The following is a 279,415-nucleotide window of genomic DNA, read 5'->3' as shown; positions in this document are numbered from 1 at the left end:
CAAGATCAAAGGACAGAAATCAATTGTATTTCTACAAACTGCAATGAATAGTCACAAGTTAAGTTTTTTAAACAGTTATTGGGGTTTAATTCACATAAGTCCTGGTCATCATTTGACAATGCCTCTGTCCTCCCTCACCTGTGCCACTGTCCTGTTGAACAAAGTTCACTACCATGGGCCCTGGCCATGTCAGGACTCCACTGGCGCCTGCTGTCCACTCTCCTTGTGGCCTTCCTGTGCTCTGATGACCCTGGAGGGGAAAGAGTTCACTCCTCTGGCTTTTGCTGGGTTAGGGGCTCCACTGCAGGGCTGTTTGGGCACATGAAAGGTTAGAGTTTAGTAAAGAGGGGCTTTCTTCCACAGTCCCCCTTAGGGAGCAGTCACATTGTGTATTGGCAGGAGAGCTGTGTCCACACCTGTGGACTGCCACACTGCCCTCTGGAGCCAGCCGCATCCTGACCAGACTCACCTCTGCTCCTCGAGCCCTGGCCTGAGTCGGGCTCTTTCTTTCTCAGGTGTCACCTTCAGGTGTCACTGCTTCTCCCTGACCCCATGCTCCCATTGCCCAGCTCCCTTGTTCCCTCAGGTTGTCACAGGTTTGAACCGGCCGTGGGTGCCCCTCGCATCCACCCCAGGACGCTGCCTGGTCCTCAGTGGGCACAAGGAGCCACAGAACTGAGGTGTGTTGCTGAACTTCTCTGTGGCTCCCTCTCAGCCACAGTGAGGTGGTCCACTCTGTGACACGGAGGCAAAGCTGGAGGTTCAGAGAGGACCTAACCTGTCCAGGGTCTCATGGCAATTTATGATGGAGCCAGACCCGGTGCCATTTCCCTCTGACACTGAATTCTGTGCTGGTTCTGCTGTGTCTTCCAGAACCAACCATTTCCCGCCAGTTTCTGAAACCCAGGGTCTAAGAGGCTCTGAACCGGGAGGCTGGTGGGGGGTGGGCAGTGAAGGGGTGTTTGGTGGGTCAGTGGCAAGGCACTGTGTAAGAAAGACAGCAGCTTCCCCCATCCACATGCCGGGGCTCCAGTCCCTGCACACTCTGTCCCCAGGGCCATCCGGGGGAAGCATCTCTCCCTTAAAGCCTACTATCAGACCCAGCTTTCTACCCTGGGGCTCCTGAGTTTGGACGCCCTTCACCTGCCTCCGCCCTGGGTGGTGTTGGGATGGGGTTAGGTGGGAGGGAGGCTGGCGTTTGATAGGCAGCTGGGCTCACCGGGCTGCAGGCCCCGCCCCCCCGCCCCCCCCAATCCCAGCTGGCTCCAGAAGGGAAGCGGGGGTGGGGGCAACTTCACAGGGAAACTTTTGTTCTTGCCCAGAACAGACACAGGCTGGGGACCTAGCTTCCCCTTGGCTGCCACGGAGACTGGGGCCACTTGAGTTCATGTTTATTTTCACAGCGTGGATTCCATGGAGATAATCGGGCCTGACAGGGAAGAGGGCTCCGGCCTCTGTGGAGTGCCTACTATGTGCTGGGGCCAGTAGGCAGGGGCCAGTGAAATCCACAAAGCCGTCCCAGTCAAGTGAACCACACTTGACAGAGGAGGGGGCGGCCACAGTGCAGAGAGGGAAGCCACTTGGGCTAAGGTCACACAGCAGGTCGGCAGAGAACTGGACGGGGAGGCCACTGCTCCCCTGGGCTCTTTCTACCTTATGCCTGAGTTACAGGTGGAGAGCTCAGTTTCCCTGGGGGCTTCCTGGAGGAAGTACTGCTTGGCGCTCCACACAGGCCAGGGTCTGGGAGACAGGGAGAAGAAGAGTGGGGTGTCTCTTCGAGGGGTGCTCTGAGCCTCAGTCTTCTCCTCTGTGTGGTGGGGTTGAGAACAGTGTGTGTCTCATCAGAGGGCTGTGCATATCGATTAGGAATAAGAACCCACTCATAAGCATTGTTAATATTAGGATTACTGCTACCCTTCTATCCCTCCCAGTCCTAAAGCCTTGGGCTTGCCATGGGCTCCAGGAGTCCCCTAAAAGACCTGCCAATGCTGTTCCCGGATGGAAGCTTTTTCTGCAGGGGATGTGAGAGGAGGGCTGAGCCATGTCTGAAATCCTGCTGCTGGTCTTCCCTGAGGAGCAGCCTGGTTTTCACAGGGACTCACCCCCACCCCCTCCCTGGCTGGGCACCACCCCTCACCACACTGCATTTTCTTCATGGGGCCGCAGGGCCAACAGCAGACCAGCCATCCCCCCACTAGCTCCGGCCCAGGCCTTCCCCCAGTTCCTCCCTCCACGTTATTTATTTATTTTTCTGTATTTACTTTCCCTCTTAGTTTATTTCATTTCTGAAATACATCTTGAAGCCACAAATAGACCCAATTCACCAGGCCAGTTACGAGCACACCAGTAAGACCAGCATCTGACGCGTGAGGACCCGAGGAAACAGCCAAATCAAAAACCAAACATGGAACCAATAAAATCTTTAACCTGACACTACAAACTTCCCACAGACTTCAGAGAAATACCTCCAGAAGTGCACGACCTTTCAGTTTCTCCCCAAGGCTACCTCCTCCTCTAGCGGGGTCTTTCTAAAATACAGATTTGACCTTGTCACTTCCCGGCTTCAAAACCCTTCGATAGCTCCTCATTATTTATTATTCTTATGCGCTAACATTTATCGCAGTCCTCTGCTGCGGGGTCCCGTGCTGAATGCCTTTCGTGCATTTGTTCCCGCGGGGCAGGGACTGCTGCTCTCCTGGTCTCAGGGATGAGGGAACAGCCACGTGGGGGGATGGCAGGGTCACACAGCTGGTGAGTCGTGGGGCCAGGATGCAAACCCAGGTCAGTTGGAATCCAGCGCCTGGGCCTCCCCACCTCCGTGCCACACTGCGGGATTCCTCAGCCTGCCCTGGCGCTGACATCCCCCCCATCTCTGTGTGCGCCTGTGCTGCTTCTCCCTCTGCTCTCGCTGGCTTGACCCTCCCCACTCATCACTTCTGTCCCTGTCTCAGTGCAGAAGCCCCACCACCCCCATAGGCCCAGCCCTCCACCTGGCGCCACTCTGCGGGACCTCCTTGTCTCCAGGGACCTGCTCCTGTGTTGTGAACTTCTGAGTTCAGAGCAGTTCTGGAAGTGGCCTGTTTTGAAATAAAAACCCTCCTTGACCTTGAGCCTCCTGCTACTGTCTTCTATCTCTCTTCCCATTTCCTGCCAAGCTTTTAAAAAGGCCAGCGTGTGGCCCCCGTCTGTGCCCACCTCCTCATCTGCACCCACCCCGCAGCTCTTGGCACTCTGCCCCCTGTCCTTGCCCCTCCCCTGCACTCTGGGTCACCACCTTCTGGCGGTTCCTTCTCTAGCTACTTCTTGGCGCCTCTTCCTTTGCTCCATGTCTTAAATTCTGGCATGCCCTAGTGTTCCAAAGCAGGACCACAGGGTTCCCTGCACTGCCCCATCCTCCTTGGGAAATGTCAGCCACTGTGACCTTGGTGGGGGGGTGTCCAAACCTGCACCCCAGCCCTGGCTTCCCTCCAGAATCCCACAGCCAGCTGCCTGCTGGTGTCCTGGTGTCCTCACCGGGACACCCCATTTGTCCCTCAGACTGAGTGCATCCCCAATGGAGCTCCTCCTGGGCCCTCTTCTCAGGCTGCCGCTTACCAGAAGGAGAAATTGCTGCATCTCATAGACTTTCCCTCTTCCTCTCCATTCTCTACTCCTCTGGCTCTACACTGGGCACCCAGTCCTGTTGGTTCTACCTTACGCACGTCCTGGGTGGCCTCTTTCCTGGGCATCCCCCAACCCCTGCCTTGTTCAGGTGCCATGTTCTCTTGCCTCCTCCCATCTCCAGCCTTCCCCTCCAAACCCTTCTCCCCACTGTACACAGAGTGACCTTACCCAAATGCAAATGTGATTCGGTTATGTCTCTTCAAGGGCTCCCTGTTGCTCTCACAGTCAGACTCATCTCAGTAAAACCCATTATGACGTGACCCGTGCCAGCTTCTCCCTCCTACTTTCTCCCTGGGGAATCTTAGATCAGGTCACTACCCTCTCTCACCAGTGTCCCACATTTGATATCCACGTGAACTACCTGTGGACCCCCATCACTGGAGGCTTTCCTGCCTTCATGCCCTCGTAAGAGCTTTTCCTTCTGACTTGAACACCCTTCCTTTCTGGTCCTGCAGGCAAACTACTGTTCATATCCAAGTCTTCGCTCAAGCGCTGCCTCCCTTTGATTCCCCTGGAGGATGCAGGTGCCCCCTCTCAGTCCTCTTGGAGCCTCTATAGGCACCAATGTAAGTAAATATTACATCATAATAGTCTTGTTCTATCTGTTTATCTCCCCCCACCCCACACTTCCACCAGGATCGGAATTACTTGAGGGCTGGATTCAGGGAGGATTGAACTCTGGGTCTCTAGCGCTTAGCCCATGGTATGGCACAGAGAGAGTGACAATATTTGTTGGGTTCCCTTCAATTCAGAAAAGAGAAAAAGAAAACTGGGCTGGAGGTTTGGAGGACCTCTTCTGGAGTGGGGGTGGGAGGGCCAGTACTGGGGGCTTCAAGCGGGAACCAAACTCAAACCAGGTCTCTTGGGTGGTATAGTCTAACTTGCGCCCCCATCTTGGGGTACAGAGCACCCCACAGAGTCTTGGACTGGAAATGGAGTTCCAGCTTTGTGGATGAGCTCAGGAGTCATCCCTCTTGGAGCCAGGTAGGTCTGGTTTTAAATTTCTGCCCCTCTTCCCAGCCTTGTGACCTTGTGCGAGTCCCTTCACCTCTCTAAAGCTGTTTCTCCTCTTGCAGCTGGAGGATGGTTATCGCCCCAGGACTGCATGGATTCCAGTAAGGCTGACACTAGTGGCTGCTCAGGAGATGTTCTTTCACACATTCCTGCAGTCTTGGGCCCCCCCTTGCTCCCCCAGGGAGACCTGGCCTGGCTGAGGGTAATGATCAGTAATGGTAGCTACTTTTATTTTCCACTTGTGCTAGCACTGTGCTCAGGGCCCTACCTGAATTCTCCCATACCGTCCTCCCCATTTGCCAGTGAAGAAGCTCAGGTTCAGAGAGGTCGGTCTGTTTGCCCAAGGTCACAAAGGCAGTGATGGATGCTGGGATTTGAAAGCAGGCCACGCTCTTAACAGCTGGTCTGGTCTGTGTGTCCTTCCGGGCCAGGCTCGCCCAGATGGCTCCTGGTCCCGGTAAGGCTCAGCTTCCCTCCTCGTTCTCCCAGCCAGGCAGCCTTTGCCTGCTCCCCCCACCTCCCCTCTGCCCACTGCTAGATCTGTTTAAACTAGCTGAGCAGGGAGAGGTGGGGAGGCCGCGGAGAAGGTACGGAGATGTTTGTTTTCCTTGGGGGTTTATATCAACATTGGTCTTGACATTTCGCCTGTTATTATGTGTGGTTCTTTAGAGGGTGAAATAATATTTTCTTTTGCTTGAGAAAAGGACAAAGTTCAGACAGAGCTCTTGGCCCCAAATGGATTTTCCTCCTTCTCTGCTTTCCATGTGCCATAGCGGCTCTGAGTCCTCGGAGCCACCCCTGCGGGGAGGCATGGTCCCCAGGCTGCGGATATCCCCTGCTTGCTGGGGGTGCACCAGGGTGTTGTAGATTTGCTTCAGACCGCAGACTCCATCCAGGGGATGCCGTTGGTGGGTCGCACCTGCTGGTCTCTCCACACACGTCTGTGGTGGAGGCTTCTGTGTGCTGTGGCTCGGTCCTTCCACATCTGTTTGCCTCTCTCACGCACGTGGGCGGCTGGGTCAGGACACTCACCATGCCCCCACCCCGGGACACACCCGGGGGCGGTGCACAGGGGTCATGCTCACAGTGCGGGTGGCATACTGGATATAAAGCCCCAAAGCTCCAGAGATCCTCCCCAGGTTTCACAGACCGTGCACTTTAACTGGGCGCCTGGAGACCTAGACATTCTCCCTGATGCATGGAGAGAATCCCTGACCTCCAGACACATCCTGGTTCTTCGAGTTCTGTGCAGCCTGCTGGAGGGCAGACGCGCAGGGCTGTCGGCGTCCTGAAGACCTTGTTCTTTGGGTACATCCCCTCGGTGTGCCACAGGTGATAGCCACAGGACGGCCACCGCCCCGGGTTAGCCTGCCAGGGCTGCCGGGAGATACTGCCACCAACGAAGTGGCTTAAAATAACAGAAATTTATTCTCTCACAGTATCTGGAGACCAGAGGTCTGAAACCAAGGTGTTGCCAAGACTGGTTTCTTCTCTCTCCCTCCCTCCCTCCCTTCCTTTCTTCCCTCCTTCCTTCCCCTTCTCTCCTTCCTTCCTTTCTCCTTCCTTCCTCTTCTCTCCTTCCTTTCTTTCTCCTTCCTTCCTTCCTTTTAAAAAACGATTTATTTATGTATTTTTAACATGGGGCTTGAACTCACTGCCCTGAGATTGAGAGTCGCATGCTCCTCTGACTGAGCCAGCCAGGCGCCCCAGGATGGGTTCCTTCTAAGGCCCCCAGGGATCGGTTTGCTGCCCTTCTCGTTAGGTCTGCCAGAAGTTCTGAGTGCTCCTGGGCTTGTAGCTGCACCACTCTGATCTCTGCCCCTGTCTGCACGTGGCCTTCTCCCTCTGTGTGTCTCGAGTGGCTCTGTGTCCCTCTTCCTTCTTACAGAGTCACCAGTCATTGGACTCCGGGCCCACCATCATCCAGTGTGTCCTTATCTTAACATAACTAATTATATCTGCAAAGCCCCTATTTCCAAATAAAGTCACAGGCTGAGATTCCTGCTGGACGTGAATTCAGGGGTACTGTCCAACCCAGGACAGCCCCCATTCCTTGAGCTCTCTCTGTGAAGAATGTACTAACTACATTACCTCACTTAGTCCCCCTGAAAGCTGAAGTGGTTGGTGTTGTCCTCTCCATTTTAGAGATGGGACAGCTGAGGCTCAGAGGGGAAGCTTCGTTTGCCCAGGGGTGCACAGCCACTCGAAGGGGGTCTGGGCTTCAACCCCAGGACTGCTGGGGTCCTGTCGCCGTGCCGCCCTGTGCAGCAGGAGGCTGAGGACACATTCCATACACATTCCACATCCTCTAGCTCAGGGCTATTCGACCATGGCTTCACTGACATTTAGGATGGATTAATTCTTTTTTTTTTTTTAATTTTAAAAATTAATTTAACTAATTTATTTTTAAAGATTTTATATTTATTTATTTGAGAGAGAGAAACAGCACCCGAGCAGGGGCAGAGGGAGAGGAAGAGAGAGAAGTGGACTGCCCTGCTGAGCAGGAGGCCAGAGGCGGGGCTCGATCTCAGGACCCTGGGATCATGATCTGAGCCGAAGGCAGACGCTTAACTGACTGAGCCACCCAGGTGCCCTTAAAATTAATTTATTTTTTAAATTTAAATTCAGTTAACCTATACCATATTATTAGTTTCAGTGATTCAACCGTTTTCTGTAACACCCAGTGCTTATCACATCACGTGCCCTCCTTGATGCCCATCACCCAGTTACCCCACTCCCACCCCCTCCCCTCCAGCAACCCTCAGTTTGTTTCCTATGATTAAGAGTCACCTATGGTTTGTCTCCATCTCTGATTTCATCTTGTTTTATTTTGCCTTTCCTTCCCCTAGGTTCCTCTGTTTTGTTTCTTAAATTCCACATATGAGTGAAATTATATGATAATTATCTTTCTCTGATTGACTTATTCTGCTTAGCATAATACTGTTTAGAATCATCCATGTTGTTGCAAATGGCCAGATTTCATTTTTGTTGGCTGCGTAATATTCCACTGTGTGTGTGTGTGTGTGTGTGTGTGTGTGTGTGTGTGTATCACCTCCTCTTTATCCACTCATCTGGGACTAGACTGATTAAGTCTTTATTGTGAGGAGTTATCCTGTGCGTGGAAGGATGCCCATAGAACCTCCCTCCAGTTGTGGCTACCACAAATGCCTCTGGATGGTGCCACCTGGGCCCTGACATTGCCCTCAGGAGAGACCCACCACCTGGGGCAGAGGTGGTCTGTTCGAGGGGACCGGGGCTTGCCTCTCAGGTGTGACAGTGAAGGTTCGGGGTCATAACAGGGTGACAGTGACGACGATGGTGATGACAAAGCATGTGACAGTTGCCCCAGCCTATGGCACTCCAAGCCCTGAGGAACCCAGGCTGCGAGGCTGGTGAATGTGATCATAGCAGCACTGCACGTGTGGACCCAGCAGCCTACCTTTGCCACTTTGCAAAAGAGAAAGTCCGTGTTGTCAGCTTCCCCAGGGTGCTCCCTGGGGCCTGGTGACACTTCCTAATATCCCAGGGGTTTAGAAGCTCCAGGCCATCCAGGCTCCCGGGGATGGCGGTGGGGCAGTGAACTGTACTCAGAATGGCTCAAAATGCTGACGCCCATCAGTTTCATAGTTGCCTCTTTGGTGACCTTTATCACCTTCAAGGGCCAGCACCTATCTGGGTGGATCCAAAAGGTAAAATATTATTTTTAAGAAGAGCAGCATCGTTTCTCCCCAGCATAAAGGCCTATGAGCTTACTAGATGGTCTGCGCTAAAAGTGTCTGGTCCCAGCCGTCAGACGGAGCTTCAGGGTTTCCCAGGCTCTCGCTCTGACAGCAGCAGTCAGGCTCCGGCAGGGGCCTTTCAATCGACAAACATTTACGGAGGGCGCCTGGGTGGCTCAGTGGGTTAATCCTCTGCCTTCTGCTCAGGTCATGATCCCAGGGTCCTGGGATCAAGTCCTGCATCAGGCTCTCTGCTCAGCTGGGGGACTGCTTCCTCCCCCGCCGCCCTGCCTGCCTCTCGGCCTGCATGTGATCTCTGTCTGTCAAATAAATAAATACAATCTTAAAAACAAAAAACATTTACTGAGCCCCAAGTACGTACCAGGCCCAGTTTCAGGTGCTGGGGATGGGATGCACATGGACTTGAGCATGATCATAGAAGCATAGAAGATGCTGTGAAAAGAGGATGCCAGTGCTGACCTGGGGGGACTTGAAGGCTGGGAGGACCCCTCTGGAACGGGCAGGCAGAGGGGGGCCTCTGTCCTCGCCTGGGTTCCCCAGAAAGTAGGGCCTGAGACAGAGCTTCAGTGAAAGTTCTTTATGGGAACGAGGGACGCAGCGTGACTCAGAGAGGAGGGAAAGCTGTCACGAGGATGTGTCGTCAAGGTGACCCCTGCCATCAAGGGACACTATGTCTCAGTCCCATAGGACAGGGGTGGGTGTTGTGTTTCTTCACCCCATCAGCCCTCATGGGTCAGAGGTGTGTCCCCTTCATGGCTCAGTGGTTTCCCCCCACCGAGCGTCATCTCCAAGAAGAGATGACCACATTTGGGTCGCTGATGCGTGAGTTCTGAGTGGGTTTCACCGTGCAGCATGCGGGGAGAAGCCTTAATGCTGAAGTGAGGCGGATAGTGTGGTCCCGCCTGAGGGAGGCTTTGTCCCATCGTCCCTGTGTGGCTGCAGTAGAGGCCGCAGAGCATGCTGGCTCCTGAGTGCTACAGAGTATCCAAATGGCATTTCTGAGGAGGTGGCATCTGGGCTGGAACCAAGGAAAGAATGAATTAGCCGGGTGCCTGACCCTCGAGGCCACCTGTGAGGATGCCTAGAGAGAGCATATGGTTGTAGGTTTTTTCCTTTTAGTACAGAAAGAAATAAAAGTGTTAATTTTTTTTTTTCACCATGAGTTTCAGAAATGTAGAGTATTTTTTAATCTTTTCATTATCAGGGGACAGCTGACATACAATATTATTTTCAGGCATACGACAGTGATTCTGTACATGACACAGTGGTGGCCACGAGAAGTGTTACCACAGAAAGAACAGGTAGTGTGGCTTGACCTTTGCAGGGACTTTGGGCCAAGCCTTGTGAGCCTCACTGGTTTCTGAGACCACACAGAACCAACGCTGCGTCCTGCCGAGATACAGCTGATGGGAAATGCCTATTGGGAAGTGAGAAAAGACACACAGTGAGTAAACCGGGGTGTGAGTTCCCGCTGGAAACCTCATGATATGATGTAACCTGTAGATACGTAGATATGCTGGTTGCTCTCCAGCAGTGCTGTCCCACCGAAATGCATAAAATATATGCACTTTTAAAAGAAATATTTAATTTATTTATTTGACAGAGAGAGAGAGGCAGGGGGAGCGGGAGAGGGAGAAGCAGGGACCTCCATGCTGGGCTGAAGCCCGATGTGGGGCTTGATCCCAGGACTCTGGGATCATGACCCGAGCCAAAGCCAGACATCTAACCAACTGAGCCACCTGGGCACCCACTGCGCCCCAGTATACGCACTTTAAAGTTTTTTAGGAGGCATTTAAAAAAGAAAGATGAAAGTCATTTTAATAAAATGTATTACTTAATGTATAAAAATGTTGTCATTTCAATACAAAAAATGAACGAGACAGTTTATATTCTTTCAGTTATATCATGTGTGTGAATCCTGGTGTGTAATCTGGAATGTCTAGCAGGACACGTTGGGAGACACCGGCTGTGTTTCAGGGGCTCAGTAGCTCCATGTGGCTCGTGGCTCCTGTTGGACAGCCTAGCTCTAGACATAAGAAATAGTAAAGCCATCTCCCTATGCCCTTTCCCCAGTTTTGCTCCAGCAGGAACATAGCCGCACCAGGAAACTGACACTGATGTGATCCACAGGGTTCATTCAGGTCCCCCTATTTTACATGTGGTCATGCATGTGTGTGTGTATCTAGTTTTGTGCCATTTTATCACAAGTGAAGACACGTGTAACCACCACTGCAGTCAATGTACAGACCAGTTCCCCTGCCACAGGACCCTCCTGTGTCCTCTTTTAACCATGCCCCTTCCTTCCTGCACCTCCCATTTTCACGTCTGGCAACCGCTGATCTGGTTTTCATTTCTGAAGTGTTGTCAATTTCAAAACCATAAATGGAATCATATGATACATGACTTTGTGGGACTGGCTTTTTTCGCTCAGCGCCGTTTCCCAGAGACATGTCCAAGTTATTGTCCGTATCCACAGCTCCTCACTTTTTTTTGCCGAGTAGTACTCTAGTACTACTCTACTCTAGTAGTAGTACTCTACACCCTGACTTAGCGACTGACCTCCTGCAGCCGGTGGCTGTTTGCGTGTTCGCATGGGCCCTTCACAGCCGTTCTCCCTTGGACGGTTGAGTAGAAGTCCCATGGCTCATAGCCAGACAGGCTCTGAGCACTTTATAGTGATTAGTATTTAAATGATAGAGGGTAAAGGTTAAGATTAGGATAAAGATTAAACAAGATAATTCATATAGTGTTTAGCAGTATGACTGGCGAGTAATATGTACCTGGTGAGCATTAACCAAGATAAAGTTATTTACAAAAGTGAATGGGGGGGGGCACCTGGCTGGCTCAGTGGGTTAAGCCTCTGCCTTCGGCTCAAGTCATGATCTCAGGGTCCTGGGGTTGAGTCCCGCATTGGGCTTTCTGCTTGGTGGGGAGCCTGCTTCCTCCTCTCTCTCTCTGCCTGCCTCTCTGCCTACTAGTGATCTCTCTCTGTCAAATAAATAAATAACATCTTTTTAAAATAAAGTGAATTGGGGTTTGCTCTAATGCACAGAAAGCAGAGGCTTGGGAACTCCCAGTGCATGATCACTGAGCACAATCTTTTCTCCTGTAGATGTCCCAGACCAGGTTGCCTAGTGTTGCCGGCTGGGAAGCAGAGAATGTGGATTCAAATTTGGCCTGACTCTAGGTTCTGCACGTTGCTCCATTTGCCCTGAATTCAGAGGCTGGGGAAGACCATCTTTGCTGGCCTGATGGGTCCCAGGACCCTCAAAGGAGCCCGCTGAGGCCACCTCCTCCATCCTCACACCTACCCTGCTGCCTCTACCCACCCCACCCAGCCCCTGCTCTGTGCTGCTCTCTCCTGCCCCTCGGGCTGGTCATGTCCTAACACCTGCTATGCCAGGCACTGCTCTCCATCTGCTTGTGCTCAGAGGTCCAGCCTCTCTGCTGTGAGGTTCCACCCAAGCCACCCAAGCCACCTGCACACAGAGAGTGGCATTTGTGCCACTGCTGTAAATTGTCACCCACCATACACCTATCCTCTGCACGAAGTTCAAGATCAGCACGGGTTCCCCCATCCCTCCCTGGCAGCCTCCCCATCTCTATCAAGGTTCCTGCTGCTTGCTCAAGCCAGAGGCCTTGCTTTTTGCTCTCACTTCACACTCCACCCCATTGGGAAACCTCAGCAGTCCCCAACCCCCACCCCAGGTCTATCCCAATTCAGCACATCTCCCACGCCCTGACTGCTTCACTTGTGTCTGGTCCAAGGCACGGTCACCTTCTGCTCGAAGGACAGCAGTGGCCTCCTAACCGGCCTCCATGCTTGTAACCGCTTAGTAAGGCACCCCTGTCCCCACCCCAGCACTCCTCATCTCCTTCCCTGCTCTGTTTTCCCTGGAGCACCCAGCGCCTGCTAACCTACGATATTCATTGCTTATTAATCTTGTCTAGTGCCTGTCCCCACCTTATTAGAACACGAGTGCCACGAGGACAGGGATATGGGTCTCTGCTGTGTCCCTAGAACAGCGCCTGCTGAGTTGCAGGCCTGGGTATCTGCTTCCTGAAGGCCTTCCCTTGGCACGCACAGCTTATGTCGTGTTTGCCTGGGCACAGCGGTCCTTGTTCCACAAGTGAAACTCCCGACGCACACTGGAATCACTGGCTGAGATTCAGGTTGTCCCCTGCTCCAGGCACTGGGCTCACGCACTGTGACATTGTCATGGTTACCAGAAGTTCTGAGTGGCCCTGGATGTAGGGCCTCACCGGGGGCCCATTCACCAGGGATTTGGCACTGGTTGGCTGCAAAATTGGCACCCACAGGACAGTGACACTTATCAGTCAACCCAGGCCATATGTTAGCAACCATGCTGGTTTCCAACTGCCAGATGCCATTGGATGCCCTGGGGGCTTCCCCTTGAGTTGGGTTCCTTGCACCCCATTACTTCCAGAAGGGCCACAAGAGCCTGCAGAGTTGCAGGGCAGTGATCAGACAACAATTCAACAAAGCGCTGCTGTGTGCTGTGCCTTAGGTGGCTCCTTCTATCCACCGTGGGAGGCAGGTATGGCCATCAGTGTCCCCTCACTTGAGCTCCTGTGAACCAGACCAACTGTCCAAGGGCTCCCACCAAGTGCAAGGTGAGCCAGCTGCATGGTGCCAACACCTGCGGGGCAGGGGATGGAGGGGGAAGCAGGGACTTTGGGCTAATGTCTGCAGGTCACGGGCTCCTGCAGGATCTGCATGCCCCTGTGTCCCCAGAGCCACCCACAGGCCACCTAGGATGAAATGGGAACAAGAGGCTGGAGTGGGGGTAAAGGTACATTCGGGTCCTTCCAGATGCTCCCAGGGACTCAGCTTTGCATGGGTATTTCCACTGCCCGTCCCTTATGGTTCCATCTGCTTCTGAAATGTTGGGGCTGCAGGAGGAAGGGCAAGCCCCCCACTGCGTGGCCTGCCCAGTGTGGTTTGGGTTCCCAAAGAGGGCTTGGCTTCCCCTCTCGCCGCGTCGGGATGCCGACTGTTAGGGGGTGAGCGCCATCCCTGGGCAAGGACAGACCAAGGCTGTGCTGCAGATGGCATGACCAGGGCCATGGGGACAGAGACAGGGGGAGGCTGAGATCACACCGGGGGGCTGGGGAATGCAGGGGACGGTACCAGGTCTGATTCTCCATGGGACAGAGTCACACGGGTACAGTAGAGTATGGCTGGGGACCGTGAGACAGGACTCTCTAGTGGGGACACAGTGCCTAGCTTAGAGCTGTTCCCAGGGCTCCCATCCCCTCCCCACCTCAGGTCTCTCCCCCTATCCTCTCCCCCACCCCTGCCTTACCCAGTCCAGGCACTGCTCCCCATGCTCTGTCTGTCGTTGCCACTGTCTGACACGCCTTTGAAATCTTATCTCTCATCTTGTTCTCTGTTTCCTCCCTGTCCAGGCCTCATCTGTCTCCTGCCTCCCACCCACCCCCCACCTGCTTCCCATCTGTGGCCCCTCCCCCTCTCCCTGCCCGCTGGCCACTGTCTCTGTCCTGGCCTGTCCTGTCAGCCTGGCTCCACCTCCAGCCCTTTCCCTACGTCTCCAGGGGAGATCTCAGGTTTGTGGGTGAGACCCTGCCTGTGCCTGCTGCCTTCTGCATGTCCCCCGTCCCTGCCCCCAGCTCCCTTCCTTAGGCTTCCTTCCCTCCACTGGCCCTGACCCAGCCCTCAACCCCTCAGGCTCTGTGGTCAGTTGCCGGAGCTTCCTGAGGGCTGGATCCCAGGGCCCCTCTGCAGGCCTTCTGACCTTTTCAGAAAAAGGCCACTCCTCCCCTCCTTGAACTTGCCCAGCCCAGCCTTTGCCTGTATCACATGAGTCACAGATGCCTGGGGTTCTGTCTCCAATCTGTGGCCTCCTCTGGGGCAGGGACAACTCCCCCTGTATTCTTTACAGATGGGGAAACTGAGGGTTGGTGAGCAGGGGCACTATCCCTGGTTCTTCCTAGGTCTGACTCCATTGCAGCCTTTAGGCCTCAGTGTGTGGGCCGCCCCTCAGTGAGGTCATCCTGACTGTTTGCCGGAACACGGCTTCCCACCCCCAGTGCCCACATACTGTCCACCCCAGCACACTGGTTTCTTTTGGGGCACCACCTTCCACTTTACTGGGAAAACAGGGGATGTCCTCACCCTCCCAGGGACCAAGGGCACCTGACATTGGGCCAACCTCGGTGTCCACAATGCCCTGGGGGCCCCGACAGAGGCCTCCAGCTTCCTGCCCCTGTTTTGGGGGACCAGCTGCCTCCAGAAACCTCTGTTCTATGGAATCAAACCCGGAGTGTAGAGCCACACAGCTGCTTGCATTCAGGTCCCAGCCCTACTACTTAGCAGCTGAGTGCATGCAGGCAAGTAAGCCCTTCTCTTCGGGCTGCGCAGTGCCTGCACCTGTAAAATGCCCAAGAGGGTGATAAGGGTGCCTGTCTTGGGTGTGTTGTGAGAATTACATGAGTTAATGTATACAAGACATCATGCAGCAGGACCAGCACATAGTAAGTACTCAGTAAATAGCCCTCCTTGCTTCCAAGTGCCACAACAGCAGCAAAAATGTAGCAGCCAATCATGTCCTTGAAATTGAAGGTAACGGTGCCCGGATGTACTGACATCCTTCGCCATGATCCCATCCCTCCTGAGTGCTTTACAACCTCAGTCTCTTTGAGGGTCCTCTCAACAGCCACTTGGATGTGGGCTCTTGCTCCCATCTTCCAGATGAGCAACCCAGACACAGAGGGCAGAGACCCACCAGGTCACACCTCAAGCAGTCAAGAGGTAGGATATGGAGGCCAACAGTGGGGCTTTCAGGCTGTAGGATGCCGGCTCAGGTGGACCTGGGACCAGTCACATGGTCTCTCAGCCTTAGCTTATCTGTCTTAAAATGGGGATAATTGGTCTTACCTCACCAAGGCACCGTGAGAATCTGGTGATGTCTGTGGGCTTACTCAGTGATCACTCAGTGAACAGTGGCTGACGGCAGAATCTCAGGGCTGGAGTTTGCCCCTGGTCTGTTGACCCTGAGTCTGAGCCTTCCCTTCCCACTCCGTGGCCCGGACTTCTAGGAGCACACGCGGCCCCATCGTGCTCTGCTAGGGATGCTCAGGCCTCTGAAACCATGCGTACGTCAAACGCGGCTTCTGGGGAGGTGAGGGCTACTGTCCCATTTGGAAGCAATTGGGGCCTGAGTCTCTTGGGTCTCGAGTCCATGTTGAACTTATTTGAGGCATTTGTGTCTTCAAAGTCGAAACCTAAACAAGGAAGGGAGTGTAACAGAGTGTTTTGCTGTTCGTTCAGCTTGTCTTCCTCTGAAGGGTATCCCTGGCGGGCTCCTCAATGGCTGCACAGAACAGGCCTGCCTGGGTGGGCACTGAGCTCCTGGGCATGAGCCCACTGCCCGCAGGGACCAGCCACGTGCCTTAGCCGGAGGACAGCTCCGAAGCGCATAGACCGGGACCCCTGCTTGGCTGTGGGATGTCGAGCAAGCACGTATCTACTCGGAGCCTCTGTTTTCTCACCTGGAACACACAGCAAATATTCTCTGCCTTATGGGTTTGTCTGGAACTGAGGGGTTTCCTGAGATGCAGGACTTTCAGCGCTAAAACCTGGAAAGTTCCAGACACAGCAGGATGAGTTGGTCACTCACAGGGTTGTGGTGAGGACGAAAAGGGCCTCCAGAGCAGTGATGGGTGTGTCTTGTGTGCACCGCACCTCACAGTTTTCGTCCCCTTTCAACCCTTGTCATTTCACAAGCTGGCCAGGGACCCTACTGATTCCCCCTCCTTTACAGAGGAGAAAACCGAGGCCCGAGAGAACAAGCAGCAGCATATCCAGGGTGGGATGGGGTGACTTAGAGTGAATGACTAAATAGCACAGGTACGGAAGTCACCCCTGCATCTGGAGGGTGGCACTGTGTGGGAGCGTCGTGCCATGAGGTAGTGGAGATGAGAGATGGGAGCCTCAGGGCTGCCGGCCAGAAGGGAGGTCCTACCTTCTGCTCTCGCCTTCTCCCCCTCAGGGTGGTGAAGACCAAAGGGCCATGCAGGCGACACTCTGGAGAGAGCCAGACACTTGGCCTCCTGCTCACAGGCCTTGTCCTCAAACTCTCACTTGCCCAAGCCCTCTACTGCCACTGTGCTGGGCTTCGATTTCCTCGGCTGTAAGGGGTGAGTGATCACAGTATCTACCTAGCAGCGGCTTTTAAAAAAGAAGATTGTAATGGATAAGAACGGTATAATTCACAAATCGTTTTCCCCTCCAGCATCCCACTGAATCCTCACAATAACACTAGCTTGAGAAGTGGCTGTGATTCTGCCCATTTTCCCGATGAGGAAACTAAGTCTTGGGTCAGGGAGGAAGTCACCCAGAGCCATGCAGGAAGCGGGGGCAAGACTGAGGAGCCAGGCTGATGGGACCAGACAAGACCTAGAGTCTACCCCATGTCCCCATGCCTGACTGCCTTTCAGCCTGTCACCCTCCTGACGCTGCCCCAGGACAGACTTTGTCCTTCGGGGCTTCACTGAGAGCCCACTGGCTCTATGCCCCACCTTTTTTGCCTGCCTCCCCTCCCCCCTTTCCATTGTGCTCATCACCAGCAGAAATCAAAATAATTGATTTTCTGACTTTTTCATTTCTCCCACAAAAATGTCAGTTCCAAGAGGTCAGGGACTTTGTCTTTTGTTCACAGCAAAATTCCCATGCCTGGCACAGAGCAGGCCTTCTGTAAACTGTCAAATGATTTGATTATCTTCTAATCATTAGAACAAATGAAACTTGGTGTCCCACAGTCCTGGTTGTGATGTGATGCAGTGCCTGATTCATGCCAGCAGATGGCAGCAGAGAACAAGGTACCTGATGGGTGGAGCCCAGGTGAAGTTCACAGGTTTGACTTCAGAGCGTGGGTACTTGTGTGTGTGTGCGTGTGCATGTGAGTGTGCACGCATACGTGTGTGTTGCATGTACTGTCTTCTACCTCCTCCCCCTAACCACTCTTCAGGCCTGCAGATCCCAACCTGATAGGAGGTCTTTTCCAAACCGTATAATAACGGCTATCACTGATTAAGTACAGAATTGCTATGTGCCGGGCATCATATATGCGTCACCTCACCGGACCCCCCCCCCATTAGCCCTGTTATTAACCTCATTCTGCAGACAAGGAAACTGAGGCGCTCCAGGTCACACAGCCAGCGAGGAGCCAGGAGTGTTAGAACGGGATCGTTCCCGCAACCCCTGCGAGGTAAGATCTCTGAGCTTCAGTTGCCTGTTAGCAGACTTGGGGGCCACCCCAGGAGGACAAGGGCCACCTTGTCTCTGGAGGTGTGCAAGCTGAGCCAGATAAACGTCCACCAGCAAGTGCCCAAAGCCATCCTGGCCAGGTATAGCTGGATACATAATTTTCAGAACCCAGCACAAAATGAAGATGTGGGACCCACGGCTCAAAAGTTATTATAGATTTCAGGGCAGCAACAACAACAGCGTGAAGCCAAGCCTGGGGCCCTTCGAAGTAGCAGGCCCTGTGTGACTGTACAGGCTGCATGTCTTTTGGGTCTGAGGCAGGTGTGTGAGGGCCAGGTTTCAGGAGCCCCTGGGACATCACCAGCCCGGCTCTGTAGGAGCTCAGGGAAGAAGTCCCCCTCAGTACATTGCTTCTCATAAGACGGACCCGGCATCCCGGCACCTTTTATCTTCCTTCCCTGGTGGTGATTTATGTCCATGTGAAGGGCTGGGGCAGCCTCAGAGGCACAAGTCCCATTTGATGGTCGATGAATCTTTCATTTGCGGATCCTCTGGCCACTCTCTGCGTGGCCCGGCGGACCCACCACTTCCTTTCTGCCAAGTAAGGATTAGAAAGCCATAAAACAAGGAACCCAAACCTCTGGTCAGAGGAGCACACACATGGGCGTCAGATGCGCTGGCTGACTGGCAGGGGATGGATGGAAGCTGCAGGACTCCAGCTCCAGAAGGGGACCTCGCTCCTTGGGGCCACCAGTTCCAGTCTCCTGTCCCACGTAGAGGGGACTTCCTAGCCACACTGGGGGCAGATCCATTCAGGGTCACCCCCAGAGGGAAAGGTCTTGACTGAGGCCAGGGCTGAAGGTGGTCCTGGTGTGGTCAGGGAGTAAGGATGCTGAGGCTGAGCTGAGTGTGAGGGCTCTGGTCAAGTTCAGGTGGGAAGAGCTGAACACCTATTACATGCTGGGCAGTTAATGCATAGTGTTCTCATTTCTCACAGAGTTGTTCCCATCTGAATAGGGTAGATGAAGAACCTGGGGCTCAGAGAGGGTGAGGCCACTTGCTAAGGTCACACAGCCAGAAGTGATGGCTTTTAGGATTTCAGTCCAGATGAGCAGCAAAGATTTGTCCCAAGGAGAAACTTTTAAATCATAATATTTGAAAAACATGTTCCTTATTTCTTGGTTATGATCTATTTTTTTTTTTAATTCAAAGTTGTAAAAGGCATGTGGAACACAATTCAAAAGTGGTACAAAATGGATGGTACTGGATGGCTCAGTGGGTTAAGCCTCTGCCTTCGGCTCAGGTCATGATCTCAGGGTCCTGGGATCGAGCTCCGCGTCAGGCTCTCTGCTCAGCGGGGAGCCTGCTTCCCCCTCTCTCTGTGCCTGCCTCTTTGCCTACCTGTGACCTCTCTCTCTGTCAAATAAAAAAACAAACAAAACAAAACCATTGATTAAAAAAAAGTGGTACAAAATAATATTAAAGTTTATGTCTTCTTCTTCTTTTCCTATTGTACTCCCTGCTTTTTTAAAAAAGCCTCCCTGCTTTTTTTTTTTTTAAAGCCTCCCTGCTTTTAATTCTTTTGAGTATATTCTCAGAGGTGGAATCACTGGATCGTATGGTCCAACTTCATTCTTTTGCACGCAGATACCCAGTTTTCTCCACATCATCTGTTGAAAAGACTGTCTTTTCCCCATTGACTAGTCTTAGCATTTTTGCTGAAAATCATTTGACCATACACATGAAGACTTATTTCTGGATCTTCTGTTCTATCCCATTGCCTTATATGTCTGTCTTCATGCCAGTACCACACTGTTTTAATTAATGTAGCTTTATAGTAAATTTTGAAATCAGGAAGTGTGAATCTAACTTTGTTCTTCTTTTTCAGGGTTGTTCTGGCTATTTGAGGTTCCTGGAGATTCTATATGAACTTTAGTTTTAGGGATAAGTTTTTCTATGTCTGAAAAAAAGTTGTTGAGATTACATTAAGTATGTAGATTGTCTTGGGTAGTATTGATAACTTATTTTTTTAAGATTTTATTTATTTGACAGAGAGAGAGAGACAGGGAGAGAGGGAACACAAGCAGGGGAAGTGGGAGAGGGAGAAGCAGGCTTCCTGCTAAGCAGGGAGCACGATATGGGACTCAACCCCAGGACCCTGGGATCATGACCTGAGGTGAAGGCAGATGCTTAACGACTGAGCCACCCAAGCTCGCTATTGATATCTTAAAAATATTAATTATCCTATCCATGAACATGGGATATCTTTCCATTTATTGTCATCTTTAATTTCTTTTTAGGAATGTTTTGTAATTTTTATCATACAAATCTTTTAGCTTCTCAGTTAATTCTTAAGTATTTTATTCTTTTATTAATGCTTTTATAAATGGAATTGTTTTCTTAATTTCCTTTTTGGACTGTCCATTGTTGGTGTACAGAAATGCAACTGATTTTTGTGTGTTGACTTTGTTTCCTCTTTTGCTGAATTTATTAATTCTAACTATGTTTTGCCTGTGCACATGTATAATTTCAGGGTTTTCAACATATAAGATCATATCACCTGTAAGCACAGATAATTTTACTTATTCCCTTCTAGTTTGGATGTCTGTTAGTCCTTTTTCTTGTCTAATTGCTCTGGCTAGCATGCCCAGTACTATCTTGAATGGAAATGGCAAAAGCAAGACTCCTTGCCTTGTTTTTGCTCTTAGGGAAAAGCTTTTAGTTTTTCACCATTGGGTATGATGTTTGCTGTGGGTTTTTCACATATGGCTTCTATTATATTGAGGTAGTTTCCTTCTATTCCTAGTTTTTTTGAGTGTTTCTTTTTTTTTAATCATGAAGGTGTGTTGAATTTTGTTGCATGCTGTTTCTGCATCAACTGAGATGATCATGTGTGTTTTTCCCCCTTCGTTATGTTAATGGGGCACATTACATTGATCAGTTTTAAATCAAACCACCCTTGCCTTCCAGGATTAAATTCCATTTGGCTGTGGTGTATGGTCCTTTAAATATGTGGTGCAGCACATTTTACACTTGAGATTCAGTATTATAGATGTGCTTGTCTGTTTAATATCCATCTCTTCCCATTGTGTTGGGCTCATTGAAGGTAGGGACCAGGTAAGTCTTATTCACCACTTTTCCCCCAGCACCATGCACAAGGCTTGGCACAGAGTAGGCTTCACTAAAGAATGAATGAATGAGCAAATAGTAAAATGACAGACAGAAGTTAACCCAAGTAGATAACAATATGGGATTTCATGTGATTTAAGTTTTCTTTTTATACTTTTCTTTTATACATATTTATCCTGATTTTATTTTATAATCAAGTAAAGCTAAGCTATACATTATTTTGATGGTAGAATGAGAGACAGCTCTGGGTGCCCAGAGGAGACAGGTTTGAAAGTCATGAGATCAGGACAGGAAACCCAACAAGGAGGCTGCTGGGATAGCCAGGTGTGGGCTGATGTCATGGGAGTGAGTACAAGGGACTATGGGGACCGGAGCCTCAATTTCCTGCTTGAGAAATGGGGCCAATAGCCAACTCATATACTTAAATTATAAAGGTCAAGTGAAAACGGCCATCATTTATTGAAACGTATTCCATGTCCTTGACTGTCCTACTTAATGCCCCCATTCCCAGTTGAGGATTATTATCTTTATCTTCCATGTGAGGAAACTGAGGCATGGTCCATTCAAATCCTAGCTCAGCCATAATATAATATAATATAATATAATATAATATAATATAATACAATACAATACAATACTGTGGCCCACAGTAGTTAGATTCTGAGTTTCAGTTTCCCTGTTATGTATAATGAGATAACAACAGTCCCTACTTCTTGGGGTGTTGTGAGAGGTCACTAGCACCGTGCACGAAAAGCTTGCAGATTACCTACCAGGATGGTCCAGGAAACACAAGCTGTCCATCATCACCATTTACCCAAAGCTGTGAAACTATCATCCCAGAGTCACATGGCAAACAAGTGGCCACGCCAGTATTCAGCCCAGGTTTCTTTGACCCCAGAGCCCAGCTCCTTCTAGTTCCTGGTGTGAGGGGCTCCCCGGTCCGGTAAGAGCTCTGGGTGGCAGGTGCCTACATGGAGCTTACTAGGGCTGCGTGTGAGAGGGCTCTGTCCAGAGCTTCTCCCTGGTGATCCAGTGTGGACAGGGGAGCGGTCAGCAGTTGTGGCCCCGTGGGGGATTTTGCTGGGACTATGTTCAATGCAGCAAGCGGTTTCCCAGCAACCCACGCGCCACTAATGGGCCTCCCTTCATCCAACAATACACTGAGATAACAGACAGATTTAATTAAAAAGAACACGCGTCCTCCTCTGCAGGGCGGCTATGGCCAGGGTGTGGGGCCCGCAATTACAACTTAGCTCTATAAAGTTAACGCACAGGCGTGGGTGCCAGGAGCTGGTGCGTTTTCTAAAAAGAACATCCCCACCCCCACACGCCCACATTATTTATCGAGTTAATTTTGTTCTCTGGCCACAGGGTGAACCGACTCGGAGCCCCGACCCCGACTCGCCTCCCGTTCCCTGGCTGTGCCAGGCCGGCACTTGCCTCCCCTGGGGAAGAGCCAGGCTGGGATGGCCAGCTTTCACAAGGAAGCCCCGGGTGGGACTCTCCCTGGCTTTGTGGTCCCAGGCGAGGGACCCACTCTTCCATCAAGAAATGGGGCAGAACCTGAATCTGCCCCCTGAGGCTGGGTGAGTCCCGAATGAGGCACATGGTGGGCACTCAGGAAGTGTCAGCTCTTAGTATTGTTGGTGGCCTGACCGATGGTGGGCACAGCTTCTGGAAGGATCCCAGGAGGCCTTGGAGAAAGGGAGGCTGGGATGACTGGGGGGCCCAGGCTGGCCATTCAAAGCTGTAGAGGCAGCCACTGAGTGGAGATGCCGGAGTCCGAAGGATCCAGGTTCGAATCCTGATTCTGCCACTTGCTCGCTGTCGGGACCCGGGTGAGACACTTCCCCTTCTGGGCCCTGTTTTCTCTTCTGTAAAAATGGAAGGAAATGATAACAGAACCTTCCTTTTGGGTTGCAGCCCGAGGAATCCACAAGCTGGGTACCACACCTAGCACGGAGTGAAAGCCCAGGAGGTGTGGGCTGGGGTACTGCGGCCCCGGGGAGATGGCTTTGAAGGCCGGGTGGGTGGAGGGGTCAGAGAGGCCTGGTTTCTTGCCTGGCTCTGGGCAGTTTCTCTGGAGGCTAGGAGCTGGCAGGCAGAGGGGGCCTTCCATGCGTTTCCTCTCCAGGTGCCCGCCGCTGTCAGGCTGGGGAGGGGCGCCTGCCTTGCCACCAGATAGCTGGCTTGATAGCGGGGTCTGCGACACAAAGCTATCAGAGACGTCAACAGGATACTGAATGGGCTTCTCTGAGCGGCGGGTACAGGATTGCATTTGGCTCAGATTTAATTAAAAAGCCTCAAATCTTTCTGATAATCCTCCCAGCAACGGTTGGAGCAGGGCCTGAGGCAGGCTCCCTGGCAACGGCGCATCCTGCTGATAAAGAACGTTGGGGGGAGGACGAAGCGAGCCCCCTCAGCTGGCCCAGCGTCGCCGCTATCGGCCCTGCCCATCGCCCAGCCAGAGAGGGACAGCAGCTGCCACCACCCTCCACCCCCACCCGCGCCCTCCCCGCTCTGTTCCCCTCCCTCCTGCAGGGCACATGGGTGGGTTGCTCTGTTCAGGGGTCTGAGCCCTCGGCCCCGCCTTCACACCTACCCCCCAATCCAGCCCCCCAGGTCTGCCTTTCTCTGGCTGCTCGCCTAGTGCACCAGCACTGAGCCTGGGGTGTCCAGTTTTGGGTGCTCATGGAACAGGCAGGTCCCCGGCTCTGCTTGGAGACTGAATCAAGATGGGAAGGGGTGGGGCGCCTGGGTGGCTCAGTGGGTTAAAGCCTCTGCTTTCGGCTCGGGTCATGATCCCAGGGTCATGGGATCGAGCCCCGCATCGGGCTCTCTGCTGAGCAGGGAGACTGCTTCCTCCTCTCTCTCTGCCTCCCTCTGCCTACTTGTTATCTCTGTCTGTCAAATAGATAAATAAAATCTTTAAAAAAAAAAAAAAAAGATGGGAAGGGGTGAGGCCAGGCACTAAGACCTGCATCCTAGAGGTACTGCTCCCCTCCTACCTCCCAGGCTTCCCTTGTACTCCTCGCTCGCTCCTGTCTCCCATCCACGGATCCCAAGTACTCCTTCAAATCCCAGCCCTAGCCGTCTCTCCTGGCCCTCCTCCCATTTACATACAAGTCCCCAGAGTCCAGCGCAGAGCCTGGCAAAGAGCAGGGGCTGAGGGGTTATTTGATGACTGTCTGACTCACTGAATGAGTGAAGCAGATGAACGAACCTGAGCTTGGTGCAGGAGTTCTTTTTATTTTTTTATTTTTAGGATTTTATTTGGTAGAGGGAGAGAGAGAGCACAAGCAGGCAGAGCGGCAGGCAGAGGGAGAAGCAGGCGCCCCACCGAGCAGAGCGCCTGATGCGGGGCTCGATCTGGAGATCGTGACCTGAGCCGAAGGCAGATGCTTAACGGACTGAGCCACCCAGGCACCCTGAGGGCAGGAGCTCCTATACCCGTTTTATTACTAGGCCAGTGACCTGGCAGGCAAATGACTTGCCTCCTCTGTGCCTCAGTTTCCTCCTCTGCACATCAGGGAAACCTGTCAGGAATGTAGGCTGCCCAGTGGGGGGAAGATGTGTGACCCCTGCCAGTTCTTCATCTCCTGCCCCCACCTCAATCACCCCTCAGTAGGGACCTGAGGGGTGACCTCTCGGCCCCAGTTTTGGCTCCCCAAGGCCAGATGGCAGGAGTGAGTCGAGTCTTTCTCTTTACCTTCTTCTCCCTGGACACTGCCTCACCCTGGAACCCATTATGACATATTTTAAATTTAATTATTTTGATATGCAACAATGCATGCAGCTCAAAGTTATTTTTAGACAGAAGGGTGAAGCCCAGGGGCGCCTGGGTGGCTCAGTGGGTTAAGCCTCTGCCTGCAGCTTAGGTCGTGATCCCAGGGTCCTGGGATCGAGCCCCGAATTGGTCTCTCTTCTCGGCAGGGAGTCTGCTTCCCCCTCTCTCTCTCTGCCTGCCTCTCTGCTTACTTGTGATCTCTGTCTGTCAAATAAATAAATAAAATATTTTTTTTTTAAAGGGTGAAGCCCCCTTTTTCTACCTCCCCCGCCACAGAGAGCCACTGCTGTCAGCTTCTGGGTGCTTTTCTCCAGCTTCTTTATGCACACGGACGTTTGCTAAGATCACAAGATGTGAACATAACCAAACTGCGTTGTGGTCTCTACCCTGCGCTTTCCACTTACTGGGTGTGGGAGATCTTTCCATGTTGCTGTGGAAGGGTGTGCTTTTTACAGCTGCATACTAGTCCACTGAGCAGATGGCCTGCTGTGATGGACATTTTGATTGTGCTCTATCTTTTGTTTTTATTAACCAGGCTGCTTAGAAGAACCTTGTACACACATCATTGGGTCGTTTTTCTCTAGAGCAGTTTCCAGAATAGAACTGTCATGTTGCAGGTGTAGTCCATTTTAATGCGGTAACTCAGGCATTCTGTCATTCATTCATCCATCAATAGTGCGCCTACTGTGTGCCAGGCACTAAGCCAGGTGCAGAGGCCTGAGTGGTTGAATGAGCCAGGCCTGATCCTTGTCCTCTTAGAGTACCAACTTCGGCTCCATGGTCTTCCACCCACCCTGTCTACTGCTGCTGGAGGGCTCCCCTCACTCAAGAACCTGCTCTGGCTCCCTATGGCCATTGGCTTACATTCAAATTCCCAGACTAAAGGCTGAGGTTCTCTGTCCTTTCTCCTCTGGCCTCTTATGTCCTTACTTTCCAGCTAAAGCCTTCACCAAAGCTTCCTTACTGACTTCACCTCTGGGCAACCCCAGAGAATAAGCCCCACCTGGGTGGGTACCTTTGCTACTGGAGCACCTGTGATGTGCTGGGCTGCTGGGCTGTTTGAGAGCACTAGCTCTGGGGACAGAATCCTGGAAGACCCCCACTGCACGGGCCTTGGCACCTGCTCTCGCAGTCCTCGCTCTCTCCTAACTTGTGTTCAGCGGGGATGGGCACTGGGGGCACAGAGGGAATCGGGTCCAGGCTCACCCCAGGGGCTCACTGCTCTCTTCTTCTTCTTCTTCTTTTTTTTTTTTTTAAAGATTTTGTTTTATTTGACAGACAGAGATCACAGGTAGGTAGAGGCAGGCAGAGAGAGAGGGGGAAGCAGGCTCCCCGCTGAGCAGAGAGCCCGATATGGGACTCAATCCCAGGGTCCTGTGATCATGACCTGAGCCGAAGGCAGGTGGCTTAACCCACAGAGCCACCCAGGCGCCCCTCACTGTGCTCTTCTGATGGGGGGGTGCATCACAGGGGCTCTCAGCCATGCTCCCGTGCCCACTCTGGCCCCGCCCATTGCTGAGGTCTGGCCTCTGTCATGCCGAGAGCTCCAGGACACCCTTTACCTCCTGGGGCCACCAGCCTCCCTGAGATCCAGACCAGAGGGCTGGGGAGAGGAGCCGAGGCTCCAGGAACAGGACCTGTGTCACCCGGTTTACCTCTCCCCATCCCCAGAGTCCAGAGGCCTGTTGTGGTGTGGGAGTGGGGAGCTCAGGAAAGACATGGAATGAAGGGCACTGTGAGAGATGGGGTGTGCAAACCGGTGTGCAAAGAACGAGCCCACGCAGACTCCAGAGACCTTCGGTGTCCCCTCCCAACCAATGTCAGACTTTCCTCCAGGCCTCCTGCACTAGGACATCCAGGGCTCTGCCCTTCTCCTGGGAGTGCCGTGCAAGGAAGAGGACGCAAGGACTCTTGGGAGGTTATGAGACCCTGTGTGCAGGGGTGTCAGGTGCCGAGCCCAGCTGGAGAAGCTTGCGGAAATGTTGGGTTGGGTGAGGGGCAAGGGAGGAGGGCCAGAAGCCCCTCCCCCAATTCCAAGATGAGATTCCTGAGCCACTGGTGATTCTGTGCCAATTGGGAAGGCCCCCCACTCTACCCACAGTGCGCCGATGAGAAGATAAGCATTTTTAATGGGGTGTTTGTTGCTTATTGATGTGTAAGAATTGTTAATGGGTCAGTAGTTGTGAGGGCAGAGGAGGTGGTTAGGATCGCGCCAGCCTGCCTGGCCATTGGCAAGAGAGGAAGGTTCTAGAGGGCTCTTCTTGAGCATCCTGTCTCAGGATGGACGTGGCATGCCAGCTTCAGGGCTGTAGGCCATCTGCCCAGAATGGGGTTGGGAGGGGTGATTGGAGTCCAGGGAAGGTGAGGGGCTCTGGAGGTCCCAGGACTCTGGGTACAGGGTGGCTGTGGGCTATTTCCAGTGGGCGTGTGTCTGAGTGCCCATTCTGGATTCGCTTGCATGGGGAATGGCATGCCAGGAGGTAGAGTGGGGGCCACATCCCAGATCGGGAAGTTGTACACATGAAGGTGTGAGGGGCCTATTTCAGGAAGAGTGACAAGTTTAGTGGGTGTGTAGGGGAATGGGGTTCAAGAGAGACCGGGTGCTGTATGACTCTGGAGTAGTAAACTGAGGCCACCGCACCAGAGGCCTTGAAAGTTGGGATGTCAGCAAAGGGGTAGCGTCCAGCCCTCGTCTATGGGTTACCCATCCTCCGACACATCCAGGCCACAGTGCCCATGGCCACTTCCAGAGAGCCCGCTGGGCTGGGCCAGGGCATGGTAGCTTGACTGTTTTTTGTTTTTTTTTTTTAAGATTTTATTTATTTGGGGCACCTGGTGGCTCAGTGGGTTAAAGCCTCTGCTTTCGGCTCAGGTCATGGTCCCAGGGCCCTGGGATCGAGCCCCACATAGGGCTCTCTGCTCCGCAGGGAGCCTGCTTCCCTCTCTCTCTGCCTGCCTCTCTGCCTACTTGTGATCTCTGTCTGTCAAATAAATAAAATATTAAAAAAATATTTTATTTATTTATTTGGCAGAGAGAGAGAGAGTGCACAAGCAGGGGGAGCAGCAGAAAAAGAGGGAGAAGCAGACTCCCCGCTGAGCAGGGGTCCTGACGTGGGGCTCCATCCCAGGACCTGGGGTCATGACCTGAGCCAAAATCAAGAGTCAGTTGCTTAACCAACTGAGCCACCCAGGTACCCCTCAGCAAATGTTCATTAAGCCCCAATTTTGTGTCCCAACAGTGAGATGAAGTAATGAATAAGCCAGATACACACAACACACACACACACACACACCCCGACACACACACACACACAGGTTCCTTTTTTTTCTTTTTTTTTAAAGATGGGATCATGCTGTTTGCGCTGATAATTTTTGACAGCTTTCCCATGTGGAAATACACACACATATTTGACTTAACGTTCTTGTTTTGTTTATTTATTTATTTTTAAAGATTTTATTTATTTATTTGACAGAGAGAGAGATCACAAGTAGGCAGAGAGTCAGGCAGAGAGAGAAGGGGAAGCAGGCTCCCCGCTGAGCAGAGAGTCCGATGCAGGGCTCGATCCCAGGACACTGAGATCATGACCTGAGCCTAAGGCAGCGGCTTAATCCACTGAGCCACCCAGGCGCTCCCCCTTCATTCTTTTTAATGCTTCTTAGGATGGGTGTGTAATTATTTATTTAGCCTTTTCTCTAAACTTTCCATTTGTATCCAATTTTTCACATCTTCACTGAAGACTCTTGTGCATGGAACTATCAGGAAAGAAAGTACTAGAAGACTGTTGCCCTCTCCAGAAGGCTGCATCCGTTGGCTTTCCCACCAGCCGTTCATGACTGCCTCTTTCCCTGCACCCTCATCAGCACTGGGTATTATCACTCTTTTGAATCTTGAATGGTCCGATAAGCGAAATGTGCTATCTTGATGTTATAGTGACTTGCCTTTTTTGAGCATGGTTGAGGTTGGCCCTTTTTCTTGTATCTACAGGCCATTTTAATTTCTTTTTTTTGTGAATTGTTTCTATGGTATTTCGAGATTTGTCAGAGATCCTTATATGTGAGTTATTCACTTCTTTCTGTCATCTATCTAGCAAATGTCCCTCCTCCCTCCAATAAGAGTGTATCTTTTATATTTTGCTCATTTGGAATACTTTTATGTAGTTAAATATAACAATTAAAAATTTTTTGGTTGTCTTTGGAGTCATATTAAAAAGATCTTCTGCACACTCAAGATTATAAAAATACCAACATTTTCTTCTAAATTCCCTTCTAAAGGCTTAAATCCTTCATAAATCTGGAATTTATTTTCATGTAAGGTACGAATTGAACTTAATTTTTCCCTAGTGGTTCCCCTAATGTTTCTACTTATTTATTAAAAATTCCACTATTTCCTTATGGATTTGAATCCTATATTTTGCCGTATTTAATTCCCATTGCCTTTGGATCTGTCTTATTGGCATGCTTGTCACTTCTTCTGCCAGTGTCTCTTTGATTTACTGACTATAGTTTTACAATATGTTTTGTTATCATATAAGCAAACTCTCCCCATTAATCTTTCTTTTCAAAAAATTTTTGGTAATTCTAAAACACCTGCATTTCTAGATGAACTTTAGCATTATTTAATTAAAAAATAAAAATCCCACTCCTTTTTGTTTGTATTTGGGTTAAATTTGTAGATTACTTTGGAGAGAATAAGCACTTTGTATATTTTTATAGTAATCAGTCTTCCCATCCAGTTATTGAAGAGTGTGATGTCCCTCAATAAAGTTTTTTAGTTTTATTTGTGTAGGTCCTATACATTTCTGGTTAAGTTCATTTATAAGCATTTGGTACTTTTTATGGCTTTTATAAATGGGATTTTTTTCATTATATTTTCTAACTGCTTGTCACTGAAATATAGAAAGCTATTCCTACTTATCTAACCTGTGACTATCTCACCAAATTCTCTTCTTAGTTCTAATAATTTTTTTATCTAAGTGTAGATTTTTATTTAAATTCAATTTAATTCCATTTAATTAATGCATTAAATTGTATTTATTGCTTTTTACTTAAGTGTCGAGTTTATAAGCAAACAGCATCTTCATTTGAAAAATGGTGATACTTTCTCTCTCAGCGTTTCTACTTCCTCTTGGCTCCCTGGGACGTTACGATTATTTGGAGGGTGTGGTTTATGTCCTCGGACTGGGAATCGCAAATAACCTCTGGGGTGTGGCTTAGTGAGCTGAGCCCCGCTTTCAACCCCGGGGGGTGGCCAAGAAGAGAAGGGTGTGTGAATGGATGTCTGTGTTATGAGGATAAGAGGAGGAGGACTCCTGAGCCTGCTGAGCCAGGACGACGGGGCAGCATAGTGGCTGTCACAGCTGTCCCCGTCAGCAGCCTGGGCTGCTTCATTTGTGTACCGCTGGCGTTTCATTCTTAGGCACAAAGCATGCGCAGTCTTTAAACGGAGAATGGGCACTGAATGCGGTGGGCAATGTAAGTAGCTTTCCCTCATGTTGACTCTGCATTCTTGGACCCGCATTCCTGGAATAAATGCTATCTAATGGTGTATTATGCTTTCAATGTCCCCCCAGATTCTCTTCGATAGGGTTTGACTTCCTATAGTCCATCGGTATTTCAGAAGAGAGGGATCCACACAGTTTACGGTTCTGTCTTTGTGGGATTATGGCAGTAAACTTGTACTAGCTCCATGAGATTGTAAGGGAAACTGTCCATCCTTTCCTACTCTCTGGAATGTATTAACTGCATGCGACTGATCTCCTCTTTGAGAGCGCTCATAAGGCCATCTGGACCTGGTGCCATTTTAGGGTCCTCTTTCCCAAACTGGAATTAGGCTAGGCCACACACTTCCAACAGCTTTTTCCTGATCACAGGATAGAGTGCAAATTCTTCAGCCTGACATTCCAGATGCAGTGTGATTTAACTCTGCGTCGGCTCTCCCCATTTCCCCTCCCTCTCTTATACTCTGGCCACACCTGACTTCTGGAAGTTCTCCAGACCCTAGAGGAGGAGATTCAAAGGTAGGAAGATGTTTGTTTTGTTCAGGGCAAGATGTCCGGCACCCTGTAGAAGCTTCCCTTTCAAAGGTGTTCTTTGAGTTCTTACTGAATGGCATTCGCTGTTAATATTGCTGTATCTTTTAGTTTATGTCAACACATGTTCACTAAGGATCTACTTTGTGCCTGGTCATATGCTGGCCCTGGGGAGAAGGACCCAGGACCTATACTCAAGTTGCTGTTTGGCTGTTGGGGAAGCAGGTGAGCAGAAAGACCTTACACACGGGTAACTATAGTGAGGGGGATATGAATGGACATCAGGGGACACTGGGAAGGGCTAACTGACCCAACCTGGGGAGAGAAATCAGAGAAAAGAGGCTTCCTGGAGGAGGTAGCCGTGAATTTAGACTTACCTGATGAGGAGAACTGGGGACAGGCCATTTCAGGCCAACAGGATACTGTGAGCCAAGGTCCAGAAGGAGGAGCCAGCACACCCCCCATCATCTCCTCAGGACAACTGCTCTTGCCCAGTAGTGCATCCTGACCTTCCCCCTGTTGAAAATCTGCTAATGGCTTCTGAGCTTACTCCAGATGGATTCCAAGTCCTTGGCACAAACAAGCCCCCGTGTTTCTCTGAATCGGCCAGATTACTCTATTCCAATCACTGCTGTTCCTTGAACAGCCCCAGCTGTCCTAACCCAGGGCCTTTGCATAGCTGTTCCCTCTACCTAGGACTCACACCTTCACTTTCTCCACGTCTCTGCCCAAACGTCACCAGTTGGTGAGGCTGTCCTCTACCCCTATAGGAAACAACCTCCTCAATTACTCTGTGTCCTTATCCTGCTTTGTTTTCCTCCCTGGTAATAAAGCCACCTGATACTATATATGCACATACGTATGTTTATCTATACCTATATATACACACACATATATATGTATGTGTATATCATAACCCATGACATGTATATTATTTTTAACCTTTTTTTGCCTGCTAGAATGAGAGCTTCAGTAGAACTGGGATTTTCTTTGTTCAGTCTTGTAGCTGCAGTCCCCAGAGCACCATCTAGAGGAATGTGCTCAATAAATACAAGCAGTTTGGCATTGCTGGGAGCAGGACTTGGCCAAAGGAGGTGGTGGGAGATGAGGACCAGTAGTTAGCAGCAGGAGGCTGGGGTGAGCCTCCGATGACAGCGAGGACCTTAATCTTCTCCTGGAGGTGATCGGGAGCCAGGGAAGGGTAATAGGATGAGGCTTATGCCCACTGGAAGGGTGTGGACTGGAGGGAGCGAGAGAGTGAGATTGGCAAACATTGAGGGCTAGTTACCCCCATGCTGGCAAGAGGTAGTAGTGGTGAAGGGCTGGCGGTGGGGATGGCAGACGGGGAGGAGGCCAGATGGATGGTCTGGCTGCTGGAAGGGAAAGATGCCCCTCGCTGAGCTGGGGAGTCCCAGGAGTGGGAAGGCAGTGATTCCATTTGGATGTGTCCCATCCAAGGGGCTCCTGGGCATGCTAGTGGGGAGGTCCAGGAAACTGGGCTTAGGTGGGTCTGGAGCTCAGGAGAGAGGTCTGGGCTGGAGAGAGGTTTGGGAGTTGGAGCACAGGGAGGATGACCTCACTGGCCTTGCCGCCATCACCACCACTCACAGTCTTCAGAGCAACTTTTAATTGGATGCCAAGTGCATACCAGGCCCTGTGCTCAGAGCTCTAGGTAGATTCTTTTTTTTTTTTTTTAAGATTTTATTATTTATTTGACAGAGAGAGATCACAAGTAGGCAGAGGGGCAGGCAGAGAGAGAGTGGAGGGGAGGCAGGCTCCCTGCTGAGCAGAGAGCCCGATGCGGGGCTCAATCCCAGGACCCTGGGATCATGACTCGAGCCGAAGGCAGAGGCTTTAACCCACTGAGCCACCCAGGCGCCCCTCTAGGTAGACTCTTTATTGACTCTCCTTTAGAGTCTGGGGGTATGCTGGTACAGGTCTCACGACCAGAGCTCTGGAGAACCAACCAGCCAACCCCGATGTGTAGAGTTCGACAATTTCCATGGTATAAATACTCCGACTGCGACTGATTTCAACTTATCAACATGATGTCACCAGACGTGGGGCTGGAAAGGGATGTGCAGTGGCTCACCATCATACGACATTTTTATAACACAGAGGCAGTGGGCAGAGACAACCTCAAGAGCATCGGTAAGAGTAAAATGAAGTAAATTTATAGGAATCGATGACTTGGGAGTACTTATTACCTTTGATGTTCATATCACTTATTTAATAGTAAGTTTATAGAATTTAATTTCTAACAGTGGCTGATTTTAACAACCAGCTCCCAAAATGAATTTCTGAAAATTAGCAAGTGTTTTCAGGCTAGTATCAATCAATTCCAGCCCACTGCTGCTGCAGTCCCACGATGTATCAGGGAGGTGAAGTGAGGTCTGGTAAATGGGAGAGCTGGGTATCCTTGGGCAAGTAACTTCTTGTCTTTGAGCTCCAGTTTTTTCATCTGTAAAATGGGGGCAATTAATGTGTCTTCCAGGAAACTGTGGAGAGTGAATGAACACATGCTTGTGAAAGGCAGATGAGGCTGCAGGCCATGAAAGGGACATCGATGCCAAGACAGAGTCTGAACTTTCCTCTGAGGGCTGTGGGTAGCCCCAGTGGCTGTTCGGCAGGGCCTCAGGGGGATCTGATTGGCCTTTTGGAACATCAGTGCGACTGCGGTGGGGAGGAGGGCCAGGAGGGGGTAGGAGGGGAGGTGGCATTGGCCATGGGTGGGGTGTGGTGGTGGGAATGGAGGCTCACCCATCTGGGGTCCTTCTCTGTGCCTGGGTGGAGCTGGGGGGTGTCTGAAGACATAGGCTCCCTTGACCCCTCCTCTGCCATAGCTCCTGGAGGGGAGCGGCCGGGCTCCCTCCCTCAACCTGTCCAGGCCCAGGTCCAGCTCTAGCAGCTAATCCTGGTCATACTGGGTCCCAAGGCCGGGGCGGGGCGGCCGGGCAGCTGGCCTCAATTAGCCGGGGAGCCGGGTCTGGACAGTGTCATTAGGAGAAAACCAGAGCCTGGCCATAAACTCTAATGAATGCATTAATGGAAGACTTGTGCGCCTCAAAGGGAAAAAAAAAAGCGGGTCTAAATAAAGTTATTAACACAGCCCACCTGTGTTCGGCTCTTGGCCTATATTGTTCAAATAGCCCATTAACTCCTGAAGCATCCAGTCTTGAAAGTGAGCCCTGCCTCTCTGAAGCAGACGTTTAACTGCGTTCATATAATTCAATTAGATTCCACAGTCATGGTCCAAAGGCATTCTCTGGGCTTTCATCTCGGTAATGGCCTGCAGGCCGGCGTGGGGAACAGGGGGTTAAAAAGAGGGGCTTGGAACCTGCCTTTTGGCTTGACTCACCCCATCACCTGGAGGGGTCTCCAGATGAGTTTCCTGGGGCAGATGCATTCCTTCTCCACCCACGCTCAGATGGCCTTTGGTGCCTGGAATTTGAACCCAGACCCTTCTCGCGCCTTCTCCGTCCAGCCTCCAGGCCCGCCCCACCCCCTGCTTCGGCTCCATCCCCCCTCGTCCGGCTGTCCAGCAGTCCAAGGACCCCGACTCCACTCAGCTGACCCTATTAATAAAGAGTTAAGAAAATTCATTAGGAAGTGGGCCTTTTATAGATTCCATTAAAGCCTTCTTCCTACTTCTGTCACCGAGAAAGGATAAAAATCCTTTTATCACTGTACAACTTGTTAATGTTCCACCCCGGGAGCACTTCGTCTGTAATAAACATCTTCACAAAATATGCATCCCCAGGGAGGAGCCGTTAATTTCCTCAAGGCCTCACACATGTAAGGGGTTTTACTGCCTGCAGGTGCTTTGTGATACTGCGTGGGCTTCTAATAAACGTCCAGTAAACCGCAGGTAGCGCCTCGGAGAGGGATGGGCCCGTGCACCTGTCCACAAAGGCCTCCGCACGCCGCACCTCCACCTTCTGTCGCCCAGCCCTGGCACGGCCAGCTTCAGAGACGAGCCTGCCCCTCGGGACGCCTGCAGGTAAGTTCCTACAGCTCTAAACTCCATCCGATCCGCTTGCAGAGCCTGGGGGGCGGTGGGGGGCGGAGAGGGGAAGCCAGGGCCTCGCTGCCATTTGACGCCAGGAAAATTTCGCCCTGGAACGGCCACACCTTGGCAGGAAGGGCGAACACACAAAGCCCGTGAAGGCGTGTTCTGTGGTTTATTTCTTGGTTTCCTTTCCTTGGTTGCTGGGGGGGGCGGTGGGCAGTCGCCCCCGTTAGGATCTGCTGCAGAAATGTGATTGTTGACAAATTTGACTTCCCATTTTCTTAATAACTGAGATGGAAGGAAAAGAGAGCTTGTCTCTCTTAAGTGCGGTTCGTACAAAATGTGTTTTTGCGTATCTTCAGGGCAATTTTGGGGATGTTAAAAATAATTGCTAGAAAAATACGTTGCAGCTCAGTCACTAGAAAAAAAAATTTACTTAAGGAGCATTCCGAGAAGTAATTAGAAGTTTGCATTTAATAAATATCACTCTAGTCTCTGGGATTCTTTCCAAGTTGTGATCACCAAATTAATAGTGGGGCATGTGCTGGGTAGAGAGATGTGCCTGCAGATGTGTCGACATGTGGCAAGGGAAGCTGGGGATGTTCCCAGTGGCTCTTTCCTAACCTCGACGTGAGCTGGAGAGCAAGCCCCAGGCTGCTGGGGGTTCGCCGAGGCCCACGGGGGTCGTGGTGGGGGAGACGGTGGGGTAGGGCATGGTTCGAAATCCGACAGCTTATGCTGCTTCTGGCTCTGAACAGCAGGCATCTCTGGGACCCTTACATGGGGGCGGGTCTCTGAGGGACATGACCCGAGGTCCCGTACGGTGGCCCAAAACTTCTGGGAGCTTGATTTTGGTTCAGATCTGGAAATGCTGAGTGTTGGCGGTCACCTGCACAGACTTGCTGGCTCGGTGCCCGTGCTGGCTCGGGGCACACACACTTCGCCCCAGGGAAGCTGCCCAGGCAAGGGAGGGAAGGGAGAGGACGACCAGATCCAGCCCTCTTGGGACACCCCCACCCCCCGCCAGGCCTGTAGAGGCACCACACTGGGGGCCCAGAGGCTTTTGGAAAGGGGAGATTCCTCAAATCTTTCTGGAAGCACCGAGGCGGAAAAGCGAACTCCACTGTGTTTGCAGACCCCCTCCTTCCCAGCCGGGGGCGACCGCAGACTCTCACAGCTCCAGAATCCAGGCCTGTGAGGGGAGGTGGAGCTGGGCCTTCGGGATGTGCCCATTCCTGGTCTGGGGTGACAAATACTAATGATACTGTCGTTGCCGACAGCACCTACCGAGATGCCCGTCCTAACACCCGGAGCTCTTGAGGTGGGTCAGGGCCTAGCGCCGTCTTGGGGATCTTCCTAACTACTCCTTTGTAAGTGAAGAGGCTCAGGTTTAAGAGGTTCTTGGCCCAAAGTCACCCAGCAGAGGGAGAGGAGCAGAAGACGGCGCTACCCATTTCCCCTCCTGGAGTCCTCCCACCAAACCTTCGAGAGCGGTCAGAGAGTCCCCAATTTCTAGACGACAAACTTTGGCTCACCTGGCAGTGGGGGAGCCTGGCACGGCTCTGACCTCTGCCTCCTTCCCCTAGACGTGGCTGCCCCTACCCCCCACTTCTCTGGGCTGGGAGGAGAGTGGGGTCATTCCCCCCCTGACCCAGCCCTTGCCGGTCAGCCTGGCCCGGCCCAGCAGAAGCCATAGGAGGGCCAGGGAGCCTGGAGGGGCATCAGAGGCCACACTGGACATGATGAAAGCCCCGGAGCGCGGGACCCAGCCGAAAGGTTAGAGGAAGCAGGATTATTCTGCTGGGGGAGCGGAAGGCCCAGGGGGCAGGGGCCCTGGCTAATGGAGAGCACCAGATGCTGACCAGCTGTTCCCTGTCTCCTTCGGAGGCCCAGCAGGACCAGAAGGGCTTCTGCAGCAGGAGGGAATTAGGGGGGATAGGAGAAAGAACCGGCTGAGGGAACAGTTGGGCAGAAGGCGGTGGGTAGTTCTCTGTGGAGCTGTAAGAAGAAACAGGATGGCAGCTCCTAACTGGGCCTGGGGCCTGGGGCCAGAGAGCGAGAGGATGTGGAAGGTCAGCCTTGAGGAACTGCAGATGTGATTTGAATGAATCACCCCGGCAGTTCTGGCATTCTGAGGTCCCGAGCCTCCGACAGGAGCCTCTGCGGCCATTTCTCCAAGCTCACTGAGCAGTCAGGTGTCCGGGGAACCCCACGTCTTGGGAGTATGGACCCACGCAGGCCAGAGACAGCCTGACCCAGAAGTCAAGACCCTCCGCTGTCGAAGCCCCTAGACCAGCATGATGCCCGCCCCCCCAGCTTCTCCAAAGAAACGGCACAAACCTGGAAAGGGTTAGGAAGGCCTACAGAGCCCCGGTTCTCCTCGCAATGAACTCATGGGTGCTTTAAAGCCATTCAGCTAAAATTTCTAGGTGTCCACATTCACTAGTGCCCTGGGCAATGGCTCCGTCTGCTCACTGGGTGACCCAGCGTGGTGCTACCTCCTTCTGATCAGGGACAGGGTCACTGACCTGGGGGTGCTGGTGTAGGGAGGATTGGGTGAGACCCTAGAAAGCCTGCTGAGGGCTGGCATAGAGCTGATCGCTTCCTTCCTGCAGACCCCAGACCTCACGCCAACCCCCAGCTCATGAATGGGAAAACCAGGGTACCAAGAGAGGGGGGGGGACAGGCACGTGGGGTCACACAGCCGGATGGTGGCAGCCCAGCTTTGTTCCCGGTGCAACCCAAAGGGGTGTTTCCATGATGGACTTGGTGCTGCTTCTGGATGGGAAAACTCACATGTTCCGGATCAGCTCCCTCCACCCAGTTGGGACTCAGGGCTAGGGCTGTCTGATAAAATACAGGGTGCTCCTTTCAAATGGAATTTCAGAGAACAAGGAGTAATTTTTTAGTAGAAGCATGTCCAATGCAATATTCGGGACATATTTCTATGTAAATAATTATTCCTTATTTGAAATTCCAATTGAATGGTACCTCTTATTTTTGTTTGTTCTTTGTATTGTCAGATTTAGCAAGATGCAATTACAGCTCTACCCAGAGCTGCTTCTCCAGCTGCCGGTGCCTGTTTTCCCTCCTAGGTGAGGACCTTCCAGGGCCTTCTCCGGCAGCAGGAACCCGGGTTGGACGTGCTTGCTCTTAGCATTTGGAAACACCAGAGACCGCAATCACCCCTTTACTATTGCAAAGGGTAGAGAATACACTTCCCTGTGCTATTTTTCTTTCAATATATATATTTTTGTAGGGGGCTTTGGGGGGGGTGCTCCCGCACAATGAGAATTATTTATCCCTGAAATGAGGCATTTTTTTAGTTCGTTGTTTGTAGAGAATGTGGCAGTGCCGGCGGGTGGCCTCTGGGCTGTCTGGTTTCTCTTCGAGAATACGGAAAACAGCCGCTATCCGGGAAACTTCTCCCTCGATTGCTCTGGGAGCTCATCACCTTGATTTAAAACTTGCTAGGACACAGGTGGACTTTTAAGGGGTAAATGGAAAGAAAGAGAAAGGCCAAGTATTAGCACAAGTTCTTGGAGCAGTGCTTGGAATGTGAGTCGCTGGATCAGTGGTATTTCATTTTTCAAATAATGGAGGGATTTTTTCAAAAAAATTATTTCCAAAGGGCCATTGTATTTGCCTATGAATAGATTGAAGTCTTTTTCTTTCTCCCTTTCTCTTAAGCTAAGATAAAAATGTTCAATTATTTGGACTGAGCAATCAGAAAAAAAATATTTGCAGAGTCAAGAAAGGCTGACAGATGTGAAAAAGAGGAAACATAAAAAAACATGCTAGGAAAAGTCGCAATATTAGATTTTCTTTAAAAAGTTTTAATATTCGATTTTTTACCTTGGCACGATATCCTAATCCTATTGTTTCAAATTGCCCTAATTAAAATGTCAAATATTGATGGTTTTTTCTCACGTTTTCAAAATATTTGATGGCTTTTTTTTTTTTTTTTAACCTTTTCTGGGACCAGAAGAAATATCCCTGTGTGGGGAAATAATGCATTCAGTGTATTTCCTTTCTAGAATGGTATTCAGAGGCAGGCAATCCGGCTCTGGTCTTGAGATGTCTGAATTCTGCAAAGACAAAATCCTAGCTCCAGTTCACGCCAGAATGAGAGCAAGGGGGATGCTGGCCAGTGTTCAGCCAAGCCTGAATAAATGGGGAGAGTCTCTCATCACTGAGTGAAGGGTACAGCCGGCTCCCAAATCTGTCTTCATCCCCTTTCTATCTTCCATACATCCTCTTCCCTCTAGGAGCGTAGAATCCAGATCAGAACCTTGGCCCCCAGCCTGGAGCCCCGGAGGTGCAGCTTGATGTCAATTACGGCCCAATTCCAGAGGTGCCATCGAAGAGTTAACTAGGATGTCCCAGTGCGCAAATGTGGGATAATTGGGAAACAAATTCTACAAACATCCTGAAAGGGGCAAAAGACCTTTGATCTTTCTATAGAAAGGCAGACATTACAGATGTTACTGCCTTTTGGGGCCTGCACACATCTCCTACCAGGTTAGAGGATGGCATCTTTCTGAGAAATCAGCCGACACCTAATTCCATCGTACCTTAATTATCCTAACTGGTTTCGTATGTCTCAGGGCATTTTCCCCAAAGATTAGAGGAGAAAGAAGGACGGACAAAATAATTAAATATGCAATTTGCCAAGCGTGGGCAATATGGCTTTGAAATCACCTTTTCAGGAAGTTTTACCGCTTGTTCGTGGACACGTATATTACAGGCTTCAGACTTCTCTTTAAGCTCTTTTGATTGCCTTAATGGATTAATACCTGCGTGCCATCAGCGAGGGGCTGAGGCCCGAGGCTGTTTCTAATTTTGCAAATATTGTGCCTGCTTCCTCTAGTGTTATGACAAAAACAAGCATCTAGAATTTGCCTTCTCACTTAAAGCAACACGCCGGTCCCCTCCAATAATTGCGTGCTGTCAGAATCTGCGTCTTGCAAGTGGTGTTGTCGGCTACAGGAAACTTCCGTGGTGCCAGGGTCCTGGGCTGTGGGCGGCTGCGACATTGGCAGGGCTGGGCAGGCCCGTGTTGCGTGTGGGGGCCTGGATCGGTTTTGGGGGGCATCCCCGAAACAAGCCCACGTCTCTGGACTGCGTGACGCCTCTCAGGCTAGGGCCCCAGCAGCATCCAGGGGTGCGGAGGAATGCGTTACTGTCCCTGCTTAGGACTCCTGACGTGGGTAAGGAACATTCCATAGGGAAGGGGCGGGGGAGGTGCTCGTCGGGATTTGGAGAAGAATCTCGGTTTAGGCTGCTGTATCCGGAAACCAGAGCCCCAGAGTTTGCTCTGGGGGAATAGTTTGCATTCTGTACTCATGATGGGGGAGCTGGAGTTCAGGAGAAGGAACTGGCCAGAGTGATGGCACTGTTCTCCTCTTTTGGCTGAGCTGGCCGCCTCAGGGTGGGCGCCCTGGGGCCTGTTCCAAGGACAGGCGGGCACAGCCTCCCCGACAATGTTTCATCTGGTCTGGGACATCTGGGGGTGCCCCAGGGGTCGAAGATGGAACTTTAGGGACACACACGGCAGCTGTTGCCGAGAAGGGAGGAAACAGAAGAGAAAACAGCCAAAAAAGATAAAAGGACAAAAGGAAGAAGACACCCTATCCAGGCTTTCCCGCGCTCTGCACACACACACTCTGCACACACTGAGATTGCCTTTGAAGGCCGAGGGCCCAGCCTAATTGTCCCAGGGACACAAGGCTGGCTGGGCGGTTTCATGGTTCCCAGATCTTTCTAATGAGGCTGTGGCCTCTCTCGGTGGGGACGCTGCTCCTTGGAATCAGCTTTGATAAAGTGGACGGACCCGTCTGGGATGAGTTACCAGGTTTTCCTCTTCCTTTTGAATCCTGCGGTGGTTTTGCTCTTTCATGGCAACAGAGCAGGGCCAAAGTCTCTGGCATCTGTCCTCAGCGGACGCAGGACATCCCACCTCTAGGCTCGGGGCTCAGGGAGATGGCAGTCCCTGGATGGGGGACGCGGGCCCAGGCCACAGGCAGTGGGTAAGGAAGGGACTGGAGACTCAGTATTCAGACCCACTTGCCATCGCAGGGGCCCCCCGGGGTAAGCATTGCCTAAAATGCATCTCAGCAAATCCCAGTAGCCATGGGCTTGCCCCACCGGCATGGGGTGCCTACACAGGCCGGCAGTAACACTCGCCGCTCACTGAGCTCTCAGTCTGTGCCAGGCCGCTGTGCCAGCTGGTTGAGAGTCCTTTAGTGGCCTAGCACAGTCGTGCCCCTTTCACAAAAGAGCAAAGGGAGGCTCCGGAAGTTAGGGGGTTTGTTGTCAGAGGCAGCATGGTACCAAATCTGTCATCCCAGAGTCCCGGCTTTTAACTACTAGCCTTGGCCAAGGGGAGGGAGCCTCAGTTGGCCCTCAGGCCCCCTCAACAGACCAGTTTACTGTCTGCATGGTTCCTCCCTCATTTCTTCTTACCCGTGGTGGGCTTTCTGAGGCCACAGCCATACAGTCCACAAGACCCCAGTTCTGAGGTCCCTGCCTCCTCCAGGTGTCCAGAAGTCTCTCTGAACCTTGATTGCCCTGGGCAGCCTCCTGGCAGTGAGAGGACATTGAACCAGGCATCCCAGGTGGGAGGAGAAGAAAGGGCTGCTCCAGGCCCCCCTTGGCTGTCTGCTGGCCCCCCAGGACCCCAGGAAGACCCTCCCCACCCCCAGCCCAGGGGGACTTGTCTCTGATCTCTAATGGTTGTAACTGTATACCCTCCTAGGTGGTTTTTCCTCATCCAAGAGGGAATCCCCCTGCCCCCCAGCCATCCCCCTTGCTGGCTTGCAGACGCTGAGCAGCCCGAGAAAGGCTGTCCCATCCCAGAGGCTTCACATGGGAGAGGGCCTGCTTTCGAAGGCCGTTCTGGGAAAGCTCACCTGGAATCCTGGTTCTGGCCAGGTCAGATTTGTGTCTGGTGTAGCAGTCTCCCTGCCACACTCCCGTCTCTGGCCCCCGCTGCCTTCATCCTGCCCTGATGCCAGCGGCCTGAGTGTCAGGCCTTTCCATGCTGACTCCTCAGACCTGCCGCCTGCTTACCCTCCACTGCAGTGGCCCTGGAGGACAGGCAGCAGGCGTGCCTGGCCCCCACACACCGCCAGCCCCTCACCCCTACCTGTGGTCAGCTGGCATGTGAGGAAAGACCTGAAGTTTATCCTAACTTGTAAAGAGAGAACCTAGACCGTAAGCTTGAGTTCATTCCATCAAGCACCCAGTTTGTGCCGGGCTCTGGGCTGGCGCCGGGAGCCAGCAGCGGTGAGGTGTTCCTGTGGATGTGGTTCCTGAGCTCCTGGGGGGCGGGGTTCTGATTCTGATGCGCACCCGACTGTGCCACACACTTCACGGGTGAGTGGGACACCCCAGAGTGTGACTGTGCCGTGAAGAGAGAAAATTGTGGACATGATCTCGTACTTGGTATCTGAGGACCGTCCCGGCCATGGCCCTTTTGGGGCCCTGGGGATGGTGCCTGATGGGACCGTCACACTTCTGCAGCTCTGTGCTCCCACCGGAACCAGCTCTTTCCAGAGCTCGTGGCAGAGCCCCGTGATGCGCCTGCCCTCGTACCTGGCAGAATGTTCTCTCATGTCTCCTTGTGGATGTGTTCCCTTGTACCTCTGGGTCACATCTGTGGTGAGAGTGTGCAGAGGGACACAGCAGTGAAGCCTCCCTTCAAGGATTTTCCCCAAACTTTATTATGAAAATATTGGAACACCTAGAAACGTTGAGAGACGAGTACACAGATGCCCATGTACCCACCTCCTAGACTCAACCCATGTACACATTTTACTGTATTTGCTTTATCTACATAGACCTATATCTGCAAGTATTTTTTTGCTATGTTGGGAAGTAAATTTCGTATGTTCTCCCTAAACACTTGGAGTGTGCGTTTTCTGAGAGTAGGAAGAGTTTCATCCATAATCCTAACACCATTACCATTGGAAGAGGATTAGGAGTCCTTTGAGAGGGTGGAATTTTGATAGACATAAGTGCTGGTACCCCCAGAAAAATGAAAGACTCAGCAGAACATGATTATTTGAAAAGCTTCCGTGGGTTTCCGTCTCCATACAGGGCAGCTAAAAGGGGATGGAGTGACACTCGGTGGCAGTGTGTGTGAACTTGGGGTGTGGGGGGAGAGCAGCGTGCTGGCAGCTCGTAGGCACTCGGGGAGCAAGGAGCAAGGCCCTGCTTGCACGCCAGGCCAGAGCCCACCCCTCCTTCCTCCCTCCTAGCCCCTGGTTCCACCCCTGATCAGAGAACAGAGGCCTATGGGGAGAGATGGGGCTTGGCAGGCAGCCTGGGGCTGGGTTTCAGTCTCTGGGATGCCCGGGCCAATCCAGGTACTTCTCAGTCCCCAGCTCCCCTCAGGGCCATCAAAGCTGGGCCGAGGTGGTGCTGTGGTGTCTCCCTGGGGTGCTGTGCGGCCCCTTCTTTGACCTTGCTGCGGGGGGGGGTTTGGAGCATTTTAAGGTGTATCAGCGGCTGTGACCGTGTACTTGTGTATATGACTGTGTACGTGTGGGAGGTTGGATAAAGAGCTCGGCTACAATGAAACAGTATTCAGCTTGCATAAGGGAGGCCCCTCTGATGCGTGCTCGCACACCATATCCCTAAGGGCAGCAGGTGAAATAAGCCAGTCGTGAAAAGAGAGGTGGGGTGTGACGTCACCCACAGGAAGTAGCTGGAGATTTCAGATTCACAGACGAAAGTGGACTCTTGGCTGCTGGGGGGGGGGGTGGGTGGCAGAGGTGGCAGGGAGTTGTTGAATGGGTACGGAAGCTTAGTTTTGGGAGATGGAAAGCGTTCTGGAGCTGGATGGTGGCACCACAGTGCGAATGTGATTTATGCCAGCGAAATGAAGCCTTAAAAATGGGGAAGATGGTGAATTTTACCTTCTGCGTATTTTACCGCAAGAAAGAAAAGTGGGGTTCAGGGGCCTGTGACTGGCTGCATCGTGAGGTTCTGTTCAAGAACGATGGTGCTCCCCACCTAGCCGTCCCTTCCCCGGGGGAAGCGATGGCTCGCTGTTGCTCACCGAGAAAGCCGGACGGCTGTCGGTCAGGGCAAGTCTAACGGAGCCGGAGATCCTTGGGAGTGTCAGGCCCAAGGCCTGTTTCGGGAAATGGTGCCTCATTTGAAGCGAATCTCACCAGCCAGGAATGGAACAGAGGCATTTTGTCAAAGGAAAGAACTTGATGAAAAATTGTTTTATGAAACCCGAATTTTGGCATGTTTTCACATTTCAGTTTGTCAGAAGGGCAGACCAATAAATGTTAAACATGTTGTTTATTATTGTGCACGGTTGATTTCTTTATGATGACAATTTTATTTCAAGGTTCGTCGTAGAGGAGTTGCAGGACAGGTGGGGACATCCAGAAGAGAGGGGTCGAGGGACAGTTTACAGAGTATTCCTGCAGGACTAGGGGGCGAGCACTTTTTATTCAAACAGCAAAAAAGGAGGTGGCCCAGGCCCTCCAGCTCCCGCGGTGCACTCGGGGGTTAGTGTGGCATGCTGGTGGTTGGGCTCCGGGTGCCTGACTGTGGTCCCTGCCAGCTTGTGCAGGCCGGGCTTGCCAGGCCCCCCAGACCCACTGCTGTTCCATGGTCTTCGTTCCTTCAGCGACATCCCCTGTCAGGGGTGCTGGTTTGTGGTTGTAAGCGGAGGGTGCTGGGACCCAGAGCCTTCATGCCACAGCCTCTCTCCCCGCAGGGTGTGGACACCCCGGCAAACCAGCCATGGCCACACAGCCGTCCCGAGGGGGACAGGTTCCACTTGTGTGAGGTCTCTTCCCTTTGACCTGGTCTTTACTGGAGTAGGGCTCAGGTTCCAGCCCCTCATGAGCTGAGGGCAGAGGGACCCAAGAAGATGCTGAGGTCGCACAGCTGGCCCTTTCCGCTACCTTTCCTCCGAAGCTGTGAAATGGGGTCTTTGTCCCCACCCCTCGGGGCTCTGAGCTCCCGTTTTGCGGGTGTGTACCCTGAATTGGGTGCTCTGGCGACAGGTTCCACCCAAACCCCAGGACAACCCTGTGTCCAGTTGTAATCCGCATTTTCAGATGAGGAATCTGGGATCAGAGAGGGAGCCACAGTACTGAAGGTGGGGCCAGGCCGGGGTTCTGAGTCTGTCTGCTCAAACCTGTGGGGACGATAGGGTGACTGCTTTGCCCTGGCTGGCTCAGGGTTGGCGCTCGGTATCCATGAGGTGACCCAGCCCCCGGTCTCAGGCTGAGGAGGAAGGACAGGCTTCCTTTGAAGCCCAAGGGTCCTGACAAACATGGGCCACTGTAAGCCCTTGAGGGTCTCTCCTTTGCTAGGGTTGGGTTCCTGGATCTGTGCTCTTGGCCCAAGTCTGGTCCCCTGGGACCCACACCATGGAGGAGTTCCCACGTTGCTTGGGTGGCAGGGCATCCTTCGGTGGGTTCTGGGCTGGGAAGGCAAAGTAGGGGAGGCACTGAGGCTCCAGCCAGTTAACCCTCCCACCTTGGGCCTCCACATCCTGTCTTTCCTTTGACACGTTTTGGGGAGAGGGGTTGGAGGGAGGAAGCGTGCCCCCCATGATCCTCCCCACCAAGGCCTTGTCAACATTCTGTTTTCACACCCAGACCTGGGCCAGTGGCTTTGAACACCGATGTGGGTCAGGACAAGCTGAGGAGGCCAGCCAGGGGTCAGTTTGGCTAGTTTGGGGTCCTTTCCCTAGATTTGGCCCAGAAACACATCGGGCCACCCTCTAGGGCCCTTGGTCGCTACCCCTGCTGTAGAAAACACTTTTGAGAAAGTGGAGGTCAGGGGGATCAGCGCTGGACGGGGAGTGAGTGTCTTGGCCCTGGCCGCTGGTGGTTGGGGGGTGGGGGGACAGCTCCTGCCCCTTCTGACCCGAAGCTGCTTCAGCCACTGGCTGGCGGGGCCTCCAGCAAGGCTGCCTGGTCCTCCATAAAAGGATAAGGATCTCATTCTTCACTTTTTAAGCCGCACAAAAGCTGTATGCATAATTAATGTGCAATAAACGTGAGCGGCTGGAAATTAACTAAATGAAAAAAAATATATACTTAATTGTAAAAATTTAATTTTGCTTTTATTCTTTTCTTTCTTTCTCCCCCCGCCCCGTTCCCTCCGCCCTTTTACAACTTGTTATATGCTTGGAGCCCCTCAGATCTTGCCGGAGATCATATTCTGAAAGCGTCGCCTCCTGACCTCTGGCCAGGGCGCCGTGGACAAGATTAGTTTTAAGCTGCAGTCCAGCTAGTTACTTTCAACAGAGGGTCTTAACGTGCCCACGAGCGGGGTGTTACTGTGTCACACAAAGGAATGTTGTAATCATCCCCCAAGACCTTCCTTGGGGGACCCCTGTGCCTGATTTTAAGGGCTTTGGTAGATGTAATTTTGAGAGTCGGCTTTTGAAACTCCGAGAGCGCCCATCACGGTATTTAAAAATTCCTAAACATGAATTCAGTGGTTAAAAAGCCAAAAAGGACTACATACAATTACATATAGTCAAAGTATTTGAAGCAATACCTTCTAAGGCTTCTTTTCTTTTAAATTTTTTAAAGGACAAGACCTTTGCTAGATGATAAGATCAGGTAGCAAAATTTCCCAGAGGAAAAATTTATTGACCTGTTCTTATTATCATATCTCTTAATAAAACCCAAGGATTCAGCCTCAAGAAACAACCCATCCACTTGAAAGATTTTTTTTAATTATTTTTTTAAGGAAAACCCTCTATTAACAGATACTTTAAAATATGATTTATTGCACACGCAGAACAACAACTTAAAATATCAGATCCTTGGAAATAAATCACTGCTGATCCCATCTCCCTTCCATGCCAGCTGTTTTCCTGTTTCTGCCGTCTCTCTCTGCCTGGTCTGTATCAGCAGATAATTTTAAAAGAGGAAGAAAAATCAAGAGACCCAACCCAGAGGCATTTGGGCTGTTTTGGGCAAAAATCGTGTTTTCAGAGCATCCTATTTTATAGACATTTCATCACTGGCCCTTCTCGGGGGATCCCTGAGTCACTCTGTTACCAGGTTAATTTATAACAAGGAGTCCGTACAGGTCCTCATGCTTGCCCTGCCATCTTTGCCCAGGTACCTGGTTTTGTCTCAGGCAAACTGCCATCATCCCAGAGATGCCCAGTGATCGGGACCACCGGCAAGCGGTAAATAACCCGGTCTGTGTCGGCAGATCAGCTCTGGGCGGCTGGCCTCGCCAGGTCCACCCCAGCCCAGCTGGCAAATACGGCTGCCTTTGTAAACAGGTGGTCCGGGGGGCTGAGGCCCCGCAATGAGCCGGGGCTGCAGCCTCGTTTCTGCTGCAACCTTTAAGAACCGGTCCGTTGGGAGCCCGAGACCCCCACCAGTGCCCGGCCGGGCTCCCGCCACAGACCTCTGCGTGAAACAGGTTCTGACACTAAAAATCAAGGTCTGTCGGCTGTTGTCATAGGAATGCAATATCCTCTGGAGGTCCCTTATTAAAAAAACTCAGTCTTGCTGCTGCTGCCTGGGATAGATTTCTATTCCATTTGTATTGATCACGGGGAAATGTCTCATTCCCTGGCTGACAAGTACAGTCAGCAGGGAGGGAGTTCGTGTGTGCGGGAAAACATTTGTTTCCACGGTGATCTGGGGGACCCTGAGCGGAAGCGTGGTTGTGCTCCACGAGGTGGTGGCGGGTACCGGCTGTAACGCAGCGTTACAAACGTGGGGGTGACGGTCTTGCAGAACAATGGAGCCTGCCACGGCTTCCGAGACTACCCAGTGTGGCCTCTGCGTTTCGAAGACTTCAGGCCAAGAGAGGGGACTTGCCGTACCCACATCCCAGGTAGTGGCGTTTCTAGGAATCTCTCCTACAGAGAATACCTGTGTGTGAAAGGATATGTAGCACGGAGCCGTTTGTAGGTGCAAAAGGCAGGAAGCCACATGAATGTGCATCACAGGAATCTGGGTTTATATGTATTTATTTAAGCAGAACCATGTTAAGATGCCAGTTTTGCTGGTCGAAACTGGTTGGATATTGACCATCTCACGGTTGACTCTATTACACCTATTGAATGGAATGACGGGCTGTCTTAGGAACGAGATGAACTCTCCGAGATACGTTATGAAATGAAAAACGAGCTGCAGAGTCGCGTACCTGTTCTCCATATCCATCTTTTAAAAACGCAACAGACCCGTATTTGCTGGAATAAGGCTTGACTCTGGAGGGAGACCCAGGGAATTGTCCCTGGCAGGGCTGCCTTGCGGAGGGGACCCGGGGGCTGAGGAAGGGAGAGAGCGAGACTGACTTTGCCCTTCACGGCCTCTGTACCTTTTGCATCGTACCCTCTGTGTGTGTATGGCAGATGGAAGCTAAATTAATTAAAATGTAAAACACAAAGCCCAAAATGTCCGTGAAGCCCTCCTTACTTGGGGGGGAGGTTTAAGATCACAGACTCTGTGGTCTGAGAATTCTGGGCTTCAAGTCCCTTCATCTCAAGGAGCCTCAGTTTTCTTGCCTGCCCAGTGGGGGTAATAGTGGTGTTCACTTCGTAGACTGGAAATGGAGATTTCCTTGAGATCTGAATGGGGAAGGCTCGGCACAGGGGCGCAGAGAATTCAGTAAATGTTACGTGTTGTTCTAACACACACGGAAGTCGTTACCGTGACTTGCTCGCGTTTTCGTTTTCTTGGAAGAGAGATTAAAACTAGCTGTGTGTGTGTTTGGAGCCAGGAGTGGAGACCCGGGGAGTGCTGTGTGGACCTCCGTTTGCAGGACCATTCCGTGATGCAGGGACGGCCGATGCTGCATTTACAGGGTGGGTCTGAAAATTTTTTTTCTGAACCCGTAAATGGTCTTCTGCATCTCTGTGTACACAGGCAGGTGAACTAATAGAATTAAGCTTATTGGTTTAATTCCTCTGGGCCCCCTTTGTGAGGGGAGAGCAGCTGGATGAATATTTTAATTAAGGTCTGACACCCAGAAGTCAAAGTCCCCGAGTGGTCCCATCGGGCAAGGTCTCGCAGTTTGGGGTTTAATCAAGTTCGGCCTCAGAGTTCAGATTTCTTCCTGGACAGAAATATGTCATTAGGCGTCCAAGATTTCCACTGGAAAAAAAAAATACAACTTGACTGTATTTTCTCTAGAGAATGACACCATGATTCGATTAGCCCCTTTTCCTTGACATTTTGCCCACTTTATTAACTACTGCTTTGCTTTTAAGCAGGCAACTACTGTTTTACTTCCCTGAAGAAGCTCATAATATTATAATTCAAGTGTCAGGACAGATTAGGTTAAACGAACTGTGTAATTCCCGAAGGAAAACAAACTTCAAAACGGACGCGGTTTGCCTTGTAACATGTCATGGATCGCATTAGCCTCGAACGGGCGGTTCTGTCACCTCATGTGCTAAAGTTGGCTCGAATGTTCCCCACTCCGCAAGGTGAGAAATTACTTAGCTAACAAAACATTTCGTTTTCCTCTCTTTGCATTCTTTCTTTATGAGATCCTGAATGTGACATTTTCACCAAAAAATCCCTGTGCTTATTTGTGAAAAATGTATATTAAAACCAAAACCCATCAAATGGAAAGAAATCACAGATGGTTTTATTCACAAGCAGTAGAATTAATGGCCACTCTTCTCTTTATAAATATTAGAAGCAGATGAGTTCATTACGATTTCACCCTAATAAAGAAAACCTGCTTGATTTTGACAAGACACCGACTTATCTGATACGTCTCCTAAATAACAAAGCTACTTCCCGTCCGTAAAACACGGCTCGCAAACACCAGCTTTACCTGGACCGCTCCTAAATTAATGAAAAACACTCGAATCCAAAGAGAGCAAAAGAAGTGGGGAGTACGGGGCAGGGGGGCGGGTGGTGGGGAGCGGTGCAGGGAGAGCTGGAATTCAAGGGATTTTTGAAAATGTGACTGATTTTGAAAAGAGCTAGTTTTGAAATGTTTACTTTGTGGTGGTTTGAAATTTTTACATCTTTCAACAAAGCGCGCGGAGAAGTGAAACCATCTGAAAGGGCTTTTGAAAAGAGCAAATCAGCACAAGTTGGATGAAGCTGTGGTTCCTTTATCTTGGGCGATCTGTGCCCATCGTGCAGGAGGGAGGCCCGGGGCCCTCGCCCCCGAGGCTCCTGGAGCGCAGGGGCTCAGCCAAGCCTGCCTGGGCTTCAAAGGGCTGTTGGCGGGAGCGTCCTGGGAGGGAACCGGACACCTCACTCCGCGGCCAACCGGCCGGCCAGCTCGTTCTTCTCCCCCCGCAAGGCTGCCTGATGCAGTCATCTTGTTAGTCATGGAAAGCCGGGGCCCTCTCTGTTTGCGCCGCTTTCACCACTTATTAAGTGAGAAGTGGGAGGCTTTACTCGAAACTGCGAAAGATGTTTTTTCTCCCCAGGGCCACAGCAGTTGGGGCCGTGGCTTATCCATCACGGCAGAGATCGGCTCTCTGAGAATCAGAAAGAGCCAGCCCTGCCCTGGGGGCGGGGGGTTGGGGGGGGGCGAGAAAAACTGAGCGGCGCTTGGGGCCCGCTGTCCCAGGACCTTCTTGGCTTGGCTCCCGTGGAAGGGCGTCGGCTCCTTCATCTGAAAAATGCTGAGGGAACGCCTTGGGGGAGGCAAGCCGCACAGCTTAAGGAAAACGGCCCAGTGTCCGTGGCTTTGGTGCCCCGTTCTACCGATCGGGACGCTCCGATTCCTTCCCCAACTTCCCCCAGCTCCAAGACCACCAGGGACTTACACCGAAGAGATCCAGACACCTGTACAAACGTGGCCTTGCTGGGGCAGGGGGTGGTGGTGAAGGTGGAATTATTTCTGAGCAGCTCCTTAGAAGGGGATGGATTCTGGCACCTCTGCATTGTCTCGGGAGCCTGCGTCTCGCCGTTCTCTACTCCCTTCCTCCAAGTCAGGGGCTGTGGGGTCTCTGACAGGCCCAGGTGGAATTCTGACTTCTGAGATCATCGGAGTCCCTCCTTCAAGCCTTGGTTCCACAAGCATCAGAATCCTGTGGGGGAGATTTTGGGGGAAGCAACATGTTCGAGCCAAGAACCCATGATTGAAATTCTCCAATAAATCCCTCCCAGCTGAGCCCGTAGGGTCTGTAGTTGGTTCAGCAAGCTGGGATGGCAGGAAGGGGGGGCCGGGAAGGGTTGCAAACTTCAAACAGGACCTGGGCTTGGGGGAGAGACTGTGGAGGGGGGAGGCCACCGACAGAGGGCTGAGAGTTAATTAAAGAGGCTGCGTTGTGGGTTCCTATAAACGTAGCCCTCTCCATATTAAAGTGCCAGCGACTGGAGTTCTGTGCAGGGATGCCCTCTCACCCCAGGCTGAGCCTGGAAGGGGGAGGAGGCTGGAGCTCCACTTAGGGTGGACGTTCGCAGCCCCTGGAAGGACCCAGCCAGGAGTGCTTTGCCCTTCCACCTAGGAGTTCCAGGGGGTCCAAGCCTGTGCTCAACAGCCTCCTTCAGCATCGAGGGTACTGGCTGTCTTCCAGTCGCTGGGTTAGGCACACGACCTGGAAGACAGGGGCCATCATCCCTCCCATTTTACAGGGAGGGAAAGTACGGTTGAGAGAGGCCAAGCCACTAGCTCAGTATATATGGCTGGTAAGGGGGACAGGCAGGGTTGAAGCTGGCGATGGGGCAGGGACCAGCATAGGACAGGTTGTTCCCGCTGCTCACATCCCTCCCTCACCTCAGCTCAGCCCCGCCCCACCTCGCCCCCTCGCACTGTCCTTGACATTCAATCAGGTGCCGGTGATGTCTGGCCCAGCAGTTGGGGCTGGCCTCCCCAGCTTCCCGGCGACAAATGGTTCTCATTTGAAAGAGGTTATAAAAACATATGCCCAAAGACACTGTCAGAGAACTGAGGATTAATCTCATTTCAGTCAAAGACCATTCCAAATATTTTTTTGGGGGGATGTGGGGGCAGGCAGCAGCCCTGGTTGGGAAGGAAGTCCGGGTTCTTGACGTGCCCTCCTCCGGGTTGTGGCGGGTTTGGAACCATGTTGTCATGTGGGCTGGTGGCAGTGGGGGGTCACCCCATACCTGGCCTGGCTGAGTCTGCCCCAGGTGTTGCTTTGTTCCCCAAGTCCCCAGGCCGGCTTTACAGGGGACCACAACGCCAGGGTGGACCCCTGTGCCGCATTCAGTACCCTGGTTTCAGTTCAGGGCGGTTTCAGTTGCCAAAAAGAAGGGAAGGATTAGACGCCTGGGACATTTTCATTTAAAAGCTGAGTGCATTTTGCCTGGTGACTCAACCCGAAGGGGCCCCAAGACCAGCGTGGACAGGGGTGGGCACTGCCTCGCAGTTGCCTGTGAGCCGCTCCGGAGCGCCCCCTTTGAGGCAGGGGTGAGCGGGAGCTCCAGCTGTGCTCTGAGCCGGCAGCTCCCAAACCTGGGTGGCCTGGTCTCTGAGGGGCTTGGCTGTGGGCTTCTGGAGCACAGGCGAGGGGCCAGACTCTGGGGGCAATGCTGAGCTCTCATGACCAGCCCAGTAGCTGCTGCTATTTCCTCTGCCCGGTGGCCTTGTAAGGACTTCCTTATCCCCATTTTATGGCAAGGGAAACTGAGGCTCGGAGGTAGGTTGCAGATGGCTTGCCTAAGGCCAGGAAGCAGGAGGACGCTGATAGGATTCCTCTAACCTTCTCAGCAACTTTCCGAAGTGGGGGCTGTTGACTTCCCCATATTAGAAATGTGGCAGTTGCGGCTCCGAGTGGAGGATCTGTGATGTGACTTGTCCAAGCCCTCCATCTGCAAGGGAGGGTGGATCTGGGGGCTCAGGCCCTCAGCTTCTCGGGATTCCTGGGTAGGGCAAGCGCTCCGGCCTGGCCAGGCGTGTCCTCCATCCCTCCATCCGGGCGGTCCGGCGTCCACGCGGGCCATTCCCCATGGGCCGGGCTGGACCGCAGAGGGACGCCGAAGGGGGCTGGCGCCGCGGGTTGGCGTCCACCCAACCAAACGTCCACGGCGGGGAGCCAATGGATTGATTTTCCAGCGGCAGGCGAACTCGCAGACCTGGCACTTTCTGGAAGGGTGGGAGAAGGACCAGCTCGGCGGACGGTCAGGACCGGGCGCAGCAGAGCGCCCCCGCGCGGCCGGACTCAGGAGTGTGTGCCCCGGCGGCCGGGCACGTCCTGGCCGCTGGTCACCCAGACCGCCAAGGGTGGAGGGGCCTTGTTGTCTCGGCGTTTTCGTGACACCTTGCCCAGCAGCCTTGAGAGGGAGCTGCCAGGACGCCCTAAATTTGCAGAGGAGACAACAGGCATAAGAAAAGTGCAAGAGGACTTCCCGGGTTCCCCCAGCTGGGGTTCGCCTCCTTGGGAGCTGCTGCAGAAGTCCACCCTGGGGCTCGTCGCCGGGTAGGGGTGCCGGGAGCCCAGCTCCGCAGCCCTTGCCTCGCCTGCAGTGGCTCAGTACCCCAGCATGAAGCTCAGACCGGTAACAGTGAGGCCAGCGCTGAGTTTGGAAGCAAATTCCCAACAGCGAGCGCTTGGGCCTTCTGGCCAGATTTAGCCAGGGAGAACTGTTCGGGACCAGCATGTACTGGGCTGGTGTTTCCCACTCCAGGTGGACAGGTTTGCGGTGGGCCATGGTCACTGTAGACACTCAGTCCCCTTTCTTGCTTTCTGGGCCCTCTGCATGGCCAAATGCCTTTGGGTCCGCCACTGTCCCCAACACTGTGCCCTGCCCTGGGCCCAGCAAATTATGGGTCTTAATTCAGGTGCCCAGGAAAGCCTTGGGTGCCTACTTGCTTTTATTCCAGAGCCCCGGGGTCACATTCAGGTGAAGTTGCAGAGCTGGGCATTGAGTGGGGCCAGTCTGACCTCTAGGCCTGAGAGGTCAGATGTCACCATCGTGTGACAGCATGCTTCCATCGGGGCCATGTTTAGGCAGGGCGCTGGAGTTGGGCATTCTCAATCGGGTACCCTGTGCTGGCTCTGGGTGCTTCCCAGCACTTTCTAGAGCTTCTGTTTTCATCCCTGCTGGTTGGGGGGAATCGCTGCGTGCTGGACTCTGGTGGCGACTGTGAAGGGTGCCACTCTGGCCGTGTTTGCGGATGCTGCGTGGTTGGGTGTGATGGCCCCCACTGCTTCCTTGCTTACCTCTCACTGGGAATGTCCTCCATCCCAACCCTGTGTAGACTCAGTGCACACCTTGTGTCCCCCAGGGGCTCCCCCTCTCCCATCTTCCAGGGCTCCTCTCCAGGGGAAGGTCCTGGCAGGAAAGAAAAGGCATTTTTGAACCTGCTTGGGAGGATAGGCAGATTCTTAAAGCAAGACACGGAAAGCAGTAACCATAAAGGAAAAGGTTAATAATCAGACTGTTTATTAATAATATCTTCACAAATTTCTAAGTTATTTTTAAAATTGAGGTATAACATTTGTTATTTTCAGGTGTACAACATAGGGCTTCTGCGTTTACACATATTGTGAAACAATCACCTAAACAAGACTAGTGAACATCGGTCACTATACACAGTCACAACACTTTTTTTCTTGTGATGAAAACTTTTAAGATTTATTCTCTTAGCAACTTTCAAATACTCAGCCAGGATTATTAACTATAATCACTATGTTGTACATTCTGTCCTCGTGACTTATTTATTTCACAACTGGAGATTTGTACCTTTTGACCCACCCCCACTGCCTCTGGTAACGGCCACTTTTTGTATTATGAGTTGAGTTTTTGTGTGTTTGTTTTTTAAGAATCCACATATAAGTGACATTATATGGTGCTTGTCTTTATCTGACTTATTTCACTTAGCATAATATCCTTTTAAAAAAAAGATTTTATTTATTTCACAGAGACAGCGAGAGAGGGAACACAAGCAGGGGGAGTTGGAGAGGGAGAAGCAGGCTTCCCGCCAGGCAGGAAGCCCGATGCGGGGCTCAATCCCAGGACCCTGGGATCATGACCTGTTAGCCTAATATCCTTAAGATCCATCCAAGTTGTCACAAATGGCAACATTTCATCCCTTTTTATGGCCAAATGGTATTCTGTTATATATATATATAGATATATATATATATAAATAAAATCACATCTCCTTTACCCATTCATCCATCAGTAATGCTTGGGTTGTTTTCATGTTATATTATAAATATATATTATAAATAATGCTTCAGTGAACATGAGAGTGCAGCTATCTTTTCAAGTTAGTATATTTGTTTTCTTCAGATAAATACCCAGAAGTGGGATTGATGGGTCACATGGTAGTTCTATTTTTAATTTCTTGAGGGACCTCCATATATACTATTTTCTGTGGTGGCAGCATCAGTTTTCATCCCCAACGACAGTGCTCTATATCCTTGCTAACACTTGTTATTTCTTGTCTTTTTGATAATAGTGATTTTAACAGGTGTAAGGTGATCTCTCATCATGGTTTTGATTTACATTTTCCTGTGGAGTGATGTGGAGCATCCTTTCATGTACGTGTTGGCCATCGGACTGTCTGTCTTTGGAAAAATGTCTGTTCAGGTCCTCTGCTGATTTTTAAATCAGATGTTTGGGTTTTTTCTATTGAGCGCTGGGAGTCTAACTTTGGTTCATCAAAAGACCCCATTCAAAGGGAGGATAGAGAAGCCACAGAGTAAGAAGAGATATTCGCACAAATATATGTTAAAGAACTCTCTTTGAGAATGTTTACAGAATTTAAGAAATAAACTAAGGAAAAGGTAGACCATACAATAGAAAAATGGGCAAGAGACTTACCAGTTTTTCACAAAAGATGATATGCGAACCAAATATTCAGTAAAGGTACAAACGTGTGTTCAACCTCATTAGTCAACAGGGAAATGCAAATTTCAAATGCAATCAGATACTACCTCGTATCTACTAAAATGGCTAATTTTTCAGTCTTGAATCTTGTTAAGGGTGTGGAGCAACCAGAACTTTTTTCCTTGCTGGTGTGAGTGTAAATTCCTACAGCCATTTTATTTTTTTAAAAAGATTTATTTATTTATTTTAGAGAGAGCACACAAGTTGGGGGAGGGACAGAGGGAGAGGGAGAGGTAATCTCCAGCAGACTCCGCGCGGGATCTCATAACCCTGAGATCATGACCTGAGCCGAAATCAGGATCGGATGCTTGACTGAGCCGTGCTGGCACCCTGATCAGAGAGGATTTTAGGTGTGATGTCAATACTTTGGAATTTATTGAGACTTCTTCAGCGGCTTAGTACACAGTACATTTTGAAAGGAGATGAGCTCTATGTTGGATTGAAAGTGCTGTGCTTCTTAATTAGGCAAATTACTCAAATCTTTTATCAGTCTGCTCATGTATGTTTTTAGTTGAGGTACAATTGCCATATAACATATTAGTTTCAGGTGTACAATATGATGATTCAGTGTCTGTGTATCTTGCCCGGGGGGGGGGGTCACTACAACAAACCTAGTGGACGCCGGTCACCCTTCCACAGTAACAAAAATAGTTTTTCTTGTGATGAGGACTTTTAAGCTCTAACTTCTCAGTAGCTTTCAAATATGCAGTACAGTATCCTCAGCTCTAGTCACAGTGCTGTACGTTATATTCAGACGATCTAATTATGTCACAGCTGCAAGTTTGTACTTTTTGACCCCCTTCACCCCTTTCCTCCTACTCCCACCACTGCCTCTAGCAACTGCCAGCTTTTCCCTCTATCCCTGAGCTTGTTTTTGTTTTTGTTTTTAAGGATTCTACATATACATGAGATCATACAGTATGTGTCTTTCTCCGTCTGACTTCACTTAGCACAGTGCTCTGAGTTCCAACCATGTTGTCACAAGTGGCAAGATTTTATTCTTTTTTATGGCGGAGTAATACTAAGTGGTGTAATATACACCTTGTCACAAACCTCCATTCATCCACGGATGGACACTTAGGTTGTTTCTGTGTCTGGCCTGTTGTAAATAATGCTGCAATTAACACGGGGGGTGGGAGAGGGGTGCAGATACCTTTTTGCATTAGTGTTTTTGTCTCTTCAGATAAATACTCGGAGTTGGACTTGATGGGTCATACCGTTGTTCTATTTTTTATTTTTTGAGGAACCTCCATACTGTTTTCCACAGTGGGCATGGCAGTTTACGTTCTCACCAACGGTGTGCAAGAGGTTTTCTACGTCCCCTCTAATTCTTTCATTCATTTTGAATTAATTTTTGTGCATGGTGTAAGGAAATGTAAGGAACAATTTTGCATATGGTGTGAAGAAAGTTCAGGTTCATTCTTTTGCATTTGGCTGTCCAGTTTTCCCATCATCGTTTACAGAAGAGGCTGTACGTTCCCCATTGTATTTTATTGGTCCTTTGGCTTAAGTTAATTGACCATATAGGCACGAGTTTATTTCTGGGCTCTTTATTCTGTTCTGTTGATCTGTGTGTCTGTTTTATGCCAATACCACATTGTTTTGGTTACTCTAACAACTTTAGTAATATAGTTTGAAACCAGGGAGAGTGATGCCTCCAGCTTTTTTTTTTTTTCCCCCCTAAATTGCTTTGGCTCCTTGGGTCTTTTGTGGTCTCACACAAATTTCAGAATCCTTGGTTCTAGTTCTGTGAAAAATGCCATTGGAATTTTGATAGGGGTTGCACTGAATCTGGAGATTGCTTTGAGAAGTACAGACATTTTAACAGTATCAATTCTTGGTGTGCCTGGGTGGCTCAGCGGGTTAAGCCTCTGCCTTCGGCTCGGGTCATGATCTCAGGGTCTTGGGATCGAGCCCTGTGTCGGGCTCTCTGCTTGGCGGGGAGCTTGCTTCCCCACCCCCTCTCTATGCCTGCCTCTCTGCTTACTTATGATCTCTGTCAAATAAATAAATAAAATATTTTTAAAAATATCAGTTCTTCCTCTGTGAATATGGAACATCATTCCAGTTATTAGTGTCTTCAGTTTCTTTCATCAGTGTCTTATAATTTTCAGTGTGCAGGTCTTTCACCTCTTTAGTTAAATTTATTCCTATGTATTTTATCCTTTTTGATGCAATTTACAAATGGGATTGCTTTCTTAAATTCTCTTTGTGATGGCACATGATTCGTGTATAGAAATGCAACTGATTTTTTATATATTGATTTTTGTATTCTCCAACTTTACTGAATTCATTTATTCTAACAACTTTTTGGTGAAGTCTTTAGGGTTTTCTCTCTATCATATCATGTTGTCTACTAATAATGACAACTTCTTTCTTCCCAATTTGGATGTATTTTACTTCTCTTTCTTGCCAAATTGCTCTGGCTAGGACCTCTGATACTATGTTGAATAAAAGTGGCGAGAATGAGCATCCTTGTTTGGCTCCATCCCTGAAAACTCTTTCCCACTGAGTGTGTCAACCACGGGCTTGTCCTATAAAGCCATTATTATGTTCTAGATAATGTATGGGAATAAGAACGTATAGGTTCATTCCATTTATGCCCACTTTGTTAAGAGTTTTTACCATAAATGGATGTTGCATTTTGTCAAATGCTTTCTCTGCATCTATTTTATCCTTTGTTTTGTTAATGTGGTGTAGCATTAATTGATTTGTGGATATTGAACCATTTTTGCATTCCTAGAAAAAAGTCCCACTTGCTCATCGTAGTTGGTCCTTGTAGTGCATTATTGAAATCGGTTTGCTAATGTTTTGTTAAGGATTTTTACATCTGTGTCGACCAGGGATGTTGGTCTGTGATTTTCTCGTGGTGTCTTTGTCTGGTTTTGTTATCAGGGTCACGCTGACCTCGTATTTGCTCATGTTTTATAAATTTGGCTAGTTTCTAGGAGAGAGATAGTAAAATCTTCAAGTGTGACTGCTGATTTTTCGGTTTCTTTTCCTCTCTGGCCTGTTAGTATTTCCAGGCAGAGGGGTGGGAGCAGGTTGTTTTGAATAAGACCCTAATGTTTCCAGGGTCATTCTCTCTCTCGGGGAAGCTAATTTTTGTTTATATTAAACTCCTTTTCTGTCTAGACTATTAGTTCTTCTTCTGATGTTGGTTGGTCAGTGTCTTGTCTTCCTTTTGGTGGACCCGCTCTTCTGGAGTCTGTTCTCCTGTGAATTTATTCCCGGGGACTCTAAGCTTCATTGCTGGTACCATGTAACCGAGGGATGCGCTAGAAGCCCCCGGCTTGGTGGTCCTTAATCTCAGCTGGATGTTGGCATCACCCGAGGAGGCTGGAGAAGACTGACTCATGGGTCCTCCTCCAGAGACTTTCATTTCGCGGATCTAGGTGTGGTCAGGGCACAGGAAGTTTTAAAAAAACTCTCTAGGTATTTCTGTCATGCAGTTAAGGTGAGGAAACCTTATGCCCCCTCCAGAGAAGGACAAGGAGGATGGGGGTAATGGATGTGCCTTGGGTGTTCAACTGTGCCAACGTCTGCCCATGTGCCCTCCCCCTTCAGGAGATCCAGATCCTCATGGAAATGGCCAAGACCTCTTTCCAGCACCATTTTCCCTAAGATCCACATCTCTGGTTGCACTTACCTGGCCCAAGGTGTGGGGAGAGGGGAGGAGGGAGCTCAGGGGTCAGCAGAGCTGCTGTTTTGGTGGTGAAAAGATGAAATGACCCACCCAGGGCAATGGGTGTGTCTGTGTGTGATGAATGAACATAGCCAGCAAACTCGTCCCCCCATGTCATCCCTGATCTGTGGCATTAGCCCTCTTTGCCTCTGGTCTGCTCTTCCCCAAAGCCAAACCCCTCCTAGCTTTAGTGTTAGCTCCTGTGATCCATAGATCTTCTTTCTGTGGCAGCCCCGGAAGTTGGGCTCAAGGGCGAGAACCAGCAGCCCATGGCTGTTCATCTTCCTGCCATACACCCGTTGTGGATCTTACTGGATGCCATGGCTTCAGATGGGCCAGGTGTGGGCCCAGGTCTCCCTCTGGTCTCTGGCTTCTGTGGGGCCAGCATCAGGACTCTTCCAGGGAGGGCTGCTGCCGGTCATCATAGTCCCTGAGGTGGTCATAGGCCTCACAACACGTGTCACTGGGGGCCCATTCTTCCTGGGCTGCTTAGCAGTGGAATGCAGCCCACCTGTCTCCTTCCCCACTTTGAGGAATTCATTCAAAGAATGTTTGCTCATACCTGTTTTTTATTCTAGGCTTGTGCTGGGTGCTTGATTTGCATATGTCTGTGTGGCTTGGGAGGAACGTGTCCCAAATGAGACCTGTACCCCTTCCTTCGGGAGCAGATCACCTAATGGAAGGATCAAAGAGCTGCAGGGTCCCATCGGGTCAGTGGTTCCAGGGTACAAGGTGTGGCCTGGCTTGAAGGGGAGGAACATTAGTTTTGCCTCCAAGGGGTCAGGCAGGACATCACACAGGAGGTGTATGAGCAGAGTCTTAGAGGATGAGCAGGACTTGACCAGGCAGAAAAATGAGGGAAAAGCATTCTAGGTAGAGGGAATAGCATATGCCAAGGCGAGGAAGTACGACGTTTAGAGTATGTGAAATCACAAATAACCCATCAGAAAGATTTGCAGGCGGTGAGGCAGGGACAAGAGGCAGACTCGGACCGAGAAAGGTGGTGCTGGGAAAGCTGAGGGACTTCAATCTCGTTCTTAGGGTGAGGGGTGAAGCAGTGTAAGTGGAGGAGCCCTGTTAGGTGGCTCCGAGGCCGATGGCGGGGAGAGGAAGACCCTGGAGGTGGCGGAATGGTTAAGGGGCCCAGGCTGTAATCGAGGTGAAAAGTGTCAAGGGGCAGCATTGAGAACGGAGAGGCAAGAAGAGAGAATAGTAGTGGCTGAGTTTGGGTGCACATTTAGATGGGAGAACTGTCTAGCTGGAAATGGGGTGAACACAGATGGCTCCAGGTGGTGGCAGAGGCAGCTCTGCAGGAGACGGGGGGGTGGGGTGGAGGGTGGGGGGGCTGTTCCAGGATGGGGAGTCAGGAGAAGGGGAGCCGTTTGGGTCTTGAGGGGGGAGATGGTACATTCCGCTGAGGATGAGCTGAGGTCAAGGTGTGACACGGAGGTGGCGCCCCCAGGTGGCTGCTGGAGCTCAGGGAGATTGGCTTATGACCAAGCCGAGCACAACTGAAGACCCAGGCTGCCCTGGGCAGCAGTGGGGAGGATACAGAACCAGAGGGAAAGGTCAGGGTGGGACTCAGGGAGGAGCCCAGAGCTATAGCCATGAGCCAGGGTGGCTGGGAACACACAGGCAGAAGCAGGGGGAGAAGTGGAAGAGACATGGTGGAGGGGATGTGGGGGGTGGAGTGGGACGGGCTAGACAGTCAGCTCCATGAGGACAGGGATGACAGTGGTGTTGGGTCCCTGCTGAATCCTACACGTGGGCTGAGGTCCTACACGTGGAAGGTGCTCCCCCCACCTGGTGGGAGGGGACGGACGGATAGACGGATGGGAGGATGAAGGATGCTCCGCGCACCTCGGGGGCTTCTCCCCATGGCACAGAGCTGCTGATGGAGGACTTCTCCATCTCCCCAGGAAGGGCTGCCCCCCTCCCGCTGCCCCCAAGGCTTGCGCTCCCCTGTCAGTGGGGAGATGCCTGTCAAGGGTCTGAATAAATCCAGACCTGCTCTAGATATGTTGTGATCACACACTCCCCTGCCCCCCATCCCCTCAGCCTGAGCTGCCGGGGCCGGAGGGGTCACCTGACCCAGGCTGGCCAATCAGAGTCTGTCCTGGGACTCTCGCCTTTGGATCTTTTGAACGGAGATCCACGAACTGGAGTGGCCGTGTGGACACACGAGTGTGTGCGCCACGTGTGCTGGCACAGAGAGCACACGGGAGGGAAGACCAGAGTGTATGAGGCTGGAAGCAGCTGCCCAGGCGGGGGGCAGGTGAGGCCGTGCGGGCAAGAACAGGAGACACGGGCATCGGGTCTGGCCACGAACCCTGCCCGGGCCTAGGCTGCTCTGAGTAGGTTCTGGTTTCTCGCTGCCCAAAGGCCGGCCAGGTGCCTCCCCCTGGGCCCCGGGGATCCACTCGTCTGCCTTCCCGAGCAGAGCCCGAGGCCTCCTGCAACTAGACTCGGGGTCCTGGATGCCGGAGGCCTTTGCCCTCCTTCCCCTGGTGACCCAGCTCTAGCAGGGACTCCGCGGTGTGGATGGCAACACTGAAGCCAGGCCCGCGGTCTCTGCCTGTGCTCGGTACCCCGCGGGCATCCTCGTCCCCTCTCCCCGGACAAGCCACGGAGGGAGGCAGGGTCCCCCTTCTGTGGGTGGTAGGTGACCAACTGAAGGCCACACGGTCAGGCACGGCAGAGCCAGAATCCGACTCCAGCTCCTCCAGCCCCACATGGAGTGTGCCGCGTGGGTGTCTCTGAATCCTCTGGGCTGCGTTTCCTTTCTTCCCAGCGAGGCCAGAGGTGGGGGTCCAGGGCTGGAGGCGCAGACACTTCCGAGGATCTCACGGTCCTCATGAGGGAAGGTGGCCCCTTTCGGAGTCTGACATAAACAGGGCCCGAGGCAAAGACAGCTCCGACCGTGACGTCTTGCCCAGACACGCAGAGGTCACTTCGGGAGGAGGCAGAGAGCTTTGATCCTGAAACCTGAACTGACGGGGCCTGTGAGGAACCCCGGGCCGTGTCCCGCGGCCCTTTGGTCCCCTCCCCGGTGTCGGGAGTGGCGTCTCTCAAGCAGGTGAGCAGTCAGGACAGGACTGAAGCCGCGGGGGCCGCGCGTCCTCCTGAGCAGCCCCCCGGCCCTGCACGCGGTACAGACAGGGCCCCGGGCCCTCCGCACCTCTGCATTCCTGGCGGGTGACCTGTTTCACGTGCTTTTGTGGCGTCTTCGCCTGCAAGGGGCATTCCGGAGGGCTATTCCCAGAGAACGGCAGGGCTTGCTTTGCCCTCCTGAACTCCCGGGGCTCGTACCCAGGCCTCTCAACTCAGCGGGGTGCAAAGAAGCCTGCCAGGCCTTGCTAGAGGGCTGAGAGGCCCGGTGGTGGCCCTGTGCCCCCGTCCCCTCGGCCGGCAGCTCCAGCATCTGGGGTGATGCTGACCTCGCTCAGGAGGCATCACAGTAGCAAGCCGGGAAAAGGTTAAAACAAACATTTATTTAACAAATTATATTAAGACAGACAATCACACAGTGAAACTTCCCTTTGCCAAATGCAGGAGTCACCTCAAATAAATACAGTAAGGGCGTCGTTCCTCTGCGGGTACACAGCAGCCTGTCCCAGGCCCCGTGCGGTCCCAGGGCAGCTCCCGAGCCTTCTGCTGGGAGAACGGAAGCCCTGCTGGGGGTGGTGACAGCCAGTCCTGGGCCGCATTCGGAACAGGTGAAGACAGAGGGGCCGACCCAGGGGTGCCGGGGTGCCGGGCTGGGGGGTGGGCACGCGGTGGCCGCCTCCAGGCCCCAAGGCCCTGCGGTCCCGGTGGATCGTGGCCTGAGTCAAATGAGCTCGGCTTCTGCCCCCCTGAGCAGGCACATGGCTGCCGGGTCAAGGCCCTGCTTGGCCCTCAGGCTCCCCGGGGGTCCGGGGGGCCCTCGTCGTCAGGGTGAAGCGACCGGGCAGGCTGAGCACCATGGCACCCTGGAGGGGCGGCCAGTCATGCTAGAACCAGGGAGGCTGGTGGTGCTGGGAAGTCTTCACAGGGCAGGAGACAGAAGGGTCAGAGAGAGGCATGTGCTTGGGACGGGCCCCCTGGCGGGGTGGCTCCGAGGTGAGACTCGGCTCTGGATCCCATCTCTGCCACTGACCCCTTGTGCTCACAGACAAGCCTCCGCTGCTTCCTTTGTAACAAGGAGTGACGAACATCCACTTCTGGGGGTTTGTTTTTTAAGGGGAATAACAGGAGAAAATGTGCTTACCGTGCCGGCCCAGGGGCTGGCGAAGAGCAGGGGTTCTGGCGCGGGGGAGTCCTTGCTGGCCCTGTTCCCGCCGCCTTTCCGCAGGACACGGGGCCGGGGAGGCAACTGTCGGGGTCTTCCTGCCGCCAGCTGGACCCCGGTCAGGACTCCCAGCGAGGGAGGCGCCAGCAGCTGCCCTCCTCTGACTGGGGAGACAGGTGTGGGGGCTGTAACCTGTTTCCTCCGCCACCCACCCGGCTGTCCAGCTCTCCAAGAGGGAGAGGGTTGTGGCCCAGATTAGTTCCTGGACTCAGGATGGGAAAAAAGCCTTGATACGACTTTGACTTTGCGAGTGAACATGGAGCCAACAACTTACTCCTTACTACCTTTGTGCCATTTCCAAGGGCGTTGGAGGGAGACTGTGCATTTTCAGGGGGAAAAGGAAAGACAACAAGAAAACTGTGCTCTGGTTAGTCTTTTTGAGGAGGGATGGAAGCTGGGAGTGCTGGGGGGTGGGGGGATGAGGGCCAGGCCGCTGCCCTTCATGCTTCCGAGAACCCTCATCCTCCCCTCCCCACGTGGCCCCAGGGTTGGTGAAGAAACGCTCCCTCCCAGGCATGAGCCAGGGGTCCGGCTGTCCTGCGGTCCTCATGAGCCCCCACGCGCACCCCCCAGCCTACCGTCACATGCTCACTTGCCCCCCACCTCTCAGAAGGCAAGGAAAGGGGGCTAGGAGCAGCCTACAGTCTACCACTGACACCAGCCTTTCTCTACCACGGTCGTTGCATAACTTGTTTAAGCTGTGGTTCAGGGGTACAGTCACTGTCACACGTAGCTTCCGTCTATGGTGCTGTCAAGGTGGCCGCAGCCCGGCTGAGCCCAGCAGGTCTGCCCTCTTCCTGGTGCAGCCCGGCCTTGCCCTCCATCGGTCCCCTGGCTGCAGGACAGCCCCAGGGGCTCGGGAGGGCAAGCACCCGCCTCCTCCTGGACAGCCCCCCTCCCTGTCCAGCTCTGCCTTCATGCACCTGGACTCCAGCTCCCACATGCTTGTCTCTGGAACTCTCCGCTAAAATGCTTGCTTGTCAGTTAAGGGACAAGGGCCACCAGGTGCTACCTGTCGGATGACAACCTCACAATTAGGCCATGAGCAAAGTGCACGAACCAAGGGAAGAGGAGTAATGGGAGTCGCCCCTCTCTGTTGGGCTTCGGGTCACATGGGTCACTTGGTTTTGGACGAACCACCCAAAACGCAGCAGTAGACACGGGGTTCCAACTCCCCAGAAACACGACCAGCTTATTTCAGTGGGTGCATCTGAGACCAGTTCAACAGCTCTGTCCTCTCCTGGTTAAGCACCAGTCCCAGAAGGCCGTCAGACGGACTGCTGGCTCCAGCCCGTGGCCCCTGGGGGTTCCACCCACTCTGCTGTGGGGGCCCAGGAAGGCCGGCCTCACCGGGGACATCCTCAGGTCCGGGCAGAGGCAGGCAGAGGCGAGCACTTCTCTAATGCACAGAGATCAGGAGGTTTTGGATGAAAATCAACGGGCGACCCGGGGGCGCGTGGAGCTGCTCGAGGTGGCGGCCCGGATGAAGGTACATGAGGTATTTTGGCCCGCCCCACTGCTTAGCCGGCGGCCACTCTCCTCACGGTGTTGGCCCGTTCTGAGACGTCCCAGGCGCTCTGGGGAGGCAGGCTCCATCCCTGGCCGTGGCCGTGGCTCTCCCGTGCTCTCTTCGTGTTGGGGGACCCTCCCCATTCTCCATGCCCCCTCCCCAGCCTCCAGACACATGGCAAGCCTCACGTCCAAAGTTCCAGCCATCAGGGACCCCACCCCCCCACCCCCAGAGGGGAGATACCAACATTCTGTGGAATTGATTCAGGACAAATCCTGAGAGCTAGACCAGGTAGGCCACCGGGGGGAGGGCCTGAGCCCCCAGGGACGGGGACAGCCCTGTTCTCACGGCAAACACACGTGGAGCTGAGCTCGGCGGCCGGCGTGGTGAGAAGAGCCTGCGAGTCTGCTGGCCAGTTGTGGTAGACGTGTCTACACTGGTCCCAGCTCAGTGGCCTGGCTCAGACGGGCTTTCTAAAACAAACACTGCTGTTTGCGGAGTGCGTCGCGATGCCGCCTGGCTCTGAGGACCAGGCTGACGGTGTCCCCGTGTGCCTCTGGGGCAGGCCACTGGCTGAGCGTCTCCTCACTTGTGGCAGGCCTGTGCCTGGGGCAGGGCATGGGGCCGAGGCAGCTGGCGTGGCAGTTGGCACATGGGCGTTACAGAGATGAGCCCTTTGGGAGGAATGGGGGGTGTGGCGGGGGAGCACAGTGTCCTGGGCAGTGACTGCCCTCCGAGCAAGCACCAGGTCCCTCCGCCTTCTCACCCCGAAGGCAAGTCCTCTGTGCGGGCCACCAGGCGTCCTCTCCCCGACCTTGGTGTGTCCAGTGTGTGACTTGGGGGTGGAGACTGAGGCGTGGCTGCCAGTGGGCAGGAACCCGGGCTCAGGGTCACTCGGGGACCACAGGCTTCTTCCTCCCCTGTGTCCGCGTCGCCGTGAGATGCTCAGGGCGCTCTCTGCCGCTGGCGTGAGGGACTTGTTCCACGGCAGCCCCGAGTCTGGGGCCCTCTGGGAGGCCTAGGGGGTTGTGCACAGTTGCCACCCACACTGGGCCTTCCAGAAGGATGCGGATAGCTCTGTGGCAGGCAACAGTCAGGAGGAAAGGGAGCCGGCGGCGTCACTGGGCAGCTCCAGCACGCGTGCGGGGGCCCTCGGGGTGACTCCCGGGGTGGGTAGGGTCATTTGTAGGAGGGCCGGTCGTCACACAGACACGTTAAGAGCCGTTGGTCACTACAGCAAACACAGATTAGTGGTGATTATGAACAGTGTCCCCAGGGAGGCGGGGGTGTCCCGTTAGGCAAGCCGCAGGCCAAGGAGGTCAGAGCCCAGCTGCCCAGAGTCTCCTGGATGAGCCCCACGGTGGGCCGGTAGGGAAGGGTAGGCAGGAAGGCCCGGGCGAGGGAGGGGCGCTCAGTAGTCTGGGCAGCTGCGTCTTCTCCCCATGGGGACAGGGTGGTGGCCGGCCCCTCAGGACTGGGGGATCTGCTGACACCGGGTGGGGCTGGGCGGGAGCCGGGCGGCCGCGCTCTGCTCTGTGCGGAAGCTGTATTCATACTGGAGGAGGGAGAGGACAGAGAAGCAGGGTCAGTGCATGAGAAGAGCAGAGCAGCCCCTCCTCAGCCCCAGGCCCGGCCTGCGGGACCCAGGGCCACCTTGCCCAGCGTGCGCCCTCGGTGCAGTGTGTGGTGTGGGGGTGTGTGTGGGGACGCACCTCTGTGGCTGTAGGTGGCCCCCAGTTCCTGATGACGGATTCTATTCCCAGTCCCTGCTCTGCTCTCCGCAAGGAGGGACCATGGGGCCTGAAGCCACGAGCTGGCTGTGGGCCGGGCTGCCTGCCAGGAGAGGGGTCGCAGGCGGGATAAAGACCGCTCTGGAACGCCATCCCTCACCTGACCTGAGGCCAGCCACAGCCACCAGGCCGGGGGGACCCTTGGTCCCAGTGCTTCCTTGCTTGCCTGCTGACAGGCTAGGTGACCCCGGGGAGGGGCAGGCAGCACCCCACACGTGTGTGTACTCTCCTGAGTTCCCAGCGCTGGTCCCTGAAGGTTGTGTGACTGTCCTCCATACCTGACGAGGGCTCGAGTCTCCAGGAGGGCAAAACCCCACAGTGGCCAACCAGCCTGGGCCAGAATGGTCCCTGGAGGGGCACACCTGTCCCCTGCCCCACCTCATGCTGAAGACCGAAGCTTACCTGGCTCTCCGTCACGGACACATGTAAAGGAAGGTTCCAAGTGTGATGGAAATTCAGAGGTACTTGCAGAGGGAAAGGGGGAAGGCCTGCAGCTCACCCCGAGGGCCAGGAGGGATGGCACCTTCCAAATGTGGGGCTGGTGGGCCTGGCCGCAGAGCGGGCCCGGGGCGGGGGGGGGGGGGGGTGCCTGCAGCAGAGCTGCGGGCCAGGCCCAGCACACTATAGGCCACAGCAGCCGCGTGGCCCCCTGGCTTTAGGACTGAGGAGTTTAGAGGATATCAGGTGGGCTCAACATTTTTAATCCCATCTCAAGACTCTTTAGCAGTAGAATTGCCCTAACAAGGGCTCCTCCCTGTACGCAGAGCAAAGCCGGCTGCCTGGGCTTAAACAGCTGTTGCCTCAGGGACGCTGAGGGCAGGATGAGAGGAAGCCCCCAGTCAACCTGCCGTGGCAGGAGAACAGCTCAGTGCTGAGGGCTTCAGCAGTTGGTCAAGGATGAGGGGCAGCCGCAGACCTTTGAAGGTTTTTCCCCTCAAGTAGAAATGGTGAGGAGGCACCCAGCGCACTGTGTCCTCGGCCGCCCCTGCCGGAGGGGCCCACAGGGTTGACCCTACACAGGGAGAAGCAGACCTGGGCTCAGCCCATCCCATCCCTGTATGAACCACAGGAGGGAACAATCTCAGGCGGCCCCTGAGCCCAGATCAAAGGGCCCCGCAACACGGATAGGACGGGGGACCCTACAGACATTGTCCATCACCAGAAGGGGCGGGTGGGGAGGACTTGACTTTGGAGGGTGACCTCAGGCAGGTCTTTGCCCATCTCTGAACTGGGCCAGGGTAAGAACTGACAAGTGTTAGCGAGGACGTGGAGAAAAGGAACCCTTGGGCCCTACTGGGAACGCAAACGGGCGCAGCTGCCATGAAACACGGTGTGGGGGAGACTCACAAAATTGGAACTAGGACTCCCCTAGGACTCAGCAATTCCTCTTCTGGGAATTTATCCAAAGAAAACAAAAAACACTAACTCAGAAAGACTCCTGCACCCTCACATTCACTGCAGCATTCTCTCCAAGAGCCAAGACACGGGAACACCCTAGGTGTCCCATGACCGGTGAAGGGATAAAGAAGATGTGGCGTAGAGACATGATGGGCTCTTACTCAGCCATAAAAAGTGAAATCTTTCCATTTGCAAAGCACGGATGGACCTCAAAGGCATTACATGAGGTACAGTGAGTCTGAGAAAGACAAAGACCATGGAACCCCACTTATATGCGGAATCTAACCAGCCAGGGGCTTGCCTGGGGAGGGGGTCTGGATGGGCGAAGGGGGTCGAAAGGTACAGATTCCAGCTATAAAACTTGTCCTAGGGGTGTCATGGACGGCAGGGCGATGACCATTAATACTGCATTCCGTTTCGGAAGTTGTTAAGAGCAAATCTTTTGTAATCATGGTGACAGATGTTAACTAGATGTGTTATGATCATTCTGCATCTATATAAATATGGACTCATTATGTTGTGCACCCGACACTAATGTCCTATGTCAATTACACCTCAATAAAAAAGTGGGGTCACAGTCTATCTCCAGGGCTGGCTGTGGGGATGGGGTGACCTATGCAGGTTAAGGGCTCATGTGCCACAGTCACCAGGCAAGCACTCGCTGCACGTTTGCTGGCTTGGGAAAATCTATCAGAGCGGCTCCCAACCTGTTCCCTTTCCTGCTCCCTGATGACCAGGGCATGGGCCCTGGCTGGACTCCAGCTCTAGGAGGCTGGCCCAGTGGAGCAGCCCCAGAGGAGGCCGTGGGGCAAAGTCTGAGACAATACCGCCACCTGGTGGCTGCTCGGGTGCATCATGGCAGGAAAGGTTCCCTGGGCTCCAACAGCGCCCACCCCGTTCTTCACCCCTGGCTGGGCTCCCTGGGGTCAGGCGAGAGCCCCATGAGGGCAGCAGAGCAGGGGCAGGCCAGCACCATTAACTCGAATGGGCAACACAGGAGGAAGGGGCGGTTGGGGGACAGCATGAGTGCATTTCTACCCGGGGCTCAGGGGCAGCTGCCTGGCTGGGGAGCTAGGGACCCAGGGATCAAAGGTTGGGAATGGCAAGCACTGCCGGAGGAGGGGGGTTCGGGGGCGGAGGGTATCTGGAGTGCCAATGGAGAGAGGTTTCGGGAGAAGCACACAGGCTCAGAGGGTGAGGATAGGCCTCGTACTTGGGGTGGAGGACCTGGAGGCGAGGGCCAGGGAGGAGAGCAGAGGGAGGACACGGGCTGGGGATAGTGGCTTCCGCGGGAGCAGTTCTGGGTGGGTGGAGGTTGGAGAGCTGTCAGTGTGGCGGGTGCGGTTGCCCCTCAGGGGTGGGGAGGGGGGCACCCAGGGAAAGAGCTGAAGCAGGCTGATCCCACTTTACTGCACAAAAGTCCCTGGAAGTCTTGGTAAAAGGCAGATTCTGACTCAGAAGGTCTGGGGTACAGCCCAAGATTCTGCGTTTTCAACCAACTTCCAGGTGATCTGGGGACCAGTTCAGACAATGCTGTGACCCAACCAAGGGGACGAAGGGGTGGATGTGGGTGGGAGTGGGCAGAAAGCAGGGCTAGAGACATTAGGGCTGGGCTGTGGGGAGCTGTGGAGGGAGGGAGGCTGGGGGTGCTTTACTCCGGCTGCGCAGAGGCCAAGCCCGGGAGATGCCTGCCTGGGGCAGCAGACAGAAGGCACCTCTCAGAAGCAGCCAGAAGTCCCAAGTGCACACGCTGCCTTTTCCGGATTCACAGCCTGCGCACGCCCCTCCCCCTTCCCCCCTCCAGAGGGCTGGGACTTGGTGCCCTGCACAGATTGCTGTCCCCCCTACTCCTACCCTTGGGAGCTTTTCCCTTTTTAGGTTATCTTGGCTGGAGTAAAGCATTATCCGCCCCCCCCACCCCCACCTCTTGTTTTCTCTAACTCCCCAAATGAAATTTCAACATATGTCCCCAGACATAATCCCCCTTAGGCTGCGGATAACCCTTCCCACAGACACTGTCTTCTGCCCGGGATTGCTGGCCCCAAAGTGTTTGCCCAAGAGACTAGGGCCGCTTCTGGAAGGCCTTTCACTCCCTTGGGCAAACAGTGAGTACCTTTGAAGGTGGATTTGGGCCCGGATCTGTTTACTCAAGACATTAGTCTCTTGCATAAGGAAAACCTGCACTCGCGTACAAACAGCAAATCCTTTTTGAATTAAAAAAATTTTCAATTAAAAAGCATTTGGGTTCACAGAGCCGAGCCCAGCTGAGCGGCGCCAGGCCATGGCGCCCTCTGGTGGACACCGGCCATCACAGCAGCCAGGCCTGGCGGTGTCTCCAGGAAAGAGATGTCACTGTCAGGGGCTGTTTCGAGCTTTCCTGGGACCCAGGGGCCGCAGTGTCCCTCCGCCTCCGCCTGGGAGACCCTGCAACTGATGCATCGTGCCTCTCTAGCTGCGGGGCATGAGGCCCAGCGAGGCCATCGTCCTGGTTTGTGGGACATGTGGACCCTGGCTTTCAGCTGGATGGTGGAGGCTGTCACTTAGACCCAGCCTCACTGGCACAAAGGGGCCAGCAAACCCTTGTCCACTCACAAAGGCGTGAGACTCCCCCGAGACACTTCGCCTGAAAAGCCCAGTCCTCCTGCTGCATCAGAATCAAGGTTTCTCACCAAGCCACTGGTGCCCGGGCCCCATCTTGCGTGGGGTGGCTCTGGTTCACCTGGTGTGGCAGGCGGCATCTTCCAAAACCCCCAGGACACCTGACAGACTAGGCAAATGAGAACCACTGCCTGAAAACTACCAAATATAGTTCAGACGGTCCCCGAGTTATGATGTTTGGACTTTACGACACAGCGAAAGCAACAAACGTTCCGTAGAAACAGACCTTGGATTTTGAGGTGGACCCTGTCCTGTGCTGCTCAGCAGCCGCAGCCCCCGGGCAGCCACGCGACCACGAGGGTCCATGACGGACGTGCCGACGACTGAGCTGTCCCCATACGACCGTCCTGATTTTCGCCTTCAGCACAGTATTCAGCAAAGTACACGACGCAGCCCACACTTCACTATGAAACGGGCTTTGTGTTGGATGCGCCGCCCGGCTGCGGGCTCCTGGTCGGGTTCTGGGAGTTGAGGGCAGCCAGGCTAAGCGGTGCTGTTCAGTAAGTTAGGGGTGATAAGTGCATTTTCAGTTTACAGTGCTTTCAACTCATGATGGATTTACCGAGGGGGGGCGGTCACCCCACTGTAAGCTGAGGAAGATCTGCAGAGGGCAGAAAGGGCAAGCAGATACCTGCCCTTCCTGGGTCTGGCAACAAGCAAATCAGAGACTCAAATCAGAGGAGAAAGGACAATGAGGGATTATTTCCAGCACCTGAGTTTTGTAGATACGGAGGCCAGAGACCTGGAGCAGGATCAGACTTCCCAAAGGTCCAGAGACAGCCAGGGCAAAGCTGGACTAGGCCCACAGGGGCGCCAGGGGTGGGGGACAGGCGAGTGTGTGCACCCCCTTCCCTGCAGCTTGGAGGTGGGGGCAGACTGACATGGGAGCCAATGAGTCAGCATAAGCTGGCACTGGGGTGGATCACAGAAGCTCCTGGAAGGGTGCGTCGAGAACAGGTCCAGAGCAACCAGGCTGGGCCTCAGAGGCCTGGCCAGGGGAGGACAGGTATAGGGGAAGTAAGGGGGCCAAGATTTAGGTCAACAAAGAGTCTGGATTAGGGGTGAACGCACACTGAAGGGTGGGCTTCAGCAGTCATGGAGGGTCCCTGGGCAGGCAGATGGGCCTGGCCCCATACAGTTAGGAAGGTAGACGTGGTTCTTAGTGGCTCTGCTTCCCCAGAGCCTGCCCAGGGCCTGCCCTCCCAAGCCGGTCCTGCACCTGCTCAGTGCCCCATAGCCCCAGCCGTGACACGGGCTCTGCTGGTCACCCACAGCTCAACCTCTCCAGGGATTTCAGCTATGGGAAGGCTCACTCCTCACTCGAGCCCTCCACGTCCTCCCTTCTGTCTGCACAAGTCCGGCCGCTGGAACTCAGCTGCAGGGGAGCAAAAAGCTGGTGTCCCTGTGAGGAGTGGGCACAAGAGGGCCTCGAAACCCCACAGGGCAGCCTTGTCTGTGTACCGGGGGGGGGGGGGGGGATCCAGCTGATTTGAATACATCGCCCCCTTCAAACTCCTGAAGGGGAGACTGAGGACCAACACCTCATTGGACAAGCCCGGGAGTCCTTGTTCCATACCTGGCCTATGGTGCCACATGGAAATCGGAACCACTGAGCGAATGGGGGATGCGCTGGGGTCCCGACAAGCAGGAACGATGGCTTTACCTGGACAAGGTCTCTCCACGTGCATACTGGGGGCCCAGAGGAACACAGGGGATTCCAAGACTGCCCTCCCCATTCCACAGGGAGGTTCTAGAACACTCCAGAGCTGGGGAGAACAGGCCAGGAGCTCAGGGCTACAGCCCATGAACCCTGTGACTCTAATGTCACGGAGATTCCATGTCCCGAGTTGGGGTGCTGGGACCAAATCCGTACGCCCCGTGAAGCTGGTATTGCTGTCTTTCCATCCCAGGTGGGCAAGCCGGGGATCTGAGTGGCTGAGAAGCCTTCCGATGCCATGAGGAGTAGGGAGACAGCAGGGAGGCATCTTCAATGCCACAGTCCCATGGGGATGCTTGGGTCCCTACAGCTGCACAGAGGGGAAGGCTCTCAGGGAAGCCGCCTCGGTTTCCGTTCCAGCTTTCCCATTGGGTTCCTGGGCTCTAATCCGAGAGGAGTAACCCCGAGTTGGGTGGGGCCTGAGCCCCACCCAGGCCCACTGTTGGGTCCCTCCCTAAATGATGATCCAAACAAGGGCCCTTCCAAGACTCACCTGCTCTGGCAGGAACCATGTCTGTCTGGGCACCGGACCCGGCGGCGCCAGCCCAGAAAAGGGCTCCGATAGCGGCCGCTCAATTCATCAAATTCACAGCCTTCTGCTGATCCAGCCCCCGGGTCTTTCCACTCTGGGGCATCCAGGTCCCTTTCAGGGATCCTCAGCACCCAGCCCTCCCCCCTTTCCTGCTCTAAACCTGGGACTCCCAGAGGGGGTGGTGACACCCACACGCTGCCCTGCACGGCCTGCCTCCTGGGCTCAGTGCTGGGAGAGCCCCCCACTCCCAAGGCAGCCTTCACTCACAGAGCTCACAAAGCACCTTCCCGCTAGGACCCAGACAGGAGCGTCGTTGGAGCGATTCCAGGAGTGGTGCAGGGACTCCCACATCCCCGCTCTGCCCCGGCACAGCGCCAGGCCCTGCCCTCCTCCAGGGTGAGGTTTGGGTGGGTTCTGCAGAGACCTCTTCTTCTTCAATCCCCAGCACCGAGTCCTAAATGGGCCGGGCCCAGCCACACCTTTGTGCCTTTCCGAAAGCGGTTTTTCCCTAGGACGCTTTTCCTCTTCAACGGCTAAACTCTTGTCTTTTAAGGCCCAGCTAAAGGGGTACTTGTTGTGGACATGTTCCTTCCCTGGGGAGAATTCATCCCAATTCCCTGAGCCTCCCCAACACTTCCCATATCCTCCTAAGTGCACGGTCAGGATGGGCCACAGTCGTCTCTGTAGCTCCAGAGACTGGGGGAGGCTATGGCCTAGGATGGATGGATGGATGGACGGACGGATGGACGGGTGGATGGATGTATGGATGGATGACGGATGGATGGATAGATACATGTGTGGACGGATGGATGGACAGATGGTGCAGGATCGGTGAATGAAGGGACAGATCAGTCTTTGGGCCCAGCTCAGTGCAAAGGAGAGAAGGCAGCTAGCTTAGGGGCTACGTTCTGAGGCAGATGGCAAGTTATTCTGATTTTTAGTCTTTTGTGGAAGCAGCAGTCGGTCCAGCCCTGGGTTTTCTGACTTCTCCCAGCCCTCTGAGCATGATGGCGGGATCGGTCCTATCGTGTGTTATTTAACTCAGGCATATAAATTCCAAAGCTCAGTTCTTGTCCACATCACCCCGTGAATGCAAGAGTATGAGTTTGAGTGTTTTTATCTCCACACAAACACCACGTGCAAGCTGGAGGTTCACACGCTATTGGTCTGTGGGATGTTTAAAAATAAACACTGAAAAGTTGAGATATTGCCTAAAATGCCAGCATTTTCCAGCTTGTTCTAGAAAAAAATAGGGGGCTGTGGCAACTCTGGATGTTCATTCTTGCAACTAGAGGCTGCTTCCTTTAGAGAGGCATGTACTTTCCAATTTGCCACACTCCCCACCACCCCCTATAACCTGCCCAACCGATGTTATCACTGTGATTGCACTTTGTGAGTGTGTGGGGTTGTGGGGACAAAGTAAGCAAGAAAGTGAAATATTTCTTGTACCCATGTCTACCAAAAGTAGGAGAAGGAAAGAGAGACTGAGAAGGTCATGTAATTTTAAGGAAAAAGGGGGAAAGGCACATTCCATGGTGGTGCTAAAGACCGCATTGTGGTCAGTGAGGACACGGAGGTGTCTTGCTTGTCCCCAGCCCCTCCCTCACTGCAGGACCAGCGGCCTGGCAGGGGCCTACGTGTCTAGCCTGCCCCCTCTAGTGTGAGCCTGGCCGTGGATGGGGACTCTGTGGCTGAAAATGCCATTTCTATGTCCGTAAGCAACCATGGGGCCTTGCCCTCATTGGGTCAGCATTTCAAGAACTCACCTGAGTATTAACTTTAAAAAAACGGATCTGTGAACTTTCCCTGCTCTAGGATCTTTGTAGGAAATATTTAAAACACCACCACTTGGCACCCCTGGAAGGTGAGGGATGTGGTCACTCTGGGAAAGCACCCTATTCTGTCATCTTTATGCGTTTTACCTGCGTGACAGGCAACCTTCTCAGAGTTCAGTCTGGGGGGGGGGGGCGGATATTACTTTAAAACATGGGGGAATGAGAGTTCCCAAAACATGAGGAGAGAAAGATCCTTCTGTGAAGGGCTTGCGGGAGACCTTGTATTCATCTGGGCTTTGGGTGGCAAGAGCGAGGGTGCAGGTCGAGATGGTGACCGGCACAGGTGAGGCTGCCAGACCTCACCTCTGCTGTGGCTTCCTTGCCACTGGCTCAGCCTGCAGCTCTGAGCCCTGTGATGCATGCCCGGGGCCCGGGCTGGGTGGGGGCTGTCTCCGGGGACACCGGGGACATTATTGCCTGCAAACCCAAGGGGTGGTGTGGGGGAGTGGGGGGCTCAGAGACTCTCAGAATTAGGGACTCTATTAATATAATCTAGCATATTAATATGCCCGTGGAGAAAATATATGATCATCTCAATAGATGATTAAAAGACATTTATCAAAAGCCACCATCCATTCCTGATAAAAAACCGTTAGAAAAATAGAAATGGACGGCTAATTCTTTAGCAGGATAATAAAAAAAAAAGAGAGTGAGAGATGTGTCTATACATAACAAGCCCAAACGCAGCATTATGGGTTAACACTGATACTAAAAGCTTCTACTAAGGCACAGGTCAGACGCGGCGGCACAGTGGCCGGAGGGCGGCAGGCGAGGTGTGGGGAGGTGCAGGCAGGTGTGGCGGGAGGAGGCCCCATTGGGGTCTGCAGGTGACACAGCGGCCTGCCAGGGACCCCGGAGGAAAGCAACTGAAAACCCATCAGGAACAATAAAAGAAGTCGGTCAGAAGCCTGCAGGTTCTTGACCTGTAAATGTCGGGAAATACGACGTCGGAAAAGAAACGTTCCCAAGAGCTGCGAGAACAGCCAACACCCAGAAGAGCCCGAGAAGCAGCCTGTGGGGTCGGCAGTTCTGTGCGTGGCGACAGAGACCAGCCTTGGGGTCGGGACACTTCATCTAAAGTGACAGTCGCTGCTCTGCTAATCTATGTGGTCAGTGCAGTCACAATAAACACCTAGAACAGTTTCTGGAAACCCCTGCCCCCAGAAGGTTCTCTAGTGAGCTGGGAGAATAATCATGTGATTAGAAAAATTGGGGGGTTATGAAGGGAGAACTCTGGCATATATCGAAGCTCATCATAAAACTGTAAGATTCAAAGGCACCTGGGTGGCTCAGTGGGTTAAAGCTTCTGCCTTTGGCTCAGGTCATGATCCCAGGGTCCTGGGATCGAGCCCCGCATCGGCATCGGGCTCTCCCTGCTTCCTCCCCCCTCCCCCGCCTGCCTCTCTACTTGTGATCTCTGTCAAATAAATAAAATCTTTAAAAAAAAACCTGTAAGATTCAAAACAGGGTGGCAATAATATAAGAAGAGCAGAGAAGAACGGAGTCAAGAGAAATGTCCCCTGGTCCGCTTACATTATAGAACAGTATAGTAAAGACAGCATTTAAAATGCACTGAAGAAAGCAGTCAGTGTTAAGAAAACTGGCTAACGCCATGGGAGAAAATAAGGCTGGTCTTAATTCTAGCAGATTTCAGATGGATTAAGTAGTTGAAAAGAATTTCATGTTTTAATATATTTAAATATGAAAGAGTAGAAGAAAACAGACTGATTATTTTTATCATCTTCTAACTGGCACAAAGCCCCAGATAAATAAGATGCTGAAACATAAAGACAAAAGAGCCTGTGAAAAAATTAAAACTATTGTACAGCCTAACACATCATTAACAAGAAGAGTTAAAGGTGTGTTTGAGCAAGGGACAGGGAGAAAGTTGTTATAAAGAGCATAAAGAAGGGGCGCCTGGGTGGCTCAGGCGGTTAAGCCTCTGCCTTCGGCTCAGGTCATGATCCCAGGGTTCTGGGATTGAGTCCAGCATGGGGCTCTCTGCTCAGCAGGGAGCCTGCTTCTCTCTCTTCCTTTCCCTCTGCCCCTCCCCACTGTTTGTTCTCCCTCTCAAATAAATAAATAAAATCTTATTAGGAATTCTTAAAAATAAATGGAACAAAATGAAGCCAACAGAAAAAATAAGGCAAAGGGGCACAGAGAGATTTGCAAAATGCATACAAATGGCCAATAACCATGTGAAAGAACGTTCACCTTCAGATACCAGTGATGTCAGCCCTAGTGAGAATGTGGGAAACAGGGGCACCTGGGTGGCTCAGTGGGTTAAAGCCTCTGCCTTTGGCTCAGGTCATGATCCTAGGGTCCTAGGGTCCTGGGGTCCTGGGATCGAGCCCCGCATCTGGCTTTCTGCTTAGCAGGGAGCCTGCTTCCTCCACTCTCTACCTGCCTCTCTGCCTGCTTGTGATCTCTGTCAAATAAATAAAATCTTAAAAAAAATGTGGGAAACAGGCATCCCCCTCATACCCTACGGGGTGGGGAGGTCACAATGTGCATGGCCTTTTTGGAAGGCAAAGTGGTAATATATATTCTCCTAAAGAAAGACCCAGGGGAGCAAAGACACATGTACAAGGAAATATACTGCAGCCGTGTAATAGTGAATAATTGGAAACAACTCAAAAACTCAATCAATAGTGGGTTGCTGAAATAAATTATGGCGTAATCATAAAAGAGAACCACATGTAGTCATTAAAAAGAATGAGGTAGGTCTGTGCGAAGTGATAGGGAAGGTTGTGGAAGTGAACAGCAAGGTGAGGCTTATGTACAGTGTGAGCCTACATAATGCCCATGCGTGTGTGTGTGTGTGTGTGTCCACATTTTACTTCCCATGTTTTTGTGATGTTTACAGTTTTATAAACACCTACAACCTTTGAACTTAAGGGGAAAACACTAAATATTAAACAACTGATTCTGATCGGCAGGGTAGCTGTTTCAGATGATAAAGTGCCCACAAGATCCACTATAATTTACGGGGAGGGAACTCATCTCTGGCATGAAGCTGGTCCCTAAGCCGGGGTCACACCCCTGAAGTCTATGCAGGGGTGGTGCCCAAGCTGCTTCCCATATTTCAGGAGAAGCCTAACACCTCCTGTGTGCCTTCAGAAAGGCTGTCTGTTAAACTAAGTCATTAGGTTTCTTTGTTTTGGGCTGGAATGGTCTAACTGTGTGTATAAGGGTTTGGGTGGCAGCTTGGTGCCTTTGAGCAATATAAAAAAGGGGAGAACAGGTTCACGTCTATTTATTTAACTGACTTTTATATAATAAATGAATTAGGCAGGTTTCTTTCCCCAAACGTATCAGTTACTGAAAAATCCAGAAAAAGGATTCTGGGGAGAACAAGGCTGCTGAGTTCCCGTTGCAGTTTAAGACCTGACCACTAGATGGTGCAAAGGGACCGCAAATTTTGCACCCTTTCCCTCCACAAAATTTCTTTCAACATTAATAAGCACAATGAAAGCTTTCCAAAAGTAGAAGGAATGAACGATTGTGCTGGGACACGAACATTTTGCTTTTATAAAATTGGGACTCTGCCATTTCATTACTGATACAAAAATCTCTGCCTCACTTTCTTCCCGCATATGCAGGTCCCAAATCTACTCTCATCTATTTGAAGGGGCCTGTAGAAGCCCACGCAAACTGGATGTCCAAAAGTTGAATTCGAAAAAAAAATTTTTTTTTTTTTACTTTGCAGTGCCAAAGGGTTTCCATTAATTTCACCTCAATGTCGTGACGTAAATGGTAGCGGAATAGGCCCCAAGCTAAATAAGCAATAAGCCCCATTTTTCAACACACAAACACATAAAGATGTCAGCTCAAACTGTTTACTAATTAACACTTAAAAAGACACAAATTAGATATGCGTGGCTAAGAGCAATTATAATCAAGACGAATTTCTCTAGTCATTTGGGAACTGAGAAAAATGCCTAATTGCTGGAACCAATGTTTTAAAAACTGAAATCACGCCAGTTAGCAAATATGTTCATTTAAAGAACATTCCACGTGACTACACTCTTGAGGATTGACTACAAACATGAGAACAAGGAAAATATTTAGGTATAAAATTAAAATTTTAAGCTCCCTTAGATTTATAACTTCTTCATTAAAGAGTCTGCAAACAGCAGCCCATAAAAACTTGTAGCAATTAAGTGGTTAAATGAACTGCCTCCCTTGTCAATTTTCAGGGAGTGATTAATATTAGATCGTCCCTTTACTAATTAGACTCTCCCGTGTCTTACAGCTTTAAAGTCGACTGAAAATGGAGGCTGTGTCCTACCAGGAAGCACGGTGGGGTAATGACGCTTCCCTCGCCGGGCTGAGTTTTCAGCATGGCACCCACGGAAGCGAGGGTGAGCGTCATGGTTTTCCGTGGGAGGTCGGCGGTATTGGGGAGATGGCTTTGCACCGGGCTGGAGGGCACCGCGGATGCCGGGTGCCGCTTCATTACAGGCATTGTTGGCTCCTAGTTTTAAAAGGCTTGCAGGTTGTTACGCGTGCAGCGTGAAATCTACAATCAAGGCCACCGTCTCTTGGCCATTATTCCTTGAGTCCAGGGATGGAGGGTCTGCAGGGGAGGCGAGACTGGGGGTGGCGGGGCCACAGGGCAGGCGGGGCTGTGGGCGGGGAGGCAGGATAAACAGGCACGGTAAAGGGAACGGAGACACGGGCAGGATTTTAGAAGCTGCAGCCTGGGCTGTGGGAGCTGGGGTGCTCCCACCCTGGCTGTGACGGGGAATCCATCAGATGGAGAAATGGAGCAACTGCTTACAAGGGAAATAAAGAGCGGCAGAGACGGAGAATATTTATATGCCCATCTTCTCACTCCGAGAGGAGATGCTTCATCACAGGGGTCGGCCGCGAAATCACACTTTTCCTGACTCCTGAACAGAGAGCAGCTTTTGTTGGGGCCGCAGGGAGGACAATAAGGGTCTCACGGGGACACCGTCCCCCGGGGTCACCACCACCCTCCTGCTGCCCCCGGGGTCACCACCACCCTCCTGCTGCCCAGCCCCGTGGGGGGAGGGTTCCATGCCTCGGACTAATGTGCACGAGCCGGGGATGGACGCGGATGGCAGGGAGTATGGCTGGGGGAGGGCAGGTTGGGCAGGAAGGAGGCTGCTGGCCCAATCGGCGCCAGGAGAGTGACCGCATTCACGTGGGAATTTCTTTATCAGCCACAGCTTTGTTCACTTCGACCCCCCACACCTCAGAGTATCCCTTAGTTGTGAGAGGTTTCATATTTGTCAAGAATTTTTTCTCCCCAAGTCTGCTTGATAGCAGGTAGTGGGATTTTAATCACAACCTTAAAACATGACCTTCCTTGGGCGGGGGGGTCTTTCAAGAAACTTAAGCCAGGCTACAAGCCACCGCTTCTGGGGAATCATGATGCAGGCGGGAACAGAAGCTACGGGGACGAGTGCTACACTCAGGCTGGGGCCGTCAGACCCATGGCCGGGGTGGGGTGGGGGGGCAGCCGGGGGACCTACACAGCAGATTTGGCGTGCTACCCCATGCATTCAGACGCAGACTGTGTCCTCTCCAGCCTATGCCGTTTCCTCCACAGTCTACATGGTCAATGAATGTCCCAGCAAACACCTGGGGTGTACTCACCAACGTGGCAGGGGCCTCTGGTCCACACAGCCAGTGAGCCTTGTCCTGTCCTCCTGCTGGCAGGGCCCTGCGTCTCACGCTCCCTGAAGCTCGGCTGGTATTGGGGGGCTGGAGGTGCACTGCCCAACCACACCTGGGGTGAAACCTGGTCTCTCTCCATCTTTACTCGGGTGATTCTTGGCTGTGGTAGGCTGGGGGGCACTGCGGGTCCCTGCCGTGGGGGGTGGTCCCTGCTTGCGCCGGCAGCTGGCTAACCAAGCCTTGACCAAAGTCAAGGCTGGCAGGGTCACGGGGTTCATTCATGGAATGAACGGTCCCTGTGTTTGAACGGCAGTGATGGGGCATGGGCTTAAATTCAGAATCGGACCCCGGGCAAAGCATGGTAAGTAAAGGTAAAGCTGGCAGGAAAGCAACCCCAGCCCAGTTCTGGGCAGACAGAACACCGTGCAGTCATCAGGGCTTGCTTCAGCGCCCTTCTCACCTGAGACCATGCGAGCCCAGGTCTCTGGGGGAACCTCAGGCAACACCGCATGTCCACACGGGGGGGGCGGCGGGGCGGCGGGGGTAAAGGAGAGAAGCCCCTCCCAGCACAAAGCAGCCTCCATGGACACTGGACTCTCCCTGTTGTTCAGGAAGCCGAGAGCTCGAGGAGGCGTTCGGGATGGGCAGAGACGTGGTTCTGGGGGTGGGACTGCCCCGGAACCCAGAGGGAAGGGGTTTGGCTTAATCATGTAAAATATGACAAAATAATACACAGCAAGCCAAGCAAAGTCCTCCACCAAGACCCCCCCAACCCCCTCCAGGGGCAGCTAGACTTGCTGGGGACGGAAAGGAGCAAAATCATCCCGACCAAAGGGACTCCCAGCTACTCGGGAGCCGAGAACCGGGGCCGGGGGATGGTGGGCCCGGCTTCTCCTCGGCCTCAGACTCCGTGAGCACCGCTGAGTTTAGCGGCGAAAAGGGGAGAATTTCATGTTTATTTATGGAGAGAATTCTCTGCCATTGTTGCCGAAGCTGCAGCCGGTTCACCAGAGCGTGGTATCAACGTACTAATCACCATGAAATGCACGCGGACGGCCGGGGCCAGTAACTTCTAAACCCTCAGATTAAATGAAAAACCGCAGCAATCTTGCCTGCGACGGCATCTGTGATCGTTTTACACCCCACGTAAGGTTCCTACCCTTCCTCACGTCCCCGCTTTGTAACTCCACGTTAATGTCCTTCAGCAGAGAACACAGGCGTGCGTTTTCAGCCCATGACGGGGACAAGAAATAAAGCTATGTGTGGGCAGCTGGGCCAGAGGCCAGCGATAACAGCGAGCACGACTGTGGCCACGGCCAGACCCGTCCTGGGCCCTTCACACGACTCAGACCCCATAAGCGCTGGGTGCGCAGCGTTTTGTTACTCTCCTGATTTACAGAAGAGAAGACGGAGGTTCAGAGCAGTTAAGTGGTGCTGTTGAGACCCGAGCCTGGGCCGGCCGAGCCCAGAAGCCCTCTGTACCCCTCCACGCTCTGCTCAGAGTGCCGGACATCAAGACAGCACATTCTAACAAAATGTGTGTTTGGGTGGCATTTTCGAATTCAGGTTTCTGGTGGCTTCTGCAGGCTGCTCTGAGCCCTACAGGCCTCCCAGAGTCTGCCCCATCCCGGTGACTCAAAGGCCCAGCCCATGTCAGGTGGACCAAGCTCCCTAGCCCCATTGTCCCCAGCAGCCCATGGAGCCGTAGGCTTCAAGTCATAAGGGGCAGGGTTTGGAGTGTGAGCACTGGGTCTCAGTCTTGTCTTGGGCAAGACCTTTCACCTCTAGAGTCTCACTTTCTGCCCCACGAGATGATGGGAAGGAATGACACCCACTTGGTCAACGGTGGGGGTGGGGTGCGGCGGGAGCCAGTGAAAATGCAGGGAGAGCCCCAGCGGAAGGTGAGCACAGAGCAGGTGCTAAAATAGAGCAGGGACGACTCTGGGCAAGGGAAAGTGTGACATCCAGACGGTTGCCTCCCTGGTTCAGCATGTGCCACCTCACAGCTTCCAACCTATGGGGCCGGGTCCCTGTGCTTACACACATTCACGTGGTGTTCCTGAAAACCCTAGGGGGTACATTCTCCCGTTATCCCAGCTTTAAACAGAGAGGGGGTGACCTGTCCCCTGTTGGTGTGGAGCTGGGTTGGACGTCTGTTTGTATGACCTTGTCCATCCTATAGTGGTCACAGGCCATGCCCCTGCTTTCCCCCAGCAGCCAGAGGAAGCCACCCTCAGACGCCTTCTGCATACACTCCCCGGGAACTCCCCACGTAGGACCCCACACAAAGGCAGTTTGCAGAACCACCTATGGCTGTCTTGCTTTCGAGAAGGGCTGATACAGAGCTCCATGGGCACAGGGATCTCTAAGGTAGTCGCCCTTCCTTCCCCCAAGTTTACAGCTCCCCCCACGCCCCCCACCAACCTATAAATGACAATCACGTTGGTCTTTATGATCTGCTGAAAATCAAAGACAAAGGGGGACTTTTTTTGGTCTTGTTTTTGCTATGACAGGTTTAGAAATTTGTTGTACTACGTTGATTCAATTTTCCTTGATTTCGGCCATCTTTCAATAATGCAACCTACTTCTGCTAGCTGCGTATACAGGAGAAAACCCAGAGGAACTGAGAATATTGAAATGGTTCTACCATTTCCATCTTTGAGACAAATGTTCCTCTCAGAGGAGAGCTGGTTGCAAGCATGTGACTGTTTAACGGCCGTCTACACATGGAACACGACACGCACGCACTCTAACGCTGTCTTAGGAAAACAGGGATGATACGGGCGGGTCAGACCTCCGGGTTCATCCCAATATCTCAGCTCTCCTTCCTCAAGAGTTGTCACAGTACCGCAGGCCTGGATTTCTTTCTCTTTGGTTACGCAAACATCCAAACTATGTGGAACCAGGCAGCGGAACGGAGTCTGGCTTCTCGGGCACAACAGAACGGATCCTGATCCTCGCTCTAAATCATTAAGAGGCTCCTTGGACATGTTCCCAAACCTCTACTGGCAGCAAATAGTAGAACCCAAGAAGGAGAGAGAGGAGATTGCGTGCCCATCCCCTACCTCCCACCTTTTAAAACCGGGGGCATTTTACAGCCTGGCTTTCAGAGAACACAAAGAAGTGTCGGTCATAACGGACTTGAAGCAGTGAACACAATCAACGTGAGATTCTTTTTCTAGGGAATAAATCTGAGGGACATGGAAGTGTTTTCCTCCGAGGGGCACTGCACACCTACATCCTCCCCGTTCCTGGGACAGACTCCTATGGGGGACCGGAGACCCCGTGGGGAGCAAGCAGGCCCAGGCCCCACATGCTCGCTCTCTGGGCGGCATGCTTACCTCCTTTTCAATTTCTGCCAGAGATTTGATGGTAATTCCCAAGAGATCAAAGGGCTGCATCTGCAAATACAGATCAAATCCTTTTAAACAGTTGGAAAATGCTGTTTCACATTTGCTTTTATGCATAACAATTGTGACCCCTCAAACCACCCTATGTGATCTAGCATTTTCTCTACCCTCTTTCAAAGGGAAGCCCACCACTGTGACTCTAGTGATTACGAGCAACGTAAGCAAACGTCCCAGAAAACCCGGCTGACAGCAGGGCCGGTCCCTTCTGGTGGGGACCCTTGCTGAGTCATCTGTGGGCAGCCCCGGGGAGGGTGCCAGCCCTCCTGAGAGATGGTGCCAGGCACTGGTAACTTCTGTCTCTCCTTTCTCCCTGCCTGGGTCAAAAGCCGGTTTTCTCCTTCTGCAGCTGAAGGGATGGAGGGGCATGAGGCGAGGCCACGGCCGTCCTGACTGTGGCATCTGGCAGTGGGTTGGGTTAAGGAACTGGGGGCGGGAATTCTGGGTCTTCGAAGATGGAAGGTGAGTGAAAGAACCGCCCATCGATGGTCATCTGAGAACTCAATGGTGGTGAAAAATGCTATCACTGCCTTTTAATGGGTGTTTCTAGAATTTCCTGATGACGGGAGCCTTCTCTGAAAATGCTGGCTTTCCCACAGCTAGCCGGAAAAGCCAAGTTCACGAGGCAACAAGTCAGCCGGCGGCACAGAGAGCCCGGGGCTGGATGCACGGTGAGAGGTAAGAGGTCAGTGGCAGCCCATCCCTGAGGCCCCCGCTCGGAGCCCCTCAGCATTCTGTATTCCCGACAGGAGCCAGCAACTGGCAGCTGGGGACGAGCAGGTAAAACTGGGGTCCCGGACAAAACCCCAGGCCCTCATGGTTCTGAACCGCAGCCCAGAGCCCAAGTGGAGCCGAGCCCGCAGGGATGTCCTGCCAGGTGCACGAGAAAGGCCAGCTCCCCAGTCCACGGACCTGGATTCAGAACGGGGCAGCTGTGGGTTAAATCACGGCCTCACTTCCTCTCCCGCTCAGAGCAGCGTGGCTGGGTTCTTGGGGCCGTGCCGCCGGGAGGGGGAACTCGAGAAGGGCATGGAGGTGCACGGCACTGGGCTTGGCCGGAGCTGCTGAGAGGACAGTGGCACGTGCGCGAGGGCGACCTTGGGACAGGGCCAGCGCATGAGCCGCTCGGCTCCCGGGACTGCTCTGCCAGTGGCCACAAAGCAGTGTGGCTCTCTCCGCTGCCAGCCCGAGCGGCAAGCACGGGGCCGCTTGCCCGCCGTCCAGCAGAGGCCCAGCTGTTGCATCATTAGGCTCTAACCGCCCCACTAAACTTTCCCGACTGGAGCTGGTGCGTAGGACAGAGCAGCCTCTCCCAGGGAGCGGGCGGGAGAGGCGCCAGCGTCGTCATGGCAACGCGGCCAAGTGGCGTCGGCTGAAGTTACTCATGCTCCGCGTGTCACGTCACGAGCATTTTTCAAGATTAAGCTGCTTACCAGAAGGGTTCAGAGGAGGCCTATTACATTTCATGAAAATGGAAACTACAGAGCAGGTCAAATCGCAAGCCGGGTGGTTTTAAGCTGGATCCAAGAAATACACTAAAGGATTCTTTAGCTGGTGCCCAAAGCGGGGCCCTCATGGTTATTAGCTGCTCATGACAAACTTCTGCAAAAAGGATAAAAAAGACCCAGAAACAAGCTTATTGAGCCAGCATGGCCTGGGCCTGAATAGCTGGGTGGGGAGGGTGGGGTCGGGCAGGGGATTCCCACCCGGGGGGCAGGGCCGTCTGAGAGAAGGTCCCCGGAGTGCACAGCCTGTGGTGGGCGCCCCTCTCAGTCCGGGTTCTGGCCTGTGGGCCCGGCCAGCTCATGCCACCCCTGTGTCATCATAGGCGGCTCAGGGGCCCCAGCTGGCTAGTGCGTGTCGTGGGGTGCCTGGAGGCCTGCAGCGAGTGGGCGACCACAGCTCTGGGCACACACACTTGTCAGCCAGCCCTGCCGCTCGGAGGCCTCCCTCAGATTGAGAGCAGAGCGTGGTTATCACAGAATCCAGCCAATTACAATGAAAAAAAGGAGGCAGGCTTCTTTCAGCAAGATGTTATCACGGTTAAATAAAAAAGAACAAAAATTAATTACATTGAACTTGGAAACCAAGAACATTCACAACTAGTGAAGTTCAGCCCCATTTACTGTCACATTTGAAACAAAAAGGCCCTGTTGTGGCCAAATCGGGATCTGTCTGCTTGTCCATCTCGCTGCCTCCCCACGCCTCATCCCTGCCCTCTGTCACTCCTCCAGCACCCACTGTGTGCAGTGTTAGCTGGAGGGGCTCAGACAGGAAGCCCTGTGGTCGGGACAGTGCGAGGGTGGGGGGCGTGTGTGCTGAGCAGGGGTGTGCGGGCTGGGGCAGCCATCACGCAGGACCATCACGCAGAACACTTACACTTTCTGGAACGCAGGAAAACTTCTCTGAGATCATGAAAGGCACACCGTCCATTGCTGTAAAAGAACAGAAACAGAGAAAATGGCATTGCGGATGCTGGCGGTGCTCGGAGGCCGGAGATATTGGCAGGACAGGCCCACGTGGGCCCCGGTGAGTGGGGACCCCAGGGGCTCCAGCCCTGCACCCAGGACATACACCTGAGCGCCTCACCAAAGTGCAGACCGAGCTGTGGGGGCAGAGAGGGCTCCAGAGCCTGGTGTCTGCTCTCTGACCTGTGGGGGTGCTCCTGAGGGGCTGGCAGCAGGGGGAGGTGGGGGGAGGTGGGGACAAAGCTGTGCTCTGGGAGGTGGGCAAGGAGCATGCTTGGGAGAGTTCTCTCCACGGAGAAGGACGCCATGCCCCAGGCTGCCAGGCCCATAGAGAAGGTCTAGGTTGGAGGAGAGAGTGACTTTGGAGTCAGAAATACTGGGTTTGAATCTTTCAGTAAGGTTACGTTATGTTTAGAAGGAGGATGATGGGGGGCGCCTGGGTGGCTTAGTCGGTATCAGGGGCCCGGGATAGAGCCCTGTGTTGGGCTCCCTGCTAGTCCTTCCTGCTCCTGCTCTCTCTTGCTATCTCTGGCGCTCTTTCTCTCAAATAAACAGAATCTTTTTTTTTTTTTTTTTTTTTTAAAGGAGGATGGCAGGGCCCATGAGCAGGGGTGTGTGTGAGCTGGAGATACATGTGAGCAGGGGTGCGTGTGAGCAGGGGTATGTGCGAGCTGGAGGTGCGTGCGAGCTGGAGGAGTGTGCAGCGTCAGGCACAGAGCAGGTTGGGGGGCCACACACAGCTAGCATGGTTCCCTCTCTATCTCCTAGTCCTGGGCTTCACAGTGGCCTCAAGGCACCAGGCTGCTCGAAGGGGGACATCAGAGAAAGACGGGAATGGGTCCCTAGCAAATGAAAACACGGGGTCGGTGGAGCAGTCCCCTTCCCACGGCCCGCAGGGAGATGATCTTCCTTCCCATTCTGCTTTGGGAGGACACGGGGAAAGCCTGATGAGAGGGTTCCCTGGGAAGTCATGTTCTCTGTTTCCCCCAACATCTAAGATGGGGGTTTCTCTGGTACACAAGCAGCAATTTCTTCCAGTCCTAAGAAAGAAGAGTTGCAGAAGCAAAAAAAGAAGAAAGACAGGAGAAAAATAAGAGAAGGAGAAGTCTGGGACTAATCCTCTCCAATCAGCAAGCTGAGCCCAGTAGCTCATTTTAAGCAATGATCATAATGTGTTTCAGGAAAGGAAAAATGAAGCCTCCTCCAGTAAGTCTGAAGAAAAGGAAATAGCACAGCTGGCCCCAGCTGTTGCCCTGGAAGCCTCCTTTCTTTGGAAGGCTGCTGCCTAAGGTCTGGGCCTGGGCCCGGGCATAGACATCCACAGTTGGGGGCCTTTTCCCATCTTGGGCCCCTGTGAGCTACCGGGACTGCCTGGGGGAATGCTGGCTAAGGGCCAGGAAGTATGACACTTCTCCATAGGAGGTGGGGAGGAAGCCCACGGTAATTTTCAGCCCGTCACACGTGCAGACATACGAGTGACATTGGGGTACACGTGCGTGCTTGTTCATGCATGGCTGGGAAAAGCCATCCCTAAACAGACAACCCTTGAAAGGCCACAAGCCTTCTAGAGAGGGACAGGACGGGGTCCCACCCAAGGTCCAAGAAGAGGCCACACTCCCTTCGCAGCAATTGCCACCATCTGCCCAACTCCGGGTGTGGGCCAAGGCCTATCCCACATGGCACTCTGCCTGACACCCAACCCTCTCCTGGTGCCACAGAGATGCACGGGCAGGTGCCACTCAGCATCTGCCATCATTTCACAGACTGGGGCCTGCTGAGGGCACTCAGGTAGCAAGCAGGGATGCCAAATCCTCTGGCCCTTCCACTGGGTATAAATGGAATTTTTGAGAACAAATCTGCCTTTTCCAGACCAGGACCTTTCAGGTTTTGATGGCCATTACCACGTCCTCCCGAAATCTCCAGGCGTCCCTTCCAGCAGCTCCTTCTGATCAGACCTCCAGGCCAGGAAGTGGGCACGTGCGCAAAGAGCCCAGTCAGACCTGCCACCACCTTCTCCCCAAACCCGCTCCTCCCCGCACCTCCCAGCTCACCAGTCACACGCCAGCCTGCTCCTGCCCGTCCCTAGTCCAGGGCTGTAGGCCACAGCCTACTCTGCCTCTCCTTTAAATCTCACAACCCGGGGCGCCTGGGTGGCTCAGTGGGTTAAGCCTCTGCCTTCGGCTCAGGTCATGATCTCAGGGTCCTGGGATCAAGTTCCGCATCAGGCTCTCTGCTTAGCAGGGAGCCTGCTTCCTCCTCTCTCTGTCTCTCTCTCTGCCTGCCTCTCTGCCTACTTGTGATCTCTATCTGTCAAATAAATAAAATCTTAAAAAAAAAAATAAATCTCACAAGCCCATGGCTCTCACCTGCCAGGGCCACGGTGCTCTCCGTACGCACCTCTGCACACACACACACACTCTTTCCCGCTTCTTTCCGCCAGCTAGACAGATGGCGGGGCCCACGGCTGAGCTCCCGCCGCTCGCCCCATGGGCTGTGCGCAGGAAGCCTGCTGATCTCGTGCCTGGCGAGGAGTGTTCGGCGAGCACATCTGCACACATCCCGGCCCTGCGCACCCCTGATCAGTCACTCACTAGGTTTGCTGTTTTAAAGACCGTATTAGTGTCTGCCGGTTCCTGAGAAGAGAGGTCAAGGACTCCCTGTCGCTGCTGACTGTGCTCCGTCTGAACGTCTGTGTGTGTTTAGAGAACTCATGTCCTGAAGGGGAAGTGGGGTGACTTTCCACGGCCTGATCATCCCCCGCTCCGGAAATGAGAGGCCCGGGGAGCACGGAGAGCAGGAGGGAGGCAGAGAGGTGGCTCCATCCGGTTCGAGGCTGGCAGCCACACCAGCGCCCCGCACAGCAGGATTCCCAAGGGGGGGTCCTCTGTGGCACATAAGGGTCTGCAACCCCTTCACGGAAGGCCCTTCCCCTCACACTCCTTATGTTGACACCTGACTGTCCTCCTGAGGTCCGCTCCGAGTGCCTCTCCTGCAGTGAGCTTCCCAGAGGCGCCCCCGCCCCCCACTGGGTCCCTGGCCACATCTCTCCGGCAGTGGGCTTCCCCGCAGTCCATATGTGAGTCGCTGCTGCATTTCCACGTCCCTGGCCAGGGCCGGGTCTGGAGGGGCTCAGGGGAGCAGGGGCAGGAGGGTGGTAGCTCCCCCAGAATAGCCCTGAGCAGGGGGGCTCAGCCTGGGGCGTGCACCTCACCCCCTGAGGCTTCGGTGAGCCGTTGCCAAAACCCACGGGTTTCTGGAAGGAGTCTGGGTATCACCTCTAGGAACTGGGGAGATTTCAGCAGGGAGGAAGGATATTTTGATACTTAAAAGAAATTTTTTTAGCACATCAGTAACAATTTAGTACATTTTGTTGAGCTAAAATTCGCACAATACAGAATTCATTTGAGAGTGAACGTTTCAGCGGCATCTGGTCTATTCATAATGTTGAGCGAGTACCATCGTTCCCCAGTCCCACAGCATGTCCCCTGCTCCAGAGCAACACCCCGCCACTCAGTACTTTCCCTCTGTCCCCCTGGGAGTGTGTGTTCCTATCTCCTTCCAACTGATGGCCAAATCTTTGAGAAAGAAAGATCTAGAAAGAGAAGACCGGCTTTCTGTACCGTGGTGGCCCGCTTGCATTTCAGCCTCGAGGGCTATGACGGGGGAGGGGCTTGACCCTTGGGACCTGGAGGGCTGTAAAAAAAAAATTGAGGAGAAAAAGACCCAGAAAAGGGGACTTGTAAAATCTGGATACTAACAATAGAATTTCTGGGGTTTATGTGTGTGTGTGTGTGTGTGTGTGTGTGTGTGTGTAATAAAAATACACCTTTACATCATGCCTGTTTATAGAATGCATGCATGTTTATAGAATATATAAATAAATGTTTTGACATTATATATGTGTATGTATGTGTGTACATATGCATATACACGCACACACACAGCATTTCCCAAAGGCCCCGTCTTAGCTTCTAAGACAGACTAGAGGAAGGGAGTAGAAGACACAGCCATATCCCATAGAATTTCTGAGTGGCGGGAAGTCGGTCTCATTCAGAGGTGCCTCCTGTTCACCTGTGGCCCCTTCCCCACCACCTCATTCCTCTGGTGAAATCCTCACTCCCAGACCTGGAGAATGGTGGGATTTGTTGGGATCAAGGGCCAGTCCCCCACATGAACAATGAAAGAGTTTGGTGAAGGCACGCCTTCTGGTCCCTGCTGGGTAGGCTCAAAGGCAATTTCTTCACAGACCAACTTCTTGAGGGGGCTGAAGGCAGAAGACCAGAAGCAACATCCTTATGGGATCACACCAAAGGCAGCCCTTTTGGAGAAGAAAGGGAGGAGGCACCCCCGAGACTGTGTTGGAGAGGCAGCAGTGGCCTTCAGGGTGCCCTCCTGATGGGCTTGGTGGCAGAAGAGATGGTGGGGAGGACCACTCAGACCCAGCCTGACCCCCAAGGGGGAACTGCCTGGTGATGGGAAAGAGATGGGAACTTTGGGACAAATTTCACTTTATCTTAAAGTTCATGATAGAAAGATAAGCACAGTCAGTTCCTTCTCATATTCTCTTAGAAAACAGACTTTAATAGTCTTGGATGAAAAGAAAGTGAGTTGATAGGGTCCTTTGGGTAAAGATTTGCTAGACAGATAGTCTGCTGGCCAAATTTCGTTTACTTAAAAAAATTTAGCCCAACAAAGATTATGGCAGGCTGAAAGAATGTGAATTTTAGCAAAACATTTGACAAAACTTCTCATGTTACCCATGTGGAAAAAAGATAAATACGGCTAAACAATGTTAACAGGAGGAGAATCCGTAACTGGTTGGACTAGATGCTCAAGAAACTGATTCTTAGATAGATGTTGACCTCAACCGACCTCTCTGGAGGGTACCAGGGCGTTATCAGTTAGTTCAATGGAGATACACACAGCCCATCTCAGATGTGGCCAGTGGGGAGTCTGGGAGGACAGTCTATATGCTGGATAACTGAGAGAAATCCAATGAAGATCCCCCCAAATTGGGATCATGGTCTAAGTTTAAGGATGGGACTTACCACAGGTCAACGCTAGTAAGTCCTGTGCTTGAGGTCTTAAAAACCAAATGTATTCGATGGAATGAAAGACATGTGGAGGAACAGCAGAAGGTATGAAAACAGACTTGCCTGCAGTCAAATGAGTCAGTAGCGTGGTTCAACTAATGAGATGCGGGAGGGGTGCCATGGGAAGTGACCGCGCTACAGTCCCAGTGCGACGTGAGGGAGCCGCCATCTTGGTCTGCTCTGGCCTTGAGAGTGAATTCAGTGTGGGGACCAGTTGTCAGAGGGTCTTCCCGTGTGGCCTGCAAGGAGTCCCAGGATGGTGGGGGACCCAGAGTCTGACCACACAAGGAGAGGGGAGAAAGCCGTCAGGTCTGATGCTCCAGGAAGGCATCATCCTGTCCATTTTGGTTCACCATCAGCCCCTGCCTGGCACCCTAGAACCCAGCGCCGTGCCAGCACGGGGGGAAGTGCAGCGAGATCCGGTCCAGGTAAGACTCGAAGGGGAGCGTAAGCAGAGGTCCGCACATATTCTCAGTGCTGCCCCGGGGGGAGGGCTAGAGGGATGGTCCCTTCCTCTGGACGAGACACGAAAGGGAGGATGAGCAGAGCTGGCTGAGCAGGTCCCGGCAGTGGCCACGTGCTGGGGAGCTCGGGGGAGATTCTGTGTGTTGGGTGGAAAGCCGATTCATGGGACTGCTGAATCCCCTTCTAATTCCATAACATCCATTTCTACTCTCTTTATCTGGGCAGCCATTCCATATTTTAAAATATCTAGAGATTTGCCAAACATAATTCTTAAAATCAATGGCACACATTTTTCATGTGTTCCGAAAGCGTGTTCATAAATCATCTCCATCCTGGCTTCTCATGGGGGAGCCACGCTTCCTTCCTTCCTTTCTTTCTCCCCTCACTGAAGCCACTATTTTGTCTTCACTATTCTTCCACGCTCAGAGACTGTGACACTCACTCTAGCCTTCAGTCTATCACTGAGTCTACTCAGAGGGACACGTGCGGGGGCAGCTGGAGGGAGAGCCGTGAGCGAGCGTCCTTGCTTTTGGAGAGAATGTTTTTCATCTCCCAGCCTGCCCTCCCAGTCAGCCTGGGGTTCACATGGGGATCCCAGATGGCCACCGCCTGACCCATCCGAGGTCACAACCCAGAGGCAGAGACGGCGCCTGTCCTTTCTTTGCTGGCACCAAAGTCAGCCTTCCTGGAACGTGCACCGAGTAACGTTAGCCTCAAGGCAATTGCTTGCAAGTTAGCCTCAAGGAAGCCAACGCTTAGAGCAGTGGGGTAGCTTGCCGGGGCCAGGAGTCAAGCAGAGTCTGGCCGGTGGTGGCGGGGGCACTGCAGGGGTGTGATGGAAGGGCAGCCCGGGAGGTCAACAGCCTGGGCCTTCCCGCCAACTCTGTGGGCGTGGGCATGTGGCCCAGCCAGCCACCCCACCTCCCTGAGCCTCAGCTACCCTGTCTGTGAAATGGGGAGAAGACACAGCTCTCAGAAGGCCACATGAGGGTGACAGGGACCACAATCACACGAGAGGGGAGGCCCCCCCGGGCCACAGATGGTAGTGTCTGCTTGGACCTAATGCCACGTCCGGGCAGCCTTCCTTTAAGCACCAGGACACTGTTTTCTTCTTCTGCTCCTTTTTTTTTTTTTTTTTTAAATTTTGTTTTTGGTGGCAGTTTTAACAAAACGCTGATCCCCGGCACGGAGCGGCATACAGCAGATGAGAGCAAGGATGGGCCGCGGGCTCCGTGGTGCAATTAGCATTCTCCTAAACAAACGAGCTTCAACAGAGCTGTAATTAAGCAGGCCTGTAATTAAGTATATGCCCTTTATCATAACGATCATGCTTAAAAATGGCATGATGCATGGAGCTCTGTTATTAATGCTGTAATCCCAAACTGAAGTACGAGTACATAGAAATCAGCGTGTCAGGCCTGTCACCGGAGTGTTTGTAAAATACATTAAAGAAAAAAACCAGGAAACAATGAGCTCATTCAACTGTTCTTTTTACAATCGGCACTACGAGTCAAGAGGATGGCGAGTGCTTACAGAATCTGCAAGGTTTAAACAAATAAAGCTCTAATCCTCTGCTGTAGTACCACCACCCTGGATTTTTAAAGGAGGAGAAGGCGGAGGGAGGATTTCTTTTTTTCCCCAACTGACCCGATTACCTGACTTTGCTGTTCCTGGGGAAGGAGCCCAGTTTGCGGTGCTGGATTTGTGTGGGCAGGAGCTGGACTCCTGCTTGCATGGACAGCCTGCTAGCTCCTGTGTCTTTCCTTCGTGTGGGAACTGTAACTGTCCTTGCCAAGGCAGCCCCTCAGAGCCATCCCTTGATTCTCCCCCCAAAACACACGCTTTCGGATTTCCCCAGGCTCGACTCGGACTCATCCTGATAATTCCTGAGGTCTCCGGACCCAGGCCCACCTGCTGCCTTGGGGGGCCCCACAGTCACTCAGAGCTGCCCACCCCGTCCCTCACCGACATCTCAACGAGGAAATGCACTAATCAACACGGGTGTTAATTTCAACATGTCTGATAACGAGTCTTAAAGTCATGTGGCAAAACAAAAAAAAAGTAGTATTAAGAGAAAAAGACTGCATTACCAGCATCTCAACTGTCCCTTGCTTATAGCCGTCAGGCGGTATACCGTGAACCGGGGTCCCAGCATCTCAGAAGGACTCATACAGATGGCGGTGAACGATGTGGCTTTATCGGCAGGTAGACATTTGCAGAATACAGTCAAATGTAGCCGGAATGGTGGTGGGGAGGCCTTTAACCCTGGCTACTCGCTTGTAAATAACCAGCAACCTGCCTCTTTCTCCTCTTCTTTCCTGTGACTTCAACAGTCCTTTACAATCTGTGACGGGAAAGACGCCAACACCTCAAGATCTCAAGGCCGGTTCTCGAAACTCATTTGCACACCAAAACACCACGCCTGTTTTGCTTTCTTGCTGGTTTCACTTTGGGGATGTTCCTAGGAAGATATGTGTAGATGCCTCCAAGACCGTCTGCTCGGTGACATTCCCACTGAGTCCACACTAGGCCAATGGCTTCCTTCTAGATCCCCCAAGTGATGTGTTTTGCCAGTTATTCAAGAGTCAAAAGAACTGACTTATCAGCCACAGTGATGTCCTGAGGCCCATGGCACCATGGGGAGGAGGGAGTGGGCGCCAGAGTCAGACCCGAGGGAGCCCTGAGCCGGGCTCAGCCACTTGCTGGCCATGGGGCTTCGGGCAGGTCCCTCAGCCTGAGTCAGACTTGCACCTGTCAGAGGAGAACCACGGGCACTTGACAGCATGGCCGAGGGCCTGAGCCTGCATAGGACAGAGATCCGAGCGTGGACTGGCCCACAGCAGGCACACAGCACGTGGTGGTTTCCGGCGACTTGCAGACGCCAACCAAGGGGGCCTGCTTCTCAGAGGCGTGATTCAGGCTGGGTCCACCTCGGACTTAGGACAAGTGTTGAATCTCTGTGCTTCTCCTTCCTCCACTGTAGAAGGAAGGAAATAATCCTACCTGGGCTGCTGTGACGTTTAAAGGAGATAAACCATAAAGCCCCCAGGAACTACCTGCTCATTCTCACCATCATCACGAGATGGGGAGACTGTCCTTCCAAGGAAGTAGACCTTTTTGGTTTTTGACCTGATTTTAGTCATTGAAATGGAAGTGCAGCCACATTGAATTCTGTAACCCATGGGCTTGGAGTCCCCAGGCAGACGCTGGAAGCAACGCCTGCCCAGGACTCCCTCCGGGGGTGCCCCTGACCATGGCTCTCCCTGGCACCTGTCACCTCTGGATCACAGGTCAAGCTCAACTGCAGGAGCAAGACCCATGCTGGGCCCAAGCCTGCTTAACTTCCCCTGGACAAGAGCCCCCAAGGCAAAGTAAGTGACGAAAACTGCCCTTGGTGCCAGGAAGTTCATTTGTCAGGTCAGTCGGAAAGGCCGTACTCTTCAAAATAAAGAGGCTTCAGCCCACAAATGAATGTTCTCTGAGGCTCTATGAAGTGGGGGAGGCTCTCCGTCCCCCACACAGAACACGGGCCAGGAAGTGTCACTTCAGCTGTGTGGCCCAGCTCATGTCTCCACGTCCCCAGTATCCTGGGAGGAAACCGAGGGCTCTGCACTTGCCCGTCCTCCTTCCAGAGCTGCCTGTCGGCGGCCTGGTGGCTGGTGTCTGAGCCATGGGCACTGGGAGGGCAGAGTGCAGAGGGGCAGGGCCACGCTCTGCAGCCACGAGAAACTCTGGGTACATGAACAAAAACACTGCCCCGCTGCTGCAGAAACGCTTCCTAAAATTTCGTGAATATTTGGTCACTTGGGGCCGAGACCTGTTGCATTTTGCTCAAGATAAAGATAAAATCCAACCAAGCGCCACTTTTCGAGTGAAAAGGCGCCTTGATCGTGGGGCATCGCGGGGAAATCCCGCGGGTCCAGGCCTGCCGTCCCAAGGGCAGCACACACAGAGACCCCTAAGCGAGCCGCAGACAACAACAGGGGCTCCCCCAAAGCTGGACGAGAAGCAGAGACGCAGCCCGAGGGCCAGTGGAGGTTTGCTGCTCTTAGGAGCGACCGCACTCCTCCAGAACACAGGCGTGGTCTGAACAAGCGGTTTCATCCACAGCCAGTAGTGGACGGAGGCCAAGCCTTGACCTAGGACAGGTCTGGCCTCTAGCTGTGACGGGTCCGAGTGGCTAATATCACCGCCTGCCGGGGGGGCCCGGCCGCGTGGGCAGGAAGGTGCGCCTCCCCTCACAGCCCCTTCTTCATCTTCTCAGGACCGTCTCACACACAGGCAGTTCCGACTCAGGACAGTCCCACTTACGAGTTTTCGATGGTGCAGAAGTGATACGCCTTCAGTGGAAGCCATACTTCAGGTTCTGAGTGTTGACCCTTCCCTGAGCTAGCGGCGGGCGGTTCCATCCTTTCTCACGGTGCGGGGTGGCGACAGCTCCCAGACAGCCGGGGGACCACGAGGGTCAACAGCACATACACGGACAGTCATTCTATCCCTGTACAGCTGTCCTGTTTTTCACTTTCGGTACAGTATTCAAAAGACTACAAGAGATATTCAACCCTTTAGCACAAAATAGGCTTTTGTTAGATGATTTTGCCCAACTGTAAGTGGTTCTGAGCATGTCTAAAAGTAGACTGGGCTGAGCTGTGATGCTGGGTAGGGTAGGGTAGTAAATGCATTTTCAACCGATGATGGGTTTATTGGGATGTAACCCCACCGTGAGATGAGGAAGACCTGTATATTTTTAAGTTGTATTTTTTACCCCCTCAATAAAGGAATACATTTCCTAAACAAACGATTCCACTAAGACAGCTAAGTTAAAGTGCCCTTCAATGCAGAGCCCTGATCCCGGAGCCTCCTTGGGGCTTGCCCTGGATGTGATCTACGCATAGTCCTCGGGTTCTCCCAGCTGTTGCTATTGTTTGCATACACAGAATATAGAATTTTGTTTTGTATGTGTCTTTGCTTTTCATAAAAATAGTATCGTAGCATAACTGTTCTACGATTTGCTTTTTTTCAGTAACCGTCAGAGAGTTCCCCTGTCGGGAGCTATAGATGTATCTTGGTCCTTTGAACAGCTGAGCAGAAGTACGAGTGGAGAGATGACCGATGACCAGCTGGTCAGGAGCCCTGACTGCCTGTTTAAGAGGCCTACAGGTCACCATGAGGTCCCTGGGGAGCCGCTGATGGGTTTTTGAGCTGGAGAGAGACATTTATATTTCAGGAATGGCTTCCTGGCTCTAGAGAGAAGCATGGATTAGAGGGAGTGAGGCGGGGATGTGGGGGCAGGACCACCAGGGGGGAGGTTCTGGCAGTAAATTAGGTGAGGGATGCTGGTAGCAGTGTCTAGGACTGTGATGGAAAGAATGGAGAAGAGGGGACAGATCGAGGGGAATTCTGATGCAGAATCACGGGACTTGGCAACTGGCTGCGGCAGTTTCACGACTTTCCAGGGGGAGGAGATTTCTGGCTTAACCTTCAGGAGAATGGGCACCTGTGGACCTGGAAGACGCGTGGGGTAAGCTGGCAGGGTCTCTTTTGGCCATGCTGGGTTTGAGGGGCTTGTGAAACATCTCAGAGGAGACACAGTCAACATGGTTGGGACATGGTAAGCAAGATTCAAGATTGGTTGGTAAGGACCGCCCGGACGGAAATACAGAAGTAAGGCGACCAGGGGAGGATCTGGGGCATCCAGCCTGCCGGTGACTAGGGCACAAGAGAAGATGAGAAGTTCTGGGAAGAGCACGTGGTGAGAAGAGGGCAGGGCCAGCACGGGGTTCTGAGCAACGCAACATCGATGCAAGTGCCAAAGAAAAGTCCGACAAACAACAGGAGGGAAATTCAAATGTGCTCCGCGATACTGGATCACAACCAGAGGTGTGGAATTTTTTTTTTAAGATTTTATTTATTTGACAGACAGAGATCACAAGCAGGCAGAGAGGCAGGCAGAGAGAGAAAAAGGGAAGCAGGCTCCCCGCTGAGCAAAGAGCCCAATGCGGAGCTCAATTCCAGGACCCTGGGATCATGACCTGAGCCGAAGGCAGAGGCTTAACCCACTGAGCCACCCAGGAGCCCCAGAAGGTGTGGTTTTAATAAGTAGATAGACATACATCGACACACAGAGGTATGTGTTTATATGCACATGGTTTTATATGCATGCACGGGTACACACACACACACACACACACACACACAGGGACATCTATTTCTACCTGCTGACAGCCCAGAAGTCGCGAGCACACCTAGTGCCCAGAGTTTTGGGTTCTAGTGTTCTCTGAGAGACACAGGGGATCTTCAGAGAAATGGCTGATGGAGGGGGAGGCAGGGAAGGAGCAAGCCTACGACATCTTGTTGTACCAGAAAGTAAGACGTCCTCAAAGAATCACAGGAACTCAGCAGAAGGACCCAGGAGCCAACTCAAAGGGGCTCCTCCTGGCTAATATGGAACCATTTGAGTGTCCAAATAAATAAGCACAATAATGAATTAGAATCCTCCAGTCCACACCAATGTGCACAAACAAGGGATAAAGGGAACTCATCCTTACAATAAAATGCCAACTCACATCGAAGGAATGAAGGAGTTATAAAAATCAATGGATAATCTGATTAGGAATGAACTATGCACATAGTCCCAAAGTATTTCCCACTGATGACATGTTAATTACAAGAGGAAAAACAGTAACTTTATGGTAAGGAAACTTAGCAAGCAGCACCGTGAGCAGGTGATCCCAGCCAGGTCATGCCAACATCACAGACTTCCGGATAGGATGCACATAGAAGGATACACTAACAGCTGACAGGGCGACAGAGAAGACAGCTGGTCTCGCAGCTCAGTGTCCTCAGATGAGAGTGAGTGGCTGGGCTAGATGACCAAGATGGTGCTGATCTGTGGCTTTTTTTTTTTTTTAAAGATTTATTTATTTTAGAGCGAGCATGCGCAAGCAGGGGGAGCGGATAAGGGGAAGAGAGACTCTCAAGCAGACCTCCTGCTGAGTGTGCAAGCCAATGTGGGGCTCAATCCCAGGACACTGAGGTCATGACCTGAGCTGAAATCAGGAGTCAGATGTTTAACTGACAGAGCCACCCAGGCGTCCCTGACCTGTGACTTTCAAAAACCGCCTGCCGTTCCTCCTCTAGGAACTTCTGATTTACTTGGTATGAGCCGTGGCCCTGGGAGTCGGTAGCTTCTCAAGGCTCCAGCTGATTCCCAGGTGCGACTAGGCTAGAGCAGCACTGGGCTAGGTGAAATCTAAAATCCCCCCCACTGGACATTCTTTCATCTCAGAATCACTGTATTAAATATGGACCTGTGATCTGAGGTCCATCCCAGAGGATGCAATTTCCAAACACACTGTAGATAACAGCTGGTTTCTAGCTGACTTCTCTAGCCCTCATCCGGATTCTACTCACAAAACCTTTGGAAAAGCAACGATCTCGAAGGGTAATAGCAGCTTCTGGTCAGATGTCTCCCTGTCCTGGAACCAGAGGGCAGGGAGAGATGGTGTCCCACGTTTCTGTATGTCCAAAGCCAGGACTGACTGGCCACTACTCTCTGGGGGCAAGGACAGCGTGTCAGGGCGTTCGCACTGTCCCGTTTAAACCTCCGAACGGCCCTGTGAGGCGTTGCCCTACCCCCTGCCAGAGGGACCTGAAGCACAGAAGGGAAGGGACTTGTTGGGGCCACAAAGCTGGTAAATGGCACAGCTGGTGCAGAAAGGGAGACCTTCCAAGTCCACTGCCTTCCCACCGTATGAAGGATGAGGTGGGGATGCCTTCCTCCGGGAGATGAAACATCCCCTACAGACGGCAGCCCAAGAGTCCAATCAACAAGGACGAGAAAGCGGATGGAAGTTGTATAGGTGTAGAAGGTTCCCGGGAGCCACCCCTGCAGCGTCCCTGGGCACTCTCCCCGGGGACACCCTCACGGCCAAGACAAATACCCCTGCTTCAGGGATCTTGGCCGTTTGTCACCAGTAAGTCAGCTTTTAATTGTCTAACTGCCCAAGTACTTTCTCAAAAGGATGGTGGCATCACCCAAAGGGGAAAAGCAGAACCTCATTATACATTTTATTTAGGATTTGAGAAGAGATTACCTACTGGTTAAAGAAAGATGGTCTGAAACGTAACAGCACAGAGTTCTTCTGACCTTGGTTAGTGGGATTGAATTTTCCAGGGCCCAGGCATCGCCCAGGCATCCCCCAGTGAAGGAGAGAACCGTGGACCAGAGTCCTGCAGCTAAGGGGGAGGGGAGCAGCCACTGGGGGAGAGGCTGCCTGCGTGGGCCCCAGGCTTCAGCCTCCCTGAGCTGCCGAGTGCCTCCAAGAGACCAGGCACAGTGATGGACACAGGTACAGGCCAAATAAAAGGGGACCTCCACGGGAAGTCTGACAGTCCTCTAAACGCCATTTATGCTTACTTAAGATTGGGCTGCTTGTGTACATTCGAACCAGGTCATGACTTAATGAAAGTTCATTGGAAGAGGGAAAAAAGGGCATTTTTATTACTCTTCTCTTTTTACTCTTCTCTTTTACAGAAAGCTCAAATACTAAACTTCCCAGTTCAAAAGCGAAGGCCTGGCCGTCGTCCCCCTCACATAGCTAGACCTGTAACAACTGGTTGAGGCAGGCAGGCTCTGCCGGTCCCCAGGGCCAGACATGGAATGAAAGGAGACCACAGACTCATGCCTGTGGTTGGGATGGGGCCCAAGAGCACACACACCAGACCTCCGCAGCCCTGCGTTTCCAAACTGCATCATTTTCCAGAAACGTTGCCCTGGGGAATGGCTTCTCTTGCAAGCAGCGTATCACCTTCCCCCAAACTCAGCTCTGGTGGACAAGCTCTCGGACCACACTGACATGAAGATACAGTTCTGAGACAGAACCGACGCCTGAATGGACACCCACCTTGATCTGGGAAAACCGGGGAGGGCGCTCCCTTCTGTCTCACTTGACGCGTCTGCAAGTACAATGCCATAAATTACCCAGATCTCAGACTTAATATTAACCTTTAAAGGGCATGTCACAAAAATGTATTCTCTAAATACTGGTTGTTAGCTCACTTTGTAAGTCTGTCGTGGAGAACAGGTGTGAGGCTGCCACCCGTCTCTGACGGCACCTGTCACGGGCGTCTCCCGCCACCTGACAGTAATTCCCACCAAACGCGCGGCCCCATGAATGAGCAATTCAGCCATCGACTCGAACCACGGCCTAAGCTCAGCCTCAGGACTTAATAATAGAGCCTGCGAATGTTACTCTAATTTCTAGAGCTGACGAACTTTCAGAGGCAATGCGAGTTGAAATAACTGAGCGCCGGCATGACAAAGAACTTGAATCCGAGGTTCTCGGAACTATCCGGTATAATGAGCACTTGTTCCTTCCCCACAATGGGCATGTACAAGAGAAATCTAAGTAATAATTGCTGTAATTATCGTGAAAAATATGCAGAGATTAATGGTGATTATGAAAATCTGTATAATTGTTCTCTGACAACGTCGCCGAAGCAGGGGTGTCTTGAAATGGCCTCTGCCAGAGAACTTTCAACACCGAACATGTGGGCACAGAAATGTGACATTTTGGCTCTCTCGCTGTAAAATATTACCCTGTGTGTGCAAAGTTGGTTTTCATCATTCCCAACACCCTGGCCTGCATTTTAACTCTTCGTACCAGTGCCCTGCAAAGGTTCCGAGACGCCCTTAATGGGATGCGTATGTCATTGTGGTTCAAAGCCCCACGTTCAACTTGTTATTTATTCAAATAATTAATTACTCTTGTATCCATCGAGCAGTTTGTCATGACACATTAATGACTTGATAGACTTCTATGAACTGGTGAACACAGAACAGCAGAGCGTTTTTATCGCCATTTAATTTTAAAACGATCCTGTGTGAAATTATCTAGTCGTGAGTGATGGGAGCATAAAGAACAGACTCAGCAAAGCCCCTTTTGGATCATTGCTTTATTAATGGTAACGTCAGGGAAATGAAAAATGCTAACATTGTCATATTCCGCTGCTGGGCGGAGACGGATGGCTGGGGGACCAGGCGGGGGCTCCCAGCGCTCACTGCCGAGAGTGCTGAGCCCCTCCTGGTGCCGGGCTGGCGGGACCCCAGCCTCGCGCACCCACAGGCTCTGTGAAGCCACCTCGGTGCCCCGTTTCCCTTTCCTTTATGGCACTGGGTGTCTATTACTTTGCGTGTGTGGTCATCGTCGTCTTTTTTTTTTTTTCCCCACTTGAATTTTCCACTATGATATAAAGCACCCTCACAAAAACATTTCACTTTATGGCTTTGAACATTAAACGTTATTAATCCAATAGAAAAACGTTAAAGATATTGCTGTCACCTTTAAATGTGAAATGATATTAGGTGCTAAAAAAAATGCTGGGTTAGTAGAAAAGATGTTCCCTTAGTTTTCCTTTCAAGTCTTGAGATAACCGTTTTGGGTTGATGATAAAATATTTCTACATGGCTCACAGCACAACATCTGCTTTAAAAGACACTTCCTGTTCAGCTATTTTTTTTTTATACTGAAAATTGTTTCTCAATTGTTTTAATTACAAACTTGGGAATCCATGCAAACTACTTCCCAGCAGTGTGATTCCAAGACAACAGCCGCCCAGCCCTGAAGAACCACGGAGCCAGCCAGCGGGCGGAATCGCGGGGGCTCTCTGACGGCCACGTGTGCGGCCTGCTGGGGACCCGACAGGAGAGGCAGCCAGACGGTGTCCCCGCCCTCTGCGGACAGAGTAGCAAGGGCAGCTCGCTCTTCCCTTACGAGCTTCCTGCTTCTGTTTTCCGGTCCCAGTGAAGAGCTCCACTGCCCACCCGGATGTCTAATCCTGGGGCCTGGGACAACAGGGACTTGTCCCCGTCCCTCACACCTGTCATCAGTCCTTTCAGTCCCCGAGAAGGTAGTGATGGTGGCGGTGGCTCGTAGTGAACTGAGCTCCAACTCCGTGCCAGGCCGTGGTCTCTGTGCTTTCTGCGAACGGATGGGTTCCTCGGGGCCATCCTGAGTTACATTTGTGGTTATTCATTATTCTTATCACACCCCCACTTCCCAGTTTCGCAGAGGACACTCTGGCTGAGGGCAGTTGGGCAACCTGCCCAGGAGCTCACAGCTGGCAAGAAGCGGCAGCGGGGCCGAATCCGGGCGGCTGCACACCGCCTTCTGCAACAACACCACGGGGCTTCTGATTCCCTCCGGAGAATTCTCTCCACAGCTCCGGACTTGGGGGATGCCCCCCTCTATGGTCCTGACATCACTCTACTCTCCCCCAGAAGGGGATCTGGAAAGGAATGGGGCAAAGCAGCTCCTTCTGTAGTGGATGGAAAGTGCAAGAAAAGCAGAGCATTTGGGGCACATCCTGGGGAGAGCTGATAATGGGGTGGGGTGTCAGCGTTCTGAGGTTAAACACTTCAAAGGACCTGAGAAGATCTAAACCAGAAGCTGACTCTTGTGTCCTGTTCTGTGGAACGCTTTCCTTTTCCAGGTGGAGACACTGGGGGGCGGAGCACTGATGACTTGGACGTGGACGTTGCCAGCAACGGGGCAGCGAAGTGGGAGCTTAAGCCCTGCTGGCCTGAGACTCCAGGTGCCCCCCACCCCCAGGACCTGATCCTTGTGCAGGAAGCGCTGGTCCCCGCAGGGGAGCACGGCCTCAGGGAGGTCGGAGCAGAGCCGCACCCGCAGCTAGGTGGGGGTCTGCCAACTTTAGGGACCGTGGGGTGGCAGATTCATTTGGGAGCCTGCTAAGGGGCGTGTCAAAGAGACGGGCAGGCGGCCTCCAGAGCAACTGAGGACAGTAGAGCCGACTGTAGACGCCCCAGGCAGGAAGAATAGTGGTTTCAAAGATGGGCCCCAAATGGAAAGTCCAAGCAGATGACCCGAACCGCAGGAGCCACTGCTTCACAACCAGGGCAAGTCCTCTGTGAAGCCAGCCCAGGGAAAAGCAGCTCTGAGCACAGGAACCCTCTCTCTCTCGAGCAGCCACATCCCTGGAGAGGACCGGGGCACCCCACAGGGGAGGGGACAGTCCAGACAAGTGCGGGAGGCAAGGGGGCCTTGCTGAGCTGGGCCTCTGGTACCGCCTTAGACATGTGTCTCCAGAGCCATGACCCCTCCCCTCACTTCCAGAAGACCCGCCCTTTCTCTCCAAACTACAGGCCCTAGTGTGTCAGAGTGGTCTGGGATGCTCATTACCAACTCAAATCCGCGGCCTTAGACCTCCAGACTTTGGCTCAGGAACTCCGGGACAAGGGCACCATGAGAAGCTCCAGTCTGTGCCTGGAGTCTCAGAGTGCAGTTCTGTGAGCCTCTGACCCACATATAAGCCACTCTGGGACCCATAAGGACTAAGTAGGGCAGGGGCACACAGTACCGCAGCACTGGTCACAGTCGTCACTTGGCAAAATCTTGGACTTAGTGCTAGACACAGTCACAGCCCAGAGAGGCCAACGCGCTCACCCTGTCCCATGGCTGGGAGGGGCAGGTGGTCCTGCTTCCAGCTCAAAGGGAGGCCAGGAGTGCCAACCTTAGAAGGCCAGGCTCTTGACACTCCTACATAATTTAAGACACGATCTCAAGAAAATGTCAGGGCCACAGCATAACCAGGTGCTCTGCTAGTGATCATTTATCACTTACGATGAGACCCAACCATGGGGTTTCTCTTTGTTTGGATCTTTTCTGGACTGAGCCTCCAAAACTCACAAGATTTTAAGAGCCCAGAAAGGTCCTTGGTTTGTCTTTCTCTCAATCTACAGTGAATTTCCTGAGCACTTGGGGTTTCTGTGGCTTTTACTTTCAATAGTAGGAAAAAAAGGTAACATTCAAGTAGCCTGTGACCATCTTTCCTGGGATCCAGACAGAAGGCTTTCTCCTTCCCTCTCTCTAATGCCTAATTCCAATTGAGCTCTACATATCGTGAAGCTGGGGAATTTATTTCTAACTTGTGCTGGATCCTTGAGTTTCCTTCTCCAACCCTTCTGTGCTTTCCTGAGTAATGACTTCCAGCACTTGAAAATCTGCCCTGAATTTTTCAAAGGGAACCTTTGGTCAGAACAAAGTATGAAAGGATACATTTCAACGGAAACTAACAACTTAAAAAGACACACGTAAGTGATTTCTCCACCAGGAAGCTTTCAGACCTGCTGCAGCCGCTAGACGGGATGGTGGGTGGGAATTGGGGGGGCACCATCACAAAATACAAGCCCTGACAGGAAAGCAGAGGCCTCTTCTTAAAAATACTTTCTTTAAAGCCCCAGGAAAGGGGGAAATATTACGGGAATTTAAAACCCCCAAACCATCAACAAAACAAAGAGACAACACACGGAATGGGAGAAGATATTTGCAAATGACACTGCAGACAAAGGGTGCTGATATCCAAGACCCATAAAGAACTCCTCAAACTCAACACTCAAAAAACAGATAATCATGTCAAAAAAATGGGCAGAAGACATGAACAGACACTTCTCCAAAGAAGATATACAAATGGCTAACAGACACATGAAAAAATGTTCATCATCATTAGCCATCAGGGAGATTCAAATCAAAACCACATTGAGATACCACCTTACACTAGTTAGAATGGCCAGAATCAACAAGACAGGAAACAACAAGTGTTGGAGAGGATGTGGAGAAAGGGGAAGCCTCTTATACTGTTGGTGGGAATGCAAGTTGGTGCAGCCACTTTGGGAAACAGTACGGAAATTCCTTAAGAAATTAAAAATAGAACTTCCCTATGACCCTGCAATTGCACTACTGGGTATTTACCCCAAAGATACAGATGTAGTGAAAAGAAGGGCCACATGAACCCCAATGTACATAGCAGCAATGGCCACGGTCTTCAAATTGTGGAAAGAGCCGAGATGCCCTTCAATAGATGAATGGATAAGGAAGATGTGGTCCATATACACAATGGAGTATTACGCCTCCATCAGAAAAGATGAATACCCAACTTTTGTATCAACATGGACTGGACTGGAGATTATGCTGAGTGAAATAAGTCAAGCAGAGAGAGTCAATTATCGTATGGTTTCACTTACTTGTGGAGCATAAGGAATAACACGGAGGACATTAGGTGAAGGAAGGGAAAAGTGAATTGGGGGAAATCGGAGGGGGAGATGAACCATGAGAGACTGTGGACTCTGAGAAACAAACTGAGGGTTTTGGAGGGGTGTGGGGTGTGGGGTTGGTTGAGCCTGGTGGTGAGTATTAAGGAGGGCACTTATTGCATGGAGCACTGGGTGTGGTGCATAAGCAATGAATCTTGGAACACTGAAAAAATAAAATTAAATACAAAATATAAAACCCCCAAACCAGATGGGAAAACAGAAACCCTGCAGGTCGGCAAAGCTATAGGCAGAGTGGAGTGGGGGGTAGTCAGCCTGGGCATGGAGCAGCTTAGAAATGAAGGAACAGTGCCCCCCAGAGTTGTACAACCCACATGGTGATTACCCGCGGAGCCTTATAGCTTCCTTTTGGGGCTGCACACCCATTAACTGCTTTATCCTACTTTCTAGCCTGTCCCCGTGAGGCTGACCCTGGTCCAGAGTCGCCATGACAACGCCCGAGCTCAGAGAGTTTATAGGCTTGTTCAGTGCGGCCCAGTGGGCCCGTAACAGAACCGGGTATTGAATATGGCCCTCCTGACTGTGGTGTAATCGTTTATGGGGTCAGTGGAAAAACCATTTCAGCAGAGGCCTAGAAGGGACTCCAGATCCCAAAGTCAAAGGCCACCTCTTCGTGAGAGAATGTTCAGGGCTGCTGGTCTGGGGGCACTGGGGGCTCAGAGGACAAGCGTTAAGAGTTTGCTCAGTCTTTACTAGGAAAGAATTTGCAAATGGTCTTCGACAGGCTCACCTTGAAAGCACACCTCTTTTTGGCTTGTTTTTATGGTTTTGTTTTTGGCAGAGAGGGGGCCGGTCTGCGGATCGGCGGTGCTCTAGTCTTGATTCCGTCCAGGCTGTTGGACAAACCCCAGACTGTGACTTCATTTCCACCTGAGGCGGAGAACACATGAGGCGGCTTTTCAGTCCTGTGCCTGTGAAGTCCCACAGGCCCAGGAGTGGGGTGCCGTGCCAGCACACCTCTGGAGAAGGAGATGCCACACTTCTTTAACCCCACGAAGTCCTCACCCAGGTCTGAGGTCTGATATGACACGGAGAAGGCAGAAGGACAGGGAGCTGTGTCCTCCCCCCTGAAACAGCCTCTCCCCCCAGTACTTGAGAATACAGCATTGGTGGTGTCTACTGCTGGTGGAAATCCTGACGGTCACAACATGAAATAATTCGTCATTTTGCTAACATACAAAGCAGTTCCGCACGTGGGGCGTCCGGCCAGCGAGCCAGTCTGACACATGCCCGGCACCTGAATTTCAGCCCAACTGTGCTAGTTCTCCACCTTTCTCCTGCAAAAGCAGAGACTTTCTTGAAGTGACTTTTCCTTATTTTTTAAAACACACCCCACCGAGGAAGGGAAGATTGGAAAAGGTGGAAGAAAATGAAGGTGTGTGAGTGGCATGTGGACTGCTGACCCCGAGCCCCACATGCTGGTGGTAAGGAAGGAGGGGAGGGGACTTGGGATGGTGCGGCTCGTGGGGATGCTGTTGGGGAAGCGACCGCTAACACGGCTTCAGGACCTGGTAGCTGGACGGTCCTGACGTCAGTGCTGGTGAACTCGGCCTCCGCTGGAAACATCAGCCTCCTCAGATGGAGGCCAGGTGGCCTCAACAGAGCCGATCCCCTTCCCCCCTAGTTCTGAAGCCGTTTCCACATTTAGCCAGGTTTCTGCCAATGTTCTGAACATCCTAGGGGGTGGGGGTGGGGTGGGATGGGGACCGACAGGGGCAAAAGTGGGAACCTTGGCCAAGCACACTGACAGCCTGATTAGAAAAACCTTGGGTTTTGTCCCAATTCTTTTTTACATAAACAGAACTCACAGTTAAAATGATTATTAACAGTGATGTAATATGTGGAGGAATTCATTTTAGTGACAAAATTTATTTAAATAACTTTCTTAATGACGTCGGTCTTTATTTATAGAATTGTTAGTTTTACAGGTTCACCCAAATGTTTCACTTTTATGTTCCTACATTTTGCGGAGAGAATTATGTGCTGAAGAGCTGTTTCTAAATTTCGGCACTTGGGAATATCTTGGGGAATTATCCTACAAAAACATTTATGGTCTAATTATTGTATTAGGAAGAGATGTTCAAGATGACCTATCAAAGTTTATTGTTCTAGAATCATCCAGGACAGAAAAACCATAACATAATGCATTAGAGGCTCAAAAATGCCCACCCCCTCACCCCATTATTCAGTTGGGTTTGAGGCTAACAGCACGCAAAGGTTAAAAACTGACCACAGGGCCGCCTGGGTGGCTCAGTGGGTTAAAGCCTCTGCCTTCAGCTCAGGTCATGATCTCAGGGTCCTGGGATCGAGCCCCATGTCGGGCTCTCTGCTCGGGGGGAGTCTGCTTCCCTTCCTCTGTCTCTGCCTGCCTCTCTGCCTACGTGTTATCTCTGTCTGTCAAATAAATAAATAAAAATCTTTAAAAAAAACCAAAAACAAAAACTGACCACAGCCACACGGCCAACCACTGCAAACCTGTCCTTACTCGTGACTAGGAAACTCCTCTGGCTGTGACCAGGGCCACCTTCTCCTCAGCCAAGCCTGGGCCACTGTGGCGACCAGTTACAGAGACTGGGGTTCACAGGGGCAGCTGAATTGCTGAGAACAGGAAGGCTTTCCTCCAGACAGACACAAAGGCCAATTTCGCCCCACCGGGCTCTCCTGAACGAGACTCGGGCTGGGGCCGCGTGCTTCGTGGTGGGGAAGCGAGCTGGGGGGCTGTTCTGGAGGACAAAGGGGAGGTGGCTGTGCAGCGTCTGTGCTTAAGGGGACTGAGGGGCAGAGTGAACACATTTTCACAGCCAGACTGCTCCTTTCACACATGTGTCAAACCTTTGGAATTTCACTGGAAAACTTTATTTCAGAAGTAATCTTTGAAGTTTGAAAATGAAAGCAGAAAGGCTATTTTTCAGTAGAGAGAGATGGTTTCGGACTCGAAAGGACCAAAAGAAGGTGCTAATGGGCGTTAAGTCGGAGCCACTCTAGGGGACGCGCTCTGCCCTGGTCTCTGGAAGCTCTCCTCTGCGCTACTGTGGGTCTTCCTCAGATTTTCCCCGGCGGGACCCGAGATGTGTGTTTTCTCTCTCTCATGATGTCCTGTCAGGGCCTGGTGGGCCTTCACCCCAGGCCTACCCACCCCCGGTGACGTTGATGATCTGGAGAGAAGGGGAGGCTGTGTGTGTGCGTGCGTGTGTGTGTGTGCGTATGTGTGTGGAAAGAAACCACATGAGCCTCATAGCTGAGGCGACACCAAGCCTGTGTGACTGACTACCTCTTCCATGAGGCACCGGGGGACGCAGAGGGCCAGCGTGGTTGGAAACAGGGTTCCCTCGGAGACCTTGTGAGCAGAGAGGGAAGAGTCCCTGAAATGCCCAACCTTTGAGTTAAAAATAAAACTCCAAACTTGAGAAGTCACATGGGCAAACGGTGACTCTGCAGTCCTCCCTCTGAGCCCCGAGTCCCTGCCCTCGCCCGGCCCCTCCCCCACCCACACTCAGCTGGCTTCCCTTGTTCACCAGGGATGAGCCAGCTCACGGGCAGGGCCGCTGAGGGCCCATTGTTAGGGGACACCAGCCCCTGCAAAACAGATGCTCAAGAGAAACTTCTCGTGTTGAAGAAACTGGGATCTTACCCTCCTGTATCTCACAGCTGATAAGAAAAGACACAGCGAAAGTGCCATAATTGGTCTTTCCTACCATCCCTGCTTACCAGAGACTGACCCGGAGCTCAAAGGCAGTGAGGGGCTTGTCCTAAGGGTAGAGCTGCTACGTGGGTCCAGGGCTTTAAAATGAAGCCATGTGGTCCCATAGTCAGCATCCCATACCCCACGACAGGCCACTTGTCCCAGAGAAAGAGCTGGAAGTTGTGACGCATTCTACAGCTCTTTTATTTTTGGTGTCGGTCACCAATTACCCTTAAACATCGCCTCCTGTTCTCCCTCCTAAGAGATTCTAATTATTCCTCCCACCATTTCAGCCCAAACACTCACCCAAACCCAAATCACACCCTCTCCCAAACGCACAAGTCAGAGAGCAGAGGCACAGGCAAACGGGCTTGTCTTCCCTTCCTTTGCCGGCTGGAACACTTTCTACCTATTTACCCAGCACAGAGAGGCTCAACGGCAGCCCTGTTGCTTCCAGCAACATTCAGAACAGGACCAGCGTCCTGTACAAACAAGCTGGAGGCCCCGTGGGATCTGTTATGGTGGCTGGCCCCAAGTCACCAGACGGACTGTGCCTCACTGGGGCACGATTCCCTGACTCCCAGGCCAACGCCAAGGGCGCTAGGCCTATAGGCACCTGAAGCTGAGCGCAGGCCCTGTAGACCGAGGGAGAGCGCCCGAGGCCAAAGGCGGGGCCTGTCTTCTGTGGCTTTTACCGCCTAAAAGAAAGCAGAGTGACTGGCAGAAGGCAGGGCCTCAGGGTTTCATAAATGGCCGGCTGAAGGGCCCACACCCAACACTGGGTTTTTTACGTTGCAAATTCTACTCGGAAGCCCTGGTTGTGTGTCTGTGCACAGACATGTGTGTGCGTGGCCAGACGGGTGTGCATACGTCTGTGTGTGTGCACGCCTGCATGTGGGACACACACACTGCCTGTGTGCACATACGTGGGCACACAAGATCCTCCAGGGCAGCAATGATGTCCCTTTCTCATCTGCCAGAGCAAAAGAAGGTGCCTCTGTGCTCACCGACACCGCAGAAGTCTGAACGGGGCCTGCACAAGCGGACCCCTTGCCCCCTGCCACGCACAGGGCACTGCTGGGAAAGGAGTTTCCCAGAACCAGTAAGGGGGACTGAGGACCGAACCAGCGCGACTTCCCTAACCGCCCGGCTCCGGACACTGCAGGTGTCCTCGATCGCAGGCCCACGTGGAATTTACACAGACGCTGCCAGCCGCGCGGGGTCAGTCACGAGGATTGCCTAATCCGCGCTTCCTATTCCGCCTGGCTTCTCACCGCTTACCTGTGCCCGGAGGCTGGGAGTTCTGGGGCATCGCTAAAGCTAAATCAGAAAGATAAATAAACGCTTTCAAAGGATACGTGTCCTGGACACCCAGCCCAGGCCCTTGAGCATTTTCTCTTCCGACCTCGGGAAGGCAGGGGACCAAGGCAGTCCCACCACTGAGGTCCCTGCGGCTCCCTCCCCCGGACTCCTGCTGCTGTGGGGCCTCAGTCCACTCCTCTCTGTGGAGCCTTGCTATGGCCTGGTCTCCTCCGAGCACAGAGGGCCGCTCGGGGTGGCTCTCAGGACCTCCTGTCAGTGAGTGCCCATGGCCCGTCCCAACTGCTCCTCTACCCACAAGTGCCCTGAAGGGCAGAGCCCTTCACCCAGTCCCCTCTCCCTGCTTCCTTGGCCCACGCGGCAGCAAGAGCACCTGCTGCGGGCCAGGCGTCTCGCAAGCTCTAGTTCACAGAACCTTCCCTGTGCCCTCCAAGGAAGCTTTGCACGCCTCCATCTCTGTTTCTGCGACGGACGAAATGGAGTGTGGAGGTTAAGAGTGGGTGCAGGCCAAGCTGCCCCAGTGGTGGCTGTGGTAGGTGAACTAGGTTGTTTGGCCTTTGTTTCTGGGGCTGGAGGCTGGGATGGAGGACGCCCCCCTCCTAGGGTTGTCAGGGTGGAAGAGACAGTCTGGGTAAGGCGCTCCAGAGCAGGGGCAGACACTAGATGGTGGGTAAGTGCTATTACCATCATTCACCTCCTAAATGCGAACGGAAATGACCAATGTCCCCTCCCTCCCTGTGCCCCCCCCCCCAATAAAAATCAGTTTCCTGCAAATAATTCTCCCATGGGGGAGGAAGCCGGGCAGGCCGGGAAGGTGCCCCCGGGTCCGCAAGGCTGCCGTGACATGACAAATAAGCTGCGGGCTGACAGTGTCTCCAAGACGTATTGGAGTTTACTTTGTCATGTGGGCTCGCCATCTGCGCCGCCCCAGAGGGGGCTGGCTTCCCAGGCTGCTCTGGGAGCAAGCGGGAGTGTCCACCTGTCCCTGGACAGATCTGCAAGCTCAGGCGACCATCGCTTAGGCTGCCTAATGAGAGGAGATGGAATTTGTCCACTGTCGTCCTGGGCACCAGGCCTTCCTTCCCAGGGAGGGCCCAGGTTCGCGCCCCGCATGGCGCAGGTCACCAGCGGCACCTGGGCCTAATGAGCCTTCCCGCCTGTGTGGCCCTCCCTGCAGCGGCCGCTGCTACCGCCTGGGCCCAGGCTGCTGCCCTCTGTCAACTCTGAGGTCGTACATCAGGAGGCTGGGGATGCAGGGACGGACAGGGCCAAGCACCTCCCTCGTGGAGCACGCGCTGAGGAAATAAGGAGACGTAAAGCCAAGAGCAGAGTGTGAAAGGCTAGGACGGAGTTCTGTGGAAACCACAGGAAAGGCACCGTTGAGATTTACTGTGTGATCTTGGGGAACTCGCTTACCTCTCTGAACCACTTATCAAATGGGGATGACAGTGATACCACCTGCTTCCCAGGGTGGCTGTACGGATGTAGTAAGTTCACACATAAAGACGATTTAGCTCAATAAAGAATATTATTCCTGAAACCAGACTGACACTTCTCTCACTTGCTCCTCCAAGGCGAGGCTGGTCAGGAGAGGACAGAAGCCAGGCCTTGTCACTGCAGGTAATGACTCCACAGCCATCCCCTGGGACTCAGGGCCTTCTGGGCCTAGGCCAGCCCTTCCAGGTTCAGCAATACTCTTCAGTCTCTGGGCAGGAAAGGTAGGAAGTGGCTAAATTTGCCCAAATTAGAGGCTGTCCTTACTTTTAACCATGAAGAATGACTCTCTGTCTTCCTCTGGAAATGAGCCTTAGCAAGGCGGTGGCGTGGGTATATTCACTCCCATCTGAAACCACAGCAATGACAGGAAACCGCGGAGGCCGTGCTATCAGGCAGCCAGCCCGAGAGAGGTGGGCCTGCGCGTCTCTGGGGCCCAGGATCACTCTGGGGCCCCTGGGCCTCCTCCAGTGACCCACCTCAACATGCCAAAGAGCAACCTGATCTCTACAATTTGTACTGCACGTTTCTGGTGGCAGGTCACGGCAAACCAGAGCGTGGGGGTGCCCAACTGCTGTCCTCAGGCTCTCTGCTGGCCCTGGGCATGCTACCAACCAGGCTTGGCCCTGAGCCGGTCCATGGGAGGTGTTCGGTCCCTGCTGACGGAAGGTGCTGCCGCACCTCACAGCCCCGTGTGCAGGAGGGGCGGGGAGCCATGCCATGGAGGGGAGGACGGCCAGCCTGGGTGAGGGCGCCTGCAAGTGACAGGGCTGGTGCCCGGTCGGGAAGGCAGGTGTCTCCAACACCCCTGCTGCCTCTTCTACACATGTTGCCCAGTGTTCTGTCCGCATCCCTGGAGAATCACCAGGGAATGTGGGAAAGCTTTCAAATAGTGTTTCTCATGATCTACATTTTGGAGTAAGGCTCTTGAAGCCATTTTTTTTTTTTTTTTTTTTTTTAAAGAACAGTCCAGGAGCAGCGATCAATCTGTTTATGACGCGGTGATTAGGTGGCCAAGAAAGACTGAGCAGGCCTGGACTTGGCCCCACTCTGAAAGCAGAGATCCCGCCCACCAGGTGTGGACACGAGGTGGCTGGCTGCGTACGGAGGGCACCTGAGAGGTATGGGCTCACGTGCGGGTACAGAGACGGGTTGGAGCCACCCATGGAAGGCACCAGGAATACAGGAGTCACCAGGGATGGCTTCCAGGAAGAGTGGGACTACGGGGTAGGCTGGAGACTGGTGAGGATGTGGGTGGGAGGAAAACCAAACAAAGGCCTATGTCGGCAGCACCCATGGAAGGAGCCTCAGCTGGCCAGAATAGAGGGACGAGTGACAGAGGTCACAGCCGAGCACCTGACAGCCTAGCAGGGCAAGAACCTTCTAGAACTTAAGGCCCCAAACACAAAAAGGTACCCTACTTGGCTAAGCAGGATGGATGGAGATATGGATACGGATCTATCCATCCATCCTACCTGATTAAAGAATGGTTGTGTGTGTATCTCAAACATGGTGCCTTACCGAAAGAAGACATATTTCCAAGAGTCAACCTAACTCTTACTGAAACAAGAGGTAATACATTAGGTGACGAACTCTGAAGATCTGAAAAAAATTAAACATTAGAGACCACATTCTCTGCCCAGTGTGCAATAAAGTTAGAAACAAGTTAAAATCTCAGTCCCTCAGAGATGGTCCTTGAGTCAGCGAGGCAACCAAAACTAAAACTACTGTATGTTTATAAATATAATGACTATGTATCAGACTTCCTTCCATGTGATACACAGACATACCTCTACAGCTTTGAATACTTTTGTTAAAGATCATAAACAAAACAGGAGCGCCTGGGTGGCTCAGTTGGTTAAGCGTCTGACTCTTGGTTTTGGCTCAGGTCATGACTTCAGGGTCATGGGACTGAGCCAGGGGTTGGGCTCTGCATGGAGTCCGCTCTAGATTCTTTCACTCTCCCTCTCCCTCTGCCCCTCCCCCAGCTTGCACGTGCTCTCTCTCTCAAATAAATAAAATCTTTAAAAAAAAATCACAAACAAAATAAATGAGGTAACCATCCAACTCAAGCAGTTATATATTTAAAAAAAAAGAAGCCAAAAGAAAGTAGGAAAAAAGAACTAATGAAGATAAAAAATGAAACAGAAACCCTAATGCCTTTATTTATAGATCAAAAACTAGTTATGTGAAAAAATAAATCATTAGCAAGACCAAAGGAAAAAAAAAACTAGGAATATATATGACTGCAGGTGTATTAATTTCAAAATCAAGATTAAACACTCAGGCACAGCTTTATACCACTAAACTTTATTTTTTTTAACTTCATCTTTTTTTGGGGGGTGAGAGCAGCAAAGGGGGAGAGAGAGAGAATCTTAAGCAGACTCCATGCTCAGCATGGAGCCCAATGTGGGGCTTGATTTCATGGCCCTGAAATAAGCCAAAAGCAAGAATCAGGCCCCTAACCGACTGAGCTACCCAGGCACCCCTATACTACTAAACTCTAAAATTTAGGTGAAAGGGCTGATTTTTCTTTCAAAGAAAATATAAATGACAAAACTGATTCAAGCAAAAGCAGAAAGCCTGAAAAAAGTGAAATTGTCCCTCCTCCCAAAGTACCTGCTAGTTCCCCAGGTCCATTTAGTTTTCAGAGGGAAAAAATTTTTTTCATTTTCCTTCCCCCTGCCCCAAGGAACAGAAATTACAATATCTTAAGAATATTCTCATATTTGAAAGAAAAAAAATTCTGATTCTTAGATCATTTGAAATTAATATTTGAATAAGCATTAAGCCCGATCTCATCTAAATACCAAAATCCTAACTTAAATAACAGCAGCTGAGATCTAGTACTACCAATAATGCACCACAGTAAAAAAGGATTTCAAAAATATAGCAATTATCTCAATGTTAAATCATCAAAATATAATGATTCATATCAATAAGTCTAGTGAGAAAAAATACAACATCGTATGGATAGATTTTGAAGTGATTTTTACTTGAAATTGAAATTGTGCCTGAATTAAAAAAAACAAACACAATCTTCCAGGAAAATGGGAATAGAAGAACTGTTCCTTTAACATGATCAAACTCTCTCCTAAATTAACACCCTACCTCGGGCTTGATTACAAAATGCTAGAAACATTTATCCCCACTGAAGTCCAGAACCGGGTACTTTCATTTGCTGCTTTGGATGTTCTGGCCAACAATATAAAGCAAGAAAAAGAAATGCAGTATAAATCTTATCAAAGAGACAAAACAGTATTTGCAGATGATATTGTCGTCTACTAAGAAAACCCAAGTAAATCAGCTGGAAGCTACTAGGAATAACATGCACAGAAGAGAGGAAACCAGTTATAAAATGAAGATTCAAGAACCAACAGTATTTAAAAATATATGTATAAGCAACTCCTGGATAAAACAAAGTACGCCAAATGATGACAACAAAAATTTGAAACCTAGGAATTAGATAAACAGAAAGTAAATGATAATATTTTACTGAACGATATAAACAATTTTGAATAAATGGAGAGTCATGTTACATTTCTATAAGGAAAGATCAAGTATTTTAAAGATGACTATTCTCCCTAAATTAATTTACAGCTTTAACATTTTCTCAAACAAAATCTTGAAAGTATTTTCCTTGTTACCTAAAGTGATTCTAAATTTCAACTGGGTAAAAGTTTGAGCTAGAATTACCAGGAATATTTTGGAAACAAAGAACAGTAAGACAGGCTACCAAAACATATATATTTATTATAGTTAAAAATATGATTCTCCCATCAGAATATGCATTCAAATCAATAGGACACAAGCTACAAAATATATCATAATATATAATAGGTTTATATAAGATTGTTTTCAAATGAGTTAGTTAAAAAAAAAGGATTATTTAATAAATGGTATTAGGACAAAGAGGATTTGGAAAAACAAAGACCCTTACCTCAGGTTATACATCAAAATAAATCACAGATAGATTTTAGATTAAAAAAAAAAAGTAACAGCATATACCATGAGCTAGAGAAGACTCTTCTAAAATGTGATGGCAAGGGAGCAAAACATAAAGGGGGGAAAAAAAAAACAAATGAAAGGAGAACCACAAACTGGAAAAAAAGTAGTAGTAACACAGCAGCAAAAAAAGACTTCACTCCATAAGGAGCTGCTACAGCTCGAACAAGAAAAGCCAGAGGATTTCACGAGAAGAGCAGCAAGGGCACAAAGAGGAAAGGACTAGGGGGTACCAACGGCTGCGATTCAGCACAGGAAAACATGCCCTCACGGTGAGATGCCGTGTCCTCTTTCAAAGTGATCAAGATCTTGGAAAGGAAGGCTAACCCCTTTCATGTATGTGTAAGTGTAAATGGATTCAATCATTTTGGTGGACAATTTGTCACTACATATCGAGATGCCTAAAAATGCACACTTACCCTAAGGAACAAAGGTTTATCTGAAGGGAAGCTTACCAAAGTATTTCAGAAGGGAAGAGAATGTAAATATCCAGCCTTAGAGGACCCGTTAGATAAAGTGCACCGCATCCATGAGGAAGGTCACACACACAACCAGGACATCTGCCCCGGGGAAGACGACGGAAAGGCAAGGAGGAAGCCTGCGACCAGGTCACAGAATGGAACGGACACTCTCAGCAATGAAAAGGAGCAAGCTCCTGGGGCGCCTGGCTGGCTCAGTCCGTAGGAGCACACGGCTCCTGATCTCAGAATTGTGGGTTGGAGCCCCTTGCTGGGTGTAGAGATGACTTAAATAAATAAATAGTTTTTAATGAATCTCAAAAACATGATGGTGAGCCACACACAAAGCTGCATCCTGTAGGACTCCATTATGACACATGAAACACACGGGTGGTCGTCATGCTGGGCATGGGGCAGGAAATGACCAGCAGCAGGAACTGGAGAACTTTTTGGCATGATGGAAAAATTCTGTATCTTTCTTCTAGTGGCAGTTGCATGACATTTATTGTGCCAGTTTGACATTTAACATTTGTTAAGACTCACCGAACTGTATACATCAAGAGGGTGAATTTTATGGTATGTAAATTAAACCTCAATAAATCTGACCAAAAAAACCAGAACGGACACTTAATTAGGTAGGAATCTACTTTTATATAAAGATATATATATATGTATGTATACATATACATATTAGTATTGTATTATTAATATGTATATGTCTATACATATTAGAAAAAAAGGATAAGGATCTACCCTAAAATACTGTCTGAATTTATAAATCAGAAAAGTTTTTGTCTGTTTTTTTTTTTAATTTTAAAAAAATATTTTACTCATTTATTTGACAGAGGGAGAGAGATCACAAGCAGGCAGAGAGGCAGGCAGAGAGAGAGAGGGAAGCAGGCTCCCTGCTGAGCAGAGAACCCGATGTGGGGCTCCATCCCAGGACCCTGAGATCATGACCTGAGCTGAAGGCAGAGACTTAACCCACTGAGCCACCCAGGCGCCCTTGTCTGTTTTTGATAAAAGAAATTTATCAACAAATTGTTCTGTCTAGCAACAAACTTTTTAAGGTTCTTATAGGAACTGCTGAGTCCCACAAGCCCTGAGGCAAAATTGTCTGGAACACCTCTGTTCCAGCCCCTGCAAAGTGCCTGGCTCTCAACAGGAGCTCAGCAGGCATGGTGGGAGGGCAGAGCAACTAGAAGGACTACCACCTAGTCCAACAGCTTCATTTTGCAGCTGGGAAAACTGAATCCCAGAGAAAATGAGTGACTTTCTCAAGTTTGGAAGAGATCAAAATGAGCCTTAGCCGCCAGGGGGCACCGCTATTTCCACCACACTGGAACCCCTGTGAAAATCCTGGTGCTAAGCCTAACTGTTCCAGGAGAATCAAGTGCCTGATGAGTTGAAATAAGCTACGGAAACCAGAGGTATTACAGGACAATGGTTCTCAAACTTTAGGAAGCAACGTCTCATGCCCCAGCTTCACTTACTTTTTTCAGTATAATTATTTTTATATTTTTCTTTACATCTGAAAGCTCACTTAAAAATTTTTTTAATTAGAATTTTATTTCATATTATTTTTAATTTATTTTTTCTGAAACCCACCTTTTTCTTTCTCTGGTTGAAACTCACTTTTTTAAAAAATTGAAGTACAAATGACATACAGTATCTTATTAGTGTCAGGTGTACATGATAGTGACTCAGAATTTTTACACACTATAGAAATGATCCCCATAAGTCTAGTTACCATCTGTCCCCACACAAAGTTTTTACAATATTATTGACTATATTCCCTATGCTGTACATTCCATCCCCGTGACTTATAACTGCAAGTTTGTACCTCTTAATCCCCTCTATTTCACCTACCACCCCCACCCAACCACTGTGCCCTCTAGTACCCAGCAGTTTGTCTCCTGTATTGATGAGTCTTTTTCGGTTTCGTTTGTTCATTTTTAGATTCCACATGTAAGTACAATCATATGATGTTTGTCCTTCTCTGTCTTGTTTCACTTAACATGACACCCTCAAGGTCTACCCATGTTGTTGAAAATGGCAAGATTTTAGTCTTTTCTTATGGCTGAATAATACTCTGCTGTATGTATATACCACATGTTCTTTATCCATTCATCCATCAGTGGACACTTGGGCTGCATCCAGATCTCGGTTATTGTAAATAATGCTGCAATAAATGCTGGGAAGCATATTATCTCTTCATTTTCTGTTTCTTTTTTCATTTTCTTCAGATAAATACCCAGAAGTGGACCTGCAGAACCCTATGGTAGTTTTATTTTTAAATTTTAATTTAAAAAAAAGATTTTACTTATTTATTTGACAGAGAGAGAGAGAGAGATCACAAGCAGGCAGAGAGCCAGGCAGAGGAGGAGGGGGAAACAGGCTCCCCTCTGAGCAGAGAGCCCGATGCGGAGCTCGATCCCAGGACCCTGAGATCATGACCTGAGCCAAAGGCTGAGGCTTAACCCACTGAGCCACCCAGGTGCCCCAGTTCTATTTTCAATTTTTTTAAGGGCTTCCACATTTTTCATAGCAGCTGCCGCAAGTTACATTCCCACTAACAGTGTACAAGAGTTCCCCTTTCTCCACATCCTTGCCAACACTTGTTATTTTGTGTCTTTTGATAATAGGCAATTTCACGGGTGTGAGGTGATACCACATTGTAATTTTGATTTGCTTTCCCTGAAGATTAGTTGAACATCCTTTCATGTGGTCAGCCATGTGTAAGTCTTCTGTGAAAAATGTCTATCGAGTTCTCTGCCCATTTTTTAAACTGTTGTGTTTTTGATATTAAGTTGTATACCTTCTTTATATACTTTGGATATTAATCCCTTATCAGATGTATGATTTGTGTATATCTTCTCCCATTTGTAAGTTGTATTTTCATTTTGTTGATGGCTTTCTTTCTGTCTAAAAGCTTTTTGGGTTGTTTTAGTTTTTGTTGCCCTTGCCTGAGAAGACCGGCTCACCAAAATACTGCTAAACCAATGTCAAAGAGCTTACCAACAGCTAATGTTTTCTTCTAGGAGTTCTATGGGTTCAGGGCTTGAATTCAAAGTTTTTAATCCATTTTAATTGTGTTTTTGTATATGATGTAAGATGGTGGTCCAGTTTTCTCAACACCATTTCTTAATCTTTTCCCCACTGTAAATTCTTGCCTCCTTCACAGATTAATTGACCTTATATGTGTGGTTTTACTACCGGGCTTTCTTTTTTTTTTTTTTTTTTAAGATTTTATTTATTTCTTTGACACACAGAGAGAGAGATCACAAGTAGGCAGAGCAGCACAGAGAGAGCGAGGGGGAAGCAGACTCCCTGCTGAGCAGAGAGCCCGATACGGGGCTCGATCCCAGGATCCTGGGATCATGACCCGAGCTGAAGGCAGAGGCTTAACCCACTGAGCCACCCAGGCGCCCCTGTATTTTATTCTTTTTGATGGAATTGCAAATGGGACTGTCTTAATTTCTTATAGTTCATTATCAGTGTGTAGAAACACAATCAAGTTTTATATGTTAATTTGGTATCCTATGATTTTACTGAATTCATTTAATAGCTCTAATTTTGTGTGTGTGTGGAGCCTAGGGTTTTCTCAGTATAGTATCATGTCATCTGCAAATAGTGACAGTTTTATTTCTGCCTTTCCAATTTGGATTCTTTTTATTTCTTTCTATTGCCCACTTGATGTGGCTAGGATTTTCAATATTATGTTGAATAAAAGTGGTGAGAGTGGGCAACCTTGTCTTGTTCCTGATTTTAGAGGAAAAGCTTTCATCTTTCCACTACTGGGTAGGATGTCAGCTGTGTGTTTGTGATATATGGCCTTTTTTTATGTTGAGATAATTTCCTTCTATATCTACTATCTTGAGTGTTTTTATCATAAGTGGATGTTGCATTTTGTCAAATGTTATTTCTGCATCTACTGACAAGATCATATGATTTTTATCCTTCATTTTGTTAATGTGGTGAATCACACTGATTTATGGATGTTGAGCTATCTTTGCATTCCTAGAATTCACTTGGGAAGCCATCTGGTCCTGGACTTCTGCTTTTTGGGAGTTTAAAAATTACTGACTCAATTCATTACTTATAATCAGTCTATTCACATTTTCCAGATTTTCCATTTCTTCATGATTTGGTGTTGGAAGGTTGGGTATTCCTAGGAATTTATCCATTTTTTTCCCTAGGATTTCTAATTCATTGGTATATAATTGTTTGTAATAGTCTCTTATGATCGCTTGTGTTTCTGTGGTGTCAGTTATAACAGCTCTTTCATTTCTGATTTTATTTGGGCCTCTCTTTTTCCTGATGAGTCTGGCTAGAAGCTTATTAACTTTGCTTTCCAAAGAACCAACTTTTAGTTTCATTGGTTCTTTTTCGCTCTCTCTTTTTTGGTCTCCATTTATTTCTATTCTGATCTTTATTCCTTCCTTACTTCTACTAACTTTGGGCTTTGTTTATTCTCCTATTTCTAATACTTTTAGGTGTAAAGTCAGATTGTTTACTTGTGATTTTCTTTTTTTCTCCAGGTAAGCCCTGTATCATGATGAACTTCACTCTTAGAAATGCTTTTGCTGTATCCCACAGATTTTGGAAAGTTGTATTTCCATTTTCATTTGTCTCAGGATATATTTTGATTTCCTCTTTTATTTCTTTGTTGACCCACTCGTTGCTTAGTTTTCACGTTTGTGTTTTTCCCAGTGTTTTTATAATTATTTCTAGTTTCATACCATTGTGGTCAGAAAATACGCTTGATATAATTTCATAAACTTGAATTTACTGAGACTTGTTTTGGGGCACCTAACATGTGATTTATCCTGAAGAATGTTCCATGTGCACTTGAAAACAATGTGTATTCTGCATTTTTTGGATGGAATACTCTGTGTACACCTATTTCATCCAACTGATCTAATTTGTTGTTTAAGTCCGATGTTTCCATATTGATTTTCTGTCTGGATTATTTGACCATTGAAGTAAATGGGGTATTAAAGTCCTTTACTATTATTCTACTACTGTCAATTTTTCCCTTTATGCCTGTTAATATTTGCTTTACATATTTAGGTGTTCCTACATCAGGAACATAAATATTTATGAATGCTATATCCTCTTCTTGGATTGACGCCTCTATCATTATGTAATGCCCTTCTTTGTCTTTTGTTCAGTCTTTGTTTTAAAGTCTATTTCATCTGATATGAGTATCATACTCCAGCTTTTTTCATTTCCATTTGTGTGGTGTATCTTTTCCCACCCCTTCACTTCAGCATGTGTGGGTCTTTAGATCTGAAATGCGCTTCTTGTAGGCATCATATAGATGGGTCTTCTTATTTTTGTGATCTTTTCAATCTCTCCATGTCTTTTGATTAAGTGTAAATGGACTGAATGCTCCAAAGTACTTATTGACAGGTATGTACTTACTGCCATCTTGTTAATTGTTTTCTGGTTGTTTCTGCTGAAACTCACTTTGTAAAACTCAAAACCACCATTCCTATATAAGTGTTCTCACTTCCCTGTGTGAGTCTGACCATTCCCCCCACTGCCATGGGAAGGTCAGGGCCTCCTGGGGAAAAGAACACACCCCTGTGCACTGATGTTGGCTGGGCTGGATACCTTGCCGTGTCTGACCAGAAAGTTTTAGAGCCACTGGGTGTTACTTCTGGAGCTCTTGCTCTTTCCCTCTATTCTAAGAACAGCATGTTGCAATCGGGGCTTCCTTCAGTCCGGGTCCCAGAACAAGAAGACCCACAAAGCAGGAGCCCACCAACCTGCAGTCACCAACTGTGAACTTGAGTAACATACAAAATGGTGGTCATGTATGCCACTTTGATTGGGGGGCCTGTTTGTTACTGCAGCATACCCCAAAGACCAATTAACATACCCATTCATCCTTTTCCTAAACAATGCTATCCACTGTATATGATTATGGGTGAGATACAAAAGTCAAAAGGGCCATTCCCATCTCACGGGTGCATGCCCCATCTTTTGGGAAGCACTGCTACAGCCTGAAGGAGGTATGCTGATGGGTACCGGAGGAGATGTAGATAGAGCAGCAGCTCTAACTCCAGGGCCACACAGATAACATTCAGAGTCTTCCGAATTTCCCCCCAAGAACTGTAGGCTGCACCATCAATTTCATAATTTGTTGTGCTCATATGTGTGCATAACTGCTTTAAATGTACACCCCAACTGTAAGACAGATCCAATAGTCAGAAATGTTAAAATATGTGGGGAAAGTACGAGGCACATTGGGAAGCACGGGGAAATCAAAGCCAAGGAGAGGACCGTGGCCAGCTCTTTCCCGAACCAGTTAGCTTCACTATTTAACCCTCCAGCTACTAATTCTTCTTAAAACAAAATTCACTCTGACCACCTACATATTAAAAAGGTCCATACCTGCTCTACCACTTAATAATTTAGATACTTGGCATAATGGATACCATTCAGCTCTCTAGAACTTTCCATCAGCTCTATCACACTCCAATCATTAATGGTCCACTTGCTTAGTTCAGGTAAATTACATTTGCATATGCAAATTATGCCTAAATACTCTGTACTATTAATGTTATCACTAATTACATAATAATAGTTACCAATTTCCACACGGATCAAACTTAGAGTTTTGTAGCTATTAGGGAAATTGTGCTTTGTAATTAAGATAATCCTCATTTCCAGATGCTAATTAACTATATAATAATTAGTCTCATTCACTAATGCAAATTAAGGATTTTCATCTTTATTGATAAAGGAATTGCTTCTTATCGGTTAAGGAAAGCTAGCCCCAGAAATCTTGCAGAGAAATACTTTTCCCCCTCGAAAGGTTAAAAGGTAAATCCATTTTTATCAGTCTCATTTGAGAATGCAAATTAGGCCTGATTAATCAAGTCAAAGATAAATGTGCTAGTCTTATTTCAGGACAGAATGTATAGCTTCCTGAGTTCCTCTCTTCTCCCCTTATAAATACTCAGATAAACAGAGTCCACAAAGCACAAGTCCTCCTAACGGGAGGAATCCATCCATGGTCAGAGGACAGCCTCGTGATAGGAGTGTCAATTACACTACCTTTTGTTTCCCTTCAAGTATCATGGAAGCATCTTGAAACCGCTGTGTCTTCGGGGTGCAGCCACAACAGTGACGAGCGAGCAGAGATTTTTGTGAGTAAATAGAGGAAAAAGGGAATGCTGCGTTTGCTTGGATTATTAAGTTTTCTGTGCTCCAAACAGAATACAAACTGGCACCTCCCATCGTGACTAATGAGGGCTGCCTCGGCGAGAACAGAAGGGCTGACAGCCAGCGAGGCCTAGTTGGCAGGCCCCAGCCTGGGCCTTGCCGCATTCATCATCCGCTAAACCAATCCACCAATTCCATACCACCATTTGTCATTAATTATGCTAATCAGCACACCATTACTCTCTGATGACACTGTAGCTGTTATTAGCTAGTTATGGCTTTTCAAAAGCACAACTTATTGTGCATGCACGGGCTGCGCAAGCATTAGCCTACAGGGAAGAAATGTCCAATTATGAAAAGAAGAAATTTGCTATTATCTTTTTATAACAAACCAATTTAGTAATTAGAAAAGTCTCTGAACTCGTAGGTTCTTTTTTTCCCCTCTCCCTTAAAATAACTGAAACAAACAAACAAAAAATTGTGCTTTTCAGTATTTCTCTGAAAGGTAAGGAAATAACAATGCAGATTTTTTTTGCGACACGTTTGAAAAGCGGGGCCTGGGGAATGACCCTGCGTGAGCATGGGGCACACAGAGATTCCGGTCAAGCTGGGTTTTTACTTCACAATTTTGAATTAGCAAGACCACTTTGTTATGTATATCCAAGTCCCTATGAATGCCTGGAGATGAAAGCACACCCATGTGACCTTTTATGGTTTGCTTATGGCAGATCGAAGCTGTTCACATAACGATGCCAGACTGTGCTCACCTTACCTGCCAGATGCTCACACGGGAAGCACGGCGACAGACTCCTTTAACCCTCCCACGCTCCGGTGACACCACTAAGAGCGCCCATGCCGCTCAGTGACCTTGGAGACGCATAGGTTGGCCAAGTGAGCACGTGTCTTGTGCCCGGTTTTGGGGGAGAGAAAGGACTGCGTGCAGAAAGATGGGAGTTTTTTGGGGGCCCATGGCCGGACCAAAGCAGGAAGGGGAGACCCTTTTCTAAAGCTCAGGGCTCATTAGAGGGGCTTGCACTGGCCCCCCGGAATGTTGGCAGGGCTCACCCGGGGGCTCTTGTCCAAACCAGGAATGGATTCCGAGTTGTTGTGCTCAGGCTGAAGTCTTTACCACTAGTTTTAGAAGCTTAGTCTGTATTAAGAGCTCATTAATATCATCAGAGTAAATGGGCCTATTAAAACATCTTTAAGCAATATCTGAACATAAATCTCCCTAAACTATATTTAATGACTGTACTTAAGATACATTATATGCAAGTCTTAATGAGACATTAGATAGCATTTTGAAGATTAAAATTAGAGAATCCATATAAAGTCTGTCCACTTAATGTAGCCTTAAGCTGTACTGATGAAAGCATTACTACCAAATTATTACTGCATTAGAACAAATATTTTTAATCATGTCTGATTTATGCATTCTCTTTCTCAGATAGCTTTCATTTTCACAAAAATATTTTTTGAGTTTACAGAAGAGGGCATGTGAAAGGTTTCAAGTTTTTGAAGTACTCTAGAGGTAGAGAGGACACACAATTTCCCTGATTCTGCCTTTTGAAACTGCTCTGGGCTCCAACCAAAACACACTTCCTTACGTTTGGCTTAACCAGTCATTCTAGTCCTATAGGTAGTCAAAGATATTTACCTTCCTATAAACTTCCTGTAAGACTGGACTAGATACAGCAGAGAGTCTAACCAAAGATACCCCAAAGGTCAGAAAACAGCCGAGCGCGAACAATACCATGTCTGTAACTCTGCCCGGTGGTTAACATCTGGACGTCTAGCTGAATTGGTTTTTCTGGACTCTGTGGAGACCCCACACTCCCGAGAGCAACTGTTGCCCTGCGCCCCGGGCCCTGAACCCCAGCTGACACAGGTGGACAGCCATCCTCTGAGTTCCAAGGTTCGTGACCTTCTGTCTGTTTCCCTAAGAGCATGCCACGGGGCTGTCAATGAAGTCCTGTCTCCACTCCATGGACCCCTCCGTGAAAGCAGGCAGTGTTGCTGGTGGGAGAATATTAAAAAAAAAAAAAAAAAAGTTTGACTTCCCTGGGGGCCAAGGGAATTGAACCCTTTAAACAGATCCAAATCCACCTCAAGTTTGCTCAGGCGAGGAAGAGTTCTCAGGGTCTGTGGACGACGTGTAAGGGTAGTAGGGGCTGATGTGCAGAACAAGATTTATCTGGAGCAAGCCCTTGCCCGCCACGTGAAGATCTATGTGAGTGGCTCTGCATATGGGATCCGACTCAAATAGAAATATATATCTTGAGTCTATAAAAGTCTTGATAAGACTTAATACACAAGTCTTTTTTGAAACAAGTCAAACTTCAGATTATAGACATAGAAGTATTTTCCTTTATCTGCTGTATTTAAAATATTGCATCCTCCCTAGACAGGAATTGTGATGCAACAGAAAAATCTTCCTCCTCCCACCCCCTTGGAAAGTGCGTCCACCCCCATACCACGATAACAGCTCCAAGATCCCACTCTGGGGTCAGTCTGCTGAGTCCTTCCTATCCCACTGAACTGCAGGGAGAATGCGATCTCTGGGCCTGGACAGGGATAAGCCTAGATTCATGTCACCTGATAGCACACACAACCTGGGCTTTGATCTGACATGGGTGTGGGACACTTTGCAAAAATCAACTTTTTGGGAAACGTTAGAGACGAATTATCATTGAGGCTTTCTAGACATTTTTTTTTTTTTGATACTTTACACCGAAGTGTAACTACCTTTTATAAATGCTATTCAATTATGAAAGGCTTCTGGGATTATGTAAATCAAGACAAGTCAACTGATGACACCTCTCTTAATAGAATGAGATTATCTGGCCTCCCCCCCCCCACCCCCTTCAAAGAAGAAGAAAGTAGCACAATTTACACAATCTGCTCATTAAAGACGACCCCTCCTTCAGCATGGAAAATCAGAAGCAATGTGCCTATTGCCATTTGCTCCTCTCAGATACTCTCTCCCCAAAAGGAACTACTTCATGGTACAATTTTGCATTTTTAACTGTATGAATTAGGCATTCTTCATAAATAACAGCTATGTTCTATACACAGGAGCTCCTTTTTATTAGGGACACAGTAATGAACAATGAGCAATGTGTTCTATTATTCTTTGTCAAATCACAAAATGCTACATTAGAATAACTGTGCTGGTCAATGTAATATAGTAGATTAAATTCAACTTCTGTGGAAAAACCACTGTAAAACAGCATGATAAGAAGGCTATAAAAAATTTAATTTTACTCCAAACTCCATCACAAAAAAAATGGTGTGAAAAGTAATTTTGCATAATCAGTACACGCCATCTGGAACAATTAACCGATTTCTATAGAACTATGAGGATCAGTCATATCTGCTTATTAAAGATCAGAAATTATACAAGTAATAAATCCTTGAAAAAACTAAGCGTACTCCCGCCTGTCAACGCTATTTTAACTTCAAATACTGAAGAACGCCTGATAAGGCTGAAAAGAAGAGATTAATATATGCAAATTACATCCAGCATTTAAAATCCCCACAACTGTCTCCGGTTTTCTGTCCCTTATTGCTGCCTTTATGTTTTATTCATACACCAACTCACCTGTCACTTCATAAGCTATAATATTATGGGGGTATTATTAAACAGCATAAAGCCGTGCTTTAATTGGAAAGCTTCATTGCATTTTCCAATTATTTGGAGTAAATTAAAAGCAGATGCACATAGTTTAATAAGGAGTCTAATATCAGTTCCGGGAAATCAAAATTCATTGTCATTACTATGCCGTGATAGTTTTGCAAACTGTACTCAATTTCAGAGGTTTTCAAAAGAAAATCTGTCTATGCAATCTGTTAATTGTCATTCGGTTAATAACTGTTTAAATATCCAAACTACACAGCAGCTTCCTATTAAAAAAAATTAAACTATGGGGTTTATGCAAGCAAACAAATGTGGCGTGCCACTCCTGGGCTGGACTTTTCGGACCTGCCTGTTCACCTTAAAACAATGGGAGGCCGTGAGAAACCCACCCACAAGGCAGCTTGCCCAGAGGGGAGGACAAAGGATGGCGGATCTGTCCTTCCGAGAGCGCCAGAGGCCGCAGCTCTATCGGACAGCTCTCGGCTCTCGCTGGAAAAGGGCAGAAGCCACGTTATAAATTGTGTTTTCAGAGCTCTGTGCTGCTCAGCAAAAAATTAGCTTCCAAAGTTTTAATTGGTCCACCTAAAATAAATCCTTTTAATGAGCGAATTAACTGATTCAGGACACAAACATGGGAAAATCAAAGAAAGCAAATGTCAGGAGCAATGTGTTTTGAAAAAATTGACCCCTGAAGGGCCATTCCCTTACTGGTTTGTGACCCAGGAGCAGAGTGTTCCCAAGGCTGTGTGGGGGCCAGCCACAGTGCCTACAAGTGGGTTACGCTGCAAGACAAAGGACTATATTCTAAGCTGTTAGAGATTTAAGAAACTGAATCTGAAAGGTTACACCTCATAAGGAAGCTGCTCACAGATGTAGTTACATTATAGCTCAGCCGCTACAAGTTGCACACATACAAATACATTGTAGCTAGAGCATTTACAAATGAAAAGTCATAGGTATACTCAAACTAGTACCATAACCTTTTCATTTCCATACTAAGTGACAGACTTTTTCAAATCTTTGGTGTGTAAATTAGAATACAACAAGCAGTAATTGACTTTTAAACTCCACCCACTGTGAGGGCTACAATTAATCTGTTTTCAGCCCAAGAACTGCTGCTCTGCAAAGTTCATAACTTGTAGGCTCTCTTCCCCACTCCAATTAAAACCTACGTATCTTTCTAGAAGGTAACAGCACAGAATGGGCTCTTCATCTCCCGTTTCAAAGGGCGCAGTGGCTAATACCCCAGTCATCCAAGGGCCAACACCCTCCAGACCAGAGAGGACACCAAATGCTTGAACACGAGAGCCTTCTGGCAAAGCAATGAGAAACTATGCTCAAAGATGAAGATAAAAGCAATTCTTGTGCAGTGATCCAAAAAATAGCATCTTTTTTTTTTCAAAATTACCTGTTTTAATAAAGTAGACACACTGTGCCAACTGAACCATTTAATTATCTGCAAAAATGATGAATCAAAACAATAGTTTGCAAAAATAAATGACTAACCTCTGATTAAAATGTTTGTCCTCATTAAAGCCAAATAAAAGGTACAATATCTTAAAAAAAAAAGATGGAGAAAGGAACAATTCCTCACCATCGAGAGTCTAGTGTCCTCCCATGAGATGGGGACATCTAAGAAAGTCGTTTGGTCCACTTTCTTTTTTTTTAAATTTAATTTAATTTTATTTTTTTATTTTTTATTTATTTTTTATTTTTTTTAAAGATTTTATTTATTTGTCAGAGAGAGTGAGCACAGGCAGACAGAGTGTCAGGCAGAGGCAGAGGGAGAAGCAGGCTCCCTGCTGAGCAGGAAGCCCGATGTGGGACTCGATCCCAGGACGCTGGGATCATGACCTGAGCCGAAGGCAGCCGTTTAACCAACTGAGCCACCCAGGTGTCCCTATTTTTTTATTTTTAAAGATTTTTTTTTATTATTTATTTATTTGACAGAGAGAGAGATCTCAAGTAGGCAGAGAGGCAGTCAGAGAGAGAGGAGGAAGCAGGCTCCCTGCGGAGCAGAGAGCCCAATGTGGGCCTCGAACCCAGGACCCTGGGACCATGACCTGAGCTGAAGGCAGAGGCTTTAACCCACTGAGCCACCCAGGTGCCCTGGTCCACTTTCAAATGCAGAGAAAGGATGCCTTGGTTGTGGCTGTGACTTCAATACAGGCCTCAGAGCTTGGGGACCCCTGGCCTGGCAGTGAGCTTTGGAACAGGAGACTTGGCGATGTGCTCAGTGGGTGGTAGGACTCTGATGGACCCTTAAACCAAGCCCTGGCTCAGAGATATGTAAGGATTCTGGGGTAAGGAAAGGGTTGTTGCTGTTTATTTATTTATTTTTTTTTTCTCCCTCTTTCTTTTTTTTCCCTCCTGCTAAAGCGTCCTGGGATAGGAGGGGCAGGAAAGAAAGAGCCACAAACCAAAAGGCAAAGAGAAAGTCAAACCATTTCAAGAGTGGAATGAACACAGCTACGATCCTTTCTTAATCAGATCTAATCTGGTGGGGAGGAATAAATCAGAAGCCGATTTAAATGTTGAGGAGTTTGTTTTAAAATTATTTGACCCAGTGGCGAACTCCATCTCAAGCAAATACTGATTTCTGACCTGGGGTGGAGGATTTGCCTTATGTTATGTCCAAAAGTCCCCTGTACCGGGCAGGGTCCCTGCAGGTGTGAGTTCCCTTCTGGTTTTTCCTTAGTGAAGCAGCTGCTCCTCCCCCAAGTCCATTTTTGGGGGTTGGGTGGGGTGGTGGAGTCAAACTGTAGTATGAGTAAGACTGGTGCTTCCAGAATAATAAGCAGCACCGCACTGGAATAACAGTATTTATGACAGTCATTCCTGCTACAATTTCCAGGGTGCTTGCTCAGTACTAGGTACTTCACGAACATTATCTCTGATCCTCAAAACTACAGAAGGGAAAATGAACTGAAATGTCACACGATCTATCCGAGGTCACGCAGCTGGAAAGCGTGGATCTCGAGAACTGATCAGATGGCACAGATCCTTGAGTGCCTCCTGCCACCCAGGTCCCAGGCGGGGCATCAGGCACATACCAGTACCCGAGAGGCATCACTGGACCAGCAGCCCAGAAGGGAACCTGCACTCCAGCAGAGAACCCGGCTGGGAACAAACACTCCCACCAAAGATGGATCCACTTCCTTAGAACTGGGAAACCCATCAGATGGCCAAAGCCTCACAGGATGGCATCGAGAGCCAAGAAGCCAAAGAAGCCGCCCATTTGGGTCTACGCAAGGCACAACCATCTTTGGCAGAATGAGGATGAAGGACGACTCTGGAACTCATGAGCCCCAGGACCTTCCGGCAGGAGTGACAACGGCGTTTTGTTAGCATAGGGCGTAGGTAATGTAAACACGCAGGGCAACGGAACATAAAGATGGGTGCGCTTATTGACTCTAGGTAGCAAGCTCTTAAGTACCTCTAAGTGTCACCAGAAGCGAAGCTTAGGGCCAACCAGGCAAGCTTTACTCTCTCACTCAAAATTATGGATGTTGTCTCGCTGGTGGATCATGAGATCGTTCATGCTATAAAACAAGTCAGGCGTGAGAAACCGCTCTCTGACAAAGGATCTTGGCCTTGGATGAGAGTTCCGCATCACTCATTGTCTTGGAGACAATCGAAAGACAAATCTGGGGAAGAAGGAGCCTCCTTCTCTGGGATAAGTGATAAATATATTCCATCCAAACTCTAGGCTGGAGCACTGAAGGGTTTTTTTGTTGTTGTTTGTTTGTTTCTTTGTTTGTTTTTAAAACAAAAACAGGTAAGGCCCATCATTGCCATTAGTAAAAAGAGGGGGAAATGCACTGGGTGTTCAGGACCCAAACACATCAATGGGTGGATTCAGGTAAGGTTTCGTTTTTCTAAAACAGATCAGAATTTCTTTAGTCCTAATGTTAGCAACTGAATGCATTTCTTCTACCACAAATGTGAGGAGGCTCATATCGTGTGACGGAAGGGTAATTTCCCATCTCATCCCCAAAGCCTATGTGGCTATCCAACTCCTCCCCAGGTTCTGCCAATGCCCCCATCTTCACTCATCAAGCCATCAGGAGTTTAGATGCCTCCAACACTCATGTGGAAAGTGACCCCACGCCTACCATTGTAAGTCAGCAAGGCGGGAACTGGGGTGCTTGGTGGCGGTGGCAACAGCAGAAGCTGGGGAGCTACAACCAGGTAGGAGGGGAATGTGGGCTGGGCATGGACAGGGAACACACAGGGTCTGCAATGGCTCAGTAACCTGGGGCTTGGATGCATCCTAGGATGCCCAATCTGGACAATAATGCTTCAAAGCAGAAGAGGCCATAAGGTGACTGTCATTCAAACAAATGTCCCATCATGAGCACAGCCCAGCACAGCTGGGCAGGAGGAGGACAACAGCTAAGGTTCAGTCCCAGCAGGTGAAGTGGTGGGTTTGGGTCGCCCACTATCACCACACAGCTAAGAGAAGACCATGGTAAGGAGATATCCAGATGTCCAGAACTCCCAGAAAGAGGTCTGCAACAACAAGAACCTTGGTAGTCCCATCTACTGATGGCAAGGAAGTTCCCTGAGGTTCCTAGAATATTCCCTCTCCTGGTCGGGAAAGCTCTGAGAAGTGGTGGGAGGAAGGGACTATGGAATAATTACAATCATAGCAACACATCTCTGGCACCTCCCATGTACCAGGCTTGATTTCAAGTCTCACCAACAAACCCACTCTCATTCCCATTCAACAGATAAGGAAACTAAGGCACAGGTTAAGCCCCTCACCTGGGGCCACTCAGCTTAAGTGCGGGGTCTGCATGCTCATCCGATCACTGTTCTGCTCAACAACCGCCCACGGGAGCCCCAACCCTATTCTAGATGTTCTGTGGACTCAGGAGTTGTCCTCAGGCCAGTGTCCAGGGCCTCATGCTAATGGGGTAAACTTCTGAGATTTAAACAACCCTGACACCTAATCTCCCAAGTTAGTCCCAGCATGACTCACTTGGGGTATGAGTGCCATTTCCAACTTCAAGTCAGTAAGGGGAAGGAAATGGTCACATGCGACCTGGAGCCACATATGTGACTTGGGGATTTGGAGCTTAGCGGCTGGATCAGAGAGACCTAGGTTCGAATCTCAGCTTTTCTCCTTACTAGCAATAGAACTGTGGAGAGACTAAAATCTTTCAAAACCTCATTTTTTTTTCTATCTGTAAAATAAAAATAGTTATAAAGGTAAAATAAAGATTTATATAAGAGAGATTTGTTTTACAAGGCTTGAGCAGCTGTGCTACACCTATAGAGATAATAGTAGTGATGGTACAAACCCTGAAGTTTTTTTGTGTTTTGTTTTTTTTTTAAGATTTTATTTATTTGACAGAGAGAGGAAGAAAGAGAGAGAGAGAGAGAGCGCAAGCACAAGCAGAGGGAGTGGCAGGAAGAGGGAGAAGCAGGCTCCCTGGTGAGCAGGGAGCCTGATGCAGGGCTCGATCCCAGGACCCTGAGATCATGACCTGAGCCGAAGGCAGACGCTTAACTGACTGAACCACCCAGGCGCCCCCAAGCCCTAAAGGTTTTGTTGTAAGGTATTCCTGGTAAGGCTTTATCTCGATTAAATGACAAAATGCATGCAGAGTGCTTACTACAGACTCTCACACATGCTAAGTGCTGGAGGAAGGTTAGGTATTATTAAAATAAATTAATATAATCTGTTTTAATAAAAGCAAAAACAACTTCAGCTCCCTAAATGTGTTTAAATTAAAGAAGTTGCCTTAATTATAGCATTTCCCCCCTCTTGGCTGACAGTCTATTAGCGGGACAGAGACAGAGCTAGAAAAAGAAACAGAAGGCTTATCTGACGTCAGCTGCCCGGAGGCAGGACTGCGTTTTTGAGCCGGGCTCCTTCACTCAGCCCAGAGGAAGCTTCTGAAGAGAGGCTAAGAGCAGATGAAGAGTGGGGATTCAGTGTGCTCCCCCTGTTTGCAGTGCCTCTCTGACCAGGCCTCCGGAAGGGACTCTGCTGTGGGCCCCCAGGAAGGCAGCCCGCCGGGAAGGGAAGCAGGACAGGCAAATGCATGCATGTTTCTGCTTGACAACTAGACAAGGACGATAAACACAAGGGGAGAAACGTGTCAGAAAGCTGGTTTTCCTCACATTGTTGCCGCAGTCAGGGTCTTTGCGGTCAGGGTGGTGTGTGGATGGGATGCCTGTGAGTCTGGGGCCGCAGCCGCACGTGTGCTGGTGACACCCTGGGCACCCAACCCACACACCCCGTGAAGATTCCTTCCCACGGCACCCTCAACCCGGGAGAGGGTATGATCGCTGCTGTCTTAGATACTAGACCACACCTGGCATACAAGAAGCTTCCGGAAAATACTGTTCTGTTTAAATTATGGATGCTCTTGTTGCCGTAGACTCGGACATACAGATCCCGGAAGGCGTTATGGGGCTGGTTGGTTCAAGAATGGGGCCTGGCGCTCGAGGCTCCTGCCCAGGGTCCTCCTGCTGCCCCCCCAGCTGCCTCCCTCTTGGGTCTGAACAGGGGACATGGTTCATTAAACTGACGCTGCCTAAACTCGGCCTTGCCTAAAAACCAGAGAGAGAAAGAAAGCACACCGGGGGGTGGGGGGACGTGTGGCCACTGCTTCGAGAGCACCGAAGTAGCTGTCACCTAATAATTTTTTATTTTATTTTTTTCACAATGACAAAACTGGAAAAAGTCTTAACTTTCTGCTGCCGGTGGAGCCCAGGATGAGGCAGAAACGAAGGCCTGGAGCAGAAAGCAGCCAGTAGCCCCCCACCCTAGTCCTTTTCTTCCCCAAAAGCCAAAGGCACGTTGGAGGATTTTACAGATGCTGCTGGCTCACTGAGCCCAGCCCTCCTCTCCTTCCTGCCCCAAGCCATCATTCTGTCACCCTGCTGAGGGCCTGTGGACTGCCTAGCCCACTTCTAAGTGACAACAGTGACAAAGTGTCTCGGTTAGCAAGGGGTGCCAATCTGAGCCAGGCCAGAGAGCCTTGCCTGAAAGTTTGTTTGGATTGAGGCAGATTTTCTCCCGGCGCACTGATGACAGTGAAGTAATCTCATTTATAAAACTACAGAAGAGAGGGTTGAGAAGGGGAAGGGCACGCGGGTCAGGAGCCAGTGTGATCTGAGTGATAATTCTCCTCAAATCTTTGGGCTCTGCTCTGATCACAGCCCCGCAGGGGAGGTCCGTGTGGAGAGAAGGGGGACATTCCTGTGCTGCGTCCCGACTTACAAAATGTTCTCATACGCCCCGGATCCTCACGCCAATGCTGGGAAGGAGGAGGTCATTAGTGAATCATTTCCCAGCTACGGACAGCTAGTGTGGAGTGACCTGCCCAAGGCAACATCACGTGAGACTGTGGCCCAGCTCTGGTGTGGGGCCGTTCACATGCGTTGCATGGTGTGCAACCCATATGGTCATTCAGAGGTTCTGGTGTGATGGCCACACGTGCTTCAGGCTCCAGATGCCCCATCAGCCACGTGCTGACCCTTCTTCCACCAGCTTCCTGTCGTCCTCGGGAGAGAACATGGGGCTAGGCGCGTGGAAGCCCTCAGAGTCTGCTAAATGAATGGAGGAGTAAACTGTCCTTCACCTTTAATGACATCCTCCATGATTCAGGAAGGGTTGAAGACACCCTCCTTCTTCACTGCACATAAGCCTCTGCCATCTCAAGGTGCTCACGGGGGAAAGGTCTGCAGCAGGAAGCAGTGTGGGGGCACACCAGGAAGGGAGCAGCCCCAGGTGGAAGGGACCGGTAAAGCTTACTGGAAGAGGCAGTCTGAGGACCAGCCCTCAAAGATGGATCCACAGGGAAGCTGGGTGAATCTGGGCCATATGATCGGCAGGGGCACAGGCACAAAGAGACAAAGTGAGGACCCGGGAGTGACACCGGTGAAGAGAAATGGAGAGAAGACCCTGGAAAAGTAGAGACTGGCCACCAGACAGCCTCGACGCTGGGCAAGTGAGGTGTGGATCACCGCAGCTGGCCGTGGACTGGGGCAGGCTGATGAAGATGTGCTCTCTAGAGTTCTGCTTCGAGGAGATGAATCTGCTACCTGGGCAACTGGACTGAGCATCGAGGAGCGTGTCAAGAAAGATGGACAAGTCAAGTGTGAGGCACCAGTGCCTGGTACCGCCAGGCCTGAGCCAAGCCAGCCCCATAAGTAGGGATGCAGGAAAGCCAAGAGGGGACCGCCTTTGACTCTCTCGGCTCCAGGAGACTCGCTGGGGCCACTGGGCATGGCTGTGCCTCCACACCTAATCCAAAGTAAGATGGTCCAGAGCACAGTGGAGGGCCTTCGGGGCCTCACTCTCTCTGAGAACTCCTAGTGGAGGTCCTTGCAGGGCGGGACACCTCCAGGAGGCGAGAGTTCCCCGAGCGCCCTGTGTGTCTGCCCGCACGCGCTGTTCATTAACTTCAGTGACACGGCCGTCACGGCGGGTGTATAAAAGCACATCCAATTAGCCAGGCCTCCGTGAATATTTGCACTCTTAAATCTTTTGCATTTCGAAAGGGTTAAAGCTTATTATTAGCATATAATTTATAGTCCTTTCTCCCAGGAAAGGAATAATGCACAGTAAATGCCACATTCATTTTAATAATACATGTTACAGTCTGTGCCCAACATCTGCACAAAGGTAAAGGAGGCAGATTTTTTTGACATGTCCCACTCTGCCATCTAAACACAGGCTTTTTGTTTCTTAAGTGACGGAAGGTTTAATCAAGAAAGCAGGCAATTCATCAATCGAAACAAGGCAGCGTGCGTGCGTCTGACAGCACACACATGGTTGTGTACAGAGCGAAGCCGGCCACCTGTCAACTGCACCTTTTACATCAGGATCTACAAATACACGAGGCGATCAATTCCCCATCCACTCCCATTCATTTCTTCTTTTTCTTATTATATTTTTCTTTGCCCTCGATTTTGTTGTCAGTCAGGGCGAGAATAGATGGATAGACAAGGGACGCGTGGCTGTTGGAGGTGATGATAAAAATTTATATGCCTCCAAAATGACTTATTTCCTCCCTGATTTGAGCACCATTATTATAAATATTTTTTCGCTTCATTCAGGAGTTTCCCCCATCTGCTATTATCTGTGGCTGCGTCAAATGGATGCTTCCCTCTCTCCCGGATCCTTGCCACCCTCCCACCTAAGTCTCTAACCAGTTCTTGGTGGCTTGGAAAATCCTCGGCGGAGGGGAAAGGGAGGCAGGAGTCTGGACGCCAGGCCACGGAAGCCACACGAGCACGTCCATGAAGGACAAAGGCCACGGTGAGGGCTGGGGTGCACCTGCGAACACAAAGGTTGCCTCTCATATGGGGCTTCCACTGGAAGACACTGGGGTTCCTGCATTTGTGATTATCAGTAACATCGTCACTCAACCCACTCACAGCTGACACCCAAATTCAGGGGAAAAGAAGCAGCACGGGCATGCGCACAGAAAACGCAGACGCAAATTCTGCGAGGATACCGTCCACGCTGCGGCTGGAGCAGCTGTTGGTCAGAGCACCTTATGCAGAAAAAAGCCAGCCTTTCTCAAGCACCCTATTGTTTTGGTCTTTTAGCCTTCATTTTCAAACCCAGCCATGCTTTACGATCATGAAAGTATTAAGTTCACGTTCAATTTTCCAGGTGAGATTTTTTTTTTTCCTAATTAAAGGATAGAAATAATGTAATCACTACAAAGGAAAATATGTTTGTAATTGTTTGATGTGTTTCAGAAGACTTTTTAAATGATCACACTGTAAAACATACAGGTTATTTTTTCTTTTTGTAATAAGATGAAGAGCTGGTGGCAGAAATTTTATCCAATTGGATGAAATATATAAATCATGAATTTCATAATACTGATAATTAAATGTCCATCTTCCAATTTAAATGAGGACTAGATTAAAACTGCATGGGGAAGGCTGATATTCAGAAATCATTAATTATTTTTAATTGCTTTGTGCTTTCCCGGTCTGATGTCAGAGTTACACACTGCTCGTACGCAGTTCTGTTTCAGAGGAAATCCTCCTCCTCTCTGTCCAAGTTGCTGTGAGCCACAGTGAGGAGCCCATGGACTCAGGCTTGTCCATGCCCACAGGCTTCCTGGCCCAACATCTTGAAAGGAGATGGATTTTTAAGAAGGAACAGCTGTGGAGGGCAATAAAAGGGTTTTTCCAGCCATCAGAAAGAACACTGGAAAAAATGAAAAGATTGAGAAAGCTAAAAGCACGGTGACCACACCCCTCTCCACCCCATCTGCTGGGGCAGTTCCAGGTTACCGCTTTGTCCGGGTACAAGTGGGAGCCCGTTTGACTCTCAAAAGGGATGGTGTGGGCAATCAATTCCACGGTCAGCCTAATGCTCCTGGATAAATGAAGGTATTAGCAAGGCAATCTGCCGACAGAGGAAAGGGAAGGGAAGCTGGAGCCCCCGGATCCCTGCACTGTGTTTCTGCCTTATGGCTCAACCTGCATTCATGGGCTATTCGAGATTTTTGGCTTCATTACGTGCCAGTTCCAATGTGCATTTGCTTAATTTTACTATTTTATATTACTATGCCAGTTTTTTCAAAAGGGAGAAAAATAGGTTCTTTGGAAAAAAATACTTAGAGATATAGATCAGTGGATGACAACAACAAAACAAAAGAATGGCACAGCGTGGTTTCCCAGACCTATCGTGTCCTGTTCATTAAGTGAAACTGCCCAAAGACAGATAGACATTCGTGCTTAGAAAAAGCGATCCTGGGCACCTCGTGATTGAGCTGCTCCGTATGGGGAACCTCCGGCCCAGGGGCATCTTCCAGGTGGGACAGGAGGCCAGGGGGACCCGCATTCCTGATACCCCCACATCTCTAGTCCCTAAGACACGTGACACCCAAGACCATTTAAGAAACATCTCACTCAACAGCCAAGCATGTTAGGGGTTCAAACACGAGCAGATCCCCTGATATGGGGGCACCTAGGCTGTCCTCCTCAAACTCACTGAAAAGTGGCTGTTTTATTGTTCACAGCCTTGTACTTGGCCCTCTTTATGAGGAAGAATTCCATTTAAGGAAAAGCTAGGTTCATCCTAGTCAACCAGCTTTGTTTTAATCTTATCCATACAGAGATTGTCCTGATTTGGAACCAAATCCAGAATCCCCTTTGTGCAAAACCTCACCCACAGCTGCACCCTCCTTTTCTATCCTTTATTTTTGCTCACTCTTACTTTTTCACTTCCATTTTCATTTGGTTACATGTATTTTTGGAGCTGCCTTGTATCTTTCTGGACCGGCTGGCCTGGAAATAAATGGTCAGACATCTAGACATCTAAAATAATTCTAGGGGGAACAGAAAGTATAGGAGGCTATCATTCAGGACTAAAGCAGAACACTTTCCAGGACAGAAAAAATATATATGTTTAAGATTTATTTTATTTATTTGAGAGAGAGAGAGAGAGAGAAAGAGACAGGGAGAGAGAGCGTGTGTGGGGGGAGGGGCAGAGGGAGAGATTCTCAAACAGAATCTGCACGGAGTGCAGAGCCCGACATGGGGCTCGATCTCATGACCCTGAGATCATGACCTGAACCGAAATCAAGAGTTGGCTGCTTAACCAACTGAGCCACCCAGGCTTCCCCAGAACAGAGAAGATATTCTTTTTTTTTTTTTTTTAATTAACATGTAATGTATTATGTGCCCCAGGGGTACAGGTCTGTGAATCATCAGGCTTATACATTTCATAGCACTCACCATAGCACATACCCTCCCCAATGGGACATTCTTAGGAAGAAAATGAACAGCTCCAAGAAGCCTGACAAGGGCTCGCAGGAGTAGGGCTTTGGGGTAGAATCTAGAAAATCAACATGGCCCAAGGAGGCACCTCCCAGGAGGTAAGGTTTTAAGGGGGACAAGCCAGTTCGAATGTTGCCAGGAAAGCGTGAACCCATGAGCTCCCATTTATCAGACACAAAGATTAAAAAAAAAAAAAGTGGCTTGCCAACTCTAACACACATGGATCATAGTGAGCCAAACCAGGCACCTACCACTCGATTTCTATCTCCTCTTTCAAAAAAACCATCCTCAAGCCTAACGAAAAGAACGAGATGATGATGTGGGGTGTGAGGAGCAAGACAGGTGAGGAGATGGCCCAAGCAGCCAGGCTCCCACACCCCATCGGCGTCTGTACCACCAGTGGTGTTAGACTGGTGGTCGGTGGTCTTTGGGGGACAGCAGTGGACAGGAGGAGTACCAACAACTGGACAACAGGGGAAAAAAAATCCCATATTTTCAAAAAGGACATTAAGAAAATTATCGATCTGTGGTCTGGAGGTGATTTCCAACAGAATTCAGAAGAGGAGTCAGGAGGCTTGGGAGCACTGAGAAAAGGCAAGGTGATCGCAGGAACCAGCATGGCTTACTAAGAGCACGCCAAATGAACTTAGGGTCTAAACTTTTTTCTTTTCTTTTCTTTTCTTTCTTTCTTTTTCTTTTTTTTTTTTTTTTTAAGACTTACGTATTTGTTTGAGGGAGAGCAGGGGGAGGGTGGGAGAGACTCCTTGGAGCAGACTCTATGCTGAGTGTGGAGCCCGACACAGGGCTCGATCCCAGGACCCCAAGGATCGTGACCTCAGCCAAAACCAAGAGTTGGGCACGTAACTGACTGACTACATGCCCAAACTTTTTATTATAAAAGTAACACCTGCCAGCATAGAGAAATGAGACACTGCAAAGAAGGGGAAAGAAAAGAGCAGGAAAGACTGGTGAAAACCACTGTAAACACCTTCGGGGGTGCCTTTCCAGACATTTCGATTTCTTCTTTAGGGGTGGGGGGGCAGAGAGAGAGCATGTGTGCAAGCAGGGGAAGAGCAGAGGGAGAGAGAAAATCTTAAGCAGACTCCATGCGGAGCACAGAGCCTGATGTGGGGCTCGATCCCGTGATCCTGAGATCACAACCTAAGCAGAAATCAAGAATCGGTCGGATGCTTCCCTGACTGAGCTGCGCAGGTGTTCCTGGATATTTTTTAAAATGTGATCACGTTGCACGTTCTGGTTGTCACCTAACAACATTCACCCACACCTTTTTATCCAAATCATTTTTGATGCCTTAAGAGTTCAGGCATCAAATCTTTTAAGAATGTTCCACAATTTAACCCTTTGCTTTTTGTCTGGGACATTTAGGAGCCCCCACCCCCAAGCCCTTTCCCTGAGTATTATTTTTAAGAAGCAGCAGCGCTCTTCCCTGTGGATAAACCTTCCTGTACACCCGTGAGTATTTTCCAGAAGAAATTCTTATCGGCGGACGCATGAGGATCAAAGGCAGGCCCTGTGGCCCTGTGATGAGGGTACGAGGTGGCAAGGCAAGGGACATGCGCTTCTCAGGATTTTGGCACTGAGTTAGCAGAAGCCCCTCACCCCACATCTGTGGGCGAGAGAGAACTACTGGCTGAGCAGCTGGTAGCTGGCACACCTTGGCCGGTGGAACGCATCTGCAGCCCAAATGGCTGGGTGGGTATGAACACGAGCTCAGCTGAGCAGGGGAGGACCTTGCAGAGGTGGAACAGGCTGGGCGGAGGTGGAGTCCCATAGGCCGGGATGCATTTGAGAAGCAGGTCAGATCACCTACCGCAGAGGTCACAGGGGGCGTTCCTGGGCTAAAGGCTCTCCTTCCCATAAACAGCTCATGTGCGGCTCTGCGCGCTGGGGCCACAGTTCCGTAGAGTCCCCTCCCCTTACTCCAGCAACTCTGAGTGCTGTCCCTCCCTCTGCACCCCTGACAGACACCAACGGCCTCTGTGCGAGGGACAGGAGAGGGGCTGGATAACGGGCATGCCTTTGAGAAGACGCTGAAAAGTTAGTATGACTTTAACAAACACACACACAAGTTAAGTGTGGGCTGCTCGCTTTTCAGTTTACTTTGCCTAGAAACCTACTTATATTTGGGAGGGCCCGCACGTGAAGGGAGCCCTCGCTACACGTTTTCAGGAACGCACCAGAGCGCACCAGCAGTCTGCACGGAAGGCGGACCCCCGAAGCCTGTGGCAGCCAGGCACCAGGGCCGGTTTGGAACAGTCTGAGGCTTCGTTTCCTTATTGGCTGAGCTCCAGCCACCGTACGTCGGGCACCGGGCAAGGGCGAGGGCCTGGGGCACACTTTTGCCTTGACTGTTTTTGGAATCAACCCCTGAAACCTTAACTCTGCAATCCCAAACCGAGACGAGCCATTCTGTGCCAAACGCTATTCATGGCAGGGACGGGGTTGGGGGGGGGGGTAGGTGGTCTCTGTTCCCTTCCACCAGCACGGCTCGCAGGCAGGCAGCCGGTGGGGGGCGGGCAGGCTTCCCGGCTGCACCACGGTCGTTCAGTGCTGAGTTTGCAGGCGTTATGGAGCTGGCGGGTCCTGCGGGCTCTTTCTGGCAGCCTTCCCACGAAGCAGCTTCGGACCCTGGTGGAGCAATTTGGTGCCGGCGACCACGGAGGTGCTGGGGGCTGCCTGCTGCTGGGGTGGGGGGGGGACACAGGAGGGAGCAGCCTCCGCTACCACTGTTTGGAAGATAAAATCCCACCGACTGCCACTTACATAAACGTAACAGGAAGTTTCTGAATGGCTTCCCCTGTGTCTTGAGGCTGTTACCTTGGTGTTGCTAAACTCACGGCTGAAATGAGCCCAGACAACACCTCATCAAAGCTGCAGGGTGAGGGAGCAGCGGTCCAGAGGCAGACAGGAACATTCCTGCCAAACCAGAGGAGGTTTCGCTCTGTGGGTCCTTTTCTGCAGAAATGTCAACAGCTGGGAAAGGCATCAGAGAACCCAGGTAAGGGGGGGCGAGCCGAACACCATGGCTGGAAAAAGGTTTGCGAGTGGGAGGAAAGAAGCATCGGCTTTGACTGAGGTTTCTTCCTGTGCGTTCGGAACGGGGCCGCCCTGCTGGGTCTCACAGACCTGTTTTGCACCACTCTGCCACGAAGCATCTGGGGAAATAGCTTTTCTACAAAATAGGTCATCTTTCCACACTTGTTATGCTCCTTATTGACTTCGCTGAAATAGCCACAGCACAAAAGAAATTCTCTCTGGAGGTGCTTTTCTGAGACGACGCGCTCCCTCTGCCCCTTCAGGAGCCGGGCTCCTGAAGGTAGGCCAGGCGCCTGGGCTTTAAGGACATCCCGGGTCTTCCTTTTCCCCCCACCCAGAAATGGAACACCTGGCTTTTGCTTATACTTCCAAACCTATTAGGGAGTGATCATAACAAGAGAAACTGATACTGACATGAATTATACCATTGTTCTATTTCATCTATTTAGTAACCCCAAGTTGCAATTTTTAGAAAAAAGATTACCTTTTAAATAACGGATTCATTATGGTCCATGAATGAGTGCCATGTTCCCGTGTTCAAAACGTCACTCACCATTAAGGCCATGCGCTGGTAAGTGGTACCGATTTGCCACTTCCCCCTTAAATACAAACGCCCCTGACCGGAGGCCTAGGATCATGGGAGGTGAGCTTACGGGTTTCCTGGGCTCTTAGCGCGTCACCTGTGCTGCCAGGCACCCCGTGAATCTCCACTCTGCCATCAGGCCTGTAAGTGTTCCCCTCCGTGGTGAAGGTGGAGAGGCAAACTCGCACTGCTGAGGTTCTGGCCAAAGTACCACCATCCACTTCAAGGCCGAGTTCAGAAATCACAGACCCTTATGATGGGGGTGGGAAGGGAGACAGCCAGCGTCCCTTCTAGCCGCAAACCTAGCTTTGGGAAATGAGAGGCGAGAACAGACCTGGACACAGGCTGGTGAGTGGACTGGGCCTCAGCTCTGTGCCGCTCCCGAGACCCCATGGGAAACCTGCCCTGGCTCTGGCAGGTGAACAATGCAGAGTATTCTCTGGAAACCTCCCTTCAAGCTCGTGAAATCCACACATTGTTTTTCATCATTAGTTTCCAAATGCACAGAGTGTCTTGTCTGGCCCTTCTCTAAGTGCTGAGGTGACACAAAGGAAGGAAAGGGCTGATCTCTGCAGGGGACAGGCTCCTCGCAGGGTGAAAAGACAGGTAAGACAGATGCCATTCAAAGCCAGGAGACACGCAGAGGGAGGTGGTGCCTGGGACACAGACACTGTAGCTGGCCATAAGCAGAGGCCCCACGTACCTGATATGGCATACAGATTGGAGTGCTGGTACTCATAGTCAGCCCGAGTGCTGTTCCTGCCTCGGAAGGTAGCAGGGAGCGTTAGTGAGATGTGCCTAAGAAAGAGACGGAGGAGAGAGGAGGTTACAGGGCGCACAGAGCACTCCCCAAGGCTCAGAAAGCACCCGCGCCACCACTAGCCTGCAGCAGCACAGAGCAGGAGGAGGGGGCTCCCCCTGGAGCAGGCCCCCCCAACAGCTCAAAGCCCCCCAAGGAATTCAGAAGTTTCCAGACATCAGCAACCACCTTCTTCAATTCCAAGAATATCCAAGTGGAGGAAAAGGTTTCCCAAGCCTTATGGCATGCATGAGCAACTTTGTCTAGATCTCTGCTCACTGTGCAAAATACACCCGCAGAAACAAATCACTTGACCCTGACCAGAAGCCTGGGCATGTTCCGCCATCTTGCTTCCGTTGTCCATCCAATGGCTTTCATTCCTGTCCCATAGGGCAGAGTATGGGCAAGGAGCACTTTGTGAATGAAGGTCTAGAGTATTATTACTACCACGTGAGTCCAAGAAAACATACAACCACTGAGACTCAGAATGACCTGCTCTCCCGAACTGCTGGGTCTGCGTGTTCGCCCTCGGGCAGGAGTACACAGTAGGTGCTCAGGAAATCATCTCAATTGATCCAGCACTGGCTTTTTATGACACAGGTGTTGGCCATTAAAGCTCAAGGTGCCCACAGAGCCCAAGTGAGTATTCAAGCAGAGTAAATAATCCATTTGGTGTGGTCATTAGCTGCCTTTAGCAAATGCAAAAAAAGATTAAGATGATAAGAAATATATTTCAAACCCAACAGGTCTGGGAGAAAAAACAACAATAAGGCATCTTACTGGTAGGCCTAGGGATTGGCTTGAATGAGTTCAGTAGCCCGAGTTTTGGCCGCACTCAGTCATTTCCGAAAGGGAAAAGATCGAGGAAGGGAGCATTTATGACACAGTTTTATGTTGTACATGTTGCCTTTTTCACACAACAAATGCATGACCTTCTAGGAATGACGCCTGAATGCACAGGCTCCCGGGAGGGAAGGTTCTCTAGGCAAGACCTGTTCCCACAGGGTCTCTTGGTGACAAGACGAGCACCAAAGGTTGTAAAGGCATTTGGTTTGCTTGCTGTAGCATGAATACCGAGGCGAACATCTGTGCCATGGAACGGCCTGGCTCAACCCGGTGGGTAGAGGGCTTTGCTGAGCACTGGCTAGACCCAGGGCTGGCGGAAGACGGGGTGGGAACCAGCAGACCTAAGTGCAGGGAGACTCTGACATGTGTGGAGCGGATCTGAGTGTCTGCTCTTACTGAGGCTAACGAAGGATGCAGAGGTTCACTCGCTGAAGGAGTGCCCGGGTTACAGGGGATCGAGGTGTAGAAACAAAGCACCAGATGCAACAGGGCAGGTGCCTGGATGCGAGGGAGCACAAGCCTCTGAGAAAGAGGCCGGGGTTCTAGTGACACCTTGTAAGAAGAGGACACGGGTACTGATGGAGTAAAAGGAACTCACTGGGTGATCAGGGAAAGCCAACCCTCCGGCAGAGGGTCAGGGTATGTATGGAAGTGAGGCTGGAAATGTTGGGGCTAGGTTGGAAGGGACCCCCACCACTGCCATGCTCCAAGACTTCATCCCCTCAGATGAGAGTTCCTAACTCTGTTTTGCCCATCACAGCACAAACGAAGGCATCAGGGCTGCGGGGCACTCACTAACAATACAGAGTCACAGCCATGAGCCCGGGGAGCCCGGATCAGGGGGCCTGGGGTGCGGCCAGGAATCTATCTTTAACAGCTCCAGGAGTGACGCTGAAGGCCGGCCAGGTTTGCGACCCTGAGAGGGTAAGGAGCAGCTGCAGGAGGGTTTTACACAGTTGATCAACGCCTCTGACCACAGCACTGAGTCAGTGAAGCTGAGCACACAGAAGAATGAATTATGGACTGTGGCTGCGGTTGAGCGGAGCTAAAATGATGACAGGTGACCCCGCAGAGGGTGTCCGCCATGTGCCAGGCCTCGGGGGATGCTGAGCTCAGGCGGTCTCTTTTGGCTGGAGGCATTCAGGAAGGCTCGAGGAGGAGGTGGGTGTTAGCAGAACTTTGGAAGACAGGCAGACCTGGATGGCAAAGAGCCAAGCAGAAGCCAGAAGAGAAAAGAGGGTCAGTGCAGCCATTCAGTGGTTAAAGAGAGGCTGAGAGTCTGACAGGAGAATATGCAGATGGGGCCTGGTGTGGGGGGTGGGTAGTGCTGAACAGGCAGGACCCCTGTGTGCACAGAGCTCACCCTGCAGCGGGGGGGGGGGGGGGCAGGAAAATACCCACAAAGTTAAGGGAACACCTGCTTACAAAGAGAATCACGCATGTGTCTGGGGAGAACGGAGGACTCCCGGGAGGGAGGACGGGGAGCAGGGCTCCAGGCTCCGCAGTGAGTCTCCTACATGGCAGGGAATCTGGTGAAGGGAGGACCTGGCAGGGGGCTAGGGTGGCCGGAGCCTGAAGGCCAGGAGAGGGTGTGGCACCAGGCACAAAAGGGCTGCCAGGCCACTGCCCGGGGTGGGGGTGGGAGGGCCTACATGAGCTCGACTTGATCCAGGAGGATTTTAAAGGAGAGATGTGGAAAGATCCTATTTGCAGTTTTAAAAGATTGCCTGCCTATGGGAAGGTGAGGAAATAAAACGGCGATGCCGTGGTAGACGGGAACGGAGCAGCAAATTACAGTGGGGATTCTCATGAAACTGCAATTATTGAGCACTTACTGTGTGTAGACCCTTCCCAGTTCCTGCCAAAGTGTCCTACGGCAACCCTCTGAACAGTTTGGGGGAAACTGTGTGGTGTACAGGACTTAAAAACAAAGGCTATACCAGAGAAACTAAGGTGCCTGGCTCCTTAGCTGCCCCGCCCGATGTGGACTCCCTGGTCTCAACTTTTCCTGCTTCTCTGGGACACCTGATCGTGCCTGGCTGACATGCTCTGCCACCCTCCCTACCCTGGCCAGCCCCTCTTCCTTGCAGATGTCCTTTCTGGTCCCTCCTCCAACTTTTAAAAAGTTACTCTTTGTTAGGGTTCTGCTTGAGCTCTGTCCTCATTCCATATGCTTTCCCAAGGCAAACTCGTCCCCTGCCATTCCCTGACTTTAGCTGTGATCACACACTAGCCCACCTTTCCCAACTGTCTCTTGCCCAGCTTACTTTTCCCTCTACCCGGAAGAGGGGAAAGTTCTGTAAATCTCTGAATATGCGATGTGATGTTCATGCCTTAGCCTGACTCTTTATCCAGGCTGTTTCCCTTTGTAGAATCTCCATTTCTTCCTTACCTACACTCCGAACTCCTATTCATCCCTCAAGACCCCACCTAAGCATGCCTTCTTTGTTAGAACCTTCCCCGGGCTTGTTCTGGGCTCACCGGAGGCCTGCATGTCCCTTCTCTCTCCAGTTTGCACAAAATATTTGAAGCATCTGATACGAGCCTGTCTTCCTAACACGACTGTGTTAGGGCCGAAAATCAGGGCCGAAGCTCATCAATTTGTGCCCATTTTGTAGGATGATTTTTGACCTGGAGTAGATAGTAGTTGAGCACATGTTGACCAAATCAAGTGCTGAATCTACTCCAATAAAACCTCTGGATCTTTTTGGTATAAACTGCAGAGCGTCTATGACTCCATTTCTGCCCATGTGCGTGTTTGCCAATCAGACTCATGCGGTCTTTATTATACCAGGCATCCCACTAGTCTCTGCCCTGGAAGAAAACAGATATAAGAAGGGATCGGTGGTGATTGGGAATTTATGGGAGGTGGTGGTGGGGGTGGGAGAGAGAAAAAGGATTTCTGATCTCCTATAGACAATGTGTGGTTCACAGAGTACATGTGACGTTAACAGCGCATTCGAGTCGCACACCGACTGTATCTTCGACAGTCATAGCTCAACAGGAACGCGGTGAACAGAAATGAAGTCACCCCAGACTCTGGCTCCTCAGCTGCTACAGGACGGTATGAAGCAGCATCCAGAGAGAAGAGAGGCTCCCGACCAGGGACAGCTTTAGGGAGAAGGGTTCCCTACATTGCAAAGAGCTGCTTTTCACTTCTGTTGTCCAGACTCAGGAAGGAGGAAATGTGGGGGTGTGAGGAGGAAAAGCCACAGCAAAGCCTCCTGTAATGAGAATGGGCAGTTGGGGCCGAGGGGACAGGTAACCTGTGGTTAAAGGGAAAGAGCAAGTCACCTGCTGAAGGAGAAGTGGCCCAGGGGCACCGCAGCGTCTGATTAGCCTGAAAGTGACAGATGACAGGAACCAGCGAGGCTCTGGTGATTGCAGAGTGAAAGGAGATTCTAGTTCCCCAGCAGGGGCCGGGTGGAGTGGGGAGACCTCATGCCAGGCACTGGGCTGGGTGCCTTCACGTACATGCCTCGCCTCATCCTCCTGGCAACATTTTCCAATTGGAATAGTTAACTCCCTTCGATAGAACAGGGAACGGGGCGGGGGGCTTCAGAGGGAAAGCTAACAAAGAGAATGCTGGGAATTAGGGAAAACGTTCATCCACGTATCTTCCGGGGGTAAACACTATTATCTGGAAGTTGCCCTACTGTATCATCTCGGTTTTCAGGTTTATAGAGCGAGGACTGCACAGTCTATCCCGAGACCCTTTTACAAGCGACGAGGCCAAGGACTCAGCATCTTGGCCACTGACTGGCTTGATGATCATGGCAGGACACAGTCCCTCTGATGCCATGTCACCAAGGGAGAAGCAACAGAATGGGACACCCCACGGCCCAACTACATGCCCAGGGAGGAAGAGCAGTGGTGGCAGTTAGCAGCACTGATCTTGGAGTCAGCCTGATGTAGGTTCAAGTCCCAGCACCGCCCCCGGGAGCTGGGTGCCCCGCAGGGACGGCGTGTTGCCCCCTCCTGCATACCTCGTGACCAGGCCAAGCAGATGTCACAGAACCAGGCATGTTGTGAGCGTGCAGAAGCAGAATGTCCCTTATAATTTCCCATACAGCTCCTATTCTGATTCTTCCCACTCCAGTCATTATTTTAGCGTCCCACTGATGAAGGGCTCAGTCCAGGACCATGACAGAACCCGCCGGTACCCTCCCTCCACATTAGAATGAAATCCAAATGCCCCGTGGTTGGGAGGTCCTACCAGCCCGTGGCTCCTCTCTGAGCTTGTCTTGTTCATGGTCCCCGCACTCACATCCTCCAACCTTACCAGCTCCCGGCACTCTTGTTCCTGCCTCATGGCCTTTGTGCTTGCTGTTCCCTCTGCCTTAAACACCCTTCCTCCAGTTCTCCAGACGCTGGCTCCTCCCCGAGGCAGGTCACCCCCCTAGATGCCTGCTGGGGCACCTTGCCTCCAGTCACTCTTACAACACCCCACTATCCTCTCTGCAGACCCTTCCCACTCTACAGGACTGTCCGATTTGTTCACAGGTCACCATAACATGATCTACACTACACTTTCCACCGTATCGCCAGTGCCTAGAATAGTGTCCTCCACACAGAGGAGACTTAAAATATGAGAGCCTATAAGATCAATTGATAGGTGATCTTACAGAATATTGAATGAATGAGTGAATCTTATACTGACTTGTACTTTGACTTACATGAAAACTTCCCACTTTTCTCTTTCTCATCCCCAGGACAGGGCTGGTTAACTGGAAAATGCAGTTATTTCTGATTCCTGAGTATTTTTACATAAACAGTAAATACATTCATCATGGCATTGTTTATAAAGCCAAAAACTGGAATCAGATCTTAAACAATAGGGGACTGCTTAAAAAATTATGGTACAACTGTCTGATGAAATATTTTACAGTCATTCAAAACACTTCAGAAGACCAACAGCCAGAGCCCATGCCTCTTACTGCAGCATCTAGAGAGAAGAGGTATCAAATCCTCATTTTCACACTTGAAGTTGTGATTGGTTAACCCAACACCTTGGCTTCTTTCCCACAGCCTAATTGTCTAAAGAGATGAAAGGAACATGCCATTCATGATGCTGGGTGTTGCTGGCAGAGGAAAGAAGGAGCCAGGCACTTCGGCAGATCATGGACCCGAGATGCCCAGCTCTTCTGAAGCACCCAGTCCAGAGGGTTCTAAGAACAAGCAGGTATTCCATGGCTTCTAGCCAAACTGAGCAGTCTAAGAATGTGACTGCTGTTGGGGTCTCCTGGACAGCATGTTTGGCAAGGTTATATCAATGGGTTCCAAAGTCGTTGATTACTCCAGAAGCAGAGCCCTTGTTTTAGATTTTAGGAAAGCTCATAAAGATCACTAGCAGGCCAAGAGATAGACCTAAGGACTCAGGAAACCATCTCTAGCTAGGTAGGCACCTAGAGAGGAAGACTTTCTAGAACCATCCCCAGTAGGCCTTGGACCACTGGAACAAACTGTCAGAGGCCAACAATTTCTGCCACCTGACTTGAATGATGGCTTATTCTTCCAAAATCTATCTGGTCACTGGAGAATTCCAAGTAGAAGAGGGTGCACTGTACCAAGCTCTCCTCCCCATTCCCTATGCAGGGGACAGCCCAGAAGATGGGGGCCTGCCGGACTGAGCAACCACCACTTTCTGCAGGAGGGACTGGCTGTTGTGGAACAAATAGGTCAGTGTCCCACGGGCTGCTGACAACGGCTCTGGCTGAATAGATGCTAAGGGAAATATCATTTTCCCCCCAAGTCAGTTTTAGGCACCTTATTCAATTAACATGGCCACTAGCTGCAGACAGCTCCATAGGAAAGCCCTTCAGTTATAGAATACATTTTATTAGGTGACAATAGTTGCCAGCACGATTTATTTCCTTTGATGGGATTCTGCCTTTTCCTTGTTAATTTAAATCTGTATTTTCTAGTGCTGATTCCAGGTCTGTGTGAATTTTTAAAATGTTACCATTAATCTTCTGGACCCAGTGGCCACATAGAATGGAGCTGGCTCTGCCCAGGCAGTGGGGATGCCTGATGTCCTCTCAGACTGTCAGGGGGCAGTGTGGACGGAGTGGTGGCCGGTAAGGCAGAGGCAGACTCACAGTTAGAGACAGATGTCACTTTCAGGTCTCACCTCCTTTTTAAAAAAAATTTTATTTATTTTTTTTAGGATTTATTTATTTGAGAGCAAGTGAGCACAGGAGTGGGGGACGGGGGAGGGAGGGACGGAGGGAGAGGGAGTAACAGGCCCCCCGCTAAGCAGGGAGCCCAAAGCAGGGCTCCACCCCACAACCCCGAGATCATGACCTGAGCTGCAACCAAGAGTCAGACACCTAACCGACTGAGCCACCCAGGCGCCCCAGAGTTTTTCAGAAGCTGCATGACTTGTGGGGTCATCACTCTGAGGTCTCCTTGCATACTTGTATGCTCCACATTGTTCTCAGTTTTAACTTCCAGTAAGGTAATTATAGGTTAACACAAGCCACGTAAACACAAGCTCTTTGGAATGCTCCATTTTTAAAGATTAAGAAGTCCTAGACTCAAAGTTTTCAAACCACTGCTGTAGGGCAGCCTGTTGAACCTGACTCTACAGAAGCCCAAGGTCTGAAGTTGGTGGGGTTGGGCTCAGAAGAGTAAGAACAAGAACAAAGGCTTGGTCTCCATGGGATGCTTCATTAAAGAAAATGGTGCTCATGGAAAAAAGTTAATACATTTCCACCAAGTGGGAAAAAAGACAGAAGGACAAGACTTACTTGTTACGGCATGCAAGTAACTATTCTCAAGAATTTAGTTCGACGGCACCTGGTGGCTCAGGTGGTATGTGCCTGCCTTTGGCTACAGTCCAGATCCCGTGGTCCTAAGCTCCCCGCTCAGTGGGGAGGCTGCTTCTCCCTCTGGCCCTCCCCCCACTCATTTTCTTTTTCTTTCTCTCTCTCTAACAAATATAATCTTTAAAAAAAAAAAAAGAATTTAGTTTGAGAATAAAGTAGTCTAAGATAATGGAAGGTTTTGCTTTTCCCTAGTATCCATTTGCCTGAGCCCTGCGAGGGCACATGGCTAAGCTATCAACTGTTTGTTGATACATATAAAGGAAGAAAAGAGCAGAGCAGGAATAAAAATACGAATGACCCATGAGATTCTCAGAACTATCCTGGACAAGACGAAAGGAAGAGACAAAATTATTAAGTCTGAAAGGCCTAGGGTTTGATAATCTCCCCTTAAATGCATCTTGATTTAACAGACACAGCATGGTGGGAAGGCAACAGTGCCTGGACAGCCAGCCAGGAAGGAGGAGTCCAGTGTCTGGCTGTTTGAACTGGAACATGAGGTTCCTCACACGAAAGCCACCTCACAGCTCCCCGAAAAGCCTGGGAGTCCCTCTTCTGACTAGCAGAGACTAAATCCTTTGAGAATGTAAACTTGTGTTTGGGGGACAGAGCAGGAGTGAGTGGCAGGCCGCTCCAAGACAGAAACATTATCCCCCAAATAATGAGGAATGACATTTGTTTATTCACTCTCACTGGTACAAAGAACCAATAGTTGAAAAAAAATCAAATCAGGTGGATGAAGTGATACATGTCCTTGAAAAACCAAGATTGGATGACTTTTTGGGCCAGCGACGGCTCTGGCCAGCCTCCTGTCACTGAGGCCCTATAAAAACTAAGGTGAACAGAGAAAGGTGATGAAGAATTAGAAAATAATCTACCCAATAATGACCACCTAAGTGAGATGGGGGGGTAACTCACATACCCTGTCTTTTGGCCACCACCCAGTCTAAATACATCCTTTTGCTGGTCTACAAAAAATGTCATACAACAAGATAAGAACATTAGCTTTAAAAAAAAGAATTTACTATAGGATATAGAGAAATTTATCTGCATTAGAAATAACAGAGAAATAAAATTCCAAAAGAACTAAATCAATAGTATCATGGAAAAGCCCCCCAAGATTTTCTAGAACATAGAGAAAGAAAGAACCAAGCAATGAGGAGGAAAATTATGATAAACACAGAGAACCAACCTGAATATTCTAGGTGTTAGAAAGAAACCACAATAATTAAAAGAGAAGTAACAATCAGAAACAGAAGTTTACAGTCTGTCTAATTAAAAAACAACAATAACGACTCCATATTACAGAGTCAATAGGGCTTTCAACATTCCAACAAAATCAATAAAGAGACTCATGGCTAAATAAATACGGATATCCAGACTCCCAATTTCAAGACTTAGTGTAAAGCTACAATAATCAATATGGTGTGGTATTAGAGCATAAAGACAGACATACAGATCAATGCTACAGAAGGGACAGTCCAGAAATAGATCTACGCATATATGATCAATCGATTTTCAACAAAAGGTGCCAAGACAATTCAAGGGAAAAAGGGTAATCTTTCCAACAAATGGTGTTAGAACACCTGGATACCCACATGTAAATAAATGAACCTTGACGCTTACCTCACACCATATATAAAATGACCCAAGAGGTTCACAGAACTGTTTCTTAGAAAAGAGGAAAGAGAAAGGGTAAATTACTAAGTCTGGAAGTCCTAGTATTTCACTTTTTATTTCAATGTATCTTAACTTCACAGGCAGAGCATGGCCTCTTCTAGAAGAAAACAAAGGGGAAGACTTTGTGACCTTAGGCTTGGTGAAAATTTCTTAAATAAGACACAAAAACCCACAAACCATATAAGGAAAAAGAAGATCAATCAACTGGACTTCACCAACACTTAAAACTCTTGTTCTTTAGAAGGTCTATTACATAAATGAAAAGATAACCCACAGACCTGAAGAAGTTATCTGTAAACACATACCCAATTTATAGCCAGCATTTATACAGAACTCTTAAAACTTAATAGAAAAAAAAACAACAGTCCAATTTAAAGAAATGGCTAAAAGATCAGAACAGACCCTTCACTAAAGAAAATGTATGAATGGTCAATCAGCACATGAAAAGATGTTCAACATCACTGGTCATTAGGGAGGTGACATTGAAGCCATGGTCTGATGCCAACATGTGTCTTCTAGAATGGCAAAAATCGCGCAAAATATCAACTGTGGGCAAGGTTGAGAAATAGACGGAACTCTTCTGCATTGCTGGTGGGAAGGTAAAATGGTACAACCACTGCAGGAAACAGAAGTTTCTTAGAAAATTTAACACATCCTACCACTGGAGCCAGCCATTACACTTCTTGGTTTTTACCCAAGAGGAATGAAAGCGTAGGTCTATACAAAGATCTGTACACAAACATACCAAGCAGTTTATTTGTAATAAAAAACAAGCCAAATGTCCAGTAATAGGTGACTTGGTAAGTATATTGAAGAACATCTCACAATGGATACTACTCAACAATAAAATGGAAACAGGGGTGCCTGGGTGGCTCAGTAGATTAAAGCCTCTGCCTTCGGCTCAGGTCATGATCTCAGGGTCCTGGGATCGAGTCCGGCATTGGGCTCTCTGCTCAGCAGGGAGCCTGCTTCCCTCTCTCTCTGTCTGCCTCTCTGCCTACTTGTGATCTCTGTCTGTCAAATAAATAAAATCTTTAAAAATAAAATAAAATGGAAACAAACTACTGATGCACTTGATGTGGATAAATCTCAAGATAATAATGCCGAGTAAAATAGGCAAGGTAAAAAATACACATGGTATTATTCCATTATATTATGGAACATTCTAGGAAATACGAACTAGCCCATAGAGATAGAAAGCAGATCAGTGGTCGGCCTGAGGAGGGAGGGTGGACTATGAAGGAGCACAAGGAAGTTTTGGAGGTGGCACGATCTTGAATTCAGTGATGGTATTATAAGTGTAAATATACAAGCTCATCAAATTCTATTTAAATATGTGCAGTTTATTGTATACTGAATATACTGTAGTAAAGCTGAAAATATTTCCTCGTCTAAAAAAATTTAAAAAAAAGGGGGGGGAGGCTAAAGAAGGAAACTAATTGGGCTGACAGGACTAGGGAACAGCAATGAAGAGAGACCCACCACTAGATGAAGCCCGGCAGACACTGATGGTGATTTCAGACTTTTCCTCTATCATACTATGGGCCTGAAGACAATGGAGCCACAGAAGTTTAAGGAGAGAGAGCGGCTTTTCAGAAACTACTTATTCCTTCAAGTTGTCTCTTCTATGTGAAGACACCGACAAAAAAAAAAAAAAAAAAAAAGATCATTCACGTCCCTTTCTCTGAAAGAAATACATTCAAATGTGCTCCAGAGGATGTGAAATTAAGACTTAAGAACGGGGAAGGAAGCAGACAAAAGGACTGACTTTTCGCTTTCCCTCTAGAAATGTGGCCTGAGGAAATAACCGGAAACATGGGAAAGGAATTATTTAAGATAAAAACAAGCAAACAACATTAGCTGCCGTTGTCACAGGGCTTACCCTGCGCACGCATCACGCAACCCCCACCCGCACCCCACGACTAGGCGCTGGGATCCTCTCTGGTTGACAGATGGCCTCAGAAAGGCTCAGCCGTTTGCCTGAGGGGATACGGCTTGGGTCTGAACCCTGCTGGGGAAAATCACAAAACGCAGCTCGGAATCATGATGCTTGACTCAAAAACCGGAACGTTATAGAATGTTATAAACGTGATATAATTTATAGGACATTATAAAGCATCTGATTCAGAATACCGTCCGGACATAAAATGATGTTTCCAGGTTTTCTGGGTGGGACCCTGTGGTGCTGGGAGAGGGAACTCAGGGGCAGGAGAGGCGGGAGCCGGGTCCTTTCAGGCGGCGTTTGAAAGAGCGGCGAACCGGGGAAATGTTCATAGGACACTAGATGAGGACAGAACAAGAAGGAATGAGCCAGACATAGTTTTGTTTTTTTGTTTTTTTTTAAATATCACCACAGCCAAATCTCTAAGACTCAGCTGTTCGGTCAAAACAAAATGAAATGAAACAAAACCTGCGTACAGAAACTCCCCTGCACGCAGTGTATTTCTGTGGTTGTGCATATGCGGATGCGTGGAAGGATCAAAGGGGCCTGGGAGAAAGCACCAGCTCCCAGCAGAGATGGCCCGGGGCTGGCGGCAGGACTGGGATCGGCCAGCATGAATACAGACTCCCCCCTGCCCTCCCCTTTCACATATTTTACGTGTTAGTTTTTTCCAATGAGAAGTTTTCTTTTTATCAGTAAGAAGATGGCAGAAAACAGAAGTTGCTGGGAGTTAGTCTAGCTTTCAAACGTATATGAAAGCAGACAACACAGCGTTTGGTGCTAAAGGAACATCTTGTTTTCTAGAGGACCCGTCTGCTGGTGGACAAGGACCAGAGGTGACATACAGAAAGAAAGTACAGAAATGGGGATGGGTGGCAGCAGAGGAATATAATATGCAAAAGCCACGATAATCGAGTGAGGGTGGTCAGGTGGGGGGAAGAACACAGCAAACGGCTACATGAAATTCCACTTTATTCCTGCAAAACACCATCGGGAAGAAGTCATCTGTGACACACAGCTTCTGTGCCAGGTGTAAGGACGTGCTTAATGAATGCCATTTAATGAAGAAAAAGGCTCTTATAAAACACCTGGCACAAGCAGGGTGAGGGAGTCACAGGGAAGGGGACCCTCGCTGCACCTGCTGGCATTTTAATAAGCACCTTCTAGAGCGTCCGCTCTCCAAGGCTGGTCAACGGTGTCAGAATGAGGTCCCTGACCATTGCCCACGCTTGCTGACAGTTTAGGCAAGCTTATTTCTTAAGAACCATATGCTCAGGTATCAGATTGCCCTGGACGGTAATTAAAATGAATCATTTTCAGCTGGAAGGCCCGACCAGCACCAGCACCGTCCTTAAAGACTTCACAGAAAGGATTCCAGCTCCGGGTCCCCCGCGCTTCCAAACTGAGCCCCGAGTTAGGATTCAGATCTGTGAAGACCCAGAGATAACATGAGACAATGTTGCACATTTTTCTTGTCACTTCATTCTACTAAAACCAAGAGTCAGTTATTTTAATGACTCCAGGCCCTAAAATAATTTCTGGTATGGGGGTTTTTCTTTTTTCATTGATTTTGGAGCCAACCTCAGAAAGAAATCACCACGTGCCAACTTTACTACCATTTTTCACGGACCGATGAGACAGCTTTGTTTTGTTTTGTGATGGACAGACACCAGCCAAGTCTGGTTTTGTAAAACCTAAAGACCCATTTCCTTTACAGTGATATCCACTATCTCATAAACTTGCTATGCCCAGACTTGAAACTTAATTCCAAATAAACTGAATGAATTGATGCCATCCCAGGGCAGACGGACTGTGGTACCAGCAGGCACAAGGCTGCTATAATCTTGTGTTGGGACTGGTTCGGTCCACCAGTTTTTAACTGAGCTCCTACTATAGGCCAAGAACAGGATTTGGCACAGAGATCATTAAAAAAAAAACCCAAACGATAAATGCATATCACTAAGTGAAAGATGCCAATCTGAAAAGGCTCCATACTATAGGATTCCAATTCTAGGACATTCTGGAAAAGGCAAAACTGTGGAGAGAGTAAAAAGACCGTGGTTGCCAGGGGCTGGGGGAGAGGTGAACGGGCAGGACACAGAGGATTTTTAGGGCAGTGAAAATACTCTGATGATTTTATAATGATGGACATATGTCATCATACCTTTGTCCAAACCCACAAAATGTACAACACCAAGAGTGAATCTGGAGGCAAACTGTGGACTTGGGGTGATTACGATGTGACAGTGTAGTTTTATCCCTGGTGGGGGAAAAAAATAAGTACCACTCTAGTGAGTATATTGAACAGGGAAGCTGTGCATATGTGAGGACAGGGGATATACGGAAAATCTCCACACTTTCCTCTCAATTTTATAGTGAACTTAAAACTGCTCTAAGAGAAAAAAAAAAAAAAAAAGAGCCAAATGAGACTTCTATCTTTCCTCTTTAGGAATATATCTACAAGTAAATTGAAACACATAAATCGGCTAGATCATAAAGTAAAAAGCTCTAAAGATATGCAAATAAGGTTATATGTTTCCATTTTAAAGCAATGGCCAAAAAAAAAAAAAAAAAGAAAAGAAAAAGAAAAAGAAAACAAACAGGGGCGCCTGGGTGGCTCAGTGGGTTAAGCCTATGCCTTTGGCTCAGGTCATGATCTCAGGGTCCTGGGATTGAGCCCTGCATTGGGCTCTCTGCTCAGCGGAGAGCCTGCTTCCCCCTCTCTCTCTGCCTGCCTCTCTGCCTACTTGTGATCTCTCTGTGTCAAATAAATAAATAAATAAAATCTAAAAAAAAAAAAAAAAAAGAAAAGAAAAAAGAACACAACAAATATCTGTTGAGTGTCTGTCTACCATGGACCAGGCGCTCCACCAAACCCCAGGAAATGCCAGGTCCAGGGCTGTCGAAGCTGTGGTCCCATCAGTCAAGAGAAAAGACTGCAAGTGGGGACGGGTAGAAAAGCCTCAAACAATGAAGCAGAAATTCAAGAGTCAAGGCAATGAGCTGGGAGATGTCACAGAGGAAGAGACAGCAATGGAGACTCCTGGAGTCAGAGAAATGGGAGACCGTTTTAGAGTCCGATGTCAGGAGGCGGGAGGCAGGGGGAACAACACTGAAGGCTCTGTCCCCACAATCATCTATTACTATGACAGTTACCACTCACTGAGCACCTGAACTATATTCTTCATGATTCACACTCATCTCTAAGCGGCCCAACCCAACAAGGTAAGTATTATTCTACTCTTCAGGTGAAAGGAGGTTCAGAGAGGTTAGGAGACTTGCCCAAGGACACACAGCAAAAGAAACTGGCTGAGCTAGTATTTGAGTGGATGCTTTTTCCACTAGAAACATGTTGCTTTGCCGAGACAATGCAAAGCAGAAGCCAAATGTAAATGCAGACTTTCTATTTTCCATTCAAGCAACCCATTTGCTGTGATCAATACAACTTCAGCCTACCAACTTGACTATATAATGAGTTTTCCTCCTGGGCAGCACGCCCCACCCCCTCCCAACCAAAGCACTCCGCACTGGACAAGAAAACTGCCACTGGAAGACTAAGGAAATCAAAATTCCAAACTCCCCAAGTTCCTAAACGCACAGCTTTAAAGTATGTGCAGCTCGACGGCATATGGCAAATCAATTACTAGTTTAAATCTTAAAACAAAAACATGGCAAGTGTGGTGCAGAAAATAATCAAGAACAACGGTTCAGTTTAGATTACAGTGGGCCACTAGAGTTTTGAATACAATTAATCATCATTCCAGGCAATGGGAAGCCATATTGACACTTATTCCTAATTTGAATATTTAATTAGGGTGAAGTTCTTCATCAAATTATCGCAGAACTGGGAGAAAGCCTGGAAGACTTACACAATTACTATCTTAACCCCTCACCAGCTGCTCACCTGTGAGCACAGCGATCCCGCCCCAGATCCCCGCCCCAGTTTTGCGGGGCCCCTGTGCCCACAGTCTGGCTCTCCGAGAACTGGCGGCGGGTAGGGGGTACGGGGGTGTGACTGAAGCTACAGCTGGGGCAGAAAGGAGCCAAGTGGGGGCAACAGAGAGGTCTCAGGCTCAGACTGGACCCTGAACTAAAGCCTGGACACTGTGGGCCTGGCGTGGCACTTTCATGTGTCCCCTGTTTATTTCTCAGAACAATCTGCAAGGGTGATATTCTTATCCCCACTTTCCAGAAGAGGAAATTGAGACTCGGAGTAGTGACAGAATGCATTCAAGAGAACACTGGTTGTGAGCGGTATAAAGAAGGTCAAGTCAAGTTATATACCCCCCAGTATGCACCAGAAATAAGGACAAAGAATAATCAAAGGTCAAGAAAACATATTCAAAGCTGTATTTTGGATATCCCACATTGTGTATATAAATGGGGGGGCGGTGAGGAGTTGCACCCAAATTCCAGGTGGACTCAACAAGCATTCTAAAATTTAACTCTTGGATTCAAATTGTACCACTGAGTTCCTCCAACTGGGGAGTCACAAGGACTCTGTGGCCAGCTGCTCAGGGGAATGGGGCATGGAGAGGGGCAGCAAAGCTCAAGGAAACGGCCTTGTCAAGTGGACCTGAGACCTGGTATAGCGGTCTACACCCTGTACATTGGAGCCTCACAGAGGTGGGCACTGCAGAGCCTTACTGGTGTTCAAGGGGAGGGAAGTCAGTAACAGCATAAGAAAACATGGATTTTTTCCTCTCAAAATGGCAACAGCTGGACAAAGCAGTTTTTAAAAGGATTTTACTTATTTATTTTAGAGAGTGAGTGTGCAAGAGTGCACATGAATGGGGGGGGGGAGAAAGGGGGAGGGGGAGAAAGAATCTCAAGCAGACTCCACGCCCGGAGCGGAGCCCAGCTGGGGGCTCCATTTCACAACCCTGAGATCATGACCTCAGCCAAAACTAAGAGTTGGGGGGTGCCTGGGTGGCTCAGTGGGTTAAGCCTCTGCCTTCCGCTCAGGTCACGATCTCAGGGTCCTGGGATCAAGGCCTGCATCGGGCTCTCTGCTCAGCAGGGAGCCTCCTTCCCCCCCCACCTGCCTACTTGTGATCTCTGTCAAATAAATAAATAAAATCTTTAAAAAAAAACTTTAAAAAAAACAAAAACAAAAACAAAAAACTAAGAGTTGGAGGCTTAAGGGACTGAACCACCCAGGCATGCCCCACCCCCACAACATACCTACCCAGCAGCTTAGACAAGCGATAACATTTCCTTAAAATACTCTTTCACTCCATGACAAGACGTTTGACATTTCGCAGAGGTGGTGTGATTCTGCAGGACCCTGAATAAATTTTCCCATGAAATCTCCTGCAAGGCCCCAGGACATGACCAAAGGCTGGCTTCCCACATGGCACATGGCCATGGGAGGTCGTGAGCACTTTCGGCTTCCAGACTCCACAGGTGCTGTGAATGAGGGACACCCCCACAGCTCCGGATCAGCAGTTTAAAGGCCTGAGATGGGTTCATTTACCCTCTTGTGGCAATCGACACAACTGTTTTCAATGGCACTTTAGCGGGCGGCCGATTACCAGACAGAGGGATGAGCTGCTCTGTGCAGTGCCAGCACAGGCCCCTCTGGCCACAACCCCTGGTTTGGCCCCCACCCCCTCACCTGGCTCCATCCCCTGCCTCTGCCAGGCCTGGCCGGGGCGGGGGCGGGGGCGGGGGGTGGGCACCAGCAGACCCAGGATCCCTCAGCCCTGCTTTGAGCCTGCTCGTTGCGGGAGCAAACGGCGTCGGGAACTTTGAAACTTTCCTTTGTATATTACATTAATCCATATAAGAAAATCTCTTTTAATGAGGAGTGATGTAGTTACAAACTCTCCAGAGCCATAATTAGAGCAAACTAATTGAAGTTGTGTTTTGACACACTTTCCAAATTCACGGGTGCCGGATGACATATTCACAACACTGCTGCCGCACAACCATGGCGACGGCAAAATCATTAGGCTAATAACACTTATTTGCATTCTTATCACGCCGGCAGCTCTCCCTTAAATACTGTTTCTACTATTGCTCCTTTACTGTAAGTTTCCACTGAAAGATATTAACAGTAATTATTACTGCTTTAGAGGAATTTTAATTTTAAAGAATAACAATGTGCATTAACATACGTGGAATGCCAATTCTTTTTAACCACGGTGGGCAGGTTTGGGGGGGTTCTTGCTGGGGGCCCCCACCCCACAGCCTGAGGGTGGCTGAGACGCTATTTCAGTTTTTAGGACAACCCCTCAGCCCACACCCGGTGAGATCTGAAGTCGAGGTTTCTGAACTATTTCGTTTCAAATATTTGATGAGAAAAATCTTTCTTCCTCTTTTTTTCTTTTAAAGCACGTTAAAATGAAATAGTTAAGGAGAAATTTTTTCCAAGCAGTTAAAAAAAAAATCAACAATTTACAACACGGTCTTTGGTAATAATACTAATGAATTCCAGGAGGACGGGCTTCAACCACTCGGCCGCCACCCTCTCGGTGATTAAAGACAGACTTGGAATAACCAGAACGTGAGAAAGGCCGGTGGGGGTGGGCAGCCTCGGATCTGTCAACATGGAGGCCCTGTTTGCCACCAACAAGGCCAATTTTTTGGATGCTTAACTCAGACACTCACACACAGAGAGGAAGGCTCGACAGTTCTAAATAATGGTTATTAATGACTCCCTCCTCTAAAGTGACAAATTACTCCTGAAATTTAGAATCGAAGAGGCATGGAGAGTGAATGAACATGACAGGACAAGCGGACGAGCACCGAGCTCCCGCTTACTCTCGGTGGGGAAGGGCGGACCCCCAGAAAACAATGAAGGTCCAGGTCCCTCCCATCTGGGCCTCCTGGTGGCCACAGGCCTCCCTCACGCAGGTGTCTCCCAGGACCTCACGTGGGGCAACCAAAGGCAGTAAAAGGCTGTCTGTCCCGCCTTGCGGCAAGAAGTGTGGAGTGCTGGGTGCACCGTAACTAGAGGCAAGACCTGGTCCCAAACCCGCCTTTTCTCCGCGTATGTGGCATCGAGTCCCCTCCGGGGGCCCCTCGTTGGGAACTTGGGGTTGGGCTAGGCAGATGCTCTGAACCCTGGCTTCTGTGGTTCTCTTGGGATTGAGACAAAGCAGCAGCATGACATATTTGCCAACCCTACTCCAAGATAGAATGAAGGCAGAGGCTGGAGTGGTTTTAACAAAATGCACAATTGGGTGCAATTTCAAAGGACTCAGACACTTCAGGATGGATGCTTGATGTCGACCCGCGAAGATTTAACCGGGTGAAGAAAACGCTTCCGTAGAAAAATGCCAAGAACTATATTCCTTTAAAGCTTCAGAGTTTTCAGTGAAGTTATACCATCCTCGTACCAATCGGCTATTTTTCAAGTCCCTGATTACTTAAAAAAAAAAAAAGAAACAAAGAAAAAGAAAGGAAACTAACTTCATTGCTGCAGCAACACTCCAAATCGTGGTATTTATTCACTACATTTAAGTTTTATTACACTTGAACCCTGCCATGCCCAAACACCTACCGCCCATATAAAAGAAATGAAGAAAAAAGCGAAGTCTGGGACCCAGGGCACCGCACTTCCATTCCAGATGATCTAGTCTAATCTTATAAACTGAAATATTTAAAGAGTCTCTAAACCTCACTGACCCTACTTTTAAAAACAAGGAACATATGGGCACTTCTGGCTTTTCATCTTCTTCCAGCCTACTAAAATATCCGCTTTTCCAAAATTCAAGAGCAGGGAGACCGCCAAACTCAGATCCATAAAAGGCTACGTGCGTGAGAGCACAGGGTGGGCAGGGAACAGTCCGAGCAGAAAACAACAAACCCTAACAAAGAATCAAAGGCACATTCTTCTCCTTCTTGCTCAATCAATCTCAGAAGCCGTGGAAAACAATTTATTTAGCAAAATAAAGCAATGACGAATAAGGAGGTGCAATGGGAACCATGGTCCGGAATGGCTTCCGGCTAACGTCTGGTCCCCGGTGAGACACGTCCTCCGTAGGAGACACGGAGGTGAAGTCCCAATACTCAGGCAGGGATAGTGGGACCAGGCTCCGGTCCTGACCCAAGTCCCGATGCTCCGCCCTTGGGCCAGCCGCCACCTCCCCCCACTGCAGCTTGCTCACTTCTTAAAGGCTTCGCTCATTCCCATTATGCACCTCACTGCATGGTTACAAAGATTAAAACGATAGCTATGAAGTGTTTGCACAATGCCTGGCACACGATGCTCAAAAAATTGCAGCTGAAATAATGACCATGATAATTTTATTTATTCTAATAATTGTTAACATTATCATTCAACTGGAAACAAAACATCTGCTTAAGAAAAGATACTCAAGTTGAACGCTACCCTACCCATGGGCAGAAACCCGACCTGAATAAAATTCAAGGGGTCTTTTTAAAAGTTACTGCAAGCACAGGATTTTATTAAATATCCAAATTAATAATTGAAAGCCTGCCTCGAAATAGAACAACACTGGGGTGGAGGTTGGGGGGGTGGGTAAAATAGTGGGAAATTTCACTTAATGCCCATTTTTACTTTGTTCGGCAGCCAGATTTACACTGAGAGACCCAGGTGAAATATTCCATAGCCCTCCCTGCAAATAGACTGTCAGCTTCCACTCGGATAAAAGGTAAAATATCCTCCCCTAAATGGTCTGGTTCACAAAACCGACCCTAAAGTGAACTGATAAATCTGTCCTGACACACGAAAAACTATTTTCATAATCCTGAAAAAGGCCCTTCTCCAAACCCTGGAGCTTAAACCAAGTGCACAAAGAGCCCGCGTGCACCCTTGAAGCAGGCACGGGAGGAAATCACTCCACATTTACGGCCCTGCTTCCGGGACAATGCCAAGCAGCGCGCAGAGCCATCATAACCACCAAGAAAAATTAGACACTCACAGAGTCACAAAAATTACAAAGATACCGCATTTACGAGCAGCAACTACCTTGTCAAAATCTGGTGTACGAGTGAAAGCAAAGAAGGGATGGAAGCTGTATTGACTAATAGTCAATTCTTCATTAAGTAGAAGCTCTGACTTCCCAAGAAGCTGTATTAAAAATTAATACCAAAAAGTGTATTGCTCAGCCTAAACTCATCACTCATATCCAACACTACCAAACCGCATTCTGATGAAACCCCCCTTCAGCCTCACTCGGACACCGCCGCGGAGCTGGGTACTGTTGCAAAAGTGGTCACAGTGTGGGGACACGAGCGTTTTGAACGCTCCCCACCAGGTCTCTTTCACGCCGATCTCCCGGCGGCCAGGATACATCACACCGCTTGGAACCCCGCTTCATCGCGGGCTCAGAGACGGCTGCCGGGAGCTGCGCCGCCGAGACCCCCTTGGGTACCTGTTCTCAGCTGCTGTCTCTGGCCTGGGCAGACGGGGCCGGGGCCTGCATTCACGGGTCTCCTACAAGGGTGTGAACGCAGACCTTGTGGAGCCTGGGAAAGACAGTGGGCTCCCCCGCGCCCACACGGGCACACTTTGGCCAGTCCGTGGCTCCCGGCTGCTGGCCAGGAGCCTGCAGAGGCCGCACGTGGAGACAGCTGGGACACCTGGGTGGCTGCTTCCCAGCCGGTGACTCTGTGGCCGGCAGCCTTGGGGCGGAGTATGTAAGCCCCAGGCCGCTCGCCTGCTTGAGTTCAAATCCTAGCTCTGACTCTCAGTAGCTGCATGAACTTGGGAAAGGGATTTCACCCCCTTGGTCTAAAGTGGATGTGAGGACAGTACCCTACTCACAGAGCTGTTATGAGGATTAAAGGAGTTCTTATTTGTAAAGCACTTGGAAAGTGCCGGACACTTAACAGATACAATGTAAGTCTCTGTTGGCTGGCTGGCTGGCTGGCAGAATCAATGGAAGGAGGGACAGATCAATAGATTAATAACTGGTCGTATGTATCTAAACCAGCTCACCTTATACATTCAACAGATATGCCAGGAACCCGGTGTTCAAAGGTCCCTGCCATTCTGGGACCAGGCACTTTCCACTGAACACATACCGACTTGAGAGGACAGGGTTCAAAGTACTCGCTGAGCTGCCATGCACGGGAGTACAATGTTATCATCTGTATTTCTGTGTGTCTAGCCTTTTCTAAAGCATTAAAGGACAGAAAGGAAACAAGAGAATCCCTGTCATCAATAAGCCAGCAAATCTGGTCATAGGACCAAGCATAAATATATGTAGCAATGACAGGAAAATGTGAAATGCCGAGTTGTCTGGTGCAAGCAACTGGAAGAGGGGAATAGGGGAAACAGTCTGGGCTGGGCTTTCTAGAAGGGGCAAAAGCTATCCCAGGCTGGAAGGTGGACAGGACCAAGCCTCTGCATTCTGGAGTCTGGTCTGCCCCTTCCCGGAGGGCAGCAGCAGGACAGGCCAAGATACACAGCAATGGCCGGAGCAGAGACGGTTCTGGAAGGAGGGTGAGGTGCTCAGGAGTCAAGAAGAGAATCATCTGATTAATACAAGGTGATGTGAGAGGTATGTCGGATAATAGGAAGCCAGTGAAGGTTCCAGAAAGTAAAGAGAATATGTGGAAATCTGGAAATCCCAACAGGACAGCAGGCAACCCGGGGCTTTAAAGTTCCAGGCAAAGAACGTCAAGGTGAGCTACTGAAATAATACGTCAGCCCCTGGAAGCGCAACCTCGAACCTACATTTGATTTAAATCCGTGTTCAGGTCCCACCCCGCGGATGGCCCTTCTCGGAGGCACCCCTGGCTGTTGGAAAGCAGCGGGTGGAAGGTACCAGCAGCAGAGTGACGGGAACTCAAGTCTACAGCGGACCTCTGTGTGAAAACATCTGCAGGAAGTCTTCATCTTCAAAGGGATAATGCAGCCAGGAAGGCTATGAAAATGTGTATCCCATCTTCAAAGTTAAATAAACAAAAATCTGTGTGGTTTTTGTGTGAAGGAAAAGGAAGTCTAATTATCCCAAGTGAAGCCAGACCCTTGGACACGCCCTGTGGGGGTGGGTGGCTCTGAAGGCTCCCGCTGGGATGGCCAGCCCCAAGCCCTCCTTTGGCGGGACCAGGGCAGAGTGCTCCCCAGGGACTCACGTACCCAACCCCCCCCGCCGCCCCCCAACCTGTCTCTTGTTCCTACGGGTGTGAGCTCGGAATGCAGGACACACCGTGCTTACCGTTATCGGGGAGGAAAAGGATCACTGTACTGGGCCCTTGGCTTCTAATCTCACCTTGAGACAGGGCACAGATGACCCTGAGGGACCTTAAAGAAGAGCTTTCAGTTCTGGAATTCCCTCCACTCCCCTGGGCTGAGCCTTCTCCATTAAACCTATACAATAGGGAAATCCGCTAGGCCTCCTGACAGGCGGCATCTCCAGTGCCAAGACTTCCGCCCCTTGGTACAGGCGGCAAACACCTCGACGGGGAACCCGGCCTGCCTGAGGGGTGCCATTCAATCCGGCCACAACAGGGCAGGTGACACATGTCCTCTGCAGCATAAAGATCATCTTGTGACTGAGTGCTGACGGAGACTTAGACAACAGGACGCCAGCCGGTATGCCGAGGCCGCCTCCACTTGCTGGCTTACTCTGGGGTTGACCCAGTAGAGAGGTGATCCCACATCCCCAGGAAGGTGGGGTCTGGGCGGCAGGGGTGGGGGACATCGTGCAGTGGCTCCCGGGACTCTGACGATGGCTGTGATGGGGGGCACGCCTGGGCGGGTACAGCCTGAATTCCAGATCCTCGCCGTGTGATTGTCTCTCCTTGAGGAAGAGCCATTAACCTTTCAGATGACAGCCGTGGGATCGGAGTGACGGAGCGATTTTTGAGGTCAGCAAGGATCTATGTTCTCAAAACCTGACATCGACATGCAAAAGTTGTGACTGAATCCTGGTGTCCCTGGGAGAAAGACTAAATGCCTGTGACAGATCTTCTGCAATCAAAATGCCCCATTTCCCAGAGTATCTGTCACAGATTGATAACATCCACGCAAAAAGTTAAGTACAATTATGTCTGTCACTAAGAAACAGACTTTGGAACCTGTGACTGACAACTCGCTGGGAGCTGACAAATCACCAGGAGATTACTGCAACAACTCGGGGCAGCACCATGCGCCTCGAAGGGAAGCTCAGCCCCGCCTGGCACTTGGGAGAGGCTCCCGAGAGGCTGAACCTTGCAGGCAGAGGCCGGGGGGCACGCCTCCACTGCCAGCAAAGAACCGTGCGCTCTGGGGCTCTGGGTGGGGGGGGATGACACTTTCTCCCGGGGTGGGGTGGTGGTGGTGAGCAATGTCAGGGCAGGATCACATGTGCCCGCAGCCTTCAGAAGCACAATGTGCAAGACTCAGGCCAAGGAGAAGGGCACAGCGGAGCTCCTAGAATCATACGTCCCGCCTCTCCTTGGCCGGCCCGAGCCCGGGGTCCACGTAAGCTAGAAATGCCAGCACTCTGCAGTCTGGACTACCTAGTTTGGGTGGATCCAGAAAGGGGCACAATACACGTCCATGGCAGGACACAGACTCAGGGTCAGCACCGCCGGGGGCCCCCTGTGCCCTCCATCCCAGGGAGGGGGCCCCACTGCCCTCCACAGCTCAGAGACACACCCACACAGCAGCACTGGTGAATGGAAGGGGACCGCGGCCACAAGTCAGATGATGAGGAAGCACGGAAAGCCACACGCGTAGGCCCCGGTGACGAGCTCCCCGTGCTGCACCCCCTCCCACCCACTGCAGCTGCCCAGAGGCACCCTTGGTAAGGTGTCGGCAGGACCTCCCGTGCAGGTCTGTGGAGTCTTTTTTTTAAAGTAGGCTCCACATCCAATGTGGACTCCACTGCGGGGCTTGAACTCACGACCCTGAGATCCAGACCTGAGTTGAGATCAAGCATTGGATGCTTAACTGACTGAACCACCCAGATGCTGAGGGAGCCTGATATTTTGAGGTTGGGGACAAGATACACTTCTTAAATAAGGCTTATGAAGAACCCCGGCAGCTCTGAAAAAGCCAAACGCTGTTTGGATGCTGCCTGTGGCAGGGGCGGGGAGGGGCGGGGCACCACCTCTGAGTGGGGCATCTTCAACGCCATGGGATTTTTGTCTTTGGGGAGTTCTTTCTCCATTTTTGGGGAACACGTTAAGCCTAAATCTGCCACCTTAAAACTTCAGTCCACTTGATCTAATTTTTTGTCTTCTTGGGGCTGCCAACGACCCACTCCCAACTGGAAACCCTTCTCTCTGCTACCTCTTGACCATCTGAGCACCTGGGGCCCGGCAGCCCTGTCTCTACTCAGAGCAAAACAGCGATTCCTTGTCCCCAAAGTCAGTGCTCAGTTTGGTTAACTTTTAAAAGGGGGGTGTGTAGCAGTGGACGCGCCCCTCCCGATGAACCTGACAGGAGTAGAACACTACCTCCCGCGATGTGCCCCACTGGGCACACCAGGCCGCATTCCACACAATCCCAGTTCGGGCCCACCTGGTCACTGAGCACAAATCACTGCTAAGCCAGGGTCCTTGGTTTCATTCTTGTGCAACTGATTTTTTTTAAACCTGGGGGTGGGGGATGAGGCTTTCTCCCATCACCTTTCATCCCCTGCTTCCAGCGGAGTATTCTAGCTGTAGAGAATGCTGAGTATTGATTCTGTCATTCGGCACATCAGCTCTCCCTAATGACTCTGTGTCATCTGCAAATTTGATAAGCGTGCTTCTGATGTCTTTATCAAGCCACTGCTTTCACCGCTCAGCAAGCCAGGGGGCAGCGGTCCACCAGAGGCCCCCTCCCGGGATGACATGGAACCATTCATGTATCCACACTCTGTGGCAACCGGTGTTCCATCAGTTGTGAGTTCACTTGCCTCCCGGAGCTCTTCCGAACCTCAGAACCAGCAGCAGCAGAACCGTACGTGAGACCTGGTGCGAGAGGGAGGAGCGGGACCTGCTTTGGTTGAAGCGGGAAGGTGCTTCCGCTACCTGCCCTCTGTCCCAAGGCAGTGGCATGGGAGAACATCAGAAAAGCCCGCATCCGCACACCCATTGTCTGCTTGTATGTACCAGGCCGAGTTGCAAAGCTGAGGCCAGTCCTCGGACAGATGGGCAGAGGGGACCGTGCCTCAACCCCAAGGCCAGTCTATGCTGCGCAGGGTGAGCAGAGCAGACAGGCAGAGGGTGGAGCAGCACGGATGCCCAGAGAGAAAACAGGGGCTCCCCACTCCTGGGGGAGGTGGCAAGCCCGTCTTGCTTGGAAATGGTCAGGAAATGTGTGCAGAGACGTACGCATGTGAGACGAAGCATCACTGGCCAAGGAAGAAGAGCTCTGCTGAGACACGTCATCCTGTCTTTTGCCGTGAACTTGACCAAACACCGAATCTGAGTCACTGGATACAGCCAAGGGGCTCCCTCACCTCTCCAGCGGCCCAACCATTCTGAAAGGACAAGCCCAGATCTGGCTTCCCAACTAGCATTCTCTGCAAAAACAGGAAGGAAACAGGCAGGAGGCACTTGTTCCTGGGGCCAGCACCTGCCTCTGGAGAGGACTGGGAGGTCCTCAGGTGATGACTCATTAACTCTGGAAAAGTCCACCAAACCAACCATACCTTTTGCCTGAAATAAGCTGGGGATAACAGCTCTCCAAAAAAACGGCACGGAATTCTTTGAAAGACGAGTAACAACATAAGCAATGGAGGTAGAGCACAGGTTTTTAGCTTTTGAGACAAAAGCCTGAGATCAAGCAAGGCAACAAGGTCTGCTACTGTCCCCTCCCTTGGTCCCTTGTAGTCCCCCCACCCAGGGATTTGCTGAGCAAAGGGCCTGCTGTCCCTTGCTGGGAACCAGCATGTTAGTCTCCTGGCCACCTCCAAATCTGGTCAGTAGAGGGCGCTGCATCACCGCACACGCTCTCTCTAGCCCCGCTGTGCCACAGGATCCGCGTCCACACAAAAGACCACACTTGAAGTATTTCTTATGCTTATGCTCTAGTCAGAAAAGGACCCAAGGAACGCTCAGAGATTAGGAGTAGTCGGGGTAGGGGGCGGGCCTGCAGCACAGGGTCCCAGGCTGTTGGAGAAGCATTTGCTGCAAAACTGAACACATGTCTGGATCTGGGCGCAGCGCTAGGAGGTAACAGGCACTGGACAGGGTTCCTGCCCTCAAGGAGTTCACAACGTGTCCACAACCCAAGGTGAAGGCATGATGGCTGAGAAGAAGCGTTGGGAGAGGAAAGACCAGCCCAGATCCAACCCCAGGGTGTTCAGGGAAGGCTTCCTGGGAGAGGAGGCTTTTAAGCCGCCATCTAAGGCACAGGATTTGAGACACACCATCGTTTGGCTGTCCACATGACCAAAGACACTGCAACATGAAAAAGCAAGGGAAGAAGAGACTACCAGTTTAATGTCTGAAGCTTAGGGGTGAGGAAGAGAAGGAGGTCACGGGAGCTGGATTTGGAAGCCTTCAGCCGATGGGCCCACTGCAGACCGCCACACAGGAAAACAAGCGTCACACACAGCTCACCACCACTGGAGAGAAAGCTATCTGATTCCTCTGTTGGGGAGAGGACAGACCCAAAGCCTCAAGGAAATAAGATGCTCATCGTTTCATAAATCTGCAGTGGAAATTTTGAGTGAAACATCAGCATTTCATTTTTTTTTTTTTAAGTCAAATGTACTGGATAGGAAAATACAAAAAGCAAAGACAACAACATCCCCTTCCCTCCATACATTAGGAGGCTCACAGAGATGTGCATGCCACCTAGAAAGGATTGACTAGCGAGAGAGGAAAGCTGGGGACAGAAGGTGGCGTTTAGCTGGAAGCATTAACATAACATTTAATTATCCTTCCGCATACCAGTGGACTTAACCCAGTGACACGGGAATGCATTTTATTTATTTATTTTTAAAGATTTTTTATTAGAGAGAGAGAGAGACAGAGATAGTGACAGAGAGCACCAGCAGGGAGGAGAGGGAGAAGCAGACTCCCCGCTGGGCAGGAAGCCCAACTCAGGACTCGATCCCAGGACCCTGAGATCATGACCTGAGATGAATGCAGACACTTAACCGACTGAGCAACCCAGGTGCCCCAGGAATACACTTTATATTGGCTATTTTGACATCTGTTTCATTTGGCAGGTAAAACAAAACTGATCCAACTTCCTTGTAGCCCTTGTAAACCACGAACTGTAGAGCAAGCGTTTTGCATAAAATATATAAACCTTATAAACCTTTTGTTCAGACGCACTACCTTCAGTTCCGCTCGGCTTCCCGTGGCCTGTGTTCTAGGGCCCTCTCACTTCAGCTGCTAGTGACTGTGCCTGTGCTCTCTTTCAGCCTGGCAAGCTTCGGGAGAGGTTGCGCTTCCTGCTTTAACTGGGAGAAGCAGTTTTCTTGATTCAATAGAAAGTTCCAGCCTGCCCGGAGGTGGGGCCCAAGCTTAGGCCCTTCCAGACCATGTGATGTCAACAGGCAGCAGCTGTAACCACTCTGGGGCTATGGGCCTGAGCCGACCCCGAGCGCAGGTGATGGGCCTGAGCCAACCCTGGACATGGGCAATGGGCCTGAGCTGACCCCCTGCACAGGTGACAGTGACCGCAGCTATGCCGATGCTCTGGGTATTGAGAAAGGACCATGAAAATGCTGACCTGAGCTGTGTTAGTCCTGTACCCCTAAACTGGAGACACGCCACTGTCACCCTAAGACCCTGAACAGCTCACCAGCTCTTGCTGGCTCTTCCTGCCAAAGCGAGACTAAAAACTGCTTGTCAAGTTCCGGTGATTCTGAGGAGTCAAGCTCAAGTATCAGTGGGTTTTTGGAACTATCGAAAGAAAGACCAGACTGTCTTTATTGGGGGGTGTCCCAAAGGACAGAGTCCCCTGAGGTCCTGGCTCATGACAGTGGCGCTCTTCTAAGGGGGGCGGACGCTCAGCTAGGGGAACAGCGCGCAGAGACCCGGTGGCCACACCGCCCGCTCCTCAGTACCTCCTCGTGTGTGGTGGGGTTTGTGGGGCCCTGGAGGTGCCCCACAGTCTGCTCCTGACAGACACTGTTCATCTCTGTTCAACCCACGTGAGAGCTTTTGGACACATTCTCGTTTATGCTACATCCCTCCCCAAACAGCACGGCCTCGCCAATTCTTGTTTTATTTACTTTTGTAATGCCTTTCTCAAATGTAATCCCTCATTGCTGTTCCTTGCCCTCAAATAATTCACTATAGTAAGGCCCAGGTTTTTGTTATTATCATTATTGAACTATAGTGGACACACATGTTATATTAGTTTCAGGTGCACAACATAGGAAATCGACAATTCTCGACCTTACGCAGTGCTCACCATGAGAAGTCAGTGCTGAGAGGTGAGTGTTCTTTTTATTTGATAGGATGCTTTTTAACCACCTGCTTTTCACAGAGACCACGACGACCTCTATTAAAACTGAAATCAGGTGACCAGTTTGCTCACCTAAGTTTCTTTGTGGAATTATTGAAACCAACACCTCCTGAAAACCTCCTCGCTCTTCTCTCATACCCAAACTACTCATTTCTTAGTTTGTAGCTCAGTGGGAAAAGAAATGATATGAACATGAACAAAATGACTTACCAGCCCTCAAAGGAGTTGTTGGCCAAGGCAGAGAAGGAATTCTCCCTTCTTATGGCCAGTGTTCCCAACAACGTGGCTACAAGTCACATGTCTGTGTGTAGCTATGAGCTCTTTAGAAGAGCAAAGCCAACTGAACGTCACATATTCTGCTATCTTAGGAGCAGAATATGTACAAGATAGAATACGGATACAAGATAGCATTCTAACTGGATCTTTAAAAAATCTTTAAAAAAAAATCTTCTCTAGCAAGTTTTTAGTTTTTGTTTGCAGTTTTTAGTAGATGCTAAGGCGAAGTGTTCAAAACGTTACATAGTGAGACTCAAGACCACATCACTGTAACATGCCTAACAGCACCAGACACCACCGATGAGGCCTCACCTGGGGAGGTTGGGGGCCGGGGTGGAAGCAGCTGATGACTGGGAAGGCGTTGTGGGTTGAGATGAGTCATGATTCCTCGGTACTTTGCCCATTCGGTACCAGATCCCCATGCTGTTCAGTTCCCTTTGGGAGAAGAGAGAAACTGTCATAGTGTGATCCAGCACAAAGCATTTACCTGAGCAACAAAGCAAACCAGCTCAGTTAAAAGAATCACAGCCTCAAATGCCTGGGAGACTGCTCTTGCCCACAAAGATCCATTCTATCACCGCTGTTTGTGGTCTGGGTGTTAGAGTTCAGAGCCTAATGTGAAGTCGACTGTCCCAACAAGTCAGGCTCTCTGACTTGCCATCTTCTTTACCTGCCCTGGAGCCAGCAGACTTCCTACTACACTATTGACATTTTCCTTGGTTCTCAGTCTTCAAAATTCTTTTGATTTTGCCACTACATTATGCATAATTCTGTAATAATCCACTTCAAGTCTTTTCTGTGGTTACGGTGAGACAGATGGGGGCAACAATGGGCAAATGGATGCATGTGCTTTTTTTTTTTTTTAAGATTTTATTTATTTGAAAGAGAGAGAGTGCATGAGCAGGAGTAAGGGGCGTAGGAAAGGGACAAGCAGACTCCCCTCTGAGCAGGGAGCCCGATGTGGGCTCTATCTCAGGAGCCCAGGATCATGACCTGAGCTGAAGACAGATCCTTAAGGACTGAGCCACCCAAGTGCCCCCCTGTGCCAGGCTTTTTCCCTATGACGGGAATTAGCGCTACCCTGCTCAAGGACACGTCCCAACTTCTGGATAAACTCCTACGGCCTGGATGTCACCTGCATTTGGCCTCATTTGCAGGGGCAGCTGGTGAGACCTCTTCAAATCACAAAGCCTGAGGCATGTGCCCCATGAACCACTACAAACAAGAGCGGCCACAAAAGGACTCAATAGATGCCACATCGGGTCTCCTGTTCCCTGATGTGCCACCCCACCCGGTTAGGAGTGTTTATGAGACAGGTTTGGTCTTAGGAACTGGAACGGGATTATTTTAGCCACATCCAACTTAAAACTTCTCAACTGCCCCCATGGAACTGCATTTCGTCAAATGATGAGGGCAGATTTATTCAGTGGAGACGTCTGGTAACTTCTCAGTACACTTCAGGAACTATTCTAAACCATGATCACGGCTCATCAGATGGCTGATTCCATCTCACCTCAGCGATGGCCCCGTGGTCCCAGCCTCAGAGGGGCTATTCTCAGCCTGAGGATTGTCTCCCCCAGCCAACAACTCTGAACTCTTGCAGAGTAATGTATATGCTCATTTTCAAGAAAAAGGTGACTCAGAGTTCTGGACACTGTCCTTTTTCATTCCTTAAAAATACTGGAATTGTCTTCTTCTGAAAAGGAATTTTTTGCCCTGAGAGGATACAAAATATGCTTTATTTAGCTATCTTTTCAAAATGATATGAGAGAAAGAAGGTTCTAGTTTTGATTATCAAGACTTATGGTAACAATCTATTCTTTAGAATTGTTTAAACTGATTAAAAATTGAGTCTTTTAAAGGACTATAGCTTGTAATTAAAAATACACAGTGACGAAATTAGACTTTAAAAATTCATTATTAGATTGTTGGTTTCTACTATTTATATGTAAATGGCTGCTTCTAGGTACCTGAAGTACAGTCATTCTCTTAACTGTTTCCTCCTCCTGTAATGTTCTTTATATAATTAGTTTAAACCATGTTGCAAAACAGGACTTCGGAGTGTGGAGGGAGGGGATCACAGAATCCTGAGACGGAGCACTCAGATTCCACAGCCAAATGGTCTAAAGGAACTATCGTGCCCCAGGATGAAAACCATCTGTTCCCGTGACACCTGCTCCCAGGACCTCCATGCAAACACCACACCTCTGGGCCATCACCCACGGCAAAAGGCCCATGGAGAAAGGCCCAGTTTGTAGAGTGAAGACCTAGGTTCAAGTGAACAAGAAGCAAAACAGAGCACAACCCAGATCCAGAGGCCACTGTGAAAGCCAAGGAGGGGAGCACACCCATGGGGACAAGTGGGGGGTACCTGCAGAGCTGGCCAGGGAGAAAGGGATGCCAAAAACCATCTAGGGGACTCATTAGTTTGAGAGACCTGAGTTTCAGTTCCAGTTGAGAGACTCAACATCCAGTTAACTGAATGTAATGAGTATCTCTAATCTTCTGGTCATCCAGCATCCACTCACCCCTCTTTCTGACTCTGCCTTCTTCCTTCCATATTTGGGGGGGCAGTCAACCCCTCAGTCCTAGCCTCTGGGTTCCAATGGAGCCAATCCCATTTCTAGCTCAGTTCTGGTTTCTCAGACAATGCACAGGACTTCAGTGAGATCAATCAAGATCAGTTAGACTGAATTCTAGAACCCGTTTGAATTATCAAGAACACAGACTTGCTCTTTGCCTCAGAAACTGAACCTGAAGGAAAAGTAGGCAGAACTCCCACACCACCACTAGTCGGCTCATCAAGGGAGAACATGTAAAAGAATGGGATCCACCCTATGGAATCAGAGCAAGGAGGTAAACAGGGGGAAACCAGATCCTAGTGATGTCCTCTGAGCACCTACCTCAAGCCACACCTGAAGCCATCCTGACCCTGAACTCTGCTGTTAGGCCAGCCAATGAATTCTTCCTTTTGCTTGAGCCAGCCTGGGTTGTGTTTCCGGTCACTTACAAGAGTCCAGAGTGAAATCCTGAGATTCCCTGTATTTCGTATTTACAAAACAGCTACAGAGCTGGGCCCATGCCTAGTACTGGGGCTACTGGGTAAACAAGACACAGTGGGCCTAGCCCTCAGTTGCCCCCTGCTTCTCAGGGAAGATGAACATCAGACTGAAGGGTGCACAAGGAATTATCACGTAGTCATAGGAGACTCATGTTTCTTCCTGACTCAGACCCTCCAGCGACTCTCCAGTGTGCCTGGGATAAAATCCAAACTGCCTCTGTTGTTGTATGAGGTCCTGCTAACTGCTCACCCCAACGCCCGACTCAGCCTTGCTCACCCACGTCAGCTACACTGCGCCGCTTTCTGCTCCTGAACACGCCACACCCATTCCCATCTTTACACTTTTTCTTCTCATGAGCCTAAAAGGCTCTGCCTTCAGATTTCTGCATGGCTGGCTTCTTCTCGGCATTTGCATCTCTGTCCCATGTCACCACCCCCCACCTCCCCGGCACCTCGCTGAAGCAGCCTCCATTCACTGCTGTGTTTTATTTTTGCCACTAACTGAAATGGTCTCACTCATTTATTTCTTGTTTGTTGCTTGTCTCCCCTCTTAGAATACTGATTCCAAGAGAGCTGGTCTCTGCTGGCTCCTTGACCATCACATCTGGGGTCTTTGGCCCAGGGGTACAAACGGGTGTTCCTCAAACCCTAGTGGGGATCAAGAAGCAATGCAGAGACTGGAGGCCGAGCGGGCAAAAAGGAGAGGACACCTGGACTTTCAGGTATGCGGCAAGGCCCCTGAGGAGCCTGAAGGACGAACACACAGAAGGACAAGGGAAGGAAAGGCCCTTCGCAGGAGCGAGCTTCATGCGCAAAGGCACAGAGAGGTCAAGAGCTCGGTGTCTGGACTGGCAGCAGCATTAGCGGGAAGGGCAGCGATGAGAGCTCAGGCCAGAGAGGCAGGTGGCCCAGAGCCCCGTGGGTCACACAGTCTCATCCCAGGGAGTGACCTGAGCTCTCTCGTCAAGAGAGAAGAGATGACATCCGTGTGACTAAGACTTACCCGATAAATGTGTACTGAGGAGGGGCCTGCTTGGTCCGGCCCATGATCCGAATGTCACAGATAGCGGCTTCAGTTGAATCCCGTGGGATAAATTTAATGCACAGCCTCTTTTTTCTAAAAGCCAATTCCTCTGAAGAAAAGGACAACAAGAAAAGGTGTGAGTTGTCCAGAGATGCCAGCATCTCTATCCCGAATGTCTCCTGTCATGTCCCCTTCTTGGCGGCAGGAGCGACTAGCCAACTTAGTCGCTGGGCTGCGCCCCTCCTGCCCTCCACAGGGTGCCCAGGCCGTGACTACAGAGTGGGCACCAGTTGCCCCGCTCCTGCATTTGGGACCTGACCCCAGTCCCCCCTGCCAGGAAGGGCTCCCAGGGGCATGCAGAGCCAGAAAAAACCCATGAGGCTGGCTTCCGAAGCCCATACCCACGGTCTGTTCACCGCTCACGCCATCAGGGACAGACACACAGACACCCTGAGTATTAACACTTTATGCCACGTGGACTTTTCTTTTTTACTTTTTATTACAGAGATTTTCACACATTCCCCAAAGTGGGGAGAACAACAGAGTGAACCCACTTGTTCCCCTCATCTAGTTTCAACATTGTGGACAGCAGACAAGCTGCTCGCTGGCAAGTTTTGCCAGAGGATTTAAATGAATCCCCACACCATGTCATGTCACCCACCAATGTCTCAGTAAGCATTCACGGCCGACAGTCTGTTTGAACGTGACCAGCAGGCTGCAATCACACCCAAGTGAATGAACAATGACATCGCCCAGTAGAAAGTCTACATTCAAGTTTCCTCCATTGTCTCCAAAATACCATTTAACTATGGCTTTGCCTCGATCAAGATCGAAATGACATCTATGCCCCGGATCTGGATGGTAGGCCTGTTAGGTCCTTTTTCCTCTGTAACAAACTCTCTATCCTCCCCTTTCCTTCAGGTCACCAGAACATTGTTGAAATTGGGTCATTATCCTGTATTTCCTGTGAACTGGCAGTTGGAGCAAAAGACTTGATTAGATGCAGGTTAGATTATTTCTTTTAGGTAGGAAGGCTTCACAGGCGGTGCAGAGATGTCCAGTGGCGTCCTGTCATGAGGCACAGCGTCCAGCTCTTTCACCCTGCAGGGGTTCTGGTGGGGTCGGCCTGGTAACGTGGGCTGTGAAGTCCCCAGGGACCATTCTTTGGGCAGTGTTTTCATCCCCTGATGACCACTGCCTAGATCCATACTCTCATTAAAATTTTCAAAATGGTGATTTTAAAAAATTTAATTTTTAAAATTTCTTTTGTGTTCCAGAATTCATTGTTTATGCACCACACCCAGTGCTACATGCAATACATGCCCTCCATAATACCCACCACCAGGCTCACCCAACTTCCCACCCCCGACCCCTCCAAAACCCTCAGATTGTTTTTCAGAGTCCATAGTCTCTCATGGTTCATCTCCCCCTCCAATTTCCCTCAACTCCCTTCTCCTCTCCATCTCCCCATGTCCTCCGTGTTATTCCTTATGCTCCACAAATAAGCAAAACCATATGATAATTGACTCTCTCTGCTTGACTTATTTCACTCAGCATAATCTCTTCCAGTCCCGTCCATGTTGATACAAAAGTTGGGTATTCATCCTTTCTGATGGAGGCATAATACTCCATAGTATATATGGACCACATCTTCTTTATCCATTCGTCCATTGAAGGGCATCTTGGCTCTTTCCACAGTTTGGCGACTATGGTCATTGCTGCTATGAACATTGGGGTACAGATGGCCCTTTTTTCACTATATCTGAATCCTTGAGGTAAATACCCAGTAGTGCAATTGCAGGGTCATAGGGAAGCTCTATTTTTAATTTTTAAGGAACCTCCACACTGTTTTCCAAAGTGGCTGCACCAACTTGCATTCCCACCAACAGTGTAAGAGGGTTTCCCTTTCTCCACATCCTCTCCAACACACAATATTCTAATTCTGTGATTCCTTCTGGAATTTATTAGCAGGAATTCTTCTATGTAAACAGTAACTTTTCTTCTTCAACTACTTGGTCTCCCTGATAAAGCTTTGGTACCAGAAAGGAAAGATAGATACGTGATTCTTTGCTCTTACTTAGTAAGTCTTAAAGCAATGAGCTGGTGATTTAGCGAACTCCAATGCTGACCAACCAGGTGTTTTGTTGTTGTTGTTGTTGTTCATTTGTGGTTTTTAAATATGAATTCCAATCAATTCCAATCCACTGGATGCATGAGTCAGGTGTACCTGGGTTGAAGTCCCAACTCTGCCAACAGTTCTACGATCTTAGGCAAGTGACTTAACTTCTCTGAGCCTAGGTTTCATTGTCTGTAACAGGGACTTACTAAAACCCTACCCCAAAGGGACATCAGGTGGATGAAATGTGATCACACATCATATGCTTCTCCTAGCCAAGTTCCTGGCACATAGTAAGTGCTCAATAGGGCATAGCCATGAATGCTCTTATCATCATAATTACCAGTAAGCCTCCAGTGCACAATTTATGTCAGCGTTTGGCATTGACTTTCAAGACCTTTCACTTCTGGGGCAGGAAGTAAGCACACTCAAATCAGACACCGAACTGGGAGGGAAGGACAGTCACGGCACTGGTCTTGGCTTGACCAAAGGGAGATTACCGTCAGTGGTGGTGTCTTATCACTGACTGAGGGGAGGGTGTTTTTTAAAGAGCCAGGTAGAATCTCAGAAACTTGGTGGGTTCTTTTCCCAGGCAAGGAAACTGAGGGCTAGATCAGATTTATGAGCTATGACTAATAATGTCCTGAATCCAGACCCTAGACTTTGTATCCTATGAGACAGGGACGGTATCCTGGGGGGAAACATCCATACCAACAGTGCACCTTCAAAAATATGAGCTGGTAAGATCAGACTTGGGAAAGTATGAAGAAGGTGAGACCTCCCCTCATAGAAATGGAAACAGGTCTCTTACTTGCTTTTGCCATGCTGCTCTTTGCTCTTTTCCTCTGTCTACAGCAACTCGGGGTAGAAGGAGCCACTAATTACACATGCTTAAACAGGCCTAATTTTAAGTAAACATATTATACAGAGTCAATAGAAATGTGTTCAGTCATGCTAATGAACACACAGAAAGGATACAACACTTTACTAAAACAAACAGTCTTCGAGTGTTTAAGTACTGTGTGGATAGCAACAAACTATTTTAAATTCATTATAAGAGTCTCATCTTCTTGGCTGACTTTATAAAATCGGGGCCTTAAGGCACGGAGGCTGCACAGAGCTGACCACGTGTTCATCTGGTCAGCCTGGCTTACCCTCCCCACTGGGGACGGGCTCCAGGAAATGACCATACAACCTGAAATGAACGGGCGGCCCTAAACCCACCCTCCTTGTGTGATAAGATGCTTATGGGTGATGCCAGGACCTGCCCTCAGAATGTCCACGGGGAACAACGATCATGGGGAAGAGCCTTCCCATCCAGGATCACTGGGGCCCCAACACAACCAGACCACAGGCCCAGGCAGGAGGCCTTGGGCCTCCTCCCTTAACTGATTCAACAAATTAAGAGGAAAATGCAGAATGGGGAATCCCCTGTGGCTCTAGAGTCTATCAATATGAAGATATTATAAGTCAATTAGTTGTCAAAAATGAACACCAATGCAAATTTTGAAACTAAGAAAAGCACGAGGGAGAAGTGAGAAATTAATACAAGTCTACGAGTCAATTTTGGTTCCCAGGCAGACAAGTCATATAAGAGTAAGCAAAGGCAGCAAGCAAACACTTGCGAAAATGTTCAGTCTTGCTAATAAATGATGACATGAAAATTAAATAAAATTAGAATAGTAAAACTGAATAAAAATTTAAAACCTATGCTGGCAGGCCTGTGGAAAACAGGCACAAGCCTGTATCATTAGTGGCATCGTGAACTGGTATTTCTGGAAGTTAATTTGGCAAGAGAGAATAATAAAGCTTATCTTTATGGAGCCCATCCTCTGAGCAAGGCACCGTGTGTGGTAGGTGTCTCTGGTGATTCACAAATGAATTAAACACAGATCTCGTCCTCAAAGAGAAAGGTAAGTAGTGAGGATGTCCAGAAAACACGGAAGTGGCTAAAACGTAAGCTGAAAGCAACACTGGGAGGTAGATACCAATCCCCCCATTTTACAGATAGGGAAACTGAGGCCCCAGAAGGTGAAGTCATTCACTTGGGGCACTAAAGCTGTGAGTGGCAAAGCCAGACTCAATCTTAGGTGAGTCTGACTGAGGAGTCCAAGTGCTTCTCCCCTGCCCCCCTCCAGGCCAAGCTTCAATGTATCCCGTCAGAGTTGGGGTGGGAAGTGAGAGACAGAATCTATTACTTCCTTTGGCTTCTGGCCACTGTGACCTGTGGTGCTTCCCTCCCTCCCTCCTTCCCCTGAATGTGTGCTGTGCCGGGTGTGAGGGAAAGCAGCAAAGAAGGCACAGTCCCTGATCTCTGACTGATGAGAGAGAGCTCTGATTATGTTGTGAGGCAACTCCTTGTTTGCAGGACTGAGTCACCCACCAGACTAAGCCCCTGGAGGGAAAGGCTGGCATCTCAGTCAATCGCCTTCTCTCGCAAAGCCTGAGGTGCCTGCACGAGGCATTCATCAATCCCCACGGACTGTTAACGAGAGAGAGGGCTTGCTGGAAACTGGTAGCTGGGGGTCAGAGACAGTTTCACGCAGAGGGCAGAATTAAAGCTCACCCTTGAAAGATATGAAGTGTGGACACTCAGAGTTGAGGGAAAGGTCTTTTCAGACAGGGGAAAAAACAACAAAGCAAATAAGTAGAGTCAGGAAAGAAACAGGGTGAAGAGTGCACAGTGAGTGCCTCAGTTTGGGTAAAGAAGGGGATACTTGAAGATGAGGAAGACATTTGTAGAGGAAGGCTGGAGCCGACTGTAGAGGACCTAAGACCCAGCAGCCTCCAGTACTTAGAAACACATCACAAGAAAATCCTTCAAGATCGATACACACCTAAACTGGTTTATAGATTCGACACCAAATCCTATCTAAATCCCAGCTAGCTGCTTTGCTGAAATGGACTAAGCCTAAGGTTCAGATGGAATTCAACGGACCCAGACTAGCCAAAATAATCTTGAAAAAGAAGAATGAGGGTGGAAGACTCATACTTCCTGGTGTCAAAACTTGCCACAAAGCTAGTCATCAAGACTGTGTGCTACTGGCATGAGGAAAGACACGCAGATCAATGGAAGAGAAATCAGAGTCCGGAAACAAACTCACATCTATGGTCAGCTGATTTCCAACAAGGATGCCAAGACAATTCCACGGGGGAGAGAATAGTCTTTTTAACACATGGCGCTGGAACAACATGACCGTCATATGCGAAAGAAGAAAGGTGATCCCTACCTCACACCACATGCAGAAGTGAACTCAAAATGGAGCAAAGATGTAACTGTAAGAACGAACACTATAAAGCCCTTAGGAAATAAAACAAACCATGGGCATAAGTCTTGGTGACCTTGAATTAAGCAATGCTTTCTTAGGTATGACACCAAAAACACATGCAACAAAGGAAAAGCGTAAATGAGCGGAACTCCGTCAAAATAAAAAGCTCGCATATTTCGAAGCACATCAAATGAAAAGAAAACCCACGGAAAGGAAGACAATTTTGCGAACCATATAATTGAGAAAGGGCTTATATCTAGAATATGTTCAAATATTTATAACTCAATAATAAAAAAGACAACCCAATTTAAAATGCCAGAGGATCAGAATAGACATTTCTCTGCAGAAGATATACAAACGGCCAGCAAGCACACAAAACTCTGCTCAACACCATTAACCATCAGGAAATGCAAGTCAAAACCACGAGGGACCACTTCATGCCCAGTAAGACAGACAGAACAGTAACAAGTGTCAGCGGAGATGCGACTCACTGGCGCCCTCACACACTGTGGGTGGGTATGTAAAATGGTGTGGCTCCTTTGAAAAATGGTCTGGCAGCTCCTCTAGAAGGTAAATAGTTACCATAAGACTCTGGCAGTTCCACTCCTAGGTCTGGCCCCACGAGCAATGAAAACACACGTCCCCACAAAAGCCCGAAGGTGAACGTTCACAGCAGCACTAGTCACAACAGCCCGAAGTGGAGGCAACCCAAATGTCCTCCAGCTGAGTGGACAAGCAAGACGCAGGAGTGCGTACAACAGACTCTGACTTGGCAATAGCGAGGCATGAAGTACTGACCCACACCACAACAGAGACCTGCCTTGAAAACGTTATGCCTTGTGAAAGAAGCCCATCACGAGAGACCACATGCTGGAGGATTCCATTTGCATGGAATGTCCAGAATAGGCAAGTCTGTAGGGAAAGGAGTTCAGTGGTTGTCCAGGGCTGGGAAGGGGTAGATAGGGGAGGGTTAGAGAGAAATGGGGAGTGACGGCCAATGGGTGTAGGGTTCTTGAGGGGTGGGTGTGTGATGAAATGTTCTAAAATATCAATTGTGGTAATAGTCACACAACTCTGTGAATACCTTAAAAACCACTGAATTGTATACCTCGAATGGGTAAATTAATGGTATGTGAATTATATCTCAATAGAACTGTTACCAACCACACCTGATGCATAAATACATCAAATCTAACTGTAAAAGGCACTTAACCACATGCCATGACAGGGCTGCGTGGAGGTTAATGCTAGGGCTAGAGTCAGACTCCCGTGTGTCCTCTTTCGACGCCCCCGCTTCCAGATGCGTGACTGTGGATAAGTTCTTCAAGCAGTTACTGTGTCCCACTTTCTTCACATGGGATGGGTATAACAACCCCCATCTCCAAACGGGGGGCCTCTGGAGAGCCAGTGACATCAGGTACGTAAAGCATTTACCACAGGCTTAGCGTCTGGTACGTCACCTACCACGTATCAGCTAGCACGAGTAGTAGCTAATACATAGGATAACAAGTAAAAGCACAATGTCCAAAAGTGAGAGGACTATGAAGAAAATAAAAACATGCAATACAACGGACTCAGCTTGTCTCGTGAAAATAACGGCTGTGCGGCTTCTGTGTAGTTACACCCAGTCTGGTCTGTATGAAATGTTAGAGAGAAAACAGCGGATTATGGGTCCAAAATGGGGCTAACCATGGAAACACAAGGTATGCGTGACAGAGAATGAGATACAGGATTTCTTAAATGAATCATGCGTAATAAAGGAAGGATTCCTTGTCTTTGTTTTTCACATACTGCTTCACTGCTGGCGCCATCCTAAAACTGGTGACGGTAATTAAAAATAAAACAAGTTAAGTTAAATCAGAATGAGGAGGCTCAAATATCCAGAGGTTTTCTGGCATGATTTCAGAGCCGACAGGCATGACAAGATCCCTCCAGGATCCTGAAGAAGCTTCGGCTGGTCAGTGATTTTGCTTCTGCTTGCCATGGTTCAGGGTCAGAGCAGTCACTCAAATTCGAGCCTGTGTCCTCTAAGGCGCAGTCTTCCTGGTTCTGGCTTTTCTTGTGTGCTCCATGAGCCAAAAATAAGGACATTATTGTACTTATATTCCTTGGACGTCTTTGATTTTTTTTTTTCTTTTGTTTGTGGGTCTTGTGCTAAGCTTGGCTTCCGCGACACCAGAGGACGGGCCGAGTGGGGACGGCAACCAGTCTCACCAGTCGGTTCCTGAGAGAGCAGAGTCAGCAGGGAGCCCGTTCTAAGAGAAAAGGACATTCTGCTCATTTACATGCTCCTTCCCACAGCGCCGCAAACTCCTTAGAGAACCAAGTCAGGCACACGCACGAGCAGGAGGGTTTAGTCACGGGCGTGCAGCAAGGCCCCTTAAAATGTTCCCGAAGAAAAATGCACATACAAACCATCTAAAAATACACCTGGAGGAAGAAAAGTCCCATTGTGATGAGTGGTACCAAAGGGAGACTCACGTGTGTCCATCGTCTCCTGAATTGGGATGAAGCCTACGGGCAGAGTGTCCTTGATGTCAATGAGCTTCATATCCACTAACACGTTCCCTAAATGACTCTTGGGAAGAAAGAAAAGAGATACAGACTATTAATCTGAACAGCCCTGTGGTGGGTTTGCCATTTTGGCTTCGAGATGCATATTTAACACAATGACTCATGCAGCTTTACGACAGCAGGTTAATTAGAGTAGGTGCCACTTAATGTTCCCCAGCGGCTACGCGGGGACTCGGGGGGCCCCCGGGAAGGAGCTTCATCTGCTGCACCTCCACGCCACTCACTCAGACATGGCTCTGGTTAGCTAGACGGCGACCTGGGAGACGCTCGAGACAGAACCCAGCAGAGGGCAGCTGTGCGTGCGTCCTGGGACCAGGCTGCCACTCGACCTGCAGCATGGGCTGCACATTCCCGGGGCAGTCACTGCGGCCGGAGAGAGCACGCAAAGCCTCCCCGAGAACCAGTCATGCTCCTAGGTGATTGCCCATCTGCGTACTGACACACCTTTCAGTTGCTAGATACGATTCTGTAAAATCCTAGGAATTGTCAACTCATACAGACCGGAAAGCCCTGCTGCCTCCATATCACACACCTACTAAAATGACATGCACAAGGGCCTCTTACAGTCTCTACTTAGTGGTAGCATAGGGGGTCCACAGCGCGAGCGTTCTGTAACCAGTGCAAAAATATCTTTTGTAGACAGCACGCACCATTGTGTAATTGTACAACAGCAACCTCTGCAAACACACTGGCATTTGCAGCCCACGGTTCTGGTTGAAATGCTCTGTGCCAACACTAGCCTGGATGGCTGATCAGGGACTTGTGACCCTCTGAACTCTACACTATTGTCTCTCTTGGCTGCTCTCTCTTTTCTTCCCTACCGATTGGTAATGGCCCATGTGTGAGGTTCTTTCTTCACTATCTGTCGCCCCATGACAATTTAAGGGCCACAAGGACCAAAACTGTCTGTTGCTACTCAACCCCCAAGCTTAGCACACTTCTCGGCATACATGCTCGATTATTACCTACCTCAATTATTACCTACTAAAATATACCTACTGAATAGTGTAACATTTTGGGGGTACATTTTCAACTGGGTGGGCCAGAGCTGGAAATCAAATTGGATTTGCTTAGATGACAAACCTCAACTATAACAATAAAAATGGAAGTATACTTCATGAATACATTATAAACCCGAAAGCGCACAAATGAAATAAATTCTTCAAACTTCACTACAAAGGTCACTGTGTCAAATGTCAACTGTGACCGGGCTTTTATGGCCCTGTTGTCACAAACCCGTTTCTTTCTCTCATATCTCTCGTGTTTGACGACTATTTTCTATTATTGCATTTCAGGTAGCTTGGTCTCAGGGAAACAATGCACATGGCTCAGAGCTGCAGGTGGAAAGTGGAACCTTACTAATGCAGAATAAATCTCTGACCGTGTAGAAGAGGTTTGAACCGTTAACCTAACTTGAAAACATCAGCTGCTTTCAGAATTGCCAGATCTAATCTATCATAATTTTTTTCTTTCCTGGCAGTTGCTTTTCCATGTCATCGCTGCTTTCTGCATTGAGAAATTAACAACTGGGTATGTTTTCCTGCCCCGTAGATGGATGGGCATTCATCAATATCCTTCTCAAATGTCTTCTACTTGACAAGTTGGGTTTTACACAAGTCAACTGCAAACCACTTAGCGACCTCACCCTCCACACTCTACAAATGTCCCTGATCATAAAACCAGAACATCAGTGGTGTGGCCATTAAAAAAAAAAAAAAAAAAAGGCATCGAGAACCCTCCCACGCATACAAAACGGGACGCTGCACTGTCCAAGCTTCCCGCAGCCCAAGTGCAGTCCCTTTGCACACGGGGCTGCTGCTCTACTGGGTTTAATACGGTGGGTCTGCGACATCATTAATTTTGCTTGTTCCTCTCCCCTCCCCCATCCCGTGCTCTCTTTCATTTCCTCCTCATAAATATGAAGAACGTATTCCCAATCCTTGTTGAGCAAATGATTCATGCCAAAAGCCCAATATGCACTGACTCAGGGTATTTATACTGTCTCTGGTAGCCAGTATTTGCTAGTATACTGTAATTATTTCTGACAACCTTGCATTTAAGGTAGCCACAGATAACCAACTTAATATTCAAATGTTCATAAATCCTTCTGTTTAATATCCTCCCTACCTAATCTATGTACATTATTATTACAGGTAATGCGGAAAGTACAGGGCATGAAAAGTGCAATTAATCTCGATCCTTCCCCAGGAAGCAATGTCACTCCAAAGCCAGGTTTCTGTATTAATAGCATCACTGGGGGAAAGGAATTTAGGTTCCAAAGGAGTGTCCCCCAACTCCTACACTGGGAGTCTCGAGCTGCCTAATTAAGAATCTGTCCAGTCTTGAGATCCCACATCCCTCCTCTACAGTTGTAAAAATATGCGCTATGCAAAGTCCTGTTTGTGACAGCAGGGCCGGGACAGACCGGCTGTAGTAGATTAAAATATGCCCGTTCCTACCGTGCTCCTGGGCTGGCAAGTGGGTCCCTGCCACCTCCCTGAATGGATCCCTCTGGGTCTCACTAAAGGACTCAGTCTTTCTTCTTCTGAAAACAGAATGCACCGACTTTCTGTCCTCCTTCAGAGGGGAGGCAGAGACCTCCCCCACCGCCCTCATCCTCCTCCCCCGGCCCTTCCCCGCACCTGCCCCACCACACCCCGCCCGCTCGGGGTAAGGCTTACAAATGAGCATTCAACACCATCTCTTTCTGTTCAACAAACGCCGATGAACTCGATACACTTTCTACAATATGTTTATGCAGGACCCCCCGAATTAGCAAGTACTGGTGACTTCTGTCATTTTTAGACTTGTCACTGCCCCCAACTCCAAGGGTCAGGACTCTCTTGGCCTAGACTACCAACACCCCCAGCTTTCAGGGGAAATGCAAAACAAATCTCCCAAACACAAAACAAAACAAAAAACCAAAAAAAACCCAGAAATCAAAAACAATCAAAGGGATCGTGGCTGTCCTGTGAGGCCACAGTCGGGAACTGCAGCTTCAGGCAGGAGAGGTGGGCCTGGGCAGAGATCAGTAACGAATGCCAATGCCGTGAGACCACTGGGCACAGTGAGTTGTTCAAATCCTTGGGATTTCGTCCTGGCTTCCCTGAGCGGCAGGGAAGGCACTGACCTGTGCAGCGGGCAGCCAGCAGACAGAACAGAGGTGACGAAAGCTAAAAATATCAACAGTTTCAAAAACAGGTTTGGGTCAACTCCCGGGACAAAGGGGCATGAGAGTGCCCTGCGTGTGGGTATGGATGCAGGGGAGGAGGAATGGAGCAATGAGGGGGGCGGGGCGGGAACTACCCCTAACTCCTCAAGCCCCCAGCTGGAAAGGCAACCCGGCTTCCAGACTGTTCCGCAGCGTCTCCTCGGGCTGCACAATGAGCCCCAGGGACCTGCTCAGGCTCATTACAGGCTCAGCAGCCACCTTCTCGCCTATATGAGAAGGATTTCTAGTGTTTAGTGCGAGGACTGTCCCTGCCCCATTAGAAACTCTGTACTTTACAGCAAGCATATATTACTCTCATAATTAGGGGGGAAATTAAAGCAATGACTTCTCCCCCAGTCCTGAATACATTAGGAATAATTTTCCTAACAAAGACTTATCAGTAAACAACAGGAACGGCTGGCGGAAGAGAGTCCAAGCCAGAGGACCACGTGACTGTCTGCATCCAGACAACACTGATGGGCCACACAAGGGCCCTGGGATAACCATGGGCTGTGTCATACGTGATGGGGATGAAAACTTACTGTTCCCCTTTCACACTTCTGAATGAGGATGTCTGAAAATTTTTTTTCTTTTTAAACCATGAGGATATATCACTGGCATAATAAAATTTGTAAAAATAAAATAACAAAAACATTCTTCCGGCCATTTTTTTTTTTTTTTTTTGCATTAGAAAGAGCCAATAACATTTAGGCCCAAAATAATATGTCACCCCTGAAAATGAAAAGCTGACTGCTCTGTGTTTGGGGCTAGGGAAGACAGGTGACCTTGGATAAGCACAAAAACTCTCTGATCTCAGGAAAGGAGCTAATACTTCCAAGAGATTGTCTGAGGATGGGAGAGGCTTATTCACAGAGTGCCTAGGACAGGCCTCCTTCCCAGTCGATCTGTGCAAATCCTCATGAAAGCTACTTCCCTTTTTTTCTAAGCCGCTCGTGAAAACATTCTGTTGGAAAAGCCTCAATAGATAGCTTTAGAATGTCCTAATTTATGGGCCCAAGAGTTCAGAACGGCCTACTGAAAGAAACCTGCACACGTGCCGATACCTACCTGCGGAAACAATGAAATGTCAAACGTCACAGAGACTCAGGGAGAAAGTCAGTCATTTTGGAAACAAGGCCATGTCTGGGGAAAGAAGGGATCATGGAGCATCCTTCCAGCTCTGCTTCTGCGTGCTGGCCAGCTTTAAATCCAGCCACGCCGGCAAATGCTCACGTCCACACCACCCTGTGATTTGTGACTTACAGGAAGGCTAGGCAAATGAGGGCCGGGGGAGAAATTTCCTGGTTCCCTTTTGAGAACACATTTTAATGGAATTCACTGTACACTGGAGTACGAGGTTAATAATACTGTTAATAAATGAAACACAGTGAGAGCTGCTGATTCTACCCAGTTCGCTAAAACCACAGATTAATATGGCAAGGAAAATAAACCACAACAACAACCACAAAAAAAAAAAAAAAGAAAAGAAAGAAAAAGAAAAAGAAAGAGGAAATTTCAACCAGGCAAGTAAATGCCTTGTGCTCACGCAGCAAATGGATGCCACTGCTAGACTTACATTTTCTTTGGAAAATGATCTCGTGAAACACAGGTATCTGGTAACCTTGGATTTAAATAAGCCGTCTTTCCAGAGGTCAGCATCCACACCATCTGCTGTCTGTGCGACCTGCACCGGGGAGACAGAAGAAGAGCGCAGGTAAGGCAGGCTGGGACCGAAGGTGGACGCGGGAAGCTTCTCCGTACCTGCGCCAATTAACATCGGGCCTAACTCTCCTGGCATCTCATTAGTTCATTTCGCCAGACCCCGGGAAGAGACTTTCCGAAAGGGGAAAAGGGAGAGTGTGAAAAATACAACTTCTAAAAATATTGTCCCCAGGGAAGCCGTTGATTAAAGACACCCTGACAAAAACGGTTCTAATGAGAAAAGAGCAACTTTTGTTGCAATGGACCAAGGAGGGATTGGAGAAGTCAGCACATTAAGTTGCTCATTACCACTTACTCGGGGGACGGGAGAGGGGGCAGAAAAAGGTCCAACGGGGTGTGAAATGCCACCTGAGAGGGGCGCCGCCTGCGGGGAGCTGCCTGCTCCAGGACTCTGGGGCCAGCCGGGGTGCTTGTTCCGTGGGACCCTGGTGGGGACCCTGGGCAGGGTGCCAGGGAAACTCGCTCCTCGCTGTGTCTTCTCCCTACAAGCTCTGTGAGGGGTACTCAAGGTCGGAAACTGTCTCATGATAGAAAAATAAAAAAGATTCAGCTCCTTGTTTATAGTCTCACTAAGAAACCATTTTCCTGTGCGCGGCTAGAGAAGTGTTCCTCTCAGGAGCACCCAAGCATGAAGCCAGCCTTGATTTGAGTCTTAAAGGACCTGTGTACTGGGCTGGGGGCAGGGGGCCTCGCACGAAGGCCCCTGCTTTGGGTCTAAGAGTGGGCAAGGAGACTGGAGAGCAAGCTGGAAGAGGGCAGCACTGCCCCCATCTCCTTCCACACAGCTCTCTTCCCGGCCTGTCAGGCACGCTCTTCTTTTTCACACAGCAGCCCAACGGGACGGCACTACCGGCCCAGAGTCTGTCGCTGGCACCCCCAGGGGGCATAGCCAGGAAGATGGAGGGAGCAGCACCCCGTTTCTGCTCTCTGCTGTCTCCCCGGTTGTCCTGTTGAAGTTTAGAATTTGGGATGCAATCCTTGATCTGACAAACTGCTGAAAGCACCTCCATGCTTTGCACGGAAACTGCCTCCATTGAGCCCCAGCCCATATACACGCGCCACAGCACGCCAGTGGCCTCAGGCTGTCACGTGTGCAGGAGGATGGGGGTGTGCTGGGCTGCGACGCTGCCTGGACATCCCCGGGGCCACCATAGCCATGTTCTCTGAGGTTGCCTCAGAGAGGCCCAAAGGCCAACTGGCAAAAGAAAAATGCTTTTTTCTCCCCACTCCAAACAGAACAATTGTAAATTAGCAAATGCAGCACTAGAAAAAGAAAGGTCCTTATGCTACATTTGCAAATATGTTTGACCTGAAACCTGGAGGAGGAATGGTATGGGGATAATCTCGGGGACCACTGGCTCCAAGTATGTCACCCTCACGGAAAGACATGACACAGAATGGCATCAGGCCTCATCAGCACTTTCCCCCACAAATGTCCTCCATCGAGTTTCTTGGAAAACATGAGATTTCAGGCAGTGGCACTAACTCTGCCACCAAGGATCCTCTTTGTCAATTTTCTCCTGTGGATTCCAAGTTTTGAAAGATTTTTTTGTCTCCCCAGGTGTCCTTTTCCTGTACTTCCTCAATTTTAGGCTGCAGTCATTTGGGAATCATCCATGGATTTCAAGAATAACGCTTCAGGAAAAAAGAACAGAATGTCAAAAGGTATAGATCTATTTCAAGATGCATTCCAATTTCAGAGCCATTAAGATGTGAAAATAAAAGATACTACAGGAATAAAGAAATAAGGGAACTTATATGGTTTCTCTAATAATAAATATTTTATTTTTGATAAATTAAAAAAAAGAGTCTGCAGAACACTGGAAGGCTATGGAATCCCACACTGGGACCTCAGAAGACAGAGCTCTCTTTAACCTCCCACCAGAAAAGGAATGGAGTTCAGAAGGGCTCTCGGGGATATCTGGGAATTCCACTGGGGGGGTAGGTGTGCCCTAGGTCAAGACTATTGTTTCCAGGGCTTGAGAATGGTGGTTCCCTCCGCTTTCCCCACTGCCTGAATTTTCTTTTTTCTGGGTGAGAAGACACCTCACTGTGATAAAGAGGCCAGGGCAAGCGTGTAAAGAGAAAAAGCTCGCAGCAGGCCTGCCCCTTCCTCAGAGGCCCAGGCAGTGGCAGTCCTCCAGCTCGCACTGGCACTGGCGGAGCAATAAAAATGGACCACAAGGGCCTGGCTTTGCCCTGAGGCCACAACTCATTTGCAGTGAAGTAGAAACGTGTAACCCCCTCCAAGCTCACCTCTGAGGGGAGGTGAGGAGGGTGGTGAGAAAGAGCCTGAGCAAGCACAACCTCATGCCCGCACGTGCGCACGCGTGTGTGTGCGTGTGTGTGTGTGTAGAACGCAGAGCTTCCCAAAGCCTGGACCCACACAGGGGATGGACTGGAGAGAGGAGTAAGAAGGCCCGGGGTCCCAGATCAACAGGAGCACTAGAGAAGTGTGCCTGGTGTAACAAAACCGGGCATTCCCAGCCTTGCCTTCCCCAGAACACCCAGAAACTTCTTTCCCACCCAGTCATAGAAAGGTGATTACTAATCTTAATTCTTCCCATCCCAAATTAGATGAGCTAATGATCTCCAAGTTAAGCTGTGTATGAGACAGGTGCCTGCACCGGCCTCCATGCAGAAATTCACATCTCCACTCTGACCATGAGACCCCAGAGGCCAGCCTCTGAATCCGGGATAGGAGAGGCCATGGGGAGGGGGGCTGAGGGCTGCAGGAAGTGGTGCTCTATAACAGCCCATAAAATTAAGAGGTAGACTTGAACTTGACACCTGGTGGCTGAAGCAAGCCCCTCCTCCTGGGGGCACTTTGGTTAGGGATGATGTACACACAAAGCGTCTACCTTAGTGGACCAGGGAGCACCCACAAAGCCCGGATCACGTGTCTGAACTAGAAATGAAGACATCTATTCAAACCAAACCTTCAAAATGATGTCATGCTACATCAAGATTCAAAAAGTCCTAAACTGTCACACTGGGGTTCAGCTGGTCCTCTGGGAGTCCTTCTCCAACTCTGGAATATTATCTGGTTTTCAAACACAAATTATATGCATGTGCAATGAATGTTTACCTGCCCCCTGCTATCCTGCCCCTGGACTAGAAGCTTCACAAGGAAAATTCCTTATCTTTTCCCTTCAGTAAGCACAGCGCCTGATACATATGGGCTCGATCAAAGGAATGAAAGATTCGGCCACTAAATCAGGAGCAAACTGTGAAAAGCTATACACCTTGATAGCGCCCCAAGTAAGGTAACCTAAAAAATTATTTTTAAATATTTTATTTTTTTATTTATTTGAGAGAGAGGGGCGGGGAGGGAAGGAGCAGAAACTGAGGGACAAGCAGACGCCACACCGAGCACAGAGACCAACACGGGGCTTCATCTGACGACCCTGAGATCATGACCTGAGCCAAAATCAAGAGTCAGATGCTTAACTGACTGAGCCATCCAGGCATCCTGGTAATCAAACATTTTAAAAGGAAGTTTCCAGAATCTAATCCCTTGAGCTGAGTGTATCCCCTTCAGAATCCCCGCTCTGTGAGGCCACACATCCATTTCGACAAGGAGGTCCCTTAGTCTTCTGGTCATCTTGCTGGTACCCTGCCCTGCTCCCCAAATCACTGGAGCGTGTCCAGTGCTGCCACGGTGCCTCCAGAGGATCTGTTACGGGGCTTCACACGCACACATGCGCACACGAGCACACACCCCACAGCTTCAAACACACTCTTATTACACACTCACACGCACACACACTCATGCTTCTCTCTTACACGCACTCACTCTCGCATGCCCACCGTCTTCCCAGCATCTCCCTGGGGCCTCGAGCTGCTTCTGGGGAGGAGTAGGTGGGCAGTGACAGACTGAATGCATGGGTTTGTCTCCATTCTCTGCCAATATGTGTCTCAAATGACAGCCGTGTGCGGAAGGTATGAGCCCCCAAAATAAAGAGCAAGAGAAGAGTGTGATGCCAGAGAGATGCCAACAACCGCCTGGAGACGTGGACGGTGAAAGGCTGGGCTTTAGCGAGTGGAGGGGGTGACATCTCAGGTCCGGGAGGGGCTAATGATCTGCCCCCCAACCCCTGGGCCCCAGAGCCACCAGATTCCACTGGGGTGAGGGTGGGGGTCGTGGGGTGTGTGTGTGTGTGTGTGAGTTTCCAGCTGAAACAGGAAGATCTGAACAAGGTCTAGAAATACAGCAGTTACACTCCCAGATCCCCATCCCCCACTTCAGGTGTGTTTTCTCCAGAAATGGAACCAGTAAGGCTCAGGGCTCCAGAACACCAGGAAGAAGAAGATTCCAGACTGAAAACAGGGGGGTAACCACGCACACTGAATGGTGGGCCCTCCCCCTCCCCTACCTCTACCTGCTACCACCAGGCTTATCCTCCTTCCTGCTGCAGGCACCTCAGCAGCCAGGTGTATTCCCTAAACGCTGGATATGGAAGGATTTGTCTCTGGAGTCACTAAAGACTACCAGAGAGCAGCGGATCAGCACACCCAGGCTCCGAGGTCTCCTGCTACAAAAGCTGCTTCCCAGCTCCCTCACCCTGGGAGCCGCCCACCAACCCACAGCCCCCAGCCCCACTCCCGGCCCTCCAACCACACCGACTAGTGTCTCCCTCTTAAATATAAATGGACAACAAAGGATCACCAGGTGCTGGGGTAAGTCTCCAATATGAAAGACAGAGTCCACACCAGAACGGGCACTTGAAGGTAGCACAGATAGCATGAGGAAACAGTTAAAGTTAAGGGACAAACGACCAAGCCCATAATGCACGTAACTGCAGCCACCAAACAAGAACGGAATATTGTGAAAAAATTCAAAGAGTCAATTTAAGAATAATATAAAGAGCCTAGAAGTAAAAATGTTATAGATAAAATGAAAATTTTTAAAAAATACTGGAGGGGAACATTGAGGAACTCTTTTAGAAAGTAAAATACAAAGATGAGATAAGCTATATAGGAAAGAAAAAACTATCAGGACAACGTCCAACTAATGCAATCTCCAGAAAAAGAAATAAAAAAAACAGAGGAGAAGGTGAGTGTACCTACTAAAGAGGCCTTGGAGGTCCTAGCACAGGGAATGAAAAAGTCTCAAAGCTAATCAAGAGAGAATCCCACCAAATTTCAGAGAAATAAAGCATTTTTAAAACTTACAGAGAGAAGTGACAGGTCACATACAAAGGAATGCAAATCGGAAGGCATCAGACTTCTCTGACATTGAACACTAAATAAGAGGGAAAACATCTGTAAAATTCTGGGGGAGGGGTGCCTGGAGGCCTCAGCTGATGGAGCCTCTGCCTTCGCTTCTGGTCCTGATCCTGGAGTCCGGGGATGGAGCCCTGCACTGCTTCCTGCTTAGGGTGGAGTCTGCTTCTGCCCCTCCCCCAGCTTGCTAGTGATCGGTCTCTCTCTATTTCTCCCGGGAATCAATAAAATCTTAAAAAAAAAATTCTGGGGAATTCTGGAATTCTCTACCTAAACCAATTAATCGTGAGGGCAGAATAAAGACCCTTGCAGATGTGCAAGGAGTTAAGAAATTAATCGTTCATCAGGCCTTTCTTGGGAACCTACTGGAAAATACATCAGCAAAACGGGGGATGAAATCAATGAAGAGGAAACTACGAACCCCAGGAAGCAGATCCTGCACAGGACGGTGAAGAGAGGGCAGCAGTATGCCAGGGCCTAGATACAACACGGGGAAAAGAAGAGAAGGTCATGGCGGGCCATCCGCGGGAGGAAGAGACAGGAGAGTTTTTGGAATTGTACTTAAGCCCTGGGAAGAAATACAGATGGGTGTGTGACAGAGGTACTGGAGCATTTAGAAAACTAAAAACACAGGTGTAAAGCTGTTTGAAAACATAACTTATTAATTAACTTAAAGTCTTTTTTTAAATTTTTAAATGTAAATGTAAAAATCAAAAGGCACTTAGTATGGAGGTTCCTCAAAAAGTTAGAAATAGACCTACCCTATGACCCAGTAATCCCACTACTGTGTATTTACCCCCCAAACACAAAAACACTAATTTGAAATGGATATATTTTGATATAGATATTTGATATATATATATCTATATATCTACATATAGATATTTAATATATATCAAATATGTTTTGATATATATCATTTATCATATATTTATCATATATAAATATATATAATATATAAATATTATATCATAATAATCAAAATATCAAATATCAAAATATATCTATATAAAATATTGATATAAATATTATGATAAATATTATCATATGATAAATATGATAAATATTGATATAAAACGATTGATATAAATATATTGATATAAAATATCAAAATAAATATATCAAATATCTATATCAAATATTTGATATAGATGTCAAATATCTATATCAAATATATATCAAATATCTATATCAAATATATCAAATACCTATATCTATATATATCCATTTCTGTATATATCCATTTCTATCCAAATATATATATCTATATATATACATTTCAAATTAGTATTTATATCAAATTTTTTATAGTGTATATATCAAATTTTGATAGTGTATATATCAAACTATTGATATATATATCAAATATCTATATCTCTATATATTATTCAGCCATCAACAAGAATGAAATCCTGCAATTTGCAATGAAATGGATGGAGCTAGAGAGTGTTATGCTAAGCATAATACGTCAGAGATAGACAAATACCATATAATTTCACTCATATGTGGAATTTAAGAAACAAAACAAATGAGCAAAGGAAAAAAAGAGAGAGAGGCAAATCAAGAAACAGACTCTTAAGTATAGAGAACAAACTGATGGTTCCCAGAGGGTAGGTGGTGGGGAGGACGGGTGAAACAGGTGATGGGGATTAAGGAGGGCACTTGTGGTGGGCACCTGGTGATGCATGGAAATGCTGAATCACATACATGTTATACACCTGAAACTGATGTAACACTGCATGTGAGCTATACTGGAAATACAATACAACACAACACAACAAAATACAATATAACTAGGAAAAAATTTAAAAAGAAAATTTAAAAATTCGAATATAAAAATCAACAGACATATAGACAATTAAGCAAATGAAAGAAACAAGTCAATGACTGATTCCAAGAAAGTGGAAAGGTTGTATGAGAAAGAAAAGGTCCTCCCTGTTGGCCTTCTCATATGTAAACACTGACAACCCATTTACCAAAAATTGTGATGCTGCCTGGTGGGGGAGATTATAAGAAAACTGAATGTGTAGGATAGGTAAATCGAGAAGTAAGCAGTATACTCAAATTATTCAGAAACAAGGAGAGAAAGAGCCAGAAATGAGGAAATCTAAGAGTTGAAAGTGACAACCTCTGGGAAGTGGAAAAGGAAGAGATTGTCTTATAAGCCTTTTGGTACTCTTTGATTTTTTTTTTTTTTAAATAGACTCCATACCCAATGTGGAGTCCAACATGGGGCTTGAACTCACCACCCCGAGATTAAGACCTGAGCTGAGATCAAGAATCAGATGCTTAACCACCTGAGCCACCCAGGTGTCCCAGTACTCTTTGATTTTTTTTTAACTGTAAATGTATCACTTTGTTAAAAGAAAAGTGAATTTTAAAAAATTGGAGAGCTGGGAAAATATATCATGGAAGACCATATGGGAATATATTATTCCCTTTAGGGAAACCCCCATGATCAGGGACATTCCTATAGGTGCAACAGAACCACAATGCGGTGCGTTCCCCAGAGTGTGACAATGTCCACAGCTGTGTGCACGGTGGATTCTGCTTTCTCTACTGCTAGAGTCCATGAACAGTTACTCCCTGGGTGGGGAGAGGGTCCTGTGAGTGGTAGCCCCCAGCCCTACAGAACCAACCACAGGACTTCTACCACTTTATACTCCTCTGCATTCAGGCAAGGCCCTGTGTTTTCACCACATTCCTTTGCCTGCGAGACACACAGGTCCTGGAGCTCACCCGCCTGAGACGGAGGGTGGGGAAAAAAAACCAGGACAGGAGTCCACAGAAACCAAGAAAAGTCAGAGCAAGCAGACCTCAGCGAGAGACAGGGCTTCTGGTTCGCTGGAGGGCCAACACGTGACTCGGCCCCCTGGGGGGTTGGGGGGAGAACTGGAGTCTGATGCCACAGCACCCTCGCAGACAACCTCTTGTGCAGTCTGCCCCAGTGCGGCACGTACTGCAGGGACTAGTAGCTAACACCCGCTGTGTACACTCTAAGCGCCAGGAGCCTCTCTAAGTCAGCAGTGTAAGTAACACGCTGACACAATACTAGGAGCCACGGCAAATCATCATCAGTTACTCTTGATTTTATAGGTGAGGAAACTGAGGAACAAAAGGGTCTTGGCTCAATCGATTGAGCTATGCCTATGCAAAAGAACAGTTATTCAGTTCTTAAAAAAAATGAAGTATATTTATAATTATGTCCATGATATATTAAGTGTGGGAGGGGGATCTTCCTACCAAGAAGCATAGGAGAGAACATAAACACGCAGTTCTCATAAAGCAGCGGGGACAGATGAACGGTCCAGTCAATGAATGGACTGTGGCCGTGAACCAGCAGTTCACAGAAGCAAGACGAACGGCCAACGAACATGAAAATATGTTGCATGTGGGTAATGATTAAATTAAAGTGCCAACAGCCAAGATGCCACTTTCTCTATCAAACTAACAAAGACACACTTTAAAGGGGAAAGACACAATCATCCAGACAGGCTCTGGGGGAGTCAGGTGCCCCGACTGCTGCTGGAGTATTAAGGGGTATAACTTCAGATGTGATTCATTTAGTGCTGCATATCACGGGCCTTAAAAACAGACGTGCCTGGGATGTGTGCTGGCTCAGCCGGTTAAGCGCCCAGCTCTTGGTTCCAGCTCAGGTCAGGATCTCAGGGTCATGGGATGGAGCCCTGATTGGGCTCTGCGCTCATCAGCGAGTTTGCTTTGGATTCTCTCTCTCCTCTTTACGTGTTCCCCACCCCGCGCTCACTCTCTCTCTCTCAAATAAATAAATAAATCTTTTAAAAAAATACAGACATGCCTGTGACCCAGGAATTCCACTCCTGGGCCGAGAGCCCAAGCAGTGATGGGATGGGGACACAAGAGGACGGCCACCATCTGTTCATTCATACTGAACTTCTGGGCGCCCGGCTCTGATCACAGGGCAGACAACAGACAGTCGAACAAGACAGACCCAGTCACCAGCCCCACAGGGTCGCAGTCTCGTCGATGGGGGAAGACACACAGTAAACACATAAACAAATATGTAAGATAATTTTAGAGAGGAATAAGTGGCTTGCGTAAAATAAAATACGGTAACAGGAACAGAGAGTGAAGGAAGAGGCTGCTTCGGGTGGGGTGACCAGGGAGGCCATCTCTGACGAAATGCTTCAGTGCTGACACCTGGGGGATAAGAAGAAACCATCTTATGAGATCTGGAGATACAGCCTGCAGGGCGAGGGAACAGCTAACGTGAAGATAGGTGGAAACCAGGCTGATGGGTTAAGGGGACAAAAAGCAGGGCTCCGTCACCAGAGTCTGGTTACATGGGAAGAGTATTATCTATACGTCCCTTGGGGCACAGCGTTTAAAGGCAAAAGTGGGGAACGATGAATTTCTAATGATTAGAGAACATCCTTACAGTGGTAGCCTCTGCAGCAGGAAACAATGTGGAAGACACATATCTAGGAACATGGAAAGTTCAGGGGGAAGACTAAGTCACAAAATGGTTTAGATAGTACAATCTCATATTTCGTTTCTTAAAAATAATCTACATTATAGTCGAATGATCTAGACAAATGTAAAGCCAAGCGTTAACCACTGTTTGGCTCTGAGCAGTTGACATCATGGGTATTTTTTGGTGTTCTCTTTCTTAATTGAAGTGTAATCAACACACAATGTTGTATTATGCTTCAGGTGTATAACACAGTGATTCGATTTGTGTTGATACCGTGAAATGATCCCCAAGGTAAGTGTAGTTCTTTATTTATTTGACAGACAGAGATCACAGGTAGGCAGAGAGGCAGGCAGAGAGAGAGGAGGAAGCAGGCTCCCCGCTGAGCAGAGAGCCCGATGCAGGGCTCGATCCCAGGACCCTGGGATCATGACCTGAGCCACCAGGCGCCCCATGACTACTGTGTTTTATAACTGCAAGTTTGTTTCTTTTGACTCTCTGTAGCTTTTATACTAAGAAAAACAACCACCTACAAGACTTCATTTGATGGGGTGAGAAATAATGATCTATGGGATTTCAACTTGAGAAACACTTTGTGAGATCAGCTCCTCCTCAGAGCTGCCCAGAGAGGGGCTGCATGGGAAGTTCTTAAAATGGTCAGCCGTTCTTCCTTGTCAGCACTGTGTACTCCCTGCTCAAGGAGAGGTTCTCAAAAGACGCCACAGCTGACCACCAGGCTAACTACGAGACTGGTCACCCCATGTACGCCTGGTGTTCTAAGGGAGCCCACCCACAATGCAAAGATGTATCTGGCAGACACAAAGTGATCAAAAGGGCCAGGAAACTCTGCAGACATTCCAAAGAAAATATCTGGCCAGCGCTGTGAATAATGAAGTTCAAAGGCCTCTTGATGTGTGAGATCACCCACTGCGGAAACACAGACACTCGGCCCAGGTCAGACAGTGGCCAACCGTGAAGCCATTTCAACTCTTAATCAGAGCAGTTGGGGCACCGTGTGGAGACAGGGAGCTGGTCACCTCTCTTCCGAATCCCTAACAGGAGGCATACCCAAAACGCTTTCTAAAACCCTAACATGAAAAGAGCCATCTGACTGATGACGAGGCCAGAAATCCTTTGGTTGTTGTTTGGTTCTGATTTCATTTGCATTATTTTATCATTCTGTATTCTGAACTGACAGCTCAAGATTTTCAGCTGAAATGTCTAACGTTTCTTAGCAAAAGAAATGGGTGCACGCTCCTGTCCCTGAGACTGTTCCATCTCCCTCGGTCTCTGTGATTCCCTGCCTCCCTGGCTTTGCTCTTTGGGTTCCCTCTGGAACCTCTCTGTGTGGAACGCGCTCTCATCACTTCGAGCCTGGCTGGAGGAACCCTCCCCCTGCCAAGCCTTCCTGATGACTCCAGCCAGAAGCACACGCTCTTCTTCCAGGATCTTCCGTGTCCTTTGGCTTCTTGCATGAAACCTCTAGGATGGAGAAAACCAGAGACAAAGGGAAGAACTCAGATTTTTAAAGTCAGGTAGATGGGAGTTCAAGACCTGGCTTTGCCACTTACATACCATGGTTTCCCAGAAGTCATATTTTTCCTTTCTGAACCTCATCGAGAAATGAAAATCATAATAATGCCTAACTCACGGGATTCTTTGTGATGGTTAAAGGCCAGAAAGCACACAGAAAGTATGCAGTCATGAAGCGATACCACTTCCTACCTGCTGCGATGACTATTCTCGAGAAGATAGACAACAGCGTGTGCAGACAAGGATGTGGAATCAGAAACCCATGTCTGCCGCTGACGGGATGGTAATGGGGAGCAGCAGTTTCAGAAACGGTCTGGCAATTTCTCCAAATGTTTAACACAGAGTTAGTTATCAGCGGATCCAACAATTCCAATCCCAGGCATAAGCAGCATTCTTCATAATTGCCCCAAAGAGGCAACAACCCAAATGTCCCCCACCTGATGAATAAACGGAAGGTGGTACATCCGTATGGTGGGATCTCTTCCAGCTGTGACAAGGGGCTGGTGCACAAACACCTGCTATACCACAGGGGTCCCTGATAGCATTGCGCTAAGTGAAAGAAGACGGTCACCAAAAGGCACATCTGTACCACACCCTTTATGCGAAATGTCCAGAAAAGGCAAATCCGCAGAGTCTGAAAGCACCCTGGTGGTGGCCAGGGGTTTAAGGATTCTTTTTGGGGTGATGAAAATATTCCAGAACTACATAGTGGGGAAGGCTGCACAGCTCTGTGAACACACTGAAAACCACGGAATTGTTCACTGGCAAAGGGTGAATTTCATGGTATGGGAGTGATATTTCCATAAAGCTATTCTCTTTTAAGCTCTTGGCATAAGACCCGGCACGTGGTGTACACTCAAAAAAATATTAGCCCCTTATTATTATTATTTCTGCTCCTTGAAGTAGGATCCTAGTCATTCAGTAGGGTCTTTTCCAGAGTCCCCAGCCCCAGGCCCTGCTGGTAGGACACCATCAGTTATTTCCCAACTGGCTGAATGAATAAGGAAAGGAGTATATGGTAAGAAACTGCACAAAGACTGAAGCTGGCCCACAAGGGGCTCCACAGACACCTTTCTTCATTCTACCTGCTGCACAGCTGCTGTGACTCCAGCAGGCACGGAGAGGGCTGGTGCCTGAGGCTGGGCAGGGCAGAAGAAAGCAAAGGTCCCTGGTGATACCCCCAGAAATGAGGAGGCCTGCTTCTGCACCTGCTGATGGGGAAAGGTAGACACAAAGCGAAATAGGTTCCTGGAGACCCGTGAGGCTAGGAGCTGGAAAATGGGATGTAAGTGTGGGCAGGGCACTTGGCTACATCAAATCGGGAATGTTCTATCCTTTCCTGGTCATCATGAAGGATGGCTTGGGGACATGGCCCTGGATCTCTGCAGACCCCAGGGAGAAGAGCAGCAGGTTTCCTTGGGGCTGGCTGGTACCCATACAGAGGAGGGCTCCTCTCCGCCACAGTCTGGGACAGAGCTGCGGATGGCACAGCAGTGGGCAAGCAGGAACTGTTCAATCAATGCCACTCAGACATCTGCGCGTCACTGTGAAACAAAAAACTGAATTAGAGCTCTAGCTCCCCTAAAAACAAATTCTGGGTGGATTAAAGACTAAAAGTGAAAAGTAAAACTTGAAAACATTTCAGAAAAAAATGTAAAAAAATCTTTATGATGTTAATGGAGGAAATTATTAAAGAAATAGATACACGTGTAGAAAAAAGTCCATAAAAGAGAAGATGGACGGATTTTACTACTCTAAAATATAAAAGTTCGGTTCTACAAAGGACACTAAAGACAATAAAAAGACAAGCCTCAGACTCTGAGCAACGCATTAACAGGCAGTGGATTAATTTCCAAAATAAATAAAGAACTCCTACAACTCAATGAGAAAAAGAAATAATCCAAAAGAAAAAATGACATACAGTATGTAAAAGCCATGGGAGAAAATGTTCAACCTTCTAGGAAATGCAAATTAAAAATGACGTTCTATCGTTAAGTCAAATCACTGACCAAACTGCAAATATCCGCCAAAAATTGGGGCACAAAGTGGCACAGCCACTTTGGAGAACACATTCACGGCATTTAGTAAGATGAAAATGAATTTAGTAAGGTGAAAATGACCCAGCAATTCCACTCCGAAATTGTTCTCTAGAGAAATTCTTAGCATAAAGATGTGAAGGTATTGTTTGTAAGTGTTTATAAAAGTAAATTATTAGAAATGACCCAAATCTTTATCAGCAGAAGGATGAATAAATACGTTATAGTCTATTCATGCAACAGATTTTGATAACAACCTTGGAAATATGAAGTACATGAACTGGAGCTGTTGTGTCAGCAGGGATAAATCTCAAAAATTATGCTTAGCAAAAAGCAAGTTGAAAAATATGTACAGTATGATGATAGACTCCATATGAATATCATCTGTACAAAGTTTGAAAACAGAGGAATGTGCCAGAGTGATAAACACCAAAGTCGGTAGTTACTCTGGGTAAAGGAGGAAGCATGGCCTGGAGGCGGCACAGGCACCAGTGATGTTTTCTCTCTCTTCTTGAAAAAAAATTTCATATAAGCCTAGTGAAATATTAATATCTGAAAAAGCTGCATGGTAGTTACATGGATATTTGTTACATTATTCTCTATGTTTTCCTTATATACACTTGAACCTTCAACAACACAGGGGTCCACTTCCTTGCCAATTTTTTTGTGATAAATATAGTACGGTACTATAAATGTTATTTTCTTTTTCTTATGTTTTCCTAATTAACATTTTCTTTTCTCTAGCTTATTTTATTGCAAGAATACAGGATGTAATACATAAAATAAAAAGAGGTGTTAATTGACTATGTTATCTGTAAATCTCCTGGTCACAGTAGGCTATTAGTAGTTAAGTTTTGGGGACACCTGGGTGGTTCAGTGGGTTAAAGCCTCTACCTTCAGCTCAGGTCATGATCCTGGGGTCCTGGGAACCAACCCCGCATCAGACTTTCTGCTCAGCAGGGAGCCTGGCTCCTCCTCTCTCTCTGCCTGCCTCTCTGTCTGTCAAATAAATAAATAAAATCTTTTAAAAAAAGTAGTTAAGTTTTTATGGAATCGGCATTTATATAGGGATTTTCAATTGTGGGGGAGCGGTTGGCACCCTTATCCCCCATGTTCAAGGACAACTGTATATGAAATACTTGATAATACAGTTTTTATTCATTTGATTTTTTTCAAGGTTTTATTTATTTAGTGAGAGAGAAAGCAGGGGGAGGGGCAGAGGGTGAAGGGGAGAGAGAGACTCAAGCAGACTCCATGCTGAGTATGGAGCCCAATTCGGGGGTTGATCTCACGATTCTGAGATCACGACCTGTGCCAAAATCAAGAGTCAGGACGCTTAACCAACTGAGCCCTTACCAAGGTGCCCTTGGTAATACAATTTTTAATTTAAAAGATCAGGTTGTAGACCCCTTAAGAAACAAATGAGTGGGGACTTCAAATACTTGCAAACATTCACAAGGAGGAAACTTGCCAGAGAAAACACAGGCACCTGGCAAAATTTGAATTTTGGATGAACAATGAGTAACCTTTTTCAAATTTCAAAAAATGCTCAAGAGTTTCAGATTAAGTTGGGCATCCTATTATTTTTGTTAAGTCTGGCAACCCAAATAAGGTGGGGGTGTGCTCTGTGGTTCTGTCCAGTGAAAAACGGGAAGAAAACCACATGCTGAGCACCAGGAGAATGCTGGTTTAAGTCCATTCGGTCTGCATGGAACACCACACACCAGGGAGCAAGAATGTGTTAGTCCCATACACAGGAGTCTAGAAAGATCTAACTGGCATGTGCATCATTTGGGAAAAAGAAAGCAAGAGCTTATTGAATGATCTACTTTATATTGAAAAGTCGAGTTACAATGACATAGTTCTGTAAGTCATTTAAACACGGAAGTGCTGAGGGAAAAGGAAGAAAAAGAGCAAGCTGAGGACAGTGGCTAATAGATATTAGGGGCATGATAATAACTTGAGACTTGGCTCTATTATTTGTTTTTTTAAAATAAGATTTTTGTATCCCTTATTTAATTAAAAATAAATACAATTTTTTTGCAAAAAGAAAAAAACAAGTCTAGAAGGATATTGTTAATTATATGCATAAGACTAGAAGAAAGGAAAGGTAATATTTTCACTCTTCAGTTCATATAATTCTATATGATTTGGATTTTCTGAAATGAGCTTTTATAATTTTTAAAATGTCATGAAGATATTTTTAATTAAAAAAAAAAAAAGGGCAGGGTTCATTAATCCTCTCTACCACAGGATCCGGAGATTAAGAGAGAATTATTATGGAGGCAGCTGCTGACCGAAGGTTAGAAGAGAGAAGAAAAGAGGAACTGCTCACAAGGTTCTTCCTGAAGACCACTCTCTCTGTCTCTGCTAACCGTGGCACAGTATCTCCAAGTCCTTTTCTCTTGGGACTCTGGGGTAACAGCCTATGCCTCACACCACCCAATCCCTATTTTCCTGGGCCAGGAAAGCAGAAGGCAGCAGTCAAGAACATGGGCTTGGGTACAGGACAGAGGGATGTGAGCTCAAATCGTGGCTTCACTACTTGGTGGCTGTGTGACCTTTGCTGAGTTCCTCAACCTCTCTGAGCCTTAGCTGGTGTCTCTGTAAATGAAAACAGTAGACTCAATCTCATACAGTTGTAGTAAAACTTAAAAGAGTACAAACAAAGTGATCTGCCCATCACCTGGAACACAGTAATCCCTTAATCAGTGGTAAATATTGATGCTGATGTAGCATAAACAGGCTGACCTGGCCTGAAACGGAGGCCTCTACCTGTACATGCAACTCATCTCTTTGGGCCTCAGGTCTTTACTCTTTTGCAGCAGGTATCTACCAAGCACTTAGATCCACAAGGCACTGCGGCATGCTCCTCAGCATATACTAACGTGAGGAAGACACAGTCACTTCCCTCGAGGAGGGCCAGCAGACAAGCTGAATCAGCGGTGAGGGGCCCGTGTGTGCATGCAGGAGACCCGGGTTAATCTCTGCTCATCCACACCTGTTGTGTGATCTCAAGAAGGGCGCTGGAGCTCCCTGAGGCTTTGTTTTCTTTTTGTAAAGTAAGATTATAACAGGAGCTTCCTGGTCTATGGAAATAGCTAGCACAGAGACAGACCTAGCAGGGGTGTTTGGAGTTACTGGAAGGAAAGGAGAGTGACCTTAGTACTATAATGGAGGTAAGTGTTCAGAAGAACAAGGAAGCACATCAGGGTACAGGGAGGGGGTGGGGTAGAAAAAGGAAGAAGTAAGGCCAAGGCAGCTTCAGGTGGGATGACCCGAGGAGCCATGGTAGGAGGAGCCAGAACCTGGGGGAGCAGAGCAGGTGCAGGAGGTAGGACCCTGCCTAATGGTTCAAGAAGGAACTCTGGAGCTGACAAGAATGGGACCAGAGTCCCTTTGGAAGAGGCCAGCCAGGACGTGAAGAGTGAGGGCTGGCCTTGGCAGACAGAAAAGGATGGCATGAAAGATGATGTGAGGGTCAAATTCCAAGAACCTGCTTGTGGAGGTGGGGATTGCCCAGGAAGAGTCTGGCCTCTCCCTGGTAGAATGGTTGGGAGCAGGGGCGGTCATGAGCTGGGGGCTGGGCAGGCAGTGTAAGGGAACAGAAGACCATTCAGTTTGGGAGTAGGCAGGCTGAGCGTCCCAGCTGTCATACGTGGACTAGTGTGGCAGGCAGATGGAAACGTGGGTCTGGCTAAGGACAATGACCTGACCACAGGGTGTTCGCATGGGGAGGCGGCTCAGCTCCTGGGGGCTGGACCCAGGCCTGAAGAGGATACACCGTGAAGGAGGCTGGGACACAAGCTGGGGATGTTACAGTGTCGCAGAGACTACACAGGAAGGGGAAATGGAAGAACAAGGTAGAAAGCAGGTGAAATCACATTTCAGGGATAAGAGTGCTTCAAGAAAAAGGGCTCTGGAAGAATATTTAATGACCTAAGAAAATACTGAAATAATAAAAACCTACAATGCAATAATAAGAATATTATATAGTATAGACAGCAGAATAAGAATATACAACAGGATCCCATTATTGGTGAAACACCCACCCACCCACACAGAAAATGTTAAAGGATACACCTCAAAATGTTATGAGCATTGTTCCTCTGAGCGGTAGAATTATGAGCCACTTTTTTTCTCCCTCGCATTTTCTCTCTTCCAAATTGTCTACAGGGAGCATGTGTTAGTTCTACATTCAGAAAATGGATATGTTCAGGAAGGAAGGAACTAGCCAACAGTGTCCAAAGCTGAGATGAGATCAAGAAGAGTAAGAATTAGGAAAAAGCCATCAAGTTAGATGATTTGGAAGCAAGTGGTGAGCGGAGACAATGAAGAAGAGTAGAGGCCAGTCGAGGGGGATGGGAAACGATTGTTCAGGAAGCAGCTGGAGGGGCCAGTAAGGCAAAGGAGGCAATGCTGGGACGGGGAGGGGGGCTGCATCTGTTTCTGGGATATGAGAACTCCCCCAGGAGGATTACTCTCAGGAAGGAAGGAGGCTCCCCAAGGATGCGCACCTCCTCCCTTTGGCTCACGTCTGTAATTGCCTGCAGGGGGGGACCACATCTGACACTGACCATTCCCAGTGCCCAGCACAGGATGTGCAGTGCGTGGGGGCTCACTAAATATCTACTAGTCAATGACTGCTTCCCCTTCTCTTCTGTTCCATCTCTGAAGTTTCAGGAAACCTCCTCTGAATCTGGGAGGGGGGCTTATCTAAAGGAGCATGTCAGTCGATTTTGGGAGACCACAAAAGTGCTCATTAACAAGCAACTGCACTGGTCTGAAAGATTCTGGAAACCCCCACCTTGAGACTGCAAGATATCTAAGTGCCTTCTTATGGATACGAAAGAAAGTTTTTCTCTCCACGCAACTGAAATGACCTCAAGGGAGGTCCAATGACAAGACACAATTTCTGAGTACGATTTAATAAAGCCACAAAAACCAAAACGGGTCTAAGATAAGGAGGCCATGTCTTTGATAAACAGCACTGTTTTTGCCTTAGCTGGGGCTCTAGCAGGATAGGGTCGAGAAAACAGCAAAAACTAGCAATCCTGGGATCTGCAGAAAATCCAGGGACTCCACCTGGCTTCCCCAGACCTTGAGGAAGGAGGCCAGCTTGCACGCTGGCCCAGGCTGCCCGGCGCCACCTCTAACCCCAGCTCTCGGCAGAGACCACCGGTCGTGGATAGGACAGCCTCCCTCTGGAGCCAAACACCTTGGACTCCAAGGCCTGGACCCAAGCTTCCGGCCAGTGTTCACAAAGGGGCCCTTGGAAGAGACCCAACAAGACCAGGAGGATGGGAAAAGTTAAAGCAATGGGGCAAAAGGGAGGACACTTGAACCCGTGCTGCTCATGCATCACACCCAGTGACAGGAGAAAGGAAGGCAGAGGAGATGAACTGGCACTTGCGACTAAGTCACCCTTCTTATTTACTCTGTGACTCAGCTCTCAAACCACACTGCCGGCTGTAATTGCATTTCAGTTCATGTTTAACACAAACATAACTTAGCTGGATGGTGGCATCCAATATCCCAGGCACGGAAAGGCAGAACAAAGGAGCCAACTAACTCAATTCCGTACATCTTCTTTGCATGCCTGGTGGGGTCTGTACACACCCAGGTACTCTACGGGGCTCCTGGAGGTACAGCCCAATAAAAGACACTGTTCCACAGCCTCCAGGGGCCTCAGGACCCAGGGAGAGGGCACACAGGTGGCCCCTGCAATTAGAGAGGTAGGAGCTGCAAGAGAGGACAGTAAAGACGTTACCAAGACACAGAAAGCTGGAAGATAATTCTCCAGGGAGCGGCATAGTGTGCAGGCACAAGGGCAACAGGCAAAAATGGGGATAGCCCATGTGAAGAGCTACACAGAGCTGATAGGCAGGATGGGGGCTAGAAAGGTAGTGACTGAGCAAATGAAAAAAAAAAAGGTTCTTAGATTCCAGGGAAGTCCATCCATAGGATGAACACTTAACTCAGCATTAGTTGCTGGGTATTTAAGTAAAACAATGGATTGGCCTCTGAATCTAGAAATAGAACCGGAGAACCATTCTGAGCAGGACTGTAATCTGATCTTGTAGAAAGTTTCCATTGGCGGGGCGCCTGGGTGGCTCAGTGGGTTAAAGCCTCTGCCTTCAACTTGGGTCATGATCCCGGGGTCCAGGGATCGAGCCCCGCATCGGGCTCTCTGCTAGTGGGGAGCCTGCTTTCTCCTCTTTCTCTGCCTGCCTCTCTGCCTACTTGTGAACTCTGTCTTTCAAATAAATAAATAAAATCTTTAAAAAAAAGAAAAAAAGAAAAAGAAAGTTTCCATTGGCGATCACAGACGGAAGGGTGGAGGTCAGAATCAAGCTAGGGAGACCTGTGGGAGACAACCCAGCAGACTTAACAAAGGAGAGCAAAGATGCACTTAACAGATAGCTGCTCAGTCAGCGGATCAACCCCCTTCTTAAACTCAGTCCCTCTCACCTGCCCCTCTCCAAAAACACAGTGGAATCTGCAATCATGTAACTTTTTACTACAAAAACCTTACAAACTTGTCATCCATTTGAACCACGGTCCAAAGGGTCATGGAACGGCCAAGGGACAGAAGGGGAAATCAGAAACAATAAAAGAATTCAATGAGATTTGTAAGATAAATGTATTTTCTTAAAGTTAGTTTTCCTTTATACAAAATATGCAAAACAAAACTAATAATCATTTAAATAAAACAATGGGAAAAACAGTACCATGCACAATAGCAATATTATCAATTAAATTCGCTCTATAAAACAAACTGAGAAGCTTCCCCTCCTTTCTTAAAGCTTTAAGATAGTTTTCAGGATGTGGGAATTATTGTTCCTTGATAATTTTAGGGAATGCTACCTTAAAATACTTTGGGCCTAGGGCTTTTGTTAGAAATAAATCTCTAATGATTTTTCCTATTTCTTTTTTTTTTAAGATTTTATTTATTTATTTGATAGAGATCACAAGTAGGCAGAGAAGCAGGCAGAGAGAGAGGGGGAAGCAGGCTTCCTGCTGAGCAGAGAGCCCGATGTGGGGCTTGATCCCAGGACCCTGAGATCATGACCTGAGCTGAAGGCAGAGGCTTTAACCCACTGAGCCACCCAGGCGCCCCAATTTTTCCTATTTCTTCCTTCAACACACATAGGTTATAGGATTTCTTCTTAAATAGCAGTGGAAATGATCTAACTCATCAAGATTTTCCATTTTAGTCACATAAGGCTGCACATAACAGCTATGCATCATATTGTTATAATTTTCAAATCTATACTCTTACTTTCCTTTTCTCAATCTAAATTCTGCTTATCTTTATTTCTGTTTACTACTATATTTGCTAGAAGTTTATCTATTAAGGTTTTTACAAAGAATCGATTCACAATTAACAATTCTCTCCCTCCTTTTACTTCTAATTTCTGATCTTATTTTTATTATTTCCTTCCATGTGTTTATACAGCTACTTGATCTCTGGGACAATATCAAGTAGTCTAACATACATGTAACTAGAGCCTCTAGAAGAGGGAGAGGTGAAGAAGATCTATTTTAATAATTACTCTAAAATTTCCAACTGCAACAACAGCAGAATATACGTTCTTCTCAGGTATACATGGAACATTTACTAAGACAGATTGTAGTCTAGGCCAGGGTTGATGAACTACAGCCCACAGGCCAAATCTAGCCGGTAGCCTGTTTATGTACAGTCTATGAATTACAAATGGTTCTACATTTTTTCTTAAGGGTTAAAAAGCTAACGTACATACAGACCATATTTGGTCCATGAAGCTTAAAATATTTACTATCTAGACTTTTACAGAAAAAGTTTGTTCACTCCTGTTCTAGAACAAAGCACTGAGTTTGTTCTCTGATGACCTAGCATTAAGTAAGAGGTCAATAACAGAAATATATCCAGAAAATTCACGAATACGTGGAAGTGAGACAACACATATCTAACTAACCCATGGTTCAAAAAAGAAACCAAAAGGTAAATTAAGACAGTATCATGAATGGAATTAAAATTTAAAACAACATATCAAAATTTGAGGGATGCAGCTAATGCAGAGTTTAGAGGGAAATTCATAGCATTAAAAATGTCTATACTAGAAATGATGGAATCTCTCAAATAAATGACTATAACTTTCACCTTAAAAAAAGGAACATTAAATCCAGAGTAAGCAGAAGAAAGTAATAAAGAGAACACAATAAAATAGAAAAGAAAAAAATAGAGAAAATCAATAAAACCAAAAGCTGGATCTTTAAGATTAATAAAACTGATAAAATTCTAGACAGCCTGAGCAAGAAAAAAGAGTGATGAGACCAACTGCCATTATAGGGAATGAAAGAGAAGACATCTTATGGATCCTAAAGATATAAAAAAAGACAATAAGGAAATATTATGAGCAAATTTATGCCCAGACATTGGAAAACTTAAGTTAAATGGAAAAATTCCTTCATACAATTTACCAAAGCTTAAATAGCAGTATATTTATTTAAAAACTTGAGTGCATAAAACCTTTCCATGACCAAGCCAGATAACTTCACTGGTAAATTCCACAAACATTTAAAGGAGAAATAATGCCAATCCTACGTTAAATATTCCAGAAAATATATGAGGAAAGAATATTTCCCAACTCATTATATGAGACCAGCATCACCCTCATACCAAAACCACACAAAGACATAAGAAAAGAAAATGGCAGACCAAGCAATATTTCTCATTCATATATATATAAAATGTTCTAACACAATTCAGGAAATTGAATCAAATAATATATTAAAAGGACAATGTATTATGTCCATTTGGGGTTTATCTCAAAAAATGTAAGTTTGGTTTGACATCCAAAAATTAATCAGTATATTTCATCATATTAAAAAATTAAAAAGGAAAACATCTTAATAGATGTAGATAAAGCATTTGACAAAATTCAACAGCCATGTATGATAAAAACTTTCTGAAGGGCTATTTCCTAAGCCTATGGAACAGTATCTACAAAAGTCTACAGCGAACACTACATTTAAGTGGTGAAACACTGAATGCTGGTCCCCTGAGATCTGGAAAGAGGCAAGTGTGTCTGCCTTCACCATGTCAACTCATTTTATACTGGAAGTTCTAGACAGTTCAGTAAGGCAGAAATAAATAAAAGGGCATACAGATTGATAGGAGGAAGTAAAATTGTTTTTCTTCACAGACAACAGGACTGTTTATGTAGAAAGATTTTGAGGACTATTCAAAAAAGCTACTAGAACTAATCAAAGTTGCAGAATACCAGGTCAATAAACAAAAATCTATTGTATTTCTATAAACTAAAATGAAATTAAAATGAAAATAAATGCCATTTACATTAGCATCCAAGTATGAAATTCTGAAGGACAGATTTTTCAAAAGACCTGCATGATTTCTACACTGAAAACTAAAAACAACTCATGAGAGAAAATAAAGAGGACTTAAATAAAGGAAGGGATATGTCATATTAATAAATCTGAAGGTTCAATATTGTTAAGATATTCATTCTATCCAAATGGGTCCATACATTTAATACAACCCCAAACAAAAATACCACCAGGCTTTTTCTACAGAAACTGACATGCTAATTCTAAAAATTTATATTAAAATTCAAAGGAGTCAGAATTCTGACTAAAATAGCTGGAAAAGAATAAAGTTAGAGGACTGACTGATTTTAAAAATTATTATAAAGCTATGGTGATCAAAGGGAGCACCTTTAGCACATAGACAGATATATACCAATGGAATAGAATACAGAGTCATGCAAAATACCTATACATACATGATCACTTGCTATTTGACAAAGGTGCCAAAGCAACTCAATGAAGAAAGGACAATCTTTTAAAGAAAGGATGTTAGAATAATTTGACAGCTGTATGTAAAGATGACCCTTGATCCCTGTATCATACCATAAATAAAAACTCACTTCACATAAGTTTGACCTATATGTAAGAGCTAAAAATAAAAAATTTCTAGAAGGGATTATAGAGAAAAATCTTGACCTTTAGTTTGACAAAGATCTCTTTAATGTTCTACAAAAAGCCCTAGCTATAAAAGAAAAAAATTAAGAAGCTTGACTTCATCAGACATTAGCTTCTCAAATATACTGTTAAGATAATGAAAATCAAGCTAAACTGGGAGGAGATATTTGTAAAACATATATCTAATAAAGAACTTGTATTTAAAATATACAAAGAACTCTTCGGGGGCACCTGGTGGCACAGTCTGTTAAACACCTGACTCTTGGTTTCAGGTCGTGATCTCAGGGTCATGAGATCAAGCCCCAAGTTGGGCTCTGGGTTCAGCGCAGAGTCTGCTTCAGACTCTCTCACTCTTCCTCTGACTGTCCCCCACTCCCGCACCACTGTCTCTCTCTCACCTTCTAAAATAAATAAATAAATCTTTTTTAAAAACAAGGTACTCTTTAAATGGAGTAGTAAGAAAACAACCCAATAAAAACAGGCAAAAAACTTGGACGCTTCACCAATGAAGACATATACTAATGGCAACAAACAAACAAAAACCAAAAAAACCCCACAAGATAAGATACTTGAAATCATTAGTTACCAGAGAAATGCAAGCTAAAACCATAATCAAATGCCATTACACACCCACTAGAATGGCTAAAATTCAAAAGAGTGAGCAAATCAAGTGTTGACAAGGATACGGAACAACTAGAACTCTAAGGTCCCAGTAGGAATGTACAATGATATAAGCACTTAAAATGTTAAATGTACATCTACCATTCAATCCAGCATCCACGCCTACAATTTTACCCAGGAGAAATGGAAGCATATGTCCACACAAAGACTTGTGTCTGAATGTTCATAGCAGCTTTATTATTATTTTTTAAGATTCTATTTATTTATTTGAGAGAGTGAGTGAGAGAGCACAAGCAAGAGAGGGAGAGGGAAAGGGAGAAGAGACTCCCCACTGAGCAGAGAGCCCAATGCGGGGCTCGATCCCAGGACCCCGGGATCATGACCTGAGCTGAAGGCAGAGGCTTAACCGCCTAAGCCATCCAGATGCCCATTTTATTAATACCCCAAACTGGCAACAACCCAAATAATCATCAAGTAAACATCATGTAAGTATTCAACAAGGCTGAATATATTATTACTCATTAAAAAAAAAAACACACAAGGGGTGCCTGGGTGGCTCAGTGAGTTAAAGCCTCTGCCTTTGGCTCAGGTCGTGATCCTGGGGTCCTGGGATCAAGCCCCGCATCGAACTCTCTGCTCAGCGGGGAGCCTGCTCCCCCGCCCTCTCTCTTGTGATCTCTGTCAAATAAATAAATAAAAATCTTTAAAAAAAAAACTCCTGATACAGTCAACAGTATGAATGAATCTTGAAATAATTATTCTGAGAGGAGAAAGCCAGACAAAAAATTCTGAGAGAAAAAAACCAGACCAAAAAAATAATTTATATAAAATTCTAAAAAATGCAACCTAGTCTACAGTGACATAAAGTAGACCAGTGGTGGGGCACCTGGGTGGCTTAGCCTGTTATATATACAGCTCTTGGTTTGGGCTCAGGTCATGATCTCAGGGTCCGGGGATTGAGCCCCACATCAGGCTCTGTCTGCACTCAGCATGGAGTGTTTGAGATTCTTTCCCCTCCCTCTTCCTCTGCTCCTCCCCTGCTTGTGCTCGTGCTCTCTCTCTCAACTAAATAAATGAATAAAATCTTTTAAAAATTTTAAAAAAGAAAAGAAAGACCAGTGGTCTTCTAGGGATGGGGCTGGGATAGTGAGGGATGTGTTACCAAAGGACATGAGCAAACTACTGTGGTGGTTTCACAGGTGTAAATATTTACAGGTCAAGACTCAGCAGACAGAATACTTTACATATATGCCATACACTGTAGGTCAAGGATGCCTCAATAAAGCTACATAAAAAAGTAACCATGCACAAACAATGAAAAAACACATATGGAAATAACAAGACATCTGAAAAACACTATAAAACTTCACTGAAGGACATAAAGTAAGACCTAAATGCATAGAAATGCATATCATGTTCCTAGATGGGAAAACTCAATATTGTAAAATGTAGATTCCCCTCAAATCAACTTACTCAGTGCAATTGCATTGAGAATCAAAACATAGTATTTTGTGGAATTTAACAAGGTGATTCTCAAGTTCTTTTAGAAAAGATAAGATGTCATAATATGCAAAACTTTTTCGAAAGAAAGAACACAAAGGAAGGAAAGGCTCTATCAGATATCAAAGCATGCTGTGAAAATCTTGAAAACATCACACCGAGTGAAAGAAGCCAAACAAAAAAGGTTGCAGAGGAGAGGATTCTATTTATACAAAATATCCAGAACAGACAAATCCCATGGAAACAGAACCCAGACCGGTCGTTGCCAGGGACTAGGGCTGGGGAGAGCAGCTGGCCACTTCTTGATGAGTGCTGGGTCTCCTTTTGGGGTGATGGAATGTCCTGGAACTAGAGAGAGGTGATGGCTGCCCAGATTTTGTGAGTGTACTAAATGCCACTTAATTGTTCATGTTAAACTGGGTGATTCTAGGTTGTGGCAACTTTACCCCAATTTTCAGAAAATGGAAGAATTACTGACTTCAAAAAAACCCACATACCATAAAGTTACAAAAACAGAAACAGCGTGTTGTTGTGGAAGACTAGGTTGACTAGATAAACAGTAAGGAAGAGAACCTAGAAACAGCCTGAAAAATCCCTGCCTTTGGGGTTCAAACAAATGCCAACTTGCAAGAAGACTCCCCTTGTGGTCACCAGACTGCTTCCTACACCAGCTGATGCCTGCAGGTCTTAAGTTAACAGTAAGACGCTGCAACATGGTCACAACACGGTAGATTGAGATCAACTCACAGAAGCTCAGGTTGAATGTTAAGGGCATGATTTGCTGTTAGTGGTATAATCTGACCTAACTGAAGGATTTTTAATACCCCTGGGCCTGGGCCTGCTGTAGCTGCTGGTGTGTTTCTACTGGAAACACATGGGGCCTCGCATCCCAGCCCTGAAGGCCAGGCCTACCCAGCATTCCTTGCAGACCCCAAGGATCAGCTCTCCACCCCTCCCCCTCCCCCACGCCTCCGATCCCAGGGGACTGGCTGGGGTCCGCAGGAGTCAGAAGGCCGCTGCAACACGGCTTATGTTTGCTTCATGTCCTGCTCTCCCTGCATCAGGGCCCTAACCCTAAGGGACAAGAAGCTGCTGAATTCCATCTTTGGGACAGGAAATGAGCTTTCAACCAGTCTAAAGCATAAACCTGTACCTGGGTATAATCCAAAACAAAAATCTGGATGTTTGAAAAACCCAGTGAACAAAACAACATGAAGTATTGGCTAAAAATACAGGACAATATTTCTATAATCCTGGGGTAGGCAGGCTTCTTTGTGGCTCTTTAATTTTTTTTTATTTTTGTTTGGAAATGATTTAAGATTTAGGGATATTACAAAAACAACAGAAATAATTCCTGTACACTCTTCACCCACATTACCAAAATGTTAACATTTCAAATTTGCTTTTTCCCTCTCTTCCTCTCTCTCTTATATGTATGTATGGAATATACATATACTCATGTATTTATTTACATGCCTTGTCCTTCACAGTGTATCATAACAAGAGGCACATGAGATCCGTTTGTCTCATTACAGGTAATGTTAACTTGGATCACCTGCTTGAGATGAAATCTGCTTGGTTTCCCCACTTTTGTTCTTCTGTAATTAAAAAACATTTTGCGAGCCATACTTTGAAACTATTTAAATGTACTCTTTCTCATAAAACTTCTAGCCATGAGTTTTAGCATCCAGACAAGTCTTTTAAAGCACTAAGACCAGAAAACCTGACATGGGTTGGCTACATAAAAATCAAAAATGGACATGAACGAACAACAAAGTTTTATACTGTGAACAAACCTGAAAGACAATGATGGCATGAGAGAAAAATTTCTGTAATATACGTAATAGGCAAAGAACTGATAAGTAGAACCTGTGAGAGAACCCTACAGAGCTAGAAGAAGAAGGCAACCACATAAGCCCACTATAAAAACAGGAAATTAATAGAATAGAAATGGCCAATCAATAGGAAAGATGTTCAACTTAAATATAAATAAGATCACTATAAATTCACAGGGTGAGCTCCTCGTTTGGGAAAATAAAAGAAAGAAGACCTACAGAGTAATGGAAAGGATGAGGACAAATAGAAACTTTTGCATGTCACTCACCGGGAGTGTTCAGAAATTGGTATAGCATTTTTGAAAAGCTACTGGTGGTTAACTACTAAAATTTAAAATGTACATATCCGGGGCACCTGGGTGGCTCAGTTGGTTAAGTGTCTGCCTTGGGCTCAGGCCATAATTCCAGGGTCCTGGGATGGAGTCCTGAGTCGGCTTCCCTGCTCCATGCAGAGTCTGCTTCTGCCCCTCCCTCCGCTCATGCGCTCATAGGCACGCTCTCTCTCTCACTCAAATAAATAAATTAAAAATAATAAAATGGGGGCGCCTGGGTGGCTCAGTGGGTTAAAGCCTCTGCCTTCGGCTCAGGTCATGATTCCAGGTCCTGGGATCGAGCCCCGCATCGGGCTTTCTGCTCAGCAGGGAGCCTGCTTCCCCCTCTCTCTTTCTGCCTGCCTCTCTGCCTACTTGTGATCTCTGTCTGTCAAATAAATAAATAAAATCTTTTAAATAAAAATAAAATGTATATATCCTTGGATCGATCTGCACACACCCAGACATATATGTACTTAATACTGTATTGCTTTTCAAAGACCAAATGAAAAAAAATTAAATTTTTGTCTGTAGGGCAGTGGCTAACAAATTACTATACAGTGGCACAACGGTATAGTAAATGTAAAGAGAATGAGCTTGATATACAACATAGGTCTTGACATGGAAAGATTTCACACAAATATTGTTAAGGAAAAGAAAAAAAACAAGGAACATTATGTATATATAGATATGTATAAATATCAATGATAATATACAAACAGCTATAGAGCTTAGGACAATGAAAGTTACCATTTTAATCACTTTATGAACATTAGCCCACTTAATTCTCACACAATTCTATGAGGGAAGTTTTTATTCCTCTTCACTTTAGAGACAAGGAAACTGAGGCACTAGGAGGTAAGTACTTGACCAAGGTCACACAGCTAATAAGTGGCAGAACCAAGATTTTTTTTTTTTAAAGATTTTATTTATTTGAGAGAGAGAACAAGTGTGCAGATTGGGGGTAGGCAGAGGGAGAAGCAGACTCCCCACTGAGCAGGGTGCCTAACACAGGGATCGATCCCAGGACTCTGGGATCATGACCTGAGCTGAAGGCAGACACTTAACCGATTGAGCCACCCAGGTGCCCCCAGAACCAAGATTTGAACCCAGGCGAGAGGGTTCCAGAATCTATGCTTTTGAACCCTCTCTTTTTGTATACAGTTGACCATTGAGCAATGCAGGGGGTAGGGGCACTAACATATCCCTCTGTGCAGAGGAGAATCCATGTATAACTTTCAATCCCCCAAAAAACTTAACTATCAATAGTCTACTATTGACTGGAAGCCTTACTGTTCCTAGCATCAACAGCTGATTAATAAATATTCTGTGTTACATGTATCATATAGTGTATTCTTACAATAAAGGAAGCCAGAGAAAAGAAAATGTAGGTAAGAAAATCACAAGCAAGAGAAAATATATTTATAGTATTGCACTGTATTTGTTGAAAAAAATCCACATATATGTGGATCTGCACAGTTTAAAGCCATGTTGTTCAAAGATCAACTGTATTTGCAAATTCACAGAAAAGGGATTGGAAAGACAGAGACCAAACTATTAACAATTTACCTGCTATTAAAACAAAGCAATACCTTACAAACAACTAACTAATTAATTAATAGAACTGGTTGCTAGAATCCCTGGATGTCTGCCCATTTCAAGAATCATAACAGATACTGCCTTCTACTCTCATCTCCCCTATTTGGAGACATTTCATGGGCTCTTCCTCCTCTCCAGTGATCCTCAATCTTTCAATAACATAGCTCATCACCCACAATTCTCAACTCCACCTTCATCTTCTCTTCCAAATATGCACCATCCCTCAAGCAAACAGTCTCTTAATACTGTAAGTGGGGACCATAAAAATCGAGAAAGGTAGCCCTGAATCATTTTAAGTCTTGAAGATATTAAGGAGTAACTGACAAGTATTTTACAAGCATGTAGTAGCATATTTCTTGCCTATAAATATCATAAGGCTGAAACATAAACATTTTAGAAAGATTTCTGACAGACATAGAAACAAACAGATTCTCTGGTTAAGCTGAATTAACATAAAATTAAAACAAGCCAGGACTTCCACATCCGGGAATATGGGAGGATATACTTTTCTCTACTCCTCCTGTGAAGTACAACTAAAAACCCTAGACATATGAAATAAATATAAGTGAACCCTGAAAGGTGACAGAGAAGGCAGAGAGCTATGGACCTCAGGACCCAAGGAATGACATGGTGGTGATGAGTTCCGTGGATTTCTTTTAGTTTTAGAGCTAAAGAAGCCAGCAACCCAGAAACAGCAACAGACATAGACCAAAAAAAGCCCCCACAAAAGACTGCTTTTTCCATCATCAGGGCATCCTAGGAAGACAGAAATTTTTAGACATTAACAGATCTACTCCAGATAAACACCATATAAAATGCTGTGCCCCCACCTACCCATGTGAACAAAGCCAAAGTAGAGAGCTGAGACTTCTGTCCTCACCAGGCTGAAATGGGGCATCCTAATACTTCCACCAAGATGGTGTCAGGGAAGGTCAAGTAGGGAGCCAGGGCTTTCATCCCCACCAGGTGGTAATGAGGCACACCTCCCCCCATCCCTCCCTCTTCCCAGTGGGGTGACATTGATGGAGGAACTGATGGATAGGCAGGACTTTCATCATGATATCTAACAAGGACAAAACCTATGATGTCAGTAGAAGCCACAAAGGGAGTTTTAATGAGACACTCCTATCAGGGAGGTTTAAGTAGGGGACTGTAGGGGGCCTGAACTCCCACCTCTGTCCAGCAATCACAAGGAGCCCTACCTCCTTGGATGTCAACAGATACCAACAGGGAAAATTGGACTTCTACTTCTCTCTGCCAGTAAAGAGGTAGTTCTCCCCTATTTGCCTATCAGAACAGTGTCAAGAGAAGACAGCTAAAACAGAAGATTTAAATAAGATCCAGAATCTCACAACATAAACCCCAAATTCCCAAGTTTAAATCGAAACTCACTCATCAAAGAAAGTCACCAAGAAACAGAAAGATTTCAAACTAAATAAAAAGGAATAATCAACAGATGCCAAAATCGGGATAATGGATAAATCAGAATTATCTTAAAAAGGAAAAAGAACAGTTTTAAACAGCCATCATGAAAATGCATCACTGAGCAATCACAAACATGCTTAAAGCAAATTTAAAAATAGAAAGTCTCAGCAAAGAAACAGAAAGTCTCAGCAAAGAAATAGAAAACACAAAGAACCAAACTGAAATTTTAGAACTGAAAAATACAGTAACTAAAATAAACTTAATGGATGGGCTCAATAGCAGCATGGAAGAGAGAGAAGAAAGAATCAGTGAACTGGGAGACGGACCAGAAATTACCCAAAATGAACCACAGAGAGAAAACAGACTGCATAAAACAGGAACAGAGCCTCAGGGACCTGTGGGACTATAACAAAAGATCTAACATTCCTGTCATCAGAGTTCTAGGACAGGAGAAAGAGGGTGATGTTGAAAAAGTACCTGAAGAAATAATGGCTAAAAAACTTTCTAAATTTAGCAACAGGCACAAAGCTACAGAGTCAAGAAGGTAAGGAAGGTCCAAACAGGATATATTAAAAAAAAAAAAAAAAAAATCCCCTCAAGACTCATCATAGTCAAACTTCTGAAAAATAAGGATAAAGAACATTTTTTTGAAGAAGTGAGAAAGAAACTATTCTTTACTTATAAGGGAAGAACTATCCGAATGACGGCAGATCTCTCATTAGAAATCACAGGAGCCAGGAGGAAATGGCATGCCATTTTTCAAGTGCTAAAAGAACTGTCAACCCAGAATCCTATATCCAGTGAAATATCCTTCAGGAATGAACAAGAAATAAAGACATTCTCAGATAAAGGAAAACTAAGAGAATTTGTCACAAGCAGACATACTCTAAAAGAATGGCTAAAGGAAGTTCTATAAACAGAAAAGAAATGATAAAAGCAGGAACTCTGAAACATCAGGAAGGGAGAAAAACACATGGTAAGCAAAAATACAGGTTAATTGACTCTTGAACTTTCTAGTTATGTTTGATAGTAGAAGCAAAAATCATAATACTGATAAGATTGTAAATGTATACAGAGGAGATATTTAAGGCAATTATATTATAAATGTGGGAGAGTAAAGGAACATAAAAGAGAGTGAGGGTTCTACACTTCACTTAAACTAGTAAAATGAGGTTACCATTAGATTGTTATAAGACACACACATACACAATGTAATGCCTAGAGATACCACTGAAAAGCCATTAAAAATACACTCAAAAACACTTACATAAACCAAAATGAAATTCTAACAAATGTTCAAGTAACCCATAGGAAGGTGGGAGAAAAATCCCAGAAACAAACAAACAAAAGCCAGAAAATAAATAAAATGACACATTTAAGCCCTAACATATCAATAATTACATTAAATATAAGTAGTCTAATTACATCAATTAAAAGACAGAGAATGGCAGAGTAGGTTTAAAGTCATGATCTAACTATATCGGTCTACGAGAAACTTCTTTCAAATATAATGCTACAGGCAGATGCAAAGTAAAAGTATAGAAAAATTTATATCATAAAAACATTAATTAAAAGGAACCAGGAGCAGCTATATCAATATAAGATAAAATAGACTTCAGAGCTAAGAAAATTATCAGACAGAAAGGGATATTATATAATGATGATAGGTCAGTATACAGAAAAGACAGTAATCCTAAGTGTGTATGCACCAGACAACAGTGCTATAAAGTATATGTGAAAGTAAAACTGATAGAACTGAAAGGAAAAAAAGACAATTCTAATATAGTTGGAGACTTCATCACCCTTATCTCAAAAATTTATAGAATACACAGAAAATCAGCAAGCATACAGAAGAACACAACAACACTATCAGCCAAGAGGATCTAATGATACTTAAAGAGAATTCCTATCAGTAACAGCAGAATCAGTTTTTTCAAGTAACCATGGAATATATGCCCGAATAGACCATTTCACAGGCTACAAAACAAACCTCAACATAGCTAAACTAATTGAAATCATACAGATTGTGTTCTCCAATATAATCACATCAAACTAGAAATCAATAACAGAAAAATTACAGGAAAAAAATCACTAAATGCTTTTAAACTAAATAACACAATTCTAAATAATCCATGGGTAAAAGAAGAAGCTCAAAGGGAAATTGAAAAATACATTGAACAGAATGAAAAATTTTAAAAATATAAATTTGTGGGACATAGCTAAAGCATCGAGAGGAGAAATTCATACCATTAAATGTATACATCAGAAATGAAGAAAAGTCTCAAATCAGTAATCTAAGCTCCTTCCTCCAGAATCTAGAAAAAGAGCTAAATAAACCCAAAGTAAGCAAAGGAAGGAAATAATGAAGACAAAGCCAGAAATGAGTAAAATTAAACAAAAATAGAGAAAAATCAATGAAACAAAGAGCTGGGTTTTTGAAAGATTCATAAAATTGGCAAATTTCTAGGAAGACTAACAAAGGCAAAAAGAGAGAAGACACAAATTACCAATATCAGAAATGGAGAATATTATTACAGACTCTGCAGACATCAAAAGGATAATAATGGAATCCTATGAACAATTCTACATATGCAAATTTGACAACTTAGGTGAAATGGATCAATTCTTCAAAAAAATCCTACATAATCCCTTCCAGAAAACAGAAGAAGAGCGAACACTTTCCGATTCATTTTATGAATCCAGCATTACCAAACCACGTAAAAATGGTATCAAAAAGGGGCGCCTGGGTGGCTCAGTGGGTTAAAAGCCTCTGCCTTTGGCTTAGGTCATGATCTCAAGTCCTGGGATCGAGCCCCATACCGGGCTCTCTGCTCGGCAGGGAGCCTGCTTCCTCCTCTCTCTCTGCCTGCCTCTCTGCTTACTTGTGATCTCTGTCAAATAAATAAATTTTTAAAAATCTTTAAAAAAAAATGGTATCAAAAAGAAAACTACAGATCAATATCTCTCATGGATACAGATATAAAAATTCTTAACAAAATATTAACAAAGAGAGTTGAGCAATAAATAAAAAGAATTATACACCACAACCAACTGGAATCTATTCACGGTTTATAAGACTGGTTCATTACTAAAAAAATCAATCAATGTAGTATACACATTAAGAGGCTAAAGAAAAAAACCACATGATCATGTCAATCAATGCAAAAAAGGCATTTGACAATATTTGACACCCATTCACTATAAAAGTTCTCAGAAAAAACGGAATAGAAAGCAACTTCTTCAACTTGAATAAAGAGCATCTACAAAGAAACTACAGCTGATATTATACTTAATGGTAAAAGACTGAATGCTCTCCCCCTGTGGTCAGGGATAAGGCAAGATGTCCATTCTCACCACTTCTATGTTGCATAGCATGAGAAGCTCCGGCCATTGCAATCAGGCAAGAAAAGGAAATAAACGGCATACAGGTCAGAAAGGATGATGTGATAGTCTACACAGAAAACCCCAAGGAACATACACTAAGTGAGTTCAGCAAGGTCTCAAAGTTCAGCAAAGATAAACATACAAAAATCAATTGTATTTCTATATAATAGCAATGGACACATGGACATCAAAACTAAAAATACAATTCCACTTACAATTACTCAAAATAAAAAATGAAGCACTTAGGCTTAATTATACCTAAACATGTATAGAGCTTTTCTGCTGAAATCTACAAAAGGCTGATGAAAGTAGTCAAAATACTAAATAAATGGAGAGAATATTATGCTCATGAATTGGGAAACTCAACATTAAAGATGTGAATTCTCAAACTGATATACAGATTTAATGTTATGACATTATGATTTATAATAAGAAATATGTATTTGGTCTTCATTCATAGTTCTTGGCTCATAGCTCCCAAAATCCTTGGAATTTCCTGAGCAATAAGGGCAATGGAAACATCTTTTGTTATAATATTTGGTCTCTTGCCCTCAGTTCCTGAAACTGTTGCAGAGCCATAAAGGTCAAAGAGCTGTCCTATTGTCCATAACAAGCCCCTTTGCACCACAACTGGGTTTGTGTAGTGAGGTGATTTTTGAAAAGCTCCCAAGGATGGGGGCTGCCAGGGGAACCAACCATGAATAAAGGAGTGGAACTTTCAGTCCCACCCCTTAATTTCTGGGAAGGGGAGAGGAGGTGGAAGTTGAACCAATCAACAATGGCCAGTGATTTAATCAATCATGCCTCTGTAATAAAGCCTCCACAAAACCCCAAAAGGATGGAAAGGATGTGGTTTGGAGAGCTTACAAGTTGGCAAGCACATGGAGATGTGGGGAGAATGGTATACTGGAAGAAAGAGCATAAAAGCTCCATGCCCTTCCCTCACATCCCAGCCTATGCATCTCTTCCATCTGGGTGTTCCTGGGTTATATCCTTTTATAATAAACCAGTGATCTAGGAAGTAAAATGTTTCTCTGGGCTCTATGAGCAACTCTAGCAAATTAGTGGAACCCAAGGAAGGGGTAGTTGGAGCCTCTGATCTATAACTGGTAGGTCAGAAGCACAGGTGATAGCCCGGCCTTGTGACCATCATCTGAAGTGGGGAGAGGGTAGTCTTGTGGGACTGAGCCTTTAGCCTGTGGAATCTGATGCTGTCTCCAGGTAGACAGTGCCAGAATTGGTGAACTCTAGGAACCCTAGAGCTGCTGTCTGAGAATTGCTGGTTGTCGGTGTAAGGAACCACCCCCCCCACAGTGGAGTTGGGTCAGAAACCCTTTGAAATGTTAGTTCCCATCCAAAATCCATCATGATATTTTTTAGAGATCTGGACAAGATTATTCTAAGATTTCTATGGAAAGACAAAGAACTTGAATAGCTGAAACAATTTTTAAAAAGAATAAAGTGGATGGAATCATTCTAGTCAATTGCGAGACTTACTACAGAGCGGCAGTAATCAGTATTGTGTAGTACTGGCAGAAGGCTAAACACACAGAATGGAACCTAAGAGAGCCACACAGATATGCCCAACTGATTTTTTTCTAAAGGTTCAAAAGCAATTCAAAAAGGAAAGGTTGCCTTTCCAACAAATGGTACTGGAGCAGTTATTTATTCATAGCAGAAAAGAGAGAGAGAGCTCAGAGTCCATACTTGTGCAAAAGTCAAAATGTATCTATCACAGACTTAAATGTTGAATGTAAACTTAAAAATCTTGTAGAAAAAAAAATAGGAGAAAATCTTCAGGATTTAGGGCTAAGAGTTCTTAGACCTGACACCAAAAAATGGAAAAACTGGTAAGTTTTGTCAAAATTTAAATTTGTCAAAATTTAAAACTTTTGCTCATATAAAAGGACAAGTACAGACCAGAATAAAGTATTTCCAAACCACATAACTAATAAAAGATGCACACCTACAGTATATAAGGACACTTAAGACAGTAAAAAACCAAACAATCCAATTAGAAACTGAGTAAGAGGGGTGCCTGGGTGGCTCAGTGGGTTAAGCCTCTGTCTTCGGCTCAGGTCATGATCTCAGGGTCCTGGGATCGAGCCCCGCATTGGGCTCTCTGCTCGGCGGGAAGCCTGCTTCTCCCTCTCCCTCTGCCTGCCTCTTTGCCTACTTGTGATCTCTCTCTCTGTCAAATAAATAAATAATCTTTAGGAACTGAGTAAGAGTTGAAGCGACATTTCAGTGAAGACACAGAGATGGCAAATACGTGCGGGAAAGGGTGTTCATTAGCCACTAGAGTAATACGAATTAAAAACCGAACAACTTGTCACTACATAACTATCAGAATGGCTTAAAAAAAAACCCTAAAACTAGTGACAATAATAAATGCTGGAAAGAATGTAGAGAAACTGGATCATTTCTGCATTACCGATGGAAATGTAAAATGTTACAGCCACAGAGGAAAAGGATTTGGCATCTTCTTTTTTTAAAATTAATTAATTAATTAATTTGACACAGAGAGAGAGAGAGAGAGAGATCACAAGTAGGCAGAGAGGCAGGCAGAGAGAGAGGAGGAAGCAGGCTCCCCGCCGAGCAGAGAGCCCGATGCAGGGCTCCATCCCAGGACCCTGAGATCATGACCTGAGCCAAAGGCAGTGGCTTAACCCACTGAGCCACCCAGGCGCCCCCAATTTGGCGTTTTCTTAAAAAACAAAACGTGCAGCTACCGTGGGACCAACAGCCTCACTCCCGGACATTCATCTCAGAGGGATGAAAACACGGTCACACAAAAACATGTACACAAGTATTTATAGCAGCTTTATTCAGAATAGCTCCAAACTGGGAACAACCAGGGTGTCCTTCAATAGGCAAAAAGTTAAGCTAATTGGTATCACGTGGCCATACCAATTAATACTATTCAGCAATAAAGAGAGCAACAGATGAATCTCAAGGGAGTTTTTGAAAAAAGAACAGCAAAAAGCCAATCCCAAAAGGTGACATGCTGTATGGTTCCTGTATATAGCATTCCCGAAATGAGACAGTTACAGAAATGGAGAACAAAGTAGTGCTCGTCCGCAGTGAAGGAGGAGGTCAGTTAACTCCTAGAGAGAGCAGACAGGCTGCCTGTGAGCACATGTTTATACACAAACCAACCAGTCCTGAGTCTGTATCCATCCCCGTCTACCTCCTTTTATCAGGCTCCTTCCACGGTCCCCCCCCCCCCCACATCCTACAGTCCCCAAGGGCCAGGTTGTCGGACTAGAAACGATCCCTGACAGCCCAGCCCCTGCTGGATTTATTCCAACTAGACTGTCCTAGGTCTGCTGACCTGATCTGCCTGGTCTCTCCCACAGAAACCACAAGAAAGTCTCCAGCTCATGCTTCCCCTTATTCCCTCTGTGTCGTGCCCAGTGCTGGTGTCTCCCCATCTCCCTGTATGGTGTGGCAGTGTGTCCCCTCCTCCTGGAGCTGGGAGTAAAAAACTCCCTTTTCGATGGCACTTGTCTCCTTATCTGCAGGTCTCAACAGACCTTAATAAAAATAAAATCCCAGGTATGTTTTAAAAGCAAAATGTTCTGTATCTTGACTATATCAGTGTCAATATCCTGATTGTTGACGTTTTCCTAGAATTTGCAAGATGTTACTATCGGGAGAACATGAATACACGTGAGATCTTTCCATATTACTTCTTACAACTGCATGTGCATCTACAGTCATCTCCAAATAAAAAGTTGAACTGAAAAAAAGAAAAGAAAAATTACAGCAGTCCCTCCCTCATCTTTTCCACTAACCCAGCTCACTGAGGCTTGTCAGAAGCCTTTCAAAGCGGTGAAGAGGAAGTCTGGCAAACAGGAGGAAGCTCTAGAACATTGCACTGTTTCTCAAATCCTCCCCACCTTCAAGACGAACCAACTAGCGAGCAAGTCATTACTGAGAAGGAAGTCTTTGGGTCAGAACCAAAGGGCAGAGTTGGGGAGACCGAAGCCTGGAAGGAGCGATGGAGGCCGTTCTCCCTGAGAGATGTACCCTAACAGCAGGCCAGGCCTGCCTCTCACACACCCCTTGGGGCAGAGGCTGGGGCTCTGCGGGGCACAGGCAAACGTGCAGGGACAGGCCAGCGTGACCCCAAGTCTGCTAATCCAGGCCACAGGAAACAACGGCCCAAAAGCTGGTCACAAGACCGCTGTCTGTGTTTTCAGTAATTCACAGTTTAATGTATTTTCTAACAAAACAAAAGGGAGGAACACCTGGTGCTTTTTCTCAAAACAAGCTCTGGTTCTGAAAATAAACCAGCATGGGGTGGGTCTCTGACTGTGGTGGTTTCCGCTCCGGACAGTGGAGCGGCGAGGCGGGGACCGGAGGCAGCCGGGGGACGCCACTGCCCCTTGCTTCTGCTTTTGCTCCATGGAGCCAGAGCTCCGGGAGGCCATGGGCTCTGGCTGTCCTCTGGCCACGAGGACCCTAGAGCTGTCCGGGTGGCCACGTGACAGCTGGGACCAGACTGGACATATGATTCCGTCCCACGTTTGCCACTTGAGGCCTGCCATATGTTTTTAATAAGATACTTTTACCATCTTCATGGGCTTTGCGTTTGACTTTTCAAGAATTTCTTGAGCGCTATACAGAAACATCGGCTTGCTGGAAGCTGTTTCAGCATTTAGCAGATTACTGTTTTCTTTCACCAGTTTGCTAAGGAGGGCCTCATTTGCAGGCTTAGGACTTTAAACTCACCCCTCTGTGGGCCCCGTGGACACAGCCCACTGGCCCGGAGGGGAGCTAGTTTCCCCGAGTTCCCCCAGTGTCCCTCATGTTTGACAGTTTAAGCATCTGAAACTTCTAATTATTTAGAAAATCCCGAATACATTTAGGGCATATATAGAGTTTTTAAGAAAGGTTTTGTTGTCTAATTAGTCTCAGAGAAAAGCAGCAGAGTCGAGAGAAAGGGGACAAGGAAGTGTAGACTTGAAGGCATGACTGGCCAGTGTCTACCATGAGGCCTGCTCGCTGGTCACAGCCCGTGACCAAGGCCGGCTCCCCTGCGCCAGCAGCGAGCAGAAACCACGCAAGCCTCACTTCCTGGCTCTTCTCTGGGAGGATCTAGATGCCAAGTCCTCGGCCCTTCATGGGCCTGCCTTCCCCGCATAGCCCTCCGTCACTCTGGAGCAGCTACGCGTGCTCCACACTCTCCTGTCTTTACACAGAGGAAGAAAGACTTCTGACCCCACGTCACCCTCCAGCTGCCGCCTCCTTCTCCCTCCCTTCCTTTGAGCATCTCTCCCGCTTCAGGTGGGCTCTCCTGGCCCACTCCTGTCTTGCTTCTGAGGCCACTGCCGAGTCTGTAACCACCTCCTTGGTATTAACTCAACAGAAACCTTTCTGCTTCATTTTACTTAACCTTTAAGCAACTGTGAACGTTAACAACCACCCTTTCTCCTAGAAAGACTCATTTTCCTTCTGTTTCTTACTAATTTTCACCTACTTCTCTGGACAGTCAGCCCCGGTCCCCTCTTTAGGGCTCCCTTCACACCCAGTACTCAGTGACACTCCAGGGACCACCTCCCAGGAACACCTCAGTTACACTGTGGTCTCTCCCTACCTTCAGCCCTGGGGGCCCTCAGCATCGCCGCCTGGACATCACACAAACACCTCAGTGTGCCTCAAACTGAGCCAATTGCCCTTCTCTACCCACAACCCACCTGGCTGTCCATGCTCCCCTTTCAGCTAAAGGGCATCAGCGCCCACTGGCTGCCCAGGAAGATGCTCCGTATCATCAGGGCTCTTCCTTTCCCCACCTCTGCGCCCACCTCCCAACACTCAATCCGTCTCTTCCTGTGAAAGAGTATGTATTTGGATGCCCATGTCCTTCAGATCCACGTACGTCCTGTCTCCGTGGTGACTGGTCAGGCCACTACTCTCACACACGGTGCTAGCATGGAGCCTCCAAATCCAGGTCTCACCACACACCCCCCACCCCAGTACCCATATCTTCCAATTATTCCCCTCATTGCACATACCAAGTGAACTTCTGGAAACACACATCTAAGAATCTCTTCTTCTTGAAGTCGTCTGACCACCCCCATCGCCCTCAGAATAACAGGCAATACCTTTGTGCTGGGATCTGGCCTCATCCGCCCTCCCAGCCTCACCTCTGACCTCGCCTCCGACCTTCCACCTGGTGGAACCCAACCTCCCCAGACCTCCGATTCCCAGGGCCTCACACAATAGCAGCTGCTTGACTAATATTCGTGAAACCAATGCATGAATAAAGACATGAATGAGTGATGTCAGGACCAATTTCACTAAGGAGCTACCCAAATGGGGTTTGGAAGGAGAGTTGAAATTTTACTCCAAAAGTGGGGAGGGAGGTCCAGGAATTCTGGAATTCTGGAAAAAGTAGACTCAGAGGCACAACGGTACAAAGTTTCTGCTTATTCTGAACATGAGAAAGTGAGAAGTTCAGTGAGGCCAGAGAAGCTAGTAGAAGGAAGTGAGACAGGAAGATAGACGGAAACCATGTGTACCAAATGAAGGAGTCTGGATATTTGTCCTACACGGTCTCTGCTTCTCAGGGATGACAGACCTTTTGTTGGCCAGCACCACAACAAGTGTGCATGCTATCATTGGGCCCTCCCTCCCGGAAGTGTCCCTTACTGGGAGAAGTCCCAGGATGACAGGAAGTTGGGCACAAAGCCTGGGGGAGGGGGAGACTCTTGTCAATTCATCTGCTGCTCCCCACCCCATTCCTTTCACTCACTTTCACTTTAGTGATAATAGAAACTGACAGAATGTCACCTTTCTTGAAGGTAATCAGTAATGTTTATCAAATTAAAATGTAAATACCCTGACCCAGTAATTCCAACCTATAGAATTATTCTTTGGACCTAGTAGGACATGCCAGGATACATGTGCAAGGACCTTGTTTATCGTATTAAAAACAAAAACTGGAAACAAACTAAGTGTCCTTCAAGTGGGACTATTAGCCAAATTTTGGCACAGCCAGATAATACAATATTTGTTATTAAAAGGATGAGATAGATCTGTATGGATTAATATAGAGTTCCCTATGCTCACAATATATTTTAAAAGCTAGGAGAGTATGAATAGTACCATTCCATTTATATTTATATATATATAATTTTTTTTTTTAAGCCCATAGACATACACACACATCCCCAGAGACTTCTGGAAATTTAAATCAGGGGAGGCCGAAAACAACAGAAAAAGCTAGCACAGCCCTCCCTGAGGTAGACCTAGAGATTATTTAAGAATGACTTGATTTAGACCAGTGGTTCTCAAAGTGTAGCCCCTGGACCAGCAGCACCAACACCACCTGGGAACTGCTTAGAACGAAATTCTCAGGTCCCACCCCAGACCAACTGCAGCAGGAATTCAGCATCTGGGGTCCTCCAGCAGACTGAGACGCACAAAAGCTTGAGAATACCCCCACTTGGACATCTGAAAGTAGTCACTGAGCTAATGGATCATTTGTCACTTTGGGGTGACTGTGCCATAAAGACTCCAGTGTCTAGGGTAAGGTTTCTCTGGAAGAGAATGGAGGAAGTCTGAGATTGGAGAGAGGAAAAAGGAAATATCTCCGAGACTGGGATTCAACTCTAGACATCTTTCTGGAGTAGGTAGAATGAAGGCACAGTCTGGGTAAGTAGGGGGGTCAAAAGACAATGGGCCTCAGTAGCACATTCTCATAGTTGCTGAGTTTTACTTTCTCATTCCCCTCATCCTCAGAGCTCCAGAAAAGTCTCCTGGAAAGTGACTCTGTGGGATACCATGGCAGGTCCCAGAAGAAGGGAGTAGAAGGGAAAGCAGTATCCATCCCCACTCAGGCCAGAAAGGTGGGAGCAGCCACTGCAGGGTTAGCAGGGAGCTGTACTCAGAGCCAAGGAGAGCCTCACAGATGTCACCAAAGAAATGGCACAGTGAGGTGGCCAGGGAGAGAGCCAGAGTCGAAGAACCCTGAACACGCTTAAGCCGGTGCCCTGGGAGAGGCTCAGAAAATGCTGGAGGACAGACACTTGGCAGGTGCAGGGAAGAAAGGGAGGGAATTCTAGAACTAAGTAGGAGCGAGTCTATGTTGTCGTAACCTGGAATTTAGCAAGAAAGGTGGACAGGTCTGGAAAGCGGGATCTGACAGAAACAATGTCTGTTAGGACTTCCCTTCCAAGCACGTACCACAATTTTATTTTACATTTATTTGTGTGATCATTTAATTCTCTTCCTTTCCCTCTGAACTGTAAGCCTCATGAGGCTGGACACTGGATGTTTTCACTCACCACTATGTCCCCAGTTCCTGGCTGGCACATAGTATTTACTCACAAAACAGGTTGGATAAATAAACAATTTAAGTTAAAATGCTCTAAAACATTCGATTATTCTTTGTGTTGTTGACTTTTTGTTTTGTTAGTTTTTGCCCAAACAGCATATTGTCATATGAAAGTATATGACCAAAAAGCATATTATCAAAGGAGGCTATTTCTGTTACAGAGAGAGTTGCGTCAAGAATACGGTGTGGAGGCTTTAGTCTCTGAGTTGTAAGCACTTGTTTAGAAAGCAAAAGGCTATAAAAGTTAGGATGTGTTAAGATGTATTTCACCAAAAATACATAAAAATACACCCACACTGGCCGTCAGTAATGGCCGGCCTGATGAAATCAAAGATTAATTCTGCCCCAAAGAGTTCTAGCATGAAGTGCTTCCAGGGCCTTATGATTCGCTGAAAACTGACCGTCCGCATATGACAAAGCAGCAGGTACTACCTTTGGCAACTGCCAGGCGCCCACAATGCAGAGTCAGCGCGCAGGTGCGGTGATGTCACAAGGACACACGTGACCCACCTGCCTTCTGATGACAAGAAGGATCATCACCAGTCACTCGAGATCTGAGAGTGTGACAGTGGAACAGAAAGGGCAGGCTATTTCACAGAGGACTGCAGAAATACGGACAATAGATTGAGAAGTTTAGCAAATAATGCCCAGCCCCTTACCCTACGAAGCTTCCCCTGACCTGGAGAGAAAAGTTACAAAATTAAATTTTTATAAACACACACGTGGCATCTTTGGCTTCAAAGAAGCCACAAAGCATGAGGCCGTGCCACCCAGGGTCAGCAGTCCATCTGTGCCAAGCTCTCGGGGCTGCGTGGTCACAGTACGGACCACACTCTGAGCACAGGAGGGATTAATCCTGCCGCAGATGTGACAGGCGGAGGGGGGTCTCACCACAATCCCGGGCAGGCTCCCTCGGGCCCTGCAGTCGGGTCTAAGCGTCTCGGAAGCCTGCCACCATAAAATGCCTTACGTTTCGGTTTGGAGGTTGACATTCTACGAAACTCTCGATAAAAGGAATAGGAAGTGACTCTCTTCCCCCCGCCCCCTGCCCATTCCCCTTGAACTCAGGGTCAGACCTCTAGGGAACCAGATCCTACCTAAGAACAACCCAGCGGTCAGTATGAAGAGACGTCTCCCACCCCTCTCCCTGAAAGGGCTTTCAGAGCGAGCTCGGACACTCTCCATCTCTGCGTGAGGGGGCTGGGTAATTGCCGGGCTGACCCTCGGGAGCCTCTTGCCCTGTCACCTTTCACTATAATGCGTGGTACAGCATAATCATGAAATGTGCTTATTAATTTTACTCATTTGACACTGCGCTCTTCTGCCCTGAGCTAGATGTTAGGAGAAAATGATAGGGATAGATTCTGCTCCTGTCAGACTTACCAAGACTTTCAGAAAACCAGACTATCAAAGGCCATCTGCCACCCACTAGCCAAGCTTTCAGGACGACCTCAAAGGTACAAGCAGGATGTTAAAGACATGGATCAACAAAGGAGAACAGCAAGACGTGGAGACCCGTGCCCTGGGCGTGAGCCCCCCGCACGAACCCTCCCTGGAGAGCAACCCCTAAACCAGTCCTCCCGGAGATCGCGGACGCTGGGCCCCTGCCCTGATTCATGACTGGCTGCTTCATATCTAATTCATCAAAAGACACTTTGGCTTCTCAAATCAGGAACATTTTTATTAGCTTCCCCAAGAGTTTTATGGCACAAAGCCATATCTAATGATTCTATTTTATGGCAAGTTATACATTCAAACGGTGCTTTGAAGTCAGACAGCAGGTAAGACTCAAATCTTTGTCAAAAAAGATTCCCTTGTCCTTTCACTTTTAAAATGTTTATAAGCTTTCAAACAGTTGGGAAAGTGATGTGGAGCATTTTAACAGGCTTCTCCTTCCCTGCACAGGACCCGGCGCAGGCTGAGCCAATGGGTACCAAAGAGTTCTCAATGGGGCTTGCTTTTGCCCCTCTGTCCCCTCCGCCTTGGGACATCTGGCAACGTCTGCCCACATTTTGGGTTGTCACGGTTGGGGGAGGGGAAGTTAATGCTGCTAGGGTCTAGTAGGTAGAGGCCAGGGATGCTGCCAAGCGTTCTACGTGTGTGGCACAGGACAGCCCCCAACACAGGATTATCTGATTATCTGGCCCAAAATGTCACGAGTGTCAACGTTGAGGAACCAGGCCTTAGGGCTTCTTCGGGACCAGGCGCTGGATCCCTCCCACCCCTGGGACATCAGATGCTAATCTAGTCATGGTGGCAGGTTTTCAGTGCTAGCTAATGAGCCTCGTATTCTTTTAATTCTTACACATTCTTGATGCACATTTTCAACAAACAAGAATAAAACGCTGTCTCAAACAAAATGAGGACAGTGAAAATAAGACCAGCTTAGAATCTCAGGACATGGGACCACAGTCACTGCTAACACAACCCTCCTAATGTTACGCTGCACCTTTGACCCAAATCCCAATTTATCTATTGAAACAACAAAATAACAATTCCAGCCATCAGTGCTACGGAACAGGACCACAGACGTCTGCTGGAGAGCAAAGCCAGTGCTCTGCTAACCTGTGCAGGTGTGATCAGTCAGAGTGGCGGACCTAGAAGGGGGCCGGTCCTGATTCACCACTCCCAAGGAATGGGCCTCCGTCACTCCGCCTATCAGAACTTGGATTCTCTTAATCAGTAAAGTGGAGATAAAGCTACTTGTCCTCCTACCCTTCCAGGGAACCGTGAGAGCCAAATGAGTTCACAGGTAGGAAACTGCTCTGCAAACTGTAAAGAGCTACAGAAATGTATGGCGACACACCACTTACACACGCAGGAAAACCTTTGCCAAGGATCTTTCAGACTTTTGGATCCTGTTCATGAAATCTCACAACTAGAAGTGATTTTAGAAATCAACAGAGCCGTTTAGATTTACAGAAGGTGAAAACGGCCATCACAGAGGTCAAGGCCAAGTAATAGCCCAGGTGGACCCGGTCCTCTGACTCCCAACCCAGGACACTCCCCACACCTTCCCACTGGTGAGGCTTTCCCTCCCTGTTCAAGTTCCCAGAGGGAAGGAGCACATTTACACACAAGGCTTGGGGGGGTTCCTGAGCACAGGGGATAAACATTGGTTGAATCAGTGGATCTGGACTTACTACATCATAGCCTGTTGGGGCTCGGTTCCGAGAAGCCACCACCCCCACTCCTGTGATGGGATCCATCGACGTCTCTGGCAAAGCTTCTGAAAGGTCTTTGACTTCAGGCATGGTGGATTGGTCCTGGTTCCGAAAAGAAGAAAGACAGCACAAAATTCAAACTGACCATTCAAAGTGAACGATACAAAGTCTCAAACACATAGAACCACAATCTTGGGGCAAATATCCTGAGCTTAGGTCCATGTACCTGAACTGGCTAAAGGAGCCCTGAGCTTTCCTGACCCTTTCCTCAGATCAAGAGCTCAAGTCGTCTCTGACCCCTGCTCTGTCATGTTGGCTCTGAACACTGGGCTAACGTAGTTAATGGGGGCCTGTCCCTGCTCAGAGAGGTAACTTGGACTCAAACCCCAAAGCAAACCATTCTTAACTCTCTCAGCAAGCTGCCTGACTTATGAATAGATACCCGTAGCTTCTGGGGAGAAAGCAGACACAGCTGAACTAACACAACTGTCCATTTCTCTCCCTTACAATATCTCGTGTGGAGGTGCAGACTTCCAAATCCATACCCTCTTGCACAACCAAGCATGGACTGTTCAGTAGGCAGAGCTTTGCAAACACGTGGAAGAAAGTGTTCTGGGAATGGAGGCAAAGGAATGGCATTCAAGTCCAGGCTCCATGGCTTACTGGCTGGTGACTTTGAGCAAGCAAGAGGTCATGATACTGACAGTCACAGAGCTGCCGTGAGATCTAAGGGAGTCACATAAACGAAGGGCCTGGAGGAGTCCCTGGACAGAGTAGGCACTCAACAAAAAGCAGATGAGACTGGCAGGTTTGGGGCACACAGGTTCAGCGCAAGTGGCCAGAAATGTGGTAGATGCCATTTCTGGGAGGACTGGCAGTTGCCTTTGTTGCGTTTAATCCCACAGGTCATGTGGGTACTTACTCAAAGCTAAACACTAACAATGACCATAATTCTTGCTGGGCACTTTGGGAGAAAGGGAGGGGAAATGGAATTATTATTCTGCTGCTGACTGCCTCTTGATGTGACCAGAGGAGACAAGGAGAATATAGACAACACTGGGTCTGGGCAGCTGGAGTGGCAGTGCACCAGAAAGCAAATAAAAGAGGTAACACCTTATGTAAATGACTTTTAGTACTTTTAAAAGGACAAGCAGCGAAAAAGAGCAAGTTAAATTCCACCTCCTTCTGCAGCAATTAAATTCCACCGGCTGTAGTTTCTACCAGATCTCTCGAAGCTGGTTACTGCTTCTAAAACAAACCAAACACCCTGCCTAACTAGGCAGGGAGAAGAAATGTTCTTAGTTCTCAGCCTAGAATCAGAAAAGGCAGAGGCTCTTAAAAATGACTGCAGCCTTCTAAATGGGAACAATCAGAATGCTATATGCAAGTCACCCTTGTAATCAGTGTCCCCTGAAGCCCACAAAAGACTCCGGAAACAGACTCGTCAATGAAATTGAGCCAAGTTTCCAATCAAGCCCAGGAAGCCCCTGGCAGCAGCCACACTCTCAACTTCTGTTCATGACAAAAGCCAAACTAAGTTATGGTTTACTTAATCCTACTGAAAATGAGCTTCTGGAAGCCCAGGGCAGGGGGTGGGATACCATGCCACACCATGGCATCATTTTGTTTTTTCAAATTTCATTTACCAGGCAGGTTTATATAAAGCACCAGGATTGGTGATTCCTGCACAAAGTAGGCAGGAAGTAAGTATTTATTCAATGAATAGGCATGCATGCCCCCCAATAAAGAAGGTTTAGCATTAAATATCTCCATCGGCCCAGTCCAAAGCAAACACTAATCAAAAAGTATCGTCACTTGGAAAATCCCATAGTATTGGTAGCATGAAAATAAGACTGCTGCGATTTGAAAAATGGGTACCTGCTGCTATTGGTTACCAAAACGCTTTGCAATTAACAACTCATTAACAGAATGTACAAATTCTGCCAGTGCTAAAATATCATGCTGTGACTTTAACAAAGAACATCCGAGGGTTTTTTTTATTATTTTTTAAAATTTTTTAATTTTTTTATTAACATATAACATATTATTAGCCCCAGGGGTACAGGTCTGTGAATCGCCAGGTTTACACACTTCACAGCACTCACCATAGCACATACCCTCCCCAATGTCCATAACCCCACCACCCTATTATTATTATTATTATTATTATTATTAAGATAGTACCGCCTCTACTATGTGAGAGAAAGAGAGAGAAGGCAAGCATGGAAATAAATAAGAACGATTTTATTTGCTGACAGATTCCAGTCCCCAGACCACGACGTCCTCGTGAGGCGTGGGTGACAGCGGCTCTCCCCTCCCGAAGCCGCTGGTCAAGGGCAGTGGAGGCCCTCGCTCCCAGGAATCCCGCCGCCCCCACAATGCACCGGGGAGGCAGCCCAGCCGCAGGTTCCAAGATGGCTGCGGGCTGCCTCCAGCTGAGGCAGACAAAGGAGCCGGCGGCCTGTGCCGATTCGTGCACGGTCCAGCCCAGCCTGCAGTCGGGAGGATGCGACAGCGGAGCATGAGCACAGAGCATCTCGGATGCACGCCTCCTTCTTCCCTTTCCCCCCAGCTGCTGTACCCTGGGGATCAAGGCAGCCTTTGTGAAATACAGACAAATGACTCCTCGCGGCGCGGGGCCGGGGCCGGCTCGGCGGTGGAGGAAGCCCCACCACCAGCAAAGGAAGCTTTTAATGAGAAACGCCCAAGATATCCATGGCAGAGGCAATCACTCAAAGCAGCTTGCCCTGAATTACATATTTTCTGACTGCAAATTACTTTTAACAGCGTCTCTACCGTCACTTCAATTGACCTTCCTAACAAAAGGCCATTTATTAACTAGCACTCCACGTTTCCCGGGCTGCGTGGAGCCTCGAGCCAGAAGGGATGGCACCGCCGAGTACTCAGCCGCCCAGGGTCACAGGCCAGGCCTCTGAGAGGGGAGAAGAGGCCATTAATGCAAGCCTGCAGAGCAGATCTGCTGGGGAGGGGGGCTGGGGGAGCGGGCTGTTTAAGACCAACATTAACCTGTCTGGCAAGAGGCAATGCTGGTCTAAAACATAAAACACCAAGGCCTACTTGCAGCAAGCCCTGGCTGCATCCTTAGCAGCTCCGAGGCAGAGAGAGGGAGAGACCCACCTCTATCTCAAAATCCTAACTGCACATAGACACACTAACACACCTGGGCTGCGTTTGCACAGTGCTTTGCAATTCTCAAAAAGTTTTCTCAGTCACCCTTCTTGACTGATGATCACACCAAACCTGGAAGGTAGCTGGGTCTTATTACCCCGATTTTGGAGGGGAAAAAAACTGAGGCCCAGAGTTGTCAGCTGCGGCGCAACTGGCCACCGGACCTTTAGTCCTCCTTCCCAGGTCTGATCTGCTTTCCATGACTCTGTGCCTAGAGACCAACATCCCATCTGATACCCAACTGAGAAAGCAGTTTCAACACTAATTATATTTAAAAATGCCAGAGCTCTTCTTTCTCTAGCTATAGCCCAATCAGTGAAGCAAGGGGGAGAAAAGTACAGAAAGATAAAAGTAACATGGGATTAATTTTCCTCACACCTCAGTTTCAAGATTCAACATTTCCCTCATAAATAATTTACAACAATAAAAATGAGCTAAGGCCATGTTTGTGTAGGACGGAGGTAAATTTAGGCCTAATGAGGGAGATCCGAGCGCCGCACAGGAGGGAATAGGTTGATGTATAGCACTGTATACGCACAATCGACAGCACACAGGGGCTCCATTACCAACTGGAAGTCGCGAGGCCCGCCAGGAGAAGGGGGGGCCAATTTAAGGAAACTTCTACCATCCCAGCTGTGGCTGCAAGGGAGTCTGCAAGAGTCTCCACAGGAAGAGCCAAAAGCCAGGATTTTAGATGACAAGACAATGGGGACTGAGATTTCTCAGAACTATAAAATTGAACCATCCTGAAATTAAGTCAGTTCTCAGGAAATGCCAGGTGAGGAATCAAGGTGGTGATGGCACCTGGGAGGCACGTCTGCTCGTGGGCACAGGGAGAGTGTGGTGGTAACAACGATCTTGAGCTGGTCCTCCTCATTTAACCTTGTAGGTTATCTGGCCCCAGTTGCCATCCCAATATCTACCCTGGGTGCATGGCCAGGCTCCACTATATCATTTCCGAGGCTGGGGGTTGCTATTCCTATGTCTGCCCCAAGAGGATTTCTCCACCAGGCAGGAAAGTATGTATGAATGTGCTGTGGGGTGTGTGTGTGTGTTGCATGTACATACTGGGGCAACAAAGATTCAGTTAGGGTGAGGTATGTTTCCAGGCCAGGAGGATTTTTTCCATGTCATGCTCGATGAGTACTACGCAACAAGGCCGGGGAGGAGAAAAACGGCCTCCTGCTTCTGCCTGCAATGCTGTAAACAGGGCCTGGGGAAGGCCCCAGCGCCCAGCCCTGCAGCACCTTGGCAATGCTGTCATCCCAGGTTCACAGAGAAATGAACTTTAACTATAAAGCCTCTCATACAGACAGCACACTGCTCCCTTGTAGCTGATCAAAGAATTACTACAACAGTGTGCTTAATCCCTAAAAGTCAGCAGTGCTGGGCTTAACTGATGCTGAATATTGTTTCAGAATCAAAGGCGTGCCTCCTGGCCCCAGTCTGGGAGAAAACTAAGCTACTGTATCACAGTTGAAAACTCAGGGGAACTTTGATATCATCTCTGTTTAATTTCCCCGGCCCTGTGAGCCTGGGGTTTATCTCGTTTTATCAACTCCTGTACTGAAATCAAAACCCAACTAACAGAGCTCAGACCTCTCTCCACCGAGGCCCTTCCAGCAGCAGGGTGGATCGGGGGGCAACAACTGCAGGGGGGCAGGGGGCGTGCCATCAAAGGAGGCGCAGCAGGAACCGGACTCGGCCTCCCCACTGTGGTGAGGAAGGCTGGCTCAGAAGCAGCGCCAGGGCTGCCCACCAAGGGCTGAAGTCGTGACTCGCACACAACTTTTGAGAAGAGTAATTTCAAAGTATGGGGAGGGGTAGGTTAAATTGGGCTACTGTAATTGAAATGACAAAACCAGTGGATTAATTAAGTCCCTACAGAAGGATGAACTTGCAATCAGTTTGTTTGAAATCCAAAGTCAAGGGCACAAAAGGCATAAACTGTCTGCCCACATCCACCAACTTGTGGGGCTGGGGGAAAAGCAGTGGATAAATATTTCACTTGCCGTGGAAACCTGACCAATAGCAGGGGGTGGAGACTGAGAACGGGCTGTCCCCGCCATGAGAGCGGCTGCTGTGCCCATCGTGGGGCAGCTCTTTGCCTGTCTTCCAGGGGCAGTGGTGGTCTGCAAGAACCCATGCCCCCTTTGGCCCCATGATTACTGTCACCTTTTTGCCTACAAATCTTTAGCAGGTATGGAAGGACACGGCCCCGTTCCCACTGGAGGGAGGCCATGGCCAGGCTTCACCAACACGCACCACCACACCCACACACAGACCGGGCTGCCTGTGTGCAGGTAAGGTGCAGAGACCTACCTCCTCGGGAGATGGCAGGCTGTGGCCTGAGTCCATGTAGCACCCGAGTGAGTGGCCAGCCGGCTCCTGGAGCTACTCACGGAGGACAGTGCCCAGGCGGAGAGGCGTCCGCTGTGGAACCTCAGAACGGCATCCTGGGGCCTCCTGCACTTGGTCTGGACCACTCTCCCAGTCAGAAGCCAAATGACTCTGACAAACACTGTTGAGTATGATCAGGTGGCCACAGACCAGAGGCTGCTGGGAAGGCTGCTGAGATATTAGGAAACTGAAGCAAATATTTTTCTAAGCTCTCCTAGATCACAAAGAATTTTCCAGCTAGGGAACTAACAATGGCGAGCACTTCCTTTTCTCCAGTAAAGGCCTGTTACTTCTAATAAAAGAATCTGGTGTATAAACGCACCCATTCTATCTGACCGATGGAGAGATTTCTATTAACCATTTGTAGACCAAGCAGATTTTCCACAAATCATGTGATACAGGCCTAGAGTTCATGTTGCAGCCGCTCATATGGTACAAGGCTAGATCCCAGAGTTCATTCTCCAAAAATAAATCCAGGATCAAGTTTTATGGCCCTGCGGTAGCCAAAGTCCTGCCCCTTATAGGCCAGACTCTCCACAGCCAGGGAACCTAGTGCTGGGGACTGGGGTGGGGGCGGGGGGGGGGGGCGATCTCCAGAACACTGTGCTCCCCACCCCTGCCTACCCCCAAACACTGCCAAAGAGGGTCAGCCCTGCCCCTTCCCATCAAGTCTCGGTGCCATACTGTCCCTGGGAGAGAAGGAAGGAGAACCCCACAGAAGGCAGGTGCTCTACAGATGGACCCCAAAGGACCCAGGAGACATGCTCGCTTGATGTTCAGTGACATAAGGTAAGTCACACCCTTACCTTGGTTTACAGAGTAAAAATGCCAATATGGTGCCTCAACACCACGCAAATGGGCTGTTGGGTGGGAAATCATCAGAACACCCGGCTCAGGTCAGCCAGGCGTCTCATCACCACCACCCTCCTCTCCAACTTTCATAGGGGTCTTGAGGGTTTCTTTTCATATATTTTTGGAATCTAATTTTCCTACCTGTATGCCGATGGCTTCCAAAACCCCTCGACTGCCCTGACTTTTCTCCTGAGACTCAGAGGTGTGCATCTAGTGTCCTGCTGGCTACTGCCAGCCTGTGTCCTGGCTGAACGTGTCCTCCTCCCCCTGAAGCATCTCCCACATTTCCAGTTCCTTGCAGGACCTGGCACACAGCAACAAACCCACAAACATTTACAGGGAGCCTTTGTGGAAGCAGCGAGGGAGACTTTGCGACGTCGATGGACAATGCAACATCGGGGAGCAGGGACTCAAACACGAGCAAGTGTGAGGCACCTACAGAGTGTGTTAAAAGAGACTCTTGAACCCACTCCCAGAGACACTGATTCAGTAAGTGTAGGATGGGGCCCGAGAAGCTGCATTTCTAACAAGTTCCCGGTGACGGCCAAACAGCTGGTCCACAGTCTGAACTCGGAGTATAAGACAGCAGGTGCTCGTTAGACGTTTGATGAATGAATGAACAGAAACAAAAACCTGAGTGTAATTATCCATGGGGACTAGCCTCCGAATGAATCCTTTAGTCTCTCCCTCCCCAAACAGGTCAGCCCAGAGCACCCAGTTCCTCCCCTAAGACACCCACCCCACCATTCAAAATCCAGGTCACATTCTCCCCAAACCTTCCCCGACTGCCTAGCCACACAGCTGCTGTCGCGGAGAAGCCCTGCGTGTCACCAAGGATGTGGTCTTAGCACACGTATGTGCATACACGTGTGTATACACACACAGAAACACACAGCCTTGCCTCTCAGAGGGTTAAAGCGCCCTTGCCCCAGGAGAACAGTGGTTGTTCAAAGGTGTTATGTCCATCCAGTGCCTGGCCCACAGTGGGCGCTCAATAAATGGATTATGGCAGGGGGGGGTAGATGGAAGGAAGGAAGGAGCAAGTTCCCATCATCCTTTCAAAACTGCCCCTCTTTCACTGGATTAGGAAGGGCACACAAAGTATCAAAGGCAACAGCAAGAACAGCCCTGTGGAACCCTTACAATGACAGCACCAGGCTGGGCATCCATGAGCCCAGCGCAAACACCACAATTCTAGGGACAGGCAGGCTGCAGAGGAGGAGAGGTAGGACCGCAGCACTCCAGCAGCTCCAGAAGTGATTATGACTTAGTCCAAGACAGCCTGGCAGAGGCCAGGGGGTCTCCAAGCTAGCTGCACAGAAGACTCCCCTAAGGAGTTGGTAAAAACCACCGCTGCCCATTCCAACCCCCCAGGTTGTGATTTAACTGGTCTGGGCCTGGGCTGAGACCAGATAATGCAGGCCTAGGCCAAGTGCTACTGTGAGACAATGAAAAAGACATGGGCACCCCCTATGGTGCTCCTAGGCTGGGAAACATCCCAAAGAAAGGGGCTGCCCATGAGGGGACACTTCCTTCTGCCTGGTGAGTCAGGGAGATGGGAGGGAAGAGCAGGCGGTCAGGCTGGCCTCCTGGAAAGACAGAGGGTGCTGAGTAGGGAAGGTACTGTAGGCAGGAGAGGCCAGATCAGCAGCGGTGTGAATGAATGCAGACCACTGTGGGAACTGTGGCAAGCAGATGGGCTCTGAAACGAGCTTATGAAATGCTTAAACAAACAAACAAAGAAAACAGTTAAAAATCTGTCTGCATTTCTCTGCTATTTCTAAGGTCTAAGCAACGACACAGAGCTTCAGGAAGGAAGGAAGATTCGCAAGTCTTTCGTTCGTATTTCCTCTCCTGTAACTGAATGCTTCTCGAACCCATGCCACTTCCTGCAGAAAGCTATGGGCCTTGGCATTAGCTCGGTGGGGGACTGGGAAGTGAAGCAGAGGAGCGGACAGGGCGAGGTTCTGGAGTCAGACGGACCAGAGCCCGAATCCCAGCTCTTGCACTGTGTACAGCGGTATGACTGGGTTCAAGTTTTCATCCCCCTAAAACTGGAATAATAATAATCTTTCCTCTACAGGGTGATATGGTGTAAAGAACTTGTAGAACTTGTATCAAAAGAAACAACTGACAGAGCAAAATGGACCTCCTATGAAATAGAAGAAAATACTTCCAAATCACATATCCGCTCAGGGGTTAAAATCCAAATCTATGAAGAACTCCTACAACTTAACAACAATAACAAAAAACAAACACTTGATTTAAAAACAAATGGGCAAAGGACTTGAGTAGACACTTCTCCAAAGATGATATACAAGTGGCCAATAAGCATATGAAAAGATGTGCGGTCACTAGGGAAATGCAAACCAAAATCACAATGAGCTGTCATCTCGTACCCGTTGGGATGGCCACTATCAAAAGTCAAAAAATTAGTGTTGGTGAGGATTGGAAAACTGGAACTCTGGTGCACTGTTTTTGGAAATGGAAAAGCAGCCACTGTGGAAAACAGTATAGGGATTTCTCAAAATATTAAAAATAGAATTACTATAGGGTCTGGCAATTCCACTTCTGGGTATGTACCCAAAAGAGTTGAAAATGGGGTCTTGAAAAGATATTTGTACCTCCGTGTTCACAATGGCATTATTTACAAGAGCCAAAAGGTGGAAGTAACCCAACTGTCCAGAGATACAGGTAAGCAAAATGGGTATATACATGCAGTGAATATTATTTGGCTTAAAAAGGAAATTCTGGCACATACTATAATGTGAGTGAACCCTGAAGACATTACGTGGAGTGAAATAAGCCAGTCATAGAAAGACAGATACTATATAATTCCACATATGTGATGCCCCTAGATCAGTCAAATTCATAGAAACAGAAAGTAGCATGGTAGCTGCCAGAGCCTGGGGGAGGGGAAATGGAAGCTGTTTAATAAGTATAGTGTTTTGCAAGATGGGAAAGTTCCAGAGATTAGCTGCATGACAATGTGAATGTCCTTAATGCCACTGATTTGTACACTTGAAAATGATTAGGGTGGTACATTTTATGTGCTGTACGTTTTGCAATTTAAAAACGGCATCTACAAGTGTGGTTTTCGAGTTTCAGTCAGTAGAAGTACAATCCAAGATCCTTATTAAACACAGAGACTCCGGGGCCCCTTCCCCCAGATATTCTGATTGAAGGTCTGGGTGGGAGGTCCTGGAATCTGCATTTTCATAAATATCTCAGGGCTATTTAGCACACTAAGAATTCATGTATTTTGCTCTGGTTCTAAAGGGTCAAGGAATATTCTTCTGAATATTTTGCTTTGCTGATCAGTATCTGTTTAAAACATACACACACCCTATGGCTCTGTGTGTGTGTGTGTGTGTGTGTGTGTCTAGAAAGATCTGTTGATTCTAGCCACAGCCCAGCAAGATGGTCCTCTGATTCTCAGGGAAGTAGCAGCTACAAAGCTTGAGTATGTGACCCCACAGCTCCAGGCCCATGGGCCTCTCACATTTCAGCCTGCACAAGCTCCACATCTCACCAGAAGTGTGTCAGGTAAACCAAACACGCGCCCACAGGATGTCCCCAACAAGGGAGGTAATGTCAAGTACAGCCTGCAGGGGCCCTGCCTCCCACAGAGCAGAGCGGAGGATCGCTAACCCAGGCGACCCCACCACAAACAGTGCGGACGACGCAGGGAAACCACAATTCTCAAGGGCAGCGGCAAGCAGAAGGCCAAGGAGAGCCAGTGGGGCCAGTAAAACGCTGGCCAGGAAGGGGCTCAGAGAGAGCAACAACAGCTTGACAGAGACAGCCCATTCAAGGACCCCAGGCCTCCCCTCCCACAACCCAACCAGCAAAGGAAACTCTGCTCATTCAACCGCAACCAACTAAATACAGTGTTCTCGGCCCACCACACCAGCCATGTAGTCATTTGTTATCTTCATCATCATAATAGCACCTTTGACATTTCCCATGCTTGGCTCCAACTCCATCATGACTTTCCTGTGTGGCAAAGGACGTCGCTCTTTGAGTGTGAAGCAGGGAGCACTTCTGACCTGCTAAGGCAGAGGAGCCCATGACTTTTGGATTCAGACTCCCCCAGAAGCAGATGTGCCATGAAACTAATAGCATGGAACCTTTGGTCACTCTCCACCCCTCACCCCTTCCAAGGTCCCGAGAGGGAGGACCCAGCAATGTGTTCACAGGGTTGAGTGGTTTTGTAAAGTGTACAAAAGCAAGACATTCTTGTTTTCTTTTTCTTCTAACCCCTCCCCACTCCAAACTGTCTAACCCAGATAACCAAGGTCTGCCTCTGGCTTCCACCTAAATTTGGTACGGACTCTCCCACACCCTCTGCGGAGCCACATGCACTCACATACAACTCATGCAGCCTTATGGTCTAGGTTTTATTCTTAAGCCACTTTTACATAGAAGGAAGTCGGGATGCAGAAAGGTTCCCCAAGGGGCGCCTGGGTGGCTCAGATGGGTAAGCATCTGCCTTCGGCTCAGATCATGATCTCCAGGTCCTGGGATCGAGCCCTGTTTCGGGCTCCCAGCTCAGTGGGGAGTCTGCTTCTCCCTCTGCCTCTCCCCCTGCTTGTGTTCTCTCTCTCTCTCAAATGAATAAATAAAATATTTTTTAAAAAAGAAAGAAAGGAAGAAAGAAAGTTTCCGTGAGGTTCCATGACCTGCCTGGGGTCACTGGGATTGCAGGAAGTAGAATGAGATTCAAATCCAAACCCCTAGATCCGAGCCTTATGTTCTTCTTACTGTATCATCCCCTCCTGGTTATCCTCAGGAGAGCTAAATAATAACCCAAGACAGAAACACACTCTAAAAGAAAAAGTAAAAACGAAGCTACTCTTCTGATTAATGTTAACAAACACTTAATGATAAGCACTAACTTCTACTGACCACTTGCCCTATGGCAGATGCAGAGCTAAATGCTTCTCTTGCAATATTTCATTCACTGCTCACCATAATCCTATAAGATAGCTATTAGCCTCACTTTACCAATGAGGAAACTGAGGCTCAAAAAATTTCAATTCATTTACACAAGAACACACAGCATAAGTAGGAAAGCCAAAGATTCAGCTGAGGTCTAATTCTAAAGTCCTTGCTTTTAACCATGGTGCACTGTTTTTGGAAGTCGGAAAGCCCGCCAGTGGGATGGAGGCAGGCAGGGAAATGTCTTCAGCATAAATCAGGAGTGTGGCCTAAAAGCTAGGAGGAAGGAACGAAAAATGTTGATCAGAAAAGACGATTCTGGGCTCAGATGAACCAATCAACTGCTTCACATGGGTCTTGATGCCCAGATCCCAGCAGAGGTCCCATCCCTTGAAGGCCCCATTTAAATATTCTCTGCACAGTCCAATATCTCAAAGTGCCACAACAATTTCCAGTGAGCAAGAAAGGTGTCCCCTGTGTCCTGTAACTAAACTTGAGTACCCTGAGCTTCTTGGTTTGTCTGCATTTCTGCAGAGCTTACCCCCTAACTTTTCTAAGGCTTCTCTGGTACAGCTGGTAAGACTTTTTGCATGCCCCCCCCCCATTGAAATGAGATGGGATCCAGCCAGCTGTCGAGAATGGTACAATGAGATTACACTGAGAAGGAACCACCAGAGACAAAAGCCCTTAGAGAGTCACTGGCCTGTTGTGGCTTTTGTGGCAGAAATCTGAGTGGGCGCTGGTTCTTGGGTGGGGGCAGGGACAGAGAAGGGGCAACAGACATTTGCCTTTTGCCTTCCTGGGGCCTTCCTCTGTTCCCTGCTGAAGAGGCTGCTGGGAGGGGACAGAAGAGTCACATCTTTAGTAGTGAGAAAGGCTGATAATTTTGGAAGAGTTGTCTGTTGGTAACAAAGAGGACAAAGATGCTCTCGGGTCTGCTCTCTTCACCTGGGCCTGTCGCTGGGGATCTGCTGTCCCCTGGTGCTCAGCCACAGCTCTTATCCCAGCCCCTGCCCCTGGGCCTCACTTAGGCTGCAATCCTTATGGGGTGCTCACCAACACACCCACCACACCACAGGATGGGTGCTCTGGGTCTTGAGTGTCCACGCCCGGCACCTCACCTTTAGACAGGTGCCCTGGCATTTGGGTGTCCTCTCTACTGAGCCCAGGTCACAGATGAGGCCGCACCTCAGATGATGCTCAAGGCTCAGGTGCAAGCTGGTCTGCACCCACGTGATCACAGAGAGCTGGACCCCAGGCTGGGCCAGTGAAACGACTTTCCCCAGTCTGGCAGGTGGCCGCAGCGGCCTGGGCACAGGTGGGCCGCCCCACCGCCTACCTGGGAGGGGGTGGCTCTCGGGGACCCTCACCTCTCCGGCCAGGGGTGGGATGGGGGGGTGCACTGCTGGCGTTCGGGGCCCTGAGCTCCCACCCGCCTGCCCACCGCAAGGCCAAGCCGGTGTTGGAGAAGCCGCGGCGCACGCGGGCTCTGGTAGAGGCCGCCGGGCCTGTCCCCGCGGCGGGCCGGGCACGGAGCCCGCAGGCCTCGGCGCGGCCCGGCTCCGCCCGCCCGCCCGCCCCTCGGCCCGGGGCCCGCGCCCGCCCGCCCGCCCGCGCCGCGGCAGCAGGGCCGGCTCAACGGAGCCTCCGCGGCGCCCGGCCCGCCCGGCCTCACTTAACTGTTCCCCGCTGGGGCGGCGGCGGCTGCGGCGGCGGCGGGTCCCGGCTCCGTCTCACGCAGAAGCAGCTTCTCATCGCCCGGGCGGCGCGGGAGGGGCCGGGCCCGGGGCCCAGGCGGCGGGGCCGGCGCCGCAGCTCGAGCGCGAGCCTCACCGGGGAGCGGCGGCGGCGGCGGCGGCGGCGGCAGGGGCGGGGCGCGGCCTGGCGGCGGCGGCGGCAGCAACAACGACGGCGGCGGTTCCCTCCGCGGGCCGCGCTCCGGGCCTCCCGGCTCTGGCGCTGGCTCCGGGGGAGGCGCCGGGCGCCCGAGGCTGGCTCCGGCGGGAGGAGGGAGCGGGAGCCCTCGCGTCCGGAGCCCGCGCCGCCGCCCCGGCCGGCACCCCGCCTCCCCTCCGCGGCCTCCCTCAAGGCTCAGCCCGCTAGCCCCCCGGCCCGGCCTCCCCGAGCCCGCGGGCGGCCCCCAGCCCGGCCTCCGAGCCCCGGGAACTGCCGGCCTCTGAGAGTCTGGGCACTAGTTATGCCCCTTCGCCAAGTTGGTCTCTTGCAGGGCCCCGCAGCCCACTCGGCTCTCTTAGGCCGCACTGAATCAGCCCTTCTGCACAGCCTAAGAACCCTGGACGCCCCCGGCCTCAACACACACACACACACACACACACACACACACACACACACACACACGTTGGCCTCTTGCAGGGACACCTGACCCTCCCTAGTCTTGAGGGAACATCAGGCCATTCCCTCAACTCAGCTCACTCCAGTTCGGGAGGCCCCACTGACCCAAGGGACCCAACACAAGCTTAGCCAGGTCCCAGTCCCCACTAATAATAACAGACCCCTCAAAGTGATCCCAATCTCCCAGCAATTCTCTGCCTCTGCTTTACGCGGGGCAAATGATCTACCCACCGAGGCCCAGAACCAGAGTTATGGGACTGCCCTGGAGGGAAGCATCCAGACTGACCAGGGGTTTACAGAAGTGGTGCCCTACAGTACTTGGGAAAAGGTACGGGCCAGAGGATAAGATGAAGCTGGATGAGGGCTGGGGTCCAGAGCTTGACTCTCAGCTAGAATGGCTGGTACCAAAGACAGGAGCAGCCTGTCTCTTCACCTTTAACCAAAAAAATGTCCTACACAGCCCCAGCAAGGCATTCCCAGAGAGGGGGCTGGTCTGCTATTTGAAAGAATTGTGGTCAGAGGCTGGCGCCCTTCGAGCTGAGGACCATGCAAGAGTGATTGGCATCCATTTGCTAATACATCAAGTCTAATTGTCACACATTCTAGGCTTTTCTAAGCAGAACTGGCTGTTGGGGAAAATGTCCTGTGGGGAAGCCAGGCAACTGTGTGCATTCCAAGTGTCTGTCTTGCTCCAAAATGCCAGTTTCAGATGGTTTTGCAGGCAAGTTTTTTCAAACCATTAGGGGACAGACAATCCCTCTGTTATTTAAACTGTTACACAGTTTCTGTTACACAGAAAAAAAAAGAGAAAGAAAGAAAGAAAGAAAGAAAGACGTTCCGTTTCGCTTTCCAAATTTAGCATAACTCTAATGCCAAAATCTGACAGAGATTACACCAAAAAGGAGAATTGCAGGTCAGTATAGAACACTGGTGCCCAGATAATTTAAAATGAGTTATTTGAAAAAGAGGGTCTATAGTCAAACAACTTGAGAAAGTACTGCCATGTATAGTCTACCTTTTGGAGAATCACAATAACTATTTATATATTAAAGTCTCTGTGAAGTCCAGGGGCAAAGAAACTGTATAACCTGGCATTTCTCAAACTCATCTGAGCCAGAAGAATCTTTTAAAAGTTCACCAATTATCTCTAATATGTGAATCACTACTATAGACCAACCCACAGAAGTATATAATGGTTGTAAATCTACTAAACAAAATTTTAGCAATTTGAATCCAACTTGATGTAAAACAAGTCAAAATCCACTATGACAAACAAGATTTATTCAAAAAGTGAAAGAATAATTCACCATCAGGGAGTCTATAAATTGTTAAAGAAAAATAAATCACAGGGTATTTCAACAAGACAGATGCTTTAAAAGTATTTGATAAACTTCAACACCAATTACTTAAAAATTTTTAAAAATCTCTTAGTAAACTAGGAAGAAATTTTAAACTTCATAACATGATAAGGTTTATCAGAAGCCATCAACAAACATATTTAATGGGGAAACACTGAAGGTATTTTCATTTAAGTCAGAAACAAAACAAGGATGTCTGTCATAGCTGCTAGAAACTAATGCCAATGTGATAAGATAAGAAAAATAAACAAATACTGGAAAGGAAGAGACAAATTGTCATTACTTTTTCATGACTTAAGTGTGTACCTAAAAAAAAAAATGAAGAGAATCAGCCAAAAATCTTCAAGATTTTGGTAAAATGGCTAGTAATGAGATAAACACCAAAATCCATGGCTTTTCTAAATGTGAAGAGAAAAGACTTCCTTTCCATAAAGAGAAACTTCTGTTTTGTTTTTGGCTTTGGCTGATTGCAGAGAGCAAATATTTTTATGTGGTCTCCTGCCATGTGGCAAGTGGACCTTTTTCTTCTGCAGAGAGATACTATATTGTCCAGCTACTACAGAGGTAAATCTCTCCAGTTCAGGGGGAGATGTTATAGCAAGTCAACTTGTCCACAGATCAAAAGCTACATTTTCCTGTCAATTTCAAGGACTTTTATCTCCTATGCCTCTTTTCTATATCTACGCCTCAGTTTCTTCCAAATTCAGAAGATGGAGAGAGGTATTACTTATAGGATCCCCTAAATACAGCACTAACTACCAATGATTTCTATTTAGAAAGTATGATGTTTTTAAAGAAAATTACATTCACATTAGCAATGAATACTATAAAATACCTGGGCTTAATCTTAACAAGAAATGGCAAGGCCCATAGAAAGAAAACTATAAAACCTTACTGAAAAACATAAAAGAAGTCCTCAAAGGAAAAACATAATAAATCCCCAAGGAAGAAGTCTCATATTGCAAAGATGTCATATCTCCCCTAACTCAATTTATATATTTAGTGGAATCTAAATCAAAGAACCAATATGATTTGGGGGATATGGTGCAATGGAATTTAACAGAATTATTTTAAAATTGATTTTGATAAATAAATATGTAAAATATGAAGAAAAAATTTTAAATTGAATAATAGTATTATATTAAATTTATTATAAGAATATTAATAATAATGAATATCAAATATAACATAAAACTTACATTGTAACTTATATTTTATACTTCATATATTTTATATCATATAAATATAGTAACTTATATTTTAATATCTGTTAGAGCAGTAATACTACTGGTTATCTAACATATTAAAATATAACATAGGGGCACCTGGGTGGCACAGTCAGTTGAGGGTCTGACTCTTTTTTTTTTTTTTAATTTTATTTATTTATTTGACAGATAGAAATCACAAGTAGGCAGAGAGGCAAGGAAGCAGACTCCCCGTGGAGCGGAGAGCCTGATGCGGGGCTCGATCCCAGGACCCTGAGATCATGACCTGAGCTGAAGGCAGAGGCTTTAACCCACTGAGCCACCCAGGTGCCCCAAGGGTCTGACTCTTGATTTTGGCTCAGGTCATGATCTCAGGTACTGGGATCAAGTTCCTTGTTGGGCTCTGAGCTCAGTGATCTCAGAATCTTGAGATTCTCTCTCCTCTCTAACCCCTCTAAACTAAATCAATCTTTTAAAAAATAATAAAATGTGGGGCGCCTGGGTGGCTCAGTGGGTTAAGCCGCTGCCTTCGACTCAGGTCATGATCTCGGGGTCCTGGGATCGAGTCCCGCATCGGGCTCTCTGCTCAGCAGGGAGCCTGCTTCCCTCTCTCTCTCTGCCTGCCTCTCTGTCTACTTATGATCTCTCTCTGTCAAATAAATAAATAAAATCTTTAAAAAAAAATAAAATAAAAAATAATAAAATGTAACATAAAACTTCAGTAAATAAAATTGTGGGCCATCAGTATAGGAATACACACTTTATCATATATTGAGTTCCCTGTTTATAAATGCTGTTTATAAATACCACATGTTGTTTCTATCCACTGATCCATTTGTATATTCCTAATATTCCACTCCAAACCATATTATCTTGCCCAGATCACTTCAATAACATCCTTACTATTCTCCTGGCTTTGACTCCCTTCAAACAATGGAAAACAGCAACCAGAGTGATCATTAAAAAAAAAAAAAAAATAATAATAATAATAATAATAATAAGACAGCAAATCATCCCCTTTCTTAAGACCCCTCCAGTGACTTTCCAAAAAATAAAATAAACACTCCAACACAATGCAACCAACCAGATCACTTGCTCTGTGGACCTTGCCTGCCCGGCCATCTTCTCAGCTGTTCTAGCCATGCTGGTTTCCTTTTAGATATTTAAATACGAAAGTTCTTTTTCCCTGGGGGTTTTCACCTAGAGCATTCCTCCTCACCATCTTTACAGGGCCTTGGCCCTTCTCATTCTTAAACTCTCAGCTAAATGTCACGTCCTTGGAGGCCTTTGCTGGTCATCCAAGTAGTTTCATATTGTATATTCATACCACATCTGTTCATTTCCCACTTATCACTCTATCACAATATATAACTATTTACTATTTGTTTACCTGTTCAATTCTCAGTCTCTCCACAAGACTAAAAGCTCCACCATGGTATCAGCTCATCAAACATAAATGTGCCCCATGTACTAGCCCCTCAATAAACATTTGTTTAATACATAGATGTGTCAACATTTAATATGTGCATACCCTCTGTCCATGTCTAATAATTATCCAGAGCAAACAATCAGGCAAGTGCACACAGATGTATGTTCAAGGATAATTATTTCAGCATTGCTTATAATGAGAAAATATTGGATATATCCTAAATGTCTAGCAATAGAAGACTGAGTCATTAAAAAAAGAAAGCTGTGCTGACATAGAAATATACCATGGTATTTTGTGCAGTAAGAAAATAAACCAAAACAGGGTACAGAACAGAATGCATTCATTCTATGAGCCCATTAATTTTATATGTATTCATGAGTATTTATATGTATTAAAATGCATTAGATGGGGATGCCTGATTCCTGGGTGGCTCAGTCGGTTAAGCATCTGCCTTCAGCTCATCCTGATCCCAAGTTCCTGGGATCAAGCCTCATGTCGGGCTCCCTGCTCAGAGGACAGCCTGCTTCTCCCTCTCCCTCTGCTCCTCCCCCAGCTTGTGCTTTCTGTGTGTCTGTCTGTCTGTCAAACACATAAAAATTTTAAAAATAAATAATAAAATAAAATGCTTTAGATACTTGGAAAATACATACCAAACATTAATAGTTTAATAGTGGCTATCTGTAGGGGGAGGATAGAGATTTTCATTTTCCATTTTAGCATATCTATATCTATATTTTAGCATCTTAAGGATGGAGACACAAATAACAGGCCACCCAACCAAGAGGAGCTTGAAGAGTAGGCATTTATTTTGCCGGCCAGAAGTCATCTACCTTCAGTCTCCCTGTTAGAGGGGAATGAAGACACTGAGAACTCCTGTCCTTCCATCCTCTGCTCACATCCTCAGGTGGTTGTCTTTTATGTTTGTACTGGTTACCTCATGGGCACAGAATAGCTCCTCAGATGTCACAGTCTCCTTTCACAGCATGAAAGCAGGTGGGGAGCAAAATCTTTCCCAGGAATTCCCCAGCAGATCTGGTAAGATCCCAAGGGCCCGAAGTGGGTCACATGGCCATCCCAACTGTAAGGGAGGCTAGGAAAATGGCTTTGTCAATCATGATCACCTCCTGAAGCTGGTCATGTTGACATGCCATTTAAAATCATAGAAAACAGCATGGAAGTGCCTTAGAAAATTAAAAACAGAACTAGCATGTGATCCAATAATCCCAATTCTAGGTATATACCCAAAGGAGATGAAAATAAGATCTCAAAGAGACACCTGTACTCCCACATTCACTGCAGTGTTCTCTATAATAGCCAGGACATGGAAACAACACACGTGTCTTTTGACAGATGAATGGATAAAAAAAAGTTTGAGACACACACACACACACACACATACACACACAGCAGAATATTATTCAGCCATTAAAAAGAAGGAAATCCTGCCTTTGTGACAACATGGGTGAACCATGAGGACAATAGGCTAAGTGAAATAAACCAGAGAGTAAGACAAATACTGGATAAGGTTATCTATGTGAGGAATCTAAAAACAGAAGTGATAGAAACAGGGTAGATAGGTGATTGCCAGAGGCAAAGGGGGGTGGGAAATGGGTGAAGGTGGTCAGAAGGTACAAACTTCTAGTTATGAGATGAAGTTCTGGGGATATAACACACAGCATGATGATTATAGTTAACTACACCATACTGTATATTGAAAAGTGGCTAAGAGAGTAGATCTTAAAAGTTCTCACTAAACATGCAAATGCTAACTATGTGAGGTGATAGGTGTGTCAACCAACCTTCCAATGGTGATCATTTCACAATACATATGTATATCAGATTGTACTGGATACCTTAAACTTACACAATGTACATGTCAATTCTGTTTCAACATGTCTGAAAAAAGATGAAAAATAAAACACAATCAGTTTCCTTATCAGGGAGGAAGGCAATCAAGATTTTTCACACTTTAGTAATAAATATAATGTATGCATATGCCAGACATGATGAGATGCCAAAGGGTATTCAGTAAAGTGCGGCCAACAGTTTGGAGAGCACGTCCTTGCTGCTTAGAAGGCCCTGACCACGCAGGTCAAACATTGCCTTGGCCAACCTCCTGAACCCCAGATTGCCACCACTCACTTTTGTCCTCTTTGCCCCCCCCAACTTAAAGCTCTCCCTATTAATAAATACATCATTACTCCTCAGGCTACTTTCTGGTATTGATCTGTGGAAACTAAAATGGATTGATTCTGCCTTAAGAGAGTGAGGTTGAAATCTCATCAGTTATCACTCTTCTGGCTAAAAGAGAACTTTGTCCTGATTTACATAGTTGTTGATCTGGTCTGTGCTCTTAGATTGAACACAGAGGCTCACAGGAGCAGAAGGCAGGCAGCTGGAATGAACGTGTTTGTGGGACAGGTGTGTGAATGTGGTTGGCTCTCTGTCACAGAGTTTGACCGGAAGGATATGAAAAAGAAACACAGAGCAACCACAAACAGTGCTGTTGAAACTCAGAAATCATAACCATGTGCAGAATAGCTTTTATTACATGGAGGCACCATGTAATGACAGACCCAAGTTGTGATTCTTTCAACACCCTTCCTAGTCAAGAGGAGTTTGCTCCAGAGAGTTGGCACAAAGAAGGCAGCTTCCCTTTCTTTAGATTGTGGGCTTCAGGAGGGCAGGTACCTTAGGAGTCTCTCTTTTTGCCACTCCAGGACACAGTAGGTACTCAACAAATATTTCTTGAATGAACAGTGTCATTCTCAAGGGTAGTTAGATATCATGATAATTTCCATTCACAGACATTCCATTTCCCCTGTGCCAGGCACTGGGCTCAGCCCTTCTGCATAAATCATTTCCCTCCGCACTGCCATGGAGCCCACGACACAAGGATTATGATCCACGTATGACAAGTGTGGAAAGTGGGGCTTCCTAACCCGCACTGTGGTAAGTGGGGGTCAGAGGCATCAAACTCTAAATTGAATGTTTATAACTTCACTACACAGACCTCTTAAACAGGATTCCCAGAGTCCTGGAGAACATTCTGCTGGATGGAATCCTACCCTTCCGTGGACAGTTGTTCCATCAATCCCTGAGAGTCCTGGCCAGGCTTCTGGATTTGGAGAGTTGGTTTTGCCCTCAAGATGTGTCTGGGTGGCTCAGTGGGTTAAGCATCTGCCTTCAGCTCAGGTTATGGTCTCAGAGTCCTGGACTCCAGCCCCAGGTCGGGCTCCCTGCTCAGCGGGGAGTCTGCTTCTCCCTCTCCCTCTGCCCTTCCACCCCGCTCATGCTCTCTCCTTCTCTCAAATAATTAAATAAAATCTGTAAGAAAGGGTCACCTAGGGGGCTCAGTCAGTTAAGCATCTGCCTTTGGCTCAGGTTATCATCCTGGGGGACCTTGGGATTGAGCCCCACATCAGGCTCCCTGCTTGGTGGGGAAACTGCTTCTCCCTCTGCCTGCCGCTCCCCCTGCTTGTGCTCTCCCTCAGTCAAATAAATAAATAAAATCTTTAAAAAAAAAGATGTGCACAGTCTGGAGGAGATTCAGCTCTTGTGGGTAACAATCGTCTGGTTGTCAGCAATAAAAACGCACTCTAGCTTAGGCAAAAAAGAGAATTCGTAGAACAAATGCGAATTCTCTTGGAAACAGTCACAAGGCAGGAACATTCTGGGGCTTTTCCAGGGTCACATGTCCTTCTGTTACTCCTTCTCCCTGTGTGTCTAACTCTGCTCTTCATCCTCTCTAACAGACCTCTTTTCTCTCTGTTCACAATCTAACGTGGCTGCCGTAATGGTACCCTCAGTCCACCACATACCACATAGGGTCATGTTCCAGGGACCTGAGACACAGACAAGTGTCTCTAAGCTCTAATTCTAGACTTAGAGGGAGAGAATCTGAAAGGCCCTGCTAATGGTCAGGTCTAGCCTAGACCAAATAAACCAGACACAGGGGAGGGTCATGTCTATTTACCCATGTGCTAGGCACTGTCGTCTGCCAATATTTCTCCCCATCTGTAGTTTGTCTTCTTATTCTCTTGATGCCACAGATTTTTTTTTAAGATTTTATTTATTTACTTGACAGACAGAGATCACAAGCAGGCAGAGAGGCAGGCAGAGAGAGAGGGGGAAGCAGGCTCCCTGCCGAGCAGAGAGCCCGATGCGGGGCTCGATCCCAGGACCCTGAGATCATGACACGAGCCGAAGGCAGAGGCTTTAACCCACTGAGCCACCCAGGTGCCCCAATGCCGTGTATTTTTAATAGTGAAACTGGAGAATTCAAAGCCAAGAAGTTACCTTTTGTTTCTGTTGTTTGTTTGGTTTTACCTTGCATCATTTCTTCCCTGAAGAACTAAACCTTGAGAAAGAGGTTTTAACTAAGCCTTGAGAAAGAGGCTCGGGTTGAGGTGCTAGCAGGAATTCCAAGGAGAAAACGCATCAGGTAATCTTCTAAAATATTTATCAGCAACATAGGTATTACATCCTAGTGTGAAGCAATCTGCCCAAGGGTGTCAATACAAGTGGTCCAAGTCCTGTTCTAACAATGAGAAGAGAAATACTCATTCTTCCAGGAAGAGGCTACAGAGAAAAAGGATGTCCACTGGTCCTTGAAGAATGAGGAGCCGTCACCAGGCAGCAGAGGAGGAAAGCTGTGGGGATACACAGAATAGGGAGGAATGTGAGGGGTGACCGGAGCTCCAGTGAAGGGAAGGTGGCCAGAAGGGCGAGGGTGAGGTTAAGGGGTTGTCCAGGGCCCACTGGAAGGACCAGGCGTCCCAGGCTGAAGGACATCAGTTGAAAGACATATCTCACAGAATCTCATATTGAAAAGACAGTTTCATGTATCAACTTACACTGAGGACTCCCTGTCTCTAGTCTGATCCTTCTCCCTGAACCACAAACTTTTTTTTTTTTTATCCCACAGCCTACTCGATATCCTCTTTGAATGTCTAGTGGGCATCTCCAACGTAACACTATTTCTAGAACTTGTAGAACCCGGCTACTGACTGCCCCTTTGAAACCCACTCTTCCCTCCATCTGCCCCATCTCTCCTGTCAGAAACTACATCTTTCCAGGCGCTCTGCCAAAAACCTGGGAGCCATCTTTGCCTCCTTGCTTTCTTGTATACCTCACCTCCAACATTTCAGCCTCAAGGCTCAGGACAGTAAGGGAGGTGTGTCCGCTGAGCACCAAGCTTCTTTTTCCCTGTGTGGAAGGAGGCAGAGCAAGTTCCATTGGAAATATGCATACGAGCTGGCCAGGCAGGAAAAGGGGTCACAGGAAAGAGGTGCTCTGGGGAAAACGAATACTCGCAAAGGGCACAAAAGTAGGAGAAGGGACTTCTCATGTGGAGAGGGGGTGCCCAGCGGGGGTGATCGATTTGACTGGAGGAGGTGGGTGGGGGGAGGGGAGTAAGACTGGAGAAGCAGGTGGGATCCAGCCAGTTCCTGGAGGTCCTCACAAGGGGTCTCTAGTTCCCCAGCCCACCCTGCAGGTCCCTCCCCGGCCTATCCCCAGTCACCAGGGCGTATGCTTGCTCCTTGTGCATTCGCCCAGATTTCTGCCCTTTGTCTGTGTGGCCACTCTTGGCCCTAGGCATCCTGGTTCCTAAAACTCTGTGTTTGGCTCCCGACCTTGGTCGCTGCTGTTCACTGAGCCCTGGAGCCTCCAAGTATCGTTCATGGACCAATGCTTGTCAATGAGGCAGGAAATGCAAGTAGGGAAAAGCGAAGAATAAAGACAATGTGGCATTACAGATGCAGAACTGCACTGCCATCTGCAAGTTACAGACAGACATCACAGCACAACGGCCGGACACACCAAATGTGAGGGTAACATGGAGAATGTTCCGGCGCAAAATTTAGGCCACCAGATAAGCACAAAATTCATCTTAGGAGACCTGAGGGGGAAAGACTCTCAGACAGGTAAATTAGTTATTATAATAAGAGGCCTGTACGGCTACCAATTGAGGGGGGCATGGTGTAAATATTGAGATCTCACAGTAAAAGAAGACAGTGACTTCAAATGTGACTCCCAAATTGAAAGTTTGGAGGGTCCATCTTGGAATGAAAAGTGGTGATTTGCCTCAGGCAGCTTCTCACACAGGCCACTCAGAACCATTCCACAGTCGGTCCTGGCGCCGATATACTTATTGAATGAGGACAAAAGGTTCTCAAGGGCGATTCCAGGAAGCCGACTAAAGTTCGTTCTCTGTGCATACTGGGCTCGTGCGACTCCGCACATGCGTGGTCCACGCGTATGTTCTGTGTAAAGCTGTCAAAGGTCTTTTCTAGGAAAGGAATGTTCTTTATTGGGCTATTATTTCCTTCTGACTTATAAATATTAAGATGCCCTTTATTTCATGAAATAAAGTGGCAGTATGTACTTATGAGACAAAATAACGGTCGTTGCTTTCCAAATTAGTTTCTGGAATTTACGAATCCATGATCCCACAGTCTGGGAATCAGGGTCTCCCTGATTAAACAATATTCATTTTTTGGGATGCCTGGGTGGCTAGGTTGGTTAAGCAGCTGCCTTCGGCTCAGGTCATGATCCCAGCATCCTGGGATTGAGTCCCACATCGGGCTCCTTGCTCAGCAGGAAGCCTGCTTCTTCCTCTGCCTCTACCTGCCACTCTGTCTGCCTGTGCTCACTCTCTCTGACAAAAAAATAAAATTTAAAAAAGTAAAAACAAAACAAAATAATATTCGTTTTTGAAATTTTGCCCCACCTTTGACCTGAGCATCCTTTCAGGATACAAGTTTCAGGTGTTTTTTTTTTGTTTTTTGGTGGTGTTTGTTTGTTTGTTTGTTTGTTTTGTTTTTGGTTTTTTTTGTTCCTGGGAGGTAAAATTTGCCCAGCATTAAGGACCACGAGTGAAAAATTCAAAAAGGAAAGAAGTGGACTCTGATTTTGGAATCTAACCACAGCTGGGGCTCCCACTGCTCATGGTTCACATTGCAGGCATAGAAGTGCCACCTTGAAATCAAAGACAAACCAAAGTCTACTAGCCCCTGTGGGAGCAATGGTCGGGAACTCTTGGGTGTATCTGTGAGCTCGTCTGTGTCCCCAGCCATGGCCCCATGACTAATTCTGGCCAATGGGCTGTGAGCAGAGTGGTCTGCATTACCTCTGGTGAAGGTGGATAACATCTGGTGTGCCTTCTCCTCTCTCTCCCCTCCTTCTACCTGTCCCTAGGTAGAGGACATATGGTGACTCGGAAGCTACAAGTTGAGGGAGCTACAAAACGGAGGCAGTCTGAGCTCTTGAGTTGACAGTGAGAGGAAATCCTCCAAACACACAGTTGACTACAACTCAAGAGAAAAGTAAACTCTGCTGGTGGAAAGCCACTGAGATCTTGGGGTTTATTTGTTACTGTGGCATAGCCTGTCCTACTCTGACTGACACACCGCCTTGCTAAAAATACCTGCCAGTGCCTTCTCCTTGAATTTGGACAAGCCCCCGACCTAACCTTTCCTTGGCCTATAAATCCCCACACGTGCCCTCTCCTGGCCTTTCTCCCATACTAACTGGCCACACCAGCCTCCAAAGGATGTCTGAACACACCAAGCTCATTCCCACCATAGGGCATTTCCACCAGCAATTCTTTGGCTTGGACTAGGCTGCCACCAGTTCTCACTCTTGACATTCACCTCACCCTCAAGGTAGCAGAGAAGACTTCCTTGGACACCTGAGTTCAAAAGACTCCATTCACCACTCTGTCTCATGTTTTATTTTCACCCTGGCATTTATCACTACCTGGTATTTTCTTTTTTATTTACTTGTTCGTCTGTTTCCTATCTTGCTTGTCTTGTTTAAGGCTGATTCTCTGGTGCCTAGCGAAGAGCCCCAGGCAGAATTGGGGCTCAGCGTGTTATTTGCTGAGTAGATGGATAAAGAAACAAATGACCCCAGTGCTATTGCCTTATGTCTTCCCAGGGAGTTCACGGTGCCTAGGAAGTTCCTGAACCGTGGTCCTGTTGTCCAACGCCATGCCCCAAACCTTCCCCAAACAGTGGCTTATGCGAAGTATCTGGGGGTTGGCTAGGTTCTGCTAGGTGTTCCCACTTGGGGGTCTCTCAAGGGGGGATATTCAGATGGTGACTGGGGCCCAACTCATTCTGAAGACCTCTTTATTCACGTGTCTGACTCCTAGACTAGGAAGACTCAAACATCTGACATCTCTTTGAGCCTGTTATCTTTATTTGTAAAACAGGAGCAGAATACCTACTATTTATCTGACATCTACTATTTCCAAACACCATATGTGCTAAACTCTTTGCAGGCCTATCTTCCCAAATCCTTAGAACAACATATTTGTAGATATTCCTATTATAAAACCTCCTTATTGGGGCTCCTGGGTGGCTCAGTGGGTTAAAGCCTCTGCCTTCGGCTCAGGTCATGATCCCAGGGTCCTGGGATCAAGCTCTGCATCAGGCTCTCTGCTCATCAGGGAGCCTGCTTCCCCCTCTCTCTCTGCCTGCCTCTCTGCCTACTTATGATCTCTTTCTCTCTCTGTCAAATAAATAAATAAATAAAAATCTTTAAAAAAATAAAAATAGGGGCACCTGAGTGGCTCAGTGGGTTAAAGCCTCTGTCTTTGGCTCAGGTCGTGATCCCAGGGTCCTGGGATCAAGCCCCACATCGGGCTCTCTGCTTGGCAGGGAGCCTGCTTCCTCCTTTTTCTCTGCCTGCCTCTCTGCCTACTTGTGATCTGTCTGTCAAATAAATAAATAAAATCTTTAAAAAAAATAAAAATAAAAACTCCTTATTTTAAAGATGAAAGAGTTGAAGTTAGAGATTTTAAATGTCTTGCTCAAGGGTATCTAGCTAATTGTGCCAGAAACTTTTAGTTAATGTAGTGCATGGGGTCAGTATGGGAATTCCCCACTCCTACTTCACATACATGAAAATGCAAGATAAAATATAACCAAAAAATGCAAATGCACAGCTGAATTCGAAGCAAAGAAAGAGGGAGCCCCAGGAACCACACAAAGTGGGAACTTGGAGTCAGGACAGTGAGCAGGATCGGAGGTTGAGGAGCTCTCTGGGAAGGGGGTGGGTGGGAGCCAGGAGTCCCAGGGAGGTTGCCTGCTAAGAGAAAGAGGCCCTGAGACAACTCTGCCCAGAGCTCTCCTGCAAGCAAACATGAGACCTCTAGTGGAACTGGAGCTCCAAGTGGCATGGCTGAGTCCAGCCTGGGGCATGGGTTCCACCTGGCTCCCGGATTCCCCGCCTGTGCGCCGACTGGCAGGCACCGTCCATTTATTCAAACACTGAACTTAATAAACCATCTCCAGACACCTCTCTAGTTGTCCTTTCTAGTTAGCATCCACTCTAAAAGTCTGTTTGAAATGGACGAAAGATAAAGAGGAAAAAAGAAACCTTGGGAAGGAAACAAAGCACTTGTAAATCCAAGAAAAAAATCAAAGACGAAATTGCAATTGCTGTTAGAAGGCATTAGTCGGGAAATGCTCCTTATCAGAAGTTGGAAATTAATAGAGCCAAGGCCACAGGTACAAGGGGCTTTTTGACCTCCAAGAAATCTGTGGTAGAGGATCCAGGCAGCAAATGTAGCCACAGAGCACCGCGATTAGCTAAAACGAGACAGTGTGAACACGGAGCTGGGAGGATGAAAAGCAGCTGGTCATAAAGATAAACCCGGGTTACGATGGGTCCAAGAAGAAACCATCATGGAAATGAGAAGGTGCCACACTCCCACACCAGGACAGAAACTCTACTTCTCAAAACTTACAGGGGAAAATTTCTGCCTGCTGGTCCGTGAAAGAGACAAGAGACTTGCCAGCAACCCTGGAAGGGGTGAAAAAGAAAACAGGAGGTCCGGGGCCGGGCCACACTCCAGCATCAAGCCTGGAGCCTGGAGACTTAGCTCAGGAAGTTAATAAGCAACCTCATCTGAGACCAGACAAAAACCCCAATCCCCAGCGGAGGCCAGCTTCAAACGGCTCTATCGATGCAAGCCAGGGCATATGGGCCCCCCGGGGAAACAGAGCATACAGACAATTCTAAAGCACACAAGGAAACAAGCCACCAAGAGAAAGGCCCAGTGGGGACATCCAAGGGGAACATTCGCACGCCAGGACCTGGAGATGAAAGAATGACCTGAAAGTGCTGTGCATTTAAGCCTGTTCAGTGAAACAGAGGGAGGGCTAGACCTGACAGCAAGAACAGCGGAGGAAGGGAAATGAACAGGCTAGTGTGCGACAGAGCTGATCTTCAAACCCAAGTCCGCAGCTGAGCTACCCCGATGCCTCCACTTAGGGTTTGGGTGGTGGGGGAAGGTGGAGGGGAGCATAGGGGGGCGTTGGGGGTGGGGGCAAAGAATCGCTGTCCTGACCCTCTCCTTCCCATTTGTTTCCCGAGACAAAGTTTGCTCCCTGGGTTAGAAGCCAACAGCGCCCACCGATTCTGGACTGCCACTGATCTTCCAAAAAGAACAGGGGAAAGGGCTTGATCCCATTACCACAGGGCTGACGGGGGTAGTGGAGAAAGTGAGGGTTGGGTACTGACTTACTGCTCCAGGGTTCAGGGTGCAGACTGTGGGTGGCTGTGGGGGAGGGCTGGCTGCGTGCCCACTGGAGTCTTCCTGATGACCCTCCTGTGCCCCCAGACACTGCTCCTTCCTCCTTCCCCACCCCCATTGGATTCTGCTCAGTCCCATTGTTTTGCTTCCGTATCTGGTTTGGTGACAGATTAAAAGACACCAACACGCCACAGCACCCACCCTGCAGCCAGCAGAGCCTCCGCTGCCGTCCGCTCGCCGTCGTCGCCAACATATGTTTAACCCGCTGTTTTTTCGCTTTCGTAAACATGCTGTCTTCTTTCAAATCTCAAATTAATATGATCCTTCCCCTCTCCTTTCAAATCCTGTCTTGCAGCCACATGCCTGATCAGATTTCACATTTACAGACACATGGGAGTCGGGACTCATGTGCAGAGGACCTGGGGTGGGCAGATCCCGCCCCCCCAGGCCCCCAGACCCCCAGATCCCGCTGTTCCGGAGGACGTACCGCACTGTGGACACATTCACAGCACAGTCAGGTTGACTCCAAATGCTGCAGAGGTTTCATCAACACAAGTACACTGAGACGTGAGGGCCTTGAAGGTCAGACATCAGGATAGACAGACATACACACAGACACTGACACACACACGGGTGTGCAATCCGGCAGTCACAGGAACCCATAGAGCAGCCATGCATTCAAAGACATTGAGATGGACTCGAGTGTGTCCCCCCAAATTCACAGGTTGAAGTTCTAATCCCCAGTACCTCAGAATGGGACTGGATTTGGAGGCAGGGACTTTAAAAGGGTAATTAAGGTGATGAGGTCATCGTGTGGGCCCTACTTCAATATGACTGTTGACCTTTTAAGAAGAGAAGACAGACGCACACACGGGGAGGGAAGAGCCTGTGAAGATTCAGGAAGAAGAGGGCCATTTGCAAACCACAGAGAGGCCTCAGAAGAAACTAACCCTGTCAACACCTTGATCCCAGACTTCTAGCCTCCAGACTGTGACAAAATAAATTTCTTTTGTTTAAACTATCCTGTCTGTGGTACTTTGTTTGGAAGCCTTAGAAAATTAATACAGACACGGAGGCCAAGAGATCTCCAACATCCCCCCAACACAACCCCAGACCCACAGCTACCTCCACAGCCTCACACAGGACCCCCAGGTCAGCACACCCCACATGCACAGACCTGAAGCCCAGGTCCCGCTCGGGAGCCCCACTCCCCACAGCCCCTTCTTCAGCACAGGGACTAAGTGTGGACCCCCCTTCCAGCATCACAAAGATGCAAGAGGGAAGGGCAGCCAGGGACTTCCTCCACCAGATAGCAAAATTGTAGAAAATGCTAGAATAGTAAGAGCTCACCCATACTGGGTAGGTTCCAAGGACTGTTCCAAATACTCTGTGGGTATTATCTCATCTAACCTTCTCAATGACTCTTTGAGGTAGGTACTATTATCAAAATCCTCATTCTAGAGATGGCACAAGCGGGACACAGAGAGGTTGTGCCTGAGACCACACAGCCAGCAAGAGCAGAACTGGGGCTTGAGCTGGAGCAGCCAGGCTCAAGCCTGGCTCCAAACCATGGGGCCATCTGCCACCAGATCAGAGGCAGAGCCAAGTTACAGAGGAAGTCAAACACTGGGTCAAGAAACAAGTGAGCCAAAACATTTCCCTAGGACCGATGCTCCTTAGGTCTTCAGGTTCTATGCAAAACCCTACACTCAGGGCTGGCAATGTAATCGGCAGGGCCCGGCGGAAAATGAACACCTTGGCTCCCTGTTCAAAAAGCAGGGGGAAAGTACAATGAAAAATGCTCAAAGTTTTTCTTTTTTTAAGTGGTCTCTCTCTTAACGAATCATAACATTTTTTGAGATTTCCTGCCTCTCTAAGAAATCATTTTAAATTATTAGCATGAATTTTACTTAATATTAGGCAATATCAGTGTTGAATGCAAACATAAGAGCATTTAACTCATAAAAGAAGCACCAAGACCATATCCTATTTTGTAGCTCACACAGGGATACATGCATTCCTTCTCACCGGAATAGCAGGAATGCCGCACAAAATGAACTCAGCTGTTTTTAGTTCACTTCTTGCTCCATGCACAATCTACTGATGCTGCCTGCCTTCAGCTTACTGATGAGTAGGGAGGCTCGAGAGGTTGTGGTTTGCAACGTAAATGGTTGGCTAACCCAGGGAAGCCGCATGAATCCGAAAGGATAGGAAAGTGTTGCTTGGTATGTCACGTTGCCTTCTTTCTACTGTTCCAGGCAAATCCTTCACTGAAGGGAAAGTGTGGCCACCTGAGGCTGTGGGCACCGCACTCAGCAGAAGGAGCATGTTTACCTTCCAATTGCTCTGAGTTTCACTGGGCTCCCACGCACGATGAGTCCAAATTCTGCACTTGTGAGGCACGGCAAATGCCACACACCAACACAGAGGCCAGGAGGGGGGGACACAAACATTGTGTGTGTTGTCTCCTCTGCTCCCGTGCACACTTCATCGTCCCATTGGACTTCACTTACAAAACACAAGGTCAAAGCTACAGTTATTCAGAATGTCAAAATGAGGACAGCAGAGCGTTAAACAAAGCCTGGGGTTCTCCAGAGTGCAGGTATGACTGCATCCAGTCCTGCCTACCCTGGCCATGTTCTTGGCCTCAGAATAGCCTCAGTTCACAGTTTCTCCTTCCTCAGGTCCAGCCGCCCCCTCTCAAAAAGACAGTGGCCCACACAGAGCTCCCTCCGCTGCCGGGTGCTTCCCCAACCCGGTTCTGCTCCTCTGCCCTGTGTCAGAAGTCACTTGGTGTCTGGAAGTCCATCCTTTCAGCTGACCTAGTTTCAGGAGGCTGGAACTACAAGGACATGCTCTTTACCTGTTTTGAGAGGAGATGAGTGTTTCTTGTTCTTATGACGCGGACCCACTATGATCTCGTCACTTCAAGTACCATTTTTAACCCCCAGATCTTCCCCAGGAGCCCACGCCTTGCTGCTGTGCTAGCCCAGCTGCCGACAGGATGCTTCCATCTGAATGTCTACAGACATCTCAGGTCTGGAGTTACTTACCCAGCTCTCCCTGACCCAAACCTGTCTCCCATCTCAGTATTTGGGGGTCACTGTTCTTCTGAAACAGGGAGCCCCCTGGGTCCCCTCTGTACAGTACCCCCCACGTCCTACAGAGTATACCTCTCTAAGACCTGTCATTTCTGCTCCACGCCCCATCCCTGCTGTTGCTTTGGCAGAGAACTCATTCCCCATCACTGGGACCATGGAAGGAACCTCCTCACCCAGTGTACCCTCCTCACCTTTCTCAAGCATCTGTTTTATTACACCAGTGCCTTACTCAGAAACTTCTCAGAGATTCTGAGTGAAATCTGCACCCCTTAGCTCTGGGTAACAAAGTGAACATTTCCCCAGGGGAAATAATGCCCCAGGAACTAAAAACAGAACAGGTAATTGGACATGGTGGGTGGAGAAGGGTTTATTCTTCTCTCTACAGACAAGACCTTGGGGTGGGGGAAGACGGCGGGTTTAGGCTCAGAGGATGGTCAAAGTTGGAAACCCCTCCAAAGCTGACAGGGTCAGGTTGCTTTGGGGAACATGGCATAGTGCAGGGAGGTACAGAAAGGTCCTCTAAGAAGGTGGGCCAGGGTGTGTTCTCAAAAAGCTGTATGGACCTGGAGCACCACAGCTGAGGGAAGCAGAGATTGCCATGTGATCACTGAGCCCATTTTCTCTTCCTGAGCCCATGCTAGACTACATTTCCCAGCCTCCCTTGCAGTTTAGTGGGGCCATGTGACTGAGTCTTGGCCAATGGAACACGAGGATCGGTCACTTCCAGGCCAGACGACTAGAAGTCTTCTGAGCAATCCTCCATGCTATCTCTTGTGCCCTATTTAGCAGCCAGATGCATAGGAAGAGACAAGACATCACGAGATGACAGACCATAACATGGAAGGGGCCCCCGTCCCTGAGCGACTGTGTGGAACTGAGCATCCCCTCCCCCACCATGCACACTGAATTGTGACATGAATGAGAAACAAACTTTGGTTGTGTTAAGGCACTGAGATATTGAGGGTGTCAGTGCTAGCAGTTTCCTTACCTTGACTAATCTAGTTTCTACACACACACACACACACACACACCCCTGAAGAATGACTGTCCATCTGTGGTGCTCCTGGCTCCCCACCATCTTTCTGTCAGTGAGGAGGGGGTTCACAAGCCAGACAGCCTGTTTCTCTTCATAAACAATTCATTTTTAATTACACAAATAGTTCATGAATACCGTCTCCTCTTTCTCCTTCTCCTTTTCTCTCTTCCGTGAGACAATATGGACACACAACAATGAAGTTCAATCCCCTTTGACTCCTTCCCACTAGCCCTCCTTACCTACCACCTTCCCACTGGTGCCATCCCGCGAGCTCCTCTCCCGCAGTCTCAGAGGTCACGATTGCTGTTCTCCTTTGAGTCACCATTTCAAATATTTTTTATACCTTTATATCTATAAAAAATTGAAAAATTGTGTATGCTTCTGCTTCTCTGACTCTACAAAACAGATGTCTTGCTTTATGTATTTTCTGCCACTTTCTTTATTCACCTAATGATCTCTCCTGACGTTATGTCATAGATTTTTTTCTCATTCTTTTTTAAAAGATTTTTATTTATTTGAGAGAGACAGAACAAGGTGGCAGGGGGCAGGGAGAGGGAGAAGCCGATTCCTCACTGAGCAGGGAGCCTGACGCGGGGCTCAAAGCCAGGACTCTGAGATCATGACCTGAGCCAAATGCAGATGCTCTATTGACCAAGCCACCCAGATGTCCCAGATTTATCTCTTTCTTGTAAACAGTTACATAGTACTTCCTAGCATGTCATGCTAGGGTTTATCTGGCTAGTCCCCGCTGATGGACATGTAGGTTTTTCTCTAAGTTTTTACTCTTCTGAACAATCCTGTGGTAATCGCCCCCCGCCCCAACAGGCCTCCTTACACACCCACCCAAGCATTTTCTCTAGGGGAGATACCAGCGAGTGGACTCATCTTTCAAAGCAGCTGTGCCAATCTGCACTGTCACCCACAAAAATGCAGGAGTCCCTATTTCCGCACACCATCCCTAACATTTAATATCAAATTTAATTTTTCTCACCAATCTGAAGAGTGAAATATAGTTCATGGTACTTTAATGTTTTATTTCCTTGATTACTAGTGAAATTGAACATTCTTCAAGTTTATTGGCCATTTGAATTTCCTTTTCCATAAATCGACTGTTTTTTATCATTTGCTGAGTGCTCTATTGGGCCATTTGTCTTTTTCTTATTGATTTGTTAGAATTCTTTATATATTCTGGATGCTAATCCCTTATCTGTTATATAAATTGCAAATATTTTCTCCCCGGCTATAGCTTGTTTCTAGCTTGTTTATGGTGTCTCTTGTCACTTAGAAGTTTTACATTTTAGTAGAGTGAGATCTATCAATTGTTCCTTTTATGCTTGCTTGCTTTGGGCCATTCTGTTTTCAGCAGTGAGGCAGGGAAACCAGCGGCCAGGAACACAGGCCCTCCCTCTGGCGGACAGACGAGGTTTTCTGATCCTCTCTGAGCAGTAACTTCAACAGACTCTTGCTAATGGATCTCAGACTTAGCTCAGCGGGAAGGGAGAAGGCAGAGGGGAGGCACGTGCTGCGGGGAGAGAAGAAAGACCCTGTCTCCTCTACGGGGAGATTGGATCGGAGAGTCACAGGAATATTAAAAGGTGACTGCATTTTTTACCCCCTAGGCTGGTTCAGCCAGACGTGCGGCTTCTATTCCAATTTCTCCATGATACAGTTCCCCTTTTGACTTTTATTGTTAACTACACCCCTTCAAATAGACTTTACTCCAGTTACAAGTTCTATACTAAACTGCAACTGTAATTTGTCTCCTGGCCTCTGAGGAGACAGGAGACAAACACCAATGGCACTTACTCCAAATCAGGCTCTGTGCTAAGCTATCTGCATACCATGCTGGCAGTCAGGATAAGCCAGCCATGTTGCAGTAAGAAAAAACTTCAAGCTTCCAAATCTGCATCCCGCTCATGCTACCGATCCAGGGCACACTGGCTGCAACCCGGCCACATATTTCCTTTCTTCCAGGATGGAAGCTTCTGGAGCATCTTCTGTCTAGAACCTTGCTCGTTGTGGTTATTTCAGCGGGAAAGAGTGTGGAAAAGCACAAACGAGCTCTTAAGAGATACTGCCTAGAGCACCAAGTCCCTTCTACACTCATCTCATTGGCCAAAGGAAGTTGCATGGCCAAGACTGACTTCAAGGGGCTAGGTTGTGGGGGACCAATAAAATAATCTACCACGGTGGGCCCTTCTGACCGCCACATAGTCAATACCCTCCATCCCTTACAGGGAAAACCTGCTCACCTCTAGGCAAGCAATCCCAAGTCCCCTCCAAACACTGGTGCAAGCTCAAAGCCCAAGATTTCTGCGTGATACCTAGAATACCCCTCATCGGAGAGAAGGGAAGTGGCTCGTTTTGGTTCAGGGATCTATGAGCCAAAAATTCCCAGCTACCTTCCACCCACAGACCCATACCCTGTGGTGAAATGGGACAGGGCAATTACAGTTAAATACCCCCATTCTCAAGAGATAAGAACAGGGGACATAGGGCCTTGACAGCTCTGTTGATTCTGGAATCATTCTGGACACACATTTAAGGGGTCTGTTCCCTAGGGGTGGGAAATGTTCCCTGATTAGGCCCCCATTCCATCTCCTGGTGGGGGGCGGGGATGTTCTGGTCCAGTGCGCTCTGGGGCTCTGGGGGATCCCTCCTTTGAAAGATTCAACCATATGCAAATCTACTTTTATGGATCAAAACATCCACAGAACATTGATTTGAATATCGACATTTTCAAATGGTCCAACCTATCCTCTTCCATATACGATGACAGCATTGGAGAATATGCCCAGTGTGGTGGTTGAACAGATTTCTCGGCCTTTTTTCCTTCCACAAAAGATGGGAGGCCCGAAGAGTGAGGTTAAGGCTTTAGCAGTCAAATCTTTTAGATGAGGTTTGTTTTTCTTAATGAGGAAGGTATCAGTGAACAATAATACAACCTACTATCTTATCGCATTCAATGTGCACAACAGCTGTCTGAGACAAATGCTTTAATGATCTCTATTCTGCAGACAAGAAAAGTGAAGCTCAGAGAGGTGAAGTCATCTGTCTGAGGCCACACAGCTAACATTTTTTAAAAAATTGTATTGCTAGGGGCGCCTGGGTGACTCAGTGGGTTAAAGCCTCTGCCTTTGACTCAGGTCATGATCCCAGGGTCCTGGGATCGAGCCCCACATCGGGCTCTCTGCTCGGAAGGGAGCCTGCTTCCCACCTCTCTCTCTGCCTGCCTCTCTGCCTACTTGTGATCTCTGTCTGTCAAATAAATAAATAAAATCTTTTAAAAAAAATTGTATCGTTATACTGCCTCCCCAGAAAGAAACAAAACAAAAACAAAACAAAAAAACTAAATCTTCTATCACAAGGTTACAGATGGGCCAGGAGCAGAGGTATCCGAGGCCTCTCTCTGATTCCTTGTGCTCGGTTATAATTTCCACGTCATTATGCAATATTTTCATCATGGTTCTTTCAGCGTCGGTTCCCCGGCCAATTCTTCCCAAGTATCTTCAATCAAACACCCCAGAGGGGTAATGTGATTGGCCCAGCCATCGGCCACAGGTCACTGGCCAACCTATGATGGGCTCTTACTGGGTCAGACACTCTCCCCTGGTCAAGTAGGTCAGGCGAAGTTCAGGAGATACAAAACTTGGCTTCCAAGGCAGCAGGAATTTTTATCCTCCATAAACACCTTCACACATGCGGCTCCCTTTGCCTGGAATTACCAAATCCTGGCTACATTCAGTAGTCGTGCAAGCTTAAGCAACTCTGATTAAATGTGCTATGCTAAATACATTAAACCTTTATAAAAACCACCTGATGTAAGCACCATCTGAGTCCCATTTTAAAGACAGGGAAGCTGAGGCCTCATGAAGCTAAGGGACTAGACCTCTGACTCACATCTTCACCTTCAAGGCTGGGACTTCTGAATTAAAGCACTTCGCTGTACTGGGAGGTCCCATAGCACCTCTTCCTGGAAGCCTTCCCTAATGCCCCCTTGTCTAACACCCACAGACCTTTCTCTGGCTCTTACGATCTGAGCAGTTTGCCTTGTGCCATGTCTCAGGGCTGCATGGGATTCATTTCTGCATCTTCATTTGTTCTTTCATTCGTTCCTTCACTGAATATTTATGGCGTGCCAGGCTCTGTGCAAGGCACTAGGGATACATTCAAAAAGAGTCCCTGCTTTCACAGAGTTTATTGTCCAGTGGGGAAGACAGACATTAAACAGATAATGACACCAATAATTATGTAATTACAATTGTTATAAATGTTATGAAGAAGGCCAGGGAGGATATAAGCATTTATAACTGGGGACCCCTGACTCTAGAGGGGTGGGGGTGGGGGGCGATGCCTCTAAGAAATCAGCATTTCAGCTGAGTTTCTGGAAGGACAGGTATGACCTGGCCAGGAAGAGAGAAGGTGTGCGGGGGGAGGGAGAGTTTCAAGACAGAGAAAATAGCAGAGCCAGGCCTGGAGGCAAAAAGAATTTGGTGAGCTGAGCCTGGGCACAGCAAGCCAGGAGGGCAGGGAGGAGGAGGAGGTGGCCAGCGCACACCCGGCACCGCTGTTTGGATGAGTCTCCCCGCAACCATGCTGCCAGCCCAGCCAGAGGATCCTGGCCTGGGTGGCAGGGGCCAGAGCCAGGGGTTGTGGGCATTTTGTCTCTGGCGAGCCGGCAACCCCATGCTCCTGGGTCAGGAGGAGGGAGGTAGCAGAGGACGTGCACAACACACTTTTTATATATGTCGGGCCATAATATTTAAGTGTCTTGGCTGTAAGCCTGCGACTAGGTCCCCCGACAGCCCAGCCTTGCTCCGCACGCTCTAACAGCTGTCTGTAAAACCCGTTTATGGAGCCTCCATAAATTTCCCAGCTGCTGCAAACACAGGGCTGGGGACAAAGAGTCGGTGGGAGGGAGGCGTGGGAGAGCTGCGGCTTCAGCGTCTCTGCTGGCTCATCCTCTGGGCCCCAGCTTGCCCCCTGCCCACCCAGAGCTGCCTTACCCTAAATTCTTTTATTGAAGCTGATCTTAACATCGACCCCGTGGGGCCTGGCTGGGCAATCCGGCTCGGCACGGATGCAGGCACTTTCAAGATTGCAGCAAAAGGTACAGTAAATCAGAATTAAGTGTCATGATAGTGATTTGAACTGACACTGTTTTCACCTTGTCCATTTACTGGGAAATATATAACAGGAATAGATTGAGCCTGTCATATTGTACCTGAAAAATACAGCTGTTAGGGTAGGAAGGCAGCTGGCACCAAGGCAGGGTCCCAGGGGACAGTGGGGTGTATGGACGGGTGGAGGGGACTTGCTGTCAGCATCCTGCTGGGGTGAATGTTTGTTCTGGGAACACCGGGAGCCCAAGTGTGCTTTTCTAAGGGCCCGTTTCAGGCAGGACCAGCCTGACCAGCTCCCAGGCTGTGTCTCAGCTGCTACAGGGACCCCTGGCCATCTTCGTTTCCCTGAGGGGCCCAAACCGCTCACACTACAGGGCATTTTTAAAAAACTTTCTATTGAAATATAACATAGACACAGAAAGGTGCACAAATTGTAAGTCTATTGCTTGATTTATCTTCCCCAATGGAATACACCTGTGCACCCAACACCCATATCAAGAAACATTCCAGAAACCTCCAGATGGGCGCCTTTGCCCTCCCTCCATTCTCTGACACTCCCACCCCCAAAGGAGGACCACTATTCTGATGTCTCAAGCTGTGGACTGATGTTGTACATGGCATTTTAATGAGGGCATTTTGAAATTCCACCTGGTTTTTTTGGCCCTCAAAGAAAACAGGAACCTCTCAGTTTTAAAATAACTTATAAGGAATATGAGTAACACATCTTGAGCCCAATCCAGAGGTAGGGTAGGGGTGGGGGTGAACAGTGGGGGAAGGATCTGGGATGGATGTGATGGCAGGGGTGCAGCAAGAATTGGGGTGGGGTGCGTGAATAGGGAGGGGTGAGGCTCAGGACTGGGGTGGGATGAGCTTGGGAGTGGAGGGTCCAGGAGGGGCCAAGGCTCAGAGATGGAAAAAAAATTTCAGAATTGGGGTAAATAGATTCTGGAATGGGGCTTAGGGACAGAGTAAGGGTCAAGGATGAATTGAGGGTCAGGTTCAGGGCAAGTTCAGGAAACGTAGTGGAGCCATGAGCAGGAAGAGCCGAGGAAGGACAAGCTCTTTGCAGCCAGAAAAAGGGGCTGATTCCCTCTCCAACAGGCCAGCCCCTGGCAGCCCCAGGAATGGGGTGGCTCTGCCTCCTTGCCCCTCCCAACTGAAGCCCTCCTCCCCCAATCCTGACTGGGTGAAGAGCTGACTGGTGGCTATAGCGCCGCCAGCAGGTGGCCTCAGATATTACTCCTGCTGCCCAACCCTCTGGCTCTGGGTCTGCTCTAATTTGGCTACCATCCTCAGCCTCCTTTTTCCTGCTGAACTTTGAACTCTGTCCCCTGAACCCAGTCGGCTTGGCTGGGGCTTGAACCTCCTGCATAATCCATGCCAGGTCCCATTCACAAAAGTCACAGCTGCTCTGGAAGCTTCTGGCTGCTGGCCGGAGACCTCCTGTGACCCTGTCGTCCTGGTGCTACTGTCGACCTGTTGCCGAAAGACACCTTCTTGACGTTCATCTTCCAGCGGGTCCAACACGCCACGCAGTCAGGGACCACATAGCTCAGAGCACGACAGCTGCCTCCTTCACACAGGAGACCCCTTGCATCCTTCTGGCCATTTCCTTTCCGCCTGCATCCACATCCTGACCCCATCTTCGGCTAATGGCTCCTCAGGAGGGCCACTCTCTTAGCCTCAGCTTTGGCCTTCGATGCTTTGACCCTTAGCCCTAGAGTCTTTCCACCTTTGGCCACCTCAAGGGTCCTTGAGACTCACACTGGGGAGTTGGACTGGCTTCTCCCTGTGTTAGGGAAAGACAAGATCTCCCCCCTTTCTCTTGACAAAATATCCCTTGAACACCTGTCCCCACCCACACTCTCACTGAAGCACCGGAATCATCTTGTTTGATGTTGTTTCCCCGTAAGACTGCAAGCTCCATGAGCACAGGGATGACGCCCGTCTCGTGTACTTCCAGCACCCCCCTCCGTACCCGGTGCAAGGCGCTACTTGACAAGTATCAGTGGAAGTGTCGTTTGATGCACAGGTTTGAAGGCAGAAATCTCTAGAGTTGAATCCTGACATTGCTACTTAGAGTATCATTTAACTGCTCTTGGCCTCACTTTTCCCATCTGTAAGATGGGATAATGCCACCTTGTTCCATAGGACTCTCTGAGGACTGAGAGTAATAATGCATTATCAATGTCTGCCACCATGCCAGGCACCTGGAGAGCATTCAATAAGTGGTACCGGTTATTAGTTGTTTCTGTTACTATGGCAATGACCATTGCTGTTTCTATTCCTAGAATCACTTGGTTCCAGCATCCTTCACAGAGCCTTTGAGGTCCTATGTTGCCTTCAACAGGCATCTGCTCCCAGCCTTGGGCTATACAGGCCTCCGCCCTCCTTGAGCTCACTGGATCAAAACCTTAGCCGACCTGCCCCTTCCTTCTGGTCCCCAGGGTCCTGCTGTCTGGGGCAGGGCTGGGGAAGGCCCGGCCCTACCTTTCCAAGGCCCTCCCTCCCCATGTGCTGGGCATTGGCCTGGCCTCCTCATCTGTGATCAACAGTCCAGGGCCTGCTGGGGAGCAGCACGGTGAGGGGGACCAGGGCCAGCCGGCCAGCCAGGAGAGGCTACAGTTCTGCTGATGAAGAGCCTTTATCGACCCCCCTCTGCAGACACGGGCCGCATCACTCACAGACCCTGGGACGGGAGCCCATTCATCTGGGGGCACAGAATGCGAGGGGGCTGGGATTTCTCATTCTAGGGCAACCCGGAGTTCACATCAGGAAATATTAGTCTGATGAGTTCCCCGTGAGTAGAAGGACTGTCAGGCATTAATCACGGGCTGAGGGGGAGGCAGCGCTGGGCCTCTGGGCCAATCCCCCGGGGTCTCATCCTTTCTGGGAACTTCAGAACCTCACAGGGCCTGGAGACAAGGGCAGAAATGACCCTTGAAGAGCCTCCGGATGCTCTCTATCACTCTCTAGGCCCTTTCTGCCTGGTCCCAGAGCCCTCTGTGAGGACTTGGACAGGTGGCTTCCCTCCCTGAGTCTCAGTTTTCTTGTCTATAAAATGGGATGGGAAGGGAGGTCCTTCCCATCCCATAGGTGACTATGAAGACAAAAGATCTTGCTTGTCAGCTGCCTGACTCAGTGTCCTGCATACAATAGGTGCTCCATAAATGCTGACCCCAGGTGCTGTCTCTTCCCTTTCCTCCTTCTCTACTGAACACCGCTGGATGGCAGGACCTGGTTTATTTCTCATCTCCATGAGGCCTACGTGCTGATGGATACATGAATGCATGCATAAATAACGAGGATGGATGGATGGACGGATGGATGGACAGATGGACGCAAGAAATCCAGCCTCTTGGTTGAACACTGGTCCTAAGCAGTGTTCCTTTGGCAAAAAACAGGACTGGTGCACAGTCCCTAACACTCTGCAAAACGTCTTCCATCCCTTTTCCTGTCCCGGACCACCTCTGCACTCCTATAATGAAATGATGTGCTGCATCACTTGGCACGGGACACTGTCAAATCAGATCACATCACTCCTCTGCTCTAGACCATCTGTGGCTCCCCAGTGCCTTTAGGTTCAAACCCAAATCCTCATCCTGAGCTATAGGGTTCGGGCACCACCTGCCTGTGGTCGCCTACCTACCATTCAGCCCCTCACCATCCCTTTCAGCCGGACTGGCCTTCTCTCCTGTCTTGAGCACGCCATGTCCTCCCTACCTCGACCCTCCATTGTGCTGGGCCTTGTTCACAGCTGCGTCTCCTGAACACACTGTGTTCTGCCCAAGCTTCTAGGCTTCGGAACATATCTTCAGGACCCCTTGGGAGCCTGCCCCTTCACTTCTTGAGCCTAGTGCAGGATGTCCCCCAAAGGCTCCACAGGGACAGGAGTTTATAAGAGCTGGCCACGAAGGTCTCCTCAGGGCCTCCCACCTGGGCATCTGGGGTTATGGAGACATCCGGCTTGAGACTTCATGGGTTCAGACTGGAGTCCTTGGTGGGCCAGGCAGGTAGCGGTGGACAGTCTGGCCTGTGCCAGCTACTGGGTTCTAGGGCTGGTCTGCTCTCCGGGCCTGGCATTGAGTGGGCCTTAGGAGGTCCAGGCACCAGCCAAGCCCACCTGGGGGCCCAGGTGCCCTCTCAGCCCCTTCCTGGTAAACCAGAGCCTGCTCCAGACTCAGCCGCTGCCCGTGCTAGCTGTATGTGGGCGCAGCACACACCAGTTTACCTCAAATTTCTGAGGATCACTAACTTCTGCCTGCCCCCCCCCCCCATAGGGTCACACTCAGACCCGCCCTGTAGGTAGGCACCTAGGGAGCCCTGAGGACTTTCCCTGTGGCCCTTGTCTCCTTACCGTGTAGCCCTGAGATTTCACTGCTTTTGGAACTGAGGGGCTGCCCTGGGGAGGCTGGGTGACTACAGAAGTGAGTGAGACCAGAGCAGAGGTGGCCGAGCCCAGTGTGTTTTACAGCTTGGCCCAGACAACTAATGGCCTCTATGACATTGCTGCTCCACATAGCGGCCTTGGAGCAGCTGTAAATCAAGGGCCACCTGCCCAGTGGCCCCAGCCCCCTCCCAGATCATCTGTCCTGGGAGAGGAGCATTACCAGGAGGTTTGGGGCCCTCCTGGCCCAGGGCTGCTGAGCAGCCCAGCAGTGTCCATGAAACCAGGCTTAGCAAGGATATAAAAGCCTAGACCAGGCAAAGGCGAAGTGTATGTGTGCACCCATGTGCAAGAGTGTGGGAGAGGGAGGTATTCATTTATGCCCCTACACCTGAGCATCTGTGTGTGTATGTGTGTGTGTGTGTGTGTGTGTGTGTGAGAGAGAGAGAGAGAGAGAGAGATAGAAACTATGTAAGCCTGTCTGTGTCTATGTCGATGTTTGAAATCTACGGACTATTGGATATGTGTTTAAGCATTATTGTGTGAGTGTATCTGTCTTCATGTGCACTGTACAAGTGAGCGCAGGAATGACAGAAGCATTACGTTTGTTCGTGGATGTTTCCATACAACTCTGCTTCTCTACAGGTACCTCGTGGGCACTTGGCCTACTCCTCTGTGTGGGTGTGCCTTTGCTGCACAATCACATCTAGGGATGTGTCTACGTCATTTTATTCAGTGAGTATTTATTGTTCACCTACTATGTGTGAGGCTGTGTCCTTCGTGCTAAGGTTAGTGTTGAATAGACAAGGTTTCTGCTCTGGGGTGGGTTACATTCCAACAAATGAGCACTAAGGAGAAAATTAAGTTGGGTGAAGGTGAGAGTCTGACTAGGTGGGGAACTAAGTTAAAGTGGGCAGAGAGGGCTTCTCGGTGGAGGTGGCATTGAGTAGAAGTGTGAATGATGAGAAAAAGCCATGTGAAAATCTGGGGCAAGAGTGTTCAGATGGTGGGAAGAGCCTGTGTAAAGGCACTGAGGCTGGGCAAAGTGAGTGGGCAGGACAGGAGGCGAGGATGGAAGGTAGGGAGGGGCCAGACCACAGAAGGCTTAGAGACCTGGGTAAGAAATTCAGATCTATTCAGGAGGCAAGGACAGCTTCAGGCAAGGCAATGTCCAATTCTGATTTAAGTCTTAAAACACGTCATTTGGCAGCTCTTTGAGAATGGAGTGCAGGGGAAAGGGTGAAGGGGGGACCAGGAAGGAGGTGTGCAGAGAGCACAACAGTGGTGACAATCAACATGGCGGCTGTGGAGGGCAGGTCTAGTGGCTCCTGTTTTTTCTGTGACTTTTATTTTGAAAAGATTCAACTACTCTACAAAGAGGCTGAAAGGAAGACATAGTTTTAATCTATGCCAGGTTCACCAATTGTTGAAATTTTGTGCTATTTGTTCCTTTTTCTCTCCCCCCTTTTGAGAGTTAGTGGCAGACATCACAACATTGCATCCCATGAGACCTCAGAACATCTTCTAAGAGCAAGGACATTCTCCGACACAACCACACTACCATGATCACGCCCGTGTTTAATCCAATATAAAGTTATATTTCAATGTTCCCAATTATCCCAGTTCTGTTGTGCCAGAAAGCAAGGGTGTCTTGTGAGACTGATGAGGACATGTCAAAAGACAGCTTGACAGAGACGGCCAACTTTTGAAAATTTGAGCATAAAAAAAGATGACAAAAATGGATTATAGCACATTGAATTAAAAAATAATCCACGAATCCACATCAATACTCAAAGAGAGGACAGGAAGAAAAGTTCTTCATAGAACAATACAGAATAAAAACACAAGAAATGAGAAAATGAGAAAAACTACCATTTTGTAATTACCAACATAATAATCGATTCAAATAAGGCTTCCTCATGGGTGTTGAGATCATTGGATGAAATGCCGGGGACACAGAACACTCCCACAATGTCAAAGTGTCATTTTACAGATCACTTTTCAATTTTTGAATAGAAGTTTCCTTTACAAAAGCACAATACGGCAGACACCACCTTAACTAAACTTAGTGCAGACATAGCGGCATGGAGAGCCTATTTTGTACAAGGACCTGAGAGGGGCTGCCCTTGGATTGAGTATGGAATTGGAGAGACAAGAAAACTCAGGA

At 48.7% G+C, this 279,415-nt stretch overlaps 1 protein-coding gene across 3 annotated transcripts; it reads right to left on the bottom strand.

Annotated features, from left to right (window-relative positions):
- Nucleotides 1-65,152: 65,152 nt before the first annotated feature.
- On the bottom strand, nt 65,153-248,536 carry MVB12B (multivesicular body subunit 12B). Of its 3 annotated transcripts, none has more exons than XM_032865875.1 (10): nt 248,392-248,536; nt 235,309-235,431; nt 189,772-189,879; nt 184,892-184,988; nt 177,005-177,134; nt 173,253-173,375; nt 143,957-144,051; nt 86,298-86,353; nt 83,853-83,912; nt 65,153-66,490 (listed from the first exon to the last, which is right to left on the bottom strand). In XM_032865875.1, exons 1-10 carry the CDS (start codon nt 248,464-248,466, stop codon nt 66,404-66,406), a joined length of 954 nt encoding a protein of 317 aa, XP_032721766.1. In that variant the 5' UTR covers nt 248,467-248,536; the 3' UTR covers nt 65,153-66,403. The 3 variants fall into 3 exon arrangements, with proteins under 3 accessions (XP_032721766.1, XP_032721768.1, XP_032721767.1); XM_032865877.1 differs by lacking the exon at nt 248,392-248,536 and adding an exon at nt 245,723-245,746; XM_032865876.1 differs by lacking the exon at nt 248,392-248,536 and adding an exon at nt 240,841-241,036.
- Nucleotides 248,537-279,415: the final 30,879 nt, after the last annotated feature.

This window comes from Lontra canadensis, unplaced genomic scaffold (genome assembly GCF_010015895.1).
Source record: "Lontra canadensis isolate GAN:19392208 unplaced genomic scaffold, GSC_riverotter_1.0 scaffold30, whole genome shotgun sequence".
NCBI lineage: Eukaryota > Metazoa > Chordata > Mammalia > Carnivora > Mustelidae > Lontra > Lontra canadensis.
Note: the sequence above shows the minus strand (reverse complement) of the source record. Positions and strands in the feature narration are given on the sequence as shown.

What these genes read in the sequence shown, in the direction of transcription:
- MVB12B (XM_032865875.1), bottom strand. Translation starts at nt 248,466, where the DNA reads ATGAGAAGCTGCTTCTGCGTGAGACGGAGCCGGGACCCGCCGCCGCCG. An exon ending in CAATCTGTATGCCATATCAG is followed by an intron (nt 86,354 to 143,956) that starts GTACGTGGGGCC and finishes GTTCTTTTACAG; the next exon opens with CAATGGACGGTGTGCCTTTC. An exon ending in TGGCAGAAATTGAAAAGGAG is followed by an intron (nt 66,491 to 83,852) that starts GTAAGCATGCCG and finishes TCCCTCCTCCAG; the next exon opens with TATGAATACAGCTTCCGCAC.